This window comes from Tetrao urogallus (genome assembly GCF_951394365.1).
Source record: "Tetrao urogallus genome assembly, chromosome: 1".
Lineage (NCBI taxonomy): Eukaryota > Metazoa > Chordata > Aves > Galliformes > Phasianidae > Tetrao > Tetrao urogallus.
Genome location: NC_136813.1, coordinates 157744040 through 158015670, shown reverse-complemented (window position 1 = coordinate 158015670; position 271631 = coordinate 157744040). Strand labels below are relative to the sequence as shown.

Below are 271631 nucleotides of genomic sequence, written 5' to 3'. Positions count from 1 at the left end.
TGTTGGAAAAGGCAAACGTCCAGGTAGGCAGGGCCATTGCAATAAAATGTTTTATACAGTGAATTTGTCTTGGTTGAATAAAGCATTAATGTAGGAGTAAATCATCAGTTTGGCAAGTTAGCAAGAATCCTGTTGCCTGTCCATTTACAGTTTTGTGCTTCTCCTCTTCAATAGGTTTCTTTCCTTTTTAATGCTGTTAATAAACACTATGGGACAATTTTTCCACAGCATGCAACCACATTGGCAGTAATTTGGTAATAATGGTGTAACCAAGGCAAAAGAATTTGGCCCTTCACATTTACAGGCCACCGTTTCATCCAAGGATATCAAAGAACAAGTCTGACCAAAATCAATGTCCAAGATCTAAAAGCTCCCAAACCTGTGCACAGAACCAGCTTTTGCAGCCAGATGCATTTCTGATCCATGTTTAAGGCACTTTTGTCTTGAATCAAGAGATACAAATCGGTAACAGCACTCCTACATGGAGCAGCAAACCTGTCAGGAACATCTCTTCAAAGCATGCCCTTATCTGCTTAGGACCCCAGCTCTGCCAGATACCTTAGCTGGGCTAGAGCCCTTGCAGTGACACTATAGCCTGGTTTAGCTTGTGGTGACAGAAAAAACGGACTGTGCTCTTCTGATCTCCTCATAGAGGAAGCAAGGGGAGGTCAGTGAAGCTTCTTGTGACTTTGTTCATGAGAAGACATGAAAAACACAGATCTTCAAGTTACTAGTAATAGTATTTATTTTTAAAAAAGAAAGTAGTAGAAACGAACGCAGGCTTGGGAATGGCTTGGTAGAAGTGAATCTGGAATTGAATTAATTGTCTCAATTTACTTTTCAATTTCTCATGGTGGGGAGGGGGAACAAGAATGATTAAATAGAAAATACACAGCTGGGAAATTAAAATACCCCAGGCTTGGCATCGAACATCACCTCCTCCTCCCTCCACACACAGCTCAGCTGTGGGGCAGATTTAGATGCAAGCAAAACATTTCTGAAAGCTCTAAGTCTGCTTATGTTGTCCTAAAATATGACCAGAATGCTAATGGGGCAGAGTCAGACTCTTGTTTCATGGACCTCCCACTGAGTTCATGCTTCACACCGTTGCACAAAAAGGAATGTTTTGCACATTAGGCTAAAATTAACTCTTCCTGTTCTTTCCTCTACATGAAGAAAGGGGGCCACTCTGCATGATGTTGTTGTGGGCCTGGGAGTCAGTTCTCTCAGCCGCTGCCAACACCAGTGGCCAGGCTGTGGGGTGCAGCACTGCACATCAGCAGCTGCTCTGCATCAGCATCGCCAGCTAGGCAGCTCTGCCAGCTGGACTGTGAGCCACAGAGGTTCCTTCTCTCTCTCAGTCTCTCAAATGTACATTGCCATCCATAAGCTGTTGAAAGCTGTATAAGAGCTGGCTTCTCTGGCACATGGTTTTATGGATTTCCATCTGAGGGATCTTTTTGAGAGGCTGACCTCCATACTCAAGTGAAGTTTAATTTAATGGTAGAAATGAATAGATGGTGAACAGTGTAAACATCAGGCATGCTCAAACTGAACACTAAAAAACAAGACACAGTCTCTTTTCTAACTCAGAAGCTACTTATTACTTCTATTTTACAGGTTGAAATTATTCATTGAAAATTTACCAACAGACTACATCTACTGTTTTGCTTTCTGTGGTCAAGGATTTTAGAAAATGTTTACAAGCTGTAAGCTCTTAAACTCAAAATTGAGCTCCTTTCATGTTTTCTAAAGTGTTCAGCAATTGAGAGCGACCAAAAAAGATCAGTCGTTGCCCCTTAATGCTTTAATGCACTTGACAGACTAACTGTATGTTCTCTGATTTGAAAGAAGGGAGAGATTTATGAGTTGTTTTAAAAGCAAGAATGGTATTTGCAAGCTACTGAATATAATACTTTTTTCATTTTAAAATATATACATGTAATTTTCAATAGTAATAATATAATTGTTACTTGAAGTTGTCCAGAGAAAATATAGAACTATTGTATTTACCTTTTAGAACATTTCTTCTAACAAAAGAAATATGTGTACTCAGCTTCTAGGTCAACATTATTCAGAAGAAAGTCCTCTGTGTATTTTTATAACAACTGCCCTTTTCGTTCCCTTGCATTCCCACTTCCCCAAATCTAGATTAGTATGTGCTAAGAAGTGGGCATTTTCTGGTGTTTGAGATTAGATTAATTAGCTTTACAAATCTAGTTAACATGCACAGAATCAGATGTTACAAGCTAACTGCTACTTTACTTTAAAAAAGCAATAAAAAGACCTCAACAAAATAATTCCAAAGGAACTGAGAACCTGCAAACCCTTGGTAGTCTCTGAGCTATAAGAGAGGAGAGGAAAAAGGTTACATATGAGATCTCAATAGACCTATGCTTTGTTTGCTAAAAAGCATACCTAACACATACCTAAACATACCCTAACACACCACCTTTTCAAAGACCTCAGTTCATTAGTCCTCAGAGAAACAGATGGCTGTCACACTGTCAGCAAATGTGGTATAGAAGCAATACAGCGAGCTCTGGCCTCTGCTTTGGAATAGCTGGAGGAATCTCCCATTAAGAAGTTTCTGGATCAGGTATCCCAAGTAGAAATGCACAAGTTTTGAAGCTGCAAGTTGGATTCACTACCTCAACTGACGATCCCACCATGACCCTCTGGCCATCTCCAGGAAGTTCTCTATACAGGCTGCAAGCAAGTGGTTTGGTTCACACTCTCTCCCAGTGCTTAGCACAGGTAACACTAGCACTTAGCTAGGGTCATGGTATCTAGCCTAGGTGAATGGTACCTAATTTTAAAATAGTTTAGTGGGGTTCTGAGCTGAACAGATTTTCCAACATTTATAAAGGTACAAGGGTTTTGTAACTTGTTGAGTTCAAAGACTGACTCTTTAGAAAACAGTCTGGGAATAAATTCTCTGCTTTTCTCTTCTAGGATCAAACCTGTTAGTATCTACAGAATTTTGTGAGGCTACTGTTAGGAAAAGTACTGCAAACATTGCTATTTCAGGTCAGTCAGGAACCAACCTGACATTTAAACTAAGGGATCCATATCCTCACGGAGTGTAAACTAAGTTTTTTTCAAAATGTAAGTAAAATGAATGCAACCTAGCAGGCACAGCCCAGGGCATGTTGCCCTGCAGTTATTCTGCATTTGCAGTCTCCTAAAAGGGAGCACAAGGTGTAAGTCCCCAGGAGTGAGAGCACCGCATTCCATACAAACTTGAATCAACTTGCAAGAAGGGCAACCTGTGTTGTTTATTGCCATTTTGGCTATGAGTATAGTACAGACTGTTCCTTCACATACTCTCATTTCTCCAGATTCTTATTCCACTTGAGCAGCGTCCATGCCCAGGTTTGGTGCAATACTTGTATTGCCCTGATCAAAATTTCTCATAGTATCAGTAGCAGACTTATCAGGAGATCCAGCATCAGTATATCCCTCATAATAACCTCGGAGAAAAGATGGCTCCGTTTATTGCTCTCCCTAAGAAAATCTTTCCACTTAAAGCCAGTATATGCTAGAAAATAGGAACAAAGTCAACTATTTCTTATAGCTTCTAAATAACAAAGAATAAGGTTGCTATATAAGTAGGGATGTGAACTAAGGTAGATTTGGCAAAAGTTGCATCTCCTCTTCTATGTGTCACCAGTTATTTGTGCTTGCATGAACTGAAAACCAGCTTTTAAGAAAAATGAGTATTTAAAAATGAAAAGTTTGGTGGTTTTCTAGCTAAAACGTAACTCATGTTTTATATTTGGAATTGAAAGTTTCGTGAAACGTCTTCTCTGGCCTGGGATGATTCTGAGGTATTTTTGTTGGGCCCCAAACTCTATAAACTATCCACCACTAACAGCTTGCTTCTATGAAAGTCTGTTTCAAACTTCAGCAAAACACAAAGGTTAAGTCCAAAATAATTCATTCTTGTAAAAATAAATAGATAAATAGCTCCCCTATAATCACATAATTAGTGGTACAATGCGTTAACCACTTTTGTAAAAGCAATTTAACCATTTAACCATTCACATTGTCAAAAATATCACTGACCCAGTTACTTAAAAACAATTGCTGCAATGAATGTTGCTTTTTATTATAGTATTAATGTGGGGCAGATTTTGCTATGTGCAGACAGAACCAGACCCTTCGTCTATGCAATCCCCCCAGTTTTTGACTTCTTCCCAAGAAAATGAAGTTGGGGCAGGATGGCAAGGATCCATACCTAACCTAATCATTTATTCACTAGCCAAATTTCCCATATTCAAAATTAAGAAAAATTGTATCTCAGTGAACTCAAACCATGTGGCACCTAAAGCTTTACTAATGCAATCATACTTTGCAGAACAGAAATGCCCACCATTGAGTCATTCACTCCTTTTAACATAAGAGCAGCTGAAGAAATTATGAGGCTAGATTCTCTGTTTGCAAACCAAATAAGATCCAGGGTAACAAAAGGGATTTTTAGGAAATTTTCCACCCTCCATTGGAAAACAGAGATCAAGATGATTAGATCTAATGATGATTAGGTCTAGTTTGATGTGGGAATTCAAACAATGGAAGCAAATACTTTCATTTTAATTTAATTCAAGTTAATCACCATTTCTGCAAATTTTCGACAGCTTGCAAAATATTTTATCTTCATAAAAGATCTAGTTCATGTGTATGAAAAGAGTTTTCCACTTGCCTGTTGTCGAGCTGTTAATTGTAGAATAACATTTCTCAGTATGTAGAACATTCTTAGGGATATATAAAGGAAGAAATATGGACTAAATTCAGTGGGTAACTTTTACAGAAGCTGAGCTTTCACAATCAACAATTGAAACTACTAAGCTTGTGAAAGGTACTTGCAAAAAAATGGAGTAATTTGTTCAGAAGAGTCTACCTGCAAATATAAATCTGAGGTGTGCACCAAATCTACTGGTAACAAGAGATGCTATGTCTGTACTGCTCACTTTTTCGCTGATGTATGTATAAAAGTACTTTAGTAGGAGTCTTTACCACAGTGTTTTTGAGAGTAAGCAGTAAAAGCAGCATGCAATAAGAATAAAGTAGCTGTTTGACCTTAAAAGATAACAGAAATACTATGGGCTTGATTGATTTCATTTTGAGAGTGAGTTCAGCTTTTAAAAGACTGGGAAGTGCCATTACAGTAAGTTGTAATGATTTTACAATAACAGCAGATAGCAGACGGCAACAAACAACTGCACCCAAAATACCTGACTTGCTAGTAAACAGCTCTGCAGCCCATGTCTATCATTCTGTTGCCTGTTGAGTTTAAAACAAGATTTTTTTAAAGTCACTTTGATGGCAGGACTCAGAGAAGAATGGACAGAACTTTCAGAAATAAATGTCTACTCAATTATATACATTTCATTCTGCGTTTTCAGTAAAAACACAGAGCTCTCTCAGACTCAATCACTCACATAGGTACAGGTTCAGGCAAGCAATAAACTAATCAAGACATTTTCTCTACAAGCTGGAGAAAGAAAAAGGGGGAAAAAAAAAAGCAGCTTATATTGTTGTAGTTATTTCTATTTTAAAATACTTAGGAAGAACTTAGATACCTCAGTGACAGGCCAGTTCCTAGATGGACTGTACAAGTAATTGTGCAAAGAATCACAGCCAGGGCAACAGCATCAGGGTTTGTTGTCCACATAAAGCAGACTGGCACATATAGCTCCTGTGATAGACTTGGAAGCAAGCAAACCAATTTTCCAGGAAATAACAAGGAAGAGTTATTAAATAATAGACATGGTATTGAAGCCAGTCATTTGGTCTGCAGTGGTTCAAAAGTTCTGCCATACTGACAGGATTTGGAACTCACCCAAGTCATATCGAAGAATGCCATTTAGCACCAGTGGTGAAAATCATGAAAATTTAGACTAGGGCTGTAAGGGCAAGGGGAAGAATGTGATGTAAGATCAGGATTGCTATGCGTTGGCTTTTTGTGGAAAATAACCTATAGGGTCAGTCTGTCTGTAAAGTGGACAATATGCATACTTTTCCCAAAAAGACATCACAGAATAAAAGAGCTTTAGATCAGCAATAACCATCAAGAAGTCTGAAATTTGGATTCAAGGAATTCAGATCTTAGATGATTATTATTCTACAATTGCTTTTGTTCAAAATGGCCCCCATTCTACAAGTCCACACTATTAAACAAAGCAATCACTTGAAAAGACCATCACCTGATTTCTGTGTGTGAGTTTCCCACAAGGAGCCTCTAGTGCAAGCACAGGAATTTATTTGCAGCCTAGATAAATGCAGTTTAGCACAGATCTAGGAATAAACACTGAAGGCAGTCTTGTTATGCTAAGCAGGTAGTATTTCTGTTTATTTGCTTTCCACTCTTTTTCTTGCCTTGAGTGTGCACCTCCTTTTAGAAAAGTAGAATCCCGAATCTACTCAGTTCATATTTTTTAATTACTATATTAAAAAAAAACCAAACCAACAAACCCTGAAAGTTAAATGACACTACCATGTAGAACAAAGAGGGAGAAAACTTCAGTGTGTCGGGGGAGGCACAGGGAGAAGGGGAGGCAACAAACTCATTGTGTTGTTCCGGACAGGCAGGAAGAAAGATAAGATGCAAGGGATGTGGTTTATTTTAGCTGCAGCTTTATTAACTCAACTCCCCTGGGAACTACTATCAATAACTTGTACAGTGCAGGTCGTCATTCTTTCCATAATTATTCCCACCTGCTGGAGAGCTGCAGTTGGCCTCCTTTCTCCCATCACTCCTCCCCTCCCCACACACACCTCCACAGCTGGTTACCAGCCTGCTACTGACCACCAGACCCCATCAAAAAGGGTAACAGGGCTGGAAGAGAGTTATCTCCTTGCTGCTACAGCAGTTCCAACTCCCTCTCAGTTTCCCTCTCAGCTATACCTTTCTCTAAGTCCTCCTGCACTTCCAGTTTATCAGACATTTAGGTATTCAGGAAAGAAATAGTTGTGCTGTGCATCTGCCACTTGGAGAAGACAGCAATTGGCTTGGTTGAGCTTCTCCACCCTCCTCCCTGTTCCCCAGATTTAATTCACATTTACAATTATGCATAAAGCTCAGTGTGTACAGACTCAGTAAAGTGCCCGAACTAGAAATAAATGTCATTTAGCCAAAATGCTGATTATCGTGACATTTAAGATTGCTGTAACTTTTACTTAGATCAATATTTGAAATTACTATTTTAAAATAGTAAAGGAAGTGTTTCTTTATATTAGTCAGAGAAAGTAAGAAGCAAAGAGCATTCCAATTCCCATAGTTGTTATATATACATAAGATGATCTGTTGACCTCACATTCTTGACTTTGTTCTTTAGCAGCTCTAGGAATGAGTATGGTACCAGCAGGAAGAGAGAACAAAGAGCTTGGAGTAAGAGGAAGGATGTGTTTCACAAGATCCTGAAAGGAGGTTGTGCTGGCAATGTGCAGGTCTGCCTCTTCTCCTGCATAATTAGTTATAGGACTAGAGGGAATGGCCTCAAGTTGTGCCAGGAGAAAGTTCAGGCTGGATATCAGGAAAAAAATTCTTTTCCAAAAGAGAAGTCAGGAGCTGGAACAGGCTACCCAAGGAGGAGGTTGAATCACGTTTATTGGGGAAATATTTGTTCAAGGTAGATGGTTGGACTAGATGGTCTTGGAGGTCTTTTCCAACCTTGGTGATTCTATGACTCTATGATTGTATCACACATATGAGAATCAGACACACCTACTCTCTGCATGCAAGACAGCCCCTTGGGTTACTTAAGCAAAATGTTTATGTGAGTTGCATGTGTGCATGTGTGCATGTCTGATATAGGAGTGTATGTGTGTACTCCTTGAGAACTGCCCTGCAGAGAAGGACTCGGGGGTCCTGATAGACAAGAAGCTAGACATGAGCCAGCAGTGTGCACTTGAAGCCCAGAAGGCCAGCTGTGTTCTGGGCTGCATTAAAAAAGGAGTGGCCAGCAGGGAGAGGGAGGTGATTTTCCCCCTCTACTCGGCTCTTGTGAGACCCCATCTGGAGTACTGCGTCCAGGCCTGGGGCCCCTGGTACAAGAAAGGTGTGGAGCTCTTAGAGAGGGTCCAGAGGAGGGCCACTAAGATGATCAGAGGGCTGGAGCACCTCTCTCGTAAAGAAAGGTTGAGGGAACTGGGCTTCTTTAGCTTGGAGAAGAGAAGACTCTGGGGAGACCTTGTGTCCAGGTCTGGAGCCCGCAGTACAAGAAAGAGACAAAACAGAGAGCTGTTGGATAGGGTCCAGAGGAGAGCCGTCAAAATGTAGGGGAATGGAGCACCTCCCCTACCAAGACAGGCAGAGGGAGCTGGGCTTGTTCAGTCTGAAGAAAAGGCTGCGGGGTGACCTCATTGCAGCCTTTCAGTACCTAAAGGATGCCTACAAACAGAAGGGGAATCAATTCTTTGAAAGGGCAGAGAAAACAGCAGGACAAGGGGAAATGGTTTTAAGTTGAAGGAGGAAAGATTTAGGTTGGATGTCAGGGGGAAGTTCTTTACAGAGAGAGTGGTAAGGTGCTGGAGCAGGCTGCCCAGTGAGGTTGTAGATGCCCCGTCCCTGGAGGTGTTCAAGGCTGGGTTGGATGGGGCCCTGGGCAGCCTGGTCTAGAATTAAATGGGGAGGTTGGTGGCTCTGCACGTGGCAGGGGGGTTGGAGATCCGTAATCCGTGAGGTCCCTTCCAACCCTGGCCATTCTGTGATTCTGTGAGATCTCATGGTGGGCCTTTTAATACTTGAAAGGGAGCGTATAAAAAAGAGGAGGAATGGCTGTTTACGAGGGTGGATAGTAATAGGACAAGGGGAATGATTTAAATTGAGACGGGGGAGGATTAGGTTAGATATTAGGAGGAAGTTTTTTGCACAGAGGATGGTGACAAACTGGAACAGGTTGCCTAAGGAGATTGTGGATGCCCCATCCCTGGAGGCCATTCAAGGCCAGGCTGGATGTGGCTTTGGACAGCATGGTCTGGTGGTTGGTGCACGTAGCAGGGGGGTTGAAACTGGATTATCATTGTGGTCCTTTTCAACCCAGGCCATGCTATGATTCTATGATTCTATGATTCTATGTATTCACTGGCAAGAAAATGAACCTGTGTGTCCAAACCATGTTGGGAGGAACAAAGGATGGGCAGTCGGAAAAGACAAGAAAAATGCAGTCAAATTATACTCCCATTACAAGTTCATCTTTTAAGAAAATAACCAATTGTACACTCAAAAACATGCAAATAAAAGCCATTTATCAGGAAAAATGCACAAAATTTCCTGAAGAATATTCCATTTAATAATCAAAATGATATGACTGTTGCATCTTAAAAAGTAAACCGTTGTTATGCTTCTGATCTGTTATGAATTTTTATTTATTTTGGCAATATATTTACATCTTCTATGAATTATCAGTGAATGTAAGAAAAGCTTTCTAGAATCCTCAGCATAACAGATTTGATTGAAAAATATGTATATATTTTAAAGCCATTAAAACATGGTCGTATACAGTAGTTTTGCTATCACTTCCATGTCCTTTTAGATAAGTATCTCCCTTCTGCAGACAGCCATTAATGCAGATACTAACCATCCCTTCTTCCAAACTGTCTCTCTTTTTTCTTCTCCTATTGCAGAATTAAAATAATTAAAAATGATACTGGTTTTAGACTCAGTATGAGACCAGAAATAAGTCTGTTCACATTGACATCAGAGAAAATGGCTCATGAGATTCTGGCTCCATGAATACACAAATAGAAGGATTTTGCATTTCTTTCTGGTATTTATTTATTTCTTCACACCTAATTAATACATGAAATCAGTTGTGTAAAGGAAAAAATGTATATATCAAAATAGAACACATCTTCATCTGTTTTTTACATTTTCTGAATTAATTCCCTTAAAAATGAAGTATCGAAATACAAATAATATATTTAATTCTTGTAAAAATATGTCATGGGCAAAATGTTGAATGTTGAACTGCTTAGAGAAATTTACTCCTTTCCATTTTTCACAAGAAGTTCCACTGTATGAACTGAAGAGATTTGTCTCTGTTCTTGAATGCAGAAGAATGGAAATATGGTATTCTATCATTTTGCTGTACTTGGTCCAGGTTCATTTGATTTTTTTCCTAATGTTTTGGAAATATACATGACATGAAAACCAATGTCTGGCCCAGTAGGAGATAGTAAAATACTTCACAAACACCAGATGGGATTTTAACAATGCTTGTAAAAACATAAAATGCTTGAAGCGTTTTCTGGAAACCTAAACCCAAACACGTTCCATCTCATTATAAGCCTTTTTTTCACCTAGTGAATTCCTTTAAATTTTCTGTTTGAAGACTGACAGTGTAATAGATCTCTGCTAAACAGAAAAGAAACCTCCAAATCAACCTCTTTGGAAAACTAATATTGATACATATAAAATTCTTGTGTGATGTCACCAGCGTAACTCCTATGTAATCTTCATAGCATGATTGCATGGTCTCAAAAAAAGAAGCCAAACAAGAAAAAAAACACATCATCGTATTTTTTGTTCCATTATTCTAGTAGATAACTGAGGCATAATATACATTATTGCATTTATGTCTTAACAATCAGATAATATTTTAAAAGTAAAAAAGAAGACTACCTATCCATCATCACATCAAAAGAAATGAGTTCCTACTCCTCCAGGATTAGGAATGCAGCAGAATGGAAAAATTCAAGAAATCTACTTTTTCCACAATATATACAGTGATTTAAATTTAAAAAAAGTATTGACAAGAGTTATTTAGATGACTTTCCAGTTTATTTTCTGTTTGATGCATTTTACTTTCAAAGCTTTAATCTCAAAATGTAAGGCAGTTATAGTTGAAATAATATACATCAAAATGGAATGATATATTTAGAAATGATCAAAAAAGAACCATTCAAGTCAAAACAGTAGGTAAGCTCACAGTCATCTCAAATTTCAACATACTGCATTGACAAAGGATGAAGAGAATCATCAAAATCTTGTAGGTTTTCCCTGGAAGGAAAAATAAATTGTATCAAATAATTTAAATTAATTTAAATGCAATATAATATAATTCTTTAGAAGGAAACCATTTCTATATAAAAGCAGCCTTACAGCCTATTCATTCACTTAAATCCAAACAACATTAGAACTAACTGGATATTTTTATGTAAGCATTACTGAAGTATTTTATTTTTCTCACAAACATTTCTTTTTTATAGAGTGGCTTCACTTTCCTGAGCAACAGATGAGCAACTCTCATACAATCTGATATTGTTGTGCCTTCGTGAGACAAGAAGTTCTTTCAAGGCAATATTTGTCACCAGCATTAATAGGCATACGTGTGTGTTTTATTGATCCAGGAGCCCAAGACTCCTTTATTCTGTAAGTGGCAAAGACAAACTTTCTGCTTTCTTTTTGAGAGCAGACTTTTGTGATCAGAGTTTAGCACTCTTCTCATTATGCTCTGGGAGCTAACTCAACACCAGGAGAAAGGAAAGACAATGCCTGAAGATAGCTGGGGGTGTCAGCTTCTTGGGCTGCCAGGATCATGCCCGAGGACCTTTAGGCAGTACCAGAAGAAAGTAATGTTGGGAATTAGCTTTTCTGGAATCTTCTTTAGGAGTTAGGTACCTTATTTCAATGCAGATTCACCAGTCGTCAACTTTTTAGACATTCTGGGGAAGGAAAGAGCAGATAAACATTAATAATACAAAATAGATGAGATTAGTAAGATTTAGTTCGAGAAATGCCTGTTTCCATTTGAAGATACTTAATGGAGTGTGACACTGTAGGTGTTCTCGCAACAGGTTCATAAGATTTTCTCAGTTGCAATTTATGTTTATTATTTCATTTTAAAGAGGTGACAAATTTGTGACTCTCTTAGAATACGCACTTCCTAGCTGTGACTCTTGGATGAATTTATTTTCAAAAGTACAGTAAACCATAAATGAGTTATCTTTAAATAAGGTAACTATTAAGTGTCTTGGAGTTTCCCTATCCCTTTGCACTATGGGCCAGCATCTCACAAGGTGAAGCCTGATATCCGTACGTTTTATGAGCCTAAATTTTGCACCAGCAAGTGCCACAATCGTATCTTCAAACATAGACTTAGTTGAGAAAACAGATGGATATTTGGGTGATTGAAAGCCCAGTGAAGACTAATTGAATCCAGTGTGAACATTTCCACCAATTTAATTGGTATTTATGTTCACAGCAGGACTATATTTTTATTACGAAATTAAAGATTTCTGTAGACAGGTACATAAAACAAGCAGTAAAAGCGTGGAGGCAGAATCATCATGACCTCTGGTTTGGTGTGTGAGAATCCCACACTGAAGGTTGTCCAGTGAAGAATGATTTCAGCAAAACCAGTGCTGAAACAATCGTTTTTTGTTACGCATTTTGTGAAGTTGCTTGTTCTATGACTTTAGTAACAGATATCAGCTAAGACACTGAAATACTGTGCATTATTTATTGATGGCATTTATTCTCTTCTCCTGTGGTATATTATTGTAGTTCCTGAGAGTTTGATGTGAAATGTTGTTTCTGGGTTTTTTGGTTAAGTATTTTTAAAGCCTTAAAGCTACCAAGATAAAGAAAAGGGAAAGCCATAATAGATTCTACTCATGAAAATTTTATTTTGTTAAAGTAATGTATGTGCATCAACTGCACATTTGGCTGCATCCACTTGCAGACAAAATCTGCCTTCATAGAGATTTATGTGCAAAAACTGGAGACAAACTTCAAAAGTCGGAGCACTTTAGTGGAGATCTTTTTACAAGGTCCTACAATTTGAGTTCACCAGTTCCACTCATGGCACTTCCTGGAAGCACCCTAATTTTGAGTGTACAGTCGCAAAAGAATCAGGCACTATATATATTCCTAAGTGAGAAAGATATAACAGTCAGCATCCTCAGGGAATTCACAGAATATAACCTATTTCACTGTTTAGTTGCGTACTAAAACATGTATTTGTACAATTGTGGTCTTTTCAGTATTTTTATTTCTCTGTAATCTCCTATAATTTCTATCTTAACTTCAAAGTTAAGGTATGTGCAGGATTTCTTTTGTGAACATCAGCCTTCCACACTATGCCTGAAGTGTACAAGTCAAAGTAGTTTTTCTCAAGTTTATATTCATCAGCATCACCAGTAAAAGAAGCTCTGCAGCTGGACCTCCATTAGCAATGCTATTGTGCAAGACTGATAATAAACCAAATCATTCTCACTGTATTTTCTGGCTCTAGAGAAAGAGGAAAGCAGCTAAAACATACTGGCAAGAGCAATGCCACCTTTGGAAGAGCTGTGAGCACCACATGTTCCAGTTTTTGTCTGCCTGCTGCCCACACATAACTGCTGAAGGACAGGCTGCAGGCTGCCTGGTGATGCATAGCGTTGGATGTGGGCCTGCACTGTCTTCCATTTGCTTGATTTTATGCTTCAGATTTCCTTAGCCTGTACTTGAGAGACTTTGTCAGTCCTGAAGGAGTAGGCCAAAAGTTCTGTGGTTCTCTGAATTACGAGAGCTTTGTCATCGGACTGTACTCATCCTTAGAGTCAGCACAGTGAGCTGGCAAGACTCAACACACAACGAGAGCATGCAAGAGAATTAAAACTGTACCATTTTTATGGTGCACTTTCGCTATATATACAGAATTGCCTTCAGAGTTCCATGCTGAGGTATGGCCTCTGAATTTCAGTATCTCAATTCCCCTCTTTTGAAGATGGCCATGTATATGTTATTTAGGCTGCCACAAGAATAATAAAAAAAGCGAGTCACACTGAGAGAATATTTTTCCCGTTTCTTTTTGGCTATGGAATGCAACTGTCAGTTATTTGCGCTGGTGGGTCTATGTGTCCAGATGCTGCTTTTCAAGTAACACATCCTACCCAAACTCCACATAATGGCTCCATCCACATCTAGAGCCTTCAACTGCTTTGGGTTCCCACTCCTACCTCCTCTTTCTCATCCAAGAGAGAGTCTATGAGGCTGAATGAGTCCTGAATTATAATCCTTTTAATGGACCCAAATACTAACTGCCCTTTGTGTGTTTGAAAATTTACATCTGGAAACAATAATAAAGCCACTTTGCCTATAAGTAACTTTATCCATTCCACTTACAATTTACAGAGCATTTTCTTTGTATTTCTATTTAAATAATTTGGCAAAGAGATCTCTCAGATCCTGGCTGATTCTCCTTGTCTTGGCTAAAGGGTACAGTGTACCCTTTCAACCTCCAAATGTGATCTTTCAGGCTCTTCTGAACAGAAAGCTTCTCTTTGAAGTACTGAGGCAAGCCAGTGAGGCTGGTTCACTCTCCTGCTTCCAGAAAACATATTATTCACAAATTGGAACACCTACTCAACTGTATAGGACCAAGCTATGGGCTTTGATACAGCATATTTCAGCAAACATTAGCCCTTGTTATTTCAGTAGAAAAACATAAAATGGAATAAATGATTAAAAAAGAATTTATTCTTGTATAAAAGCAGATATATTGAATATAAAAAGAGCTTAGGAAAAATAAAACAGATTTCATAGAATATAGACTGCATTTTAATGAACAGTGCATGCTTCTCCTAGGATTTTTAGGCAGCATATGGAAGACTTTTTTTCTTTTTTTTTTTTGTCTTTTTTTTTTTTTTTTTTTGTCTTTTATAATAGAATCAAATTGGCTAAAACCCAGATGTCAATGAGAGTAGCATGTTCATATTTTTAAATTAAATGGCATTTATACTAATTACATAATTGGTTCTCCAGTTCTTTGGAAATGTGCTAGAAAATCAAAAAAGCATGCATAAATCTAACACCTAAAGCCATGCTCCTTTTTTTTTTTTTAGAAAGCAGTTACTGTTCAGTAATGGCCTCAGTTCTTCAAGCATATCTGTGCTGTGCAGATCTAATAGATATCTAATGCAGCCCCTCAGTCATTCATGTGAATTGAACTAGCTCTGCTACCTGAGGCATTTGGCCAGAAAGAAAAGCAAATTCAGGTATATTGATATACAAATACACAGGCAGGTAAACAGCCATGCACTGTGGCATAATTTATCCCTTCTGACTCAAAATTTCCACTAAATTCAACGAAAATTAGCAAAACAATGTGTGAGCTGAAAGATTAGTCCCTACAGCTGAGGAGTTGAGATAATTATGGAAGGGAATGGGTTCCTGAAACTACACTGTGCTCAGTGTGAGCTGATCCCCCTACCTTTCCTAACCACATCCTAGCTCAATTAACTGAAATATTTTTGTCACAGAAAAACCGAGCCTTGAAACATCATCACTCAAATCCCAGTATGTGACAACCAGGCACAGACTCAGATATGAACAATACAAATTGTTTATTATAGGTTCTCACATCATTTACACACGTTCACAGGTTTTCCTTCTTTAGCTTTCCCATCCACCTTTACACGTCAACAAAGTGTCCCACAAACAGCCCTTAACTGTGCATACAGGTGCTTATCCAATCAGAGCCATGGGCAATTTCTTTTGCTTTTCTCTTCTTCTAGAGACATCCATGGTTCTCTGCCTTGCTTTCTCATTCTGTTCATCTTGCTTCACAGCTGCTGCTCTGAATAGTCTTTGTTATATTCCCACACAAGTATCATGTGTCTCAAAGCCAGGTATAAAGCAGAGGATGCTTTCAGAACAGTTTGAGGATGCTTTCAAAACAAGTTGTTTTCCTAAAGCTCCAAAAGCAATACCTCCTGTTTATTTCACAGAATCACAGAACTATAGGAGTTGGAAGACACCTCTTGAGATCATCTAGTCCAACCCTCTGCAAAGCAGGCCTCCTACAGCACGCTTCACAGGTAGGAGTCCAGGAGGTTTTCCATTTCCACAGAAACCACAACAGATACGAAGAGTACAATAACACAGTTTGATAGAACAAATTCTCAGCCACAGTACACTATTTTTCAACACAGCTAGTACCATTAGCTACATATTTTTGCAGCAATGAACAACAGCCAGCATGCCGCACTCGTCAAAATCTACACCAGAGGAAAGGACCCACAGTTTCACAGCTGCTATAACTGAGCCATTGCTAGGAAAATGTTGCCCATGCAGTCCATCTTTTAGCAGTCTGAACAGATGAAAATCAGAAGGTGCCAAATCCAAACTCAGTGGTGGATGTGGTAGGAGAGTCCAGCCAAGACTGGCAATGTGCTCCACAGTTTTAAAATTGGTGTGGGTCCAAGAGTTATTGTGTTGCAACAGAACAGATGTCTTATTCTCTGATCTGACTCTGACAGTTCAAGCCTTCAACATAGCATTGTGATGTAGCCATCAGAGTTCACGGTTTGTCCAAGTTCCAGAAGGATCATTTCTTTGCTATCCCAAAACACAGTGCACATCACTTTACCCTCTGAGGGCTGTGTCTTGAACTTTTTCCTCAATGGGAAATTCACATGTCACCACTGCACAGACTGCCATTTTGACTCCAGCTCATAGTGGTGACGCTACATCTAGGCACCAGTGATGCAATTCAGGAAGCTGTCACCTTCAGCCTTGTATTTGTTCAACAGGTTCTAACAAACTTGCATATGGTGTTCTGTTCCTATGTTAACATTCATGGGACTCACCTGGCACAAACTCAGAGATATTCAGATGTTGCCACCATCGTTTCCAACATATTTAAGCCAATTTTCAGCTCCTTACACAGTTTCCTGGTTGCAATCTACTGATTCATGAGGATGAGCTGATCAAGACTCTCTTCGTTTCTTGTGTGACAGCTGTGCTGATGCTTGATGACCATCTGGAACATGGCTTGTCTTTCACGTCACTGTCACCACTGCTGAAACACACCCCCACCATCTCATTGTGCTCCCATCCACTGTTTGGTCTCCATAAACATTCAGTAAGCATCAATGACTGTCAACGGTACCATTTTTTCCACACAAAGGAATTCAGTGATACATCTTTTCTTCATATGCATACACTGTTTTGTCAGACTGCCCCTTTTGCTGCCAGCTGTTACACAGCAACAAAATATAGCAGGATATTAGTGGGAAGGTTCAACCTCTACTGCCATGCTAACAACATCTGCCTCTGATGTCATGGACCAACAGAATAAAATAGGAGGCATTACTTTCAGAGCAATCTTCATAATTTAGAGTGGTAAATGGTGTCTATTGACAGTGTCTTCATGGGCTTAATGCAAGTGAGTTGTGCAGACCTATCTAATATGTGCTGTTGATACAAGGGCACTTCTGAAGTAGTCACGTTATCAGAGTGAGTTCTAAAAATGCCCAGTTTACTAACATCTGGTAGGTGTTACAACAGAATAGACTCAATTAGGGGCACATGCCAGTACTATCATTAATCCCTTGGACTGCATTGTAGGTTCAACATTTCAGCAAGTATCACTGATACAAAACAACCTGTAAAACATAAAGTAACTTCAAAGCCAGCTTTGTCCATGACATATTCAATGCCAATTCCTTCTGGTAAAACAGACCGGCAACACATTAAGGATCACATGAGACTTTTCCAGCTTATCTTTGTACCTTTCAATTATGATATTTTTCTATTTCCTTAAAATTTGTCTAGTGAATCGAGTACTTTGACCAGTGAAAACTAACTAGTCATAAGAACTATTGCCATAAAACTGCCAGCATGTTTTGTATCCCCTTCATCATCCTGTTACTTACATTATAGCTGAGTACATCACTGCTAACAGGGGATTGAATTGATCATCCTGTTTCTTAAAGATTCCAAACTGTCCCTTTAGAATTGACCTTCGTGGGTTAGGCTGTAGTCATTAAAACAAAACAAAACACAAAAACAAACAAACAAAAACCCAAGAACTTTGAAATACATTTCATAATAATTCTGATAGCATATTTATGAAAACAGCTTTCCTGAAGATTAATAGAAAAAGCATGGTCCTTCTTTTGAGGGTTAGCTTTAAATGGAATCACAACACAGGCTCAAACAAACTTTTCGTCTGATACATTCAGACATGAATGTATTCATGGCATTCATGGCAGGATGAAATGGAATCTGTTGTAAGTAAGCTGATCTCACTACTTTTTCACATCTAATTCAAACTCGTCAGATAAGAACCGGAATTGGTTTTCATCCATGGCCTGAAGAACCAAGAAAATCACATTGGACTCCTGAGTAAAAAAAAGGGAAAGAAGTATTCACAAAAGCTAAGTCCGGTCTTCAAAGAACAGACTTGCTAGACTACCTTTACTGTTGATAGAAGAAAAACTGTACTAAGGGAAAAAAATCAAGAACACGTAGAACATGGCTTTTTCTCTGAATCATCTTCTAAAGAGGTCTCTCTCTCTTGAGAATACTGTATAGGTTTCCCTGCTTCCGGATGGCAATGTAAACTTTCATATAACCTGTGTACTATTGTTCAGTACTTTGAGGAAGGATGGTGAGCTCACATTCATATATTCTCATGCCTGTGCAGTGAATGGTTGTGGAAAGCAGCTCTGTGGGAATGGTTGGTCACAACACAGGGTGTGAAAAGTATTCCTTTACTTTCATACAGTCTGTGTATCTTTTCCTCATTGTACAGGCATGTTGGAGACTATCAGATAAACCCTCAGTCTAAAATCCAGAGCCTAGGATTCTTTTCCAAACAAGCTGTATGTGATTTTCCCCAGTTTTATTAATCAGTTGGTGCAGGGAACAAGAAAGCATTTTCATTAATGACTGAGGAACTCACCAATCTGCAGCCCTGTACTCTGCACCTGTATTGTATTTCTCTCTCCTTGCTAAGGCCTGCTGTTAAGCAAAGAGGTGAAGTGCCGGAAGCGGATCCGGGACCCTCTCTTCACACAGACAGAATGACATTTTCTACCTTGGAATACAAAAGACCACTCAAGATGAACATTGGGTTAAAAGCTGTATTATACAAACTCTTTTTCATAACCTTAATGTTCCTTTTATATACTACACGTGTTTAGTATTGAAATATGCAACGCTGTATATCAGATAGAGGAAAGGCTGAAGAAAGCAGAAGAGATCTGATTCAATCTTTAGCTCGTGGAAGGACCAATTTCAGCTCAGGTTGCTTACGGGCTTATCCAGTTGAGATCTGAAAAGAAATCAAAAGATCCTGACGTAAGTTATGCCTGAGAGTACGGGAATGGCTAAAAATAAGTTACAGATGGGATATTCATTTTCTGCTGAGTTTTACACAAGATAGGGTTGTTATAATGCATCCTCTCTTCTCCACTTTTCCATCTCTTTTAGCACCTCAGAATTCAAGTGTTTTAAATAAACTACAACTCATTTATTCTCATTTGCATTGTTTGAAAATATATTCTGGAGAAAGGCTCAGAACACCACCGGCAGCCAGCAGAGGGGGCCCACGTTTTTAACTTGGTTTGGTCTCATTGAAATCCCTAAAATAAAGAGCGTACAGCTTCTGCCTGAAAACGGGAGTGTGGGTTAGAGATGGTAGCCAAATTACTTCTAATTTGAGCAGAAATCTCTCTCTTGTGTGTGTGTGCTTTTGGCAAAACAACAAATAAAATTCCGCCTTCCTGTAATCAGTAGTAAGAAATTATTTGCTATGAATATACAATTGTATGGGAATCTATTCAACTTCTTCACAGATCAACTTATAGATATGGTTGGAATCTTTTAATTAACCCTTGGCCTCATATGCCTTTTTGCCTGTCACTACTTTTTCAAAAGTCAAAATAACATCTTCATCTTCTTCACTTCACTTACCACTTTAAGCTCCAGCCTTGCAAACATACAGTGACTTTGTCCACACAAGCAGTCCCAAAGAAGCTTTGTAGCATACAAAAAGTGTATTTATAATATTTACGTGTAATTCTTCCAGAGAGTTGTTTGCCACTTCAGTGTCTTTCTGTAATATGCTTTTCTTAATAGCTCTATCATAAGTCATGTTAATTACTCTCTGAGTGAAAGTATTAATAAAAGGTACTATATTTTCCATGTTAGGTAAATTTTTTGCAGGATTGTCTCTGCCATTCACCTGAAGGTAATTCTAAGCTTCAGATTTTACTCTGGTGATGTGCTGAGATAGAAATGGAATGGTCCTGCATAATAAAGCCACAAAAGCATCTATTATTTGGACAGCCCATAAGAAGCTGCATTTGAGAAATATCTATGCACCCAATAAGACATTCCCTTGTATCTATCAACACACATAAATAGTAAAAACCAAAATAGCTTATTAGCATATTATTTCAAATTTTTGCACCTCAGAATAAATTAGTGTTGAAATTAACTGAATGCTTTCTTTCAGATCTAAAATTCCCAAGAAACAGAAGAAATTCTTACTGTTTGGGAAAAAAAAAAAAATAAAAAAATCTCTTAGAAGTGCATTAGGAAAAACATTGCCAATAAACTGCTGGGCACCAGTAAAATTGGAGAAAATTCTAACTACTAAAACTCTGAATTAAAATACAGCATAGATTATCTCTTTTTGATTACCACAGTTAGTCTAATGTCTCAAACTGTTTTCAAGTTGTTCTGAATTAATAACTCAGTCCTGCAAGCTGAAGACAGAAAAAAATACTAGTGCCTCAAAAATGAACAGTTGCATTTTGATAATATAAATACACAGAGAAACATTGTTCTGAAGATTTGGGGTACAAAGGAACATTACTAAAGAGTAGTAGTATCTGATTTGACTCAAATTAATCTGTGAATGATATGCTCATGACCTAAAAAAAACCTGAATATAACATTGAAGTATACAGGTATATTCATAACATAATATATAATCTGACAATTTATCCCAAACCTCTAACACTGCATGGGAGATGTAGATTTTGCTCTCTGCTACAAAAGAATGGATCAGGCTGCGAGTTGTTGAGAAGATATAAAATCTGAAGCAAAAGTGGGTGTCTGAATTCAGTATGGTCACCCACAAACAACACAGCACCCTTTATGAAGCCTTCCTCTCTTCCCAAGTCATTTCAGTTGTGTTAAATTTCCATGTTCAAAGAAACACTCCCTAAAATAATCAGCCAACAGACCTGGTACTTATGACTTCTTTCCATCATAACATTTGCTAAAATTCAACATTAAACATTATTGTTCTTAATATAAAATGCATTAAGTGCATATTTGTTCTATGGATGAAGATGTGTTCCTTGAAAAGGAAAATGTATCATGGAAATGAAAACGTAGAAATAAAATGCTTTTGACTTGGTGCTTTTGAAACACATTCCAAATGGTCAAACTTAAAGTAATTATTTTTCAGTACAATGCATTTCTTTCTCCTTTTGTCATTTTCTTCCACTTAGTATATTTTAGATTCCATCTGTTTTTACCATAGTTCACAGAAATATTTCAGAGAAAAATTAAACTTGACCAAAGGCTGCTTCCTATTCCACTGCTCCTTCTGACAGATTCCAAGTTGCATTAGACCAAAATTATTAGTACTGATTTTCTTTCAACCTTCAATTTCACCTATCTCAGGGGCCCATGCTTTGAGCCAAATGCAGACAAAAAAATGTACGTAATCAGAATACTAAACCTGAGTTTTTTATATTAGCCCTTATTTCTCAAAGTTTCCACTCTCCTGAGTATAACATCTCAGAGCTCTGCTCTACTGTAACATTAACTTTAATCACAATCAATGCAAGCTTGCTTTTTCTTGGCAACCTTGGTTTAACTATCCACAAATACATAAAATAATTAATATAAGTGCTTTGAACTACCTTCTGGAAGAATCTATAGTTCTTAATCAGCTTCAGAGAGATGCCTAGGAGATTAAATTTGGGTGGTATGAACACTCTCTCCTCATCTACTATCTCCATTAATTACTAAAGAAAAGTAGCCAAATGCTTAGAGGCCTGATTTATTAACAGAAATAAATGCATTGGCTTCCGTGAAACTATACTTATACTGTATTGCTCTGAATCTTGCCCTTTCAGCTACTACTACAAAATGAACTTTACTCAGGATTTACAAGAACTTAACCGAGGTCTGAACCAGGTCCACAGACTACAAATTTGAACTTCTTTCAAATACTTCTTTTTCAAAAAGTCCTGCAACAGCCATGCATTGGGACATTTCAGTGCTAATGACAGTAGTCTGAATAATATCCAGCACTGAAAGCCCTGTTAGCCTTGTAAGAGGCTCTAAGGTTCCCTGCACAATCAGCGGATGTTGATGAAGTTTTCTCAGCTTAAAGCCAGAGTAGGCAAGTGCCACTCAGGAACCCCTTTGGTTTCAAAAGTGACAGAGGAAGTTCAGTGATATAACATCCTGTTCCATGCTTTTGTAGAGGCATTGCACGTCATGGGTCCATGCTGACACTCCATTAAGCAAGGTTTACAGATAGAAAGGTAGTTCAAGTAAGCTGATTGCCTCAAAGGGAAACACAACTCAAAACAGCAATACCCACCCTACAGTCAGCTCATCAGCCCTGCCAAGGAGCAGAAGAGAAGCAACCTAAGGCACGTTAAAAAGATATTAATGTTATATAAAGCTCTGATTCTAACATTCAATCCAGAAGTATATCTCCATCTTTCAAAAACATCTAATGCAAATATATAGCAATTAACAGACTGTTAAGACTATCAGGGACACAGTTCGTAGAAAAAGGCCACAGAAAATTGATGGTTGTGTACTTCATAACGACTGAAGGTTCCAAGCTTTTTTACCTCTTTCCCTTTCAAGTCCTTTGTGAGCCACCTTCCCAGCTCTTCTTTGTAATGATCTGCCTGTGACTCCCATTCCAAATTTCCTTTTAGTTTTGAATGTCCCAGTGTTCTTCTTTCAAACTCAAGACTCCTCTAACTCATCCACTCTAGTCTTCCTATAAATATCTGGGTTGTAATCAATCTTCTTCCCTTTACTCCATGTTTCTCTCCATAAGGCTTCTTAAGTCTTCAGCTCTGCAGCAGCTGCAGGCACACAGCTCCATTTTTCCTTCCTTCTGACTGCATTGCTGCTGTTCAGGGCCAGTCCCCTTCCTCCAGCTGCAGCAGGGGTACTGCACAGGCATCAGCCATAAAGAAGAAACAACATTTCTTGCATATCTACATATCTACTCCATTTTTCCTGCCTCACTGGCAGGCTCTGTTGGAGTCTTTGTGTATCTCTTAGAGGAACAAACATATGCTTTAACCTTTCCTGCTCTTTGTGTCATTCTGTGTTAATGTAGATGGGACTACATCAACACAGAAGAGTCAAGAGGTGGGTAATGTGTCCTGTCAGTTTGTCATAATGGTGTTAAACTTATCAAAGTGAAAATGTGACATAGGAACCACAGAAAGATGGACTCTTCAACACCTGCTCTCATTAACTATGTAACTATGAAGCTTTGTTGCTTACATTTGCACTAGACAATATATCAACGGCTTTCCAAAACTTCTTAAAAAATAAAGTCCTGTAGAGTATTTCCTGTTTCACTGTTCTAAAGACAAGTTCAAGAATGGGAAAAGCACTGTTATCACAGTGATATAGTGTGTCTGAAATACTGGTGTTATTTGTGACCAAAAAATATTTGCAAAGAAATTTCTTTCTGCAAAGAAATCCTCTTTTTCTGTGCTTACAACTCAGGAGCCAAACACTCAGACAAAAATAAAAAATAATGTAACTCTTCCATTTGGAGAGGGATTTACAGGAACACAAGGTATTAAACCACATCTAAAGTGCCTTGTTAATTTGTCACAATTAGGTGCTTCTTAGATTTCTTAGATGCTGATCCTCAAATGAATAAAACTCTTAAAACTACCAATGAAAAGGAAAAAAAGGGAAAAAAAGGAAAAAAAAGGAAAAAAGGGAAAAAAGCAAAACAGGAGAAGGAAAGGAGGACGGAAGGGGGAGGGAAGGGGGAGGGAAGGGAAGGGAAGGGAAGGGAAGGGAAGGGAAGGGAAGGGAAGGGAAGGGAAGGGAAGGGAAGGGAAGGGAAGGGAAGGGAAGGGAAGGGAAGGGAAGGGAAGGGAAGGGAAGGGAAGGGAAGGGAAGGGAAGGGAAGGGAAGGGAAGGGAAGGGAAGGGAAGGGAAGGGAAGGGAAGGGAAGGGAAGGGAAGGGAAGGGAAGGGAAGGGAAGGGAAGGGAAGGGAAGGAAGGGAAGGGAAGGGAAGGGAAGGGAAGGGAAGGGAAGGGAAGGGAAGGGAAGGGAAGGGAAGGGAAGGGAAGGGAAAAGAAGAGAAGAGAAGAGAAGAGAAGAGAAGAGAAGAGAAGAGAAGAGAAGAGAAGAGAAGAGAAGAGAAGAGAAGAGAAGAGAAGAGAAGAGAAGAGAAGAGAAGAGAAGAGAAGAGAAGAGAAGAAAAGAAAAGAAAAGAAAAGAAAAGAAAAGAAAAGAAAAGAAAAGAAAAGAAAAGAAAAGAAAAGAAAAGAAAAGAAAAGAAAAGAAAAGAAAAGAAAAGAAAAGAAAAGAAAAGAAAAAAGAAAAGAAAAGAAAAGAAAAATCCATTATTGTGACCTCCTTCAAACAACTGCAAAACAATGTATTTGCTCTTTATACAGTATCAAGCAAATACACTTCAAAAACCACAGGAACCCCAGGGTGTTTGCCACACAGACACAGTGAAAGAAGGATGAAAAGAATTGGACAGAATTTCTGTATGAGTTGCTAAATTAAGAAATGACTCTATGCATGCACATGGTATATATCAACTCTCATCTTTACCCAAAGAAGAATGCAGATCTCCACAGCACGTACAGGACATAGAAATACATCATACATCTCCACACACCCACATATTCAAGGGTTTTATGTTTTAAAAATGTTGGGGAAAGAACTCTGCAACTCTCTGTGAACTGGAGTTAACTTCCTCACAGATGTGGATGTATTGACTTTCCATTGAAATATGGAACTTTTGTTGCATTAAGTGAGCAATAATCTGCAGAGCTTCCTCCAAATCCCACTGACAAACACCAAACTAGATATGGCACTTTCTGGACTTAATATTGTGCTGTAAATATGTGCAAATTATTTTAGTGTTTGGCTTCAATATTTGCTGTTAAACTGAATGACTGGCTACTGGTTACCCTGCTGCAGTGATAAAGAATCCAGAAACCATACAACTGAGAAAACAGTCACAGTGATTCATCCATCACAATGTATCTTTTCAATATCCTGGGTTTTTTTCCACATTTTTTCAGTCTTTTTTGAGCAAGATTTGACGCCACTTGTTATTTGAGGTTCAAATTTGTCATATGCTTTCCTGCGCATGTAAGAACAAACGCATGTGAAAACATGACAGACTGTCTCTCTCACAGACCTGTTGCAATGACTTATTTACTATCAGAAGGCATGGTTCAGAAAACCGTATAAATTTGGTTAGTGGAAGGACAGAGGCAATTTGACTTGCCTCAGTGCCCTACTGCTCATGCTTCATGGTTCTTAAAAAACTGTATCACGTCTGATGATGGTCCTCTAGGGCTATAGTAAGGCAAACTTTGAATGGACGGTTAGATAAGGTTGAGAAAAAAAGACTGATGGGCCAAACAGAGAGCTGATGTTTTCAAATATTAGTTATACTGATGAGAGATATTCCTCCTTCCTGTATCGTCTTACCATTCTTCATTTACATACAGCGTACGTGTTTTCCTCTTGTGCTTTTATATGACATACAGATATATAAAGATACAGTAGCAGACCAATTACTGCTAGAGTTTAAAAGCATCATTGCAAGTGTTATTTAAAACACATCTTTCCAATTTTGGTGAAATATCCACTTAATGCTTTTGCAGCCTGGCTTTAATTCCCTAAATGATGTCACATCCACCTCAACTCAAAGTAATAGTTTTTCTTTATATAGCTTATTTCCATGTCTTCACTCTAACACATGGATTTTATTTCCTATACAGAGTATTACTGTAATGATCAGCTTTCGTCCTCTCCAAACAAATATTCAGTAAATCAGCCTCCTTTGTATTTACATTTCTTCCTCATTTATTTTCCCAAATCACTACCTATTAAAATGTGCCTGGAAAAACATTTCTTTTTCACTTTCTATGCGTGCTTTGCAATCAATCTTTTTTCAGAGTGAAAATAATGTCAGACATTATAATGTGCTTCAAAATTATACTAAGCCAACTGTCACAGTACAGATTGTAATAATAATTCTGTTTTTCTATTTTTGTCCTTTCTTCCCATCAGCAATTTTTCTACTGAAGAATATTTCAGGTGAATCCAAGAAAGCTTCACTTGTCAAATGTGCCATCTTGCTTTTAGCTTCAGAACTGTTGAGGGAAGACTGTAGCTAGATGGCAGTGTGCCAAACAAAAGAATCAACATAAAAAGATGATTTCTAAAGATTCGTGACAGAGCATGCCCTAAATAGCATGAAAATCTGAACAAAAACAAGTTAATGGCACATAATCCATAATATCACTGCAATTGACATGTTGTGGCCATGTGGTAAATAGAGCAAGGGTAATTAGAGTTTTCTATTTCTTCTAGGTTCTAGGAGCAACTCTGTCCTAACCATCCTCCATTTATTATGTAAAACAGAAATGGTGCCATCTGCCTTGGTCTGAAGGACATTGTAAATACATGTTTTAACTTGAGATTCTCACTGAAACAAGAAAGGTACATGACACAAGTGTGAATGTTTACTGAACAGGTAAATATGAAATTGAACATAGCATACAGCCTTCTGCTGTATGTATAAAAACACCACACAGCAATAGTTACTAACTGAGAACTATAGTTACTTAGTTATTTAGTGAGAACTACTGGGGATAGGTGGATGGTTGGACTGGATGATCTTGTAGGTCTTTTCCACCTTGGTCATTCTGTGATTCTGTGAAATGGCACACACAGTCCCTCGAGGCTGGCCATAACAAAAGGATGAGTCAGGAGTCCTGCAAAGTGAAAAGAATCCTTCTGCACAGATAACCATGCAACTCCAGCACTGCTCTACAGTAGCACAGCCTAAGGGCTAATGGAGCTTCACACTTGCTTAATGAACCGTTTCAGTCTAAGGACTACAACATGCCCAATGACGAATTTGCTCCCCCAGTGGTCAGAAAAAGAAATCCCACTCTGTGCAACAGCTTTGTTCTTTCCATGGCCTAACCACATGGTTGAACTGCCTTCTGCGTATTTACTACGAACAAGAAAGGTAGAAACATGCTATGTTCAACTGTAAACTACCTTGACCTTCCCAATTGTTTTTTTTTGTTGTTGTTGTTGTTGTTTTATTTGTTTGTTTTTGTTTGTTTGTTTGTTTGCTTTGGCTCTGTATTGGAGTTGCCTTAATACCTAAACACTAGCTGCTACCTTTGCTAGTGCAGGATCTGTTACCGTTTCTGCTTTAAACTCCATTTTGGCTGGGACAACCAATCATAGCAGAATGAGGTATAAGTTTCCATTGTTAAATGCTTTAGGCACATTGCTTTTCTTTTTTTTAATCAGTTCATCCAGTTTAAGCTTCCAAAGCAGAAATAGCAGTTAAAGTTTCTTTTCATAGTTCTGCACTTTAAAATAAACTTTCACATGAAATCTAAAGCTTGTCCTGCTGTAATTAATCATCTGCCCAAAAAACATGTTAAATATATCTATCTACTGTATGAATTGTTGTGCTTTTAGTGTGCGTATAATACATAATGTTTTTTGCATTCAAGCAATCCAGGGAAATGCCTTTTCTATTGATGAGCCTTAAAGGTGGAGGATCATCACATTATCACAATCAGAAGACAGCTTCTTTGATTGAGTATCAGGAAGACAGGAAGAGATTCAGGACTTCGTTTTGCTGAAAACCCTTTGGGTTTTGTTTACTACCCTGATCAAATCCAAAGATGGCTGCAGAATAAGTGACTAAGACTGCATGCCAAGATGGGAGAACCTGCAGGCAGTCTTAGGGTCCCAACAGCCTTTTGGAACAACAGCACCTCCCTAAAACATTACCAAACTGGCAGATGTTTTTCCTTTTCTCTTTGTGGAGAATCAGGGATCTGTAAGAAAATAAAATATGAAAAGAAAATAACTGAAAAGACTAATTTAAAAGCACAAAAGTAAGAACTATCCATATCCAATCCTCTCACATCCTTCTTTTAGTCCTCCAGCTACTCTTCTTCCAAAAATTCTTTAAATTAAATAGAAGCACATTTAATGTTTCAAAGAAAGTCACTAGCAGAACAAATGTATTCATGAAAAATAAACAACACTCAAAGAAGGATTTTTAAAGTAAAACTCTCACTACGAATTTATCTGTCCACTTTCAGATATCTTGTGCAATTGGATCAAATCCTCAACAGAAAAGGAACAAACAGCATTTGCCTTGCTTTCTAGAACAAACAAAATATGTGTGTAATGGCCTCAGGTTATATAAATACTATTTCCCTACACTTATGAGAAATATTTACTTCTTTGTTAACTAAAACTATTCTGATACCTTTGGCAGAGAATGTTCGTGACTCTAAAGTCATGAAGTACGGATGCCTAAAAAAGACTATTTTGCCCCAGAATAAAGTAAAATATTCAGAGTTCATCAAACCATTAGCACGTATCCATTCAGCACAACATAAAATCATGGAATGGTTTGGGTTGGAAGGGACCTTCAAGATATCTATTTCTAACCCGCTGTCATGGGCAGAGTTGCCATGCAGTTCAGAAACAGAACTACTGCTACTTTGCAGAGACATTAGGCATGGCAAGTCTGAGATTTGGGGTGGAAAAGGTCACCCTACAGCACACTAATTTTTGCAGAATTTTTCTACTTGGCCATTTTTTCTTGTAAATCTGTGCTTTCAACAACTGCTCTCATTAGTGTAGAATAAGGTGGTGCTTGCTTGGAGAAAGCTTCCCACCAACCCATAGGCCTAAATTGACAAAGCATTCAGCCTAAAGAGCAAGACAGCAGATTCCTTCTTTATTAATTTAAATAGAGCACTTGAGCACCAGTCAACTGCAGTCCTTCTGCAGCTCGGGTTACATCCAGTGATGGTCCAGAGGTGGGAATAGGGATTAGAACCTGGGTGGTATGTAAAAAACAGTATTTTGCCAGCCTTTTCATTAGGCTCTCATTTCAGACTTAATTGTAGAGACCGCGTAGCTGAAAACCTTTAACTAATTCTCTGCGGTGCACAGCAAGCAGCTTGACCAACCATCCAGCCACCAGTTTGAACAAGACTCGGGCTGGAACGTGGTTATTAATCTGGTTGCGAGTCCTAAGCCTGGAGCCTGTGGTGCGATTTGGAGGGGGACAAAAAAGAACAACCACAACACCGATGTGGCACAACAAAAAGGCTCAACATTTTGCCATCCTCCCCACTCCCTCGATTTTGAGGGAAAAGAAGGAGGGAAAGAGGGGGCCAACCGCCATTTCACGACCGCACCCCTCCCGCCGCTTCCCTGAGGGGAGCTGTTGCCCCGAGGGTGCTCCCGCCCTGAGGCGAGCCCTGAGGCGCCGCGGCCGCCCCGCCCCGGGTACCCCCCGCCTCCCGCCTCTCCCCGCCCGCCCGCTCGCTCGCACGGCGACGCGGACAGGGCCGCCGCGCTACGGCGGGCAAGGCTGGGGCGGCGTCAGCGGGCGCGCGGTGCCGGCCGCAGGGCTTTAAAGCAGCGTGTAAGCTGAGATGCTACCACAGACAGCGGCGCGGCGGCGGCGGCCGCAGCAGCTCCACGAGCCCAGCCGGCCGCGGGGCGCGCGAGCCGGGACCCATGGCGACGTCCCGCGCTGCCCGCGCCCTCCTCCTCCTCCTTCTCCTGCTCTGCCTGCCCGCGCTGCGGCGGGGGGCGCGGGGCGGCGGGCAGCGGCCGCGGGGCTGTCCTGCGCCGTGCCGCTGCGAGCAGGAGGGCATGCTGCTGCGCGCCGACTGCTCCGACCTGGGGCTGACGGCCGTGCCCGCCAACCTCAGCGCCTTCACCTCCTACCTGTAAGTGCGGGACGGGAGGGGGCGACTTCCATAAGAGCCGAGCGGCTTTTTGAGCAGCGGGCGGGCTGTAAGGCGTTTATGGGCGTCTCGCTGTTTCCGCGCCCGCTTCGGTGTCTGTAGAGGATCGCCATGCGATGTGCCGTTCGGAAGCTAATTAACAGCGGCTGCAACAGCAGAAACTCGATTAGATCCGCGGGGACGTTATCTCTACCTTCTCTTCCCGGGACAGCGCCGTGAGCTGCGGCTGCTGCCGGCCCGGTTAGCGGCTGAGAGCGGCGGGCAGGTGGCCGGGCCGTCCCGCAGCCGCCGCTCTGCCCCGAGCACTGCGGCACGGAGCCTTGCGCCGGCGCCAGGTGAGCTCCGCGCTGCGCCGCGCCGTGCGGGGCGGCCGGGGCAGAAAACTGCTGTATTTCTTGTAATAACAGTAGTAATTCCGGGGAAACTTTCTTTCTTTGCTTGCTTTTGAGATGGCTCGTCGTTAAGCCTCGCTTGGTTTTGTGTTCGTGCACGGTGTCCTAGTGCCCTTCGTGGTGATTTCACACAGATCTTCGCGGCTGCGTGTCCAGTAGCTTGTTAGTGGGATGCTTCTCCGTATCCAGCACTTCTTGTGTCTGTCTTGTCCACCTGTGTATGACTGCTGACATCCGCGCTACTGTGGCTGCTGTGAAGATGTATTCCCAGGGCTGCGTGCCTGTGTGGTCCTGACGTGGTAATTCTGAGCTAACTTGTCACTGCTGTGCTTCAGAGGGCATAGAACACACATTGCGTCTGGGGAAGTGGATGGAACTCAGCTAGAAATGACAGACGTGACAACATAGGCAAGGTAGAAATGAAATTCAAGCAATAAAACGTGTTTTAGAAGAGAGCTTGGTTGAGAGAAAATAGTGGCTTTGAAAGAGGGTGTGCAGCTGAAAGCCTTTTCTTTCTGCACATCAATACTTTTCTGGAATTTATCTCCATAAGATCAATTTTAGCTTATTTTTATCCTAAACATTTCAAAGTCAAAGCTATTAGTAACGTTAAAAGGCGGAAGCCCATGGTATTTAATGGCTGCTTACAGCAGAGCAGAACTTGGCTGCACACAACTGAAATGCAGTCTTTAAGATGCGCACAGAATTTTTCACTGGTTTCTCAAGCAGCAGGTGAGGATTTGGGGCACACACATGACTCAATACTTTCTTGTGCTTGGGAAAGTCATTACCAGAGAGAAAGTCATTATACGTAATGAACGTATAATGGCATACGTATTTAAACTGTACATGTCCTGTGTCAAGAATAAGATGCTCTAAACTCAGTACTGCTTGTAGGAATGCTAAAATTGGGAAGAAAAAAAAAAAAAAAAGAAAAGAAAAGAAAAAAGAAAAAAACACAAAACGAACCGAACTTCTGAGAGCCTACTGTTTGACTGTTTTATGAAGAGAAAAAGAACATAAATATGCATGATGATGTCAAAACACCACTGCTGTGCATGTCTGCTGTTCAAAAGCTGTGTGTCTCCAGCAATCTGCTTCTAAGCAGACTTATGACCTGCTCCACACTTTTGTTTTCTCAATTCTCTTGTCCTTTAGTGGGAGAATGTCCTTCTCTAGTCAATAATTTTGTTCTGCTCAGTAGCATGCACCCTGAAGTGTAAAAACTCCACTGCGGGGCAGGCAGACTTCTAAGTGACCTAGGCTGTTTGCATGCATGCGGTAGTCAAGTGGGTAAAAGACTGGTGCATACGTTGGTGCATCCACACTTACAAGGCTGTTATACTTGGATTGATTAATTATTGCCTAATTATGCAGAGCTGTAGCTCCTGACTGCCTTCTGTACAGAACTGCCAAGACTCATTTTCTTTAGATGGCTAAGCAATGGTAAATTTTAAAACATTCCTGTTTGTTATAGAGATGTTTCCTTCCATAAGCTCTGTGGCCCAACCAATTGCTTCTTGATTTATTCTTTTGCCTTTGGTTTTGTTTTCTGAACAAAACAGAAATGTCTTTTTGTGTTGTGACAATTTTTGCTTTAGAATAAAGCAGGAAGTTAAAGCTTTATGCTCAAATTAACTCTCTTTCCAGCAAAGAACATCTTCTCCGGCAAATTCCCCCATAGTACAGTGTATACATCTGGCTAAAAACTGCCTGTGGTATTACCTTATGCTAAGACTGTGTTTGTGTTTTGATTGGTTTTTTTTTTTTTTTTTTTTTTCTGAATTTCTATCATTCATGTCTCATTCACTTGCATAGGGAAAAAAAAGAACAAACACGATATCTTGTTGTATGCTGGATATTGCGTGAAAATGTCAAATACCAAAAGCCACATTTGTCTTATGCTGGGACAAACATCTACAGATGATGAAATGTCATAGTGCTTAGATTCTGCTTTTTGTATGAAGTTGCTCTTGCAGTAAAGCCAAATGTAGTCTACAGCTGGACCTGTTGTATGTTTCCACATTCTCATATAAAGTTTCAATCCTTGTTCCCCCATCAAAAATAATTTCACTGATGCTTTTGTATCTGCTGCCATGAACTGTTAGAATTTTAAGAACAGACAAGGAGAATCCAGGAGTTTCTCGCCGTTTCTTCTTCATTTGCTTCTAGGCTAAATAATGTGTATGTAACATACAGTGTATGTAACACAATTCCTGTTGACATTAATGTGAATTCCATGTGCTTGTGAAGGGCAACACTGAGTCTCTGTTTCAAATTAAGAACATGTCACTTTCCTATCAGTACGCAGTGAAAAGAAGAAGCCAGGATCTACAAGTCTGTGGCACAAGGGACCTCATTAATTCTCAAACCAAGCCTGTGAGTTAGTGAAGTATTATTACCATTTATTGTGATGTGGAAAACTGAGGCAAAAAAGGCGATTGCTCAAAGTTAAAGTTTATGACAAAGTCAGTAATTAAAGCCAGAATACCTTATCCCAACTCCATTCTTTAACCACAGCCTATTTCTCCTACATAACTGCTCATTAAAAATAGCGTAAGATTTGCCTACTCCTGTTCAAGAATATTTAATATGACAAGTATATTAAAAAAAACTGTTTCATATCTCTTGTGATGACAATCCAGAATATAGCATTTAAAGATTCTGAGGGTCTTTGTTATATGGTTGGATAGCACAGAAAAGAAAATCAATCATAAAAGCCAGTGCTGTCTGACAGTTCAGCTGCTGTGTTCTTCATGATCAGAAACTTTCCATAAAGCCCTTAACAAGAAACTCTGAAGTGGAATATTTTCATAATGTTACAACCTTGGATTGATACAGATGTATGTACATACATGGGTAACTATCACAGGATATGGTGTATTACCTTTTCCATCGTGGTTTACTTAATACGTTATTTCAGGATAAGTGTTAATCACATTTTAAAAATGCTACTTTTGAGTACATTGTAAGTCAGCATAGTAACATTTAGAAAAATCTGGTTCATGTCACTGTTAATCCTTTATAGGAATTGCTTGTTAAAAAGATATTCTTTTTAAAAACTGTATTAACACTGACAGTATTACAGTAAAGCCTATGAATATCATAAGTTTTATAATATATTCCTTGGATAAACTTTGGCCTTCTGTTTCATTCATTTCCTTAATATTGCATTTAATAATTATTATTCCTGTAAAGCACACTTGAAGTTTTTGAGGGTCTTTGAAAGTGTTTAAGAGAACTCAACATTAAAAAAAAAAGACAATTCTGGGAGAAAAATTATTTATCTTGGAAGGTTAAAAAGTACATTTGCATAAATTGTCTGCACTTCTGAAATGAGACGGTGGTTTCTGTGTTAGGAATATACAAAAACATGAAGCCAGATTCTCTGGGGTAAGTTTGCCCTTTTTTATTATCACATTCTAATATCACAGTGCAAGATCAAGATCTGTATACCTCTTCATCTAACGTACCATGGGAATGACTGCAGTGTTTCGGGGAGATCAGACAGCGAGGTATTGTCGTAAGCAGGAGCAAGCTCTTTAAAGTCTCTTGCAACTTGCAGATCCCTTGACAAGTCCGAGGTGTTAGGTTGCTAGTAAAATGCCTGCCTTTCCTTAGAAATGATTTCTTTACATAGCTACAAACTTTATAAACCATTTTTTCTCCTTTCTAGTTGAAATACGTTAAATGTTCAGCACGTGGTTTCAGGTCATAATCTGAGTCTCGTCCTAGTGAGAGATGAAGGTAAATCCAGATTCTGGGTTTAGAATTTGGTGTTACGTTCCCTTTTTGAAACAAAAACTCCGCTCATGGCAATGGTTTGTATAGAGAAGTAAAATGTATGCATAGGTAAATCAGAGATGCATGAAAACCAGGGAAGTGACAACCTATTTAATGTTCCTGTTCATCAGCTTCCAAGGGACTTGCTTTAAATTTCAAAACATAATGTGTCAACTCTCAGCTAGTTTCTTTGTGAAAAAATTTAGATTGAGATTGACAGTGTCGCTCTTCACACTGGAGAATACGGTGCTCAAATTAACTCCTTACCCTGCTCTGAGTATAAAGGCTGAGCAGCCTTGTGCTGCTCAGAGGGGAAAAAAGGCGCTCGCGCTACATCTCTCCTTTGTAGCATTTACTGTGTGGAAATGCTGCATAAATTGACAGGGAAAAGGAAGCTCTCTTTAGGCTGGTAGAATACAAGGAGCTGGCAGGGTGGAGGCACCTTCAGTTCGGTTTGGTGTCTGAAGTGCACGGGACAATTGGCCGGGCAGAGGGGGCCCGACTCCAGCTGGGAACGCGTGCTCCAGGCTGACCTTCCCAGCCAGCATGCCAGCGGAGATTAGACTTCCCTCAACTGCTCCCTTGTTAACCCAGTCTTTGCTCTGACATGATTTGTCTTCCAAATGTATAAAATTGCTACTAGTTTTGCTGTCTAGATCTTTCTTTTTTTCTGTGTTTGCTGGCCAAAGATAATATTTCATTCACATGCACTGCTTTCCTAATTCTCTGTTGGTCATTTAAGTGGTCTCGATTAATGCAATTTATGGTATTTTCCTTCACTTACTTCCTTGAACTGTCCAGCAGATCTGATTCTTTTCCCAGTAAAAATCATGGTAAATAAGGTGTGGTTCCTTTGGCTCCGAGTAAAACGACTGAGGGCAGAACATGATGTGGTGTTTTTGACATACCAAAACAGCTTTAGACTTCAGCTCAAAGAAAATACCCTAACGTCTTAAAAAAAGAATGAGATGTGATCAAAGCGTGCTTACTCCTCAGAGATTTAGCAATTCAAGTGGCAAATCCTTATGCTACACACTCTGTGCTGTTTGCTGAGGAGGCCTGAGTAATGTCTGTGCTCTTCTGCTGATCAGGTGTGGGAAAGTTAAGGCCTGGAGAATTGTAGAAGAAATAAATGTAGTTGGGGAGGGGCAGGGTCTGAAGTGGTATTGCTCACTGAAGGAGTACAGCCCTCTCTTTCGGAAAGGAGATTTAGATGAAAACTGCACAAAGCGAAGAGAATGAGCACCTTATACTATGTGAGAGTAACTCATGGTACCCCTCCTTTTCATCCAAGAAGCATGGTTTTGCGTTTTATCTTCTAAAAGCTTATGGCGACAGCTTGGAATTTTTGAACTAGAGACCTCAGAATGAGTATTAAAGCAGCAACACTCACTCTGAATTCCATCCTGGAGCCTCTTTTATATTGAGCTGAGAAAGACCTATCAGCGCTGCTTGGAGACAAGCAATTGTTCAAGCGGGGAGAGCACAAGCCCAGTGGTACAAGGTACAACCACCACAATTAGATACAACCACCACCTGTTACTCTGAGCAGGAAAGGAGTGGGATAGCAATGCAAATCCCTAGGAACTAGTACAGGATGTCCCCAGCTTGATAAGGCCTTTGCAGAGACAGTGCATTCTGTATCACCTTAAGATTTCTGATTTTGCTTTGTTTTATTATACTTTTTTAGCTACGACTTTAGGTTTTGGAATCAGTGGCCTCAGCACTAATGTCCACCTCTAGGAAAGAGGAGTGTCCTGTCTAGACAGTGCTGCAAAAGTAATTATTCTAAAGCGTATTGTTATCCAGCAGTGATAATTGTAATAATTAACCACTCTCAAATTAGGACTTTATTGGTAACAAATGGACTCTTAGTTTGGGCCCGATTGTATAATTTGGCTTCAGTCCTGCAAATACTTATTCGGATACTTAACTGTAGTGTCAGGAGTGGTTCTACTGAAATCACATGTGCAAATGATTGTAGGAGCAAGGTCTTGTGTAATTTTAAAGCAATTCTCACCTTCCCCAAATATGAATTCATTTGCGTTATATAGTTTTATTACAGTGTTCTTCTACACTGTCTCACTGCACAGCCTAAAGCATTAGGTATATAATAAAGAACCTAAAAGCCTGTATTTCCTTTTTTTTTTCTTTTTTTTTTTTAAGTTTTATATAAAATGTGTACATAATTTAGTGTGAAAAGCACTATCTTTCAGCAATTATGTAATTGCAAGTAAGCAATTTTATATATAGATAGATTTTTTATAACTATCGCTGAAATATTTTATATGGTAGTATTTCAAGAGAGGCAGGAATCACTTTGGTTGGGAATAGGATACTCTTGCATGTAGAGATGTGTGCGGGTAGGTAGATGTGCCCAAAGCATATCAGCACCTTGCAGTAGAAACAAATGCTTCTTCCATCTCACAAAGTCTCTTGCAGATGCTTGAATTCTTTTTTTATTGATTGTAATCATGCTTACTAATGTCACTTAAGTATTAAGTTTTTGGGTAAGGCAGAAGTATTTGTGGGATATAGACTTAATCTATATAATGATTGTGTATAAATTTAACCCTTTTCATCTTAAGAACTTTGGTTGTGCTTATAGATACATAACTATGCCAATAAAACCTGTTCAATAATTTCTTGAGGCTTTTTATGAAGGGAGTGTAAAGATGGTGTTCAGTACTGCTTGCTTAGTGCTAATACTTTTCTATTTTATTTATGCTTTTTTGCTATTAGTTCATTTACCAAACACTTTGATCCATTTTGCTTGAGGATTGAACAGTTATAGCACCAGTGTTAGGCAGGAATAAAACTTCCTAGCTCTTGTTTCTGCAGCAGTAAGCATCTTATGATGCCAGTTACACCATGTCTTCTGGATCCTGCGATAATATAAATGCTAGTCTTAGTGAATGAGAGAGCAGATGTGAGATGATGTCAGCACTAAGAGAAGTGTAACTGCACTGATTTGGCATTCACTGAGTTTGTAAATGAGTCTCTGTGTACCCTGTGGGGAGAAGTAGGTCATAGCTGGCAAAGGAAACAAGATAAGACAAAGCTCTCTCTCTCACCCATCTCTGAAATTTACCTGTTGTAAACCACCTTGATGACTAACTTGCCTTTAGGTCTCTTAGCCCAATAAGTTTAGCATTTCTTAAATGCCCTGCTTCACTGAAGTTGCCATTTTGGAGGCATGAGGAAAGAGAAGGAACTGCTCCTGCAAAAAGGGAATGTGATCAATAGCTAGGATCCAGATAGTGAGACCTTTGGGTTCTGCTGCTGAATACGGTCATAAGTAATTTATGACTTCAAGCAAGTCACGCAGCAATTCTGTGATCTTACTGTATGGGTTAGACAGCTATCTACATCTGAATTTAACTAATTTGGTAGTGACTGATAAATGCTGGAGATCAATAGATTAAAAACACATAATGAAGTGCTAATTTGAGTATGACATGGTAAAACTAGGTGAAATCCCAGAGGATTTGTATGTGTGTGTGTTTGTGTGTGTACATCTCCCTTTCAGTTTTGCTCATGGTTGCTTACGTAGTCTCAAATGAGTGATATATACGATTCTTATTGCAACAAGTAAAACCTATGCAGGCATCTGAAAGCAATATTTGACCTGCTGACAAAAAAATACAGGATCCATATGTTTGGAAGTATTGCCTGCACTCATGCTGAAGTTATACAAAGACAAGGATTTGGAAAAAGGCCAAAAGAAGTGCAGGTTCAACCTTGTGACCTGACAAAGGTCTCAGGCAGTAAATTGCAGTCCTGGGGTGTACCTGTATAAAGCCTCAGTGCATTGAATTTAACCTACAACAGGCACACACTATTTCAAAGGGATTAACAAAGGCATTAAAAGTGCATTGTGAAGAGAGAGGCAAGAGGTAGTCCAGTAATCTGTCTATATTGGAGCTGTGGAGCAGTGAAACGTGGCTCTCATCAGGCAGCTCAACCAACTTTAAACCCCTGGGACAGGAATGGAAATCACGGTTTTCATTTGTGCCAGGTGTCAGCAATAAAATTTCATAGGGTACAGTTACCTTGGCATAGTTATTACCTGAAAGGAGTGTGAGTAACTGGACCTACTGGAAGTAACACATAAGTATGGTTGTGGTGGGGTGCAAAGTATGGGTTTGCGGTGCTGCTGCTGTTTGTTTTGAGTGTGGGGCACTGTGAAAGTGCAACTGGGAACAAGACGAGGTGTTCACATGGTGTTGCTTAGGTCAGCACTGACAAAGGACGGTGTGAAAGCTCACAATGCCGAGAATAGCATATGAAAAAGCTGTTTCACAGCATATAGTCTACTCATCTGACTTGTTACCTTTACATACATAGAGTAGTGTGAACTGCTGAGTGCCAGAACATTTCTGACTAAGACAGAAGATGTGAAAATAAAGGGCAAGACAAGCATCCTGTCTGCCTGAAGACCAGAGATGGTAAGGAGGGTAGCAGAGTAGATTCTGGAAATCTCAAAGTAGATGCATTTTTATTCTGAACACTTGCTGAATACTGATGAAGGGAAAAAATAATCTGGTATAGAAAAAAAAACCAACATTGTGTAGAAACTGATATATGTAGGAGAATATCATATTAACAGTATTTCTAGGGTCTTCAGGGTGAAATATTAAAAAAAAAATCATCAGAGGGAATGGAGAAAAAAAACCCAGTGCCAGATTTATCTCTGCGTGTTACTCCATCCATGTGTTTAATTTAATGCTTATGCCAAGGAAGACTCAGGTAGGCTTTTCTTTGCTTATACTGATGGAGATGACTTGATTCTCTAGAATTAGGATTGCTAACACAAATTCAGTTTGAAAAATTCATAGATTTTAGAAAAGTATTAATATAATTAAATTAAAACATTCAGTCATAATGTGGTAGCTCTTGAAGGAAAAGTCATTACTGTGCAGGGTATCTGTCTATGAAACCAATAGAAGTCAAAATTATTTTAAGGAAAAAAAAAATAGATGTGCACTGTCTTGCTTGTATCAGGATGTGTATTCTGCCAGGATCTGTATTCTACCTAAGGAGGAAGAATTGCATGCATCAGTACAGGTTGGGGGAGATCTGCTGGAGAGGAGCTCTGCAGGGAGAGACCTGGGCATCCTGGTGGACGACAGGTTGGCCATGAACCAGCAGTGTGCCTTTGTGGCCAAGAGGGCCAATGGCACGGGGTGCATTAAAAAGAGCGTGGCCAGCAGGTCGAGGGAGGTGATTCTTCTCCTCTGCTCTGCCCTGGTAAGGCCTCATCTGGAGTACTGTGGCCTACCTGTGCGACCTGGTTTAGGGCACCTGCTTTGGCAGGGGGGTTGGTCTCGATGATCTCTAGAGGTCCCTTCCAACCCCTACAATTCTGTGATTCTGTGAAAGTTTCTTTGTGTCATAGAGTTGTGATCAGCTATGCAGATTTTCCAGCAGTTTGAGGAAGGTGAGATTTTTCTTTTATTTTTCAGTCTTTTCTGTTGCTGGTGATTGCATTCAGATTTTTGATGCAACGGATTTATGGTTTTTTGTTTTTTTTGTTTTTTTAAGAGGATGCTTACGTAGCACCATGATGCTTTCGTTATATTTATTATGGACAGATATCATCCCACCAAATAGAGTTATCAAATCACATTTGTCCACATATTGGTGCCTCAGCCTTTAATGGCTATCTCCAGTCATCTGTGAAGAATCCTGTAAACTTGAATCCAGATGTGGTCTGTTTTCTACATTTATCATCAATCACAACAATAGCATCTTGCAGGCATGTAGCTCTGTGTTGCTGCCTGTCTGACCATGGGGCACTGCTGTAAGAGCATCAGATTTCATAAAGAATTTGCAATACCCAAACTTGCTGGACAGTATTATATTCACTGTTATATCTCTGTGTGGGAAGCATATAGGAAAATGCTGCACGCTGTCAACATGCTACTAGTTTAATCTGTTCTGATAAGGGCTTATGAAAACTAATTATGAAGCAGTTCAGTTCCCAATGAAGCTAAAATAGCATCTCCTTGTGATTATATGGATTGAGCTCCCGGAATGTCAGTTAGCTCTATTGTAGTACATTCTGTTGGGTCGCAGTGAGTCTAATCTTTATCCAAATATCACTATGTGTTGAGTATGCAAACGGATTTGTTTTTCATATTTGGTGAATGAATAACTGCCTGAGAACACAACAAGAGTAATTAATTGTAAATTATATTCATTAGTGGTTTTGTTTATCACAGCACTGAGGGCTTCCATTGAAAGTGTTCTCAGCTTTCATAAGATAGCATTAAAGCGGTTGTTCTGATCAAGATTAGACCATAAGGAAATAAGTGTATCATCGTGTAACGGTATGCATTCACTAATGGCTGGCTGTCCTAGCCACAGGAGAACAATAACAGGAAGACATAAAAGAAACTATATGTAGCACTATACTTCTGTTCCTTCAGTCACCATTACTAAAATTAAAGATAAATGAAATACATATCAAGCTGTAAAAGTATGAAATAAAATCAGAGGTGCACTATGCCTTCTATTTGTTGTTTGCTGACAGCAACATAGTGTTGTTCATCTGAAGCAATTTGAAAATATAAAACATTTGGTAATCTAATATTTACTGCCACATTTAGACTCCAGTCTGAGTGCTCCTCCATGCCACCAAGTCCATCGCAACAAAATGCCTCAGACCATTACTCTCCAGTGTGACACTGTCTGACAAACATCTGGTATATTTGTAGGCTTTTTGACTGATGGAGCAGCTCCCGGCTTATTAGACAGGCTGAGGTGTTCAGCAGTGTGACAGGCAAACTCCTGCATTGGTCCCCTTGGGTGCAATTAGAGAAGGCCTGTTGCTACTGCAGTGACCTCAGGTGCACTTTGGGAACACGTGGCTCACCACTGTGCAAGCTGGATTGAAAGAAACAGCCCAGGGCTGCTCCAGGTGGGGAGGATGACACAGAACAAAGGGAACTCAGAATTTTTCTTTATATACTATGGCAGAATTATTGATGTAGTTGAAATTGATGGAGGTGGAATTTGTCAGTAGTTATAGTAAAAAAATAGGCTTTGAAGTTGTGTACTATGATGATTCTACAATGTGGTTTCAGAGTGTATCATTCTTTAGTATTTAATGATGTAATATGTATATGTTTTTCATTCCACTTAAAAGAGCTTTGAATAGTTTCTAAAACATCAGGGCAAGTACAAAAAAAATAGTTGAGGCTGAGTTTTTTATTAGACAGGTAGTGAAGCACTGAAATTGGTTTGCCCAGAGAGGTGGTGGATGTCCTGCCTCTGGTGACATTCAAGGTCAGGCTGGACAGGGCTCTGAGCAAGCTGATCTAGCTGTGAGTGTCCCTGTTCACTGCAGAGGAGGGGGACTAGATGACCTTTAAAGGTCCTTTCCAATTCAAAAGATTCTGTGACTCTATGATCTCAATGCATGAGGATCTAAATGTGGAGAAAGGAATCCTATCAATGTTTATAAATTCAAACTTCATCTTTACTTCTACATCAAGATGTATCTGAATAGATAATGCAGCTCATGTAAAAACATGAATGCTGTTTCCTGATAACATTTTCATTTATTTAATATTCATTACAATCTTGTTGACAAGGTTGTTTCTGACCACTGGATTTAGTAAAATTACTTAGTTATATGTTGTAATAGGCAAGGTGATGGTTAGCTTAATTGCTGTCTTCTGCTGCCATGGGATCATACACTAATTTAAAATTGCTGAAAAGCACTCAGAGCACAAATTGCGTTGATATAATACATCGGAGTATTAACATATGACACTAAATTGGTGGATAAAAATTTTAACTAGAGAAACGAAAGAACAAGATTGACCATGAAATGCTGTTCATAAACAATGGCCAAAAAAACCTCCAAAAAACAGGTAAACAGGTGTAGGGAACCTGCTTTGGCAGGGGGGTTGGACTCAATGATCTCTGGAGGTCCCTTCCAACCCCTACAATTCTGTGATTCTGTGATTCTGTGATTCACACTGTGTTTAAAAACATTTGAGATGTAAGCATATACACAAGGCTGAGTTATATTCTGAAATGAATACAAGATTGATTTTAATACCAATTCTGTACCTCATGCTGGTCTTTCAGTATTTCACAAAATACAACATGCAGTTGATTTTGAAAGATGCTGATTAAGAATACTGATTAAGAACAGTTCTATAAGGGATACTGGAGTAAAGCTTATGCTGCTTCTAAGAGCCAGGTCTGGCAGGGAAAGCTAGAGGTTTCTTCTGCATTTTTTTACAACTAATATTTCCTTCCCAATTTAGGTTACTTAGGACAGCAATACAATTCACAGAGAAAATAGAAAACGCTTAAAGGCAGCTTATCCCATAGCTGTCCTAGGAGCAGCTTCACTCTTCAGAACTGTTAAGCAGGAGCATGAAGACCCAACAACAACAAGGTTTGCTAGTTCTAGACAGAAGTCTCTGTTAAAATGATTGGATTTATTACACATAGTATTGTCTGTTTTCTAGACACGAACAAATGCAAGCCAATGGAAATACTTGCATCTTCTGGTTAATTACTTTCAGCTGCAATGGTTCCATATGGTGCAGAAGCTCTGTACAGAAGCTTATAAATTCTATATGAAGTGTAAAATATATAAAGATATATTTAGCTTGGAGAATAGAAGGCTGCGGGGAGACTTCATTGTGGCCTTCCAATACTTGAAGGGAGCATATAAACAGGAGGGGGAACGGCTGTTTACAAGGGTGGATAGTGATAGGACAAGGGAGAATGGTTTTAAACCGAGACAGGGGAGGTTTAGGTTAGATATTAGGAGGAAGTTTTTCATACAGAGGATGATGATCACTGAAACAGCTTGCCCAAGGAGGTTGTGGATGCCCCATCCCTAGAGGCATTCAAGGCCAGGCTGGATGTGGCTCTGGGCAGCCTGGTCTGGTGGTTGGCAACCCTGCACATAGCAGGGGAGTTCAAACTAGATGATCACTGTGGTCCTTTTCAACCCAGGACATTCTATGATTTAGGAATCATTCTTATCAGTATCTGAATATTTCATTTTGTCAAAGGAAAAATACTTCTGTTGTTCTACTAGATAGACTAGTTTTATTAGATTAATTAGATACCAGTGTATCATGTATTCTAGTATGTTAGGCAATGATGTAGTTTTGGACACAGATACAGAACTACCTATTTTGTGTTTGGAAGGAAAGACAGATCATGGTGTAACTGGTGTGATATCAAGTAATCCAAATGTGGGGACTGTTACCTCCATATTATCTACTCAATGCCAGATCCATTCCCAGTAAGCCTCTGTTTGCTGTCTGCATCTGAAAGTGATAGTACTGCTTTTAAGATCTTTATCCCTTCAATCTTTAAACTATTAAAATAGGAAGGAGATGCCTTACAATGGAAAGCTAATAGCTTACTCAAACTTCTCAGCTTACTATTCCAGATCTAGGAAGGGATTGTTTATAAGAAGTTTGTAGCTATTCTGTCTGAATTTCATCTCACTTTATATGATGTTATCAGATAAGACAAAGAACGGATATCAGAAGATTGCCTTTGCAAGTTACATTTGGTAGAACACAAATATATTTCTGTGTTTGTATGCAGATTGAGAAAGAAGTTCTTACAAATATTTGGGACTTAGAATATTTATTTTTACATTAATTTTTATATTTTATATTGTTTAAATGTGGCTGGCAGTCTCTTTGAAGAAGACCTGCTAATGTAGACACGTGCTGGCACCATAGAAGGCACTTTTTCGTGGAGCACCTCTCCATCTAAATTGTTTTTCTTCGTAGGAAACTTGTCTTTCCAGGAAATCCTAAATCTGTTACTCTTCACAGCTTACAAAAAAAGTCTGTTTTGGTTTCTTCTGCTTTTGTATGAGGAGATTCTATGCTGAAAGAAGAAAATGGGCATAGCTATGTCAGGTAACAAAGCATATAAATCAAGTTTGTACCAAATATATTTTGTAATAACATTTTATATATATTTATATATATATAACATGGTAAGGGTTTGCATTAAAAGTCTAACAAGATGAACAAAGCTGTATTTTGAAGCCTCCTCCATAGTGTTTAAGGCAAAGAAAACTGTTATATATCCCTTTGTAAAAAGTATTTCTTAAAATTGACGTTATTTGTTTTGCAGTTCAGAAGACTCTGCAGGTAGCCTTAAGAGCATGTACATTTCATTATTATTAAACCAACAAGCAGAACTTCTTTCTGCCATTCTCTGGCAAGATTAATGGATTTTGGCACGATTTTGGCAAGAGTGAAAGCTCTTGCTGCGTAAGCTAGCAAGCTTGACTAATTCTCAGTTGTGCTAACTTCATAAACCTATTTTAAGGTTTTAACTTTGACTAAAGATTAAAGGTAATGACTTCATGCTGCTGCCTTTGAATATATGATACTCTAATACGATTACAGTTAGTAAGTGTAAATAAAATATAGCATACGTATATCTTATGGTACACATGAAAAAAATGTATGTAATGGATATTTTACAACTTCCAGCAAACTCTCATTTTTGAGAATTTAAAATGAGATTCCACAAAATAATTGATACATTAATATTAAACACAGCCACTAAAATGTCTGAAATATTAAATGATAGATGGAACTAGTAAGCTGTATAATAGAAACAGATCATCTGTGTTCCAAAACAATTTACACTTGAATCAAAAAAGTGAACAGTTTTGATTTGATCTGATTTAAGGCTGGCTTACTTAGCAAAGCCATTTTAACCTGTAGAGCATTCCAGTGCCTATCGGGTTTTTCACCTTGCCAGACAACCCTAGAATCAGTATTCAGAAAAGCCTAAAGAAAGGAGAAAAGAGAGGAAAAAATATTTTCAGCCTGTCTGACAAGACTACATAAAAAGCTCATGATCAAAGGGTCTTAAATACACGTTACTGGTGTGACAAACAACATTTTTGTCCCTTTATTAGATTTATTTTTCTTCTGAAAACTGCAGTGGCCAGTGCATAGTTTGTGAAAGAAAGCTGGCAGGGTTGTATTCTTTGATTCCTAATTAACACCTTCAGTCTCAAAAGAGAACTAACAGAAATACCATAAAATGTTGCAGCTGCATTGTTATTACGCTTGGTTGGTTTGTTAAAAGTCGGCTGGGCATTGGCAGCTGCAATAAAGGAATAGCTCAATGGATGTTTTGTATTGTGCCCACTGAAGTGAAAGAAGGCAACCATTTTATTTTCAAATGGGCAGCTGCATAGTGATGTTTAAATGGAGCTAAATGTGAGATTTACTGTTAATTTATAGTAATTGGTTATAAATAAAGTAGCGGTATAGCTTGGCTTTCATCTGTTAAAGCCGTAGAACACAAGTTATGAAAGGCAAAAAGTGAATCGTAAGATACTTGAGTGGTAGAAAGTGCTGCTTAAAGCAATTACTTAGAAGGAGTAACATCCAGTTTTGCAATGTAATGTAGCAGGGAACTTGAAAGCATCTAACCAAGCCATTCTTCTTAAGTTATGCTATGAGAAGTTAAGGTAGACAATGCTTCGTCCCACTGTAGTGAAAATCAAAATTGTAGTGATGGGGTCAGAACCAAATGCAGCTCTGCCTGCAGTGTATAGATTTGTATTTTGGGTAGTAGAATAAAGGAAGCATTTAACTTTGGTCAGATAAATCTCACTCACATTCAAAAAATGCAATTAGGGAAATATGTAAATCTAGATGTTTCATCAAATGCTAACTGAGGGGTTACCAGTTCTTTCCGTGCACAATGACTGAACTAAAGAACTTCAGTGTCTGTGTAAGAACCATTGTCCCAGCCTCAGAGCCTGTTGGAAACAGAGTCCAGACTGGCCGTGGGAAATACCTACATATTTGACACAGGCCCTGTTTCTGAGAGAAAAGGGGGTGGAATAGAAAGTATGGAGATTTTACTGTTGCATTCTAATCAGCCATGATCTGCCTAATTTGCTTTGATCAGGAAGATAAACTAATTTTCCTATAGGCTGGATAAAAGTAATTAGCAATCCAATGCTTTCATGTTTTTGAAAGGGGTGAAGAAAGGAAAAGCAGAAATTGTAATGGTGGGAGCAAAGTACATCTTTTCGGCTCATTTGAAAGCATTGTTACTTGAAAATAGGATGGTGCCATGAGAGAGAGGCCCTGATTAAGGTGGTTTTGTGGGCCAGGGTGTCATTGTACCCTGTGATCTGTAATGCTGTGCAGTTAATAGTTTCTGAAGATCGGTTTAACTTGAGTTTTGGAATATTTAAATTCTGTTCTCCTTTATGGGAAAGAATTATCCCTCATAAACAGTGCATCTGTTATTCTCTAAGGATGCTGTTTGATTTCCCAAGGCATTTTGGTGTCTTTCTCCATAGTCATCGTAGAATAATTCAGTAGTTAATTAAAGGTTGGATCTACTGCTGACATAGGATTTACAGATGAGGGTTTTTAATCCCACAAAGTGAAAGCGAAAAAGCCATAGCCTACGCCAAATTGCTGGACATCTTGATTCCCGATTCAGGTAGGTAGTAGCTCTGCAGTCCTAGCTGTGGCTGTCAGCCGAGCGCATGCATGTGGTATGGCAGAACTCAGATAGGTTTTCTGGGAGATGTTATTCTATTTCTCCTTGGCTTCAACTATTGTATTTAACTATAAATCAGGATGCCCTGAAAGAGATTAAGTTTCGCTCTAAAACCATTAACATGCAATCAGCATGAAATGCCAGGGCATGGTCCTGCAGTCTTAACCCAGACAAACAGTTGTCACTCATGCAATCTTACTGAATGAAGTCCATGGGTCACAGAATCTTTCACTTTTAATCCCTGTCTTTAAAATGAAGGCTGTTCTGGAAATACCTACTAACCAGCCTAACTAGTATTATACTAAGATGCCTTCAAAGAATATATGCACCTCTCATTTTGGAAGCTTGCTGCCAATCAATAGTCTGAGATTCTGTCTGTAGTATGCCTACTATTGTAAGCAGATCTCTAAATTGTCCATCACACATGACTTAGAAGAAATTGCTGAACTGCTCTCTTCAGTGTTTAGCTATCTCACTTTGACAAATGTGTCTTACAGGGATATAGAATGTATTTTGTGGAGGGCACTGGAGTTTAAAATGCCCTTTCCTTGCAGAGCCAAGACGAACCTTAGGGCCTCGCATTTGCACATATATTTTTGTGCTATGCAATAGTAATGCAGAGAAAAATCATGTAACCTTAGGCTGTACTAAAGGAATGTTAAGGATCTTCCCTCAGGCTTCCCCATTTTTCAGAATCAAGTAGTTCAGCAAGCAGCTACGGCCAGCCTGCTTAATAATTCCATCCACCTACATCTTTATATACTGAAAGTTATATTTAAAAGTCAGATAAGCATAAGGATTCTATTTATCATTTGTGTTTCAGTTATATTACAGTCCACGGCCGTAATCAGGATTGTGAATCCACTATGTCAGGTACAGTTAAAATACAGAGGTAGGCCCTATAAAATCTTTAGTAGGGAAAGAAAAAAAAACCCAAAACAGCTATTTATGATGAGTGGGAAAACCATTTTATGGTGTGGATAGAAAAAATGGGGCATATGTTCTGTCTCAAAGACGCTCCTATTAAAAAAAATAATATCCTTTAAAGACTGAGTTTGGAAAATTAATTTCCCCTGCCACAAGATGCACTGAATAGTGTTTGTGAGGGGAAAAAAAAAAGTATATTTCTGTATGATGTCACTCTTAAACTGAAGTAGATAACAAAGTTTTCGGTTGAGTTTTTATCTTCTACAAAATGTTGGCATTGTAAACATCTGCAGTACTTGTACCCAACCCATGTTATGTCAGCTGCAAAAACGATGTTAGTTTGAACGTGAGAACATGGTCACAAAAATAAAAACTGATGGAAGAATTGCAACAAAATGTAGATACGTTCATTGAGGCACTACTGAGAGTTGCGGTTAGCAAGGGAAAATTTATTGTTTATACTTGAGGAGGCAGTGTCAGCCCATAGGTGATCTGACAATCAGACCTGGATTTTCTTCTCAGTTTCACAACCATGCTTGCCACAGCAAGATCAGTTCCTCTCTTCTTACAACCTCTTCAAATTCTAAATAGTAGCTTTTTCTTTAGGGATTTTTTTGAAAACTACTCCATAATTGAATATTACTGTATAAAAAGAAAAATTAGATGGAAGAAGTGGTAAGCATGTAATTACTTCAAGTCAGATAAGATGTTCCTGCCCAGAAAATTTTCACCACCACCATCCCTGCCAATGTATATCATTCATGGTTATTGCTGGACAGAAGATGAACATCTGGCTCTTCCAAGAGAAGAGATAGCAATTGTGTCTCAGAACTTATATCTCAGAATTATATCACATTTTCTGTACAATGCAAACTAGAATACAGATGCTTACAGCTCTTTATTCACAAATCAGAGAAAGGATGAGGTTGTTTTTTCCCTTTTTCTGAGCTGCATAGAAATTAGCTTCCTAAGTCCATGGAGTATTTAGAATAAAAATTGTGAGGAAATAAAAGGATCTATGACTCCTACAGGCAGAAAACACTGGCCCTCGTTCTGAAAGTCATCCTTCTTCCAACAAAAAGCCAAGGTGTTTTTTTTTTTAAATAACATGGCAATCTGGAAATTCAACTCTTTTAGTGATACAGATAAAGTTTTACAAGGAACACTTCACTCTTCTGTGATACCACTCATTTCTAGTCCCAAAGGATTCAACATGCATTTGGAGTAACATCTACACAGATTTTTTTTAGAAAGAGGTGTGAACTCTGCCTGTGTTCTGACCATCTGGAAACTATCAGCAAAACACTGAATCTAACCTTACCTGGCAGGACAGTGTGAATCCCAATCTCAGAATTCAGTGTAATTGCCAAAGCATAAGTAACTATTGCACTTGGTTTGCCTTAGGGTATCCTGCCTGGTCTTCAGCTGTGTCTTCAAAAGGCAGCTGGTCTTGTAGGTCATAATGTTATGTTTGCCAGGCTTGCATGGATATCTCACATAACTTAGACTATTTCAGATGGCTCTATGTTTAGTCAACTAGATTGATTCTCTGTACTTTAATGCAGCATTTAGCTGCTCACACATACTTAACTCATGCGAGTTAAGGTACTTCAGGTTGTTTGACATATCCCCATGGGGTAAAAAAAGAGCTGATCTGTGCAGGAAGCACATCCCCTGTGATGTGGAAAGTATTTAAAGGACAGACAGGATACTCTAAGGCACTTCACGGAGTGGCCCAGAGATAAAAATCTGACCTAGCTTACATTTAATCAGCCAAGAGATCGTTGGCATAGTTCCTCTAGAAATCTTCAAAATACATAATTGTGATATTATTAACACAGTAAGTTGGGGTATGGAGAGGGGTCAGTTTTGATCAGGGAAAAACCCTGCTGCTTAGGTAGTGTGACACAATTCAGATTAGTTTTGCAGTGAGTTGGGCTGAGCCTGGGTGATTTCTTAGGCCACATCCACGCTGCAGCTCATACTTAAAAGTATGAAGTCTCTTCAGCTGATAGCAAAAAGAGTGGGGGGCACTTGTCCACACAGGTTGGTAGTAAGGTAGATAAAAGAAGATGCAAGAACTGGCCTTCAGGTATAGTTTATGTAAATTTGCACATATAAGTATTTGATTATGATTTTCCCTTATGTCTGAGAATGGTGATCTTTGGGTATCTTTGTGAGGGCTGTCCAGTGAATTTCACTGATCCCTACTTTGAGTATGGTAAAAAGGTCTATTTGTTTAGACAATGAGATCTATCTGGACCAAGACAAATTTGGCAGGGATGTGTTTTCTCTTTTTTTTTTTTTTTTTATTTAATATTAAACAATCTGCCTAACATTGTGTCATTGGAATCTCTTACAATTTTGTTTCTGTTTTTCTTATTTTCCGTGATGCAAAAACATTTTATCTTGATTATTTTAATAGTAGCAATAATTAGATGCTTTGTACCCTTCAAAATGGTATCACTGACTGGTTGCAAAATGAAAAAAAAAAAGCACCAACATTAATAGGTCATACAACAACTTAAATAGAAGTGTGCGCGTTATTAAACTTTGCAAATGCATGAAGTTTTTATTAAATAATAGAAAGTAAAAATGTTGAGCTACAATTATTAGAGTTCTATCTTTGCTTTCACTCTAAACAAAAAAAAATCTTTTGATTAAGGGAAATGTTAAACTGTTTCATTAGATGAAGTAATCAGGTTGTGCTTTAATCTGTTTTGTTGTTGAATTAGAAGAAACATACCTTCCACTCTTAAAATAGTAATGTAATTGTAAAGTTGTCAGTCTGGGGTTACTATTTGAACTGATTACACTTGATAAAAATAACAAGCCATGACAAATAGAGGGGCTAGGTTTCAGTAATTCACTAAAGAATGTCTCTACCAAGGCTTTGTGGCAAAATGTCTTGTTTGCAGGACAAATGAAGAGTTGAAATAACAACCCATGAATACCACTGGTGAAATGGCTATGTACACAAGGTGAATGCTAAAGTTTTCCCTTCTGAATGGACCTTTTAATCCAGGCATTATCTAGGGTCTGAAAAAGTCTTCAGTGGCCTTATGTACAGATTAATGGGAAAAGCTGAGACTCAGAGTTAGGCTATTTGCAGAAACAGTTTTCAAGATTTACTGATGGTTGACAAATGCCATTTAAGCTTTCAAAGCCGTCAATATGCTATTGAAAGGGATTTAGAGGGAAATCTTCCCACTATAGAAGACGAGGACTTTGAAGGATCTTGGTGGAAGCCCTTGGTCTCCCCACCCCTCCAAACCTTTCACTGCCTTCCTTCAACATATAGAGCCTGAAACGCGTGGCTATGGGAAAGGGGGGGAAGGTCCCTTTCAAGGGCGTTTGTATATAACCAAATGTGCCAATCTGCTTTTGTTCCGCCATGAGAACTGAATAGGAGTGTTTCTAGAAAAAGTCTCTTGTGCTCATGGTCAGCTTTTCAATAGGTTTTCTGCTAATAGATTTTTAATATGTGAGCTGCAAATGGTGAAATACAAGTTTGAAAATTTTATTTAATTGAAATATTGCCCAGAAAAGACTCTCTGTCCTATAGCATTAGTTAATGTGCTACCATTTCACCATTTCCTTCTCTAACTCTAACTTTTAAATAAAAGTAATGTTATACATTATACATATGACGACAAATCATTGAAGCTTTGATTTTAATTACTTAAAATAATGCCTTGTCTTTTTTTCCACAGACATTTAAAAACATGCTTCTATGTCCTTTTTTTTTCTTTAGTTATTTAAAAGCTCATTTACAAACCACATGTCTTTATTAAAAAATGTTCATTATGGAACCAGGTTAGTAAAAAAAAAAAAAAAAAGACCTTTGACTACCATGTTTTTTGTTAAAGGGGTTTTAATTTAAGATCAGGATAGCTTGAAGTCTTGGGTTGGTTTTTGTTTTTTTTTTTTTTTTTTTTTTATGTACTGTTCTGGATACTCAGGAGCCATGATGAAAATTCTGAAGAAATTAATAAAACTACAAAAGAAAAAAGAACTTGCCAGAGCCTGTGGTCCTCTTAATAGCAATGGTGTTAATGCATGTAGAGCCATGCAGTGCCATCATCTTCAGCCTGCTGCAAGTGTATGAAAATGCTGCCATCCAAAAGCCAAAACCATGACTGAGAGGGGAATCCCTCACCTAACAAGTCTTCACACCAGCCTGTGGGTTGGGTAGTTTCTTCGTGTATCAGGTCTGTGGGGCACAGACCTGTCTGCACCAGTCTGAATCCCACCAACCCTAAACACCCCTTGGAGAGAAGGCCAGGCTGACTGGGCTCAGGAAAATGCGGGCAATAGGATAGCACCAGTGTTTCAAGATCTGCTTCTGCTTCGCAAATGCTTTGACTTTATTGCTGTCCTATATTTCATTACCACCTGAGTCATTCCCAAGCAAGCATCCTTTTCTCACCTCTTATGGAAGAGTTGCATCAGGTAGGCAGTGATCACTTGTGCAACTTGACCATCACAAGGTAAATTAAACCTTGAGAAGATCTCACAGAGCGTCGTAGAGGCTGAGTTCCAAAATGTTAATTCCTCTTCACCTATAAAGAACTATCACAGTGTAGATCATTGTGAGTAGATTTTCTGTGCTCCTGGTAGAGCTGACTGGAAACCTGAACCTCACGTAAGACAAAAATCGAGAAAAGGTTTGAGAGGAGGAGGAAAGTTAAAATGAGCAGACCCAATCAGTTGCTTTGGAAATAAATTAGGAATTAAAACATAAGTACCCAAGTAAACTGAAGCAGCCATTACAAGGAAAAGAAATAAAGGCTTTATTGGTGAACAATATGGAAGTAAAATAAACTGAGATAAACCACCCCCTTACATTTTCTGAACCCTCTTACCTGGAAAAAACAATAATCTTGATTTTCAGCAGCTAATATTGTGCCTCTCTCTCCTTACCATTCTATCTTTAATTCAACAGATTTTAGAAATGATAAAATAAAAGGGCTAGAAAAAAAATAGGTAGCAATCTTCCCAGTGAACCCAGCAGTACCCCTATCACTACTCCAGGCAGAGATGTGCTGTTGCACGATTTCCATTGGCTATGCAATACTGCCTATTGGGTAGAAGCTGGCACGAGGCACTGCAGGAAGATGTCCTGCTTCTATGAATGTCAGTGAGAACTCTGCTTCCAGCATCAGTGGAGCCAGGTGTTTGCCTCCAGGCTCTGCTGCAGTGCTGACATTGATTTGCTGTGCTGTGAGTTGTAAGTCATGTAAATAATAGGACGACCGATTCTTTCCAGCATTTTTATGGTATTTGGAATTGCTAGAGAAAAGAACTGAGATCTTGGAAGGTTCATTTTGTGTTCAAAAAAAAGCAGGACAGGTGCAGTATAGGGAACACACTTATGTCATATACGCACCTGTGTGCGTATATATGGTTCTGCTGCCAGTTGTTGCTAGTAAATTCTTGCTGGTTTACATTTGTTAAAGATTTGTTTTGCCTACTGATGTCTCATAATATTGCTCTGTGTTATCTCCAGGAAGATCCCAAACTGGTATTTGATACTTGAAACTAAGATGTAGCAGTAGCTGTGGCTGAAGGGTGCCCATTAACTGTTTATCCTGAAGAGATTTTCTGCAGATCATTGTAACAATCACAAGAAGTGGTGGGTCACTGGCCTTGAAATGAGGTTGCCAAACAGTAGATTGCATAAACACTGTGAATAAAAGGAAGGAAACAGGAATCATTTAGTTTGAATCACAGTCTGCTAGCTCCACTCAAACCAAGTGATCTCAGTAGAAATAGTTGTGAAGTATTTTGCCTGCATCAATTTTGCATGTACAGCTCTGATTATTTAAGTAATAGGAAAGGTAAGGAAATTATCTGAAGAGGAGGCACGTTCATAAAAAAAGCAGTGCAGCCCTTTTCCCTGATGGCTGTGCTGGTATGACAACATATGAAAATACATGCCAGCTCTGTCCTGCACAAGTGAGGTCTCTACTGGAGGTTTCCCCTTGGCATAGTGAGTTAGTGTGTGCTCAGCCCCATTTCATGAACTGAATTCCTTACAGCTACCTCAGGTATTTGTTGACATGAAGTACAACTGTTCAGTTACAAGCAAACAATGTGTGTGGACCAGGTATAGATGATGTCTGTATAATATTAAGGATTTGATGTCTATTTATGTTCAGAGTATTTTATACCAACCAGAAAGTATCTGATGATGGGAGAATTTTGAGCATTTCAGAAAGAAAAAGAAAAAAAAAAAGAAAAAAAAAAAGCATAACTTGATGAAGAAATGCAGTATTTTTAAGTGTGTTGTCTTTGTAAGAAAAAAAGCTCTGTGGAAGGTGTTGTAAGAGGCTGTCAGTCATGAGATGGTTCTGTTAGACAGAAAGGGAAAATGTGTGCATAAAAAAATGCACAGCTTTGTATATCGGAAGAATATTGTGAGTATTTCCAACCAAGGCATAAGACCACCCCTAAGCCAAAATGGCCAAGTAAAAAAATGTTCTGTTTCACCTCCCTCATTTGTTTCTCCTCGGCACTTTTTCTTGTGGTGGCGCGAGCAGCAATGCAATGAACCAGATCAGAGAATTGATTTGCATTAAAAGTGTTTTTTATTTCCCTGCTGGATTTGTTTTAATCTAGATCAGATGCAACTTTGATTCAAAAACATCCTTAAAAGGAAAGTGGGATGGGAGATCAGGAGTGATTATTCTGGTAAGAAAGTCGATTGAAAGACCGTGCAGGTAATATGGCACTCATTGGATTGTCCATGCAATAAGGAGAAGCTTCTGTAAATAATTATTTCAGCTAAGCAACAGCACAAATACAATCATGTGAATAATTCAGACTAGTAGTTGTGATACAGCATAGCATCATTTACTCTGATGAAACTCTTAGATAACTCTTCAATAACAAAAATTTCAACTGAAGTATGGTAAAAGTAGCAGTGCAATTAGTTAGGATGAAAGAGATGAACCCTTGGCATGGCTGAATGAAGATTTTGCCATTTTACCAAGCTAAAACCAATTGGGAATACCAAGTTTATATCGAATAGATCTGCTATTGTACCTTACAGAAAATAACATTGTGCTGAGCCCCTACCTTGAGAAATTAATACATCATAGCAGCATCCAGCACTATCAGGGATAATTAGCCTGTCTGAGAGCACTTCCCATGATTAAAGTAGCTTCCAGCTCCAGACCTAGCACACTCACCTGTACCTGGGGCTCTCAGCACTGGGCAGTGTAGCATGTATATTTCCTGTTCCAAATGCAGCACAAATTCATGCACAAATTTCTGGATACTCAGGCTCCACAACAGCCAGAATGCATTTACAGTAGGTGCTGTCAGAGCTCTTTAATGGTTAAATCTTTAGGCCTGTGCTATGGAATAGAGTTGGGGCAAATTAACACCAGCAGAAGTTATTTAGAATGTATCATGTTATGAGTGAGATCAGGCTGATCCTAATTCATTTCTACTCTCAGCAGCTTCACTGATGTTGTACTGGATGTTTTGATGAAAATGAGTTTTAACATTGATCTGTATATTGTGATCTATACTGTGCATTACACTCATCTTGATATGGAGTCCAATTGGCTGTGTGGCCTATGGCTTGCTTCATGGCTTTAGATCTGTATTTTGAGTCGGTCTATATTCAGGTGTCTTTTGAATTCCTTTCTGATGGTGACAGGGTATAGTGGGCCAGTAAGCAAAGTATTCTGTACTTTGTAGACCCTCTCCTCTCATATCAGTAGTCATAAGTTAAAAATAACTTCATTGAATTCTGAGGGATGAAATGACAAAACTAGAATTAAAAGAAAGTTGTGCCTTCTTTTTCTGAAATAAATGAACATGCCACTTTAGGAAAAAAACGACTATTCTTCTCAATTTTGGCACTGTTGTATCAAATAGTTGTAAAAATAAGCAAAATGTAGAGTTGCAGAAAATATTATGAAACTAAGATAGACCCCAGTACTTTTTCCTAGACTTGGTCACTTCTAACACATAACTTTTCTGAAGTTAACTGTGCTGTCCTTCATCAAAAACAAGATAAACAGTACCTGATAAACAAATAGGAAATGATAAAAAACAGAACAAACATTGTAGTAGACTTCTTCATAAATTGCAATAAAACATGTTGTGTATTGTCTTCAGCATTTGAACAAGATAAATAGTGTCTGCAGAACTCATATAATCTATTTGAATTAGTGCAGCAGAAACAAGTAATAACTCACAAAGTAAAATCATGCTAATGCAATCTGTGGGCATGGGAGGAAGAGGAATTCTATTCAAGCCTCTTTTAATTGCTCCTGCTGGCTCCTGTGCTATAAAATATTCCTTTAGATATTTAAGCTGTAAATTATACGAGTTAAGTACAGTATATGATTGACATGTTGGAATGTTCTTGTAACTTATCCTGCTAATTATTACTTACCAGACTGAGTCTTCAATGCCAAGCGAAGAGCCATGAATCAGCTTTGAAAGTACATGGGTAATTTCACCTACGGAGCATTGTGAATTTGATACACAAAAAAAGCACAGCACCAAAATCGTTGTACCTAAAATAAAACGTCAGGTACTTGTCAGATTAATTCAGCTCTGTGTTTGTTTGATCTGATCTTTGATCTTTACTTTCTTTTTGACCTTAATTGTTTGCACTGCCCTGCTCCCTCTGCTGGAGTCTTGGATAAACTGAATGGCAAAATTGTTTCCTGAAAAGATTAATCATGCACGTACTGTTTGCTTTACAAATGTTCTGCAGTCTAGATTTAAGCAAGCTTTTGATGGCTGTTTATATGACAGAATAGCCTACCACATTCAGGAATAATGCATGCTGGTTAAAATGAGATTGGTAAAAGAGCTGCTGATGAACCATTTTACTTTCTGTGATATTAGAGGAATCCAGTGACTGGTGTCAAGAAGTTCAGATTTTGACCACAGAGTTTCATCAGTTCTGTTAGCTTGTGTTGAATCCAGCCACAGCCTATCAACATGGTTTGCCTGGATCTGTTACTCAACATTCACTCAGCAGCAGAGAAGTGCAGACAGAGCACTCCTGACCTTCCTTTTGATGCTTCCATAAGTTCAAGCCATCTATAGGATCCTTCCCATAGGTGTCTATTTAAAATTGCAGAGGTTCCATCATCTTTAAGCAAAATGCACTGCTGGAAGCCATACCACTCGTGTGCAGAAGAAAGGGAAGTACTGAGGGTCAGAGGGAAAACTGGCCCCATATATTAGCACAAAGCTCATGGAGTGGTGCCAACACACACACACTCACCGCAAGCTCTGTTCCGATATGATCTGGAAGATTTTTCTGAATAAAATGTTTGCTCCTTCAAATGTGAACCATGTGGTGGAAATTCACATCTTAATCATAGTTGCGCTATGCAGGCCTTCAAAGAATCACAGGTGCATTTAGCAGCTCGTTTTGAGAAGAAATGTCATACTTTAACTGCTAGGAAGCACTCACATTTATGGCTCCTCCCTGTGCTTCTCTCCATGGGTGTGTTAAGCATGGAAACACATGCATACCAGCTTGCAAGTCGATTTTGGAAGACAGTATAATCCAGAACCATTAGACTGAAAATATGGTCATGGTTTTGTGTAGCCATTTTGTAAAGCTGTTCACAGCTCATGCATCCCCACTTGGAAGAATACTGTGTGAATGCTTTGGGGTACATTGGGAATCTAATGGAAAGGACACTGCAAAAATCATCTTGGTGTTTGGTTCCTCAGTGGCATACAACTGAGTTTGACTGACAGCACATCACTTCACCATTTCTAATGGTCTTATGTCTCATGTCTAATGTCTTAGTTTACCTTCTGTAAAGTGATGATAATTATTCATCTATTTACATATGGAGACCCTTGAATGAAGAAGTGCTATAGGAATATATGTTAAGAAATGGAAACTACTGCTGCAGTGTTCACAAGATTTATCTGCTTTTGGTAACTACAGCAGGTGGAGTTATTTTTAATATACATAGAGAAGCAATTGTGGCAACAGACAGACAGCAAGCTCTTAATAGCTAGCATATTCCTCCATCAAACAGCGGAGCTGGTAAAGTGTTCTGCCAACAGTGAAATCAAGCGTACTGCAGTAAAAAGATATGCGTAGTGAGGGAAAAGAAGCAGTAATTCTCACTCCTTTTCATTATATTGCATCACTACCTATATGATAGTGTCCAATTTAGCTGTAAATGGATTAAGGAAATGGCCTGATTTTAGAAGTTGTTCTCAGCTGGTAGGAACTCAATGTATTCAGTTTATTGTCAGTATTTTTATGTGAGTGCTTTCTCTTTCAAAGATTGCCATAAAAATAATTATTAATACATCTTGTTGGGGCAAGGCAGGACTACAGAAAGCATAACTAGCAATCATAATAGTAAGGCTTGATCATTTTTTTAAAATTAGATTACAACTGTTAAAAATTATTCATTGTCTTTCATCCTGGATTATTGTATTAGCCCTGTGATGGGTAGAGAAGTTTGTACTAATTAGTATAATAGAAGTATAACCAAGTGATAGATGAGTAGGTTGCTGGAAGCCAACAGAAAACTTGTATATGTCCAAAGATGGATTTTTGTTCTCCTTTAAAGGGCATAAGAACAATGTGGAAAACTGATTCCAAGGTGAATAGTCCCTGAAACATCTCTTGTAATAATAGCTAATAACAGGTTAGTAACTTGGCCTCCAGACCCTACTGTCATATGTTAAGAACTAGTTCACTTAACTTGTTTTACTGGCTTTGGAGAGTTTACTGTGAACTACTCACTTTAAGATGATAACTGCATATTTTTTCCAGCTTATGTATGTGTGGACAGCAAAATTTGGACGGGGGGAAAGACCTGTGTGTTTACCCTTCTGAGCTCTGTTTTGCAAATGTTGATAGTTTGTTCACAGCATCACCAATTTCAAGAAAAAAGAAAAAAAATAATTAGACTCAGGTTGCAATTTGTACAACAATACAAACAGTATTTTCTGTTCTTCAAAAAAAATAATCTGCTGCAGAAGCACCTGACAATTAAATGACAGGTAGGATTCCTTTCTCAAGTCACCAGAGACACACCTGGTGATTGATTGGCACAGTATAATTAAGATATCATTATAATGAGCCATGTTGCCAGTGCAGCCAATGAAGCAAATCTTTATCTTCTGAAAAGATGGAATTATCATTTGCTGGTATGTTGCTTTTAGAAACACCAGTTGGAAATAGACTGTTGGAATGCTAATGGAAAAAGAGATGATATGTTCATTTGACTATTCAAAATAACCTACTGCCTTTCTAGCACAGTTCTTAACCTCATGCTGAGCTTAGTTTTCACATATGTTGATTAGATACTATTGCTATACAATAGGAGCATTTTAAAACTCAGCACATATCTTAAATGATGCAGCTCCTTACTGACATGAATGAAGTTTTCAGGTAATTTGATGGTGGAATATAGGAAAGATTGTGTCTATCAACTCATTAAAGATTTTTCAGTACACTAGTAATTTTAAGTTTTTCATCACGGTAGCTTGTCAGACTACTGAGTTGGATAAGAATTGATCGCAGTTTCAACTGTTTTGCTTCTGCTGAGTATATATGCACAAGCACACAAGGCAAATTGGGAAATTGATCTGACACAGAAACAGAATAGTTCCTCTGGGGATGGTTAAGAGACTTAGTACCTTGATTTTAATATTTTCTCAACATTACAGTTCAAATCCCAATGTACAAGCCACGTTTAATGTCCTTAAGTTTTCCAGTAAGAGCATATTACTGATTTTTACAGGCTAGCCTTGAAAGGAGAAATCAGAAAATGTTTGATGTACTTTTCAGAAAGAAATCATTGCATTTGCATTGCACCTTTTATAGTCATAATCTGTAAGCCTCCAATTTACCAGCTTGCTCTTCCTGGTTGTTAGCTGTGCTTGATCTATCTAGTGGTCATAAATCACATCCTAGATAGGTCTTCACAGAATCACAGAATGGCCTGGGTTGGCAGGGACCTTAAGGATCATGAAGCTCCAAACCCCCTGCGCCAGGCAGGGCCACCAACCTCCCCATTTAATACTGGGGTCCAGCACCCCATCCAACCTTGATGAACCTTGAACATCTCCAGCGGGGCATCCACAACCTCTCTGGGCAGCCTGTTCCAGCACCAGACCATACCTTGGCAGTATGATCCAAAGGCTGGCAAGTTTGCTGAGAACCTCCAATTTTTTGTCTTTAGAACAGTATGAAGAATTTCTGCTCAGCAGCAGAAACTTTACAGTGTGATCCTCACATGAGATATGGCTGGTTGCATTGTGTTAACTCTTCATGATTGTCTCGCTTCTCTTAGCATCACTCCAGAAGTAACTTTGGATCATGGGACTTGTAAGTCCCTTAATTCCTTCAGCAAATGAAATTGGATGAAATGCATCCATGGTGATTCTGACCCAAAAGAGTACTCTGAATCTAGGAACCATAAGTGCAGATGAATTACTGCAGTGCAAGTGATGTCAGGTTTATACAGGTGAAATAATGTCATCTAATCAGCCAGTTGGTACAGCTGGGAGGAGCAGAGGTTTTTGATTCTTGTGTTTGAAAGTTTATAAGTATTTCCAGCTGTATCAGCCTGATCAGAAGATATTACCTCTCTCTGCAGTAGTCTTTCTGAGATTCTGAAACCATTAAGGCTTCAACAATAACATACTGACAACACGGACTGCAGTAGTCAGTGTATTAGTTAGCAGTGTGTTAAAAACAAGCTCGGAAAGGCATTATTGAACAAATTGGGAAAAAACAAATTGTTTATGAGAAAAATGTTAAAAATATGCATACTTATACTGACACACAAGGGCTGCTCTGAAAGTAATCACTCCTACTTTATTATGTTGGTCTAGGACATCAGAGGTAAGTGTTAGAGGTATGGCAATACAGGTTGAATCTTCCCATCAATTTTCCATTCCATGTTGTTGCTGTGTGACAGATGGCAGCAGAGGGACAGTCTGACACAATGCTGTCTGACATGGAAGTGTGTATGAAGCAAAGGTGTGTCACTGAATTCCTCTATGCAGAAATAATTGCCCCTATTGATATTCATCAATGCTCGATGAACTTTTCTGGAGACCAGAGAGTAGGCATAAGTGGTGCTTTTTGTAAATATACCTCTGGGATCTAAAGATGCATTTAATAAAATGTATATTGCTGATTTTCTGATTGTGTATCAAAGCATGTGATCAAAGTGGTCTCTCGATCTGGTCCTCTTCAGATAATAGAGTGAGTCTGGTCTGCAGACTGCCTGTGAAAGATGTTATCGAGTACGGATCACGAGTTCAGAGATATGGGGTCTTGGGGATATCAGACAAGTCCTGCTTGCTACTAATACAAATTAATGTACTATAAAAATAGACTTCAGATTTTCCTGGTCAGTCATCCAGAGCATTAATTAATGCTGTTTGTAGAGTGCCCTAAATACTTGCCTATTTGAAGAAAAATCACTCTCACCTTCCATTATCTCTGACTTTTTGGGTCTAAAATGTGTTTTGGTATGTTTACAAAAACCCATTAGGACTAATGTTGAAATTCCATTATGAAACCATGTTAAAATGCCATAGTTGTCTTCATATTCAGTAGTATATGATTCACTGAGCAAGTTTTGCTTCTGCCAAATAAATCTCCGTATTTGCTCCTCTGTCGGAATAAATCCTCTGAGCACTTATCAAAGTGAAAGGCTAATAATCTGCTAAACTGTATGGAAAAATTAGGTGGTAAAGAATTACAGTAAGGAATGAATTAAGTAAGTGCATTTCTGAAATTATACTTTCATTTTGAAGTGGACGCAGAGAAACCTTACTCAATAGTGATTTGATAATTGTTGTGAATTATTAACACATTCCCTTTATTTCTTAATTTCTATGTGAAGTGTTTTTAAATTACACATTTTTAAATTCAGAAAAAGGTCAAACATCAAAATTAAAAATGCTGACTAAAATGTATATACTATAGTATGAAACAGCCTGTGAATAATAGAAAGTGGATGCAGCAGGAATAGGAATAGGAATAGGAATAGGAATAGGAATAGGAATAGGAATAGGAATAGGAATAGGAATAGGAATAGGAATAGGAATAGGAATAGGAATAGGATGCCTACCCACCAAAGTACAGATAACTTATTTGCCTTATGAGCTTCCAACAGCTGGAAGAAATAAGGTTATTCAAATACCATCCAAAGCTGCTAGAACCTTTAAGTGTGCTTTCAAGTATATATGTTTATATTGCTTTATTAAAACGATCACATAACATTGCATAAAATATGCTGTCCTCTGATATTTTTATTTTAACAGCATCTATAATAATTCTGACATAGTTGTATAAGTTTTATCTTCCGTGTAGAATTTTATAATGCAGTCTGTTTACATTTTTAACTCCTAATGCAAGTCAGCTGTAATGACAGTGCTGGGCAAGACAATGGAAAAAATGAAGAAACACCTTCAGAATAAGCAGTTATTGTATGAATTGTAGCCTGAACCATAGCCTGAATGATCTCTGACAGAGCTGATATGGCTGGTTGTTTCCTGTGCCAGGAACTACTGTGGAACCCCACCAGGAAGTGTGCTACAGAGAAGGATCACATTACACCCTTGTTTTATGGTTCATTTCACTTATTTAATGCAATTTGAGAACCTGCAAAAAAAGAGCACTGTAGAAAGGCGATGTTTATTTTTTGAAAATATGTCCCTTATTTAACACAAGTGGGTTGGGTTTTGGGGACACCTGATGTGACACGTGGAAAATCTGTAGGCTCATACAGCAAGTTGTACAGCAAAAGCATTATTTTTCCATGCTCATGAAATGTAAAGAATCATGCAAATAGTTTGCACCTGTGCAGCTTTGCTTGTCTGCTTTAGTAAACCTACGGTATGCTGCAGTGCAACGACAATGAATATCAGAGTAGTTTTCCTTTACTACTCCAAATAAATTTTAATATAGTACAGTGGTTTATTAAAATTATGCAGCCTAAAAGGGTTGTTTAGTATTCCAGCTGATTTATGGAGAGTGATAAAACATTCCAAATTTTTTTTTGGAAATAAGGAACATGCAATAGCTTGTATTGCTTTGACAAAGCCATTTTCATACAAAAGTAGAACGTTTAAAGTGCTAACTAGATAATGATTCATCAGTTCTGGCACAGGAACTAATTTTTTTAATGTGTTACTTAAAAATGTGTGGAATGAACAGCTGGATACCACAGTTGTGACATGCCATATTAAGTCTCTGTCTGTATTCCCCTACAGTGATCTCAGTATGAACAACATTACTAAGCTGCCCTCGAACCCCGTGCACAATCTCCGCTTCCTGGAAGAGCTGTAAGTATCATTGTATCCTTGATGGGCATAGTCAGCGCTAGACACATTCCTGTGTTTGTCTCTCATACTTACTGTGGGAACCAGATAAAACGGTGCAGGAAAGCTGTCAGCCTGACACTTTTGGCACATGCGGAAACACTTAGTTGAAAAAAATAGATTGCTTGTGATTCTGGAAGTGAACGTATAAAAGAGTTACCGAGAGGCTACAACTTCTCTAGGCAGGGACAGAGCCAAACAAATTAAAATTTTCAAACAAGGGCTGTTTAAAAGAACTGGATTGCTTTTTGGAAATAGTTAAGCAGCAGGATATTAAAAGTTTGAATACTGGCTCATGTTTATTAAAATAGCAAGTAAAGCTATAATCAAAACCAAATCTTGCTGCTTCGTTCTGCCTGTGTCAAGGACAATTGAGTCCACATTTCCTAGTATCGGGGCTTCTTGTCCCAATCACTTTTAATTACTGTTTCCTTACTCTGAAGTTTAGCATCCCTGAAGGCTGACTGTAAAATGCAGAATCCTACACAAAGCTTAGTTAGGCTATCTAGTACGTTCACTGAGGGGGAAAAGCACTCTGCAAAAACCAGCTGACCAAACACTACATCAAAAGAGGAATGCTGGTTTGAAGTGATGGTGACTAACCAAAAGTGAAAAGTATTGTGCATTCTTGAGACCTGGATTTAGCAGTGACCCTAGCTACAATGACCCAAGCTTAAAAGAAAATTTAAGTTCCTGAGGAGCGACGGAGACTCTGTAAATGATGTACCAGAGCTCTTGTGGGAAACAGCTGGCACCTGCATCTGCATCTGCATGAATACCTCTAAAAGTTGATTAAAAGAATTGTGTAGGCATCAACCCCTCCTATGAATCGTGCTTTATAAGCTTTTAAAACGAAAGCCCTTTTTTTTATAGCGAGTTTAGCTACTAACACACCATAAAACCCACGTAAGATATGCAAAGTCATGATTGTGCCCTTCTTGCAAAGCCACAGTTTATTTTAAGCTGTGAAATGTGCACAGTCTTCTGCAATTTAAATCACCTTTGGGTGTTTATTGCACTGATGACTTCTGGTGTCCTTGCTAACATTCATTAGAATTTTGACATCTTGTATTTGCAATTGGCATCTATGAAGGAAAAAAAAAGAGAAAAAAAAAAAACAAAACATTTTGGTGATGCTGAGTTTGAACAGTGCTTCTTTTCTTCTCTTTCCTTTTCATCTTATATATTTTTGTCTTATTTTTATTACTGGATTTACAAATTTTTAATTCTGTCTTCCTTTGCTTTCTTCCTTGCTTTGGTCTTTATTGCTCCTGGTGCAGGTTTCAACCAAAGCAGGGACATAACAAGGAGAGATGTCCAACACCAAGGATTACAATATTAAGTGCGCATGAAGGGAATAATTCCACAAAGACTTAGTGGATTTTTTAATGTACATGTTTGCTTGGTCGTTCTCAAGGAGAAAAAAACAAAAGTTTGGGCTTTTCGTGGAATGGAGTTTTCATGCATTAAGCCAAGTTGCCTTCCCTCTCAGAATTAAATGACCCAAATAGTGAGACACATCACAGCTTGAGAGGCTGTTCAGCAATCTACTTCATCTCCCTGGTCAAGAAATTTGGAGGTATTTAGAAGTGTTATTCTTGTGCTGAACCCATATGTTCCACCTGAAATATGAAACCACTGTCCTTGTAACCCTTTCTTCCAAATTATGTGATTTCAGTTTCTCATCATCGATGGCAGCAAGAAAGTATTTCATTGCTACATCTTGCTTTCCATGTGCACAGTCAGCTCCCCATTTGTTTCACACCATCCAGTCATTCTGATGTTGCTTTATAACAGCCTTCCAATTTATATTCACTTTCAAGTAAGTATAGACAAATGAACCCTTTGAAGATCTGAGGTAACTGATTACCTCTTCTTAAGGCAAATTCAAACACATTGTGCTGGGAGCGCCTTTGGTGCTCAGAGCCATGTATGATACAATTCAGTCTAGTAATACTTAGAAGTGTAGACAGTGGAAGGGGAACTGTATATTAAGTTCTGAAGCAGGCAGTAACAGCCACTGTAGTTTCTACCCTCCTTTTATACTCATTTCTGAGCATTGATTGCACGTATTAAAATTATTTTACCCGTCCAAGCATTGCTATACTCTATATATTGCTATTTTTAATATATTGCTATTTTTACTCCTGGCTTACCTGGGAATTCTGCGTTTTGTTTATCTGGCTCGGTTAAGGTGGACGGTTGTAAAATGTAACTTGACTAATAATGCAAACATGGTAAAAATAAGGTTTTACAAGATCCTTGTATCAAAGCATTGACCCCATGAGATTAAAATGCATCTTAGAAATGCCTATCCACTCTTTTAAATACAACAACAGCAGGAGCGTAAAAATGCAAATTCTAGGGCTTTTTAACATTGAAAAATGTATTAGTAATCCCTTTATAGTAGGCCTGGTTCAAAAATCTGATAAAGGTTAACGATAGATCGACTGAGATTTAGATTAAATGCTACATGCTTGATGTGTGGTTTGGCAATACTAGCATCTCATTACCCCCAAAGAACTGGTCAGATCTGCTCTGCTAATTCTGACCTCCTAAGCTGACTGATCCACTCCTCAAGATGAGGTTCAACACCTCTGCAAGCAGCATTCTTGAGGTCCTGATGACTGTGCCTGGTATTTATCTTTAACCAAAGCCTTTGATCATTGAAATGCAGCAACATATTGAAACTATGCCACATTTTTTAGATGCATTTTCCTCCAAAAATTTTGGAAAATATTGTGGTACTTTGAAATGTTCTAGCTCCTGAAAAGTTTAGTTTTGAGCAAGGTCTTTTGCTTTCAAAATGATTTTTTTTCCAGGCCTTTGAGACCCATCATTTTTTCTTAAAATACACATGATGGAACTCCCACCAAGAAGGAAATCTATGCTTCAGCTGCTAGATTATCAGCAGGTTGCTCTGCATGGACTTGTACAACACCATTAAGGAGAGTTCTTCATTATAAATTCAAAATAATTGCAGATATTTATCAGTATTACTGAGCCCAAGACTCAATCCTGTGTGGAGTCTTTCTATATTTGTGTCATTCTATGATATATTTAGCACACTTGTATTAATAGAGTAGTGAATTAGAGCAATGCATTAACAAAAAAAGCTTTTTAGAAAGTATATAGAATTACGTAGGTTAGGACTTTTGAAGACAATATCTGAATGTAAGCATATCATTTTGAGATCACTAACACTTCAAAGCAGTGCCTGAAAGTGTTTTATTTTATAAATTGATATACCTGTGAAGAGTGAGGAAGAAAGCCAATAATTATTTAAAATGATATGATTCAGATCTAGCTACAAACATTTCCAGCTAGTTATTTCCACACATATATGGATACATATATGTATGTATACAGATAAATATATGCACACTCACCCATGCGCACACGTACATGAGGCTTTTATTTCAATTTTAAACACAGGAACACTCCATAGAAGAGCAAATCTCCAAGTGATTCTTATAGTACTTTGCTGTTTTTCAGCAACTCAGAACAGACATTTTAGCAAAACTAACAAAAAAAAAAAAAAAAAAAAAAAAAACCCACCAAAAACAGGACTGTTTTATTGCATTTATTTGACCTACAGTTTCACAAAATCAAGTGACAGAGACACCTTCAAAGCTCCATACAGCTACAGGAAAGTTTATTGAAACCAATGTCCACATTTTTTCACATTGCCCACAGTATTATTACATCAGTTATTTAGGCAGAAGTGATTTAATCATGCATTTTAATACTATACTGCAGGCAGGATTACAGATACAGTACAAAAAAGATGTATTACGTGAAAGTCACCATCAGGTGTGTGGAAATCCCTTTGCATTGCAGAAGTGCTAAAAGACCACTGAAAATGAAGATCTAAATAACCAGGCATGACCTATTATCTGTTCTTATTTACTATTTTCTTTTTACTTCCCTTTCTGTTTGCTCTGTTTTCCTACAAAGAGGTTTTTAAAACTGTTGGTGAGAATCAGGTGTTACTGTCCCTGCCAGCTCTGAATGGTGGGACTGAGCTCTTCAGTCATTTATGTCTTTGAAAACTGGGAGCATTGGCTCCTGGGGTTGTGTACCATCCTTCTTTTTGTGCTGGTACAGACACTTTGTGGCCAGCTCTGAAAAATGGTTCTACACTTCTTACTGTTGTATAAGCTAGCAGTAAACATTACAGTGCTGTAGATATAGTCCAAAACATCTCTTAATTTACTTGAACACACTTTGGACAGGATGCTGAAAGTCTTTCCCAGAGATGAATCAGCGTAGTCTTAGAAACCTCCAGAGAAAGAAAAGTAAAAATACCTACAACAGGTGTGCACAGCGAAAGTAAAACTAGGTATTATCTAGTGTCTCAAACTGTCTACACACGTCCTTCTAATGTCAGCTAAACAGCAGTTTTATGTGTTTTGCACAGCAGGTTTTACAGCTGCTGTTCCTGATGGAAATCAGCTTGTGCTATCTCCATCAGCGAGCATTTCAAGGACTTTCCCTGTTAAATGACTTCCCATCCCGTGTGTAATTCCAGTGCTGTGCCGGCTGACACATGACCTGGATATCCAGTCTCTTCACATGAATTGTGAAGCCAGTGTCTTCACTTCATACGTGCACACATGCAGAGGCAATCTGTTTGGGATATGCCCTGTGCTCAGTACACAGTGTTTATCAGTGGCACATGGCTGTGGCACATCATAAATCCCATCACTGTGGGACAGACTTTGCTGATAACTCAGAGCTGTGGCTCCATGGCTTTGCAGGGAGGCACGGAAGTCCTGACAGGGGGAAGTGCACCGGTCATTGACTGTGCAACAGTAAAAACAGTGAGAAGATATTGATCAAGTTAATCAATTGGAAGCAATTGTAATCATTTTCACCCCTAGCTTTCACACAGTTGCTTTGATTTACTAGAAAAAACATCAGATCCAAATGCAGAAGATTCCTAATGTACAAGATGACAGCCCTGGTGGATCTGAAGCTGTCACTGCCTTTGTCTCTCTGTCCCTTTGATTCCACCAAGCTAAAGGACAACAAAGAACTTCCCTGTGTGGCTGGGTCATCGTGGCACCCTCCAGACTGCCCCTCTTGCTCTGTTATCAATGATGACAAAATGAGGAACAAAAAGAAGAGAAACTATAGGGCAAATGCCTTACTAAATTAGAGCAGCTTGCATTGCTTGTAGAATGGATTGTGCTGACAGACAGTTATTCTTGAAATGTTAACACAAATTTCAGGGAGCAGCCTTGACACTGCTGTGCATCTGTGGTGTGAAGGGGCAGTAGGGAAGAAGGTGAGGGGATCAAGATAAAGAGAAATGAAAATAGGAAGACTTGTGCAAGTAAGAACAATGAAGGTTCTATGCTGATATCCAAGAAACTATCAGTGTATCAGTGATGCTGCATTGCTCTTACTGAACGCCAGATAAAGAGAATTTTCAGCTTGTAACTTGCACGTACTGCTTGGAACCTGTAATTTATTACCAGCAGTATTCAGTAGGAACTGGTTTATGCTATCAAATAGTCACAGGAAGAGCTTTTCGTGTTTTGCGATCAATACAGATAGTAAAATTATACTTAATTAACTTAGATGAAGCTATACTTTATTAAATATGTTATATTTCTACAGATCCTGAGGCAGGGTTTTAATTTAAGTCTTACACATTCTGCATGTACTGCAGTAGCATGTATGCAGAAATTACTTTTTGTCAGTGGAAGTTCAGCCTGTTTGTTCGCTGCTTCATTTCAGTGCAGTGCACAGTTCTGATACGCACTTCCATTTTTCACTTGCTTTAGGACTATAGGCACTGAATTCAGCCCGCATTACATTTATGTCTCTTTAAGCACAGTTCTTAAGTTTGGGTTTGTTTGTTTGTTTGTTAGTTTGAATTTCCAAACAGGAGTAAGTAATTTATCCTCTAGTTCTTTAGCATTGCTTCATTGTACTTCTCGGAGAAAAGCTGTAACATCAACAGTTGGAACTGCACGATTTGTGTCCTTTGCCAATGGCACAGGAAGGACAAAACAGTGAGGGCAGTTTGTTACTGATTGTTTGATTGTGGTGCTTCATTTCACAGTATGTATCAACCAATTCCTGTTATCAGTGATGATAATTTATCCCAGTATCAGTATCAGAAGTGTAAGCAGCGCTTTGAAAGCCAAAACTAGGAAATGTAATGTATACAACTTACCATTTGTTGTTTCATCTTGCTGAAACACTGAAACACAGAGGAGGGAAATTTAACAAATTTAAGATTAGTCTGAGACCCGTGATTTGGTGACAGGATTCTTCAAACGTGGAAGTGAAATTCTTTCTCTTACTGCAAGTAACTTTGGAATCTGATCCTGTAAATCGACATAGGATTTCCTGGCTAATATTGGCATGCAGCCTAGGAGTTCACTGTGCTGTAAGTCAGAGGGCAGGTACTTGTCCATGTGGTAAAAGGACATCACTGGAGCCCTCTAGTAGGGCACTGGCCTCTGCCATACTGAGAGCAAGGCAGCTTGTTCCCAGCACTGGCCATGGGCAGCTGCATGAATGGAGCAGTCAGTTGTCCTTAGAAAACATAGGGTCACCATACTGAATTGTGCAAGGTGCAGATAGAATCCTCCCCTTTTATAAGTGGAAAGAGAAATAGTAAATTTTAGACCACATCCTTAACTGACAACAATCTAAGATCTCTTTTATGAAAGCCAGCTCAAGATCAAATACACACTGATTTCATTCCAACTGCTTGAGGTCAGTTGGAGTTATTCCAGTTTACACCCTCTGAGAATTTGGCACACGCATTTTAAAAGGCAATTAGGCCCTGAAGCAGGAGCAGACTGTGTTATATTTGAATTTCCAAGTAGCAATAAATGTAATATACAGCACAGTTATGATTTGCACACTCCCCTCCTGCTTTCTTAAGGAGAGCATCTTTATATTTTCTTCTTTGATCTCTCTGATCATCACATTTTTTTAATATATCATTTGACCTACTTTTTATATTACTGTGATTACAGTTTTAATTAACATGACAGATTGAAATATAAAAAGATAATTAAAATACACAATAACATTTAAATTCTTAGTCTAACAAAGTAGTTCCACAAAAACATTTTGAAAAATATATGCTGATATCATCCATTAATTAATTAATAATTAACACAGTAATTACCCACCAATGAATTCATAAATTTCTGTAGCATTGACCCAAGAATAATCATTAAAAAATATCAACCTCATATCTAAAATTTTAATTGACTTTGCGTAAGTTCTTGATTAATATCCATATTGTCAGAACTAGTTTAATCTAATAAGCAAGAACATATTGTTTTATCTACGTATAGGTGCGTATATAAACTGAGGAAAGCTCTTATCATAGAAATACATATTGACTGTACATTTATATAAACTAAAGGTGTATACACTGAATGTGTTTTGTACATGTCTGTCTTTGGTCAGTTTGATAGGAAACAAAATTGAAGCAAGCAATTTAAGGTGAGCAATTCTTCCTTGAACAGGAGCTATATTTTTTAAATTCAGAGCAAGCTTTTTTAGAAAAAAAAAAAATGGAAATATATATTTATATACACACATAATATATCTTCTACATTGTTTCTCCAAAAAATACGCCTAGAAGTGAATTGCTGTCAGATGTGATACTGAGACATGATGCAGTTATGAATCCAATTTCTGCTTATGTCAGTGCAACCTTTTTCACAGACATCAGTGGGACTGAAATTTCATCACTTATCCTTATCAATGACTGAGAAAAATTATTTTTCAGGCAATTAGGGGAGAGGAGGATCAGGTTTTTAGAAAGAAATTTTAAATTGCAAAAGCAAATTTATCTGTATATATCTGTAGGTATAAAAGAGCCAGACCACAATTTCATAAATGTTAATGTGATGTGGCATCAAATTTGGCAAGGTTGGTACCATGGAGCAGCAGAACTGGCCCAACTGTGGGGATTTTTCACCCTCTCAGGTTTTCTACACTTCTAATTTTTATTTGCAAAAACAAAGATTTCTGTCACCGGTTTCTAGGTTTGTCTGTATAATTCATTTTCAATTTTCTGTCTGGAGATCTTGTTAACTGCAGAATGTAATGTAGCAAATAAGGAAATTAAACCTGTTTTCAAGGAAGGCAGGCAAGCATAAAATTCATTGAGTTGTAACACTATTGATTGTGAACTACCTATCTTTAAATGTACATTTATATATATGTATATGTAGATATGACCAAATTCATATTGGCATTCTCTAAGTATAATAACGCAGTCCTTGTTCTCATTTCTCAAATACAATCAGCAAAATAATGATCAGAAGTAAAATGCAGAGTCAAAGGAAGATAAATGCGCGATGGCAGGAAATTATTCCTGTAGATATACCTCAATATATTTTCATAGTTGACAGATGATGATTTTGAGTTGCACTCAGATATTGAATATTGCAATACATGTAAGCAAATAGCTTGTGGAATGATTAAATACAATGCAACACAAGTGATTAGGGGATTTTTAATATCTGTGATATATACCTCAGTCTGTACAAAAGGACATACATTCTCCTTTAATATACTGTTCAACATGTCCTTTATATATTGTCCAATATATTTACCATACGTTTGAGTGTAATGGAGTTCTACGTAGCAGTGCTTATTCAGTGTAAGAATTAGAACAGATCTCTGATTTCTTAATAGAAGAGATTTACTCTTGTACTGCTTATTCCTGGTATATGTTGAGCCATACCAAGATCCATAACAACATTTACTCTTCTGCATTTCTGCACCTTGCAAGACTTGAACAGTAATTTGTTCAGGAAAAATCTGTCGTGTTAATCCTCTTAGAATACAGCATGAGTGTTAATTAATATAAATCTATGCTGCTTCCCAATGAGACTACTATCTTCCTTTCATCTCTTTCCTACAGTCTTGATAGTACGAGATTTTGAAATGCACTTTACAGGTGCTTGTTCAGCATTTGTTGAACTAGATCTTACCTTGGACAAAGACAAAAAGCAGCCCTTGCCCCTGTTGTACTGTCACTACTTGCTGCAGACTGTGAGAAGTATCTTGGTTAGGTTTGCAACAATTTCTAATGGCTACTGAAAAGATGCTTTCTTTATTATGTGCCACAGTTCAATTACTACAGAGATTTTTTGGTGTTTTGAATTCACCTCCCTTTCCAGTAGGTAATGAGGAGAGGCTTGGTGCCAGGCAAGGTATCTTTCAATGCTGAAAACATACAAGCACAAAGTAATTTTGAGTCAGTGAAAAAAAATCTTGTTCTAGAAATGTAATGGAAATACTTAACTGTGTTCAGTCACAACATCATACTTATCTGCTTCTTTCTGAGGAATGAATCTGTTCTTTTTAGACATGAGCAATAGTAGAAGGAAAACAAAAATTTTCTGATCTTTTTTAGAACTTTCTATGGATGTTTTATCAGTTGTGCTGTCTTAGGATTGTTCTCCTTAGCTGGGGATGACCATTTCTCAGAACTGTGTCACTGCAAGAGATGTCAGAATATACAAAAGAGATACACAGATGAACAAAACTCACAGGAGACACCATATATGCCTTTTCTTAGATCTGAGCAAGGCCAGGAACCTGACCTGAAGCACTGTAGCAATTCCAACACCAAGTAGAGTTTGCCAGCTGGGCTGAACTGTGTTGAAACATACTTCATAAATTGCTGCCATTTGAAAAGATAGAAGCAGTGTGCTTTTCTGTCAGCTCATTTATTTTGCATCTTTTAGAAAGAGATATGCAGTAGTATAGAAATTCAGCCTTTGCCACTGCCGAAAGTAGCCCAGTATCTTGTCTTCAAGAGTCTCAAATAGAGGCACCAAGGGAAGAATACAGTGACACATCCCCATACGTTTTCCAGCTGCCATTAATTTCTGTCTTAATTAGTAAAAGAAATGAAACAGCGTAAGTTAAATCCAGTTATAAAATAGTATAGCTATTTTAGGTACATGCCATCTAAAATCAGCAATACTGACTTTTTTTATTATCTTTTCGTTAGAGATATGATAACTTTGAGCCTGAATTAGTTTAATGTGATATTTCTAAAATAATAACTCTCAGAAATGCTGGAAAAGAATTTACTTTTAAAAACTGAAATTTAGAGTTCTTCTAATAGTAGAAGCCATTTGGTTATGTGTTACGAAAAAGCTAGTTTATTCCTCCTCTCAGAAATCATTAACTAAATGCTAAACTGCAGAAACAGATAGGATGTCCATCCTCATCTATTCAGGGAAAGCGATATTTACCTATCCAGACTGAAATCACTACCCAGAGTCCATCCAAAGTTCAGTAAAAGTACTGGGCAGCTTCCCTGAAATAGCTTAGGGTAATGGAAAACAAAATCCCTGATATGGAGATGAGTAAACCCTGACAGATGCTTGATAGATACCTGTAGAATCAACAAGGGGATTTGTTTTCCCCTATGCCAAGACTGAGAATAGAAACACAGCAATAGCAAGAAAAAAATCCAGAAGGAAGGCATTAAAATGGTTGGGAACAAATAAGCCAAATTCAATGAGCTTTGCAGTATGTCTTAAATAACTGGTGTGCTAACTTCCATCCAAGAATATTGAAAGAATTAAACAATGAGCCCAATGAATCATTACTGCTGATTTTTTCCAAATCCCACAATGCTGGGGAATTCCAAAGGGCTGGGAAGATGCTGCTATTGTGCCAGTGTTCAGAAGTGGTCTTATGAGCATCCTGGGAATGGATAGGTGGTTTGCCTGACTTGGATCCAATGGAAAATCATGAAAAGGATTGTCATGAGAAAGAATTTACTTTGGTAACTGGAGGTCAGACATCATCATTATATAGAAAATGAATGTTGCCAGAAGTCTACCTTTTTTGATGTTGTCAGTTTGCTTGGTAAGAGAGCCGCACAGACATACATCTATTTTGGCATATGTGATACATTTAATTTAGTCCTCCACTGAAATGTGGTGTGCTATACGTGATAAACATGATCCTCTGCTACATAAGCAGAGGAGTGTCATATAAAAGGACAGTAATCACTGTCTACAAAATCAGTCAGAGTTCTTTCCAAACTGAAAAATAATCAAAGCAGTGCTAAAAGAACGACCCGGGGCTTGAAAAACTCATAAGGCACAAACACAGAAGCTCTGCTTACAAAATAGAAGATTAACATGTGGTTTTCTCTATCTAAAGTGGACTTCTAATAAATGAAAAGACATTTAATTGACAAGATATTTTATAATTGAGAAAGTTGTGATTTAACGGGAAAAGAAACAGAATCCAAAATGAGATTTGGAATCTGAAAAAAGGAAAGAAAAAAAAAGAAAAAAAAAAGAAAAAGGTGGGAGGAATTACATCTCACTTTAACCGTGCAGATAGCTATCATTCTATCATTCAAATAGCTCAGGAACAGCATCCTTTGCTTGCAGCTGTTTGTCAACTTCAGACATTCCTCTGAATGGTGAAGCTGGGGCCATGCAGATGAGTAATGCTCTAATGGTGGTTGTGGGTGGCTGGATAATTCAAATGGGCATTATAATAAAAATGGCAGCAATTTAGGATATTTTCTCTGAGAGACAGATTTTTGTTCACAACAACTGACAACAGAAGGAAACAGGGAAAAAAAGATACATGGAAAAGTAAATATAACTTTCTGCAGTACAGTCTCATTAAAACTGTGCTGAATGCCCATGAGCCGTGTATATGAATACCTCTGTGCATAGGTATTTCTTTCTGACTATTACAGGTTCCATAAAACCATTTTAAAAATTATGACTGTCCATTTTCCAAAAAAAAAATGGCCAAGCTTTAAGGCTTACCACAGAAAGACTTCTTGTTAATCTAGAAATAGTCAGTATTACACATCGAAACAAAAAAAGCTGGTTAGTGTCCCAATTACATTACCACAGTGCTGCATTTAAAGCAGGGAGGAGTATGCTTACCATACCAGAGTGCTTAAAGAGCTCTAATTTTCTTAGCTAACCTTTTAAACAAAGAATATTTCAGATCTAAGAAGCAGTATGAACATGTAGTGTGTCTGGTAGTTTGCTTTGCAACAGCTGTGAAATTTATTGCAACACAGCCACTCTTTAAGACAGGATGGTGCCCTGACAGTGCCAGCTTGAGACTTTAGAGATATGAGTTCAGTTATCTGTGTTTTACTGAACTCTCCATGATACTCAGTGAGACACCTTTAGTAAGTGGGAACCTAGCACAGAATGGCCAGGGTTAGAAGGGACCTCAAGGATCATGAATCTCCAACCCCACTGCCACATGCAGGGCCACCAACGTCCCCATTTAATACTAGTCCAGGCTGCCCAGGGCCCCATCCAACCTTGAACACCTCCAGGGACGGGGCATCCACAACCTCTGTGGGCAGCCTGTGCCAGCACCTCACCATTCTCTCTGTAAAGAACTTCCCCCTGACATCCAACCTAAATTTTTCTTCCCTTCCTTCCCACCTGTGCCTAGTCTTTTTTTCAGTAAAATTTTGTAGCCTCTTCTGGTTCATGTCTAAGACTAGAGCTCAGTCATATCAGTAAAATAACGGTACAAAAGGCTGAGGGGGTTAAACATTTTGTAGTCTTTCCAAAACTCTATATAGTAAACTGAAGTCAGCATTAGAGAGATCTCTAACTTTTGCTGGCCTATAATCCACAAACAGCATTTGCTTTCAGAGAACCAGTGCCTACTCTAGTACATACCTGATTTATCCAGTATTTACAAGTGTGTGCCAGGTTCTGCTCACTGATCTGTCTGCTGGTGTGCAGGTGCACATACCCAGGTCTCAGATACCTGAACCTCAGACCCTGGTGCACCTCATGTGAGCAGTGAGCTCAGTGGCTCTATCTTAGTGAGCCCTGCTGAAGAGAACTTTTCCTCTCTCTGAACAAGGTCACACCAGTCAGCAATTGTGTGCACAGGGAAGATGCTTTCCCCAAATTTATAATGCATAAAAAGTCATTGGTGTTGGCATCTAGAGTCATGTTTTCTTCCACTGTGACCAATATTTTTCTGTGTGGAAGAGAAGTCTAAAGAGCAAGTGTGCCCTAGACTCTGTAATTATCTTGCGGTAAATAAGCTTCAAAGGGAGATTAAGTTTAAGAACAGTCAGTGCTGGGTCTTTGGGATTGCAGTTCCAAGCACCTGGCACTTTCTACGAAAAGGATTAGCAACTCTGGTGCCTACTTCAGTGCTATAGGTTCCCCTCTGGCAGCTCAAGGCATTTGATGGAATTCATCCTCTGGTCTTTCCTAAGGGGTCCAAAAGCCAAATCAAATGTCATCTCTGTCATCACATCAGCTGGCCTGTGCTAACTGCAGTTTTGATGTACAATATCTTAACTGATGAGAAATTTCAAGTAATTCTGCTTGGCTTCACTTGATATGCAAATAGGGTGATCAAATCAGATCAACCCACAGTTGTGGGCATCCAAGAGCAGTAAGCAAGGCTCTACTGACACATAGTAACTTGACTCTCACCCCAACCACTCAGTTTTCCAGTGCTGGAAGAGGTATCATGGCACATTCCTGTTGAAGTGCAATGTCAAGAGGGTAAATGCAAGATGCTCTTCAGTTCCACTACTGAGGAACATACCAATGGCACTTCACATCAAAAATATGAGGGCTGCTCCCAAAGGCAGTGCCTCCTATTTTATTATATTGGCCCACAACATCAGAGGTGCACATTGGTAGTATGGCAGTACTGGTTGAATCTTCCCATCAATATTCCATTACATTTTGTTGCCGTGCAACAGATGGCAGCAGAGCAGCAGTCTGACACAATGGCATCTGATACGAAGTACATATGAAGCAAAGGGGTGTCAGTGAATTCCTCCATGCAAAAAGAATGGTACCCACTGGCATTCATCTGCACTTGCTAAACATTTATGGAGATGAAGCAGCTGTTGTGAGCAGAGTGAGATGGTGGGTGCTGCATTTCAGCAGTGGCAACAGTGATAGTGGGGCACCTCTGCTGGTGCAAATTGTTACAAGCACAGCATGCAGGCTCTTATTCATAAGTAAAAATGCACAGCTAATGCTCGTAACTCTGTGGAAAAATAATGTTTCGTAGCTGAGAATTTGCTATATCAAGTAGTGCCATTGTGCTCTCTGTAGTACTTTCAGTGGAAATAAATAGGAAGCGTTACTTTCAGTGTAACCTATGAAGACTTTCTTCCATAGGAACAAATCCTACATAATACTTTCTTCTATTTTTTAATTTCTTTTTATCAAAGTACCATACATTACAGAGATATTTGTTGTACTTTCCTCAGTCTGTAAAGTATTTTGAGGCATTCTGAGAAGAAGGGTACAACAGAATTAGGAGAAAAAACCTACAAATTATAGCAAATACACTGTCATGCCACCAGCAGAGAAGTTTGGGGTATTGTTATTGTAAAATGAACTTTATTCTTTACTATGTGGATATATTCTGATATTATGTGGAAATGAGTTAATGCAGCTGAGTTAAATGTGCACAGACATCATATATACACAATTCCAAAAGTGTATGCCTGTAAGTCTCCTGATGCTGATTATTGTTAGTGTATCTGTATTTTAGTTACTGAGGTTGTTCTAGTGCTTAAAAGGAGAACTACAAAGAATTAATTGTCCATTTTAAGCCATAATCTTGATTTATAATGAACTTGCATTTTGTCTCTGCAGTCCAGCTGTCAGTAAATCAACTATACAGTTAAGAGCTCCTCTTGATATTTTGCTTTTAAAAGTATATTAATGACAAAACAAGGCTCTTTTACTACTACCTCTGGCATCAGTCTTTCAAACATAGCTGTGTTACACTTTTTAGCAACCAAATTAATTCCACATGAAGGGAAAAAGTATTCACTCCTTTTTTCTTTCCCTTTTTCAAACTTTGCAGACGTCTTGCAGGAAATGGCTTGACATACATTCCTAAGGGAGCATTTGCTGGCCTTTTCAGTCTTAAAGTGCTGTAAGTAAACTGTGTGTTGTTTGATATATTTCTGATTTCCTAAATGCTCCAGGGAACTAATTAACCAGTGAAGTTTTGATCAAGTAAATTACATATTTTGATCAGCTCATTTTGAACAATTCAGTTGAAGTGAGATACATATGAACATCATTAAATCTTTGTTTTTTCATATAGAAAATATCCTAAACACAAAGATTGGAAAGCATTAATCGCATTCTAAAAACAACTTGCTCATCAAGTAGATGTTTCTGTACAATATCAAAGGTAAAAATTGGTTCAGTTCATAGTTTCTTTAGTTGTCTCAAAAGTTCTGTGTTCAGGCCTAAAAAATTTGGACTGTTCATGATCACACAGAAGTCGGGGTATATTGCCTTTTCCTTTTCTTGAGAGATGGGAGAGAAATCATTACTGTAGAACATGCCACAATTTACAATCTAGTTCTTATTTTGTATCTTGTTCTTTGCAATCTAATTAAGAACATGACTAAAATGAAGTAATGAGACGACATATACAGTTACTAAAACTATTAGCAGCCCAAAAGTCACTGTCTATCTGTAAAAGGGGATCTTTTCCTTCAGTTCACAGGAATTCTTTTATGTGCAAGAACGCCAACCTCTTAGGCAGTGTCAAGCCAAGCCAGATGCTGCTATAAAAGCATACTGAGCTTTAGTGCAAAGATATTAGGTGGGAAAGAAGTACAAAGAGCTACCCATTACATCTACTCTTAAGTTGGGCAGCTGAAGCTCTTGTTGGCCCAAAGAGCTTCAGGCCTGCCAAAAAGTACTTCATTTACAATGTCCCACTGAGTATACCTCGTTTTGAAGACATGTACTATTCCAGTGTTACCCAGATAGAATCCTTTTATAAATGGAGAAGTTGGTCTAAATAAGGATGTTAGGCAGTTTGAATGAAAATGTATTCTAAGGTAAGAAAAGTTTCTCCTGGAATTTAAAAGATTTTTCTGTCTTTGCAAGCTAAATCATGCAACAGCCTCAGAAAATAAATTTATCAGGTCATTGCTAACAAACTTCCTTCTGAGAAAACTGATTTAATTGGGAAATTTTCAGCAGTTGTTACTGAGACAAATTTCTACAAACTAAATCATAAACTGCTCGTGCAGTTAAAAATGGTGTTGGCCATAGTAGCTTTTTCTTAAATGAGAATTTCAAGAGTCAGTCTGTCAGAACTTTATCAGAATAAGAAACAGAAGTACTGAAGAAGGAAAAAGAAATCATACATACAGGTGACAATTTCATAATCACTAGAGGCAATTCGGAGCTCAAGCTCTATCAACAGCAAGTAAGGTTTCATCTGTTAGCTTCCTCACCTACTTTGAAATTCCTACTAAAGCTGGTGTGTTGACAGAGCTAACGTACTGCATGTAATCGTTTGCTCTGAAGAGAGAGAATGAGCATTTTGAAAGGAGTGAGGGGAACGGAGCATTTGTGTAGATTGTTTCTGTGCTTGTATTTTTGAAGTAAAACCAGTAGAAAGGAGGTAAGCTTAGAAGAAAATTTGCAGTAGAAAAAAAATACCTTTACCGTGTTGATTCTGTTGTTTTTTTGTTTTGATTTGGTTTGGTTTTTTGTGCTACTCAAAATGTAGAATGCTGCAGAATAACCAACTACGCCAGGTTCCTACTGAAGCACTCCAGAACTTGCGCAGCCTGCAGTCTCTGTAAGTATATTTGGTAAATCAACATGTGAGCTTGTATTAACAATAACATATAGGATTACCTATTAATTACAACATATAGGATTACCTATTAATTACCTGTTATATCGCTCAGTAATGTCTTGAACCTATTTCTTCTTTTAAATCTCTTTGAAATGCTTTTCAAAAGAATTGTACTCTAAGTTAAAAATCAAAATGACTGATTTCATTCCAGTAATTTAGTGACATTAGCAGTTTCCTTGCAGTGTTATAAACTGGTTCACCACCTGAGAAGACTTGCTCTGCAATAGGTTCTGTCTGTCAAGAAGAATATGGTCCCTGGAGCATCAGTCTTTCCCATGATTTCTTGTTAAGGCTCTTTACAAGGGAAAAGAAAGAATCCCAAATAACACCCTTGATTTTTTTATCATTTAATTTTTTCTTTTTAAGCAATATGGAAAATACTATTAGCTCATGAAACAAAGTGTACTGGAGGACCCTTAATTATACTCTATGCTACAGGCAGATCTCCGTATTTATAGTTCTTGACTGGGTCATGCTGACTCAGTCCACAAGCTCCAGTTTTAACAGAACTCCTGCCAGATTTCCTGGACTAGGAGTGAGGATTGGCTGTTCCATGGTATGAATGAAATTATTTTGATGTGCTTCTGCCTCATGATTTAACAGTGGTTGTACCACATCGTGCTAAAAGCTGATCTAGCCCTATTAGACCTTCCGTAGCAGATACTGAAGGAAAACTAAAAGGTCAGGTGAAAAATAAAATAATACTCCCTTGGTAAACTGTCCCAACTGCCAAAGCTTGGTGCTCAAGGACTTGCTGAGCGGCTTCTTTGAACTTGATAGCTCTTAGAGGATTTTCTTCTGTGAGCTTGTACAATTGCTGTTTGAGCTAATGTAACACCCATTATTTTCCATAGCAGCATATCTGCTGATCAGCTAACTCTGTGATGAGGTACCTTTTTTTATTTGCTTGGAATTTACTATCACATTTATAGTATAGATGCTAATAGGTGCAGACGCTAGAAGTTATAAACAGCTGTTCCTTGTTGAGGTATCCTAGATTTTATGTACCTCTGTCCCATCTCCAATGGTTACAACTGTTGAATTCTTTCTCATGTGGAAACTATTCCCTTCATCTGGTCATCCTTGTTATTCTTTACTGAACTTTTTTCCAGCTCTTCTATATTTTGAGATGAGTCAAGGAGGAATCAGACCTGCATAGAATACAGCCTGGATTTGCAGAGGGAAATTATGGAGGTTTTTTTGTTATGTGCTTTCCTGCTAACCTCCAAACTTCACTTTGTTTAATTGTTTTAACTGTTACTGAACACTGAGCATTACTTTTTACACTTAGTGCAACTTCAAGACATGATTTTCTTAGCCTGTTAAGAGTTATTCAGGATTTTGTCTTGACAGGTGGGAATTTCCTTCACCTCATAGGCCTAACTTTACATCTTCCTGTACTGAAATCCATCTGTCATGTTGTTATTCAGTTAATTAATTATCATTAGTTCCTTCTGCTGCACCTGGAGTTCACATTTTGCAATTACAAGGCCACTGTTGCTGTCTCCACATAGGATGCAGAATAAATTAAATCTGTTTCTGAATTATCCAAAAAATGTCATTGTCACTTGATACAAGAAAAAAAGATGGCTAAATTTTCTAATTTAAATTAATTTAAATTATAATTTAAATTCTAAATTTAAAGTATGCGCTAACTTTGAATGAGCAGCATGAAATCTCTAGATGATTGAAAATAGGCATGTTCTTTGGACATAAACAAACATTAGCTGAAATCTACTGATTGGGAAGCATACTGTGCTAAACATGTTCTCTTATTTTTTTGTGTGTAAAGAAGTTCTACCAGAAAGTTCACATCTTTTCCACACATTCAGTTCAGATGAATTCCAAATAACGAACCAATTTCTAGCAAACTTTTGTCGTCGGTGTATAACTTAGCCATACACAGGCACACATTATACTACTTTAGCTCCCAAGTTCTTATGTCTGTCTCAAACAATACTTACCTCCTTAATATACAAAGCATTCGTTAAGGTTTGTAAAGGTGAAAGAGCCTTAAGAATTAATTATCTTATAAATTGTTATTTGGTCTGTACCTTTTTTTCTTTATTGACCAGACAGACTGAAATATCTTAGCCATATACTTTTGAGGTTGCAGTTCTTTCCTTTGATCTTTTTAAAAAGTCATGAGAAAATGCTGGTCTGCTGACTATATTAGATTTCTTTCTGCTAAACAAACAAAAAAAAAATCTTGCTGAGATCACATCATTCTATACACATTCTGGACCAAAACACGATAAGCCAAGCAAACAAAGGTTCCTTTGTTGCTCTGAAAGAGACTGTTGAATTTCCAGTACAGTTTCCAAACAAAATGACAGTCTCGCTCATTCTTTTCTGCAGATATTCTTTTCCATAGGTGAAGAAGCTGAAGAAGTGAACCAAACGTAGCTGCAGTGTGTAGTCTGCATTAAGAGCTGATATTTCGTGACAAAATTGAGACAGACTAAGAATAGGGGTGATCAGCATAAACTTTTAGTCAGCTGCGTAGCAGTCCTAAGATGGAATGATACAGGTTTGTTCAGAAAAGCTACTATCAGCTGAAAGATGATCGCTGGCAAAAGAGACCTCTTTGAGGGAAAGAAAACTATTATTCTTTTGTTTGCTTTAACTGGGTTGTGCTTGTCAGATAAAGGTGTGCATAGATTCAATTTCTTGTTTCTTACAGTCTAGGGATTTTCTGCTCACAAGGTGGTTCTTGCATTGGTTTCTGATTTACAATAGGAAGTATTTCTTGAAACCTTTGAAATAGCAGCAGTCTTTTCAGGAGTGTAATTAAGAGGTTAAAAGCCTGCACAAAGGCAAGTTCTATAAGATAACAACTTCTTGTGTTTATTATGTTTAACGAAACAGGTGGCATGGTTTTTGAAAGCCTCATTAACTCTTCTCTTTAGGTTAGCAAAGCTGCAAAAACCTGAAAACTGATGACAGGGCTTAGAGCTGCCTTTTGTATTTTCACTCAAGAAGGGCAGTCACGTAGAGAGGCAATCCGTACTAACCACCTTGATACCTTAATGAATGTGAAGAGGATTACATTAAAATCATTTTTATATAAAAATGTTTGTGATTTTGTGTGTACGCACATTAGCTGTATACAAGGGCTGTTCTGAAAGTAATGCCTCCCATTTTATTTTGCTGGCCCACAGCTGTGTTTATCTCCATGTTCAGCATTTTATGTGGGCTATAATTTCCTTTTGAAATTTGTCATGAATACAGATTATCTGGTTTACTAACCCTAACAATTCAAATGATGTTTGCTTCTGTAAAGCCAAGAAGAGGAAAGTAAGTTCTCAAATTCCATGACTGAAAACAGCCAACACACAATGACTGGTGTCACAACTTAGATCTTGGCAGCGGGGTTTGAAGTGTCACTTGAATGCTGTCTCCCTTATTATTCACTTTTCTGTAGAACTGACTGTAAGCAGATGGTCTCTGGATTTTATGTTTCCCAAAGCTCCAATATCTCCACTCTGCTTTTAAATCAAGAAGGCTTTTAATGATCTTGAATATATCTGTTTGATCCAAAAGCCTTTTATGTAGATTTACTGGTTTATTTTTGAAATATACCTATTAATCATCAGCTTGCTTTCTGACCAACTGTTTTCACTGAATTTAAGTACTTGTTTAAATAGATGTTTTTATTTCTAGTGAGATCACTTATGTACCAGAATTGTCATTTCAGTATTTTTTGAACAAGAAGGATTGATAAAGCAGGCAGTGATGCACAAATTATTTTTTAAGATCTCTTCCTCGAGAATGTTAAAACAAATTTTATGCTATTAGCAACTGATAAGTTGGAGATCTTCATTTGTACATTTTAGTAAATAAAGGAGGGAAGTCTAATTGGAACTGCTGATGGAGAAGTGAAGCTTCTGCTGCTTTTTTATTGGGACTATTGTAATGCAGCACCTTGCAGTGAATGCCACAGATTCAGATTAATTCTGTTTATTTTCTTGTTTAAAAATCATTGTTTGTTAGTAAGAAGCTTTGCCTATTTCATTTTCAAAGAGAAATGATAATCAAGAATAGATTATGTCACTATCCATGCTAAACCAGTCAGCAAGGATATTTAAAAACAAGCATTATTTACAGTAAGACATGCCACTTGCTTGAATTCCTGTAAAATTTAGAAGTTTTAGTAGTAGAAAACTTTAGTTAATTTAGTTTTCTACTTTAGTAGTAGAAAACTGAGCAGAATACAAGACAGTACCTCTTCCAAAGCGCTGGAAACAATTGTAGAGGAAAAAATAAACCATTTTTTCTCCACTGAAAACCTGAAAAGTTGGAATTTAGTGTAGCACATGGATTTGTCTTCACAAATACAGGATAAAAAAAAATAGTACAAATAAGTTTAACTTTCTGACAGAATTTATATATCACTTCAGTTTTATTTTTAAAATATGTTGCTATGTGCAGAGCACTTTATGATGATGCATTTTTACATGAAAGTTGAGCTAGAAATAATCTTGGCTGTTCTTAATAGTTTGCTTGGCTGGAACAGGTCAGAAAATGGATTTTTCATCTCCTTCTCCCTGCTTCTCTAAACATTTGGCTTTTTAAAAGAAATTCTTATTCTGAAAAAGGAGTTGAAAATTTTGATAATACAGAGTTCTGAGATGCCTCCAGTTCAGTCTTAAAACTAAAAAGCCTTTTTTCAAAAGTGTTAACATTATAAACAGGGTTTTTTTGTGTGTTGATAATCCTGATTTTTAGTTAAAAGACCAAGCAACTTCGATGAAATCACGTTCTCCCAGGAGAACTGTTTTCATGAAAAGACAGGAGCTTCAGTTGTGGTTTTTCACGTCACACCCCATGATAATGAAGCCCACAGAAGGCTTTATCCTTCTTAGGAAACCCAGTACCTCAACAGTTACCCTCAAGCTCCCTATGGAGGAATTTCGCACCGTTTGGATCAAGGTTGTGCATACTCATGCGTACAACTGTACACATACACAAAAATGTCTCAAAACTCATGGCTACAGTCTCCTTTTACTTCATGTTTTATCTACGTGAGCTTCTAGAACCCTAGGGCACACTAGATAACGAAAGAGGGACTAAATCACAGAGTGCCAGGGCAGTGTCAGAGCGCCCTTCTCAGTCACACATTTTTCCAGCCTTATAAACAGCTAGGAGGAGGACAGACATGCAAGAATCCCCAGTCTGTTTGTGCTACCACTAAATATTTGAGTCCAGTCCCCACAAAACCAGCTGTAGGGTCAGACTGCTTTCAAAGTGGGGTACAATTATCTAAACTGGGTCAGCAGTTCCAGGCCGCTGAGTGATGTTTTCTTGCATCCAGCAGAAGATACTCAGTGTCTGACTCCTTTCTGTCTGCTGAGCAATCTCATAAAGCGTTGCTTTTTTTTGTTTGTTTGTTTTTTTTAAATCATACCTGTGAAGAGATACATTTCTCAACCTCAGAACTGCTAATGAGAAATCTTTCTTTATGGCTGAATCCCACCAGGACATGCACTGCCTGTGGGAGGAGGACGAGAGGGCCAAGTGCTAAAGTGATCAGCCATGTCAGGTTCAAATCAGATACACAAGAATGTCCATGTGAGCATCATGTGGTGACGCAGTATTACCACAGTCAGTCTAGCAGGGCAAACAGGGCATAGGAGTGCTCCAAAGCACTGGTCATGACCACCTGCCCTGCTGCCTTGTGAGAAGGGTCCTTGGCTTCTGACTGCTGCCAGATGGGGTTTGTCTGAGTGGTTACCTGGGGCCACTTGGCAGCTTGTACAGACCTGGGCCATCCTGTCAGCATCCTGCATGCAGCCACCTGCTTTGGGAGGCCAGTGGAGGTTACTGGCAACATTCCCAGACACACAAGATGTCTAGTCTTGGACCTCTGTTCTGCAGCCAGGTTCCTAGCATGACCCAACAATTCCTGCTGGTCCCACTTTTTCCCGCTTTTGGGGCTTTGAGGCTAGTTTAAGTATGAAAAAAAAAAAAAAAAAAGAAAAAAGCTTTGGAACTGGATATTTGTTATGTGTTATGTGTGATATGTGTTATACAACATGCTAGTGTCCTGGCACACCATCCAGGATACACCTGAACAACGTATTTGGATATAAAGAGAAATGCTAAGGATCAAAACTCTCAGAGGTGTTGAGACCTTCTCATGTTTTATGTGCAGATGGTGTTTGATTAAGTAGCAGGGCAGAAACAAATGTTCCTAAACTATGACTTGTGATTTTTTTTGTCCTCTTTCAATCTTGCTGTTGCTGCATAGGGTTTCTTGTATCAGTATTGTACAAGCTCATACAAGGGCTGAAATCTGTGGGAACTGCTGTGCTGGCATATTGTAATTAAGCTTTCACAATAATAGCATTTTCCCTGAGGATTGAAAGGGGTATCCTTTTTAAAGGGACATGTTGGGGAAACCACGCTTACAGTAGCCAACTTTATTTTCATTACATTCACTTTTGAAAGCCAGTATTGATGGCACTCTTGCCATTCCTTACATGTGGCTTTAACCTAACTCCTATGAGCAAACCCTTGAGAGGGTCCATGTCACTACAATCTGACACTCTCCTTCCTGTGATACCCACCCCCAGATGTGCCCTCTCCCCAGTCCTTGTTCATAATTGCTCCATGCTTTCAGCAATGCCTGTGTGCTATAGAAGCTGGTGAGGAAGAAAGTGGTAGGAGAGGGAGGAGCATGCCCTTCTGCTATATGTGTGCCTGTCATCAATCCTCATATGCTCTCAGTTCCTTGCCTATCCTGCCTACCGCGTGAAGGACCTTCACATTTGGTTTTGTTGGCATTGTATTCTTGACTTCTTTATCTGTAGTTGTAACTTTCCTCTTGTCCAGTCCCTTCATTACGTTCAGTCCCATATCCCTTGCAAAAAGAGGCAATCCATGTGTTAGATGTTTATCTCAGAGGGAAAAATGACCTGGGAGAAGTTTCCTTCCTGTTCCTATACCCAGCATTTGACTTAACCTTGAATGAAGAAGGAAGATTCACCAACAAGACTTCAAGGATCTTCCTGAGCACTAGGTATTTCACTAGGCTGTACCTGCACTTACTCTTGGGATAAGACTCAGAGAAAGGAAAAATATATGTATTCATGTGGAGACATACCAGTGGCATAAAGCTAGGTGTCCATATTGAATTGATCCAAAAATATGAATCAAAACTTTTCGAAAAAACCTACCTTTCACCCTTTTCAGGCTAACAGTGAATTAGTCATGCTTTCAGTCCTATATGAATAATATCTTTTCATCATACATAACGCATATGGTCCTAGCATTCACAGCATGCCACAGGAAACACCAGTGGGATACAGTCCACGTAGCTCAAGCATTTTCTTTGAAAGGTTTGGACATTTTAAGTGAGCTCATGGTGAATTTCATACTGTCTGCTTTATTTACATGTCGCCTATCAGAAAAGATCAAGCTTTTCTGTTTTCCTAAATTGGCTCTCTCTGGAATATAATAGCAGCTTTCAAACTCACCATGTTATCTATATATTTTCAATTATAAACAGGGTCGTGTTTGTGAGTTAATGGGTTTAGTTTTGAAAGTGCCAAAACTTTGATCAATGCATGTGAAACAATAGGCTGAAAGCAATGATTTTGATCAATGCTTTATACATCAGTGTGCATTACCTACAGTTTGACAGGAAACATAATCACTACCGAAATGTTTTATTATCTGCAAGAGGGAAAAATGGTACTTGGAAATTCTAAAAAGATTAGATAACAAAAGAGCACTTGAGGCAGTGCTTATGAGCACTGGTAGAGTGTATAGTCCAGCAATAGGACATGCAATGCAAATCATTGTAGTTTCAAATTTTCTTACAAAGTTTATTTAAGGAATAAGCTACTTAGAATCTCATTTATTTTACAGCAGTCCTATGTTGTCTATTTTGCTTACATAGTATGGTGGGTTTATACTTGGAAACTTCAGTAATATAATTGGTTCCTTGATCTGCTCCTGAATGTTGGTAAGGTAGAAACCCTGACCTCTCTGAGGACAGCAGAAGTACTGCCTCTGCAGCCACAGGATCACACAGACAGCTGACTTCTGGCTTTGCCACACGAGCAGCAGTTCTGTGAGTAACTCCTCTGGAGCCTGTCCTCCTCTGGGAGGCTGGAGCTGCACAGTCAGCCTTGGCACTGAGCAAGAAGCTGACTGTCACACAGTGACACATTTAGGCTGAATAAAGCCTCCATTCTTTAATCAGTGTAACTGTCAAACTAGTGCAACTTTAAGTTCTTAGTTTACATACCAGCATCACACAGGGAAGAAATTTACATCTAACCAAACACAAAGAAACCTCATCATTCAAATTATACCTTATTTGAAAACACAGGCATGGCACAGTTGTTGCCTGGGGAATGGGGGAGGTACAGCATGACTGTTCCTAAACACTTCCAGCCTCACCCATTTGTTGACCGACCCTGGAATTATTTTGAAAGTTCTGTCTCTGCTGCCTGCCATGTCAGTTATTATATCGAAAATTTAATTGTACAGGGGCTTTGACACTGAACTTTATAAATTTGTTCCAACTGACCTTGTCTCAGTTATTTGCCAGCCTGGCACGAAGGCTTCGCATTCATTATTTGTTCTCATGCAGAAGGTAGAAGGAGCACAGGGCAGGAGATAGAATGGACCTGACGTTTTACATGACTGTGAATGAGGAAGCAGCTTTAAATAAAGAGATTATCATGCCCATCACAGAGAGTATTGCATTTCTCTCAAACAGAACAAATTTAAGTTGTACAGAATTACTTATTTGTACCTTGCTGTGTGTGTGTTTTTGTTCTTCTTCTTTTTTTTTTTAATAGTGTTTTCAAAACTTCTATTTAAATTTGTTTTTATTTCATCATCTCTGTACTCTTCTGAACAGACATCTTCAAGAAAAGTTTTAGAGATTCGCTTCTATGACGTAGTATTTCTAGTGCCTAATCTGCAAAAAGTTAAATAGATTTAATCCCTTCTTGCAGAAGTGTGAAAGCAAGATATCACCTGCAGCTCAGGGAAGGTGCAACATGTAGCTGAGCTCCCTCTGTTGGCTCTGCAGAGGCTGAAGTACATCAAGTAACTTCAAAGGGAATCAACTGCATTAGCAACACCAATCTCTGTTTAAAACCGTTTTGCTCTTCTATTAAGAAATGTTACGTTCGTTGCTCATTAGAATAATTGAACTACTCAACTTTTAAGAAGGAGTGAAACATGAGCAGAAACCCAGAAATAATGTTTATTTTTAGCTTTTAAAAGTGACGGATAGCATCTGAAAATCCAAAACAGCTTTCAGCACTACAACTCAGTGATTTATAGATTCCGGAAGAGAGTGTCATCTTGAGTTTCTTATATTTTTTTTATTCCATACTTTCAAATAATTGGTAAACAACTTTGTGACTGGTCCGTAGAGAGGCTCTGTTCAAAAGTGATTGGTCTATGCTCTCAGTGAACCAATGACCCCAATGGAGAGCTGTGAGCAGTGAGCCAGCTGCTTAGGAGACTTGTGAACACCATGTGAAGTCCCAGAGATAATGTTGGAAACAAGATGGAAATCCAGAATCTCTGGGAAATGAAAAACTGATGTGACAAATGCTGCCTATCCTCATTGTGTTCTTGATGATAGTTCCTTGTGAAAGTCCACTGTTCTTTTCTCTGAATCAATTTTCTTTATTTCTTTTTCTCCTAGACGCCTGGATGCCAACCACATCAACTATGTGCCCCCCAACTGCTTCAATGGCTTGGTCTCCCTTAGGCACCTGTGGCTAGATGATAATTCCTTGACAGAAATACCCATCCAAGCTTTTAGAAGCTTACCAGCACTTCAGGCAATGACACTGGCACTGAATAAAATTCATTACATACCGGACTATGCTTTTGGAAACCTCTCCAGTTTGGTAGTTTTGTAAGTTTTATCAATTGCTTTTTAGCCAGAATCTCTGCTTCTTTGAAGGGCTTTGACTTGCTTGTGATTAATTACTTGAAATACAATGTTTAATTTACATGTTACTTGAGACAACCTAAATAGCTGCATACCTGGGTTAGCTAAGCCTCTATTTTTTTTTTCTTTCAGTGTTAATATTAAACTTACACTGTCTTGGACTATAAAGCTGTAGTTCCCTTCTACTTTTGCACTAGGCTAATGATGACACTCTTTATGTGTGCAGTCCTTTCTGCTATGGAAAATGTTATTTTTTAAATATAAAGTAACTTTTTGTTTGTATAAGTATTATAAATGTTTTTTTAATTATCTTAGAGAAACAGAACTTCCACATCATCTTAGAGTTAAAGTCACATTTGCTAAAGTGCTTGATTAATCTAACTTAAAAGTTTTGTCTCCAGTAAAAAAATGTAAGGGAATTTTTAAAAAATCACCATATCTGGTAAGCAAAATTAACAGGAGTAGGTGAATTGTATTGTATGCTTTCTAAGGCAGTACTGAATGGAGAAAGATTAGAAAAAGGAAATGAACTGAAAGCTTTGCGGGTGACTTGGGAAGAATGCTTCCCGGTAGAAATTATGTAGAGTTCTACTTCAGAGATAGTATATGTAGCTTTATATTGTGATATTTTTGCGTACCAATACAGTTCGATGAATCAGATGCAAAACCGTCTCCAAAATCTGGAAGGAATACTCTGGAAATCAGTTTTTTATCTTCTGGGAATGCACCAAGTGGAAAAAATGCTAGACAGGCTGGAGAAACTAAGGAAGAAACTGAGGAATAGAAGTTATTTCAGGATACTTTGGAAAATGTCAGTATTAAGGAGAAAATAATATAGTCAAGAATTACAACCTGTCTGAAACTATAGTCTGTAAGATAGTTAGCGTATTTTAGCATATTCTAACCCCACTGCAACCATTGAACCTGGCACATTTCAGGGTTCTTTATTGAGTATTGTATTCATCAACTCTGCCTAGTGCTTAATACATTCATTTAAACGTATAGAGCACCAATTACAGGTGTGCAATAGCTGCCTTGTAGTACACAATCCTTGCCCTATGTTTACATTGAGTATCAGTCCCATTCCATTGAAAGTGGATAGAGGAGTGGATAGACTTGTTATTTAACCAAACTCCTAGACATCTCAGTAATGCTGGGAAGGTAGAGAATGTCCTGAATGTCATTCTCTAGATCCCTACCAGAAATGCGGAGATAGGAGGACATATAAGGAAGGCCAGGAGAAAATGACCTCTTTATTCCCTGATTGCTTCTGCTCACTTAGGTTCCCATATTTTAGATCTGAACTGCTTACTTCTGGTCTCCTGGGTTTCATATTGATTGACAATTACATTATTCCTCATTATCTGCAACATCTGATGCTAAGCTGGGACTCTTTAGCCTGGAGAAGAGAAGGCTGTGAGGTGACCTGATAGCAGCCTTTCAGTATTTAAAGGGGAGCTACGGGAAAGAAGGGGACAGACTTTTTAGCAGGGCCTGCAGTGAGAGAAAAGGGGAAATGGTTTCAAGCTCAAATAGGGTAGATTTACATTAGACATAAGGAAAAAGTCTTTTATAGTGAGAGTGGTGAGGCACTGGAACAGGTTACCCAGAGATATGGTTGATGCCTCATCACTGGAGACTTTCAAGGAGAGGCTAGATCAGGCTCTATGATCTACTTGTTCCTATTTATTGAAGGGGAGTTGAACTAGATGGCTTTTAAAGGTCCCTTCCAATTCTAAGGTTTCTGTGATTCTATGATTCTCTGATTTTTGCCTCATCAAAATATTCGTGTGCAGTTATGTTTTCTTCTGTTTGCTTCTCTATTCATTCTGGCAAATTTCCAGCTGTGTGTGAATATGCATGTTCGTCTGGCACAGGTTTGAAGCTCCACCACTAGCAATCCAAACTGAAGTGGAATTTGTAGACATTCTTCATGCTAACTCAAACATTACAGCTCAGTGTAGTCATTTAAAAAAAAATTATTAATTTTTTTCCTAGGAAGGGGGAAACCTACAAAACATTTGTATTTTGCTATCAGGAACCTTGCTTTTTATGGACAGAGATACTGAATGTCTCTAGGTTCTGTGATCTTTAAAATTATTTTCAGAGCAGAACAAAGCATTAACGGGTGTGTAACCAGCAGCTCCTCAATCACAATCCATCTTTTCTTTTGAAGTGTTACTCCCATAGTTTTCCTCCACTATGAGAGTGAAATGTGAAGAATAAAGTAGAAGTTTGCTGCAAAAAATGCATCCTCTTCAAAAGTCAGTTTGAATAGCACTAAATTGCACATACTCCCATTAATGAGCTTAACACAGATTGATTTTTTCCGTGTCAGTATAAAAATCTTAGAAGTAGGCAGCATTCTGGTCCTTCACGTGGGAGGGCTGGACTGGAATGAAACATGCAGTTACTCTCGGGGCTGAACATTTGAGAAGTGTTGACCTACAGGTGTTTACAGTTTCAAGGAAGAGCAAATTAAAGCTCTAAAAATTGATTAGTTCATTCATCTCAGTGAAGCTATGACTCCTTGTCCTATGGCTTTGTGTCTTCTTTCTGCAAGGCTAATGGCTGTTTCTGCCTTATTATCTTTCTGTTCACCTGCTATTCTGTGCCATCCCCGCTAACAGCCTGAGTATAGGTTTTCCAAGTGAACACCACCCACAGTTCTAAAGGCAACATGTTAATTAATAATATGTGAGAATATGTATACAATTTCACAATATTTAATGTGCAAAACCCACTCTAAAATTCCAGGTTATGCCCTTTCTAAGCCATGTAGATGGTTGTAAAACAAATCCGTTCTATGGAACCAAATTGAATGCTGCATGGGTGGAGTGATGTCAGGAGAAAGCAGAGGGGGAAGTGAAAGTGCCTACTCTACACACTCTTGCAAAAGCATGACTTGCGTTTAATTGGTACATGCCTGAAAATAAGTTTATTTTGATTTAAGCATCAAAATGTTTTGCTTGAGTCCACTGTGGGCAATGTGCTTTCCTGACTGTGTGCTTAATGTTCCCCTGCAGACATCTCCATAACAATAGAATCTACTCCCTGGGAAAGAAATGCTTTGATGGGCTCCACAGCCTAGAGACTCTGTGAGTTGACCTCTTATTTGTTTCCTTTTTTTTTTTTTTTTTCTTTTTTTTTTCCCCCCAGGGGAAAATATTCATTAATATTCTGAAAGAATAAAAATAGCCTAAGAGCTAAATGTGTTTTTTGGCTTGTCTAATCACTACAGGATCTAAGTGATCGTTTACAATACCTCTATATGGCAGATAGTATTTTTGACAATAAAAATCAGCTTGCCTTTTTAATAAGCATCGTCAGTTGATAAATTGTTTAAAGGACATTTGAGAACTGTATTGGGCATTGAAAAAGAAGTGGCTATCCATGAGCAGTTGTGTTTGTCTAGTTTAGTACTATTTATTTGTCTTGTTTAATCAATAAACTTAAAGGCCAGATTGGGAAACTGTCAGAGTGAAAAGATATACCACCAAGAAACTGTCTCGCCATAGAAGAGGGTTATGAAATCATATAATTTTATTCTTTTTATCCCTAGAAAAAGAGAAAATGCCAAATACATGAATCATGTATGTTTTACAAGGAAAGATATCTCAGTTGTGTCCAAGATCATGTCTTTAAAGAGCTTTGCTGAAGAATAACATTGATAAGGGTTCAAATCACCTCAAGCTTTTGTCAAAGTTCTGTTCATATCTATCTGCTAGAGTAGGTAATAGAACTCCAAAATGCTGCAGGAACAGTAAAAGCTTGCGTATCTTCTTCTCTACCACCTGCCACAATCAGCTAAATCCTTCTCAGAGATTTTAGAGATTTCACCTAACCAGGGCAGAGGATAAAGATCTGAGGAGCAAATAGACAAAATATCAAATCCGAATAATGCTAGTCTAAAGGTAATTATTTTCTTTCTTGTCCACAGAAGTATGTACTGCTCACTTTCATGTTTCAGTAACACCAGAAAGCAAGAAATTTTGACCTTTTTTCTTTCTCTGTTCATTCCCGAGTTTCAGCTGCACTGATCCCTTCAAACTGAAATGCAGTTTTACAATTTTGACTTTTAGTCTGCTGTGAGTTGAAAGGAAGTCCCTTAATGTAGCACCGGAAAGGGGGACAGGAAAGAGAGAGGGAAAATGTAATAGTTTGTTGTGTTTTTTTAAGTGAGATTCACATGGCACTTGGTCAAAAATGGGGGGAAAAAAAGAACAATGGAATAAGTAATTGCAAACCCAGTCCCAGCCACCTGGTATGAAAGAGATGAAAACTCAGAGGACAGTCATGAATCTGGGAATGGATATAGGTGCAGTCTCTTCACTGCAGTATGGGAGTGTAGCACTTGCCTCAAGCTTACTACTTGCGTACTATATAGACCAGTTTCAAGGTAGCTTCAGGACAATCTAAAGAGATCTCAGCATAAACTATGGAGGTCAGTTTTAAGATCATTTGCTTGCATTGATGCATAAGTCTGGAAATCACTTATCACTGCAGGGCAAAGCAGAACTGTGCTTGCCTGTAATCTCTTTCTGTCAATAAGTGGGAGAGAGAGATTTACAAGCAGGAAGGAAAGCCTCCTTGAGTTCAGACAGCAGTTTCCTGCCTGAATTACTTCAGCCTGATACTGTTTCAATTTCCATCTATTGTAAACTGTGATTTCTGTTTCGCCCATTCCATAAGGCTGTTTCTCAAATTTTTCAGACTATATTCTTCAGAAAGCACTGCTCAGGGAGCAGGCGCACCTCAATTTTAGTTTCAGGTGTCTCCTGAATACTAAAGGATGCACACGTCTTGCTCAAGGCAGAAGTATGTGTATAGTTCATTCACTTTACCATAATGAAGTCTAATTGCCACTGCAGCACGAGCAGTTCTTAAAGCAAAGGTCACTACCCTAGCTAAACTACTGCTTTTACAATTTGTATGGTTAGAAACAGTCTCCATGTGAGTACTGCCAAAGCTTAAATTGAACAATACGGTTAATGATAAAGTTGTATGTTTTCCCTCTTGATACAAAAAATAAGAATGAGAATGTGACCTAAACAGATTTTTTACAGAACATCCGTGAACTTTAAAGATTTCCTGGGTTTTGGCTATCCGTTTCTCATTCAATGCATGAAAAATGGTATTTCATTACAAGTGCCAACAATTCAGTTATTCCTGACGTAACACAAAACCTAAATAACACAATCTGTTTTCACACAGAGATTTAAATTACAACAGTCTGGACGAGTTCCCCACTGCTATCAGGACACTAACAAACCTAAAAGAACTGTAAGTACAGCATTTATATTAGGATGGAGAATGTTTTGTCTAGTGTATGACTGATTATTTTCTTAATGCTGGTGATTTTGTCAGTAATCCCTAAAATCTGATATCCTAGGAAAAGCTAATAAATGTGCCAACATGCATAAAAGATAATTTTCAACATGCAGTTTAGAGCATTCAAGTTCTGACAACTTTTATACTGCATTGTGCAGTAAATTTTCTTCAAGAACTTCATCCTTGGAACACAGCTAATTTATTTTGAGTCCCAAACACAACAATTGTTCTTTCCAAGCAATCCAAAATATCATAATATGTTAGACTAAGGAAAAAACATGGTCCTCTTACTGTCTTATCAAGTTTAAATGTTTTCTTCCATCCCTCCTCCCCCATTAAATTAAAGCATTCTCTTTTCAACTTAAATAGTCCTTTGTAATGTTGTAAACAAAACACTTGTGGATGCACAGACATAGTTTCTCTTAAATGACATCAATAATGAAATGAAGCCAGCCAAGTTTATTGTAAGAAACAGCTGAGTTATAAAAGAATGAATGAAATATTCACACATTTTAAAATGATGTGTACAACAGTATGTATGTCCAGAGTTCTTTCAGTTTGAAGTAATTGCCACTCATCAGCATAGATTTTACAAAAACTAGCTAATCATATAGCAGCTGGACACAGTTGACACAGTTGACACAGTTGTAGTATTACTGCATCACTCATAATAACGCCACTTTCTGAGGCTGGGATTTTTTTGGAAGCAGGGAACCCCCAAGCAGTGTTGACTCCAGCTCAGTGCCTTCTGTGCTGCCCAAGAGTGTGGCTCTGCGAGGCTGTGAGTTTTTCAGTCCAGCTACTCTCAGCTGCTGTTCTGTTTCCTGAAGCCTAAAATAATTGGTATGAAATCCAGTGGCCTTGAAGAACTGCCCTTCTTCTGACCACTGGAGTCAGTAGCCAAATATGGATAACCTAGGTTTGCAGTAAATGCACCTTGTCCAGTCCAGCAAATTGCCTGATGTGCTTGAGATTTCTCGACCCCATTGGATCTCACATCTAGGTATCAAACTGCTTGTGTCAGCTGAGCTCCTCTGCGCAGGAAATCTTTGGAGTGTTAAATTGTAACCTGAATTCCCAAATCCAGCACAGAACCTGACCGTACATCAGTGTTTTGCTTGGCCCTGGAAGCTGATCTTAAAAACATGAGGTGTCTCTCATTGGGTTCCTTCTGTTCTCAGCAAGAGGAACCCAGGGCCACAAAGATTCAGTTTATTGCAGGGCTACATTACTAAGGTGTTTCTGGGTCAGGCTTCTTCTCTTTCTCAGAATTTGTGCTTGGACTAAAAACACTAACCATGGCTTTTTTTTTTCTTGTCTTGGAAAGAGCAAGCCATCAAGGCAGAGCTATACAAGTCCCAGATGCTCTGCCCTTGGTGTTGTCAACTGTAGGGTCAGTTCTCTCTCCAGAATGGGTACAGACGTTAGGTTTTGAAGATGCCTGTGAAACATTTTTCCCAGTGTGGCCTTGCTATAGTGTCCTTACCCAGGAATGCAGATAGATTTAAGCTGTTTTGCTCAGTATGTGAACTGACAAGCAGTTACTCACCTTTGGTTCAGATGAGGTACATTGCTGAGGCACAGTGCACAGGATATGAGCTATAGCCATGATCACTCACTCCCAGTCAGACCTCAGAAGTACCATAGACTGTTTTACAGAAATGCACTGCAATTTCCTTTTGGCTGATGATGGGGCTGCTCCCACACTCTGACCGTGTCAATGGTGATGAGGGGCCAGACGCTGTCCTGGGAAGCAGTCATGCCATTTCTTTTGCCTTTCTCTGTACAAGGAATCCCATTCAGTGCATCCACAAAACCAGTCTGTTCACTGGTTCTAGATGAAATGGAATCCTCATATTGCTTGGAATCTGTGTCTGCATGGATGCAGTTTTTATGGCGTGCAGAAGAACAAGGGATTTAGAGCCTTGTTCTGTCTCATCAGCAGTAGCACGGTGACTAAACAAGTGAAACCAGTAATGTGGAACCTGTTGAAGTAATGACCAAGTGTGCCTGCATGAGTGAACAATTTGAGGCTTTCTAAATATATAAATTTAATCTGGGAAGCCCTTTTCATACCCGACTGAACTAATGGGAGTTTCCCACACAAATCATCATTGTTCTTTAGAAACCTTAGTTGTTTCTTTTGTTTTTCACAATGGAGAAGTACTCATATGAATAAAATCCAGTAATTAATGATGAGACCAAGTTTTGGCCCCCTATCCAGCAGACGCATTGGACAGTTTGTTCATTTCTACATCTAAAATATTTCAACAATGGGGTTGTGGGAGACTCAACAATATAATGTATAAAATCATTTACTTTATAAATTTGTGTAATTCATTATTATCACAGTAAATGGAATAGATGCAAATTAACAAATAGGAGAGGATACATATATACATGTACATATGTACTATTCAATGTCTATATGTACATTACATATACATAACCTACATGACATACAGCTATGAAACGGTTTCCTGCTGTTGCTGTTTATTTCACCTGCATGGCATTTCTTGTGTAGAAGAGTGCTGAATTACAGACATTTCTTCACTTGTTCTTTTGCTCTTGCTTTTACCAGTTGTCTTACCCCAGAAAGCAAAAACATATATTTACACACAGACATTTTCCTTACTACAATCAAAGAAATTGTTGTGTATTGTGAATACAAATTGTGCCTTCTCATTCCTTTTCTTTACTGTGTAAACCATTTTTTTGTTTTGTAGAGGATTTCATAGCAACAACATCAAGTCGATACCCGAGCGTGCGTTTGTAGGTAATCCATCACTTATTACAATGTAAGTGGTAACAGTTTATTCAATGACACTTTGTGTAAGAGAATATGGTATTAAGTACCATGTTTGTTGCTATTTGTCTGATATATCTTCTTGTGAATGCACTGTGTAGCACATAATAATGCAAGTGAAAAGCTTGTATCTTTCTAGCCTTATGAAAAGTGTGGCAATTTGCATGCCTTATTTAAAGGGAGTGAGTACCAATACTTCATCATTGACCTTTCAGTTGAACCACTCTTTATAAGTCTCTTAGTATTGCTGGCAATGTAGAAGATATAGAAAAATTACTCGTGATGGATTCCAGTCTCAATTCTCATTATTTACATGAGAATACATATAATTGGCAAACCTCAGTGTACGAAATTGTAAAATAAATGTAAGAAAAATAGCCACAAGTTTTGAGCAGCATTTTTTTAATGAGCAAAAGCAATATTCATTTACAAGTGCAGTGGTACTCCACTGCTGTGGATGGACAACATTCTCCAAATATGAGAAATTCTGTTTTCTTCATCCATCAACTTTGTCGTATGTCATAATAAAGTTCTTCATCTTTGAATTTTAATCTTTCTGGGAGAAAGAGGAAATGGCAGGCTTCTGGTTCTAAATCCAGGGAAAATGGATACTTCAGTATTAAAAGCATACTTAATGGACATAGCTAGCAGGTGAGAAAAGGTCCACAGGTGCACAAAATGTCTGTGAGCATACAGAAATTACTCATTTGTATATATTGTAATCATGCAATGTGTTTTGAATCTTTTAAAATATTCCATGTAATATTTTGTGTATGTGTTATTTGTATAACATTGTGTATAAGTTGCCTTTTTTGCTCTCTTTTTGCAGACATTTTTATGATAACCCCATCCAGCTTGTTGGAAAATCTGCTTTTCAAAACTTACCAGAACTCAGAACTCTGTATGTGTTTCATTTCTTTAAATTGTCTTCAGTTGCAACGTTAGAGGTGTCCCTCAAATTCCTCATTGCAATTGTATTGAAACGGTGTTTTAAATTCTAGGACTTTAAATGGTGCCTCACAGATAACAGAGTTTCCTGATCTGACTGGGACTACAAGTCTGGAGAGTTTGTAAGTAGTAGAGGAGTATTTTTCTTTGGTTTGTATTTTTGATATTTATTCTAAAAAATGTCCCCAAAATAAGCATTTGTGTTGCAATCTTTGATTTATTTATTTATGTATTTATTTATTTACAAATTCTCTCAATAGGACACTCACAGGAGCACAGATCACCTCTCTCCCCAGATCAGCTTGTGACCAGCTACCTAACCTCCAAGTGCTGTACGTTTCTGCATGATTAATAACTTTACATTAATAAAAAAGATCAATGAGCAAATGAAATCATTATGATTTCAAAATTACCCCATCGCTGCTATTTTTGTGTATCACATTACTGCATGGAAATCAGAGCAGGGAGCAAGTCCCAAATGTTACTGAAAAATACCATCCTCCAACAGTTCGTATTCCACATACCTGTCAGTATTTCCCATGCACTGCTGAAAAAGATCGTTAATTTTCATCTTTTTAGGAAATGCTAAAATGGTTTGTGATTTTGTTTAAAAAAATCAGAGCTACTTTCATTGACTTTATTTTCATTTATTCTGTCTCTCCTGTAGCACTTTTGCTTTCTTGTGAGGCAGATAACTCAGGGAAGTGAATGGAAAATTTATCTGTGTAAGGAGTATAGCTTTGAGTGCTTTTCATGCATCTCTTTTAGATTTTTCTCCAGACAGACTTAAGTAGTTGGCTGAAATTTTGATAGACTATTACTTGGCATTGTTGGGGCATAGTTCTTATACTAAATATCCAATATTATTTTAGCTTGGAAACGTCCTTGGGGTTTGCTTAATCACTAACGAAAGTAATCACTCTGTCTGCTTCTTTGAGAATCAGCCAACACTTTCCTCTATGTATTACATCACTTGGAATGTATTTTGTATTGCTTCTCTAGCCAACATTGAAATAGGACTAATTATAGCACATGATTTGAATACCAGTGTGGATATCATTAACATTTCCAGAAAAATTAAGTTTTAGTTGATGGACTCAGTAGAATCCTACACTGTCATTACTTGCACTATTTTCACAAGTCAAACGTAGAATCTACAAAATGCCCCTATCAGAATGGTAGTGACAAAGATAATTTTTTCCAAGGAAGCAAGTGGGTAGATATGATTTAGTTTTAAAGGATTGGAAGCAGGGATGAAAGTAGATTACTCTTTTACTTGATATTAATAATTATGGGAAAATGACATTTTTTGTAATTATGTATTTAATTTTTATTCCATATTCTTTCCACCAGCAAAATTCAGATTTAGTTTTCCCCAAACAAGATGTATATATACGTATGTATATGGTGAGACTGTTGAGAGTGGGTAGGAGAGGGGTGTTTGGTTCTTTTCCTTCTTTTTTTTTTCCCCTCCAATTTCTGCAAATTGCCTGGGCTTGTTTTTGATTAGTTAGATTATTCTATAAGTCAGTCCAGATGTTTCAGTTATTCTGTAATTTGTTGAGTTTTGGCTCAAGTCTTTTCAAGAGCTTTTTTCCCTCATGTAGTGATTGATTTCAAAGTTAATTCCCATATCTTTAACCACAGTGCTCAGTTATAAGATGTAACAGTTCTAAGGATCAGAAGCAATACTGCTTAATCAGAAGTGTAGAACTGAAAGCTAATTACAGCTCGTTGTGATTGTTGCCAGAAAAATATTGGATATTCTCAGACAAAATGTACATATACATTTAACATATTTGTAAATACGTATTTATTAGTGCATTTTAAATGATTTAAATATTTATCAGAAGTTTAACGTGATGAATATGAAGTCTGTGATGCAAAGCCAATGCTCCCTATAAGCAGACTGCCAATGCTGTTACTGTAAAACACTTAGAAGTCTGCACTTCAGCAGGAGATTGTCAGACAATGCAAGGAATTTGCGACAGCCGTATCTGGAGTTAATATATCTTTCCTTCTCCCCTCAGTTAGAAATTAAAAGCTGACAGATGAGAGATAATAACTGAATCTGCACATTTCTATTCTCCTGTAAATAAGTTATTTTTAACTGAGCATAAAAAGAGACAGGAAAGCAAACCTTTTAGCATTACATTGAATGTTAATCTTTTCTTTTCTTGTATATTACAGAGATCTGTCTTATAATCTGCTGGAAGAGTTACCCTGTTTTACTGCATGTAAAAAGCTACAAAAAATGTAAGCTTCAAACTATCCTAAAATGCCCAAAAAGAGGCATCTAGATAGAATTTGCTTGAGCATCATTAATTCAGTTACAACTGACCAATTTGACGTACTCAAATACGTATCCTTACAATGTACTGAAGTGGATCATAAATGGTCTACAGTACTGCTTAGTGTCTTCTGGATACCTTTGAAACTGAGATAATTTTTATTACTGTTTCAGTGACTTGCATCATAATGAAATTGATGAAATCAAAGCAGACACATTCCGGCAGCTGGCTTCTCTTCGTTCTCTGTGAGTACAGCACTAATGGTGGCTCACGTTGGTGCTCAAACACATGGGGGTATATTTTCTATTAATTCACTGTCTATTCACTGTCTGTCCACTGTCTGCCACAAGTCACTCTAATTTCTATTTCTCCTCACTTTGATCTTTCATCCATTAAGTTGTGATTTGGAAAGCAGAATAAACATTTTTAAGTTTAGTTATCTGAACAATGAATTCAGATATGTAAACTTACAGATATAGAAGCTGTTACTTCTAAACATTTATGGTAGAGGTGGAGAAAGATGCTGTCCCAGAGCTGGTATCTATCGGCAGAATCAGCTCTGAGGAGCATGAGGTCTTTATAGGGGTAAGTGTTCTCTATGAAGAAGAACAATAAGAAATACATAGGTCATTCCAAAAGTAATTCTTCCCATGAAAACGACAACAGATACAAGGAGCATAATAACATTATTTGACAGAACAAATTCTCGGCTACAAAGCACAGTTTTTTGTCGTGATCACAATTAGCCAATTTGCACGGATGACCTGGTTAAGATACTCTTCATGGTGTGACAGCTGTGCATGGCTATCTGGAACATGGGTTTGTCTTTCACATCACTGTTGCCACTGTTGGAATGCATCACCCACTGCCTCACTGTGCTCTCATCCACTCTTTGGTCTCTATAAACATTCAGCAAGTGTCAATGTGTGTCATTTTTTCTGCATGGAGGAATTTGGTGATGCCCCTTTGCTTCATATGCACTTCCATGTCACACAGCATTTTATCAGACGTCTCCTCTGCTGCCATCTGTCACACAGCAGCAAAATGTAATGGAATATTGGCGGGAAGTTTCACCCTCTACTGCCATACCACCAACATCTGCTTCTGATGTCATGGGCCAACATAATAAAATAGGAGGCATTACTTTCAGAGCAATCATCATAAATTTCAAACTTATGTATGTTTCTAGTGTTCATACAGACACAGCAGAATAACTTTGTAGAGAAATTACTTAAGAGTATTTGCAGGATCAAGTCTGTATATATATAGTATATTATGTAGCTACTTATTTCAGTTTTTCCTTGTTTGTGACTAAGTTTATTGACAATGTTTATTGACAAAGTTTATTGACAATGGATTTGCAGTTACTAATCATATCACAAGGGCCTCTTAGAAGTAGTCTGTATATCCCATTCCTCTGTCTGCTACCTTGGGAAACTAAAGCAGACTGAAAACAACTGAGTTAGACTGCGAAGGGCATTAAAAAGTTTTAGAGAATGTTGTCACTTTAGTAACTAACTCCATTAACTGACTAACATAATTTTAAAAATTCCAGTAAGATTTTGCAGCATGAGATTTGCAGAAGTTTATTGAAAGTATTTGCATGTAATTAATACCTTTTTTATATTTAGGCACCCTAATCAAGTGTATGAAAACTTCCATATTCACTCAGTGGGTATGTAATTTTCCACTCACTTTTCTTGTAGGGATTTAGCTTGGAACAAAATTAAAATTATTCACCCCAATGCCTTCTCCTCTTTACCATCTCTGATCAAACTGTAAGTATTTGTATATCTTTTACATTTAAATTTTAACATTTTTCTTGCAAGAGCATACAAAGCACTGGTAACTTGTTAATTGCCCCACTCAGCAGAAATAGAAACTCTCTCTGTTCTAATCTTCTGGTCTGTCAGATCTGTATCTAAATGTCTGCTTTCTTGTACTTCACCAATTCCCATAGGTATTATGGCAAAGCTGCATATACCAGAGTGTAATCAGGATGATTAGAGCTCCATGAAACATATCAGTGTATCTTCCATTCTTCTTTCAATTTGTTAGTCAGTTACTGTCTTTTAACAGTGGGGCAGATGCCTTATTAGTTGTGTATCAAAACTAAGGAAATTGATACAAAATCAAATTGCAAACATTGTTTATCATTGCATGGAATAGTTTTTCTTCTTAAGTAACTTTAGTCAGATTATTTAATGAATAAAACACCAAAAATCCAATTTTGCAGGTCTTAATTACAAGCACTTCTTTCTTTACTTTTTCCTTCTTCCCACTGTAATTGTAATACCTTTATAAGGTGAATCCCTGGGGTGCATCCCTGGGGACAACATGAAAGAAAATTCCTCTGCAGTTATCTTGCTCTGCAGTTGTTCACAAATGCACGCTGACGGGTATCTGATCACAGATAATCCGGGAGTTTGATTTGGGAGTTACAGGAAACAAAAATTTGAAAAGAGGCATTAATTTCTTTTGATGGACTAAGCCACCCCTCTGAATGGTGGACTGAAAAATGTCTATGAGGAGAATATTGCCTATGGCATACTTTTTGGAGGGATCCTCCTTAGTGCTTTCTTATAGAACGAAGAGTACAGGACCATTGTTCTGCCAGCAATAAATTCTTCCCTTGATCAGTAGAAAACCCTTTGAACACACACATAAACCACCGTACCAAGTGTTACCTGAAATGCCTCTCTGTAACCCTCATCTGAATGAAGTCATGGTAGACTTCACAGTTCAGTTGGACCAAAATTTCATCTTTGGTAATTAACTGTCTTTTGAGCAGTAGGACATACGCATGCGCAAGTACATGCACATTAAACATGAAAAGGTAGAAAACCAGTACATCAACAAGTCTCTTATTTTATGACTAGCCCTTTTGATTTAGATGTTCAAGGGACAAGAACTTTACAGTCTACCCGTAAAACCATACCAGTGGTATCAGACTCTCCTTTTTTCTTTTTTGAGCATTGACCATCTGAAGTATTGCAGTGTAGATTATCATGAAGAGGACTGAAACAGCTTACTGAATAAATGGTAGGGAGAGGGAGTAATAGAAAACAGAATGCATCTGAACATCTGCCTTTGCTTACTCATTTCCCCTTGATCACTGTTAGCTTTCTGCTGAAAATATAGGTGTATATTTCTGAGTGCTGTTGCAGTTTTGCTCTGTTGATTGAGACTTGTGTATAACACAGTCATTTTTTATCCATTTGGAAAACTATAGCCTACTTCTCCAATATGACACTTCTATTACAGAATTAAAATAAAAGAGAACCTGTAAGCTGATTTTTATTTGCTGTTATGCAGGGATGTGTCATCCAACCTTTTGTCCTCTTTTCCTGTGACGGGGCTACATGGTCTAACTCATTTAAAATTAACAGGAAATCATGCACTACAAAGTTTGATATCATCTGACAATTTTCCTGAACTCAAGTGAGTATATCATTAAAACTAATAAGCTACATTTGTGTTCATGTGCAGTGGAAGGTGTGTCAGTGTGTAACGCATGTTGTTTCATATTGTCAGTCTTTGATCTGTGCTATTAAAACCAAAGCAAATATGATAAAAATGATAGACTTATTTTATTATGTTCACTTTTAACTGAAGAAACTGTGAAGTGTTTTGAAATATTAACCCCAGTACTTGGTTAATATGAGCCACATCTGCTTCCTGGTGATATATTTCAAAAGCTGTTAAACAATATGATATGATATGTCTTTCTACTGGTCTGTGCTTACAGAATTTCCCTTACGTTTAGAGAGAACTCAGTAAATATCAAAAATATACTACTGAAGTTTTAAGATATTTGGCCATTTTTGCTCCAAGTAAAAATGAATGTGGGTTGTTTTTTTGTTTTTTTGTTTTTTGTTTTTTTTCTGTAATATTTGGTTTAAGATTCAGATAACACAGAGCCATGGAATTAGGAAATTGCAGGGATTAGAAGGGATCTCAAGTGATCATTGAGCCCAACCGCCCCCCAAAACTTTGCCATTGTGTGCCATATAAAATTTTGATGCTAATAATTTTTTGCTGGATGCTCTGTGATACAAGAAGGAACTGTTATCTAGAGATTATTTGCAGCTCTGCCAGTCACTGCATGACCATGGAGAAGTCACAGTGAATCATTTTGCCTCTGATTTCAGGATACTGGGGAGTGTTCCTTAACTTTCCCTTGATTTTCATGTTTTAATTGGAGGATGCAAACTGAAAAATATTTTTTTTCCTCACTTTAATGTAAAATTTTTGATACCATAAAATTCAAAACAGTTAAACAGTATGAACATAATTAGAGAATTACAGAGTGGTGGAGATGGGAGGGGACCTCTGGAGGTCATGTAGCCCAACCTCCTTCTCAAGCAGAGCCACCTGGAGCCAGTTGCCCAGGCCTATGTCCATATGAATTGAAAAGTCTGCAAGGAAGACTCTATACTTACGTCCTCCGTAGATTTGCATTTTACACTGGAAGAGTTCCATAAGTCATTATATGCAGACAACTCAGGGAAATGTGCTACTGATGGAAAGGACTGGAGTTTTTGTAGTTACAAATAAAGGTGTGATGAATAGAAGTAGGGAGATGATTAAATGTTTGAATAAAGCACTGGATAGAACCATACTGGAGTACTTTTATGATGCTATGTTAATATAAACAGAGAGAAGAGCTGCAGAAATGATTCAAGCGCCATGAAACAGTGCCTTAAAAGACTTAATAAACCCAGTATTTGTAGTTTGTCACAGAGGAGATTGGTAGTGACTCAATCACTAGTGTGTAAAACTACTTTGTAACATAAATGTTCAAAGTGCTAGAGGCCTTATGTAAGTCTTCAGATGAGTCTCAGAGGTCAAGAAGCAAGTATCATAAAAAGTTGTGAATGTCTGAGCCTGAGCGTCAGCCTGTTTTTCTTCTCTCACTGACTTTGCCAGCATGTTGAGGCAGGTAATAATTCTAAAATGCCCAAAGCCTCTTAAAAAGAACCTAAACACAAGAAAATTGATCACTCCAAAATAGAAAACATACAGTAATACATATACCATGTGTGTACCTGTAGTGGTCCTAGAACAATTTATTGTTTAACTGAATTGTGTACAGCTAAGATTTTTGAATTCTTTTATCAATATTACACTTTATGTGGGTTGTTTTTTTTTCACAAGATAAAGTATATATATTGCTGAAATGCAACTACAGTGTATTTAGTTGGAATGAGTAATTAAAAATGATGTGCCAAGCAATGGCTTAATTCTTTAAAAAGATATAAAAAATATGACCGATATATCTAGAGCTGATTAACATCTGTAAGAGCAAATTATATCCATTCAGGAGAGAATGGGATAAAATCCTATCCTGGATCCTGTAGGACTTGTACCATAAATTAAAATGAGGCCAGGACTTCATGCAGGATCACTGCAGACAGTGCATGAAACACCAACTTGAACAGAGATCTGAAACGAAATGAAATTTCACCCTTTTTAATTGTTGGAACTAGACATTGGTTTCAACATTAAAGACAAATTCCTGTATAAAAACTTCCTGCTCATCTAAATGTGTCATTGCTGCTCAATACACAAACACATCAAAGAGCTGAGCATCCTCTGCCCCACCTTCAGCAATGGCACAAGAATGCTCAAAGAGCCGAGCCCAGCTTGCTATAACAAGCTATGAGGAAGTAAAGTCAGGCTGCCAACCACTCCTTCCCCCTTTATCTGATGCTTTGATTCAGTGCTGTAAAGAACTCAGTGACTAGCTCCATTCGTCATAACTGTGCATTTCCATTCACCATCAACCAACCTTTGTGAGGTGGAAAACAACCTTGTGTTCCCTGATGTTTGATCTAAAATCAGGAAAAGAGATATTCCTTGCAGCAGGAAAAAAATGTCAGGGGTACAAATACCATCAGTAAGGTAAGAAATATATAAAAATAAATTCAGACAGTGTTCCTATGGGACTATAATTTGACAAACTCCAAATCTAATCACCACTATCACATAAGCACCAGGTATAAAAAGGACTGTTTTTGGCACTGTATGGCTGAGAGTTGCCTTTTTTTTTTTTTTTTTTTTTTTACATTAAAAGTTGTTTTTAAAGGAAAGGAATTCCTCTGTCACCAAGAACTGGTGCTAATTGCTTTCCATTGCAAAGTATATTTTATCTATTGTGTTCTGGGTCCCAGTCAGTCTGTTCAAATATGCCTTGCACAGACATTCAGAAGTATTTGCAGGTTTTAAACCTGTATGTATGACCTAGTAACTAAAAAATAAAAAATAAAAAATAAAAATAAAAAAAATTCAGTTGTTTGGGTTTATCAAAAGGTTATTGAAAGTCCTAAAGAGAGGATAAGAAATTGGAGTCTTAGTCTTTAACCAAAAACAATTTTTCTGGCCACTTTGTGGAAGCTGTGGAACAACACCATGTGAGAGGTCCACATTTCAACTTTGTGAGAGGCCAGTGGGTAAAAGCCCAAAAGAACCTGAAATCTGTTCTTGTTAGCTATGCATTAAACACAACACAGCCAACTGGTCAGAAGAGCAAACATCCAGAAGAGAGCAAACATCCAGAAGCAGGTAACAGGGCTGGAAGGCATCTCCTGTGAGGAGAGGCTGAGGGCACTGTGCTGCTCAGCCTGGAGGAGAGGAGGCCAAGAGGCAACCTCACTGCTCTGTGCAGCTCCTGATGAGGGGAAGAGGGAGGTGCTGGGCTCTGCTCCTGGGAACCGATGGCAGAATGGGAACAGCACAGGGCTGCAAGGGGAGAGTCAGGCTGGAAGCATTTCTGTGCCATGAGGGTGGTCAGACAATGGGAGAGACTTCCTAGCGGGGTGCTAGATGCCTGTCAGTGCTAAAGAGGTGTTTGGACTCTGCCCTCTGTAATGTGCTTTAAGTTCTGGTCAGCCCTGAACTGCTCAGGCAGTTGGACTAGGTGAAAGTTTCTTCCAACTGAATTATTCCATTCCAAAACACACTTGCTTTCATTTCTTGAACCTAAAATACCCACTAGCTATTTCCTCAGCAATATTAAACACTTCAGAAGGTTTAACATCACAAGTTGCAGTGATCATCTTACAGAAATTTCAGTGTTTCCTTTTTGAAAGTGTTTTGTGTTGGTTTTTGTTTTTGTCAGCCCAGGTGACTAACTGTTGGTCAGTTTTGTAATGTATGGATATAGTAATAGTTTATTTAAGAAGAGCTTCTGGGAAAAGTTTACAGAAATGTTTCATCAGGATAATATTCATATTTTAAAAGATCACATGTAGAGAAATGAGTTAGAAATTGAATATTTAAGTCAGTCAGATGGCATGAAGTTGCATGATAGAACTTAGTTTTCTTGAACTTTTACTGGAGTATTGAAAAAGTAGCTTGTGCAATTTTGTACTGGTTACAAGAGTACAGATTATTGTTGCTAATTCCCAACAGAAATATAAGTGTATAGAGTCTAAGTTCTCCAAATGCACTAATTTAAAATTCACTTTAGAGCTTAGGGTTCGGTTTGCTCTTCTCTAAACTTGCTAGCATGCAAGCTTAAGTGTTGGCGTTGGGTGCAGTTCACAAACTGATTGTCTTGTAGACTTTCCAGGGCATTAAGTGTTGCTCGGAACATTCGTTATATTAATTTACATGACTAATTTGTTGAAAGTAACGTGGTAGTAGTCACATCTTTACCTCTGAAGGTTTATTGGTCTGTTGAAATTAAGGTGAATTGTTAGGTTTCAGTATGTTACTACTGGGGATCTGCAAACTAAACGTCTCTGTTTCCAGTGCATAAAGTATGTCTCAGCAATAGAAGAAGTAGCCTTTAGAAGTTGTATACATGTAGTTCTTCCCCAGAATTTGCACATCCACAGAGAAATGGAGTTGAAAACATACTGGAAATCAGTAATTTTCTGGCAATAGACGCCTCAAAATCTTTGAAAATCACTCATCTGTACTCAGTTTTGTGTTAGGAATTCCAATTTTACTAAGGGTGTTAGAAATGACCATCCAGCGTCCTTCAATGCTCATTGCTGTGACAATTAGTAAACTGAAAACCTTTTCTTCAGTGACATATATTTTCATATATGTTGCATTTGTGATTTATTCACCTTTCAGTTTAGAACACTACTTTCTTGGTCTATATACAAAAAGCAATCTCCTTGTTGCCATTTTACTGTGAAAAGTGTTTGATGTGGAAAGAGATAGATGAAATTTGAATCCAAAAATAGATCTTATTTCCCAAAACTGGAGAAATTCCTTTTGGGAAATTAGATTTTTGTTTTGCCTGTTAGGCAGGTTAGGCACAGTTGTGATCTTTTGGTTTTTTAAAGGAAACCAGAAAGAAAGTAACGTGGAGAAACCGCTGAGTTACACTGAAAAACTATTAAAAGACAAAATAGAAATGAAACTCTCAGAGTAACATTCACTCAAGAGCAATTTATGTCTTCTACTTCCATATCTCCCATGAAAATGTGTAAGAAAATTTCACTGGGCCTTCACTACAAGTACCCTAGAAATCATCTGCATTTCTGGCAGAGGATTCTATCTGTGAATCTTCAGTTTATATCATCATGATTGACTTTTACCCATAAATATTTCTACTTTCAATTCTGGCTGTTTAACCAAGTTCATTTGCACTAACATGAGAGAGCAGTACAATGAATAGCTCATGCTCCATCCCGGTATCATGGTATATTTCAATGTTCTTCTCCAGGGTCATGGAAATGCCATATGCTTATCAGTGCTGTGCCTTTGGAGCTTGCGAGAGCCACTACAAAATCTCCAGCCAATGGAACAAAGATGAGAATAGCAGCACTGATGATTTTTCCAGGAAGGATATTGGGTTGTTACAAATTCAAGGTAATCGTTACCTTTCATTTTTAAATCTTCCTAAAGGTTGTGATTTTTCAAGTGAGCAGCCTGTGATGTTAATCTTATCCAATACTCGTTCACAGTCACAGAGGCAGCCTCTTCCTCTCTTGCCTGGCAATGTATTATTCAAGCATTCCTATGCTTAGGGAAGTCATTTTGTCAGGTTTGCCTTACAAAAATCTCACTCACTCATTTTTCTGTCCAAGTATGGGGAAGTGAAATCTTCCCTTTATCTGAGAGACAGGGAAGTGGTGCTTGTATGTAACTCTATAAAATAATCGAGCAGCAAGGACTTAGTATCTTGCCAGCCTTGGAAGTAGCAGCACTGCCATCTCTGTCCTGCTGCACCCATGCTTCAGGATATCACAGAGCTTGTGTGGTTACTTAGGTGTAGCTGCTGGGATTTTTTCCTGGCATTTCCTGGGTACCAAGAGTGCATCTGTTCTGCAGAGCAGAAATTTACTTGTTTTCTTCCCCTTCAGCAGAAGCTCTGTTATTTGACCTGCCATGTAAATGCATACATGCATGTTATACCAACCTTCTGCTTTCATTGCTGTCTCCAGTCCTGAAGACTAGTAGTTTTCAAAGTTCAGGGCTAGTTCCAGCAAGAGCAAAGAATACATGGTAGATCAATGACACACAAAGAAACACAAGAGCCTGGGTTAAATCTTAATAGAGGGGCACAATAGTGGAATTTGTATTTTTAACTCCTTCCTACACAGTTGTCACATTGCAAATGAAGTAATGGAGAAAGCACCTTTCTGAAAGTGATTGTTTTCAGAGAAGTGATGATGCCAACTTTTTAAATAATCCTGAGTACAGTGACTTAGAACCAAGAAAGCATACATCTGCTTCTTCTTACAGTTTGGCAGGCAGAGAGATGAGAATAGGCCTTAAATAGCCAGGACTTTTTTGCAGCTTGTACAAAAAGAAATTTTCCTGAAAAATGCAGTATCAAATCTGAGTATTTTCTCCCCCATAGATGAGCGAGACTTTGAAGATTTTCTTCTCGACTTTGAAGAAGATTTGAAAGCTCATCATTCAGTGCAGTGTTCACCTTCTCCAGGTATAGAACTCCAATAGATGGGAATCTAAGAGCAATGTTGCTAGATATTTTAGATGCAGTAACAAACTCTGAATCTGAAACTAGGATGGAGACAATATATTTGCAATAATATCTGTACAATAATATGAAATTCTGCACAGTCCTCCAGAAAACTCTGCAAACACTGAATTCATCTATGAACGTACCAGAAATTTCACACAGTCCTCTGGCAGATCCTCACTCTTTTCCCTTTTCAGAGGAATTGTTCTTCTTATCAGGGGGACACGAAAGCAAAGGTTCTCTTCTGCCAATAAATAGATAAGAGTAGAACAGAATCTTTGCTTGCTCTTTCCTGTGCAAAACTGAAGTACTTCTTCATTGAGTTATTCTATACTTGAACTTTTTGAATAACACACAGTTTAATGCCTAGGACATACAAAGCACTACAGTACTGAAATATATACAGTCCATCACAAGGAACACCCAGCACAGTCATTTCCTTCAGAGAGTAAGTAGTACATCCCTGGCTTTGCAGTATGATGGAAAGGTTTTAAGGTTTAAAAAATAAAAAGTGATTAAATTGCAAGGCTACAAGTCACCTGTTACACTTAAATTTTACCTGAAGATGGGGAAAGTATTTAGAATATAACTTTTAGTTTTAGCATCCTGTTCAACAAAGATTCTCCCTAGTTGTTCTTCCATTGTGAAGCATGAAAAAAATCAGCTAGTACTTCAAGACTCACTCCAAGCCAAGATCCCCATGTTTCTCTACTGCCTCCTTTGTTATTGAGCTCTCAAAAACATCACTGTCTTCATGATAAGTTGTCACCAGACACCTGTAAACTGACACAATGGATGCTTCTGCCTACTCAGTGGAAACAGTAGTTGTATGGAGTACAACTCAGCAGCAGGGGTTGTGTCTTCATGGAGAAGGTGGATGACTTGCTTTGAGGAAGCATAGCTGACTAGTACCAAGACAAGTAATGTTTCTCATGCGTTCAGCTTCAATCACGCACTGGGCAACCTGATCTGGTGGGTGGCGAAAGGGATTCAAACTAGGTGATCTTTAATGCTTCTTCCAACCTAAGCTATTCTATGATTTATCTTCACATCTCGAGAATGTGTCATTCTGGAACTGCTATGTCAAACAATCTACCGAATAATACTTTTCACTTTCTGCAGTGTTATTTCCTTACTTGCAGTATACCTTGACAGTCATCTTATGCAGAAAAGTATATCTGAATTGTAAGTCAAAGATTTAGGGATTCCACTCTGGGGATATTTCTCAAATGGAGTGGTCTCAGGAAATCTCTTTGCAGCCAAAATAAAACATGTCATATCTTCCATCATGAAAATTCTTCAACAACCCTGATCTCCTCTAAAAGGTCGGATTTATCATCGGAATCTGAATGGAATCCTCTCAGATCTCACTGGATCTCAATCCAAACTAGTAGATTACAGTGCATTTGTCTTTTGAAGATGGGATATTTAGTATCCATTACTTCACTGAGAATGCTGGGGATGATGACAGACTTAAAGATGTTACCCACATTTTTCTGTCTCAACAACTTGCCTTTAAGGATCCATTCCAGATTCTTGGCAGAAAGGATTAAAAATTCATCCTGAATTTATTCAAAATTTAGTTGTTCAAAAAGAGACTTCCTATTCTTTCCAGTGCTTCATGTATTAAAGTTTTCTTCCTCTTGTGTTGGATGTTGAAAAGTAGATCTGGCCTTTAGCTTTTCAAAGGTCAAAGCCATTTGAGTCACCTCGTAGAATCAGTGAGGATGAGAAAATGAAGAGCAAAGCACTCCTCTGAAAAGACACTGCAAAGGGGTCTTGAACTGTGTAATGACATGCTGTTTAGCAGCCAGAGTGTATCTGTTCATATCCATTACATCAAACTTCACCAGGACTCATTAGCAACTTATTCTGGTTCAGCAAGAGATGTTTTTCAGCTTCACATGACAGCATTCACTGAAACTACTAACTGGACATTCTATTCAATAAGTAAGAAATCTAGTCAGCAATTTCACATGAAAGTTTGACCTCCAGCTGCTAGTTTAGAACAGTAAAATACGCATCCAGTAACTAATGCAAGAGACAAGCCTTCAGGATTTTTCTGGTAAGCTTCCTGTTTTCCCATGTGGTGTTCTGCACATATATGAGCCCATAGTTGGTGCAAGAGGAAGGTACAGCTGTCCTTTTTCTTGAAGAATTTTTCATGGCAATCACACTGCACTTGTACTAGTAGATTAAAAACAAACATAAAAAAAGAAAAAAAACTAGAATGTTCAGGTGGAGGGACAGACGCATGCGATACGCAGATAAGTAGTGCGCTATTGAGATCTCTTATTGCTCAGAAGAAAGATAAAATATCCAGATCTCCTTTTGGAGTGAAATTCACTGCTTGGCTACGCTAAGAAAAAAGTGAAAAATTGAATTTTACTTTACATGAGTTTTCCTTTCTCCTTTTTTTCTCTTGTCTTTTCAGGTCCCTTCAAACCGTGTGATCATCTCTTTGGTAGCTGGCTTATCAGAATTGGAGTATGGACCATCGTCGGTTTGACCTTCGTTTGCAATGCACTGGTGACAGCTACAGTTTTCAGATCTCTGTTGTATATGTCCTCCATAAAGCTTTTGATTGGTCTAATAGGTATTGTAAACGCCTTGATGGGTCTTTCCAGTGGAGTACTGGCTAGTGTGGATGCATCGACTTTTGGTAGCTTTGCTCAGTATGGAGCACAGTGGGAAAGTGGAATTGGTTGCCAAATGACTGGTCTTCTCTCCATTTTTGCTTCAGAAGCTTCCATTTTCCTCCTTACCCTAGCTGCGCTTGAGCGCGCATTCTCTATAAAGCATGCTACAAAGTTTGAAACAAAATCCTCTATTGCTAGTGTAAAAATTGCCATTTTCTTTTGCTTTATGTTGGCACTTGTCATTGCAGTGATACCTCTCCTCACTGGGAGTGAGTATGGGGTTTCTCCACTTTGTTTGCCATTACCATTTGGAGAACCCACTGCTACGGGCTACATGGTAGCGCTAGTGTTGCTGAACTCACTTTGCTTCCTGGTAATGACTATTGCTTATACAAAGCTCTATTGCAGTTTAGAAAAAGGAGAACTGGACAATATTTGGGATTGCTCTATGGTCAAACATATAGCCTTGCTGCTTTTTACTAATTGCATTCTTTATTGCCCTGTGGCCTTCTTGTCTTTTTCCTCCTTACTAAATCTTACCTTTATCAGCCCAGAAGTGATAAAGTCCATACTGCTGGTGATTGTCCCACTGCCTGCGTGTCTAAACCCACTCCTTTATATATTGTTCAATCCACACTTCAAGGAGGACTTGGGAAGTTTGCGAAAGCAAACTCTGCTATGGAGGAGGCCAAAACATGCTAGTCTGATCTCTGTGAATTCAGAAGACATAGAAAAACAATCTTGTGACTCAACGCAAGCACTGGTAACCTTCACAAGTGCTAGCATATCATATGACATGCCTACCAGCAATTCACTCATGCCATCGTCTTATCAAATGACAGAAAGCTGCAATATTTCATCCGTAGCATTTGTTCCATGTCGCTAGTTTCAGTGGCAGTGCAGAAAATATGTATGTTTACAAATTTTTTTTTAACCCAAAAGTAAGTATGGGTGTGTGTTTTCAAGCTAGAGATTGCCTCTGAATTACTGTTACATGCATCACAAAACAGATGATGACAAAACTTGCAGTAGGCTGAAAATCCAGTAGTTTAGCCTTCTCAGCCAGTTTCAGAGCTGCTGGAATGAAGAGAAAATCTGAAAGCTGCAGCAGTTTCTGCAGTTGTATTGGCAGTTCCCTTTCAAAGTAGCACTACTCAGAAAAGGCAGTTGGTCAAGAGCAAAAATACTGCGCTGAATTGGTAAGCTTTTTCTTCAACACATCTTCAACACAAACATGGCACACTTTGTTTCATGGGTTGGGTTTTTTGTTATTTTTTCCTGTTTAATATAATTTGGTCTTAATAATAGATATTCAGTGCCGAGTCTGTTTTTATAAGCATCTGCATATGGCCCTCATTCAGCAAGATGTCTAAGTGGAAGACTAGTCCTGTTGGAAAACCTAAAGGTTTTTGCAGAATATACTTCAATTAAGCTCCATGTTCAATAGAGAAAGTTCATTTAATAGTTTAACTGCTGCTGGTTTTGGTTTTTCAAAAGTTGTCTGACATGACATGACAAAGTATTTTAATTGCCAGAAAAATCTACAGAATTATTATATAGTATAAAAGCAGTTAATCAAAATCCTGCTAAGCACTTAAAATGGAATCATAAACAACAAGCCATTGCTACATTAATATTTTTTTCCTACGGTTCTGCACAATCTGGTCGTGAATTACCAGCATGCCAGTAGAACTACTAATGATAAAACTGACAGTTTAGAGACTCATAGAATTTGAGGGAGAAATACTACATGAAAGGTCATGAATACAGGCAGACTGGTGTGTTGAGTACAAGTAAATGACACGAAAGGCACTCACACGAAAGCACTGATGTAAGGTCATTTGTCTAGGAATAAAAATGATAGTCCTGCTCCAGGCATTTCTAGAAAGCCTCTCAAGGTCATTAGTTGAAGATGTGGAAGTCACTGTGTCTTTTTGGCTAATGATAGATATGGGAATACAAGGAGTGAAGGTTTTATGGTCTGTGTTCTTAGCACTGGTGCGAGCACTACGGGAGTATTTCAGACATTTTTTGTATTCACATGCTGTAAAGAACATTGGGGAAATAAAACATTTCAATGTCACAAATATACTTTAAAAAAAAAAAAAAAAAAAAAAGCTTATCAAATAAGCAGCTTGACCACAGTTTGTGAGCAGCTACTTCTGGAAAACAGAAGTTTGAGGGAAAGGACTAAGTGAGGAGGAGAAGAATCTGGTAAGATCCCATGGAGGTTGATGCTAGGTGTGTATACACAGCATAAAAATAAAGGTGCGAATTGCTGACATTAACGGTCGCTGCCAAGTAGAACAATTTGCCATGGCTTGGAGTGAAAACTCACCAAGTAAGTTCAAATTGGATACACTGCCAAAAAAGGTTTTGGAGCAGCTATTGGAATTCAGGGATGCCTGATGGCATTAGTTTAGGAGCTGGTTAGATTAGATTAACATAGAGTACCTCTCTTGATTGTAATCTATTAATACTTTGCTGAATCATGATGTGTACGTTTACACATCATGCAATTAGGTGAGAAGACTGCAGACCTTTTCCAACCGTACAGAGCTCCCTTCCTTTGCCCAGAAGACAAGCAGTCTTTGACCTTGGCCAAGCCATCAGAGGACCTTCCAATCATCTTTTCTTAGAGCTGGCATATTTTCACTCAAGTGAGTTGATCATTTATGACACGGAAATGCACAGATTTGTTAAAAATAGCTCCCTGAGGAATAACCTTTAATAGCCCAGTAATCACTTTGCAGTTAATGGCCATTCAACTTCTAGGTGAATGAGACTAATTTTTGAACATTACCACAGTTAGGCTAGCCCTGTAATTAAGATAATCAGTTACAGATGGTCACTGTTGTTCATCTGTTACTATATATGCAACTTTCTGGGACTACAGGATGGATTTTCACAGTGAAGACTCTATTGCCAACAATGGATATGCTTTGGCTTTCTTGTCTACTCACACTGGCATATTTGTAGTTTTGCAGTTACAGATGGCATTAGTTGACTTTGGCTGACATGTTCATCCTTCAGGGAAAAAAAAATGAACCAATGCTGAAATTATGTATGATAAAGTCAGCTGAGTACTTATCTGAATCCTTTATCTCTTGTGGGTTTTGAAGCAGTGCAGCATACAGCTGGGGAATGATGCCTGAAACCACTTTGAATTAAACAGAGGATCAGTCAACCATTGCACAATGCCTATTACCGTGTTTACTTAGCTTTAATTTAACTGGGGTCTGTCTGTGCTGCACTGCTTAATGTCAGTGAAATTCCTTTCAGCTCGCTATATTTAAGAAGTTTGTAAAGTGATTTGAGAATCAAAGTAATGTTATAATTCTAAGGACTGGTTAAAGAAAGCTTCTTTTATCAAAACATTTTTAACTCGCAGAAAGTCCTAAAGGCTCCGTGTCTTATTTTTATAAGCATGTTTGAAATATTTTGATCAAATATTTTAAACTTGAAATTGTTAAAATTCATTTAATAGATTTTAAAGTAAAATTTGTAAATATAGAACTGTATTTATTATTACAGTGAAATGCAACTCCACTATAGGACGTGAGATTAAGCCCTGTACAGTTTCGTATTGATATTTGCTATATTTTCTGCTCAGATATATTGCTAAATTCATTATCTGTAAATAATATAATGTAAATGTGTAGTGATTGTAAATAGATGATGTGCTTTCTTTTCTACCTGTGTTCCAAACATATGTCAGTTGTAATAAAATGTGACTACACAGTAAAGAGCATTTAATCAGGGCTTAACACCTCACAACTGTGTGCATCTTCAATTAATCCTTCCCAAGTTATTCTAATATTTACTCAAACATCTCCAGATGTCCAGAATTCTTGGCCAAACATAACTTGCAGGCTGTGTGCTCTCGTTATGTGCCCTGGGGAGCAAAAAAGACTGGAAAACAGTGTTGCGTTTCAGCATGGACTGAATCTTCTACAAAAAAACAGGTTCTGCTCCCTGCTGTCTGTATCTCAGTGACAACCACACACTGCTGCCATCTCAGCTCAGACCGTGTGTCACAGGCATGCACCAAGTCACACAATGAAGGGTTGCCTGGCAGATTTCTGACCTCTGTGGGCCACATGGGACATGAGGGGCTGCTGCACTTACTGCTGGCGTATGCAGGACAACAAATTCTCCAATATACATCTTCATTTTCTCTCCAATGCTGTATGTGGCAGGCAGAGCTGGTAATTAATCTGGCAAAGCTCACAGCAGAGGGGCAGTAGCAGCATCACATACAGGAAGCACAGGGTGAAGATGTTCAGGGTAAGTGGATGGTGGGGCACAAAATGTGGGATTTAGCAAGAGTCACACGGCTCAGCTGCACCAGGGGTGGCAGCTCTGCTGGAGGAAAGGCAGAGAGCAGCTGAAGGCTCAAGTCATCCTTTAGGTAACAAGAAAAGGTGGTGGCAGATACGTTCTTGTTGGAAGGGACTGCAGTGCAGAACAGTGCTGTGTGCTTATTTTTTCAGAGATTGTGAGTGGGTCCTTTCTGGGAAGAACCTGAAAGAGATAATTCACCAATGAAGTACAAAGTACTTTTCACAGTACTGTGAAAGCAAACAACCATTCAGACAGGAATTCAGGGCAGGAATACAGGGAAGTAACAAACTACAAAGACAAAAAATAAAATATTTCAGTTGCAGGTAGATTTTAGCAGGAAATGCACAGGTTCTCAGAATGAATAAGAAAGTCAGAGTGTATGGGGTCATCCAGACAGAAAGGCCAGTTAAAAATAAGTATTTCTGATGGGGGAGTTTGGGGACGCTTGTGTTAAGATGGGGCAGAACCAGCAGTGAGTAGTGATGAGAGGGCATTAATTACCCACAGAAGGAAAAATCAGACACATGGCAGAGTACAGGAGAGTGCACAATTCAGGGAGGAAAGGGAGCTTTAAGATACAAGAGGCAAATAGGAGCAGAATTTATGGGATGTTAACAATAGTAGAGTTTTGTGATGGATGAAGAGCTCAGAATTAATATAAAAGATGTGATGGCTGAGGAGACAGTGAAGAGTTTTTCACAAGGCAATATCAGAGCTGGGGACCATGTAGGAGAAGAAAGGTGTGCTATTTGAGGAAGGAAATACTGCGTGATCACACTCTTTCCTCTGAGAGACAGAAACCATGGAGGAAGAATGGGATGGTTTGATGAAACCTTTGGTGGAGAGTGGAAAAAGAGATCAGTGTTGTATGTTCTGGAACATGGAAGATGGACATGATTGACTTGTTTGTCAAACAGCGAGCAGTAGGGCCTGAGGTCAGCTTCGGTTTTCTGGTGATCTGTAAGCCCACCTGAGCACGGGTGACTTCTGCCTCCAAACACTTGTGCCTCAGAAGTGTTACCAACAATAACAGCTGAATGAGAGCTTACCACAGTCTCAGGTGACGAGTTATTTAGCTAGCAAGTAGAGCATACCATCTGTTCCCTATGGCACACTGGATCCAATGCCAAGTGTTACTTGGGAACTCAGAAAGTCTTCAGGGAAGATACAAATTTGGCCAAAGAAGAACTAGTCAAACACAGGAGTAAAAGCCGTAAAGAAGATGGGATCATGTGCTGTGACAGTGTGTTCCCTCCTCCCCTTCTTTCTCCCAGCTCCCTTGCTGTCTTCCATACAAGGCTTTTGCAGAGAAAGGCAATGAGCATCAGTACTGGTAACACTCTCATTAAGACAGATTAATGACCACAAATCTGTCTCAAACTGAAAGAGCTGATACTTGGTTCAACAGCCAAAGCCCATTGAGAACGCTCCTAAAAACTACCTATGATTGAGTCAATTGTTTTACACCATGAACAGCAAGCAGCCCAAGAGCCCCTTCAGCTCTCCTGCATGGCAGTGAGCTGTGTGACAGGATCTACCTTCGAGCAGGAACATCTCTCATAGTCATGCCTGCACAGAGATCCCTTACATCTTGACATCAAGACACCATGCCAATAAAGATCCTCAGTGACTGACTGTTTAAGCTTTGTTAGTTTTGCTAAGATTGTTGTGCACATGGATGGATTGTGCACACACGGTCCCTTAGACACGAACTGTTGACCAACTTCGGGATTAGGAGCGGATCCAACCACACCTGGTCTCCTTATCTCTGCAGCTCAAGGAGTTTGGAAAGCAAGGAGGTTCACTCTGAACTTTGTGACTCAAGAGGAGGGGCTCCTCCATGTGTGTGTTTAACACTCCCCTCTATGTAGTAAATAGACAAGTGCATCCAGCCATCTCAGATCTTGCTAAGTTGCTGTTAAATCGCTATATTATATTGTATCAATGAATATATTCCTGTCTTACAAGTGAAGTACATAGTGTAGATGTTCCCATTTGCAGTACCTACAAAAAAAGCAGAAATGGGTAAAGGCCATGCTTAATTTTTAGTGGAAGAGAAGCCCGGAGAACAGCTTTTGGTAATCTCGTAGTTCTTAGTCTCCAATTCAGGCCCACTCTTTGTGCAGTCCTTTCTGCTTCTGTTCCAGGCTCTCATTCTGGCCCACTGACCTGCATATAGAAGCCAGCAAGTCAAACTGTCTCCTATCCATATCCTCTGTAATAGGAATTCCAGCATTGGGCACCAGTTATTTCCTCTGGCTGTTGAATGAGACTCTGCCATAACAATAATCTCATTATCAGGCATTTCTCTCTCATCAGTTTAGGTCACTGTATGAAAGTTAAAGACTTGCTGAAAACCTCATTAGTCAACTACATAAGGAAAATCTTAAATTGTTTTGTAGCAAAATTAACGTGCATCCTCCAGGAAAGCACTGGAAGTCACAAAAGCAGAGATAAAGGAGTAAGAACATGAATACAGGAAGACTAACAATGACAGATCTGAGCTAGGATCACAGCAACAATGTTGTTTGGAAATCTTTTCAGACCTGTAGGGCATAATAATTGCACAAAGGCTCAGGTGCTGCAGGAGAGCATAGCCCTCGGCCTCCAGAAGAGCTGCGCCCTTCTACCAGCAAAGTATTGGAACAGCATTCCCACCAACCCCAATAATCAACCCGTGTTCTCTTCCAGTAGTGTGCCAACAATAATTCTGCAAGGGATGAACAATGTTATTGTTAAAAGTAATGGGATCTTATTGTGTATTATCGAAACTAAGCTCAGGAAATTGATTCAACGCATACTTGTCTTTGCTAGAACAGAATCCTAGCTCTAAGAGGCTTGAATTTTTAGGGAAGAACACAGATTTACCCATGCTAATAAATAAGTAAAGAAGAAGGAGTTCCATCTCTCCATACCTAACACAAACATGCTGGAAAGGAAAGCCAGTATCAACATTAAGAACATCTTGTTAACATAACGAGAATCACAGACTTCTGCTCCAGTGAGTCTAGAGACATAGGAAACATGAGTATATTCCTTCCATAAAACTATTTGTTGTGGCATTGATAAAATTATCTAAGGATCCAATCTCAGCCATAGTTAAAAACAAACATTAGGAATATTCCTCTTGAGAGCTGGCCCATAGCCAGGAATTCTAAAAAAACTCAGTCACAGACAAAGAGTCCACTCAGAATCCCCATTTAATCTTTCCGCAGGTGGCAACATTTTCCACTTGTCAAGCAAAAAAAAGAAATGCCTTCATTAGCAAGGGGAAAAAAACTGTCCATCTGTGGGACTAAAGACTTTCACTAAGTATTATGCATGCACATATCAGGGGTCTTCAACTGGCTTTGAAAGTCTCAGGACTGCAAAACTAATACTTGAAGGAAGTTTCAAACATCTCCTTTTTCATCTGGAGTCATTCTTGATATGTAATCATTGTTTTGACAGGTGTCCACTGTTATTAATTTTGTTCCATGCATAATGAGGACTCAATCTCTCTATCTGTAGATTTCACTGCAGTTATCATCAACATTTCCAATTAACGAATTTTTTCCTTGAGGAAGAAGCTCTCCCAGTCTTCTCCTGTAGAAAGAAACACAGTCTATTGTGAAATCCTCGCAGGCCTCTTTTTCTTGTTAGCTATGAATGTGAAATCCAGAATGTTTCATGCAGTCAAGGAATTAATTCTGGGATCTGAAACTAATCTGAAGTCTGCAGTAGTAACAAGTACCTCAGCTCTTCCTTTCCTGAACACAGCCAGCAAACGAGAAGCCAAAATCATTGCTCCAGGGAGTGCACCAGAGAGATTGATAAGCGGGTATCTGAAGTGTGGCATACCAACCAAGTGGAAGAGCCAGCCATCAGCATCTTAATTCCTCAAGTGAGAAGATAATTATTTGATTTGATTAAATGAATCATAGAGTCATAGAATCATTAAGCTTGGTAAAGACCTCTAAGATCATCTAGTCCAACTGTCAGCCCAGCATCACCATTCCCACTAACCACGTCCCTCAGTGCCTTCTCTTCACTGACAAAGGTGGAGGACCTACACAGAAGGCACAAACTCCCTGCCCTCGACCGGCCTCCTTCCCCTCTCCTCACAGCTCTCCCAGGTCCTTGCTGTCCTCGTGGGCTGTGAGCAGAGAGCCCAGCACCTTCTCTGGCCCTGCAGCTGTGACCACAGCTGGCTCCATTCCAAGGACGTGTCCTGCTTAACAGCACCAGCCCTGAGGCACTGAGAGGGAGCTCTTTGTGTCTGAGGGACAGCGACATTCTCACTGGGGTGATATAAGGCAATAACATGCACGAGGTGGAAGCACACCTAGGAACACCTGCAGCAGAGCTGGAGCGTACTCCGTATCAAAAAGACAAAGAGGCAGTATGCTCTGCTAGAGAAAAACACCATTTCACTGTAATAATTGGCCAGGAGGTGAAGTCAGAACAGTCTGGAAACACTGTAATGTCACCGAGGGTCAGAAAGTTCGTGGGATTACCTTAGGAAAGTGGCGACTGCAAGTCAGGGAAGTGTTATTTCGGAGCACACTTCAGAAAACATGCTCTGGCTTTGCAGCCCCACGCTGCAGTTGGGGGCTGTTGCCTGAGCAATGCATGGTGCTGAAACATCCGATCCTGACAGTGCCACCCCTGGGCTGGGTGCAACCTTTCTGCTCCTGAATGAGAAGCTGTGCCACTGGAAGTCACCAGCCCTCCTTGTTCTGGGCTGAAAGTATCACAGGCACTCTGGGGGGACCTCACTGAGGCCTTCCAGTACTTGAAAATAACTCATGAACAGGAGGGAGACTGACTTTTTACATGGTCTGGCAGTGATAGGACAATGGGGAATGGTCTTAAGCTAGAAGAGGGGAGATTTAGGTTAAATGTTAGGAGGGAAATCTTTACTCAGAGTGCAATGAGGCACTGGCACAGAGAAGCCATGGGTGTCCCATCCCCAGAGTTGCTCAAGGCCAGGTTGGATGGGTCCCTGGGCAGCCTGAGCTGGTCAGTGGCAGCCCACGGACGGGAGTGGGAGTTGGCCCCCTTCCAACCTAAACCATTCTGTGATTCTGTAAGTAATATTGGCCTAACTCTAAGAAGGCAAAGACAGAGGTGCTATATAAAGGTTGGAAGGTGGCATTCAACGTTGGAAGAAAAAGAAGAAAAGATAACTCTTGCAGAAGATGAAGCAAAAGCAGTTAAAAATCTCATAGTCATAAAGGGCTTCATTCCCAAAAGCAGCAAAGGAAAGTGAAATGGCAGGGGCAGCTGCATGTGTGCACTCACACCAGGCACAAAGGAGGACTGACAATACTCCACTGGTTTTGCTGGGGAGAGAAACATCTCTGGGCTTAAACACAGAGAGGTACGTTCATCCTGCGGGTATTGGCAGGGCATCAGAAAGAATATAAATACTCAATACAGAAAGACTTGAAATGAGAAATTTCTTAAAAATACTTCAGCTTTACACAAGCATCAGCAGAAAACAAACAAAACAATAAATCACTGTGGTTTGTTGGGTTCATCGGGTGTTACGAGCTGTTCAAAACTCAAATATTTTCCTTCTGTTCTCTTGAAAAGGACTCAGTGTATGTGCTTGTATGGAACTGACACACTTCACAGTGTATTTATTCATTAGAAATGTTTAGATGTTGTACTGAGGGACATGGTTTAGTGGGGAAATATTGGTGATAGGTGGACAATTGGACTGAATGATCTTTGAGGCCTTTTCCAACCTTGGTGATTCTGTGATTCTATACAGGCTTCAACAAATTACCAGCATTCACAATTTAGTTCTATCTCTGAGTATTCCTTTTCCACCAACAAGAGCCAACAGGTGCTTTTTTTTGTAGAACATTTTCTCTCCATTCCCCATACTCCTGACATTGAGCTCTACACAGCGCTGCTGATATAGGGTAGGGCTTTCCAAGCCTTTAAGCCCTTGTTCCCTTCTTGGAGGGATTTACAGCTCTAAGAAATCCATTTTGTAAGCCGTAAGTGAACTGTTCACAGTATTGATCGTTCTCTACGTACATTATTAGCTGTGCCAGGAGAGCACTCAGGAGCTTTGGACATGGAACACATCCCTCTGCTCTAAGCACTGTATAAAGACAGAGGGAAAAATATTGCTGGGAGCTCAGTGCTAAGCTCTCAGCATAAGTCAGCATAAACAGATGGGAAAAATGGGCGAGAAAGCCCACAGGCTCTTCCAGTGTGGAATGCAGAGGCTTTGTGAGAACCTTCTGCACTTCAGTGCTTTTCAGCAAGCTTCTATTTCTGCACCAAATACTCCTTTCTGCACAGTGGAACTTCTCACGTTTGTAGGCAGCGAACATCACAGCCTTAGAAGTTGTTGCTTTATGGCAGAGAGAAGAGTTTCACATCAAGCCTGGGACCTCATAAATGAATATCCTAGGTCTGATCTTTTTTTATAAAGGTAAATAAGTGATAAACAATAGTGCCATTGTCCAGAAAATACAATTCTTACACCAAGGGCCTTTCATAATGAGAGCAGCACCATAAAAGTTCTTTGATCTACAAAGGATCAAATATCTTTGTTCTCTATTAACATAACTTTCTTTCCCAGTGGAACATGGAGAATTCCTGATAATGGCACTCCATTAGGATAATTAGAAAAAGATTGTTCAGCTCTATTTCCCCTCTTAGAGCTCCCTGGCAAATTTCTCTTTCGTGTCATTCAGATTTTCTACCCCAAATATTTCTGTCATAAGGAAAAAATTTAGAACTTTCACATTTATGACTCAGAAGTTTTGGCTGCCAATGTGATATTAACCAGCCATTAAAGGATTCTGAAGAGGGAGCCATGCTGAAAATTAAGCCATCAGCTTTTAAAAACCTAATAATTTCTTTTAATGTGAACAAGCTTGTAGATAACTATGTCATGGATCTTTTAACAAGGTAGCGGGAATGTGCCTGGCCTTATTCACAGGGGAGTCACGAGAGAGCGTTCCAGGAAAGGTTGGCCCCAAGGGACAGGAGGGTGTAGCATGACCAGAAGCAGAACTGTATGGCAGATGACAGACAGGGAAAGACACTTGTTAAGAGAGTATTCCCAGACATCCCAGCAGAAATCCCAACATCTTGCTCTGTCTTGCAGTGCAGTGGCAATGTCTCTCCCATCAGGGATACAGACCTGAGGCCACAGACAGACATGGCCAGCTGAAGAAGCCTTGTTTGGCCCCACAACCTGTGCCACTGTGCTTACACACACTGTTGTGAAACATCTACCGTTCACCTTCCCAGTCACTTCTGGTTCAGTGAGTCACCCCTCATCCAGAAACTGCATAAGGGAAGTTTGAGGAGACTGCCTATGTAGATTTGGGGAATTCTGGCAGAGGGGGTGCTCCCAGACTCTCCTGCTTTGGTGGTGAAGGAGACAGGCACAGGCTGGCAATGGGATCCTCATAGGCTTTGGTGGTGGTTTTCCATTTAAAACACAGCATCCTTGATCAGCAAGATGGATGCCAGTCATGGTAAAACACTCGAACCTGCAGAAAGGAAGTAATCAATGAAGAGATTGACTGATAACGCTGATCAAAGGGCACTAACATCATAGGAGAAAAGCATCTCATCAGTCACTCTGGGCAATATGATGGCAGGAAAGCCAAGCACACAGAAAACAGAGCCCCATCACACAAGTCTGAGAAAAGGGGTGAATGTAGGGAATTGGAAATCATAGGTGACTCTGAGGTCTGTGCAGAAAAGTGGTCATGAAACTGAGAAAATGAAGTCCCCTGGGAATACTTTTTTCCAAATCTTTTCATTCATCATTCTATTAAAAATAGATTAAAAATCATGTGCCTGTTTGCTTCAGCTATCTGAAAGAGTAAGCTGGAAACCCTGAGTGCTTGGAAGGCTGGAGATCTGGGCAGCAGCGTTCTGAACCTGCTGGAGTGTTACAGCTCTTGATTTCAAAATCTTAGAGCAGGTGGGACATTTAGAAGGAAAGCCAAGATAACAGCCAGTACTGCAGCCTGCTTCTGTGTGCTCCTGCCTGCCTCTGAGCCCACTTTGCGCAGCCCAAATCCTGAAGCCTTGCAGGTGGGGCATTACAGCAGGGACACAAGAAGAGACTTACACTGTCCAAAAGCGTCCTGGAAATGTCTCTCAGTCTGTTTGCATTTGACTGTTCGTACAAGCTGGGGTCTTAATAACCATCGTCATCACTGTTTCCATAAAGCCATATAGAAATACAGTCGCTTTGCTAAGTGAGCATCCTTCTTTCACCCTGCATAATTACTTACTGTTCTTACTCACTGCAGCCCTGAGGTCAACATTTTGTGCCAGCTTGGGGGACCCGAGGGAAAAGTAATGAGTGGAGCACTGTGGAGTCCCATGTGGGAGATGGAGCCAGAAGTCCAGCTTGCTGTCCCCAGGTAGAGGAGTTGGGGCCGTGTCTGAAGCACCTGGGGCACTCAGGGCCACCAGCACCCCAGTTCCATGCAGCAAGAAACCAGCAGGCTCTGGCTCCAGCAGGCTGTGCTCTCCAGAGCACATGGCCTGGTGTGTGTCTCTAGGCACAGAGGCCTGTGCTGTGAATTCAGTGGAACAGGGCTATCCTCTGCCCTCAGTCCATTATCCAGGCCCATGTGCTCATGCTCCCTCCAGTCTTTCTTTTCTAAATTGAGTGGTCTTGACCATAAAACATATGAAAAGCGTTGTCTGGTCCACATCAATTCACCAAATAGCAGGACAAATACTGCTTGGGCTAAAACCATGCTGGGGAGTCTGTTAACAGTGTGTTGGTTAGTCTGTGCTTGAGCCCATATCCTGCTCAATCTCACTGGTCCAACCAATGTTTATGGAATTTCAGGCACAAATATGTTGCTCCAGACTGATCGAGTCCAGGTTCAGGGTTAGCCTATCGGTGTCCATGGCAGGTCTGGAAGCACTGTATTCCAGACAGCTAGGTGGATTTCTGCCTTTTCTTTGGAAGTTTTCCAGGCACTCCAGTATCTAATTTCCCTGAGATCTGGCCAACGCAAAATTAAATTTGGGATGAGATCCAGTTGCCCATCAGCAGGCACTTTGCGATTGGGATGGAGCTTCCTGATTCAAAGAAGTTTCTTCAGGCAATTCTCCATGCAGCCACTCACCCCAGATGTGGCCTAGGACTCCCACCGCAGCAGAACCCAAGGCTGAGCCACGCAGGAGCCTCCCTGCCCTCCACCCAGCAGCATGTTGGGCAAGAGGAGGCCACAGTGAAACAGATGTTTTCATTGCTCTGTTTCAACAAAAGCTTTTCATGGCTTAAAGCCTCTGGACTGCTTAGAAGAATTGGACAGAAAAAAAAAAAAAAGAAAAAAAAAGCTGAAAGATAAACAAATATAATAATCAAGCCTAACCTTTGATCTATGTTGATCTGATAAAGCTCTGGCACAGGGCCTACAGAAACGACTCAACGTAGCACTCGAGGAGGATTGTGCTGAATTAAGCGGTACAAACACAGGCTTTGTGTTCATTGGCACTTTATAGCCACTGCCCCACTCACATGCTGATCTCAGGCAAAAACATCGACTTTTTACCTTCCAGAGGAATTACACTGGTCGTATTATCATCTCCTCTCGTGCAATTATATATCCATTTATTTATGGTGCAATATCTTTGTGTCTCCCCAATATTCTGCAATCCCTCAGATTATTAATGGGGCTTTACAACCAGGAAGCACAAAAAGCAGGACTTTCTACTCTCCAAGACAAAACTGCTCTGCTGTTGGTGTACAAGTGCCACATGCCAATCCGCCTGGACATTCCCCCAGGGAATATGTCATCGCTCTTTCCTGTTCTTCCAACAAGAAATTAGATAAAGTTTGGTTTTTCTTGACTTTCCTGAGATTTGAACTGTGCAGGTCCTGGTGGTGACTTTCCAAACAGTGAAGTTACTCCTAAAATCCAACCAACCTTTTCTGGAAGAAAACGGAGTGCTGGCATCTCATTCAGAAGAGAAAAAAAATCACAAAACCATAAGGTTCAGAAAGGGACCTCTGGAAATCATCCAGTCCAACCTACTGCTAAAGCAGCTCCTCACAGTAGGTCATACAGACCCATTCTGTATATCTCCAGAGAAGGAGACTCCACAACCTCTCTGAGCAACCTGTTCCAGTGCTCTGTCACCCTCACTGTAAAGAAGTTCTTCCTCATATCTGTGTGAAACTTCCCATTTTCCAGCTTCTGTCCATCACCCTTTGTTCTGTCAGTGGAAGAGTGGAGGGAGAAGGAAGCCTCAAGAAGGAAAGGTGAAAGTTGGTGGGAAAGGCAGATGTGATGGCAGTGAGTGGGGGCTGTGCAGGAGCAAGAGGGCTGTTCTCACACCACATCAACATTATCATAACAAAAACTCCTTCATGCAAACTTGTAAGAGCAGTTATTTTGCCATTCCACTCATGCTGCATGAGCTCTTCTCAATACAAGAGTTGTTCTCATCATTATTCTCAAGACCTGTATATAGAAGCTCCCCAGCCACCCTTTCTCAGCCACTCCGCATTCTTGAACAGGTTGGAAAACAGACTAAAAGGAGCATAAATGGGAGTCAAATCAGCACTTATCATAGAAATAAAAAGCAAAGGTAGAATTCAACCATCATCTCAGAGAGAAAAGTTTCCTCATGAATCACTTCACAGGAGGTCGCCTACAACCATCAGGTCCTGTGTGTGATAAGAGTGAGAAATAGATGGAAAATCATTTCCTTTTCAAAAAACACAGTTTTCCCCAGCTCAGACTCTGTGAACCAAATCATTTTACAACAGCACCACTGCATCTTCTATGGTGTTTTCTGCCAGATCAGATCCTGCTGCCCACACTGAAAGGCTTACTTCTGTTTAGTCTTCATAAGCATTTCACTGAGTGATGTTTACTACCACACAGTCACTTCTGCCAGTACCCCAGGTGCAGCACTGTGAAGTTTATGATGGGTTTTTATGCTCCTATTGGCTAACAGTCACACAGATATATCATTGCCAACAATTTAACAAGGTTAACTTTCAATCACAGGCCATGCTCTGTCTTATTATCTGCTACTCAGGTAGGGCAACAAGTTGTAGTAGGCAATAAAAAAAGAAAGAAAAACAGCAGTTAACAGCTACATCCTCTCTTAGGTCAAATTTAGATCTTGTTTTACTTGGAAACATTAAGCCACCTTGCCAATACAGATATAATAACACTCCTGTTCTGTTCTTCAGATCAACAGAAACCCCTGACATGAAATACTGACATACTCTGGAAACAAGCCCTCTTCGGCTCTCTTCTCATCCCTAAACCCACAGGGAAGATGGTCCCCCACTCTCAGGTGAAAAAGCAGGGTGTGTATGGGCATCTGCTGATTTCAGATAAGATGTACGGTCCCATCTACTTCTATGCAATCTGACTGCCTCTGCAACCTGCTACAAATTTGTAATGGATTTGAATGTTGCTGAAAAAAAAGTTGCTGCTGCTGCATCTTCATTTGAACTCTATCGAAGCTACCTTGGAGCACCTCCACATCTACAATCCACTCCCACTGTAGGATAGAGATATAACTGGAACATCTTGTGTGACACATGAAGTAGGTACAGATATTGAGCAACCTTTTTTTCACTAGATATAGAACCCACAGAATTATTGCCTTCCAATCAAACACTGCCAAGACTTAGATGCTTACATTCAACTTATTTAGAAACCATCTTTTCAAACTATCAGGTGCAAGTATGTGACGCAGCATCTAGCAAAGTTCTTTGAATTATTTTCTTTTATGACTGCCAACACCAAGGATATATGTGACTCCTATTAGCTAGGTGCTGAAAAGTAAGGTGCATTTTGAGATACAGTTGACAAGGCAACTCCATGAACTCCAATCCATTGATTTTCAGTTGATTCAGCTGTCTTGGTTAAAAGGTCTGTATTTCTAAATTAAAGTAAACGTCACACATTCTTCTTATCCCACCAAAATCCATCAGTAAAATCTTCCATGATTTTCTGTAGATATACAAATGATCCCAGAACAATTCCCCCAAAGTTATCTAGCAGAGATGTGACCAGACTTAGTCAACATAAAACCTGAGAATGGAAACGAGTTTGCAATTGGTTTGAATAGCCACTCATCATTGGAGAAACTTATATTTGAAATCCAAAGAAACATTATTTGTGGGAAGAAATGACCACATGCATGTTTGTCACAACTTTTGTGATCCAACTGTGCTTCCATGGTCCCATGAAAAGAATCTCAGAATTCTACAAAGCTCATAGAATCATAGAACAGCCTGGGTTGAAAAGGACCACAATGATCATCTAGTATGCTGTGTGCAGGGTCGCCAGCCACCAGACCAGGCTGCCCAGAGCCACATCCAGCCTGGACTTGAATGTCTTCAGGGATGGGGCATCCACAACCTCCTTGGGAAACCTGTTACAGTGCATCACCACCCTCCGTCCCTGGAAGTGTTCAAGAAATAGGTAGATATTGTACTGAGGGACATGGTTTAGTGGGAAATATTGGTGGTGTGCAGATATTTGGACTGGATGATCTTGGAGGTCTTTTCTAACCTTGTTGATTCTATGATTCTATTCTAGGATTAGTTTGGGTTTCAGATTTGTTCCAATAATACAGAAATATTATTGCTTTGTAAGTCTGAGTGACTGACCACAGGACAGAAGCTCAATCGATGGGTCACAGAGGAGGGGCTGTCGGTCTGACTGCTTCTCAGGGGCAGACGCAGGTACCCACACTGGAGCCTTGTAGGCAAAAACTCATCTCAATGATCTAGTGATGGGCAAGCCAACTACTAGGGTGGGATTTTCCTTCTTCTATCAGAAAATTCATTCAGTTCTGCCCTAGTAAATATTTTGCTCAATTAATGTAATCTGTCTTGATAATTTCCAAAACTTTGAGATGGTCTTTACAGACCAAAGGAAAAACAAAAACAGTCAATATATAAAATTGCTAGAAAAGAGCAGAACAGAGGACCAGAACAGGTGCTCCTCATGAACACAGAAAAGCCTGCTTCTGAATGGAAGAAGCTTTCATTTTGTGATGCTTTTCTTCCTTCACTGTCTCGAGAAGATTGATGTGATTGCAGCCCACTTACAACTCCTGTCTCTTCACTAGAAGCCAAAGTCTTGAGTGAAAAACTGCAGTTTGTGCATCTCAGAAGAAAGAAATTATGTAAAGAGTTGCACCTTCCTGAGTTTGAACACTAGAAACACAGGAACTACTGCAGCAATAATGAAGAGTTCACGTGTCTTAGGGCTGCGCCAGCCGTCAGTTGCTTCCTCAAATTGGAAAATGAAGAAACAACAGCCAGGATTACCTGGCTGCTATTCCTTTTTGGGTTTGTTTCCCAGTATTTACAAGGGCTGCTCTGAAAGCAATGCCTGTTTTATTATGTTGGCCCAATACATCAGAGGCAGATGTTGGCAGTGTAGCAGTAGAGGTTGAACCTTCCCACCAAGGGGAATGCAACCCATTCCATGTTGTTGCTGTGTGACAGATGGCAGCAGAAGCAGACGGGCACTCTGACAGAATGGCATCAGACATGGAAGTTGCACATGAAGCTAAGAGGTGGCACTGAATTCCTCCATGAGGAAAAATTGGCACCCACTGACAGTCATTGACACTTTGTGTTTATGGAGTTCAGACAGTGGGTGTGAGCACAGTAAGGCACTCTGTAGTGCATTTCAGCAGCAATGACAGCAGGCCATCTCCACTGGTGCTGATTTTTATGAGCACAGGATGCAGGCTCTTGTTCATTGTTGGTGAAAATGCATAGCTAATAGTGGTGGCTATGTTAAAAAATAGTGTTTTGTAGCTGAGAACGTGCTCTATTAAGCAATATTATTACACTTTTTGGACCTGTTGTAGTTTGCATGGACATAAACAAAAGGCATTACTTTTGGAGCAACCTCTGTAGTTATGCTTCAGATTCTTAGGACTGAAAATCAACCATCAATCCCTCAGAGCATTTTAATCCCAGGCCACAGGTGATAATTACAATTTTCAAAGCTGGGTAAGATTTTCTGTGATGTTTACAGTCAAAAGCCTGTGGAGAAAAAAAAGGAACTAATGGTTCCTAATTAAGATAGAAATACATTCACTGTTCTCCATCATCTCAACCTTGAGTGTTGTGGAATTGGATCCAGGCATACAGCTGGACGCAGTATACGTACAGATCTGTATCACAGAATGATGACTGCAAGCAGCGTTCTGCTTTCAAGAAAGTCGGAGGAGATGGATGCTTCCACCCTCTTTTCACTTCAGTGCCTCTGAAGGTGATGCAGATTTTCTGCTTGCCAGAATACCATCAGTTTGAGAAGTTAGCTTGCTTTGATAAACACTTAATGAGCACTGAGGGCAGAATAGAACAGGTGCACAAGGAATATGCCTGAAGGACTTTGAAAGCAAGCCAATGTAAAACTCACACGTATCTGAGGCATGGTCTCGGCCACCACCAAAGATAAACAATCATCCTTAGCCTTCTGGATCTAAAGAATCATGGAGCCGTTTTTTTTTGTTTGCTTGTTTCTGTCAATCATATAAACAAAAGAAGTAAAACATATTTTTCATTAAAGGCCAGGCTATCTTCAGAAAGAACAAAGCCAGGCAAAAAGACTCCATCACAATCTGCGTTCTATGTAAAATAAAGGGTGTGCAGTAGAACACCTCAACAAAAGCACTAAAGAAATCTGTAAAGCCCCTAGGTAGTTTGTAAACCGCTGCATGCACTAAGGTAAGAAATATTTACATCCTTAGCCAAAGGCAGGTCACTTCTTACAGCTACGTCCCAGCAAGGGATGGTAAGAAAAGTGCTGGCCTGGCTCCACGATTTTTTGCCATTTGAACGAGGGAAATGAGGGGGCAGGAGGAGTGATTAGACTAAGGGGGTGGGAGTACACGTTCACTAGAAATGTCACAGTCCCAGAATGGTTGAGTTCGGAAGCAAAGCGTGGAGGTCACGTTGCCTAACCCCCTGCTGAGGCAGGGCTGCCACAGCAGTGTACCCAGAGCCAAATCAAACATAAATTGTAGCAAAAGGCGACAGGTAATATTGGTAAAGGTAACCAGGAATATTTTAATTAAAACAATATGGATTAAGATCAGCAGCAGAGAGAACATCAGTTTGTCTTTCCCTTCATCTCCACGTGAGAACTCCTTTAGGTAGAGTACTGTACAATCACAGAAGCCCAGGGTTGGAAGGGACTTCGAGAGACCATCGAGTCCAACTCTCCTGCTAAAGCAGGCATCCTACAATAGGTCACACAGGTAGATGTCCAGATGGGTCTTGATTATCTCCAGAGAAGGAGACTCCAGAACCTCTCCAGGCAACCTACGATTATTCCCTGATGAAAATTTTAAGCAAAACTAGGCCTTTTGTTATAAAGTCACTGTAAAGCAAGACACAAAAGATAAAAGAAGGTAACAGTCCTACATAAAAGAGAAGCTGAAGTGACAGAATGTGCGAGATAGAATTAAAGCGCTATAACCCTTGACAGCGTTAGTCAGCAGAACAGGAGAAATGGCATCGTGCTACAAACTTGCTGCATACATTCAGATGTTGAAGAAAAATGTGAACATCAGTTGAGTTACACACCCTGCCCATGTTTACCAGACAAGAAGGCTTTTATTAAATACTGCATGTTTACAGTCTACTGCTTCATTCTGAGCTGTACCACTGAAGTGTAGTCTGAAGAAATCAGTACTACTGTACCACAAAGAATGGGTTAGAATCTGCTTTCTTCATATACCATACTTTTGCAGCCTCCAGGAAAACCTGGCCATTTTACTTCAGTATTTAAAGTTTTACTTATTTAGTAATTCATTCTTAAATCTTTCTATACACCTTTGTATTTATGGTGTGTAATCACCCTCCATTCCCTTACACAATAAATAGCATTTCCCACTTTTCTCTCCTTTAAGAGAGCTGCTTCATGTGTAACTTCAGATACAGGTTTTGAAAACTACTAAATTTTTTTTCTTTTTAATGTCAGAAGCCTCTTTTCCCTTATTTACAAACATTTTAGACCACTTACTCTGTTTTCACAGCATCTGCTTAAGTCACCTTGGCAAAAGGTGCAATCTTTTTTTTTTTTTTTAAAATGTAATTTTGCACAGATGAAAGAACAGGCAGAAAGCCAACCCAATGTGAACAGCCCCATGACAAACTCAGTAGGTTGGTACTATCCCTCTGCAATGCAAGCAGGGACTGTGGAAAGAGGGCCTCATTTCATTAAAGCTGAAAATGAAACATATAAAGCGTACTTTCCATTACTGACGTGACATTACTGAAAGGCAAATGGGACAAATTCATCTGTGTACCTGAAGCAAAGGTAAAAAAAAAAACCTAAAAATATGTAGTTATCCTACAGCCACAATAGGTAACTCAACCACATGTGTTTATATTTTGGGTAAAATATAAGCAACAGAATATTTTTTCTAACATCAACTGAAACTGGAAATGTCTGCAAAAATAACTAATGGAACGTGGGTGTACCAGTACAGAACAGACCAACACCAACTTTCTTTAAACTGTTAAACTTTATTATAAATTAAAATTTCTTTACAAAAATTGCACATAATTGACCACTCTTAGGTTCTGATGCACTGGCATTTGCAATAGTTTCTTTAATCTTCAAGTTTAATAGTCTCTGCCATGAGTCCAATGCAGAAAAGGGCAGTAAGCAGCCCTCTTAGAGCCTTCAAGTGCAACAAGCATACTTGTGGCCACGGCAGTTACACTTTCCTTAAGAGCGGCTGCTTTTGTTTTAAATCCTGTAATGAAAAAGTCTCAAAAAAGGTTTAAAAAAGGAAAAACCCAAAGTGGACTACTTGCTTTTTACTGTAAACACAGCCCAGTAAATTAATCCCAAACACAGATCTCTCAGGCATCAGTGAGAGTGTCAAGTGAATCAGGAACAGCAAAACAAAGAAAACAGAAAACAAAAGAAAAACATGAAAAAATAATGTCTGTCATTTGGATTAACTATACTTACGTACATGATGCTATGACAATCTGGCAGGGCCCAGAAGCGAGGCCAGACAGGAGTTCATTTTTCCAGAGAGGAGGGTCATGTTAATTGTTTCCAGCTTCATGGAAAGCAGACCGGAGGCTTGATATGCTCAGCAATACTCATCTGCCTTATGCAGATCTTAGGCATAGATCAGCCTGAAGAATCATTCAACTGATTTTGGCATTTAACAGAACTTATGGCTGACTGTACCCAGCGTTCAGAGATTCTTGCATTCTGTTCTGCAAGTGTTTAAACTTAAAAGCTCATCTAGGCTGACTCCAACCTCTTGGCACTTGGATACTAGTTTTCTCAGGTTATCAGTTTTACCTCCTCCTGATGCTTCAAACAAGAGTTGCTGCAAGAGATGGGGAAGCAGATATAAGATTTAGCCAAAGCTTGAGCATCACCACATCTAAGGATATGGGATATGCAGAAAATTTATAGGAAACCTCAAACTGAATCATAAGGAGAAAACATTACATCTTTCCATAGTGTTGCACATAGAGGTAACTTATGAAGAGCTCTCTGATATAAATGATGGACCTGTAAAATAAAAACAAATATTAAGTCAGCAGAATGCTGTGCACTTAAAGTCATTGATTTAAAGCTCAAAAAATCAAATGTAATACTTTTTTTTTTTTTAATCAGTTTTTCAAGCATTATGTTGCTACCAAATGAAAAGGCAAGTTCACGTCTGACCTTAATTCTGACCCTTGAATATACACAATTAATTACATAAAGACAACTATTTTTCTTCTCAAGACTCTTGCCTTGTTCACTGCACAGGATGGAGCACATTCAGAGAATAAAGCAGCTTGCTTTGTCCCTTTCACCTTTTAATTCCATAGGTTTTCTCCTAAGACATCTACCACCTATCTATGCTTTAACATGGCTTTAGCTTATATGCCTGCAACACTAGCAAAACAAAATGGCTATTTCTGTTTGTTCCTTGCTTTGTTGGTCTGTTGTTTTTTTTTTTTGTTGTTTGTTTGTTTTTTAAACCATTTTACATCTGGAACTAAGAGAACCAAAAAGGTTTAATGCAGACATCTACAGAAGCCTCCTTCAACTACTGCTATTGCAAGTACCAACCCTAATCAGAGTGTAATTGGTGAAGGGGTTTGTTAGCATTTAAAACTTTCATAACCGTTTATATATTCTCTCAGCAATCTTATAAATGAGCTGCTGAAGGGAATGACAGGTTCTCCAGAGATAGGAAATCCAGAATCTGAATCATAACCCACTCTCCAAACAATATTTTACTTGTTTGCAATAAATTACAGTCATCTGCAACTGTCACTGATCTGTGTAGTTGTCAAAGTGCTCACTACACCCCTAACTGGGCATTTCTCCCCTCTCTTCCACCTTCCTGTCCCTAAAAAATACCAACTGCACTTTGTGTGCCTAAGTGATTTTACTTCACATTGCATGGTTAGTGAGGTGGTTGCAGTAGAAAGCTATATGACTTCTTCTGGGTGTAATCCAACTACAATATTTTACATATGCTTTACTTCTAATTGGTTCATCTTTTTTGAGAGCCCTCTTCTGAATTAATTTGAAACATTTTTCCAATTGTATAACTAAATAAAGCAGTGACCTTCTAAGTCAGTCTCACTGTAATGTACGTAGTGCCTGAAAATGTAGTCCTCCTTATACAATGACTGAAGCAGGGATCTGTGACTAATTGCAGATGACACAAAATCATCAATACAGAGATAGAATTAAGGTTGAGTACGCAACCATGCCTTTCATGTCTCCTGACTGAATTACTTGATCTTATCAACTAAATAACTGCCTACTTGGGGGTATTTTTTTTCATGACTCTAAGAGACAGTAAAAAGGGAAAAAGACTTCATAACTGACTATAACAGTAGCCATGCTACTTATTATATATCAGTTAAAGCTTTGTTTTAAACGAAAAACTACTGACAGAAGAGAAGGGTGCTGAGAAGGAGGCTCTACAAAAATGACACGTAATGTGAAACCACAGAGAAGTAGCTCAGAAATGCCACAACCAAGTGGTGAGTCACTAGCCCAGGGCCTCCTGGATCCCCTTTAATACAAAGCATCTTTTCACGAGCAGAACATTTTGGGTGAGAGCAATAACACCAGGAAGATCCATTCTGTTTGAGCTGAAAAGTAACTCTGTTGCTGTGCCGAAATACACTTATTTGTGTACGGAGGGATAAAAACACTCTCCACACAAATACTATGTACTATTCATTATTTCAGGAGGAAAAAAGCAGACAGCTTTCAGGGAGATCACTGCTTAACCTCTCTACATACATATGTTTGGCAGAACCACCATTCCAACTCCTGTAAACAGTAGTTGTTAACAACTTCCAGCACAAGAAACCTTTTATCCCTCTACTGTATTTGAAATGCTAGTCATCTCCTCCGGGTTAAACAAAAAGTAGAACACAGGTTCCCCAACAGAAGAAAGATACAAATAGTATCAGAAATATAAAATATCCTTTCTAATTCAATTGCTGAAGGTATCTCTCACACTTGAAGCAAATGCTTCTGTATTTATACACAGAATATTTCAACTATCAAGAAACCTTGAGTTTAAGAGCACCGTTGATGTACATAAAGCAGAGGAACAAACAAACCTACAGAACTTCATAATTATTCATTTTAGTAAAGCGCACTGACTTACTTCTCTTTGTCCCATTAGAAAGCACTCGGCAGCAATGGCTCTGAGAAAAAGAAACAAAAATATTTATTCTTGAATTCTTTCAAGTGCCATCATCGGCAAAATACTGATGTGGAATGGATCTACAAATTCCTTGTGAAGACACTGACTAACTTCCAATGATATTAATCTACAGTGAAAAGACAGAAATAGCCATTTTTTAAAAACAATCTTACATGAGCAAGACATTTCAGTGGTTCCCCATTATGAACAAACACTGAAGAAAAAGATCAGTTCAGCATCACTGGATAATGGAGATTACTGCTATTGTGATATATAAAGGGGAGGGTAGAGAGGAGGAGACAGAAGTCAATAGTTGAATTAAAAAAGGCAACTTGTAAATACATCATCTTTATCTGCATAATATCCATTCCCATAAGCTTCTCCAAGAGGGAAATTCCATTCACTTGTAACTGTAAAGACATGACAGTACCTTGTCTGTTGCAACAAAGTAACTGCTTAAATAAAATAATGAGAGACTTCCAGCACAAGCCCAATTCGAAGGATGTTTCAGATTTACCTTTGTGATGTAAACCTTATAAACAAAAGTAATATCTATGAAAACAGATGTATGACTGTAGCATTACATTTTCCAGATGGCCAGGCATGTTGGGATATTATATGTAAACATCTTGGCTTGCAGTTTCAGAATTTGAACATTGCTCTCCTCCCAGTACCGCAGAAGTAGTCTGTAAAAGGCATTCATGAGAAAGGAACACTGCTCTAATCACTGGAAGCAGAACAGCAACGCAAAGATAAAAACACATTATACAAAATATATTATACCTAATCTCAACCAAGAGCTGCAGGTAGGAAAAAGAGGCAAGGCATCACACACAGTACTGACTGAGAATGTTTTCAGAAAAAGATGCACGTCAGGAGAGTAACTACATAGTATAAAATCAGAGAGAAAATATGATCTTGGCACAGTACAAGATTTGTTTTTAGCAACTGTTCATTTGAAGGAAGACAAATGACTTCTGCTGTGACTACAAGCTACTGTGCAGCCAGTTCTGCTCACCCATTTCATGCAGTATCAACTTGGTCTAAGGAAGCTGTAAGCTCCACCTCAACAGAATTGCAACTTGGTTTAAAATGCAGCCATTCACCTTCCTACACCAAAAGGTAGGTGTCATATTCTCTCCCTGTGCCAACAACATGCTTCTTTAACATCTAGCTTTGAAATCTCAGCAGCCCCTACTGATGACAAACAGTAAGCATTCAGGCACTGATCAAACTTATTCAGCAGAATGTTTGTGAATTCACAGCAGCCGAATGCACTGATACAAGCTTCCTAATCCTGGAAAGAATGAAGAATATGGAAGAATGTTTTGAAATATTGTTCAGAAACAGTCAGCATGATGTTCACTTTAATTGCTTTTGTTTCCCGTAAGATCTTTCCAAACTGATTTGGAAATCACTTTCTAAAGTGATTTGTCTTCACTATAATGCACCAAGCCTTCAGATAACACTGTTATATACTGGTATATCCATTTTATTTTGCTCCACATTGAAACCATACTTATAATAAACAAAAGATTTTAATATACCACTAATACTCTCCATACACTTGAAATGTTGACATTCTGACTCATGTGCAAAATGGATAAATTTATTAACAGTTCCTATGTAATTATATACTCTGTAAATAGACTGGAAGTCTGTAAAATACTAGAAAGAGATTGAGAAGATGTCAGAAAGCACAATATACCTCAAAAAAATGCAGTACAAGGAAGAGGTTTCATTCTTCTAGTAGAAATCAAATCGCATGCATCTTGTACAAAGTAGTAGTAAGTGTTTACCTTGATTACACGTATTTCTACATACCTCAGTGCAAGTCCAGGATTAGCAGGCATGGTAGAACAAAACCTTTCCAAAGCTTTGGAATGTTGAGATTTCGGAATACAGCTCAAGTAGAAGAAAACCACCTGTAAAATTTGAATTATAAACATTAATCTGCTTTATAGGTGTCTAATTTTGCCAAGATTGACGGAGAAGTAAACTACAAACTTTGTGACCAAAATAATTTAAAACCCAAAAATCTTATCCCCTCAGTGGTACAGAAATCAATTCATACAGAAGCTAATGCCACTAATATTTCAGTCCTTCCAGCTCATATTTAGTAACCAAAAAGAAACACACTGAGTGTTAGCAAAATGGGAGATAGGATTTACAGATCCAGAATAAAATTCACTGACGTGCTTATCTTGATCTTTCCCTTACTATTCTATTTCTTTTGTTTCTCAACCACTGTAATAAAAACTGACAGCTTAAATACTGTTTCCATCCTTCAGTGTTAGAGCTCTGCAGACCCCTTTTGCTCAACCACCTTGTCTCTCCTTCACAGTTTCTCTTTTCACAAATAAAGAATAGTCTGCCATTAAGAGCTGTATCTACACAATATCAAAACATATCACTTATTTACGCTTCTCTTATCCTCTACTCAAGAAGTCACTGCTAGATACTTTCCTGCTTGGAACACTATACTCTCCAATTATTTTTTTTTTTTTTATTAATTCCTAGCTGCCAGTGCACATATAGTACCAGTGCTGTATTTTGACAATTAGAAATACTTGTAAAAAAGATATCAGTCCTTTTGTTTGATTTAAAAACACCCATGCAAGTGTTTTTACCTTGTTATGAAACTCGTAATTGGTCCAATAATCAGCAGCACTAAAAGGAATTGGGTATCGTGTGGGGACCGTAACCAGACATCTGTTCACTAAGTCAGTAAAAACCTTGAATTCTTGAACTTTGTTGCTGGATCCAACAACCTTGTTATTCATAAAAACAAGATAACTGGAAGAAAAGGAAAAAAAAGATAGTTCTGATGGCCTTCACTGAATAGTTGGGAGATTAAACTACTTTCCTCCCTTAACAACTTACTCCAGCCAGATGTTCTGAACAATTTCCTGCTGCATCACTGCACCAAGAGCTGCTTCATAAGCATCCAGTGCTTCACTAACACTCGCATGAAGAGACTGGCACAAACTGTTTATATTAGAAGTTAAAAAAAAAAGAAAAGTTATATGTTATTTACACAATGCACACACTTTTAAGGGTTAGAAACAAAGCTTTCAAATTCCGAGATAAACTGAAAACTGCTTTTTGGTTGAAATGCACAATGACTGATTTTATCAGGCAGCACATTAAAGTGGGGGAAATCTCAACTGCTTACAAGGAATAACACACAACCTATACAGTTTCAAATGCAACTCTCAAATTGTTTTCTATTCTTGTATCTCTTATTAATTCTTTTACATAATAAGTGCTCTGACAAAACCTGAAGGGGCACACCCTCAGTAAACGATTAATGTTCTGCAACTGAAAACTCCATTTACTCAGACCCACCAGCTGTTTTTCAGAAATACTTCAGAAAGCCTCACCAATAGATCTGCCAAAGATATGGGATTTGCTGGTTTACAATGTCATCTGTAAGATGCTCTTTATAGAGAGGTGCTGTAAATTCAATCGGCATTGGAAAATTCAAGAGATATCTAAAAGAGAGAAAGTGGTAATAAATGGTAACATCCCTTTACTCAGAAGATTCCTACAGAGACATATCATTTAGTGTAGAATCTTAATTCACAACATGTATTAAAGAGATGCATCTACTGTTCTTAGAGATTAATTCTGCCCAGAAAGATGTAAGAAAGCATCCCATAAAATTATAGAAATACTTTATATAGAAAGCATTCTATTCCATTATGTGATGATGTGAGAAATGTTTCTTTCTCTGGCACAACTGCCCCATAAAATACATCAAAACCTAGGATACAATTACCTACCTACCATCAGCTACACTGCACTACCAATATTAAATTCAATATAAACAAACACAACCAGGAATAAAAACATAACACCCAACTTGGAGATAAAAAAGATAAAAACATTTCATGGCCTTATCTACATTTAAGCTTCAGCAAATAAGATCTTCCTTTGAAAGCCTTCAAAGGCAGCTAACTTTTATGGACTTCCTCAAGTTTTCAGTATGCAAGCTTCCTACAGTTAAGTAGGTGCCCGAATTTTAGATGGAGTTTCAGCAGACTGGTTACCAGCCTGCACCTTTTCAGCAACAACAGTTTGTTCATGAAAAGCATGGAGCTCTGAATGGAAGCCTTTTGTAAATGCCCTAAATAACAGGTTTGACACACGAAGTGTTTTGCTTCCAGCTTTGAAAAAGCAACTTAGGGATGCAACATATTTGACTGATACCCATTTTCCCCATAACTTGCTGCCTGTTTTGTCTTTTTTTCATCTTATGGCTTTGCAACTTAGTTATGAAAGCACAAACAACTTACACAAACCTTAGAAAATATCACAGCATAATTCTCTGAAATTTTACTGAAGGTTTGCCAAGCTGAAAGCCAAAGAATTACAGACTGTCCTGTTTTTCAAGAAAATGTCAGTATTACCAAAACTTGCACAGAAAGTATCATAAACATACCTTAAGAGATCCATGGAATCATGCTGTTGGTAGGTATTCTCAAAGAAAGCTGCCACAAAATCTTGCAACAGTGGGAGAACACTGCCTGACCTTCCCTGTTTTTTGGTGGGTTTTTTAAATTAAAAAAATTAAATCAGACATAAACCTGAAGCTGACAAGAAAAATTTAAGCATAATATTTATTAAGTGCTGTCTATCTCTGTAATACTCCTTTGCTTCAATCTCTCAAAAATAATGTTTAATTAAGTCAGTCAGCAAGTAGAAGGAAAAAAAAAGGAAAACTTCTTACAGCACTCTGCTGTTACTATTATTCTTTCATAAGGATACTAACACTGGATTAGAACAAACAGTTTGAGGTGTAAGTTTATCCATGCATACAATTCCTTTGGTTACATTAAATCTTGTCACTAATCTTTACAGTTCTATATTAAATTCATACAAAGAAAAACAAGACATTACAAAAATATCATGAAGATTAATCAGTTTGAATAAGTGTTTGAAATGACATACAACCCCCAAAACTTTTATAAAGCCAGCAAGCCAGAGACACTTTTGGGGCTGGGTATTATTACCTGTGATATAAGAAATTTACACAACTGATAAAAAATTTCTGCATTCTGAGGACTCTTCTCAAATGCTCCAATCCACACTCCATAGGCACTTTCACTCTGCTCCATCTGCAAATACAAGGTGGCCAAACTCTCCAAGAGCAGACAGTTGTCAGGGCAGAGCTCCAATAAAGATCTACAAAGTTCTGCTGCAGACTCCCACCTAAAGTAAAAGATAAAGGTTATGTTTAAAAAAGTAGAGTTGAGCACTCCTAACTGGAAGTGTCTGGAAACATCTTACCTCTCAAGGAGCTTCAATAAAGCTATCATGTTCCTATAGAGAGGAAAGCATACAGCTATTCTTTTGTCAGCCTCAAGGCTTTCATCAGTACACGTTTTGACTGCACCTTCAAAACAAAAACATTAGAATTAAGACCTTAGACCTCAAGTAATGTCAAGTGTTACTTAAAGCATTAACATCACAGAAATTATCCCTTAGTCATAAAATTACAAAAGCATGGGAAGTTCTCAGCAATGCTCTTCTGAGTTACTAAAAACAGGAAGATGACTATTGTTGGAGAAGTTCAGGTTTTTTTCATTAACATATCACAATGAAGATAAGAATGAAAAAAAGTCTTTTCATCCCTCATTCATTTAAAAACAACAGAAACTCAAATAGTACAGGAAACATACTGTCAGCTTGAGAAGTTCACTGGTAGGATATCAGCTACTTAGAATTACATAGCAGTAATTCCAGTGTAGCTGCTGAAATCAGTTCCATTGAGGCAAGAACAGGGGGAAATTCTTTTTACGTTAAGAAAAACAAAGTTACTGAATTCCAATACTAAACAACACATTATCATGGCTAGACTACTTCCACTCCTACAGGTCTACCTACAAAGATTATGCTTGAATATTTACTTGCACACCCTATTATCATCTGCAGCATACTTATACTCCACAACAGTTCAATATTAGTGAAGCTAACACACTAAGTACTGACATTCAAACAACACCAGTATAAAGTCTTCCCCAGGCAGTGCCTAAGTCAATTTCATTTCTTCCGGTATCTTCATTAGACATCTTTTAAAAAATTACTCTGTTTATTTAAACTCCAAATGAAGACAAACAGAGGCTTTGCAATGCATCTTCTAAGGAAGCATAATAATCTTCTAGTAAAATAGCTTTCCAATTGATATGCTCCACTAGGGATGGGGGGGGATAGAGAGGTAATGAGCACAGAAGCCTGGCTTTTTTAAGTCTACAAAAAGAAGCAGTGGCATACTGTCACAAGCTACTGTTCCCTATCTTGCTACAATATCATAGCTCAGAGAAGAAAAGCTACAGCTTTCAACCACAGATGAAAAAGTGCAGGTATTAAGTACCCAAACCATGGAGTTTCCTTATTCTTCTGTTCAAATCAAGATGAAATATGCACTGGATTTAATCCCAGTGGTTTAACATAGCAGCAATATCACACCACCAATGAAATTCCAGAAGTTGCATAATATTTTTTCAACTGCAAAGAAAGTGAGTAATGTATTGAGTAGTTTACCCCCTTAATCTTACCTTCAAACATAGCTAACAGTGTATCAGGATCAGTCCTCACATCTTGAACTGTTTGCCACGGTATTAGAAATGGCTCTTTGTTCATTATCCTTGAGGGACCGACGTTAGCTGGATCATAGAACTTGACTGGGAGAATGTTGAATTCAATTAAATGTATGTAAGACAGCCAAGCCAAGCAACGGTCACTCGAAGTAAGGCGTTCTGATATTATCTTTTCATTTGCTGATTTTAAAGCACTCTGTAAAGGTTAGAAGAAATACATTCTATGTTTTAACCATATAATCTTTTAGGTATGAGGAAAGGAAACAGGAAAAGTTCTAATGTTCCAAATCTTTCCTATGGAGAACAGGAAATAATTCATGCCCAATCAAGATTAAACTTGGCTTAGTGAGCGTGTGACTATATTCAAGAAATACACAACTATATAATTTCTACTAATTGTTTTAGAAAAACTGCTGAGAATTTTGCAAAGAATGATTTTGAAATGTTGCATCTCCCAATGCATTTTCAAGCAGTTCTCTGCTTCTCACTAATATTTCCAATACACTTTTTAAAACAATCACATTCAAAACTAAAACAGCCCAGTTATACTGCGAGATCTCAAAATCATTAGAGCAAGCAATGAGACAAAATCTAAACACAGCTACTCCTGAAGCAGAACAGAATGTCATGGCTAAAGAAAGGTACGCCAACCTTTTTTCTGCAAAAATGTAGTACAAAGAATGCACTTTCAAAGGAAATAAAAATACTTGAAAATTTAGGCAAAATTCACAGTATTTCTTGAGTAAGAGGTGAAAATTTCATTTCATTTATCCACTCTTCAAAATATTTTAGAAAATTTTGTTTTGAGTTTCTAAAGAGAATTATTACCACTCAATTTCAAGTAGTACTTTTACCTAGAATTTTTTTCTTATTAAATAAGGTTAAGTAATTCCTCCTCACTACAGTCTTTTTCAGTGACACATTACAGGTACACATCCACAAAGAAGTGCTTTGGTGTAATACTTTGAGTAAAAGTAAGAGAAACCAATCCACATTCTCTCCTCGTGTACTCTAGACTTCCATTTCAGCACAGCACAAACCAAACTATCAGTACTACTGCCTTCAGAATAGCTGTTGGTGTAAGTCAACAAAGCATTATAATTTTTTATTTAAAACTGAGCTAGACTAAAACATTAACAGCCTTAAAAGAACCAAGAAAATTGTTTTAAGATACAGCAAGCAATAAATGCCCCCTGCTGGCAGGAATGAAAACCTCGTGGTTGAAATTACCACAGCTCCAACTTTCAGGACTCTTCTCACCTTCTTTCCCAGTTTGTGGACTACAGGTCAGCAACAGCAACCTGAATTCTCTTTAAGTAATAATAAAAGCCTGAGATAAAACTTTGCAGTTTACAGGATCTCCAATGCCTGAGATAACACTCCCCAGTTTTTGAAGCAGGTGCAAAAATGCAAAACAACATGCCACTATGATCTTCCAAAAAAAAAAAAAAAAAAAAGAAATGATTTGACCATTTCTGGAGCAAAAAAAACACATCTGAATACCTGAGCAAGACAGAATTCACAGGTCCCTAAAGAAGCACTCTACTGCTAACCAGAAACTAAAGCAATTCTAAAGCAACTAGAAGTATTATGAAGCATAGTGAACACCCTACGTTTATTAACAACCCAATGCAACAGAAAACATGCAACAAAGAAACTAAATGTATATGCAAATTTGTAATTATATTGTGTTTTAAAAGACAAGTCCCTAGGAGACTTCCTCTAGCAATTATAAGATGCAACAGCATGAAGGTACAAAGACAAATCTTAGGGTGGTAACTTGGAAGTTACCTGCAGCAGAAGAAGAGCATTCTGGTATCTTCCTGTAAACAAGCTTAAGTGAACTCTGTACAGCAGAGTCTCCAGAAGCTGGAACGATAAGAGATTGGGATTTTCCTCTCCCTCAGTCACTTCCATTAGGAACTGCAGCATCCTCCCACATACATAGTCTTTTCCATCAAAGGAACTCTCCAAATTCAAGAACTAGAGAAAAATAATTTACATTAAGAAAAATACTTGCGGAACTTCAAGGTTAAAGTTTAAAACATGAATAACATAATTTGAATAATGTATTTTATCACCTTATGAACAATTTTTCCCTCTCCCCACATACCAAAACCTCAGAAAACACTTAAAATGTTTAATGATCAACTTCTAATGTCCTTGTGAACATTAATTTTTGCAAACTTATATAAAAAAAAAGCAAAATTAAACATCTTGATTTTAAATGACTGATTTTCCTGAGGAAAAAAGTGCCTATTTCTACATACATTCTGCAAGTAGAACTTTGAATTACTTCACTGTGAATGGAACTTCCACAAGCTGTACTATTGGCTTATTTAGACAAATTGCATTTTCCTATTTAACAAACAATTTTTACAGTAGGAAATGCATATATTTGACTTTTTTTTACTTACTGTCCACCATATCTGATAGGATGGGGCATACTCCACTGCTGTTTCACACATTTCCTGTATTTCCTCTTTTGTTCCTCTTTTTGAGAAGAGTCTGAGGTAATGACACCAAATCTCAGGATTTTCTTTGTTGTTCTCAAGAGCTCGAGCCAAAACATTTAGAGTAGAATCCAAACACTCTGATGATGAGCTGTGAAAATTGAAATGACAGTATTTAAAAAACAGACCTACTATAGGCTACGAAAAACTTTATCTTCCATTATGTTTCCTCCCTTCTTTTTTCAGTCTTTTTCTTACTATGCTTATAACTTAGAAAGCATGCTCTCTTCAGACTGAAAGTATTTTCTTTGTACGTTGACTATTGCATTTCTATCCTACATGTTTCAGTTGACCTACTCTCATTATCACCACTGCTGAAATGCATCACCCACAACATCACTATGATCACATCTTCTGTTTGGTCTCCATGAACATGTACAGCAAGCATCAATGAATGTCAAAGGGTACCGTTTTTTCCACATAGAGGAATTCAGTGACATACCTTTGCTCCATATCAGCACCATCTGCCGCTGATATGAGGGGCCAACATAATAAAATAGGAAGCATTGTTTTAACAGTAGCCCTTGTATTCTTTTAATCTGCTTTTAAGAGATGAATTAGTTTTATCTTTGTTAAATAAAGTTCCTTAACATCAACTGTAATCAAGCTTCTTTTCTGCATGGGTAAGGTATAAAACTAAAATGTAAAAGCAGACTTACCCTTCATTTTGGTTCAAGTATTTATATGCAAGTTTAATCCAAAGCTGTACATTGCAGGGGTTTTCTTGGACGCTTGCCTCCAAGTTGGAAATGTCATCAGTCTCACTTGTAAAATATCGGATATCATCTGGAGTCACAACAGTATCAAGAGCTGGAATTCTTTTCTTATGTTCTGTAGGGTGGGCTGGAAATGAAAAAAGAATCTTTTCAAAACAGAAGTGACTTGTCACTATGCATTTCATATGAGGAGTGACATCTCTATATACTAAGTGTAGCCATAGTCAAGAACAAAATATGATTACTTCAGCATCTTAAAAATTTAAAACTGTGTAACATGTAGAAAATCTGTTATGTTTAACATGTGAAGGCAAGAAATAAACAGCAATAAAGACTGCTTCTTTGGCCAAAAGACACCAACTAAGTGTCCTTAAGAAACGGACATCTAATGTCAAAAAAAGGATTATCTCAAAAAACATTTATACAGGAATACAGAGGATGCCAAGAAATCCCAAAGCTCCCACTTCAATGATAAGTCATATTTCATGTTACTGATGCTCAAGCAAGCTTCCAAGTCTCAAATTATGTTTAAAGAGCAGCTTTGCTTTTTACCTCCTGATCTCATCACTTATGATCAACACTGTACAAGTTTAAGCTAACAGATGAAGTGTGCTACTTTCTATAGTTCTGGGGGAAAAAAAGACAACATCTTCTGGTGAAGCTGCAACATTCCAGGGATCTCTATGTTCCAGTTCATGAAAAGATAGGCAGAAATCCCATCTAAGCTTCTAATCACACTTTATACCAGTTTGTTGATGTTTTTTTTTTTTTTGTTGCTGTTTTGTTGTTGGGTTTTGTTCACTTTTTTTTGTGTTTTTTTTGCTTTTTCTTAAGCCCCACCCATTAAGGTCAACTTTGGGAAAAGTTACATGAAGAAGGAATGTAAGAATGTCTGCATACAGGAAATAGGAAGAAGCCAAAAGAGCTGAAGACAACACTGTTTTTTTTAAGAATCATTTTAAATATCGGGTGTTGGGAAGAGATTGCTATGGTTTTCTCCCCAGTATTCTTTTTTAATGGATGCCATGCTTCTGAATTACCATATTTAATAGGTCCAACAGACTGTTCCTCCTCACTACTGCTGCTATCTAGCAGAGGTTTTCTCCAGTACTTTGGTCTCCATTTCCTTTTATCTTTCCATGTTGTAAACGGAGGTGCTGTAAACAAACAAAGCAATGGAAGTTATCATTTAACTTTTTCTAGACAAGATTGAAATATCTTTGCCAATGAATATTTCAGATAAAAACATTCCACAAATGCAATATAAATGGACAAGTTTTCATAGAGATTATTTATATCTGCGGTTCTCGAGTGCTTAAGTCATATTTTTGATTGGGAAAAAAATAAAAACTAATAGAACTAATAAAACTAAAAAACTAATACAACTATTATATTATGGCCTTAAAACAAGTTCTGTTCTTTAATCTATCAGAAGTATAATTAAACTAAAAAAAATTGACACACAAAAGGGAGTATTCTTGGTTGAAAAAGTCAAAATACTAATGTAATTTAAAAAAAAAAAAAAAAAAAAATTAATTTATCAAGAAAGTTACTTACTATGACCTTTACTCTCATTGACATTGCTGGCCAGAAGAACAGCCATTTGATCTACTGACATACGGTCTCTGTTTATACCAAAAAGTTTTTCAACATATTTTTCTGGAACGAGAACATTCATGTCTTAGGTAGGTAAACAAGCAGACAGGTAACTTACCAGCAATTTAACACAATCTATGCTTAATTAATGAAATACAACTGCTTCAAGAGGTATGCTAATTTAACACATGTGAAGAAGAGAGGGCAAGACCTCATCCCAAGTTCTGCTCCATCCACAGAACCACAGCAATCTTTTGAGTGAAACATTCCACAAACCACAACTGTAGAAAGCCACTACTGAAGACTGAACTGGGCAACTAGAGAAGTATTTTACACATTGCGTTACATAAAAAAGACTTGCTCCCAGAACTTCTAATGGAAACTACTGCCTTTAGAAATAAATCTTTAAATACATAAGCAAGCAAAAATTTCTTAAAAACCTGTGGCAGTGCTGATTTCTTCATCAGTGCTTTTTTCTGAACAGCCTATCAGTTCTAAATTGTAAGACAGAATATCCTGAAACAGCTGCTTTCGGCTAAGAGTGCAATCTTTCATGTGCTGCCTAAAATAAACAAAAAAGCAATTAAAATGTTTATCACAGCAACAACTTAATAAAGTCCATAATTAGAAAGTTGTTACTAGTACACACAAGGGTGAGGCATAAAGAAAATTATCTCCATGATTAATAACACAGTCTGTTCTGAAATTTCCCTTAGATGTTTCTCTGGGCCTTCTCTGAACTTAAGTCCACATCAGTAACTTAATCCTGGTCTTCATTACTTCAACACAGCCTTGCTCATTAGAATAAGATTTTACACACTTGCTTTGCACTAACAGAGGAACACAGTGTTTAAAACTTTCCAGTTCAAATAGGTTAGTTGTAACAATCAAGATATCCCTTTGCATTTAAAGGATCTGAAGTATGATTTGATTATAATAGTTATGGGTTGATTCAAAAAAGCTTTCCCTTTTTGCTGTTAAAAAAAAAAAAAAAAGCTAAGTACATTCCTATAATATTTTTCCAGTTTTCAAAGTGGATTTACTCATGGCCAATACATATCCAGTTGTTGTTCTGCTAATTTCTTACACCACACAGCGTAATGCTGTTTAACAAAGTATTTTTAATATGATTTAACACCAAGCTTCAAAGGAGCACAGTAACTTAGCCAGTATTTTACCAGAAAACCGGAATTTTTCTACCACAATGCTATTTTCTTATATATTCACATAATATTTGCTATGTACCCTATGTCCATTTCCTGCATAATATACTTCTACCATGATTAACACTATCCATCACCACCTGAAGATTTACGATGGCCTAATGTTATGCCAAAGCTCTAGGTAAGAAGAGCCTTATCTGAATTACAAGGTAATTAAAAGGTAAAATATTCTCTAATAGTCTCACTTTTTAATAATAAGAAATTCTATCTAAAAAGCCATTTCTGCTCATGGTTCAGATGCAAGATTCCAAATTATTTTTACTGCTAACTGCAAATGTATTTGCAATAAGATATTTAAAACTAACTTTCTTTTCTAAAACTTGCCCTTAAAACCCTACATGGAGACCTTCTGAAGAAAACCCTGCCTATTTTGGTCTTAAATCATACATCTATGAATCAAATGGAAGAGTACTCACCACTGACAGTCATCATCATTGCATGTGCCTGTTAAATCAAAGCGGCAGAAACACTGCTTTGGCTCGATCATATTGCTATGAGTTACTGAACTGAGGTACAATTTTTCCTTGGTTCGAAAATACGGACTAAACCTAAAATGAAATAATGAATGATTGTGACAAAGCATACAAACTGAGACACCAATTAAACAGTTTGAAAAAATAACCAGTTTTTTTTAGTACTAAATCTCATTATTTCCAAAACCCCACTTCCAACTAAAATCAGTAGTGACCTGTAGTATATATAGTAGTATAATAGCATAGTGTAAGACATAGGTGGAAAACAGATGGAGGGAGATGGAATGGAATAGTATTTCCACACAGATTCTGCTCTAATATTCTCTTTTCCCCCCATGGAGAATTCCAATCGCTAAGCTGCCTAGTTAAAGAAAATTGCTTTAAGAGAGTCACGTTCCTCATCACAATTCACCTTTCTGTACATGTGTGGGTTATCACTGAAAAGCAGTGTAGACTTCTTTAAAAAGGTGTACATACACAAGTTAAACAGCTGTTAAGTGTCTCCGTACCTGTAGGATTTAAATACTAGAAGAGGACTACGATATGGTCCAAACGGAAATGGTTTTGCTTCAGTCTGTTTATTCTGTGATGTAACAAAATCCATATCCACTGAAATTTCCTAGAAAACAGATGAAAAGATATATAGCAAATGCAATACAACCTAATAAAAGCCACATTCATATTTCAAGTGTTTACCTGACCACATAAGAGATCTTCCTTAGGTGCTACAAAGGCAGTACTTTTCACTAACAGTTCTTTTAAACTGTCAGCTTTAGCATGAAGTTTTTTCAGTTCATCAACATTCAACCCAAGGAAAAGCTCAGGCTCCTCTGCTGCCTTTTTTGAAAGTTTGTTTATAGGTTCTTGTTTTGGAGTGTCCATGTGTTTAAGATTTGGCTTAGTATAAGAACTAGATTCCCTGAAAGATCTCCTTCGTTCCCGGTTTGAATTAGACAGCACCTCATCATCAAAGTAGTTTTCTTCACTGTCCAAAGACAATTTATCCTGGGTAAGATCATGAAGTGATGGCTGAGGTAATGCAAATTCAGCTTCCTCATCTGCCTGAGGTGCAATATCGGATTGTTCCTTGGTTTGAAGTGCACGAGCTTCTTTCAATTTCTGAATCTTCAAAGCATACTCATACTCCAGTTGCTGCAGTCGTCTTTTTTCTAACGCAATCAGTTCTGCTGAATGCTTTTTTGGACTTGATGCAGGGGAGCTCTCCAATTTCAACATTTTGCTTGGCTGAAAAGAAAAAAAAATCCCTTTATTTCATTTTCACATTTACTGATGTATTGACAGGAGGCAAATTAAACACGGGCAAGTTATTTAACTCAAGAGTTTATAAAAATATTCTCATATTCTTGCCAAGAAAACGTCAAAAAAACAGCAGGAAAACCACCAAAAAGTCTCCTGCAAATCAACTGGCATCTATGCAGGTTTTTCCAATACAGATTACACTACATCTTGTGTAAGGCTTGAAAAGAAGTTCTGAGCATATTTAGAAGGTGAACTACAACACAAGTATCCACAGGAAAAAGAAAAATTTGCAGAAGTACAAAGGCAAGCACAGAGGCCTGGTTCTTCCATAATTTGTAAAGTAACAAAAAACCCACTTCAGTGCCTTTAGTAGATAGCATAATGAGATGGTTAATGTCTACAGACAGCAATTTCCTTTCTTCACAGACAGAAAGATAACAGAATCTGTATCTTAATGACATTGCTCTGGCAAATATATGTTGGCTATGAACAATTTTTTTGTTTGTTTGTTTTCCCCACTACTGATTTCTCAAAAACAGAAGAAAAATTAGGAAGATTCCTCCAGTGCTTCTAAAATGTTCTCCTGTTTTTCCTGAAATTCCATCTGAAAAAGGTTTCGTAATCAAAATTGCTACTGTTTTTTAAGAACAACATAGTTTAAGAGCATTGTTTAACAGCACAGACTTACTCCAAGATGTTCTTGTTCCAGTTTTCGTTTCCCAATTTCCTTACTTGCTACTGCTTTTGCTCGAGCAAGTTCCTCCCCATATTTTAATGCCAGAGCTTTTTTGACTGTTACTCGCTGTTGAACTTTATGAATCTGGAGAAAAAAAAAAAAAAAAAAAGTTTCCAGATATGATCAGACAATAAAATACAGTTAGAAAACACATGGGAATTAATTAATCATGCCTCCAAAGCAAGCCTACTGTGTTCAAACAACAAAGCTTCCTACTCTAAGTTTTCTAGCTACAATTAACAGAAATTCAGAATTTACTTGTTCCTGAAGCTTCTTGAGAAACATCTTATTAGCATTCAAGATCTTCTCTGTTGCCTGTAGTTGTTCAGCCAGTTTGTTAATTTTATTTTCAGCAATTCGAACATTCTCTCTTTTCTTGGCTTCTTGTTGCAACAAATGTTTCAAGACAGATTCATCCTTCATCAACAGAAGTCTAGAAAAAGACACATAACATTATTTTCCAGAGACATCTCTTGGAGATATCACTGTTCTATTTAGAAACCAAGTTGTGTTTAGAGTGATGCTTACCAACACTTCTAGCAAAGACCTAAGTGTCTCCAAATAGTCTTAACATCCACGAGACATTAAGTGCTGATATTACATAAAATAATTCAGTCTCCAAGTTTTCACCAGATTTGTACTGCTGAACAGAGAAAGGTAAGAAGTGGCCTATCTTCAATACTCTTTTTGACATCCAAAAACCACATTTTGTTGCCTTGTGTTACTCAGCAACCCAATTCTTTCCTAGGCCATGTAACACCTCAAGACATTGCAAGATGTAGCTTTAAAGAACAGTAGAGTAATCAAAGATGAAGAATTCGATGGATGGAAGTAAATAAAGGAAGAAGAGATGGAATTAAGTAAAGGAAGGGGGATGAACATGTTTCAATATACGTCTGAACACAAGTCAGTTTCCTCACCAGTCCACACATCATAAAGCGACGATGAAAGCAAAATGTAGGATGCAAAGTACCTATGATCTTTGCCATGGCAAAGGAAGGGTGAGAAGCATGGAAGAGGCATACTAAAAGAAAAGGTGTACAGGAAAAGCTTTAAACAGCATGCCTAACCTGCAGAAAATACTAATTCATTTATATCAAGAATATCTAATTGAAACACACTATCCTCCAAGTGTACTGACCAGAAAAAAACCATACTCCCTTCCCCTATTTTAGAGTTATTAAGAAGAACAGATAAAATTCTAGTCACTGAATGTAAAAACAGCTGAACAGTGTTACTGTGAGTAATAACTTGTAAATAGGTTTGAACACCAAACTTGCCCTTCAACATAGCTCCTTTTGTATAGCAACAGAATTCAAGGTTCAACAACTCAAGACAACAAAAAAAAAAAAAAAAAAAAATGCTTGCTGTATTTCAGTGACTACACATTAATAAACACATACTTAGAGCTTTCATCATTCTAAGCAAACAAGGCAGGGCATGTGACAGTGAAAGAGACTCACTTGTTTCTCTTCAGCTTTGCTTCTGCTTCAGTAACTTGTTTTGTTGCTACTGCTATTCTCCCAATTCCATCAACTTCACCATCAGAATTTGCAGGGGATGAACTGTTCTTCAGTGGATCAGATTTAATTAAACGTTGCTTTTCACGACTAAAACATATGTCAAAAGCAAAGATTTTCAGTAGCTTCAACATTAATTCCTAACTTCTAAAACCTTCTAAATAAAAAGCAGCAGTGCAAGACTTTCAACTTAAAGAAAAAGACTTCCACAACTCCAAACATCTACTGCAAGTCAGTTTGAATCTAATGACCTCCTTCAGACTCCTACAGCTATCCTACCAAAAACTCACGGTGGAAAGACTGTAGATAATAGTAACGTCTTCAAACCTCTATTTTTTTTCTAATCACAAAAGCACACTACCAAAGACCTACAAAGAATGTACATTTTACTTTAAAAACAATCAAACTCGCTTGTACCTAGCAATCTCTTCTTTTAGGAGTCTGTATTCTATCTTCTTATCTTCTGGTAGAGCCTCTGGAGTTCTCATTGGATCATTTTCTTTTTCCGATTTTGGAGGAGCTTTGATTCTTGAAGCCTTTTATAAAGAAAAGTTGAAGTCAATACTTCTCATGCAAGTTTCAAATACAGCTATTAACTGTTTTTCAGCACAAACTTAAAGCTGTTCAAGATTAACAAGACTTTTAACCAACTACTTATTTTACCATTAACTAAACATGCTTTCAATTTGAACTGAAATAATGAATAGCTTATGCAAATTACAATTTGATGGTTCAGATAGGAGTAATCTATCTACTCTTGCCCTTTTCCGATGTAATCCAACTGTTTCTTGATTCAACTCTAGAAGTTTAAATTCTGTAAACAAAGCAAAATAATTACAAAATAAACCTATTAAGTATTGATAGTTTACCTCAACATTTCTCCTTGCTTCTTTTATCATGGATTCTAGTCCTCCAAATACGCTGTTGGTTGAGTTAGATGGCTCTCCATCAGACTCACTATCATCTGAATCATTTAACGTAACCACAACAGACTTGTGTTTTGGAAGCTGTATAGAAGAAAAAAATTATATTAAAAAAAACTACAAAGAGATAACTGAACTCGTTTACTAGGAAAAGGAAGTTAAAATCCTTCATTATGGCACAAGATGGTACACTAATTTCATGTTGCATGAGGAAAACTTAGCTTGTGCATCTCCCCTAGCATCCATCCTTGATAATGTAACATGAAAGGTACATCAATATTTTCTTCCTACTCCCAAGTACCTACAGCATATTTGTAGCTTCACAGTCGTAATACATGAATCACAAATATTTCACTCCTATAATTTCATAAATTATTTCCATTTTAAGGAGAATTATCTGCCACTTACAGGCAGTTTTTGTGAACAAACTGAAGGATAGCAGGGAAGTCCACCTTAGAAATGCTGTAAAGGAGACTATTAAGGACCAGGACTGTCACACATTTGCAATGCCTCTTGTCCCAGCCCACAGTTAGAGTCAGCTGACCTCACAGTGAGCTGCTCATGCAGTTAAACTGGCAGAACACAAATGCACACTGAGAACACAGGCTCCAAGATTAATCACTTTTTGACAGCATTAATAATTGAATCAGCACAAAGAATGATGTAGAAACAAGGAGATTAGTCTCAGATGTTCTGAAGCTGCAGTCGGAAAATAAGCAACTTCAGTTCACATTTCCCAGACTCACTTTCCCATCTCCCAGCATAAGTCAAGTGAATGAAATACAGATTTAAGTTTAACTTTTACATCAATACACGTTTGAAGTTTTACACGCCTTTTAAAGTGCAAACCAAAGAAATCCTTCACTTCTACGGGGAAAACAAAGTACTTTCTGATATCCTCATATTAAGGATCATATCCACTGCTTCTGAATGTGCTACAGCTGCAGTACCTGCACCACCACAGCAGAGTGGTGCAATTCCAATTTTTACTGGTTCGTGAAAACATAATAAATCCCAAGTTCTTCCCCCCTCAATTATTCTCTGACTACATTTCCAGGTCAATCTTACTTGATCAAATTGGGCTTTCCACCCTTCTTCACATGCCCAAAAAAATCACTTCCTTATCACTGGCTTTTTGACATTCACAGACCAAAGCTGCTAAAGTTCTGCCACAGCAGGGCAGCATAAATTGTCCCTAAATCTCCCCTTTGTTTTTCTACTAGGGAAAAGTTGACAGAGGGGAGGATCAAATCCAGCCTTTTTCCAGGTAGGTGTTACAGCAATGCCTTTCATCACCATAACTTATATGAGACATTTATTACATTACTCAAACTGCCTGACAACTTCCCAGTGACACAATCTCCCTCATTCCTGCACCTTCAGTTAAGCACCTCTCATCTGCGATAATGCAGAGCAATAGAATACATGGCTATTCAAGGCTTTTTTTATTTCATCACAGGTTTAGTATTTAAACATGGATAAGCACACAAATGCAAGCTTAACGACCGTAGAAAGGAATAACAAGATTAAAGATAATGTGTTCCTCCAAATGTAGTAAAAATAAAATAAATACAAAGACACCAAACACCGATATTAAACATACTGCTCACTACAGGTTCTGCATGTGAAAGAGTGCAAGATATGTTTTTCAAGGAATTGCTAACTAGCCACTTCTGTTCACTGTCAAAAATAGAACAGCATATTACATGGACTTTAATTTGGCACAAAACAGGCAAACACTTTTTATAACATGCTTCCAACAATCCAAGATGTTTGCAGACATCACAAATCAAATGCTAACTAAAGTTAGACATGCTGTTCAAGTTACAGAATGTGACTGGAGCTAATGTAACGAAATCTGCTGCTGTTATAAGAGAAAAACACCCTCCTCTCCTTAAGCTTGCACTGACAGACATGCCATTTGTCACCTGTTCTGTGCTGATGCTCACATAGTTCACTGAAAAAGAAGAAAAAAAACACTACCCAACCCCATCACCACCTCTGCAGAAGAAAATGTTCTTTACACCCCTTATGAAGTTTAGTTTTTTCACTAACGCAGAAAGTTAAATAAGGAACAGGAATGATGCTCCAGATCATAGCTTACAAGAGAGATACTATCTGACAAGGAGTAAGAGAAAGACCACCTTTTGAGGGGAAAGAGCAACTGAGGGGTTACTCTGGCCAGCTACCACAGTTTCAGTCCATGCTAATCTGAAAAAAGGATTAACTGAACTACATACAGAGTCTTTGAAATCCAAGCTTCATAAACCTGAAATTTATGCAGCTTTAATAGAGATCAGCTACATTTACACTAGCAACAAGCACAGATCTGTACCTCAAGCACCTTAAAGTGAACTGATCCTACTCTGATTCCATGTAATAAACACTGCAGCTAGACTTCACCAGTACATTCTCCAAACTTATTAGTTTGGTTTAGCAGAAATGACGTTCTTTTCTACAGTGAAAAAAGAAACACATTTTCCAGTTCAGCTAAGCACAGGTGTGTTTTGATGCTCCCTCATGCTGTTAGATTCTTAATTCAGCATCAAATTATTTCCAGAAGAGAACATGGGTTAAAGTTACTAATGATTCAAACGTTTAACTGAAGCTCCACCATTCCATCCTGCATCCCTAGTTTAAAAAAAAAATTCTCATCTATTTGCTCTTCCCCCAAATTGAATTCAACTCCAACTTGCAGTCCCGTTAAGAGAAAGCACCAATATTTCCTTACTGTGATCACTGCTCGTGGAGGCCTTGGTACTCTAACAAACTTTGTATTTTGTACTCGTGGCTGAGATACAGTATTAATACTGACAGCAGACAGATTGCTTCTTGGCACAGATTGCAAATTATCTGGAACAGGAGGGGAAGGAGGACCACTGTTACTTGAAGTTTCCTAGCAAAACAAAATAAAAATAGTCATTACACATGGGTACTTTACAAGACAAATGTAAGCATAAATGATCTTGTTTAGATCATAATTTCAAGTTTCAAGACATGAAACAGACTATACAACTATATCAGATAAAGCTTGTAACACTGCAATAATGCCAAAATGCCATGACACTTAAAACAATCCCAATCTCCAAGACCATAAACCTTGTTTCTCAAAAAAAAAAAAAGATCACACACATCAGACGTAATCTTTTAGAAGTTACAGTCCTCCCAACTCCTCTCACTGTAAGTCTGAAATGAAGTTAAGCAAATGAAATGAGCAGTTTTGCAGAAAATCCCTATCTCTCCCAGCATATTCAAGTTTTTTGCATTTAAGAGTTTCATAACCCCATCATAAATAAATAGTAAGCTGCAAGTTACAATTCAAAGAGTATCCCTGGAGTTGGTTTTACTTTGATTTCCTTTCAGGTGGTAGAAATTGATTTTTAAGAAATCAGAAAAGCAGCATTCAATCCCCCGAAGTTCACATTTAAGTTTTGGTCAAGATTGCCACCTAGAGGTTTACATTTAAAACCCAGTGAAGTACCTCAGATCTGAAAGCCCGTTTGTTAGCTAGCGACTTGAGTAATTCTTCTCTTAAGAGCATCTCCTCTTCTTCTTCCTCATCTGCAAATGGAGGTTTTGGTGGCTGTTCAGGCTCTTCAGGTGGAAGAGGTGGAAGGGGTGGGGGTGGCTCAAGAGAAACACAAGAAATACCCTCCATATAAAGTTGGCTCAAAGATGGTAGAGGCTGAAAGAAAAATAAAGGCTTGAGACTTCTGAAGCTTATTATTTTATTCACAAGAGGTTATGCTATCTAAATTATTTCATGGTTTAAAATTAAACTGCAGTGGATTTAAACTAATATCAAAGGCTGTAGCTAAGTGCCTGTAATAACCCCATAAAAAGATGGAAACAACAAAATTACATTTGGAAGATGAAAGGAGTGCAGACATACAACTATACATGAAAATTCAGAACCAGGGGTAGTCTAGTCACAGAAATATAGCTGATCTGACAGGTTAGGCCAATGGATTGCATCAAACTGTTTAAAAAAAAGTCCCAAAAAGGTTTTACAAGTTCATCTTGCCAACAGAATTTCACACTTCTTCACTCAAAACAATTCAGAGGGCACCAGAACAGAGGAAAATAAGCGTCTCCTTTCCTGTTGCTTTCCCAGTAAGAATAAAAAACACTCACTGAGGAAAAGAGGTGGGGAACTACTTTCACTTCCATGGGTACTCTGTGATACAAAGACTGTGCCTTTTGACTGTTTCTATCAAAGTGTGAAAGGACTGTGACAAACTACAGGGCTTTCTTTTCCCCCCTAGGTAACAAACTTATTTGCTAAGAAACCACGTAGCACCACTAACAGTCAAGAAAAAAATTTTATTCAATACATTAAACTTCAACTGAACAGAAACATCAGAAAAGAATCATTCAAAAAAGAATATTGGATAATCAAATCAACTAATCAAATAATTCAGGACCACACGTATCTTTGATAAAACCCTAGCATTAGAAATAAGAGAAAACACGAATAATTTCAGAAATACTTCTTTCAAGATTACTTACTGGAATTGGAGGTGGCAGTGGCAAGGAAATTGGTGGTATTGTTGGAGGTGGATAATATCCTACTGGACACTCAAAGTAAGGAGGCTGTGCTGGAGAGGAAGCTGTAATAAAAAGAAACAACTGACTGTAAGAAATACTAAACTCATGCTTTTACTAAAACAGACTTAATGCAGCAGCAGCCCATTATTTCCTTTTAATTAATCAGCACTTTGTTTATCAGCCTGAAATGCAGACAATGCATGTAAGTCACAGATGCACAAAAAAAGTTACATACAAAATGCAAGCACTCCCAGACAGTACCGCTGAGGTAATAAGGGATAAATCATCCCAAGTCATATTTTATTTAGTATGTCAGAATCCGCATTCTTAAACTACAAATCTCAGTAGAGTGACTGTGATTCTGCGACTCCTGGCTACTGCACACCAAAACTACAGTACGAATAAGGGCTGAGGCAGACCAAATGTACAGCTCACACTGAATTCAGAAACACCACTAGTGTGAGATGCTTGATACACTGCTTGATTATGTAGCAGAGCACTGTTTTAGCAAATTAATGTATAACGTAGATTAAGAAGAACAGGAAAAAAAGGGAAAATAAAGAAGATGAAAAGCAGAAGAATAAAAGTTACTAATGCAGTATTTTGATTAATGGAGCTCTTGCAACACTACACCTTCTTTAGCATTTTCACATGGAACAAAAGAGCCTGAATGCTTAAAAGCATCTCAGAGTCATTAAATATTTTAGGTTTGAAGAAATCCCTGAAGTCATTTGCCTTAACACAGGGGGTCAAAACAGTGCTAAAGTTTGCTAAGTGATGCATCCAGTCAAGTTACAAGTATCTTTAAAGGGCTGAATTCTCACATTTTGAGGCAACCTGTTTTAGTATCCAATTGTTTCTGTGAAGATTTGCCCTTATAGGTAAAATTTCTTCTGTAACAATTTAAGCATTTTCCCTTATCCTTCTGTTGCCCAGTCCACAGAAGAGTAGGCTCTATCTTCTTTATAACTGCCACGAGGTAGCTGAAGACAGCAATAAAGACCTGCCTCAGCCTTCTTAACACAGTCTCAGCTCTTGTGTTCTCTTTTCATAAATCATACACCTCAGTTCCCAAAAAACTTAGAGGTCCTCTGCTAGACTCATTCCAATACATTATCTTTCATGTAGTTGAAAACTAAAGACAAATCAGTCTCCTAAATTGAGAGGGGAATAAGCACTTCCCTCAGTCCTCGACCACTCCATTCAGCCATTATAGCCTCAGTGCTCAAACCCAGGCTGCAGCTGACCTGTATCTCACAAAGGTGTACTGCTAACTCATGTTTCGTTTAACACTAATACTGACCCCAGGCCCTTGTCTGGGTAAGCTGCAGCTTTGCAGAAAACACCCATGGGCCTCAGATTTCTATACAACTGCTTTGGAATGTAAAAAAAAAAAAAAATTTATAAAAAAAAAAAAAAAAGATTTCACAGTACTGCCATGAGAACAGTATAACCCTGGGCACCTTCAAATCATCACTACAGCAGAGATAGAAAGGAAATAACAGTCAGTATTAGCATGTTAGTTAGTGCACTTTTTTTTTTTTTTTTAATGTAAGCTAGTAGATCATATTCCAAAATAACTGCTCATTTCCTACCTTCTAATCAATCATCTTATAAATAACAGGAAGTCTTACCTGGAGAGTTAGTTTCACTATCTGTATCCATGGCAACTTCATCGTAATTATCATACTGATATATGCCTCCTGCACTATCCGTAGGCTGTTTATCCAAAGACCATCTCAAGTCTGTATCTGAAGACTGAAAGCAACAATGAGAGTATTTTATTTAGCTGTTCTTACACTATTATTTCAGAGCAAACTTATTTATAGATGATTTTATAGACAGGCCCTGTAACAGTTTTCTAATTACTTTATAAATACAATTTACTCAGCTTATTAAAAAAAGCTTTTGAATTGAATACTAAGTTTCAATCAAATCTACTGCAGGTAGTGACTTCAAACAGTTTTTAAAAGAGTTCTTAGAAGTTTGGAGGGGGAAAGGAGGAAAGCCTACCGAGCTTATATACTCAAGCAATTTTTAAATATTTACCAAGTCATTTATCTGGTAAATTGCCAAGGTTACATGTTTCTTAAAACACTGGAAAGGAAATAAACTCTTGATCATTCCTGTTAAATATGCCATGGCAACTAGCAAGACCATTTAAACTACTTTTTATTAGAAAGAACTCAAAATTGTACATAGATAATCTTCAACAAGGCTGAATTTGTGTGTTTAGTTGAAACACTTTCCAGTTGTTGTAAGACTGCTGTTTCAGGACACAAATCCTTCATTTGTCCCACATGAGACACATATCACACTACATAATGCCAAGAGACTTAAATTTAACTTGAAGTAATTCAGAGTAGGAATTAATATTCAGAAATGAAAAGACACAGAACAGGTAAACATTACTTCATAAGACTCCTCATTTTGCATCCTTAAGAGGCATACAGTACATCTGTTGGTAGCTTTTAGAATGTTTAAACACTTCAAGTCTCAATTTCCCCATCATCTCATGGGAGTCTTGAATAAAATTACTTCAAACAGGGAGTCACAATTCCCCTAGCTCTAATGCAAAATGAAATTACAGCACCAGTAGCACAAGCCACTTGATACAGATGCAGCTGCTGTAAGCAGTTTCTATGATGAAAGAACCAACACTGAAGAAATACTGCCTTTTTGTTTTCTCTGCAATGTACCTACGATTTAAAGGCAGAATGTGATGATCCAAGTGCATTTCACTAGTTGCAAGAAAGGAGGAAAAAGATCCTAGAAGTGCAGCAAGACCACACTGCAGTAATTCTAGCCCTTCAGAAAGCTGACACAACTCTGTCATCCTGTAGTGAGGTTTGAAGTAATTTTTTTTTGGTGTTTGGGCATATTTAGTACCTTGAGAGATTAAAAAAATACTACCAAGAAATTAAAGCTTGGATGACATTTTGAAAGCAGTAAGTCACTGAGGTTGTAGACAAAGAAATTAAAAGTGTGGAGACAGAAGTGCAATCTAAGCAAAGAAAGTAAAAAAAAAAAAAAAAAGTTCAGCTAAACATCTCTAGGAGGAAAATATTTTATCATTAACTTGCCGCACGTCTACAATTCATACAAAACTCATCTTACTAAAACCAAAGGCAGTATCTATCTAGGAAGGCATTAAAGCTTTGTAACCATTGGAATAGGTGGGTGGCTCCGAAAGTAATGCCTCCTATTTTATTCTGTTGAACCACAATGTCAGAGGTGCACGCTGGTGGTATGGCAGTACAGGTTGAATCCTCCCACCAATATCCTGCCACATTTTGTTGCCATGCAACAGAGGGGCAGTCTGTCACAATGGCATCTGACATGGAACTGCATACACAAAGATGTATCACTGAATTCTTCCATGCAGAAAAACAGCACCCACTGACATTCATCACCACTTGCTCAACGTTTATGAGCTCAACGTTTGTGAGCACAATGAGGCAGTGGGTGGTGCATTTCAGCAGTGGCAACAGTAGGGCATCTGCTGGTGCAGATTTCAATGAACGCAGCAGAAAGGCTCTGGTTCATCACTTATGGTGGTGACTATATTGAGAAAGCGTTTTGTAACTGAGAATTTGCTCTAACAGGGCTATTGTGCTCTTTGCATCTGCTGTAGTTTCCATAGAAAGAAACAAGAGGCAGCGCTATCAGAGTGACCTACGTACTTGAGTTTTAAGGGGATAAGGAAGGGTTAGTGAGAGTGAAATCAGGAAGAGCATGAAGACAGGAATCAGTCATGAATCCCAAACAAACCACGACACGTGACGCTACAAATTCATTACCCTGCTTCTTGATCTCCTTTTTCCTCCAACTAGCTTCATAAACCGATTGTACTGCTCCTCTTGATTTGAGAGGTCCCTAATTTTTCTGATTTCTTCTTCTCTCTTTCTTCTCTCCTCCTCCTCTTCTTGTTTCCTCTGGTCTTCCTCTTTCTGACGCCTATCTTGTTCCTTTTGTTGCTGTATCTTCTTTGATGTCTTTGTCTGTTGTTTCCTCAAAGTTTGCTTGCCTTTAAATAAAAAGATATGCGATTAACTCTACTTTAACTAAATAGTTTCCCAATTCCTAGAATCTTCAGGATCTCTTAGTAGATGAAGACTGTTCCAGAAGGATTAATGGCTCATAATTCACTGTTTCACAAAACATACTACGTCTTTTTTCAGAGCATCCATTGTAGTTTCCAATTTCAGTAACATTAACTTATTACCTGTAGAACTTGTCTTTTTTGTTGAATGTGCTTTTGCACTGGCTTTGACCTTCTGTGTTACAGTTTTCGTTTTTGTTAATTTTTCCTTGCTTTCCTTCATCACCTGTTGCTCTTTTTGTTGCCATTTTTTACTAGCAGACTGAAGCGCAAGAAGCCTAAGCTGCAATTCAGACATCTCCTCCTCCTCATCAAGCAGTTTCTTGAGAGGAGAAAAAAAAAAAAAAAAAAAAAAAAAAAAAAAAAAAAAGATGAGACAAAGTCAAGAAGTATCATTTAGTAAGTGAATATTTTTGGAAAGTCTTTTAAAGTCTGTCCCTACATTTCTTATAAGATTAAAATAATGCTCTAATGGTGAAGTGCTGTTCCTGTAGAATCAACCGCTTCTATCACTGAAATGTTTCTGAACCAGTTTGGAAAAAAATCGTAAGAAATACCATAAAGCAACGATAACTTACTTATTGGGGACTACTTTCTTACCTTTTCAGAGATTACATCTGAACTGCTAGGCTTCCGCGTTGATGTTTGTTCTTTGTCTTCTGCACCTTTCAAAAGAGAATGGTTTTGAGCAAGTTGCTTCTCATGAAACAACAGAATATTAGAATACAGAAATGAATCTATACAAAAATATCAATGGTACGCTACCAGAACTACAATTTTAAGTTATATGTACACATTAAAAACCATTAATGGCATATCTGATGAAATCTGCATCATCAAGAAGGGATAAACCTAAGGCAAGATTTGACTCTTCAAATAGTCCTCTGGCTCTACTTCCCCAAGCAGAGCAGAACAGATCAAGAAACAAGACAAGAACAAGGCTTCTCGCCATCCACTTTAGCCAGCATCTTGCATCAGTTACTGCTCTGAGCATCTCAGATTCCACTGGCAGATATTTTGAGTAACGGATCAGTTGTTTGCAGAGTGAAATAAAGGCTCAATGCTGCAGTAAGAATGTACTTGGTTCATTTCACACCAAATATACAGTTATCCTATGAAAGTGAAAAGCAAATAGTAATGCTTTTCCCATAAATACATTGGCAAATCAATTTTAGACTGCCCGAAAGCCATGAATCTTTATTATGCTTTACATAGTTACATACAGCATACAAAGTGCTATATCATTTAATGAATCTAACCAATCCTGATTGACACAATAGTATTATTATATATCAATCAATAGTATATTTAACATTGTATTGTATAATTATAATGGAAAATATATACAATTATGAACAAATAGAAGCTTTGCAACCCTCTCCTGTATCAGCCTTTCTTCAGAGAGATTCCTCACCAAGAAAGTTACATCAGTGGAAAGACTGCAGTCAGCACAGCTTGCTTTCTTCTCAGTATTTTATGAAAAGTCACAAAGAGGTTGCTTAAAATATACTAAGAGCTTATACCTAAATAAAAACAGTGCACAGCAAGTGTTTGGATATGCATGTTGTTGTTGTTGTTTTTTTAATAACACACACGAGGGAGAAAAATAATTATTTAATGCCCATCTGCATTCTAAAAAGATAAATCAAAGAAGTTACTACATTAAGCAAAGTTCTCCGCCACTCAGTCCACAGGATGGAAGCGAGGAGATGCAGATAAGGACATTGTATGTAAACTAGAAGACAAAGACACAGGCAAAACAGACTAATGAGAAGCAAGAGGAGAGGAAGGAATAACACTGTAAAGCCTCTGTGAGTGCAGTGGACTTGAACTACAGATTCAATTCTAGAATACATAAGCTTTACTCAGCTTTAAGACAAATTCTTCAACTCTGGAAGGTCAGGACACCCAAGAAACCAGTTTGAAAAAAAAAAAAAAAAAAGGTTGCTGATGTCTTAGTATATGCATAATTAAGTAGCATGCATTTACTTGATACTCATTAATTTGCAATAATTAAAATCCAGATCTTTCCTACTCTGGAAACATGTATTACATCGCCATAAAGGCCTCCATCTTGTGCATTCTGCCTGATTTCAGATCATCTTCGTCATACATTTAACTGAGCGGTTTGCAAAAATCCAGATGTTCTTAGTACACCTATTACAACATGTATTTCCCCTACCATACGACCAGGTATTTTCATTCTCACTGCTTTCGAACTTTGAAAGCAGATTTTCTTGCAGACTCTCTTGCTTTTGAAATAGCCTTTTATTCCTGCCTTGCAACTTTCTCCTGCAAGCTACTGTTTTCCCTCTTCGTATGGCCAAAATTGACTGCCTATGCCCCCCCACATCTCCCATTAAAAATTATATTCCTTCTTAAGGAATATCTGAATTTTTGTTTATTTAATGGGAAAAAACAAGGGGAAAAATATCTAGGAAGGTTTATCTAGTAATTATCAGTTTTCTCTAGCTCTTTACTGAATTTTTAAAAATACCTCCCTTCTAAATTCTGATACTGAAGTCGCACATGAATTCCCAGTACAAAAAAGACAGGGATCTCTTGGAAAGAGTCCAGTGGAGGGCCACAAAGATGGTGAAGGGCCTGGAGCATCTCTCCTATGAGGAAAGGCTGAGTGAACTGGGTCTGTTCAGCCTTGAGAAAAGAAGACTGAGAGGGGACCTGATCCAGGTCTGTAAGTATCTAAGGTGTGGGGGGCAGAGTAGCGAGGCCAGACTGTTTTCAGTGGTGAGTGGAGACAGGACAAGGGGAAACAGCCGGAAACTGCAGCATAGGAAGTTCTGCACAAATGTGCGCAAGAACTTCTTTACAGTGAGGTGACGGAGCACTGGAACAGGCTGCCCAGGGAGGTGGTGGAGTCTCCTTCTCTGGAGATGTTCAAGACCTGCCTGGATGCCGACCTGTGCGACCCGGTGTAGGGAACCTGCTTTGGCAGGGGGATTGGACTCGATCTCTGGAGGTCCCTTCCAACCCCTACAGTTCTGTGATTCTGCAATATGAATCGATCATTCTGACTTTGAGTGTTCTAGTCCCACCCTTCTTCATGGTCCTACAAAACCCTCACGTGCATCCTTAGTCCATTCATTTAGCAATTTGTCTCTTCCCACTCAAATTGATAGTTTATGCACACTGACAAATTAGCTACCATAAGATGACAAGTGACGTCTTTCAGCACATCCTCCAACACATTAAACATCATGTAGCAGAACCAGCTGGAGGCTCAAATTAAGAAATTTAAGCTAACTACCTCATTTTGCTCATCTTAAAAGTAATTTCAAGGACCTTTACAAGAAGGTCTTTATCTGTCAAAAAAAATAAACAAAACACACCACAACCATGCTTCCAAGCAGTTTTGGTGAATTACATAGAAGAGGAAGCCAATACAAGATTTACTGCATCACTTAAAACTAAAATCCTAGTTTCAATTACGTTATTTAGTACAATACTTTTGAACACTTAACGAATATGATAAATTAAGGCATGCAAAAAGAACTATAACAAAACAAGTGAGCTACAACAACTTTACAGGTATTTACCTTGAGTGGATTCTGTGACTTCAGATTTCTGCGACGACTGCTTTGCTCCTTCTTTGACTTTTTTCAACCTGCTCCTCTCAGCTGGAGTGGGCAGTTTTTGTCTGAGAGGTTTCAGTTCAAATGCCTGAAAGGCCATAACCGGATTTTTCTCCTCAGGAGAAACTTCTTTTATAGCATCTGTTTTAATACTGTCATTTTCTACAGTTATTTGGTCCTCAGTGTCCGCTGTTTTACTATCATCTTGTTGTTCATTTTCTTCCCTGTTGCTCAAAGCCAATCTTTCATCCTTATTAATGTACTCAAGCTCCAACTGTATCTGCTTATACTTCAGGAGCAGATCCTCAAAACTTTCTTCCACAGAGTTTTCACTTTTAGAAGAATAGTTCTGTTTTCTAGATGGAGACCTTCCAAAAGTTTTGGCTGAATTACCAGTTAAGAAAAGTAAGAAAAAAGCATGTATAACATTCACATAGCAAAGGTAAGACTGATGACAAACAGAACTTAAATTGATTTAGTTTTCTCTTCAGGATAGATTGAAAAATACCATCTATAATAGCAGCACATAAAAGATGTGTCACTGTCAGATACGGACAGCAAAAATAAACACTTTTCTCATATCGTCAACTTAAAAGAATATCCTAAAATTCCTGAGATGCCTTCTTTATCTTGGGACAACTGCTGTAATGATGAGAAGGTTCCATATTACAAAGAGCAAGCTGAACTCCTAGAGGTCCTAACTCTAGTCCTGGCTGTCCAGGTGATCACCTGAAAAAGACAGGTTGAATTCATTCTCATTGATTTTATCCTTTCATAAATGCCAACATCTAGCCACAGCACAATTACAGACTGCAGAAACAGTAGCTCAACAAGCGAGGTAAGGCATCACATAGCCAACAGCTGTGGGGAAGACAAAATGTTGGCTAAAGACTTGCAATCAAAACACTTAGGAGAGGATTTGGAAGTATTAATTAGTCAGAAAAAGTTGTCAAGAAAATTTGTATCCGCTGGGAATAGGTAGTCAAGCTGTTCAAGGCAGGCAGTGGAAACATTCTTAGTGAGAGTCTTACCATGCAAATGTGTTCTGCACACAGCTACCCTTCACAGAATATCCCAAGTTGGACAAAAACCCATAAGGATCATTGAGTTTAACTCCTACTTCTCCTACCTTGAAAATCTTAAAGTTGAAAGATAACCAATCTAGTAAAATCATTGCCCCCAGGAAAAAAAAAAACATAGGATACTGAGTCAAGTTTGACTCATTGAACTTACAATATCAGCACTGATTCAAAGTAAGTTATGAGAAATGCTTTTTCCAACATGGTGTCAATATTTTGAGTAAAAAATTAAAAGCTAAGATAGGGAAGACCTATCTAAAAAATCCTGATTAGAGAAGAAAGCAACTTAGTTTTCAGCGCACAGAACACATCAACAACTTGGATATTTCACTATTTTAAGACTAAAGATTCTTGCTGTTTATCCTGCATAAACAAATCTGTATAACAAAACATTTCCTGCTCTAACAATGCTCTCCTAAGTGTCAGCACATAAGATAAAACTACATTAAATCCGCAAGGCAATCAAAAACTGGAGGAGTTTTACAAATATACTGGAAACACATCCAAAATGTATGAGCTTTGTGAAAAATAGCCACGAATTACCTAAGAATTCTGTCAATTCCATCAAACTCACAGGTTTCTGCTGCTAACAAAATGTTTATAATTTCATGAGTGACAGGAAAATCTGAAGCTGATTAACTTACTTAATAAACCTATTAAAATAAACCTAAAAATGATTTGATAATTTCAATACTGAAACAGTTTCTGGAGACATCTGGAGTTGGGTCACAGAAGACAAAGTTCTGAAAAGTTTTTTTAAGCTTGGATTAGTGAAGTTGCTACAGCTCCCAAAAAGGTACTCATAAAAAATATGGTGTTTGTTGTGGTTTTGGCTTTTAGCTGTTACAGTTAATTTTCTTCACAGTCACTGGTATGGTGTTTATTTTGGATTTAGGATGAAATTAGTGGTGATAACACATTGATGTTTTTGTTGCTGCTGAGCAGTGCTTACACGGAAACAAGGACCTTCCATTTTTTCAAGCTGTCCCACCAACGAGAAGCTGGGAGAGGACAGAATCTAGGTCAGCTGAACCACACAGCCAAAACGATGCTCTGTGCTACCTGGCACAGTGCTCAGCAATAAAACTGGGGGCAAACAGCCTGGATTAGGGGAGAGCTACTGCTGCTCCAGGGCTAGCTAGGCATCAGCCAGTGACAAGCAATCGCATTTTGCACCACCTCTTTTTGTATTTTTTCCTTCCTCTCCCATTTCTCTCTCAGTTTATTAAACTATCTCAACCCTCAAGTTTTTACCTTTTTACCTCTCTCAGTTATCCCATTGGGTCACATGATACTTAGTGGCCAACAGAGTTAAACCACAACAGTGTTCCATGGATGTAGGTTTGCTGGCTTTTTTCATATACAGCTCTAGATACAGAGTGCAAGAGTAGGTGAGTACCATTAGAGGCAGACAGGAGTGCATTAGAACAACAGTTCTATTAACACTGGAGAGCCTACAAACTACAACCAAAAAGAGATCAACTGATTAGAAAAAAAACCTGAAAAGGGAAGAGGTCATAATTCAACAGTAACCCTAAGTCACACTGTGGCTCCATGTTTCAGACCCAGAACTCCACAAATCTCTACATAAGAATTTCTACGGAAGGCTCATTCAACAGCTCCACACTGAAGTTGCTAGGAAATAAAAACATAAATCTATTAAAAGCTAATATCCAAAGAAAAATAATTATTTAACTGTGACTTACTCCAACTCATTTACACTTCCACTCCTACAGAGCGCACACAAAGTAGCAGTTACATGGATGAAGAAAAAAAAGCCATTATTTGTTAGCAGACCTTCACATTTCTCACCTGTCCTGTGAAATTCCAAGTATCACCCATTGCAGTGAACCTCCTTGTACCAGTTCATGTGAGTGTTTCATCTGAAGTCACTTGCTAATTGCACCCCTCCTCCATTCACATCAGCAATATGAAGTATCTCAATATGTAGGGATACTGTAATATCAACTCATTTGGATAGCAAAGACATGAAAAAATATAATTCATATTTTAGAGAGAAAATCATGGGCCTTCCTTAATTAATCCATTAGAACCAAATGTGACTTAAGGGGCAACAGCATTAGAAAATCACCTACAATATTTAAACAGAAGAGTGCATCTTACATATAAGCAATAAAAGACTTCATTCATTTCCTTGCTCATTTGGTTTGAAAACCAAATTATCAGTTTCTGTATGATCTCTTAAAGTGTCCAAGACAACTGTATCTGTATCAAGCATTGTAAGATCAGCTGAGAATGACTAACATATTTGCCCTGCAAATTACACAGAAAGTAACTGTTTTCTGGTACTTTGAGCAACACTTCAAACTAAGAGCTATAGCCTCTATTTTCAGCACTGGCACTGTTGCACTGTGCAACCTTGGGGCAAATCACATCTTCATTCCCTGCCTCCAAGATAAGAAACAATCCTTGAATGAAGAGTTATGAAGGTTTCAGGAACACTCTTAACATCACCAGACAAGATTAAGAACAGCTCTTTATCAGTCATTTACATATTCTCTCTGCATACCAAAAAAGAACGGTTGACACAGATACATAATCTTGGCTCCAAAGTAGCACAGGGAACCAATGAGCAGCTTTCAAAGCCTTAAGTCCTAGGACAAGTAGGAGAAAAAAAAAAATCCTTGTTCTTGGGGACAAGCAGCACAACCAAAAAACAAGTCACATCTTTCAACTATGGCTACAGATTCAACAAAGCAGCATAAGATTCTGGAAAGCAACTTTTAAGCACTAATTCTTTTGCTCAAGTTTTGCTGGGTGGTTTCTTTGTTTGTTTTTAGTATCTGTGTTCTCAGGCAGTTGCATCAAGTCTCAATGCCATGCTACCCCAAAGTTACAGTTGGCATCTAAATTGTTTTTTTCTATAGTGGTTCTGGAAAATGAGAAGAGATTTTTCCACTGCTTTTCCTATTTCTACTCTTAACGGGAGAAAACTTTAAAACCCATGGAAACCAACTCAGCAAACTCATCCAGGAGCAACTGGTAGAAAATATCTTGAAGAAACACTGGGTGTGGCTTTAAACAGAAACAGGGCATTCCATGTTACCTGAACTCCCACGTAACACACTTTCTGTGTACAGAGCCCCAAGTCACATTTAATGTGAGTTTGACTTTAGCTACAAATAACCTCTGAAGGGCTGCAAGTGAAAATGAAAGAAGGGCAGATCCTTCATTGCCCAACAAGGGAAATTAACAAGCTCAGCGCTTTAGTTTTATAACTAGGACACTTCAATCATATATTGTCTCACTGACACCACATCCTAAGGCTCAATTCGGGCTAGCACAGCAGCACCTCGAATACAACAGAGCAGGGCTTTGTTTCAGGCTATGCTTTTTTCTATCCCTGATCGGGCCGGGCAGGCTGCAGCGCCGTCCCAGCGGGAACCCGGCTGCCCGGAGCCCCGGCGGCGGGAGGCAGAGCCAAAGGAGCCGCAGCCAAAGGAGCCGCGTCCCTCCCCGCGCCCCGGGCCACGTAGCGCAGCGCTGACACAGTGGGCCCACCCGGCAGCTCGGGCCGCCGCCCCCCGGCAGAAGGAAGGATACATTTCCGAGGCGAGGGCTCTCTCCAGCCCTGGCTGCCGCTGAAGCCAGCGCAGCTTCCCCCTCCGGGCGGCCTTCCCGGCGGGTTGCCGCCCCTCTCGCCGCCGCCCCGACTCCTACCCCAGCGCCATCCGCCTCGGTAGGGCCGGCCTCGGAAGCGGAATCGGTCCAGGGCGTTGTGACTGCGCTCCCAGAAGGAGAGCCGGGGACCAGTCTCCGAGTGCGGGCCCGACGGCATCCGCGGCGCGGGCAGAGGCGGCGGGTGGGAGCGGAATGAGTCCTTGGGCCGGTAACCGCCGTGGCCGTGCAGGTGGCCCATCTCGGGCGGGGGCTGGTGCCGCGACCGCGGGAAGCGCCGAGAGGACGAGAGAGAGATGCCGCCGCGGAGGCCAGGAGGCGGCCTGCGCCTCGAGTAGGGCCTGTTGCCCACCAGGCCGCCGCCGGGCTCGGAGCCGCCGCCGCCGCACGGCCCGGAGCCGTTGTTGTCATCGTCGCTGATCTCGCCGTCTTCCAGCTCTCCCTCTTCCTTAGGGGAAAGCCCGCTAGAATCCAGCGCTGCCTCCGCGGGTGCGGCCTCCGCGGCCGCCATGGAGCCCGAACCAACGGTGAAGCGAGGCACAGCGAGAGCCGCGCGGCCGGTTTCGCTTCCTGCGCACAGCAGCTCCACGCCTCGCCCCCTCCCCAGCCGCCCACCCTGCGCGGCCCCGACCCGTGCGGACTTCTCGCGAGACCACGCCCTGTCCCCGCTGCCCCGTTACGCAACTACAAAAAGAACGCGAGGGTTGGAAACGACTCCCTAAGCGCGGGGCGCCCTGGGTAATGTAGTTCCCAGCTCGAGACGGGGCCGAGAGGGGCGGGGAAAACCTGTGGCTCAGCCAATAGCAGGCCGGTGGGAGTGCAGGCGCCAATAGAAACTCGAACCGCCATGTCGGTGGAGGAGGCCGCCATCTTGTTGAGGGGAAGCGCGCTGCCAGGAAAAGGAGGGCGGGGGAATAGTTGTGAGCGGCTGCGTGGGCCGTGTGGTGGTTGCGTATACGTTTCTGAATCTTGGAGAAGACTGACGCCTTTCAGCGTTTTCTTTTTCTCGAGAGTGAATAGTAATTTTTTTTTTCAGTTAATAATGTGCTACAAGTGCCATAAAAATAAAATTATCAAATCTCCTTATTTTTTTTCTTTCTTTCTTTATGATATGACATGATGAATGGATGATACCTATGTGCTGCAAAGCCCAAAGCGATGTGCTCAAGGCCCTCTGAGCACCCATCCTCTTCTTTTGACCCGAGGGGACAAATGCATGACTATGAGCAGGTGCTCTTTCAGTGATGTGGCTTATTACAAATTCAGAGTAATGGAATCTGTATATCACGTCCTAAATCTCTCCAACGCCTCCTATCTGAAGCAGTGCTGAGTCTATTAAAATAGATTCAAAGAAGAATGATGAAATTATTATTTTTTTCTTTCTGGCAATCATCCGTCATAATGCAGTGATATGTGTTTCGTGTCAATTTTATTCAGGTGGATATAACCCCTAGAAATCATGCTTAATTGGCGAGTCGCCCTGTTTTAGATAACCTGTGCTCAACAGGTCTCCAAAGGACTGGTAGATGAGCACAAGACCTACTAAGAGCTTTCTGAAGCAGCTGCTGGAAGCCAAGCAGGGCTTATAAAACATTGTTAGCTTCATCTGTCTGTGCCTGAAATCCCATCTGCTGCGGTTACAAATGTTTCAATATCACCACCTCTAGTGTTGCAAAGGGCAGAAATTTCCCTCCCAAGAACTGTTTGTTTATTTGGGCATCCCAGAGCTTTGCATGTATATGGTTTCCATTTTCTTTGTATACAGACAACTAACTCTGTTTCTAAGAGTTTTCACACAGCAGTAGATACCAGTTACAGCATTTTGCAGAGGGAAAGGGAAGTGCTTACAAAACTGTAAGGAATTGGCAGAGAAGTAGGAGCTCAATGGGAAGTTAACCCCATGTGGTGTTCCCACTCCATTCAATGCTGCTGTTTGTTTGCCCAGAACTCATCTAACAAGTGAGCTGAATTTATTCAGTGCCAGTATGTGATCTGCATTGTAAATTTCTACCTGAGGTATTTGACTATCTGAAAAAGGAGATTCCTGAAAATCTTCTAGTGTTTTTTAATGTCATTTGGTATTATATGATCACACTGTATTATGTAGTATGATATTTTATTTCAGTTACATGATACTGTAACTGGAGGATCCTTTTTCCTCCATTATAGGATTATCAGGCAAGCAATTTTATTTCTGAATTTCCAGGAAGAAGATGATTCTTCCACTGTATTCATCACTAGTAATAAACTGATTGATAATGTTCTCTACTATAAAAGGAATAAAATGGCATAAGGAAAAAGAACGTGTTGATCTGATATGTCTACATATCTACATATTTATACAAATGCACACAAACATTTGAAAACTGCCTTTCTAAAATAAAACATTAAGAATCTTCCACATTCCAGAGGTAATAGATGGAGAAATCCTGTGAGGTTTTATTCTAGTTTGTAAATGTAAGATGAAATCCAAAATAAATAAATGTTCTCTTTGATGTATCTGACTTCATACACTCGAAGGATATCTATTATAGCTGCTGGAGCACCATTTTTGTTTTAAATACTGAATATATTTTCAATAAAGTCAAATGGAACAATTCAAAATATCAGAAAGCATGTGTCTTAATATAGAACATGGAATTTGACTTTTCCTTTGTCATAACTCCTGCGTATTTTCTGCAGCTCTAGACATGGGCAAAAAAGCATTGGGGAAACAGTATGTTTATGAAAATGAATTTCTAACATCTGTGTATACAAGCAGCTACGGCTGATTGAATTAAAATATATCATCCAGATCTCTTCCCGAGACTCAGCTTGTACAGCTGGTAATAAGTTTTGTATTTAAACATAAGCAGCAAAGATCACATAAATAATAAATTAAATAGCTTTAATGCAGATAAGACTCATTTGCGTATTTTACAAATTTGAACAATGACTATTAGTGCAGCAATACTAATCCTACTACTGTTATTGCTCGTAAAGTTTTAAATATTCCTGACATAAAATATTACCATATGATTGTTTTCTTGTGGTAGGTATTTCAAATTACCTGCCCAAAGCAAAACAAACAAACAAACAAATAAATAAATTACTAGAATTAGTGATCTCCAATGATGTTGTAGCTTCAAGTTAGATATGCCTCATTTGTGGTCCACAAAATGTTAAAAATACATATTTTTCAAAGTTTCAGGTAAAAAAAAAAAAATGGCAACATTCATCATATTAAATGAAATTCTCACAAGCAGAGTGGAATCTCGTCTTTTGAAAGCACAATCTGAGATTTAAGGATTGGGCAACATTTCCAAAAATAAAGGATGTTACATCTCTTCTAGTACCTGTATGGGAACTGCTGAGTCACAACCTGAACCTCTGATTGACCACCTGAGGCGAGCCATGAGCTAGCCAGAGGAGCACAGCTGAAGGCAATTCACCTGTGCTGCTGGAAGGGGTGGAGCCTGGCTGCCCCCCTCCTAGACCTATTGAAGAGCTGGCTACCAGTGGGGAAGGATCTTTTCTGGAGATCACCTCTCTTGGTGTTTTGTGGTGAGCCCAGCCCAAGGGTAAGCTCTTCCACCTATTCTCTTTTTGTTACCGTTGTCTACTTTACCTTTTACCTAACTCTCTTGATTTTATTGTGATTATAACATCTTGATATCTATTGATTATACAAGTACCACAATGCTAGTACAGTAGAGGAAGCAGAAGAGTAGTTTGCTTTTTGTCTTCCAAGCTGGCCATTGCTTGAACACAGGCTGGACATGAATCTGCTTGTGCAAGGTGGCATGTGATTTCCTTTTGTGTTGCTTGTTTTTGTAAGCTGTTTATCTCATGACTTTTCTTGCTTTTGATCTTCCTATAAACCCTTCTCCCACTGGTGGTGGGGAGGTGAGTGAGCAGCTGTGTGGGGTGCATAGCTGTTGGTCAGGGTCAGCCCATTGCAGCAGGACACATAACTATATGCAGATTATTCACGTTACTAATAAGTGCATATTCATATTCAATTTCACATTGCTATGTAGTTGTGTTCCTAGCATACTTCTGTATTGTGTGTGTGTTTTCAGTTTGTTTATTTATTTTTGCATAAAAATGAGATAATTTACAGAAGACTATAAAAGCTTTTTAAATCAGAGAGTAGACTATAATCTTTACCTGTTTTGCTGAGTTGATATTAAAAATGAATCAGCCACATCAGTACTCGCTTGGAGACAAGATATCAATTTTGGGGGACTGTTAAATTATTCACTGCCTGGCAGTTGCTAATGAAGACTTCTTTAAAATGTGGAAATGTCAAGGTTGTCACATGAGGTAATAACTGTCTGGTGGAGGAGTTGCAAGTTCAGTCTTTCACTAAGCGTACACAAGATTTTTTTTCTTTTGAGAAAGGCTTTATTATTAGGAATAGAGAATAGCTACTGCAGATAACTTTAAATGGAACACATGTACTCAAGTAGCAGTTAACTTCTTCCAGTGATATGTTTTAAAAAGAATTCCAATTGCCTCCAGAGAGCGTAATGCCCGTTCCTTTATCATGAGGTCAACAACTGAGGAACTCATTGGCATTTGAGACTCTAAATAAGCCTCTCTGAAAGGACTCAAAGAAATGAATGACATGCTGAGAAGTAAGCAAGCAGGTGAGAAACTTAATTGTAGAACTCATGCCACCTTTAAGGCAAAGACAACTTCAGTTGAGTTTGTATTGTACTTGAACTTAGTATGTCTGAGTTAACACCAAAGACCTTAGCGCGTAAAGAATTTTTTGCCCTGCACAGGGATGAATAGCATTCCTTAATTCTTCAGATTATATGCATATGTAATCATGGTTGATCTAAATACAGAGCTAGAAATATCCTATAGTGTTTTTGTTCATTTGCCGTGTTAACATACGCATGTATTTTTTTTATTTTTCAAGCATCTTGGAGTTGGATTCCTCTTCAGATAAAGGATTAAGAGAAATGTTATTTATGGCACATGGATGCTACAGTCGATGTCATATTAGCTCTAGATGACATATCTTATGTCTGTGGTCTTTTTTTTTTTTTTTGAATGCTTCCAAAATATTTTAAGGAGATAATCTGAAACTAGCCATGCAAATCAGCATGTTTTTAAATAACAAAATCAAGTGTAGCTTTTCTATCAAGTGTGAATACTGCCATGGACTGCATGCAAAATTTTGGATCGAGAAAGAAGTGAAAAAAACTAAACCGCACACAAAGTCTCATGAGATTTTTCTTTTTATGAGGCAGGCAAAACTGTGCTGCATCATTTTCATTATATAAACATCCAGTATCTTTGTTAAAAGCACGATGGAAATAATGAGAAGCAATGCACTGAGGTGTTCTGCATTTTTTTTTATCAGTTCTTAGCATTTCTCAATATGAACATTTTTAAAGTCGTATTTCCTACAGTATATATTCAGAGCAAAGGATGACAAAACTGGTCTCAGACACAAATCATAAGTTAGCTGTTACAACGGTAACAGGAGCCCAATCTATAAGTTTTTTATTTGGATGGAGGGAATGGTGAGTTATAAGACTGTTGTTTGTTTGTACTGGTCATGGCAGTGGAGTGGATAAAAATAAGTAACTCTCCCTTCTGACTGGGAAAGAAAGTTTTCTTCTTTACTTGCCCTTCAGAACTGTATTTCTGGGTGACTGAGAATGCATATCTTTAACTTGGGAATAAAAGACTTGCCTTTTCACTTTATATAACTTCCACATATTATATAAGTAGTAATTTTCAAGTGCAAAAACTGCAGAATGTATCACCCCACTTTTCCTGTATTATAACAAGATGCTTTTCAACTAAGTCACTCTATCCCTGGTGTCGCAGAATAAACACAGCCTATTTTGCAGATTTAGGTCAGGCAGAAGTGGGTTATTTCTACAGCTACGGGAGGCAGCACAGAGTGACAGAGGTTCAGTTCTCTATCAGTACAAACTTAAAAGTATAAACATTTACAGCAGATATAATCAGCTTTGCAAAGGGACTGATATGGCAGAGTAGCATCTGTGCAGGAGGAGACTTTGTCACAGCAGCTGTGCCATTGTGTTCCTCATGATTCGGAGTCTGCAGCCCTGTGGTCTCAACATATCCCTGTTCATCTTGCTTGTCCTGTGACACTGCTGTGCCCTTGTCAAACTTTTAGGTGCAGGGAGCCTGCTGCCACCTTTCCCTCTTTGAGATTTTATTCTCTTACTATTCTGAGAGACCTTTAGTGTGCTACAGACAAGACAGGTATCATGGCTCTTCTAATGAAGACTATGCTGTCTAACCGTCTGTCCTTGCCTGTAGAATTAGGTGTCCAGCAGCATCAACTTTTGGATTTCACCTCTCTTTCCACCTCTGTTTACTACATGAATCCCATTTGCAAGGCTGGGATTAGTATGGTTACAGCAATAACTCTGCATTTCTTAATACTGCAAATACAGTACAACCAACAATGATAATAAGAATAAAATGCTGTTTTTTTTTTTGTTTTTTTTTTTTTTTAAACCTAGAAACCCTAACTTTTTAAATGTTTACAGAGCAGTTCCACAACCTCCAATTATTGGATTGCTCTGCTTTGGCTGCTTCTTTTTTAATGTGTATGCTCAAATTCTAGATGGTTTCAAAATTGCCTGGCATATAGGTAAAACAGTGCATGTTTCACCCCAATGAGCCAGCATAATGCCAAGTTTTAGCCTGTTTTGACCGCACAATATCAGACATTTCATTCCTTATGTGGTAAAAAGGATCCACAGTGTAATTGACAATTTGCTTTAAATAATAGCTGGTAAATTAATATTCTTTTAATGGTTTTTGCCACCTCATGCATGGGAAGCATCACAGCCCAACAATTTTCATGTTCTGAGATAGCTCACATTTTCTGATAATATTCAGAAGGAAGAGAAAAAAATGTTGAATAGCTGAGGTTATTATATAACATGATCCAAATGAGTCTTGTCAGAGCCATGGGTATGCAAATATACCTTGAATAGCATAGGCTTTTAAGGGAGTAGGTATATAAGATGAGTTGAAATCAGTTCAATAAGTGGTCAAATAATATTGTTCTAAAAATTCACAGTTTGGGTATGATTACCATGCCCCATATAGTATGTTGCATTTGCTTTCAAGTAGCAGCTGTTCTCAGGAGCATGCAGTCCCAGGTGGAGGGCAGAGTTGGATCTTCACACTTACATGTATTGGATTGACTTGGATCAGTTCCGCTTACTGTCATCAGATAATCTTGGACAAGCAATTGCTGCCCTGTGGGGATTGCAAACTGATCTTTTATTTATTATAACAAATTACATGCTATAGGACACATGGTGACAACTTCATTAGAGTGATGAGGAGCACTGAAACACACCCAACATTTTGCAACATCTACGTCATTCTTGTAATGATAAGCCAACTCAAGGGTATCTTTATAGTTCACGTGGTGATGCAGTGACTTCCAACTTTCAGAGGACAGTGTCTCTGGGTTCCTTTCTGTTGATTTTCAGTTGTCTGTGTGTCACCTCAGTGTAGACTCAAGTTTGGGCTCACAAGAGAGACACAGTTCACAGCCAGGTTCTAGAAGGGCTTTTTTTACTGTCAAGATCACAAACAATTCATTAGAACTTTCTAATAATTCATCATAACATCATCAATCATCTGTTGCTTGGGTAGATGCAGTGGCTTAGGTGCCTTGACACCATGGTAGAGATCTGGCCATTTAAGGACAGCTACTTCACAAATTTGGGGCAGTTTATTTAAATCAAAATTCTTCCTTTCAACAGGTCCTGAATGTAAATGCTGTTAGATTTCTGAGGCTTTACAGACCACCTGAACAGTGTGCTTATGAACTGAGTCCCTCAGTCACTGTGTAGTGTGAAGGGTCAATGAATCAAAGAATCAAACCAATAGTTCCTTGGTGACAGTAGCAGTATCTGCGTATCTACATTGACTCTACATGGCCTCTACCCATCAGAAGAACGTGTTTATGATTACAGGACTGTATCTGTACTTGCAGCACTTGGTTATCTCTATAAAATCCACTTAGAAATTCACAACGGGATGTGCATTGTTTTAGGTGTGCAGCAACTTTGGTTTGGACTGTTTGCAAACCAACTTTATGTACTGCTGCATGAGCCACCACATGGGTCACACCAGCAAGAGAGGAGAAGGGAACGTCAGGTGCAATACAGCCACTGCCCTGAGACTGACGCAAGGAACTGAGGTGTGACCGGTATCTCTGCCCAAGCCAGCCATCATTTTCATCTTCTGGGTCCAGTTCCTGTAAAATAAGGCAGTTTTGAAAGAAAAGCAGATGGAGATGAGGCCTCTCACCCACAAAAAGGATTATGACTGCATTATGTAGGGAAACATCTCTGAGATCATAGATTCATACAGTGGCTTAAGCTGGAAGGAACCTTAAAGATCACCCAGTTCCAAACCCCCACCATGAGTAAAGTTGCCACTCAGCAGATGAGGCTGTCCAGAGCCCCATCCAACCTCGTCTCACACATCTCCAGGGATGTGGGCATCCATAGCTTCTCTGGGCAACCTGTGCCAGTGCCTCACCACACCCTGAGTGAAGAATCCCCTCCTGACATCTAACCTATATCTCCCTCTTTCAGTTTAAAGCCAGCACCCTCACCCCCTCCCCCCTTGTCAGACCACATAAAAAGTCAGTCCCCCTCCTTCAAGTACTGGAAGGCTGCAATGAAGTCTTCCCAGAGCCTTCTCTTCTGCAAGCTAAACAAGCCCTAGTATCTTGTTCTGGCACAGTACAACATTCATGTGCATCTCCATTGCAGGAGGCACATCACAATGCTGTGGGGTTAAGGGTAGAACAGCAAATGAGAAATGCTGGCTGAAAACTGGAGTAATATTTGTTCTCACTTAACCATAATCTGTAAATATGCTGGGTTTTCCATTTTAAAAGGAAGGATATGACAAGGTGAGAAATAGCAAGAATAAAGAGATAATGAAGGATCAGAATATCTGGGTGGTTTTTTTTTTCCCAATAATAATAAAAAGCAGCAGCAGCAGCATCTGTTTTATTTGTTTTTTGTTTGTTTTGTTTTTCTTTTTTCTTTAAATGTCTTTTCCTAACAGCTGAAAAATGCATCCCATTAGACTTGGTCCACCAGCCTGCCTGAATACTTACACTCAGTAATTCATACTATTAAACATATCAACATTTGTACTATTAAACACATTAAAGATGCCAAATTTGCAAAAATAAATTAGTTACAAAAGTTATAATACAAAATAGATTGTGTATGATGTTTTTCAGTTTGTAGCTGTAAAAAGCGTTGGGATCACATTTCTGGAAAACCGAATCCATATGTAGAGAAGCATGACGTGACCCTTAGTGCCAGGACAATGTTTTCAGCTTTACTTACAGAACTTCAATGTTATTCTTCAGCTTATTCTGAATGATGAAAATGCTGGAAAATTAAAGAATCAAATGCTTTGTCTAGCTCTAAACACCTGTTGTTTGTGCTGTCTCCAGGAAAGCTCAGGAACCTTCACTTGGCAGAATGCATCTTTAAAACTGCAAGAAAACACAAGACAGGGGCGATCTTCACAAAGGCTTAAAATAAAGGCTAATATTTGACTTTGTATTGCTAAACAGGGGGGCGTGGGTCCAGACCCTGGCCTCAAGGGGTGACCCTTGTACTTAGGATTAACCCAGTCTCTGGGGGATCTCCTAGAAACAGCTGTTTGGAGCAGTCCAAGTGCAGCTGGAGAACAAACCTGCAATTAAATAATGTGTGGATTATGGAGAGGTCAAGTGCCTGAGCTGCTTCAAGGCCCTGTTTATTTATTTAGCAGTATAAAATTGTCACCAAGGTCTTCTCGCATAGTTAACGGGCAAAGAAAAATGTCTTTATCAGTTGTTTCAGTTCAGTGTTAGCTGACTGCAGAGGGAGCGCACAAAAAAGAAATCTTTTTGCTTTAATTAAGGAAGAGAGTGGCTTCTATAGGCTAAACTTTAATTTTGTACATCATGAGTGTCTAAGATGTGAATCATCGACCATCATAACCAGTGGTTTTTAGTTGTATAGAAAACTTTTCGTTACTAGTTGCACTCAGGATCTTGGATGCAAGCACTTATTTAAAAGTTCATCTGTGTGATAGTACTGACTCTGTAATGCAAATTCTTAAATCGCAAGGAATCTAAAGCCTTTGACAAACATCTTTTGTGTTTGAATTTTTTAGGGAAAAAAAAAAGGGATTTATTTTTTAACACAAGTACTTTGTTCACAAAGACTGGGTCAGCTCCGGTTTACAACTAAATCAGTAGCTGACATAAGAGAAATTCAATATATAAATCAAATTCCAGATAGGTTAATGGACTCACACGTGGGGAGCTCAAGAAAGTAACATTAAAGCAGGGTGACTGAAATCTCAAGACAGAAGAATGCAAAATATATGTAAAGAAAACATGATCTACTAAAATAACCAAGGATTCACTTTTTATTGACTTTAGATTTATTCTGAGAAGGTCTTGTTTGAATTCAATTCATTTTCCTTCCGGCATACATATTGTCCAGTGCCTATGTCATCAAGAAAAAATGACAAGTGGGGAAAAACTTGGAAGCCATGAGCTAATCACTTGTTGTTATGGCAATGTCCCAAACTTCCAAAAGCTGAAGTATCTCAGATCCACATGGAAAAGCGTGGAAATTGTTACGACAATGCTAGAGAGTATATGCAAACTCCTTTCACAAACTAAGAATGTACTTATTGTGGGCAGTTAGCGCAGCAAGTCATAACCACAACCTTTTCTGAGATAAAAACAATGGCACCTTAAGTGTTTGGCACAGTGACAGGGCACTGCAACTTCAATACCAATTTATAACACTGGGTGGATCTCTGAATTCAGAAGAACAAGAAAAGAAACCATTTACTTGACACTGTCTTGGTGGGAGAGCTGTGAGTTGGGCTCCACCTCACCAGTTAGCCACTTGATTTCTCCACTTCTTACCTGCTTTGTGGCAAGGTGTGTTGCTGTGGCATCGCTGCTGTTTGTGGCTGAAAGAATGTGGCTAAATTATCATAGCAAAGAAGCAGAATACACAGTTGAACATTCCTTCTGATAAGACTTCAGTTGTAGAAAGTGTTGGGAATCTGCAATTCTTTCTCATAGAACTTCAGTTCTTGCTTTTTAAACACTTGTTCTACAGCAGTTCTATTGAATCTGGACTGAGCAGAAGTCTTGAAAGGTAAGGGATGTTTCTGCTTAACTTTTGAGTGCACATCGTTACAGCCACATCTCTTATGTAAAACTTCTGTTCTTTACTCTGTACTCTTTTTTTTTATTTTTTATTTTTTTTACAGAAAATCAGAACATCCCTTAAATATTTATCCAATTTCTGTAGTGAAAACGTTTTCAGATCTAGGATTGTTTTAAGTCAGATATCCAGGTATTTGTCCCGAGTGGACTAAAATTCTGCACTGACAAAATTGAAACTACTGTATTCTCGTATGTAAAATATTTCCTGTTCATTATTAAAATGTAGATTGTATTTCTTGCAGTCCAGCCTGTTGCCTCAGAGAACTTAGGATTTCATCTATCTGCAAAATAGAGCTAAATCTGTGTGGCACATAATGTTCATCTGGTTTAACAGAAAACTCTGAACAACTGTCCAGGTATAATGCAACATATAATTATTCAGATGTATGTTAGACATACATAACTTACAAGCTACTGTAAATCTAAGAAATAGTTTTGAATTTCTATTCTAATCTTTCTTATAGCATCATATCCTTATATATCCTTATAGCAGTGCTGCACTGTAGGGAAGAGAAGTAGTCCACCTTAAAAACATATTGAACACCGCTGTTGTACGTAGTACTTTTAATAGGCTACTACTGACATGTAGGGTCTCCTGTGTCCTGAGACTAATTTAACAAAGTGTTTCAACAATATCTGAAGTGTGTGGAAGTCTTCACAGTGCTGTGCATTTGAATCTAGGTGCACTACTCAGGTGGATAATCCTTGAGAATTTTCCTGGCAGTTTCTTTGCTAGTTATAGAGGTTAAGCATTGAAGCACAATCATAGATTTTACTGAAGAATCCAGACACTCTGATTAGGGTTCATAGCATTTTTTCACAAATGCGAATAGAATATTTAATATAACATTTCATTATGTATGGAAAAAACTAATGGATATCTGGTTTTATGTGGTTCTTGATTGACTTTGTCACATGGCCTGGATGAACACACCAGTATTATTCCCTTCCCTTTAACTTTGCTGAAACATAATGTTAGTGAAGCTCTTTTAACCTCTTATGATTTAACTGCTACAGAAATGCAAAATATGTAATTCAAACAGAGGGAACAAGCTCAGTACTTACTCTGTATCTTCATAACTGATGCTCCTGATTCTCAGATGCAGTACAACATTCATAATGTTATATCAGTATTATCTTCACAACATAAATCATTCAGCTTAAAATTCACATTGCTTGTGATACTAGATTTTCTGCTAATCCACGCTTTAATAACCTGAAACAGTGAAATAAAGCTGCTTTGAAGTTGATTTATGAGACATTTTGCATGCTTCACTAGGTTTTTTGTAATGGATTATACATTTAACAGAAGAATATTTAACTGCAGGAAAGAGTTTAGAAAGCTATTTTTCTGTATTTCCCTAGTCAGAACTGAATTTTGTACATAAACAGTAACATCTGCTGGGTTAATCAACTGAAAGAAATATAAATGGGACTACATTCAATTATGTTTGAAGTGATCACTACCTTTTTCTTTTTCAGTCAGAACTACCAGTAACACATAAGTATTCATCACGTAGTTCAACTGAAACGAACTTACTCATCACTGAAAACATGAATTGTACCACTTTCATCCATGCATCTAAAATCAGTCCAAATTGCAATGGCTTAGGCAGCTGAAGCAAATTAGCAGGGACAGCACCTTAGTCATCTGTGCTTCTCTGCTGTGTGTACATCAGCCCAGTAAAAGCTGGATTTTGGCCAATTGCTGGCCTGTCTAGTGAGTATCTCAGAATAATTCATCCTCTGGTTTGAAGGAGATATGTAAACAAAGCAAGGGTAACCCAAAACCCAGGGCTTTTCTGCTTTACCACTCTGGAAGATAGTTGCCACTAATAAGAAATACCCACTTTCTGTATTAATTTCTTAGGAGCAATTAAAAAAAAAATGGAAATTTAATAACGAACATGAAGCAAAAAAGTACAGAGAAAAAATCATTTAATCAGGGTTTGAGAGCCAATCTCTTCTTTAGTCAAACAGCAATTTTCACTGCTTGCTTTTAAAATAGTGGTTAGTAAGAAAATACATCAGCCTGAAGGTGTTAACAGCATCTGCCTTGAGATTTTGGGTCAGATCTGGATGTTGTGTAACACGTCTTCACTGCCTTAAACAGCATTGAAGCCACAAATGGTTCATCCTAGAGTTTATGTAATTTCTCTGGTTTGTTACAAAAGCATCCTGATATCTTTTGCATAGAAAAGGCAGAATCACTTGTTTGCAGCAACTGAAATAATGTTGGAGAAGAGGAGCAGAAGATATGAAGTTGTTCCCTGACTGGAAAACTGGCAATTGAAGCATTATCACCTATTGACTTTGCTGGCAGTTACCCCTACTAAAGCTCGTGGTGCAGTTGAGTGTAGTTTTATCTCAGAAGAAAGAACCAGCATGATAAGCAACTGCTTGAAATATCTTAGTCACACAGGTGCTGTGTTTTGGTATTAGCCTCCAGTATGAAACATACATAAGTCCACCAAACAGTTGGACTTGACAGCCTGTTGGTGTGGTTTCTTTATCTGGAAGAAGTGTTTAGGAATTTTACCATTTTCTTTTTTTTTTTTTTTTTTTTCATTTGGGGAAGTGCTGTTGTACTAAAATGAAAACATTCTGTTCAGCTAATTTTCTGTTGCTGCTTTACTCAGAACAGAATGTAGAAGAAAACTCATATAATACAGATGTCCCTTAGAAGATAAAGCAGTCTGGTGGTTCAAGTAGTCAATTAAATACAATAAACCCAGTTTCAATTATTTCATGGTCAGATTAGCATTTTCTACTAAATTTATATCCCTAAGAAAAAAAGAATAACATGACAAAAACAGCCCTCACAGACAGGAACAATGTTTAAGCAAAGAAGAGAAATGAAGAGTACCACCACAAAGAGAGAAAAAAGAGGCAGAAAAGCAAAGAAGAGCAGAACACTTATTTCATGAAACTTTGGAAACATTATGCTGTAATACACCAAATCTACTGAATTTTAATACATTCATAAGAATGAATGCAAAAGAGTTAATTTTAATTAACATGCTATATACAGTAACATGCTATTAACTTCCCTTTATCATGTTGCCTTAGCTCATCTCACATTCCTGTCTCCTGTTAAATCACCATGATTATTTTTAATTCTAGATTCTGTGCTGGTTGTATTTTGTATCCTATAGTTCTCTGTACAAATACCCAGGCTGCTTATAGTGACACTATACTGTTTTTAGATTTAAATTTCTCAGATTTTTCTTACTTCAGGTATGTATTTGTATATGAAAGTGTAGAGAGAAACTTTCAAGCAGTAGTTACTTGCCATTTTTAAATTAACAAGCTTTTCAGCTACAAAAGCGAGAAGTGTATATTTAAATATAAGGAAAAAATAAATATGAAATGTACATATTGCATATAACACTGTTGTTATTGATTCAAGATGGCATTTAAAGTATGTAAATTCTAAACTCACAATACTGTCAATAACTAGATGAACATTAAATTAAAAAAAAGAAACAACCTTAGTAGTGTGATGATTTTTTTTAATTTCAAGACCTAGAAAAAACAAAGGGCAACATTTAGAAAGCAGGAGTTTAAATACAGTATTTGGACAAAGAGTTGTAGATTCATTACTTTCCAAAACGTGCCTGCTTCCTCCAGTTTCCAAATATAGAATTTCAAGTTTCTTTCTTTTTCACTTTCTAATCTGTCTGTAAAATTTAATGTTTACTAAGCAATTGCAGGAAAATATGTTGGTTTCAAATAGCACACAAAGTCACATGTAACAGAAGTGAGCTGGAGTAGGAGTCAAAGTCAACATTATTCTTGTTATGGTTCCTACAGAATTCATAATTGGAGTCACTTTGTTCATGCCAGGCATTTAGAGCTGTTTTGCTTTTCTTCCTCTTGTAAATTCCAACAGCAGCAGCATCTGTGGCTTTAAGCCAAGATGCGAGGTTTGTGGATAAGCCAGAACAGCATTCTGGCATGTCTCTCTAAACTGGCTCCAGTGCTTCTTAACTCAGGTATGGGAGCAATGCAGGAAGCTGAAGGATCTTCCGCAAACATGCCTCCTCTTTGCATTAGTGTGTGGGTTGTGATTCATCATGGTCACACGGTTGTACAAGCTCGCCAGTATAAGCCTGGGCTGTATGATTCCTGTAAGAGCCTCTGTCCCTCCACCAGAAATTCCAGTATCCAGTCTCTGTTACAAGCTGGAAAACAAAAGCTAAGCAATTAACTAAACAGACCAATATTGCAGCTAAGGGCTATTTGAATAAACACATTCAAAAAACATATTGGAGTTGACTACCGCTACACAGGCAGCTGCTTGTTCAGCCCCCAGACTAAGTAGAGTTGGTAAAAAAAATCAGTTATGTGGGTTATGGCAGGAGAATCTAACCAGTGTATCAGAGTTATCCTTCAAAAGGTGTGCTGTTCTCATATAGCATCCCACAACTACTCAGCCCAGGATTTCAGATACATTTCTCAAATGGAGGTTAAAAGACAATTTTGGAGGTAAGAATCATAGAATGGCTTAGGTTGGAAGGGACATTAAAGATCATTCAGTTGCAACTCTGTGCCGTAGGCAGGGCTGCCACCCAACAGATCAGGCTACACAGGGTCCCATCCAACTTGGCCTTGAATGCCTCTAAAGATCGGACATCCACAGCTTCCCTGGGCAAACTCTTCCAGTACATCATTACTCTTTTGAGTAAAGAATTTATTCCTAACATCCAACCTATATCTCCCCTCTTTTAATTTAAAGCCATTCCCCCTTGTCCTATCACTATCAGATCATGTCAGTCCCCCTCCCACTTAAAAGCTCCCTTCAAGTACTAGATGATGAAGGACCAAATACACCAGTTAGTTCTGCTACATTAGTGTTAACATTTTCAGAATCTCTAGCTCAGAGAAAATGTGTATGTTCCTAGTTCTTACTGCCAATAAACGCAGCAGAGAATAAGGTAAAGTCTAAGGCATCCAAGGCACCTGGTCCAGGTTTTTGGCTCTTACTGTCTAGAAACAAAACACTGTCAACACCCAAGTGTTTAAAAGTCTCTAGAATTGACCTATCTTCAGCTAAAGCCAACCATCTGTAGGCCTAGTATGGTCACTAGTTTAGACAACATCTGCAGAAGCCCTGACTGATAACTGATTATTTCATCTGTAACAACACATAAATATGTCTAAGCTTCTGTTGCAAAAAGACTCCATAAGCTGTGTGCTCGTCCTGTTAGAAACTCACAGCAGGAGCTGAATAAAAAGCAACAACACACACCTTGAGATAAATCAGGTGCCGATGAGCCAGAAAGACTCTTCAATCTAGTAGGGAAATCATCAGTTCTTATCTGAAGATTAATCATTAGAATTTTCAACGCTAAAAACATCTGTTCTACCAATGCCTGTAACTTACCATGCTGCCTATTCTTTGTAAAAGATCCTTTAATTTACTTTTTCCTATTACTCAGCTTCTCACTGAACACATTCTATCATGCTGGTGTTTCAGTGCTATGAAAACAAGGGCTTGAGATTCCTTTACTGAGGTTGATACAATGGCCCATCTGTAACACTGTAAAATTTAGGGCTCGTTTTTTTTTTTTTTTTTTCTTCCATTTACTTTCAGCACCTTTCTACTTACAGAACAAATGCTGAATATGTTACCTCAAAAATCTCTTCTGAAATGCTTTAAATTTTATTTACTTCAAATAAATCTTATTTTTCACTTGCCACGCAGCAAAGGGGCTGGGGGAGGGCTGTTCTTAAGTGGTGGATCTTCCCATCTTTCTGTGGCACATTGACAAAGCTTTGGTATGCAAGAGGGAGATGCAGAGTTTTCTAATAACTCGTGTTGGCTTTATTTATGGCCACATGTTTTGCATGTAATTCTGACATCCCATCAGAAAAGCCACCAGGCAGGTTTGGCTTGTTTTCATCCCAAGCTGGCTTTAGGAAATACTTCAAGTCTTTACATTAATGAACGTCGCAATGTTCCAGCAAGTTTCAAACCTCATAAAAAAAACCCCTCATCCCTGTCGTTATCAACCTGTCTTATTTCTCAATGGATTTCCACGTAACAAGCATTGCTTCCTTTGACACGCTGTATGCGTGACACACTGCTGTATGCGGGCACAGAGCAGAGCCAACAGGCACGGGGCAAGCACCAAACAGCCGCACAGCACGCTGGCAGGGTAGGTGCGCTCGTTCCCTCACGAAACAGCGGGAAAGCATACGGGAAACTCTCCATGCACAGAGCCATTGGAACAGCCAACAACTAGCGACCAGCGAACAACAGCCCGGGCAGGGCAGGGCAGGGCAGGGCCGCGAAGCGACGCCTCGCCCTCCATCTCCACACGCGGAGGCGGGGATGGGCGGCGCATGCGCAGTGCGGCGCTGGCGGCGGGGCGGGATGGTGGCGCCGCTGGCGGGCCCGAGCCGCAGGTCGGTGGCGGAGCCGGGCGGCGGGGGGGAGGCGGGGCCGGACGCTTCCCGACGCCTTTCTCCTGCCTTCTGTCATCGCTGCCGTCGCTTCCGTCCCCGAGCTGACGCGGTTCGGGGCCGTTTCGGCGCTGGCAGCGCGCGGGGTAGCGGGCGGGGGGCGGTCGCGGGCAACTCGCCGGGAGCCCCCTGCGGAGCCCCCCGAGATGTCCGTAGGTGTCGGGAGAGCGGCACAGCGGGTGGGCAGAGCAGGGCGGCAGGGCAGCAGGGCTGGCCGCGGCACTGACGTGCCCTGTGCCTTGTGCCTCCCCTTAGGCGGCCGCCCTCTGGCTCCCCATGACAAGCAGCCAGGAGGATTTCTTCAGGGACTACCTCAAGATGTTGGCGAACATCGTCATCCTGAGCCTGCTCATCTCGGTCTCTCTGGCGTTCTGGATCGTGTCCATGACTGCGAGCACATACTACGGTGAGTGCAAAGGCCGCGGCCAGTCGGCTGGGCCCGTGGCCAGCCGCCCCGCCTTTCCCCCCCAGGGATGGGGTCTGGGTCTGGATGAGGCATCTGTAGGGCTTTCCCAGCCCCGAGTAGAGCTGGGAGCCCGAGGCCCAGAGAGAACTGTGCTGTCCTGTAGTGAGGGTAAGGATGACTGGTAGCGAGGGGCGCTCCGGCCTGCAAAAGTTTTGGAAATGCTCTTGGAGGCTTTGAATAGGGCATGTGGGGAAGTGTGTGGGGGGAGAGGTGGGAATCGGTGCTGCAGGAGAGGGATGGGCGCGGGGAGTTGCTGAGGTGAGTACATAGGGTCAGCTCTGTTCTGTTCAGATAACCCAGGTGGGCTGTGGGTTGTGTGTGGTTGCAGGGACACAAGTGCTCCCTGTGGGCTGTCACTTTTGTTAAAACCTTTTTTTAACCACAAAATACAGATGCGGCAGTGCTGCCTGCAGCATCTGTTCAAACCTTGAAGAGTTGAACAGCTTTCCTGGGCAGGTGAACAGCTGTCTCTAATGCATCAGCTGCTTTGCCGCAGGAGGAGCTCCGGTGTCACTGCAGTGCCAGTCAGTGCCTAGGGATTTGTAGGAGGATGTCCAGGTGCTTGCTGTTACCTTGGATTCAAAAGAGATAAAATACCTCACTAGTATATGCACTTGTAGTGGCTATTTAATGTCTCTGCTCAGTGCTTTCCAGTGCTTCAGTTTTTAGAATGGCAGTGTGCTCAGATATACAGTCTGATTTTTGGGTGGTTCTTTGTGGAGCTAGCAGTTGGACTTGATGATCCTTACGGCTCCATTCTGTCTCACAATGTTCTAACTGAACTACTAACTAAAATGATTCTAACTGAACAGAATAAAGGAGCAGTCGCAGTTCCGTACAGGATTCTCTTATCAGGGTGACATGAAGTCAGGTGTTACATGAGTGCAGGTTGTGTTTACAGCTCAGCATGGAGCTGTGTCAGGGAGAGTCAGGTGGGGTCAGGGAAAGGCTCTGTGCCAGAAGGTGGCATGGAACGGGTTGTCCAGGGCAGTGGACACGGCCCTGAGCTATTGGACCTTAAGGATTGTTGGCCCTCAGAAGTTGGGTTTTGGTTTGGATGGTTCTGTGTAGAGCCAGGAGATGGACTCTGTGATCCCTGTGGGTCCCATACAACTTGGAATGTTCTGTGGCACCTCCACATCACCTTGTGGGGAGAGATAATTGACACAAAGCAGGTGTACAGAAACAGGCTTGACAAACAGGTTTGGTTAATTATTTTAGAACTAGCAGAGTTGGTGTCTTAGTTTCAGCTGGGATGTGATTGTTTTTTTCAGAGTGTCTGGTATGATGTTACGTTTTGGTTCTAGGAGAAAAACTGTTTATAACACACCTATGTATAAAGTTGCCACTAAGTAGTGATGTACAGAGCCAAGGCCCAAGATGCTGTGAAGGAGCAGAATTAGGACAGCTAATTTAAACTGGCTAAAGAGATATTCCATAGCATGTTATCAAGCAGAAGTTTTGAAGTGGTGGGAATTCATCTTTCACTGCACAGAGGGCTGGCAGGGCATCTGTCAGTGGTTAGTGAACAATTGCTTGTACAACACTTGTTTATTTATTTATACACACATGTAGTTATAAATGTTATTTTCTTCCTTTCCTCTGTCCTAGTTTTATCTCAACCCACAAGTTCTACTTTTTTTTTTTTCCCCTGATTCTCTCCTCCATTCCCGTGGGAAGGAGAAGGGTGAGCAGATAGCTGTGGTTTTTAGCCAACTGCTGGATTAAGCCACAACAGTCAAATTTAAGCAGACTCATAACAATGTCATTTTTGCACTTCTGCTCAATAGGTATAGCTCTCTCAGCTTTTCCACTAATTAAGTTATTCCTGCTCTTGCTATGTAACAGGAAGGTGTAGGGTGGAGAACTGTGATGTCACATGAATCAGGGGCTAGTGGAAGTCAGGAAGCTGGAGACAAATCTTCTTTTTTGCAGAGGATTATGGAACAGGACCATGGGACATCTGTTTTCCATTTGACTGAAACCCTGGAAAGACCAAGATGTGAAGGGGAATTAAGCATATAGTAGGAGTGGACTTAATCAGATAGGAAAGAGAATTGTGATGTGGTGCTTTTCTTTGAGTTTTTGACCCAGCAGTTGACCCAGGGCTCACCTCCACACCATGTGGGGCATTGAGCTTTTTCAGTGCATGAAAAAGAGGTTGTTTTATCATGAAAACCCTTGTGCTGCATTGACAAGTGTTTCACTGGAGATGTGTTTGCCCTGCTTTCCTCTGAGGAGCCTGAATAGCTGCAGAGCTGTTGGTACCGCTGACGCAAGCACTCGTGTTACAAACCATTGTGTTCAGCTTTCCACTGTGGCAAGCAGCTGTGCCTGTGTGAAATTTCTATTCCATTAGCTAGGTCGCATGTAATGCTAGATTTGTGATGTCATATATTTGTATAGCAGATGTAATATAGTTTCTCATCTTTTGGTGTTGTTTTAGAGCAAAAGCCATGTTAATGATTAGCTTTACTGTTTTTTAATGGGCTTTTTTTAAACAAAACTCATGAAATCTTGCAGAGATAATCAGTTTAAGATATATTTTTGAGAGCCTTACATGAAGTTTAAAAGGAATCAGAGATACGATGTTCTAGACAGCAGTTGCACCACTTTTACCTGGTAGAATTTCTTGTCATGTTTTCTGGAAGTAGCATTCTTTCAGAGGAAGTTCAGGATATAGTCAGTAGCTTTCTTGTCTCTGGGTGCAAAGATAGAAGACTTCTTAACAGTCTTAGCAACCATTTCTTCCTATACTTTCAAATTTTTATATTCTAAAATATGTACTTGAAACGTCTTTTGCAGTGAAATGTATATCTTATAATTAAAAATGAGGTGATTCAACATGTATGCACATATATTAACTACTGCTAAGGCAGTAGATACATTGAGTCAGTTCCATGATTAAAACAACCCTCTAACTGGACAGTAATAACTCCTTTTTAACTTATTAATAGCTTTTATTTTAGTGAGTGTTCTGGAATTTGAGAAGGAAACAGATATGTTTAGGATGCTGAAGATAAATCATCTACGTAGAAGATAAGCTGCTATGGACACTGGTACTTTATGGAGTGGTGTGCAATATGGTGGCTCAGTGGGATACTGTTTTTCTGTTCTACAAAGAAATTCACATTGTAATGAAAGACTCTTTGGGGAATGATGAGGGGGAAGAACTTTTGTCAGTATCCATTACAAGGCATGAAACTGTTGGATACAGCCTGTTTTCCAACAAGTGTCTGCAGGGCTATGGACCAAGGTGCACAGTCAGTTTTTATACCGCTGCCAGGTTGGGAAGAGGTTGTGTGTGTGTGCATGGGCAGTAAAGAGGGACTCCTCTAAGTGAAGAATTCCAAGTCACCTGTGGTTCTCAGCTGAGCCAAGTTTTCTGTAGATCAGGGGAACAGAGACAGAACTGGGAGAACTGAACTAGGTAACTTCAAACTTGCTCAAGGATAAACATTTAAAGGGAAACAAGATTAACACCAGACTTAAATCTTCTGGCTACCTTTTCTTAAATACAAATCTGTAACACCTTTCATAAAAATGGTGTTTTAATAGAGGGGCCCAAGGCTTGCTGAAATAAGCTTAATTTTTGGTTTCTTTACAGTTTTAGGTGTTCCTTAGTTTACTTCGAAAGTTCCTACGACTGTTAGCCCTTTTGGTTTATATAGTCATAAGAACACCTATTGTGTTATAATGGATAATGGATGTTTTTGCAGATGCTGAGGGACATAAATTCTCCCTGTTGAGGAGGTAGACTGCTGTGGTGAAGAACCCAACAGCAGCCTGAAGATGGTTAAAGAAGATCAGTTAGCAGTGGAAGCAGTGAAACAAATATTTGTATTTTACACCATAGTAATCTGTAATTGATGTACTGCATGACTGAAGAGGTCAGTAGCCTGGTTCAGTACAAGCAGCTAATGCAGGAGAGGGGAACTGCATTGTGCAGGTTACCTAATATATCCTCATCTGTTTGTTGTTTTGTTGTTTTTATTCTGAAGTGAAACACATTGTTTAAAAAAAAAAATGATGATTTGCTAGCAAAAAAGAAAATCTCACTATTATAACTGTAAATTCATGGTTTCTCACCAGTGTAAGAACTGCTTATACTTGCATTCATCCCATCTCACAGTGTCTATAGCAGAACAAAAAAGAATGAGTGTGAGCAGCATAGGTAATAGCATCCATTTAGGAAGACTTATCAGGTAAAGATATTTCATCATAGAAATGGGACATCTATGTAGGTCATGAATGGCAAGAGAAATGTGAATAGGAAATCACAGAATCTTTTCACGTTCATTAGGTCAAAAACTACAGCAGGTGTCCAATGGAACTTGAGGCAGCAGTATCTGGGTAGATGAGCTACACAACAACTGGCTTAAAAATGGAATTGGGCAAATATGATGGGGAATGATTTTAGAAATTATAACGTAAAAGTTCCAATAAAAGGGGGAATATGAGTCTATATATCTTTCTTATACTCTTCTGTTGAGCACATGCAGCTGGCTGCTGCCAGGTGGGGTTCTGAGTCAGGCAGATGCTTGGCTTGGTGCAGTGTGCTGGTTTATATATTCTGAACCTTGATCAAAAAGCACCGTCATTGTCATGAACAATTCAGGTTTATTCAAGTTCTGAGCAAGTCAGTCATCACAGGATCTGTGAGAGAAACTCTTGCCCTGATTTGTTTTCTTAAAGTTGCTTTACATTCTTTTCACATGAAAGGAATGGTAATGCTTTATTAACTGTGGTTTTACTTTGTGTTTTATTCATATTTGAAACTGAATTCTATGTACCTTACTGTGGGTGTGTACTTTGTCTAAAATCTGAATATGTCTGTTTTATTCAATTAGGTTTCAGTTGTTCTTAACATTTTGCATATTAATGTTGGGGGCTTATAAATTCTTTTTTTAGAAAGAGAAATCTCATTGTGTTTATTTCTAACAAATTTGCCATTTCTTGATCATGAATTTCAGTTACTTTTATGTATTTTCTCTTTTCTGAATAAAAAAAAAAAATTAAGGCGTTTTGATCTTCCATTCATAAAAATACTTGGTTTTGAGTGGTAAGGAAGTTTAATCTCTGTTAAGGTCAGACTTTATATATATTCTTGGAGAGAAATATTTGTCAGATACAAAGGCACTAAAAAACTTACAAGGATGATATGTAACCATTTTGTTTTATTCACCAGGTAATATCCGACCAATTTCTCCATGGCGCTGGCTTTTTTCAGTCACAGTTCCAGTAGTGATTGTTACACAAGGTTTTAAGAAGAGGAGTCTTGATCACAGTGGTGCATTGGCAGGTACATTTCTTCTGAGGTTATTAAGCTAAACACTCAATAAACTGAATTAAAGTCCTTTTTATACTATGTAATATTCTTTTAAAGCCATTCTACCTGGTTCAGTATGGATGTAAGTATGCATACCTTGAATTCATACTGATTTTTATAATGCTTCAGTCAAGTTAACTTTTGCAGCTGTTTGCAGTTCACTCCATTAACGTTGTTAGATTTACATAATTCACAAAATTGTTTTGAACTCAGGTACAATTTGCAGTTAAATCTGCATGGTCTCATTTGTTTCACATGTCTAGAGATAAAGAAGTTGAAGAGGCAGGGATAATGAAAGTGCCAGCAACCCGCCTGCCTGGTAGGAAACCAGTGAAGATAACATGGTTTTCCTTTCTCTAATATCATAATTTTTGCCTCCCACAAATAAGAAGAAAATTAAGTCTATTACTCACTTTAAGCCAATGACTGTTTCAACAATGTTTTTCTTGGCTGTAAGGAAAGAAAGCTCCTGGTGTTCATTGAAATCTAATGTAAGACCTCTGGTTGAGGTGGCTGGCCCTTCCTTGTCATGTGGCATTGTCTGAGCTGATGGTCAGTGGAAAGAAACAACCTAAAGTCTATTCCTCCTATGCCACCCATCTGCAAATACTGTTCTGTTTGTGAGTTCAGGGGGAGGATTTTCTTGGTTTAAAATTATGACTTCTTCCAATTGTGAAGAGCTGTGGGCACTGAGAAATAGATCTCCTCTTTACAGAAGGAGGTAGGAAAAAAAAAAAAAAAAAAAAAAAGCAGCACATCCAGCAGCTCAAATACTAAAGAAAATAATGGAAAGGAAAAGATCAAACAATTCAGAAACAAAAGAAAATGAATGGCAGGAGTGGCCTTGTGTGGGGAGGGAGTTTGATCCTTAAACTGAAGATACATTTCCAGATAGAGAAGCTATACACTTCTCATATGAAGAGTCAAATTCTTTAGGCAGGTAACCTTTATCTTTTCCTTACTGATTTGTGGCAGGAGAAGATCATATGCTCTAGCAGTAGCAATAAAATCAACAATTTTAGTAGTTAAATTTACAAGAAAATAGTAAGGGTAACTGATATTGTTCAGTCAAGATGTCTCTAGAGTTTGCATTACAGATGTTAGATGCTTCATTAACTTTCTTATTGCATGTTTATCTTAGGTTTATCATGATGTTCATTTATCATGAAGATTGTATTCAAGAATATAAAAGTACTTAATTGCTTTGCAGTTAAGTTGTTACGTGAAGGAATTTTACATTCTTTTTCTTCTTTATAGGATTGGTGGTTGGATTTATCCTTACAGTTGCAAATTATAGTTTCTTCACTTCTTTGCTTGTATTTTTTGTTACTTCTTCAAAACTTACTAAATGGAAAAAAGATATAAAGAAACGTATAGATTCAGAATACAAAGAAGGTAAGCCCTAACACTGTGTTTTCTTCAGATCCCTTGTGAAGAGTAAATACTGTGTACCCTTTCTTTCAAAGCATCAGATGTGATGTAACACCCAGAATAGGCAACACTTGTCATTCCCATCTCCTTATCCCCATGAATGCAAGCAATTTACTTTTTGAAAATGTGCATTTTTTAAATTTAATTTTACATGTGTGCATTTTGCTTTTGTCTCCAGCTGCTGTATGTCAAGGTGTTTTATCTGAAAATACTAAAATTTCATTCTGTCACTTTAGGTGGGCAGAGGAATTGGTTGCAGGTATTCTGCAATGGCGGTATTCCTACTGAGCTGGCTATCTTGTATATGATAGAAAGTGGACCTGGTGAAATTCCAATAGACTTTTCGAAGTATTACACGGCATCGTGGATGTGCTTATCCCTTCTGGGAGCTTTGGCGTGCTCTGCTGGCGATACGTGGGCATCAGAGATTGGTAGTGTTATGAGTAAAAGCAAGCCAAGGTTGATAACGACCTGGAAACAAGTTCCAGTAGGTGAGATATTGTCTGTTCTATGTTTTCGTATCTTATGTTTTGTTTTGAATTATGCACCCAACATGAAAGGTTCCAAAAGAGCCTCAAAAAAAGCCCAAACGTTGGAAACAGATTTGAAAATGCTAGGGGGAATGTGTTCTTTGAAATGTAATTTACTCAGTTGTTTTTCTGCTTTATACCAACTGTGAGATGCATCGAAACAGAATCCGGTGAGCCAACATCATTCACAGAGATTGCTGTCACTTCTTGACTCGGGTACTTGAGTCTTAGGAGTGTTTATACAGACAATAACACAAAGACTATAAATTATTAACTGTGTTTTTCAGTCATTAAAATTTTAATCAATAGAAGAAATATTTTCATTACAGATGCTGTGGAAAGCTCTTAATCAAATTGTTCATTTCCTTTAATGTTTTACAAAGACTGTGCAAAGTGAGCCTTCTGTCTGTGAAACCATTTTTACACAGTAGATAACATTGCTGCCTTAAATCACTGTTTTTTGAGTCTTGCAGGCGTGCTGATACGTGTTTTAAGCATTTTATGGGCATTTTTTTACTCATTGTAAGTGTTCTTCAGATTTTATTTCTTTTCAGGAGGCTATCAAATGTCTTTTCTATGGATTTTGCTCTTTTAAACATACTGGTGAAATACTTCTTCATGTACTTTTGAAAGAGGCGTTGTTTTAATAGCCTGCAGAACTCAAGCTCTGTATTCTTTGAGCAATTCTTTCTTCCTCCAGTTTTACAGCAGTCAGATACCGGGTTGTATTGAGCAGTTTACTATCTGGTTTTGCTTCATTTATTGCTAGGAAATATTTGTAGATAACAAGCCTTAGAGACGGGGAAAGTAATGTTAATACACCAGTATATACACCAGTTAAGCATCTGAGCAGCTTCATGAGAATTATAAATAAAAGCTGTGATGACAGAGTCTTTTTGATAGATATGACTATAGGCATAGTAAATTTAAGTCTGTAAGGAAAAAAAAAAAAAAAAGAATTGTAAATCAGGTTGACTTTTCTTTGATTTAGGTACTAATGGAGGAGTTACACTGGTGGGCCTGCTCTCAAGTTTTCTTGGTGGCATGGCAGTAGGTATAGCCTACTACATAACACAGCTCGTTTTCGTGAGTGATCTGGATGTGTCGGCTCCACAGTGGCCAATTATTGTGTTTGGAGCAGCAGCTGGCTTACTGGGATCAATTCTTGATTCATATTTGGGTGCTACAATGCAGTACAGTGGTAAGAACTGTCTTTTTTTTTTCTTTTCCTGTTATGACCTAAAGATGGACTTAAATGGACTTGATATCAGGAAGAGCTGAGATGTACAGAGATACACAGAGTGCACATCACAAAGAACAAAGAGTCAGAGCAATGGGCATGATAATGACAACAAGAGCTATGGCAGTTGGTCCTCACTTGTGTACTTCATCCTCTTCCTTTTGCACATTTTGGTTTGATTGTCTCACATTATTGTCTTGGTGACTGAAAGACACCAGAGATTTCCAACACACTTCCTTGGCAAGAATAATTTCTTCCTCCTGTTTTTTTTGTATCTAATCATGGTAACCTTTTAGAAGAGAAAGCATCACCTTAATTTTGTCCATTCACTCCGACTAATTGGGAACTGCAGAATCTCCATTTCTTACTCTGGTGACCTAGTGATAGTGCCAGCTTTGAGTACTAAAAAAGAAGAGCTCTGAGAAGATGTGCCCCTTATTTTAGATTCTGTTTTTTGACTGTCTAGTAGGGTACTGTTTCCTGGAAGTTAAGTGTTTCATGAGCTAGCCGTGCTTTTATTTAAAACAAACAAATTGGTATCCATTGAAGAAGGTTGTCAGCTGGTTGATCCTAAATAATTCCACTATTTAGTTACTCACTGCTCCTTAGGGTCATTGTGAATGAACAATACAGGCAACCTTCAGACTAAGCCTTGTACTTAAAATCCATATCTGATGCTATTCTGTCCAAAAGCTGATTTACAGAAAGAATTTTAGTTTTCTGATTTGATTGTCAGTACACTTGTTAGAAGTCACAGTTTGAATTTGCAGATGAACTGCATGAGAGATAAAAGCCCATTGAAGCTACTGTCACAGCGAGCACTGCACTCTTGTTGATGCTGTGGATTTGGCTTTCCAGCAGTTTGTGTGCTCTATTCTTTGTAGATCCAGGGAAGTCCAAACCAAGATGGAGCGTTTAACCATGTGAGGAATTCTTACATATAATGCTTCATTATAAAAGATGAAGCACTGAAGCACACGGACCATGTTTCATTCTTCTAGTGAGGCAGATGGATTAAGATAATGTGGTAAACTTAGCTAATGCATGTCTGCATTTGTCATTTGTTTCTTACTCACTTTAGGTATTTTTACATGCTCAGCAACTTCTTTAGTGAGCTACAGAAGGGACAGTGTGCAAGTTCCACACATTCATTTCCAAATTTATAAGCACTTCTGGCCTGTGTTTAGTATGTATACATGTGAATGCTATACATGCATGAATGGTATACATGCTGTGACATAGATGAGTAAGTGCTGCTCATGGTGTGCACGCTGTTGGGTTACATCTCCCTCTTTGCTTAACCTGCTTTCCCAAACTGTGTTCCATGTGTTCTCATGAGAAGTGCTCCAATCTCTCTTCAGCATCTTGAAAAAATGAATATGGCAGTCATAACAGCTGTGATACTGTGGGTTTTTTTGGAAAACATGATGCCAGTGCCACCTATACCCTCTCTTGAGGTTTTACCTACAGGTAGTTTTGGTTTATATAATAGTCTGTTTTGAAGAAGTCGTCCTTTTCTACTGCACACATCAAGACTTTTCTTAACAGCTTTGCAGAATTGCATCCAGATTTTCCTGTATCTCCTAACTGAGATTATACCAATTATGTAAATAACCAAACTACAAAAAAAAACTTGCTGAATGAACATTTTTATGCTTTGAATCTACAATCTACAATGTATGTACATCTGTGGTATATGTTTATTAAAGACCATTTTTTTTTCTGTCAAGGAAGCTTGAGACATTCTAAAACGTAGCAAGTGTTGCCAAGTTGGTTTATGGGGTGTGCATATGGGGAGGGATGTGTTTTGTGTTTTCTGTTTGATTGTGTTGTTGTTGTTACAATTTGTCTGAGGTGCTGAAAATGTTTCAGTGAAGTAGGAGTTCCAAATGATGTTTCTGTATTGTGGGCATTAACAGATACTCCAACATACTGAGAAAAATAATTTTAGTTCAAAATATGCTCATGTGTTTCGGAGCGTTCATTCATGTCAGTCTTAGGTCTGTATGTATGCACACACCTGATCAATACTGCACTGACCTGTGAGTGGCCATTAAAATCTAGCATGCTAGAATGCTAGATTTTTACCAATGTATAAAATTGGACAAAGCATTGGAAAGTACAGAGTGACAGAAAATGAGACAGTGCTAGAACACTGTGGCACAGCAGGAAATTACTTAAGTTATAAGGATTAAATGTATGGTGGTATAAAACTAAATAGAAATGTTAAATTCAGGCTCTATCCAGAGCTTGTTTTCTCTCAGCTCAGTTAAGTGTTACTTCCATAGTTTTCTTTAAAAAACAAATAAATCTTTCTAAAAGTCAGTTGTTTCTGTTCTGTGCAGAACAGCATCCTTTGCCTTCGTGGCTCTCCCAATAGCTTCTTCCTCTTCTGATTTAAGCTCATGTTTCCTACCTTTGTTTGTCACATAGCTACAAAAAGAGGTAAGTAGACTCGGTAGAAGCATAGCTGCTCAAAACTTTGAACTTAAAGTATTGCATTTAGGTTCCATTCTTTGAATCTACCAGATGTAGTTAACCATAATTTTGGTTAGTGTTTTACTGTCTTTTCTTACAAAGTCAGACACTGTAATGGTAAAGGGAATGTAGAAAATTGCATACACTTGGTTACTGTTTCTTTTCATCTGCTTTGCCTTTTTAAAATGAAGTCTTTATCTCTCCTCAGGTTTTGACAAGAATATCAGCATGGTTGTCAGCTACCAAACAAGAGACTGCCAGCACATATCTGGAAAACCTATATTAGACAACAATGCAGTAAATCTTTTTTCCTCTCTACTCGTTGCTCTGGTTTTTCCAGCTGTGGCATTGTGTTTCTGGCCAAGACGTTGAAATGGCTTAAGGCTTTTGGCATGTAGTAAGTTTTATTCAGTCTTTCTTAAAGTGCTCTTTGAGCACTCTTAAAGAAAGGGATCTGAACATTTGAGAAAGCCAATGGATTTCCATCTCAACTTATGTAAGCTTCGTATGGCAGCAGTCATCCATCAGGACAAGAAGTTTTGTTAATTTTGCTGTTGCTCTTCTTTGAGTGGGTGCAGATCATTGCCAAGTGAGGTAAAGCACTTTGTTTGTCCTCCTGAAACCTAAGGATTGGCTTCAGTGGTCTCAAAGGAGGAGCAAGAGGCTGGAAATGGAAATGTGATCTACGTTTACCAGGGCATTGGAGCACTGAAGCTATTGTCCAAGCCAGGCCCAAATCCTCTGCAACTTTGTGTAGGCAGCGATAATACAGGTAGAAAGGATGAATTCTGGTTTAGTATTCCCTATAATCTGGAGTATGTAAAGTCTTATGGAAATGTTTTAGGGAGGAAAAAAAAAAAAAAGGTAAGCCTTGTTGCCTATTCTATATCCTGATAAAACTTTTCCTTCCCTGAAAATGCAGTTGTTAAAAATGATATCATTATGTGACGTTTGGAGCAAAAGACTGTGGTTAGAATTTAAAAAAAAAAAAAAAAAGGTGTTTGCAGTAAGAATAATAAATTTGCCCATGTTTATTTGAAATTGTTGTTTCCTAACTAATTAAATATATGAAGATTATTATCACAATTGTAATGCAATAGTTATTAAATTATCTGGAATTATCTGGAATTCACATTCATTGTTTTATAAATATACAGATTGTCTCTGTAAGCACAGAATTGCTAATTAGAGTTCTGAGCAAACTGTATTCTTTGGTTCCTGCAGAGCAGTGTAAGTTTTTCTTACTTCTGTTTGAGGTGGCTATTCACAGATGAGAGTCTCAACCGAAGAAGGTACAGAGGTTATCCTCAAAGTGAGTAGAGAAAGTTTCATTGACAAATCATTTTGAAGTGGGAGTTTTATTGCTTTGTCTGCTATGTCTGCTGGTTCCACCTCTCATCGTTATACAGAAGATGTGGAAGTTACTGAGCCAGCATAGGTTGTATTTAAACTTCATGCATACCTTCATAGTAACTGGAGATGTTCAGAAGGTAGAGCCCTTTCTGTTAACTTGAAAGCTTCTTATTTTTGTTGTTAGAGGTAGGTGAAGATTTGTATTAAATAGCTGATTTTTAGTTTATCTTTTCTTTTACAAATGTTGTGTGTGTCTCCTGTCCAAATTCCTGTCCAAATTCATTTGGATGGTACTCTGTCACTATTTTTGAGAACGTTCAAAGATTTTAATACCTTCCATATTGGATTTGAAATTTACTCTACAAGTCTGGAATTCAGCACTGGAACTAGTGAACTGTATTATCCAGCTTTTTGAAGGTATAAAAGCTTTCTGAAAAGAACAAGTTGTGTGGTTGCTGTATGTCAGCCTTTCTGCAGAAAAGCACACAATCATGAAAGGAATGTATGCAGTTGATCTGCAGCAAGGTATACATGAGTTGTTTCTGTTTTTTTTTTTTTTTTTTTTAGTGGATTTATGCTGCTTCTACATAAAGGCTCTGTTAGTCAGCTTTTAGGATTTTATTGATATTTCTGTAATGTTTAGAGTTAAGAAATGCACATTTTTGTGAAGTAATTTTTCTTTCAATTGAATGCCTTATTTTTTTAATATTATTTCAGTTCCTGAAATAAAGTCTGCTTTCAAATACTGAGGTAGACTTAGCCTGCTTAGTCTCATTTTAAAAATAGCATGTCACAGTGAGAAGACATCTGTGGTTTTAACTCCAGCATGAAAAGCTTTGATCTGTTATCACGTGAATTAGTGTGATCCTATCAGAGTCCTGCAGGAAGGACTTTCAAAGCCCACTGTTTGGAATTTTACCTTTGTCTTATCTTCATGATGGTGACACTGAGTTGTTTATGAAATTCCCACTCCTAAATCTTCAATATTTAAAAAGATCAGAGTGCTCTTGAACTCCAGAAAAGACAGCGTTGATTCTAGGTATGCTGTATCAACTGAGGTGCAGCTTATGCTAATTTAGTTACTTCTTTTTAATAGAAGGTACAGGGAGGAAGAAACAGTGTGTGGCTGTACTTGTGAACAGCCTGTTAAGTGGCGTGTCACTAAGAGCCATTACTGAGATGAGAATGGAGCAGACAGGGATGTGCTGCCTTTCCACGTGATACTTTGGGAAATAGAAACTGTAGAAGTAAAAGGGAAAATGAGGAGAGAAGCTACGTTGAAAACAGAGAAATCAAAAACACCTGAATATGTTTTGCTTCAGAACTTTTGGTACCTTTGCTGTGTGAGATAACTCTGTCACTAAATTTTATTGAAGTGACAGATTTTCCACAGCACCAAGAGGATGCATTGAATTTTTATTTTTTTTAATTGAGAAGTTTTGATTGTGAAACATTGTTCCTCATTTTGGGCTTGTTTTCAGATGTGTTAGAAGTTCAAGTAAAAGTATGAGAATGGCATAATTTATTTTTAATAAATAACATATTGCAATCACTCTGTGTATGAGAAGTCTTTAGCCTGGTCTTGCTTAGGCTTGGTGTCCTGATCTTGAGTGTTGAAGGGTATTGGTATCAAAGTATTCAGAATTACTTTGTATTGCTCTTAGATTGTCTTGGGTCTGTCCATGTTGCTGTTGACTGGTCTGTCATTACAGCTGTAAAGCACAGTTTGCTGGGACAATGAAATAAAGTGGTATAAAAAGTGAAGGGGATATATCACCTCTCTTGAGATTTAAAGACTAGCTAACATTCAGATAACTCACTTTTTTGACAACAAGGGGCTGAAAAATCTTGAAAGACTGTTGACATTTTACAGACGTTGGTTTACGGATTGGATAAATCCAGCAATAGATTGATATTCACATTTAAATCTGTTAGGATTTCATTTTTCACATTTGTAAGTGGGATATGTTTTCCTGTGTTTTCCCCCAGTCCCTTCTCTGATTTTGATTATCCAGATCCTGAAATTGCACTAGATCATTATTTTTTTCAAGCAGGAGTTATTTTCAGGAAGTTGGAGTGTTGACTTAGAGCTTTGTAGACATATTGCACTCTGCTTCTGGCAGTTCATCCAGTGCTGCCAGGTGTTTGTTGCTTCACACCACGACCAACCTGAGTGTCTACATCTTCCAACATTACTGCAACTGGGTAATCCCTTTCAATTTAAATACTTGCTTTGTTTAGGGGAGATGTGGGATGGAGGGTCTGTGGAGCTCTCAGAATTAAGGGCCTGCGTGTGAATAAGAGCAGGGATGTGAATTCACTCAGACTGTGTGGAGCACTACAGCACACCCAAGTCTGGAGCTGACAGTAAATATTGCAAGTCCCAAATGAAGATGAAATCTGGAAATGTAGAAACAAAATTGTCAGGCAAATGATGCCTTGTACTTACATCCTCTGCTCTATCAAACTCTGAGCCAAAATGAAACAAATTCCAGCAGGACAGAATTTCTTCAGTAACATTTCTTTGGCTTCCATCCCCAAGGAGGCAGCTGATCAATATGAATATCTTGCTACTTGGTGAAGAACTAAATGACAGATTTCTTTGATGTACCGTAAGAGCAGTAACTGTGGTCCTCAGCTTTCCTCTGTGTGCAGGTTCTGAACCAGAAACATCCTGTGTGACTGACTGGTAGTGTGAACAGTAGTGTGGTAAATATTATAACTTGAGGAATATCATTAGAATGAATCTACATTCCTTTAGTAGGCCATCTAGAGGGTTGTTGGCTTTATACTGCTTTGGGTATTGTTGCCCTAGAGTGGGGGTATGTGCTGGTTCCTGACAGAATGGCTGTAGAAGAAAAGACTGTGTGTAGCCGAAACATGGAAGAACCAGCTTGACCTGTATTGAGGGCAGGGGTTTCATAAAGTGGATCACCACCAGCCTGGAAACAACTGCTTTTCCTGGGGGACAACTTGGTTGGACTTAGTGCTTCACAGACAGCTCTGTAATTTATTTGCCTCTATTCCCCCCCCCCCCCCTTTTTTTTTTTTTTTTTTTTTTTTTTTTTTGTGGCAAGCAAGAATAAGGCAGAACTAAACTCCTCTATGTGATCACCTTCAGAATTGAATTTGGAGGTTCAAAACCATACAGCAAATCTATACAGCAGTATGAATGTACTCTGCCTTTAGACAGAATGCCAGTAGAGAGCAAGAGAGTAAAAATTCAAGTCTTCTTGTGCTTGTTGGTTGTTCTCCTCTCGTAGCTCAATAACTGCTTCTATCAAGGCTTTCCAACTGCAGTCCTAGCTGCAAAACTATGAAAGTAGAAGGACCTCGTTAAAAACTTCTGTCAGCATGAGGGAGTAACGTGCATGGATGTCATGCAAAAATGAAGGCCTCTGCAGGCACTTCTTGTTACAGAGGTGAGCTCTGCAGTGTAACCTTGTGCTGTGAACTGGAGAATGTTATTCTTAATGATCTCTTTCACTTAATCCAGTTATAGGCTTTATACAAGCCTTTGGGTTTCCAATGTGTTTATCTGGGTAAATACACTAATTAACTTCAACCCCCACAACCTAGCACAGCTGTGTATTTATAAAAGCGTTACAATTCCCATGTAACAGCTGATGAACTCCTGCTACAATGATTGCTGAAAAGTTCGTCCCAGTACTTGGAAAGCAGTGACTCTGGCTTCCTGGTTTCCATGTGAGCACTGTTCATGAACCTGATACTTCATTATTCCATTTGTTGATATCCTAAATCCTGGAATCACTGATGAAAGCTGCAGCAATCCAGTGCTTATCCTAAAGCAGTAGTCATTTCAGCCTGCTGTTGGCTGTCGTTAGCAGCCAAACACCTCCAGTTATGCTACTCCCAGTACAAAAAATATATGCATGATCTTTTTGTATCATGTCTCCTCCCAGTGTGTTTTAAAATGGAGAAGTGAAAACAGGTAATTCATAGTGCACTGGGATAAGAAGCATGGGTGTAATTCGCTATTAGAATTCTAGAAGTCGTTTGGATGGTGCTCTAAGAAAAAGAGAATGGAGTGTCAGCATGGAGCGTTGCATTCACAGTGTCTGTAGCTCTGAGCTAAGTTAGCTATGCCAGGAAGAAAAAAAAAAACCCTAAAAATGCCTAATCCATTATCACCAGACAAAGTGAAAGCATATTTTAATGTGGGTAAACTTCACAGTTTAAACTGACACTGGCTTGTCTATAGATTTGTGAGTAATATACCTCAATGATTCAGTTTGGTTTCATTTGGAGCGGATTGATGTTACTTCATTTGGTTCAGCTCACCTGAAGTAAGAATGTAACATAAACTTGGAACTTAGATGCCTTTCCTTTTTCTTGTGATGAATCCAGTCTCTTACTACATGTTTTGATTCTTTTCCACAACAAAGAACTGCTGGACATCTTCACATATTGCTCTGTGTGAGGAGATGTCTTTGTTCTTCATATGTGACAAAGTCAGGAGAAGAGAGGAAAAGATAAACCCACATTAGTTTTTGAAAATGCAGGCTGACTTTCTTTGCTCAGTTCTTTCTTGCAGATGTTGTTGTGTTAGACTGCAAGCTCCATCTTGATTACAATGAGCTCCAGTTCACTGACTGCACCCTTTGATCATCCTTAGGCAGAATGCTCTTGTGCCTGCAGCTCTAAGTGCAATCTCAGGAGCTCAGACATGTACAGCACTTGACTTGGCTGAGCCTGCAATAGCATTTTTAGAAAGAGAATGTGAATACCAGGAGGCACCCATTGGTGTTGATATTCAGCATCTAACAATGCCCTGAAGAGTGAAGGTGTTGACTGTCATTTATACATAACATAGCAGTAAAATCCTACCAGATTCAATAGGCACATACAGGACTGCTTTTTGACACCTCTAATTTTCAAAACCTAAAATTGATAAGAGCAATTCTCTCTGACAGCAGCCATTTGCTAAAGCTGAAATCCTACTGCTTTAAGAGTTCTGTTCTAATTTGTTTATAGGAAGGATAATGTATATATAATATACATGTAATATACAATAATATAATGTTTATAGGAGGGATAATGTGCATTGTAGGTGCACATTTTTCTTCACACCATCACTAGGATAGCGTTTTGTTTAAAGGTTACTCCTATTTTTGACTGAAAAGGAAACACTGGAACTGTATGCTAAAAAGTGTCTTCTAGAGATTAAATGGGTTTGGTTGTTGAAAGTTACTATTAAATCTGTGGTATTTAAATTCACTTCAAAGATGGCTCTACGCACCAGCAGTTCTTCATTATTTAAGCAAGAAGCAGTGAGAAAGATGACTGGTGGCAACGAACATGTATCAGCCTATGGCCACATTTTCATGGAATGCACCAGTCCCAAAACAACACCTGCGTGCATGTTTTGGGGCTGCTATCACCAGCTTTTTGCACTGTAACAATTAAAGTATTTTTTAAACTGTTAGATGTCTGCAACACGAGAAACATTTCCTATTTATTTTTTGCTATTATCTGAAGAATTCGGTTTCCTTTGTTCCTGTCTCCTTTATCTCATTTTCTGTTTTCAGCTTTAGCTCCTCTTGCAGTCTGCAGCTGTTCTTCAGTCCTCATGAATGTGGCTTAGAGGAACAACAGAACAGTGATTCTCTTCATAGCAGGAGATGCTGAGTTGGTGTTTGCACTTCTGTGCATGGCATGGGACTGTTCTGTTTTGAACCATTATTTTTTCCTTGGTAGTGCAAATAGCTGTATAAAAACACAGCCTGATGTCCTCTGGGGTTTATGATGTGTCCTTTTGCATCCATGTTGATAAAAAAAGTGAAACGTAAAACAATAAAAGCTGATTACAGGGGTTGAAAGTTGTAGAAAGCTGAGCTCCCCTTTTAGCACTGAGGTTTTTTGAGGAGTGTCAGGATACCTTCTCCTGGGAGAGAGTTTAATGCACAGAGACATCTTTACAGATGAACGCAATGCTAAAGTGTGAGCTCAGCATCTTCCCCCCACAACCCAGGTGTAGTCCTGCCTGAGCCCATACCAGAGCACAGCAGAGGACCTTCTGCACCAGAATTGTATAGCTTCTCTATCCAAGAGCATCTAGATAGAATAGATTGTCTACCATTGTTTTAAATAGAAAGGCTGAAAAATAGATTAGCTTTGTATTTGTATTAGCCCTACTGAAGAGCTAGCAATCAGGGTGTACTTCTGTTGTTTGAAGAGCCTTGCTAACCAGCAGTCCACAGAGCCCTTTGCTTCAGCTGCTGGAGGTGTGCCCTGCTCCTATGGTCAGGTCCATAAAGTGCATGTGCAGCTGTAGGGCTGAGTTAATCAGTTTTAACTTTGCTGAATTGTGCTTAGGCCTCAAATGTAATTTAAAATGATTGTATTATTACTGCCATCACTTCAGACCCTCCCTGGCCTAGAACTTATTTTCCAGGTCAAAAAAAGCACCTTGATAGTCTTCAAGGGAGGGTTTAAGGAAATGAATGTGGATAGGCTATTTATAACTGCTGCACCCAGAAACTGGGTGTAGTAAAACTCCTTTAAATTGCATAGTACTAAGGTGATCCACGTTGAAGACAACTGAAGATCCTCCAGGTAAAATGGGCTGTCAGTGATGGACTGTAATTACTCAGATGGAAGACTGAAGCCATGACAGCGTTGTCTAAAATGTAATCTCTATAACTCATATGAGAATTAGTCAGAGAGGATGCCATGATTGGATTAGGCAGGAGGTCAGGGTATTTGATGGCAGCAGTAGCTTGCTGGTCTGTGAATTCTGCGTATCGATCACTTTTGTGGGACTAGAAATGTATCTGGACAAGCAGTGACTCAAAATAGTGGGTCTTGCGTGTGGTAGAAGACAGAGACACTGGTGTATAAGCATAGCTATTGACCCAGGCAGAGATCATGTGACAGGCAACTGTCATGAATATGCATTTATGCAGATGTAAAAAAGCATTTCATCAACTAATTAACAATGAAGATAGCCAAAATTTCTGCTGTACATCTCACTGAGATACTGGAAAGTGTCCATCATGCTTTGCTGCTTTGGTATGACATCTGTTACCTCTGCAGCATCACCTCCTGGGCAGCCTGAGCTGGTGGGTGGCAGCCTTGTCCATGGCCAGGGGTTGGAATTTTCCAACACAAGCTTCTCTATGACTTTTATTATTTATTTTTGCTTTGGATTTGCTTTTAGTTGCACAGTTTCTTCATCTGCTTACACTAATGCATGTAAAACTTATTTTTACACAAAAACACCTAACCAGCCTAAAGCGTTCTGACTCTGAACGCTTGACCCTGAAAGTGTTCTGAGCCTGAATAACCTGCAGGCTTTTGATGGTTAGCAGAAGTGATTTTCTGATAAAAGCACAAGATTAGAAGATGCCGTAGGATTTCTGAAGTGTTTTGCTTCAGTGGAGATGCACTATAATATAAATATATAGAATCAACAGTGCAGTATCAACACTGGAGATGGAGCCAGAGACAGGCCAGGAGACGGGGCCGGGACATTTATCCGCAGACCATCAGGCACAGCTGGAGACAGGCAAGGCAGCCTAGTCTCAAGTCCATCCAAAAGACACACTGGGAGACGGACAGCAGGAAGCAGAGCATGACACAGGCACTGTAGGTAACAAACACTGCTACCACCAAGACAAGGTGGTCCATTCTGCCTTTGTTCAAAGACAGTTGCTGCGCACAGAACAGTGCGTGTGTGGAGAGTGACTGATACCACAGTGTATTTGTGGCATCAGAGAGACCTTGTCGTTTTGTTGAAGTATATAAGCAATTTCTTTTATGTTTCTCCATGGAAAGTCAGTTCAGATGGACAAGTAACTTCAGCATTCACCTTTTAAATAAGCTGTTCATACTGATAGATGATTTCTTTCATGTTTTCCTATATGATGCTAATAAACAGAGGAGAAAAACAGAGTCTAAGAAATGGCTCCACTCTGTGGAAGGATAGATGGAAAACCAATCACTATCTACAACTTCAGACCTTTTTTGAGAACACCTTTGCTAAAATAAGCTAATTTTCTAACTCCTTCCATGCCTTTTAATATTACCAGCAGCTGTCTTGTATGAAAATGAAGTAGGGAGCTACCGAAATGGAGACTGAAGCTTCCAGGCACCAGCTTGTTTCCAGCAATTCCCGTGACTCAGCCATGTGAAAGAATTGCGTTTCTGGATCTTGTATTGTTCCTTTGTCTAATGCATGTAGAGACATGACATTTCCTAGGAACATAATGTATCATCAAATTGGAGCAGAAGCCTCGGGATCCCTCCTGGAAACTGTCCAGTGCTGGATGCCTCAAAGGAAGAATCAATATGAAGTAAGAGAACTGGCCCAGGCAATTAGGAGCTGACCTGCACAGGCGGTAGTTTCTTTACTCAAATTAGTTAAGAGGCTGCATATTCTCAAACTTCAGAGGTCTTGTCTTTAATAACTGATGAGGAGTCCAGGAGCCAAGAGATGAGAACTCACAGCGCTTACAGCTCTGCTATACAGCATTCTAAAATTCCTATAATGCTTTCACCACCTGAAAGGCAAAGATGATGACTGAGCCTAGATGTATGTTCATCTCCTATGAAGACTCACAGCATTCCCCTTGCAGTTGTCCTCATGTGGTAAGGACAATGGGTTGCCCTAGTAAGTTGTGGATGCCCCATCCCTGGGAGTGTTCAAGGCCAAGTTGGCTGGGGCCCTGGGCAGCAGCCCTGAGCTAGTGGGGGGCAGCCCTGCCCATGGCAGGGAGTTGGAACAGAGTGGGCTTTAAGGTCTCTTCTGACTCAAGCACCATTCTGATTCTGTGACAAAGTAGACAAGAAAGTCTGACTATTTAATGAGACAAGAAGGTGACACAAGACTCTGTGCACTGAGGAGCTGAAAGTAAGCAGTGTGGTCTGTCAGCCTGTCCTTCCCTACTTCCCTGGTAAATTCATCTTGGGCAGCTGTACTAAACATGTCTGGATTATCTGGATGGGTCAAATCCCTACCAGAAAGCTGCACTCTGGACTTCTCTCTGCTATAGTCATCTGAAAAAGAAAGCAAAAATGGTGGGAGCAGAACTATTGCTCCAGATGACTTGGATAAGCCTGAGAAGGTGAGGACAGAGAAGATTATCCATCATTAAAGAGCAGTCGGGCCAAGATTAAAGAAAAGGGAAGGACAATTGTCAGTGTGGACGGAAGCCACTTCCATTCAGTTGGAGCAGCACATCAGAGATGCTAGGAAACATCTGAAATATGGGGCTAGATGAGGTGGCCTAAAGATAGTTATAGATCTATATTTAAAATAACATTCCCAGTTTCAGGGTACAGAGCCTTTTTTTTTTTTTTTTTTTTTTTTTCCCCAATTCAATCATCAGCTTTTGGCATATCTAAATCAGGAAATGTCTTAATCGAGTTACACTGTTCCCATTGCAGTTACAATGTAGAGCTAAAGTGGTGTATTGTATTGGCACAATTACACTGATATATTTCCTAGCTCAAAAGCTGGCATAGAAAAAGATGCAGAGATGTCAAGTAGGGACAGCACGGGGATCTTCTGGATGAATTTAGTGAGTAAAATTGAGTGAAATTCTTCCTGAGGCAATCCAAGCAATTTTCTATCTTTCTGCAAGTTTAATCTGGTGGTAATTACATACCAAACATCACCAATAAATACATATATGGTATAGCTCTTTTCTTGAGCCACTCGTTGATTTAGGGGAAAAAAAAAAAAAGAGAGAAAGAGAAAGAGAAAGAGAAAGAGAAAGAGAAAGAGAAAGAGAAAGAGAAAGAGAAAGAGAAAGAGAAAGAGAAAGCCCTAAGTGTTTGGCTCTGGTGTTCCAGATCATTGCCACCTACTGAACAAGCAAATAGTGCTCACCGTATGTAAGAATTGGAATTTATCAGAAAATGCTTTCAGCTTTTTACTCCTTAGAGTAAAAATATTCACCAAGAAGAGAAAGAAACATTTTTTCATGTAAAAAGTTCATGATGTTTTTTGTCAAGAAGCTCAATCTGAAAGTATTTCCACTGGAAAAAATATTGGCTTCAGTGGAAAAGTACTACTGGGCTATCTTGTGGAGAAAAGGCTGAGCTTGATTGTTCTCTCAAAAGTTACCAAGTAATCCAAGTGTTCTCTAATGTGCACTTTACAGTGAAAGACCTTAGGAATAGAATCCACTCGGGCCTGGCGCTAGTTGCACCTCCACTGCCTCTTTTGCCCCTTCTGTCCATGGCCTTAAGGCAATCTTAGCATGTTGGTGGTCATCAGATAATATCAAATTAAGACAATGTCTCCCATTTTGACCCAAGATTTACATCACAACTCTCCATGGGATTTTTGGTTGACTGAACCAGCAAGTGTTGTGCATTAGTTTTTTGACTGTATTCTTAAACTTGTGTCTATTAAATACCTAAAGAGTTATGTCTACAGAGAAGAGTAAGGTTCAAAAAAAAAAAAAACAAAAACAAAAAAAAAACAAAAAGGGATTTATATGGAAAATAAAAGTACATGATTAAACAGTACAAGGAGGAATCTTTCAACAGCTCGATGACTGTAAGAATGAAAATTATGTTTATTTTAATGTTTTTGTGGGCATCTCCTTCCTTCTGTGGCAGGACTACAGTGATGCAGCGCCATACTTGGGTAAGAACTGTGCAAACTGGGACAGTTAGGGCATGACTGAGTGCAGATGACTGTGTGTCTTCCATATGTACTCTAAATGAGAAGAAGAAGTGTGCAGCTGGGTTTGACAGCCCAGTAATACAGATATAGCTTCCAACAAAACTACAGTCTGCATGGAGTCTTGCTAATAAAATATAAAGTTTATTATTAACAAAATGCTCTCACTGTTTTTTTTTTTTTTTCTGTAGTATTTATTGTGATTCAGACGGCTGTTATTTTAAGGGAACAGTGAATATTACGTGGCAAAAAGTTTTCTTTTGCATGTGTATTGAGAAGCAACTGCCACCTCAAACTTGTGTATAAATTCACCTGCAAACTACAATTACTAACAGTAAATACCATCAGCATTATCTGATCAGCATTACCCTCAGGCTAAGGAGGGTATAAGTGAATAAGTGATTATTCAGTGAGAAATAGGAGTCTTGTTTGGAGGTTCGTCATCTCAGACCCTGTCCATGAAATGCCCAAGAACATACAAAGGTTATTACAAAGTCACCAAATGATCAGCTGCCCAGAAATGGAAACACAGAAGATTTGCATCATGAATCCTTGCAAAGCTGTATGGGACCAACTGACTTGAGGCCAAAGACCTCAGCTCGGCTTGAGAGTTGTTTTGTAATAGCGGTATAAGGGCTATTACTACAGGGGTAAAATTAAATATGAAACTCAAACCACAGCAGAGAAAATCGGTGCTGGAATTTCTGACAGGCTCCTGCCTTTGGCTGCATCTTCACTGTGAGTGATATGTCCAGCACTAAGAAGCGCTGTAGTGGCTCCAGATCTGTTCTCTGTGGTTTTACTTCAGGTCTGAGCAGACTGTGAAATCTCTCTCCAATGGAGATTCTGTCCCAGGATACAATGTCAAATTACATATACATGCACCCATATCTGCACACCACATGCATACACAGCTGTGCTTGCTGTGCAGGGCTGTTTATCCCAGGTGACAGGCGTGCACTGTGGCAGCACAATGCTGCAGTGCTTTTGCTCATAAACAGGTGGAAGATGCGTGCCAGAAATGCAGCGCTGCTGCTGGCTCTGAGCAGCAATTGGTACAATATGGGCATCACACTCGTGTCGTCCTGGTCTCTGGTTTCCCACAAAACTGAGGCAATGCAAACCCTGCTTCGGGCCTGGGGAGAGGAGGCAGACCTGGAGACATGTTTGTGGGCAGAAATTGAGAATCATTGCTGTCGCTTCGGCTCTCCATTTCTAACCATGAGAGGGTTTGAATTTTAGAAGAGACTGCTGAATCAGTCAAAGCAGAAGGATGTGTGTCTTTTTTTTAATGGGATGTGTTCTCCTGACAGTAATTGTGTAATTGCCCTTTATGAACTACGCTCTTTTCTTCCTGCTGTGCCCATGTGACTCTCTCCAAACTGGGTTAGGGACTGTAATTGAAACACGAAGAGCTGGCCTTAAAATGAAAATTTCTAAAGAAATAAGTAATGAGGGGAAGGAAAAGGCTGACTGATTCAGCTTCATCTGATTGGTGGGTAGAAATGAAAGCACTTTCTTTAAGGGTTTATATGATAGTAATCCCGATGCCCAGCCACTTGCTTTTCACATAATATTTCAAATTGCAGGACCGAACAGGAGTCTTAGTTGAGCACATGAGTAAGAACAGGGTAAACCTGTTCACTTTCTCATTACCGGTATCTGTACTGAAAAGCATTTTGAGGACCACTCTGCAAAGGAAAGGATATGTAAAATTAAATGTATTTGAGAGTACAGCAATAAGTTTTGTATTGGTGGTAGTGATTGAACGATGCAATTAAAATGTTTTTTTTTTCTTTCTTGTTTTGAAGTCTGCTTTAGGATAAACTGCTTCAATTTAAACCATATGATGTATTCCCAGGATTTCTCCAATTATTTACACAAAGAATATGTTTAGAAAGCAGTTTTTTTTTCTCCAAATTGTAGAAGTCTTAGTTGAATGCACAAAATATTACTGAGATGTTATGCTCATTCCGGCCATTAATAATTCTGTCTTTATTTCAGAAATAAATATGCTGAGTACAATACTGAAAAATTAGTTTTATATGTTTCACAGCTGGCTGAGACTGTTAGCCTCCTGTGAGCTGTGGTGACAGCCCAGAATACTACCTGTATCTGGCCAGTTGTGCCAGCAAGCTCTCAGCGAGCTCATGCAAAGTAGACAGGGAATAAGGAATCATTTGCTTCATCTGGTCATTCTTCCTGGTTTAAAATGTTCATTTTGAATCTGTATTTGTCAGCTCTGGATTCCCTCTCTGGCTTCTTTCCTTGTGTTTGTCCCTGCTATACCACTGATCTCCTTCCTGTTCTCTGCCTTATTTTCACGCCAAATTTCAGCATCATTTTTACCAATGATATATACAGAAATAATTTTTACTCTGACATTTGTATCAAGGAATTACCACCATCCTTTTACTGCAGGCATACGCAGAGATGCCAGTCAGGCTTTGACACTCATACTCTCTTTGTTGCCTAAGAGTTATCACTCTTACACCCCTTAGATCCTCACGCTTTCCAGTAGACATCTTGTCATGCACTGACAGCCCAGTTCTTAACACTGCACATCACACTGACAGCACATTACTTTACTCTTGATTAGGAGCAATTTTATATGTGCTTTCCAGACAGTTTAGGAACCCCAAGGAACCTCAAAGGAAACATCCATTTTCAAAGCCAACAGTCCCACTGACAGCTGCTTTGAGTCACTCAGTCTGTTCTTGATGCACTGCATCTGTGCTGATCACTTTATGAAGTAATTATTTTTCTGATCATTAACACATGGTGCTAAGTCAAGCAGCTTAAAAATTAGCACAACTATGTAATTATCTTCTAACAGCTGAATCTGTAACCTCATCACAGCTTTGTTTGACCAGACCTACTTTTCCATTAGACATTGTTGACTGGCACAGATAATATACCAGTGCCTCACTTAATTGTCAGCTATTCTTTCACATCATTACTTCTCTCCTTACGGTCACCTGCTCCTGCCACAGCTGAAGATACGAATGCCATGCTGAGGAGTCATCAGTGAAGGTCTGTGTGTACAAAGGCAGTGCAAGACCGTACACATTAGACACTTGTCAGTACCCAGGAGTTGGTCTCTGAATGGGCTGGTCACTGTGATGCTGCTGATGAAGGTGTGTAATTGATATAGGGAGCTTCCAGCAGGCTGGTTTTCTCAGAGGAGCTCATTTATTTCCTCCCTGTGCAATTAGCACTGCCTGGCTGCAGCTCAGTAGTGCTGGAACAAGTGGGCTTTACGCTGTCCCCAGGGAGTTCTATTAGCATCCACCCTTCCTTGCCATGTTCCTGTTCCCTGGGTAGGTCCTTTGGAGGATTTACAGGCCGATCATCCATCCAGAAAGCATAAAACCTCTAGTTTATTGCTGCTGTTCTCTGGGCCTCACCATGGACCTGCTCCCACATCCCTCTCACTGGGAGCACAAGGGAACCTGCAGTGCCCTGACTTCCCCCGTCTCTGCCACACATTGTGGCAACCTGTGACTCTGCTGGAAAGTTCCATCCTTTATACACCCTGAATGGTAAAATGCAGGCCTGCCAGCTGCTGCACTGCGTTTGCAAACATGGGCATGATTTTTTCAACAAGGCATGATCTTTCCAGCAAGGTTTGCTAAGGACTGACTGTGTTCTAGGTAGCTTATAATTACATGGGTCACATTTTCATGTGTTTTCTTTTTTTTTTTTTTAATTTATAGTTTATTTTGACATAATCTCTTTGTTTCTGCCTTCCTTTGGAATTTCCCTGGTCTAGCAGTGTTTAGAATAAGCACTTCTGCTTTTTTTTTTCCTCATTCTTAATGCTGTCATAGCCCATATCTTGCAAACGGACTTTTGGAGAGGGAGCTATTTGCTTTTGTTCCTATGACATTTTAAAACCTACTGACTTTATAAGCAGTGGGTTTCTTTCTACTTTGTCTGAGCAGACCTACTTTTCCATTAGACACTGTTGACTGGCACAGTTAATAATGTTCCAGTGCCTCATTTAATTGTTAGCCATTCTTTTACATCATTGCTTGTCTCCTTGTGGTCACCTGCTCCTGCCACAGCTGAAGATATGAATGCTCTGTTCATGTTCTGCCTATCATTATGGTAAATGGCTAACAATTGCTTTCTACTTCTGCCTTTCATGTCTTTGTTTTAATTCATATTTGTTTAATTTCTGCTCCAGCTCATCCATGTGGGGCATTTAGTGTAAGTTACCTCTGTATCCTTCTTTTTTAAATCATGGAGTTTGTTTTTTCTAGCGTTATATGCTCTTCGTAGAGAAGTCACAGTTATGACTTCCACTTTTCACAGATCCATAAGATCATTAAGGTTGGAAAAGACCACTAAGATCGTATACTCCAACTATCAGCCCACCACCATTCCCACTAACCACGTCCCTCAGTGCCACATCTACATATTTCTTGACCATTTCCAGGATCTGTGACTCCACTGCTTCCCTGGTGTCTCGCTCCAGTTTATAGGAGGGAGAGGATGTTCTTTTATTATCTATGTACCCGGCGTGAGATTAAGAAGCAACGGTTCAAATGTTGATCCGACCAGTTTATTACAAATCTTAATCAGGGAAATGGGGAAGGGGAGGACGGACACTATTATGAATTAGGGTAATGGGGGAAGGGAAGGAGGGCGAAGAAGGATTCTCACACCTGGGCAGCCTGTTCCAATGCCAGGCAGAATACAGACATGTTTCTATGAAGAAATTCAAACTTATTTTCTAGTTTGTTTGGTGGCCTTTTATTGATTTCCAGCAATATCCCTTTATTGAGTTTTTCTGGTTGAAATGGTACACTGAAAGCTCTCTGTAGCTGAGTCGTTAATAATAATGACACTTTATAGCATCTTCAAAACAAGTTACAGTGTCCCATGAGCAATTTTTCACTATCATTATGACTGTTAAATAGATTATATCATATTATTTTTATATTTCAGCCATTCAAAACGTCCACACAATTTTCAAAAACACTATTCATATCACATTTTGTTAGTAATTTTTTTCCCCTTGCTCCATTCCCAGGCTGCTAATATAAACATATCGGAAAGTAGATGGACTTGTAATGTATTTATCCTCTCATTGCCCTCTTCTGATTCCCACTTGGTTGCCGGCCAGGAGGACCAACCCTCAAATGAAACCTCCAGACCACCTGCTGGACTGAGGACAAATTCCACACAGCCAGGTGCTCACATTTGCAGCAGCTGAGGATCCAACCATTTGCATGGAATATTTTCTGCTCTCTTGGGGTGCAGCTTCCCCGTAGTACTGCCTGGGGACATCTCCTCAGAAGAAAGGGTCAGGCACCAGCTCCATACTGCCCCTGTACCCAAGAGGGCTAAAGAGTGGGAATGTGACTTAACACTGAAAGAGATTAATCAATGATACCATTGGTCGGGTCCTCAATTCTTTCAGAGTCTGTCTAGTTTCTGTGGGATTCCAATCTGTTTGTTCTAACGTCTCATAAAGGGAAATGTCCATATCTTACAGTCTCGATTAATCTTAGAAACAGAATCATTTGAACTGGAAGGGATCCTTAAAGGTCTTCTATCCAAATTTTTATATTATTTCCTGCTTTTCTGTCCTCCCCCCCAGACTCCCCCAAAAGATCCTATCTACACGTTCTTTGCTTCAATTTCTGAACAATTAAAACTCACATTGAAGGCCTATGGGAAATGAAATGGTGTGTGTGAATAGTTACAGCCAGATAACCTTAGGAATACCTGGGCTAAAGTTAAGCTTTTCTGACAAACATTTCTGCGGATGACAACATTTCTCTCATGTACATATGTTACAACTTACATGCTCAATTTCTTATAATAAACATGGTACATCCACAGATCATTTTGAATAACGTTGTCAAAGAACACAGTAATTACTATTATTATAGCTTAATTATTACTAATACAGCAAGAGCTGGAGTTACTTTTAAAACATACTCTGAGCAGCAAAACATACTCAAGATAATGGCGAGATTTTCCCAAACTGAAGAAATGTGAAGAAAAATCTTAGGTATGATTAGGAAAGGATAATCTTAAAAAAGAGGAGGGGGAGAAACTGAGGAAAAGTTTACCTCCTTCTCATTCTTAGCCTAGAATATTACTCACTCTTCTTTTCTTCTTCTCCTGAAGAAGTAATGTATGTAAAAAAGTATGGCAGAATTACTCAAAAAATGAAAAAAAAAAACCAAACAAAACCAAACATTGACCTGACTGCTTTATTTTTGATTCCTGATTTTCTTTTTTATTTGCTTTTTTTTTTTTTTTTTTTCTCCCCAGACCTCCAGTACCTCTTTTTCTCTGAACCTGCTCTGAGCATCCTGATGTCCTCAGCTTCGCTCTTTCTTTCACCCTTATGTTCCTTTACTACAGGATTTGAGGAGAGCCCATTCCAGGAACAGCAGGAGAAAAAGAAACGTTAGACAGAGCACTTACAGCCTGAAAAGCACCTTTATTCCTGCAAGTGAAGATGCCTAGAGGAGTTGATTAATGTATGAACAGTGGAACAGCGTGCTGCTTGCTGTTCTCAGCATGTGCTCGTCAGTGAAGTGTTCTGTCCGAACCACATGGGGATGGAATTTGGCCTCATGTATGCCAGTGTACGTGTGAAAAAGACAATGTGAAAGGCGAGTGCTTCAGAACTGCTTATCCTGGAAGGAATTACATTTACAGACAATTACTCTTCAATACTGAGCTTTTAAAAAATAATCATCTTTTTCTCTATAAGAATAAAGAAACAACAGCAAAACAGTTGTCCTCTGTTGGAATTGGTTTTTAGCTAGAAATCAGTTTCCATGTTTCACTTGTTTCTACAAATTGGAAACAAATTTCATACTGTGCAAAGTCTCCAAGCACATTACTGAACCTGTCAAGTACATCACCATACATCAGCACTGAGTGAGTTGGTAAGATATGGGTAAAGAAAGTCCCGCTGGGTCAAGATTCTTCCTGATTTATTTGTTCTTTTCTGTTTAGATTCACATGCTTCACATTTCTCCTTTATCTTTACTCTTCATCTTAGGTGCCTGAATAGTCTTTCTTTTTGCAGCAGAATGCACCATTTTAATACGTGGACATTTCTTCCAATATGCTTACTGAATTATCATGATGTAAGTAACCCAAAGTATTGCTCTCACCCTAGATGAATACATCTACTATACTCTTGATGGATAGGTTGATATTACTCATAATTGCCATATGGTGGAACAGTGTTTCCTGTCTCTTCTATGCTGGATGTTCATATCAGTTGTAATGGAAACAAACACACAAATTTCATTCTGAACTACCTCTCATCTTGCTACCATTTTATTAACTTCATGATAAGCTGGGCTTTTTTAACCTGCTCTTATGTCTTGATTTTATGGACAATTACACCGTTTCAAGGAGACATTTGATCCTATAAAACTACATATTAATTGGATAAGATTTCATGCTGTCTTTATTTTCCAAGTAAATCCAATAAAATAAGAGCATTTTAGTGCAACATTGACAAATTGTGCTCATAAATGTTCCTCAAAGGAAAAAAATGCTAAGATAAGATTCACATCATCACATCATCTGCACAATAACTTCCACCTTTGTAGTTTATGCGGAACTGATAATTACCCAGAAATCATAGAATCACAGAATACAATCACAGAATCACCGAGGTTGAAAAAGACATCCAAGATCATCTCGTCCAACTGTGCTCCTACCACCAGTATTTCCTCACTAAACCATGTTTCTTAGTATAACACCTAAATGCTTCCTGAACACCTCCAGGGACGATGACTCAACTACCTTACTAGGCAATCCATTCCAGCAAAGAAGAAATTTCAGAGAAGAAATTTTTCCTAATATCCAACCTGAACATCCCCTAGCACAACTTGAGGTCACTCCCTCTCATCCTGTCACTAGTTACATGGGAAAAGAGGCTGACCCCTACCTCATTACAATCTCCTTTCATGTAGTTATAGAGGGCAATAAGGTCTCCCCCAAGCCTCTTCTTCAGACTGAAAAATTCCAGTTCCCTCAGCCACTCCCATAAGATTTGTGCTTCAGACTCTTCATTAGCTTTATTGCCCTCCAGTACACTCAATGTCTTTCTTACAGTGAGGGGCTCAAAGCTGAACATGGTACTTGAGGTTTGGTCTCATCAGTGCTGAGCACAGCAGAACCATCACCTCCCTGCTCCTGATGGCCACACTATTTCTTAAACAAGCCAGGATGCCATTGGCCTACTTGGCCATGTAGGCATACTGCTGGCTCTGCTTAGCTGAGCATCAGCCAACACCTCCAGATTCATTTCCTCCACACAGTCTTCCAGCTACTCTGCCCCTAAGCCTGTAGCATTGCCAGGGATTGCTGTGGCCAAAATGCAGTACTCAGCATTTGGTCTCGTTGAATTTCATCCCACTGGCCTCAGCCCAGCTATCCAGACTGTCCAGATCCCCCTGAAGACCCCTTCCTACTCCCAGGCAGATCAACGCTTTCCCCCAACTTGGCGTCATCTGCAAACTTACTGAGGGTGCACTCAATCCCCTCACCCAGCTCATCAAAACGACATTAAACAAGACAGGCCCCAGTATCAACACCTGGGAAACACCACTCGTGCCCGGACACCAGCTGGATTTAACTCCATTCACCATCACTCTGTGGGCCCGGCCATACAGCCAGTTCTTTACCCAGCAAAGAGTGTACCTGTCTAAGCCATGGGCTGCCAGCTGTCTTCTGCAAGGAGAATACTGTGGGAGACTGTGTCAAAGGCTTTGCTGAATTACAGGTAGACTACATTAACAGCCTTTTCTTCATCTACCAGACGGGTCACTTGATTAAAGAAGGAGATCAGATCAATTTCGTGAGGTCTGTGGCATGAAAAGTGTTCATGCTGTTGCAGGTATGACCAACTAGACCATAATCTCTGATGCACAGCTACTAAATGCACTTTATTTTACACTGGAATTGAGACATGTAACATTTTATAATTAAGTACATGATTTGCATTCTCAAAGATGACCTGAAGCAAAGGCTTGTGTAAAGTAGTGTAAACTACAAAAAATAGTGGCAATACACACAGTGGTGCAATCAGTTTTGGTACTGTAATATCTGGGATAGGTTCTACAGAGGAATCAGGATAGACTGGATCAAAGGACCATGTCCAATTGTTTGATGTTCAGCAAGGTTCAGTACCGGACACTGCACTTGGGCCGTAACAACTCCACGCCCTGGTATGGGATTGGGGAAGAGCAGCTGGAAAGCTGCTCAGCAGAGAAGGACCTGGTGGTGCTGGTCAACAGCCATCCGAACGTGAGCTAGAAGTGTGCCCAAGAGGCCAAGACAACCAACAGCATCCTGGCCTGCATCAGAAATAGTGCAGGCAGTAGGGTTGGGAAGTGATTGTCCGCTTGTAAATAGCACTGGTGACAGCTCTTCCACTGAAGCTGCGGGGGAAAAACACATGCTGCCAAGTCAGCTGCATTCCTCTTCAAACAGATTGAAGAGAATTAACCTGACTCCATGCAGGTGTCCACAAGTTAGATGAAAAGATCTCCAACCCAAGGGGCTATCAGCTACATCCTCACTGTGCAGGGCATCTGTAGTCCTGGAGCTCACACTACAAAAGCACTACTTTGTGTCTGACTGCTTCACTACAAAACCACTATCACAGTGCTATTGCCTCAGGGCCAGTGAGCTACAAACTCCATTTTCAAACACATCTATTGACTGCCAGCCCTGTCTGCAGCAGCAGATATCCTGAATCTCAAGGGCAGTGATGAAGGAATACAGGGCTGTAAGTTATTTACAAAATAGATTGCCTTGTAAAAATAGTTTCTTTAAGAGTTTTGAAAAATGGTATGAAATGATCAATATGAAAGAAAAATTAAAGCAGAAGTTTTGTAGAAGTATTTTTAGGAAGCTAGGTAAAAAGGGGAAGCACACCATATTAAGTGGAAAAAAAGGCGTTCTCAAATATTCTGAAATAAAGTAAGGAGTTTCAAATTTAATTACCACTATAAAAATAAATTGATAACCATCACAGATATTTAGATTTGTGGATTTTAGTATCACACACGTCAGATTAGAGTCAAATGTGACACTTTTTATAGCTCATACAGAATTTTCTGTTCTCAGCCATATCGGCCTTTTAATTTCATTTAGTACTGGTGGCTGAAATTTTGGATATTATAGTTTTTGCTATACAAGCGCATCTGTAACCACAGGTTCCAGACAAGAGAGAGGAAAACAGTAATGATGGAACCAAGTAGTAACTTGAAAGTGCTTATCATCAGTGGGAAGATGCCTCTTCTGGCTGTGCAGCATGGCGCAGGTCTATTGGAGAAATGCACTCTGACAGAACTCCAGATGGTGTCTTATGCTTCGCTGTGCTCTGTTAGAAAAGCAGTGCTCACAGTTGTGGTCGGGAACGTCAGCTCATGGACTTTGTGCAGTGACTCTCCCTGATGACTCTTGTGGAGCTGTGCCAGCAGCTCATGCTCTCAAGCATCGACTTCCACTGTCTGTGCAACCTTCATCCAAGCAGATCTCACTTCTTCATCCGTTTGGCCTAGAAGACTTACTGACGTGCTGGGCAGTTGTACAGCTCAGACATGGAAGGCAGGATTGACAGAAGTCAGTGTCACTTTCCAGCAAGACAGTATTTTTATCCTAACTTGCTGAAATAACTCATTTGCTGATAAAACTAGGAATGTGTTTAAAGAAAAGATACTCTTAGAGATTTTGACTGCATTGATTTTTCACCTTGTCCTGTTTCCTTCGCTTACATCAGGGGAAAACAAATCCATTTTCTATGTGAATGTAATGCTGCTCATTAATGAGGCTTCTTGCTCCAGGAAATTTGATCTTTGTTCTCCTGGAAGAGCTCTCCGTTCTTTCCTCTATTCGTTCTCACACAACAGAGCATTAGTCTTATCTGACAAAGGAAATTGCACTGTGATGTCTTTTCATAAGCATTACTTTTCTTACCACTAAATGATCACTAGAGAGGAGTTACACTGCAGCAGTTTGGATTGCTATGTGCAGAATGCTTTTAATTTAGGAAGGATATTCAATTTTACAAGACAGTTACCCGGTTCTTGGATGTATGAGATGCTGCTGGAGAAATACAGGTTCGTGAGCTGCCCAGAGGAGAGTGGGTACCCCAACCCTGGAGATGCTCAGAGCCAGGATGGATTAGGCCTGGGCAGCCTGACCCAGCGGGAGGTGTTCCTGCCCACCACAGAGGGGTTGGAACTGGATGATCTTTAAGGTCCCTTCCAACCCAAAACATTCTCTGATTCCAGGAAGGAGCCCAGCAATCAAGGAGTTCTACAGAAGAACTGGGAGCTGTTGGAGAGGGGTCAGAGGAGGGCCACAAAGATGATCAGAGGGCTGCAGAACCTCTCCTGTGAAGACAGGCTGAAGAAGCTGATCAACCTGGAGAAGGCTGCAGGGAGACCTCACTGCAGCATTTAAAAAGCAGTATTTAAAAAGGGATTATAAGCAGGAAGGGAATCAACTTTTTACTTGGGTAGATAGTGATAGGACGAGGGAATGGTTTTAAGTTGAAGGAGGGAAGATTTAGGTTGGATGTCAGGGGGAAGATATTTACTATGAGAGCGGTGAGATGCTGGCACAGGCTGCCCAGAGAAGCTGTGGATGCCCCGTCCCTGGAGGTGTTCAAAGCCAGGTTGGATTGGGCCATGGGCAGCCTGGTCTAGTTCTAGATCCAAAGATTGGTGGCCCTGCCTGTGGCAGAGGGCTTGGAGATTCATGATCCTTGAGGATCCTTCCAACCAGGCCATTCTGCACGCGTTTTTCTTCTGCCTTTTTCACTGCCTGTTCCCACATCTCTGTTTCAAAGCGTTTTATTACTGACTGTTCATGGGCAGACAAATATTTAAGTACCAATAGCTTGTACGGATGGAGCCGCTGGCAGTGGGCAGATCAAAAGGCATGCTTACGTTTATCACCTGTTGACAGAGGTTTTATCTTCTCACTCACAGCACCATGGTTTTATCACAGGTGGAAAGCCTCGAGGAGACATTTAAGCACAAATCACGTGTGCGCACGAACCTTGCGTGGCTTTGTTGGCCTTGTTTCCTTTCCAACACTGTATTTCTGGATAAGGTAATCTATTGGTAAACCCCGAGTGCCTCATCGCTCCGATTTACACGGCACCCAGGGGACAGCTCAGCCCCTTCACCTCACCACACGACACCGCCGCAGCCGGAGCCGGGCGGCACAGGCCACCCCGCCCGCCATGCCCCGCCCTCGCGACGGATTGCCCCCGCCCACGAGCAAAGGGGGGGGGCGTGGCCTCTCGCTGCCGCCGCTCCCGCCCCTCCCATTGGCGGCAACGCGGCGCGTGACCGGGCGGTGCGTGACGTAGGAGGAAGAAGACGCCATTAGGGGCAGCGGGGCCGCTTGCTGCGGGAAGCTGTTTGTGGTTGTGTCTGTCTGTCTGTCTGTCTGTCGTCCCCGCGGCGCTTCCTCCCGCTTGTTCCTTGCGCTCCTCCTCCCTGCGGGCGGCGGCGCCCCGCGGCCGCAGAGTGGGGCGGTGAATGTGAGACGGCCCCGGCGGGCGGCGGGACGCGGATGGCGGCGGGGACCGGCGCGGCGGCCGGTGGTCGCAGCTTCTCCTTCAAGGTGGTGCTTCTCGGGGAGGGCTGCGTGGGGAAAACCTCCCTGGTGCTGCGCTACTGCGAGAACAAGTTCAACGACAAGCACATCACCACGCTGCAGGTGCGGGCCGGGCGGGAGGCAGCGCGGGGCTGGGGGGGAGGGGGGCAGGGCGGCGCGGCTGTCCCTCCCCTGAGGGGCGATGCTGGGGGCTGCTGTTAAGCTTCTTCTCTTCGGCCGTAGCGGAAGGCGGTGCTTCGGGGTCTCGCTTTCCGTCTGGTGGCTCTTGCCTAAGCGTGTTCGTGCATATGTTCCTTCGAGTCTTGGGATGCGGAAGCGCGGCTTTAAAGTAGCGTGGCTGTTGTTGTGATCGTCGGCGGTAGGCTGGTGACTGAGTGCTACGTGTGCGCTGCGTTTCTGGTAATGACAGCCTTCCTCTGCTTGGCAGACGCGGTGCCTGAGTTACCTCAGTGCCAGCAGACAAGCGGGTCTCATCATAAGTGAGATTAAGGCTTATGATTTAATAACTGACAAGATTCACGAGGCCCTCGTGTAATCTCCCTGAATTTTAGCTCGAGTTATTGCCGAACTTACAAACATCTGAGCAGCAAAATCACACTGGTGAAAGGGTGATGGGTGCCCACTGGAAAGCAGTGTTTGTCGCTGCCTGCCAGTGCTGAGCGGTCTGCATCCCACACAGCAAAACGCACATGTGTTCTACGTGGCCTTGGAAAATGTGTTTTGAGTTTCATGTTGTGGATTGTACAATCGGCGCGTGTCTCTTGAGCCCTCTCTGCATGCTTAGCCTCTTCATTTGCAGCTGCATGGCATCTTTTCTACCCATCATGGGCATGTATGTGATTTTAGCACTGCAGTGTATGCTGTGCTCACTACGTATTCTTGTAAATAAAGAAACAAACCTTGCCACCAAGTGGGTTCTGAACTGCTTTTGAAGTCCTGTGAAATACAGGATAAATGGTGGTGCCTCGGGGTAGCTGTATGCTATTCATGCACATCTTGGGGGGGATTCCAGCAGGCTGGATATCTTGGAGTCTGTAATCCTGAAACTTTATAAAGAAAGGACGTGTTAGAGGCGCATTGGAAACAGTATGCTTAATATTTCATTGACAGGTACTGTTGCTCCGTATTTATTTTAGATAAGTGAAAATATTTTGCAGTTCATTTGCCTGTGCTCATACATGGGCTGTTAGATGTAGCTATTAGTAGGTCTACTGAGTGTGATGCATGGCAAGCTAATGGTAGATCTGATTGCTACGGAGGCACACTACAGAAGCAATCAGCAGTTGGTAGATGTCAGAGCTGCAGTTGTAACTTCTGTTGCTGTACCACCAGAAGTGCAGTTAGTGTTGAGCAAACGTGTTTAGAAGTGTGCTGCAGTGATTGTGTATAGCTGAATTCTGATATCCTGTGCAAAAAGAATAGCTTGTCACGTGATATAGCTCTGGTTTTGTTGTCTCTTAAAATCTGCAGCGGAAAGCCTAAAATTAGAAACCAAAAGTGAGCTGGGTCACAGGCATCATAAAATGGAAATATAAGTGGCCCCAAAACACTGACAGTAAAATGTCTGTCTAGATGCTACAGCCCAGAGCTTTTGCTTGAGGCTGCCTGTGGGGAATGGAAGTTCCTTATAAAGGAAGGGGAGCACATGCTCACATGTGATATTGAAGTTCTGTCCCTCTGCTGTGATTAGGTTTCTAGTTGCTCTCTGTATATTTTAACTAGTTGCAGTGTATCTGAACTCACCCTGCTTACTTTTGTTCTGAACCTCCTTAGTTCTGTGTGTCTTATTGATTGTTAAATGCAGTGTCAGTTGTTGAATCTTATTGTATGTGCTGTGCGCTTGTGAATCATCATTCTTGTTTTTCTACATCTTGCAGTTGTAGAAGAATGGCAGTGGAAGGAGTTGCCAAACCTAATGAAAACATTCATTTAAAAAAAAAAAAAAAAAAGAGAGGCTAACAAAACAGTGACATTTTTGTAAGAATTTTAAGGGCTTAATTTGATAAAGTGACTTTGCTTTGTGGCGTCGGTTCAAAGTATTGAAGCAAATAGGTTTCTGTTCCAACTAAGCCAAAATTAGATAAATATTGGATTCCTATTTGGCAAAGGAGCCACAGTGATGAGCCATATAGAAACAAATTACTGGTCAGTGGGAAGAGGGCCTCGCAATCCACTGTAATCTGATTTAGCAGGGAGTGCTGAGGTAGAGGTGCTGTTGTACTTCATGCCAACCTTTTTGCAGCAAAAACATGGTGAGACTACAACTTTCTGAAGTATTCTAGGTTGGGTTGCCCCCAGTTGGCTGCAGTGGGGCCACAGTGATTTGAGAGAGCACAGGAAGACCTTCAGCTGGTCAGTGTGAGTCTTCTAGCACTGTGCAAGTCTGTACTTTCCAGTATCCTATTGTGAAGGTTGGTGATGTACTAGCAGTGGGGAAAGTCACCTATTTGTAGGTAACAGAATGCTTTATTGAAAGGGAGCTGTCTCTCTCCCTTCCTGCTCTTTTTCCATCTGCTGGTTAGAAGGGAATAGTAAACTGGGACTTGCTTATATCAAGATTAGGAGGCTGCAGGGCATGTTACTGGAGTTCTGTTAGCTTGGAGTCATTTACATCAGATACCAGTGATATGCAGATTGAAATTAAGGCAGCTTTTGATCTGCTGAAGGAAAATGTAGGAAAGGTAGCCTTGTTTTTGTTGCGGCTTTTCTTTCTTGACAATGATGACAAGCCATAACCTTCTGTTAGAACCGACTGGAATTGGTTCCCATTGATCAAAATATGGAGGTCAGTATTTTCTTCTTAAAAGGATTCTAAGCTGTAAGATGAAACCAAGTGAAATATGCTGGTAATATTCTGGTAATAAAACCTTTATCTTTTTTTAAAATGTGGATGGGTACTGTCTGTTAATTACTCAGGATAAATACAGCTTTTGTGTACTAAGCCACTGACACAATGGTGCTAGTGGTATGTACTGATCCTCAGTGCTTTGGACTCATGTAACCAGGGAAAGTTGTCTTGCATGTGTAAGACAGCTTAGAAAAAGCAGTACAAGGAAGTCCAGGGCTGCAGGTAGTGTTTGTATGCCTGGTATAAAGCAGTTAAGGGGCAGATGATGTAAACCTGCTATATTCTAGAGACTTTCAAGTGTATCTTTTCCAGCTGAGTCTTCCTTGTGTTCTTGTCAGGTCCCTTTGTCAGCTCCCAGCATGGCATCACGCACATGTGGAACTGAGCTCTTAAAAGAGAATTAAAAGAACAAAGTTTTTCTAGGAGCGCATAAAGAGACTGATATTTTAGTGCTCATAATTGCATTATTCTTTCCTTCTAAGCATATGAGCATTCTTCACACTAGTCATAAGGCACTTGAGTCAAAACACCAAGGTTAGTTTACTTCAAAGAGCTGCTTGAGATTACTTATCTTGGAATAAACTGTAGTCCCATACACTTGTTTTTTGGAAGTCAGAGCTAAAATGAATTGCCATAATAATGAAAAGAATGTGGAAAGGAGTCGCTGATTATAAATTAAGTCATGACTGACACTTAACTCCCTATTACTCAATCGGGTAAATTCTCAGGAGATGAGAACACATGTTGATCCTCTTCAATGGGCAGTCATTGCTTCCAAAGGCTTCCACACTCTTGGTAGCTGATGCTTTCCTCCCTCACCTCAGAGCTGGGTTGGACAGGAGAACTCACAGTCAGTAGTGAAGATTCTCTTTACTCATTGGACTCCCCAAATTTCTAAAAACTTAAGTCCTGCTGCTCCTTTGATCTTTAGCTTTTTGATCTCTAGTTTCAGAATGGATGGAGAGCAATAACCTTGCTCCTCCATGAGACCAATGGAAATGTGTGTGGGTATAACTACAGAATGTCAAATATTAGCTGTTTTGTCTTTGGAGTGTATGTCTCTGTAGCTTTTAAAATACACGTTACTGATGCTAATTATGCCAGACTTACCTATAGCTTTTAATTTAAGAATAGGACCTGCAAACAGTATTCTTCAAGTAAATACATTAGAGGAATGAGGCATTTAAAGTGTAATATAGTATTGACTGTTTCTCACAGCATTCGGCTCATTATTAGCTATGACTATCAGCCTTGTTAACAAGCAAGTTTATATATAAACTTCATTCTGATCAGGGTATCTGATATAGACTATCATCACTTTGCTTAGGAATCTAGGATTTGATTGGACTATAACCTAAAACAGTACAAATTCATCAAGTTTTTGATGTGGAGTGCAAATACAGTAGTCAATCCTAAATGCCCTTGCTGCTGACTCATGTCACTTCTTGCAGGAAACACTAAAAGACTTGTCTGGGAGTATTGGCCTTCTAATGTTTGGATCTATAGAAAAGGAAATGCTCTATTTTCAGTGCTAAAAGATAATGTTTAATCCAAAACTATGGTGACCTGTGGGATGTGTTACTATAAAACAAAACAGGAAAAAGAAACCACAATGCCTTATCTGTGAGATGAAAACCTATTTTAATATTTGATATGTCAGGCAACTAAACAGCACAGCTATCTTTACTGGGTCAGTGTCCAAAGCCATGATGACTTAACCTCATGAATATTGGTTTTTTTTTTTTTGTGGTTTTTAATGCAAATCCTTTTTCAGTGAAGATTTTTTTCTTTCCAGAGGTCCATAAATGTGGTTCTAGAGTGGTTTTTTTTTTTTTTTGCCAATCTTGCATCAACTGGGCAGAGTTGAGCTTTATTACAGTGACCAAAGCAAACAGTGCTCTGAACAGCTTTTCCTCTGAGATGTACAGTAGAATATCAAATGTTTTAGTGCAGTGGATCAATAAAATGTTGGCAGGTAAGCTTGATTCAGTATGGCTAGCTCATAACTTTTCTTAATATGATCCAGGTGTTGGTCTATTAAAATGTCTGAGCTTACAACTTTTAAACTGATGCTGTGGAACAAATTATGAGACTAGACACTGATTTTATGATCCTTAGGAACAGATGAGTGAAAGCTGCAAAAGAACTTCTGCACAACTTGCCCTGATGTTTAAGACTTGCAGCTCTGCTGTCAAGCTCTTTGTTACAAGTAGACCAGTGTTTTAAATACTTCAAACTTGCTCTCTGGAACTCTTCCTGAAGTTGATTTCCACCACCATACTGTAGACTGAAGGGGTTTTAAACCCTAGGTGTGTTCAACACAATGGTCAAGATTAGTTCCTTTCTGCCTGCGCTTGGAAAGTCTCAGGGTGTTTTTCTTTCCTGTGTTCTGTCTTTCTGGATCTGCTCCATTTTTTTCCCAGACTTTGTGGGAACTTTGCAGGGAGGGTATGGCTTCTTTTAAAACACAGAGGGAAATTACTGACTCATCTTCAGTCATACGCATGCCAGAATTGATGCTAGATTAGTTTAACACTGGAAGGACTCAAGGAAGATACTTTTAACAGCAGTTTATGCTGGTGTAAATTAAGCAGCAAACTGGTTCATGCAGCTGACCTGGCCGATGACGTTTTCCCTTTCTACATACACATGATTTTTAGTCAGCTCAGTGCCTGATTAGAGCTCTTACACAGAGTGATTGTGCTGAGAAGCTACAGGCCAGCCTAAAATGATCTAAGATGAATGTTTATTCACTCAGTACTTGATATCCAAACGTATGCTGAGGTGAAACTGAATGGGAACCGGGTAAACTTGGGAAACAAACTGAAGTTCATCTTGGCAATTGAATTGTCTGTTGTTAACCTGTTGCTGTTGATCTTCAGGATGGAGCTACAGGTTCTTAATGCATTGACTGCTTCAAAGCCTGTTCTATCTATTGAACTAATATCAATTTTTAATACTTCTTTTTGGCTGGTGAATTATCTAATGGGTAGCAGAAGGATAACATTTGAAAATTGCATCATGCAGGCTCTGAGAGCAGGCATCTTCCTGAGTTACAGAAATCAGGCTAAGCTTGCAGTATGCACTAGTCATGTCAAATGTTTTCAGAAGACAGTGTAGTAGAATATGTAGAGCAACATGTATGCTGCTTCTGAAACTTTTCACCCTACCACTTGCTTTCTTTTTGTGTGTGTACTGCTTCACCTCCTTCCTCTGGTTCTGTTATTACTTGAGAAACATTAACACGAGGCTTTCAGGAATGGTATCTGAATGAGTATTGAGGGAAGGAATAAAATGAAGAGAGCTGTGAGCTCATTTCAGCAGGGGAAAAAAATGCAGATGAAGGAACTTCTTGCAAAATACTAATGTTTTGAGAATTCTAGCTCTAAACTTGAATTATTTTTACTGTTTCACTAGTATTAAACTGTTGTGCTAATGCCTGCAGCCTTAAAATCCCAGTAGCTTTGCTTACTCTTGTGAAGTGTTTCAAGTTCATCTTAGGCTTATCCTTATTCAGAACTCAACCTTCTTATCTCTCCTAAATCATTCAAAGCAACAGCAAAAGATGTAGGAAACAACTTGCTTAAGGCAAATTTATTTAGAACAGACTTCTGGCAAACTGCAGTGAAATGACTAACCAGCTTAGTATTGACCCAGCCTTCTGGCTCAGGGAGTATTTAGATTCAGAAATCTGTTTTCTGTTGATTCAGATATTTTCATTAGTAAATAAACCTGAAGTCAGACAGACATGTTTGTGTGAAAACTTAACTCTGTTTTTCTTTCCAGGCATCCTTTCTTACGAAGAAGCTGAATATTGGTGGGAAAAGAGTAAACCTTGCAATATGGGTATGTTTGCTTTCCTAACTGTCCTCCCCACTATGCACTCCCTCCCTAGATAAGTTATTTTTCAGGAAAATAATCTGTTTGATTGAACTCAAATGTTAGGCACTTCATAATAAAGTAGGAGTTAGAAGTCATTGGGATCTCTCAAAGTTACAGTGTTACATACTAAAGTGTTTTTTTTTTTTTTTAAATGCAGGATACAGCTGGACAAGAAAGATTTCACGCACTGGGGCCGATCTACTACAGAGACTCTAATGGTGCTATTCTAGTGTATGATATAACAGACGAGGACTCTTTTCAGAAGGTACCAAACAGATTTTTACCTCTGTGCAAAGTCTGTCCTGATTGGAAGGGAATCTATGATATGAGTGTGCTTATGGGGAATCTTCTGTTTTGGGATAGCACCTATGCTTAATTTGCCTGAATAATAGGATTAATACCTGATCGTGTCATTTGCAGATGATAATATTATGTCTGTAGAATCAGGTCATGTAATTTAAGTGTGCACCTTCATTTATTTATTTTTTTTTGAAGCCCACTCTTAATAAAGATCTAGTGGAGTTATTCAAAGAACACCAGAGAATTAATGTGTGACAGACTATGAATATGAAATAAGAGTACTTTTGTGATAATATACTGTTCTCTACTGCATAAATCAAATTGCTCAAATATATTAAGTGATGTTAAGCTTCAGATTATGAACACTCAAAATCACAATACACAGCAGCAAGAACATTGCATTCTTGATGATAATAGATATTTGAACTTCCTAGTCTTCATTTAATCTGAAATTTGATCATTAACTACTTTGAAGTATTAGTTGATCAGGTTGAAACAGGTGAGTTTTTGTCCAATCCTGTGTCATGCTGTTGCTCCATAGGATGCCCCAGCTGAAAACTGATATACTTTCCTGAGGAGTCTGGTCCTGATGAGTTTGTGGCAAGAACAGTAGGACTTCCCTCTAGAGGAGTAGGAAATGTTTTGTCAGTCTCTGTTGCTCTGAACTTAGACTTAAGCAGTTAAAGAAGGATGTGGGCCATTTCCACAATGCCTAAACTGGCAGGGTGTCATGAGAAATCAAACTTATCTCTGTTCTTTATGCAGGTAAAAAACTGGGTTAAGGAATTAAGAAAAATGCTGGGCAATGAAATCTGTTTATGTATAGTAGGTAAGTACTCTTTAACATGTGATTCTAGTGACTGAATTGGAAATGTTTCTTTTGATATTATCTTCTAAACACTACTGTAACAGCTTGTGCATATGAAGGGGTAAATCTTAAGTGAATTTGGCAATTAAAAACTCATTTGGAGCTAGAAGTTTCAAGGGATTGCAATAGGAGGAAATGAGAGTTAATTTGGGAAAAGCTTAGTGATGCACTATGGCTGAAGCGCATGGTTAAGACAAGTTGCAAAATTCATAGTCGAATGAAGAAAGATTTATCAAATGTGTCAGATCCTTCTGGCAAGTACCTTGACTCCTTGTTTTTTCTTTATGACCTATTTGCAGTGGCATAGGCTCAGTACTTGTCTGCTTTCAAAATTAAGTGCTTAGGTGTGGGGATGAGGCTAAAACTTGGATATTTCAATGAATTTTTACAAATGCATGTAAATACTAAAATTTAATCATTAGATCTGATTTAAACACTTTCAGGAGGATAGGTATGTGGATATTCTATGAAAACAATGTTCTGCAGCACAGATTTTTGCCTAGTAAAAGCCATTGCTTTTCTTTTTTAACTAATCAAGGTACTCAGCTATCTTAATCAGGCTGCAGAAGCTCATGGTTTCTAAATGTTTGACTGAAAGGGGTCTTCTAAATGATGTTGTTGTGGTCTGAATAGACTTGAGTAAGAATCTGTTTTTATTGAAGCAACTTGTAGGAGGGAAAAAAAAGATGAGGTACAGTGATTGTGACTTTTGTTAACTTAGGAGTATGAACACATGAAATATTAACTTGTTCTCAACAGGTAACAAAATAGACTTGGAAAAAGAGAGACATGTTTCAGTGCAAGAAGCAGAAACGTAAGTCACACTAATTATTAATAGAAGCAGTCATTGCAGAATTATGTTGGAGTAATAAATTTGTGATGCTTCTAACAACTGGCAAGCATAACTAGCTGTGGCTGGCTGACTTCTATAGAGTGTTCTGTTACTATCTTAATTTTGGAGTGTCCTTAATGATCAAAGTGTAACTTTAGTTTTACATCGTTTCTGACAGAAGTCAACATTTCTATCTCATGTCGTGTCTAGAAATGAACTTAAGCTAATTTTTTTTTTAGTGGCTCAATTTTAACCACAGTTCCCCTTGTTAAATCAGCATGCGTGAATTAAGAGTTAAGAATAGAAAGCTCTCCTCTTTCCACTTCATGTAAAGTGGCTTAGAAAGACTGAGTTCTTCAATGCAACTTACTCTTCTGCATCTGCATTCTTACAGGTATGCTGAATCTGTCGGAGCAAAACATTATCATACATCAGCTAAGCAGAATAAAGGAATTGAAGAACTGTTTCTTGACCTCTGTAAAAGTAGGTACTATCTAATTTGTTCACGAGGAGCTTAGACACAGTTTTCAAATCCTATAAAAAAAAAAAAAAAAAAAACAACCTTGATTTAAATAATTGAGAAGAACTGTTCCTCTGAGTGTACTTTAGTCCACTTCTGTATTGGATCAGCTGTGTGAACTTGATGTGTGGATGGAAACTCATGCTGTACTTCAAGAACATCTTTCTTGCTCTGTTGGAATCCTGAGCATTCTGTTTCATTCAACATGCTTTAAGTAACTTCAGATCAAGCTTAGTGTGATTGCTCTCACTGCTGTCTACTTCATACTCTGTTTCAAACATATCTCAAATATATTGTCAGATGATGTCAATTACAGTTCATAAACTTGAAACTGTACAGATGAAGCAGATGATAAAGAATACTGAATCCAGGATAAAACACCACACAGGGAAGCTATCCTATTTGTAGCATTCTTATAGCAGGACTTCACCTCCATGGTTGTGTGTGTGGTTTTAGTTGACCAAATGTTTCTAATATGGTTGGGTAAATCTAGCTTTTGAAGGTCAATAACTCCAGAACATCAGAGCATTTAAGTCAATAGGAATTTCTGTATGTTTTATGCTCTAGGAAAAAGACTTAAGATTTTCTCTCGACTACACCTTGAGATTCCAGAGTGTTTACGTGTGCATAGTTGAGCGAATCGGTCTTGCTGAACTTTGTGCACGTAACTCAGATAGATTAAGATCTTAAGGTCTTATGTCATAATAGAATGGAATGCTAATACATTTCATCTAATAAACTATATTTGCAGGAATGATAGAAACTGCTCAAGTGGATGAAAGAGCAAGAGGCAATGGATCAAGTCAGTCAGGAACAGCGAGGCGAGGTGTACAGATCATTGATGATGAACCACAAGTACAGAGCAGCGGAGGGTGCTGTTCTTCTGGATAGTGACAAAACTGTGCATCACTGCCCTCTCAATATGAAGACTGCCATATTCCAAGTCACGCGTTCTTTACCAATGGAGTAATAGAGTTAACAGTATTTAAAAATAATCACATTTAACACTGCAGAGACCTTAAGTGCTAAACTAGTGGCGTCTGTGACCAGAGAATTGGCATTTTCTACAGTGGTTAACAAAGCAATTACCAATGGCCTTTTTACATATTTTTCTTTGATGAGGAATAATATGCATGTAGAAAAGACCTACTTAAAGGCTTCATTTATATTCTTTTAAATCAGATCATTATTTAATAACTTATATACGTTGTTGTTGGAATGGTATACATTTTTGCAGCTCTTTGTATTTTGTGCTAGATTGAATTATATCACTTCTAAAATGCACATTGATTTTTTTTTTTTTTTAAAAATTAGCAGATATATGAAGTAATATTTTTGCAGGGCCTCCACAAACCTGTAACTGTCAACTACTTTGATATATTCTGTTCATCCTGTATGCCAAGCTGGTAAAATACATTGTAAATTACCTATTAAATATTTTATCTGCTTTTACAAGTGCAGGTGCAGAAACATGTACATCAGTCTTGTCAGTGATTGTGAAGTGAATAAGTCAGTGAAAAGATGCAAGCTTTTCATGTGTACTGTTGAACTGTTGATTCTATTTCCCCTTCCTGAAAATTGAAAACAGCTTTTTTTTATTTTTTGTTGTGAACTCATAGCTATGGTATTTTTTGGTATTTTTTTTTTTTTTAAGCTTTTTTTTTCCTGGCAAGCAGCAGTATTTAGAGTACCCCATTAGTAGGAAGGGAATGCTTCCTTAGCCTGCTATTAAACGTTGAGGCATTTGACTTCCAGCTGAAACAGTTGGAGTGTGCATTTATTTTGCCTCTCAGAATATCACTAGAAAACTGGAGCAAATTTAGCCCTTGTCTATCTGGTAGCCACCTAAACCAGTTGCATGGGGAAACTCTTAATCTGCATTAATACATTTATGCACCAAGACAGCATTATTAAAAAAAAAAAATAAAAAAAAATTGAGCATAAGTTTCTCTTGTGTTTCAAGGCTTGTGTGGGAAAAATGAATTGGCATTAATTAGAACTGCTTCTGACTTGGAATCATTATGTGGAAGGTAAGAAACTTGCCAGACACAATTGTAAATTTGGGAATACTAGACAAAACTGAACTTACTCTTGACTTGCTCTTTTACTTGTAATGCTTTTTGAAGCCCACTTAAAGTTCTGGGAGGAGGGATTTCAGAAATAGTGTATAAATTACTATCACAGAAAGATCACAAATGGCGGTAGTTAAAACTTCAAAGTGTTTTGTGCTCTGGATTTTTTACTTAAGTTGTCTTGCTTGGAAAAACAGTAAAGGTGATGTCTATGACAAAATAGAGTATTTCTTGGCCTTCCTTTTTCTGAAGGGTAGTATTAGTATTGCATATAAATGCACTGAATGGTGTGAGTATGTTACAGTGCACAACAGGAGTAGTACTTACCAATCAGTCTGACATGTAAGAAATGCCTTCATCTGGTATCTGTTTTCTCTGAAATAATAGATGGCTTTGCTACAGACTGGTCCTGATGCTTTTATTTTCTTTCTGCTTAAACTGGTTTATAAACTCTCTCTGAAGTTAACATTGGTGTGCTCTGCCCATCGTGCATACAACTAGTTTAAAAAAAAAAAAAAAAAAGGGTGTTTTCCTCGCTAGTGAAGACAATGCTACATGGCTGCACTGAGCCTTGCTCTGATTCTAAAATTCATGACTGTGTCAATATAGCAACACTTAAGTAAACACTCCAATATTACATCCAACTTAAGTGAGGCTTGCCAAAAATTAAAAACAGGTCAGTTTTTTAAAAATTGCCTCCAAATACATTCACTAGACAAGTCAGTCATGTAGGTGATACAATATTAGGAGAAGTGAAGTTGAGCCCCTGTGTTCAATGTTCAAGATAGGAATCAGTATTAGGCTTGGTAAGTTCTCCAGAGCTATCTGCTTCCTTAGCTGTTCCAGAGCGTGTCTTCCCATCAGAGCAGAACATTCTCTGCTTTGTGGATAGCTGCAGCAACATGAACTTGGGTAAACACTGCATGAATTTGACCACAGTGAAGCAGTCTGCAGACATGCATTACTGAGCTGCATGCAAAAAAAAAAAAAAAAAAAAAAAAGTATTCTGTAGTAGGGATGTTGTGTGACTTCTGTTAAATACGAAACTAACAAAGTCATGTTGATGCCAACTGTTAATTCACTTGCAAAACTAAAACAATTAACTACTGAAAACTTGGGAGAGGGTAAGAAAGCTGGGTTTTTGTACTTAAAATAAACAAAATATTTGGCTGCTATTAACAAAATGTTACTTTAAAAGGAATTCTCAGAAGTTAGTGCTCGTAAGGCCAATGAAACTACAACGTGACAAAGCCTGACTGGGAGCTTTGCTGTTTAAGCTGCAGCTTGGCTGGACTTGAGTTGGAGATCAAGTCTGTTTAGCAAGATACCGTGTCTGATAATGTGAGCATGAACCTGAGTATAGTTCTTAAAAATCCTACTTCTGACACATGTATTACAACACATTTAACAACCTAATGTCTCAGGCAAATGTTATAAAATGTTACAAAGACTGTAGTACAGATTGTTATGGCAGTTGTTTATAGGCACTCCTATACTAAGATTGATACTTCCTTGAAGGGAAGGAAAGGATGGCCTTCAGTCAGTCACTTTTCTTAGCAATAACAGTTTAATTGCATGAATAGTAAAACAACAGTCACCTGAAAGCCTGTTTCCTTAATATTACCTATTGACCTAGGATGTTATCTGGAATACTTGTTTCTTAAAGTTTGAAAACACTTGATTGGACTGTGCATCTAAAAGGCTGGGATGGTAGAATTTGAGAGTAAATGTTCAAGTTGAGCATGAATTTATGGAAGCTAGCTTCCTAGATGAGTGAACAAATGATTGATTGAGACTGATTTACATGAGTCTTGAGCTGTTCGTTCTTGCCGGGCAAAGTACAACTGTTATGGAAAAAATCACTTTTACAGACAATATCTGGACTTTACTTGGTTTAAATATGTGAGAAAGCACGAATAGCACTTGATTTTTCTGTACTTGAGCCGAGTGTTACTTGAGTAATGTAGTACTAATACTTGTGTGTTGAGTTTTTAAAAATCTTGCCTTTGAAGTTTATCTAGATTGACTAGTTTGTATGTCTGTATATATATACATATATGAGAAGGGTTCAAGAGAGCAAGTTGACAAAGTACATCTAGTAATGAATAGGTAATACTAGACTCCTAGCGTGTAAGTCTGGTTGCAAAGAGTGTTTGCAACCTTGAACACACCTACTCAGTGTAAATTTTGATAAGGATAGCATGTGGGACTACTTTCATTGTAGTATGTGAGTACAAACGCTTTACTAAAGCAGCTTTAATTAGCTGCTCACAGTTTTGCTGTTACTATGAATACTTGAGATACTTATGAAATTTTATTACTTGCTGAAACATCTAAGAAACCTAAGTCCAAAAACTTAAATGCAGTTGTAATTATCTCTGTTAAGAGTTGTTTTTGGATGCAGTGTTATTGGATTACAGTTATAAACTATAAGCTATAGGTCAGAAGTTGTGACCAGGTAGGCAAGGAAACGCTATTCAATTATTTCTGATGTTGAGAACTTGGAACTGAATGTAACTAGCTCTGAAGACTTGGGAGTGGTTACTGGCTTTCAGTGGACCTGCATAGAATTTCAAGGTCTAATGATGAATTGCATTGAGTAGTCTCTTGAGACAGGTAAGTAACTGAGTATTACCTTGACCTAACACACGGTTCTCTGATAATACTTACATGTTATGGACAGGCATATTTTTGATGTGGTAGTAAGCAGAAATCCCTGAGCCTTTCTATCCTGATACTTTTATTTGTTCTAAGTACTTAATTTAAGCTCTTGAAACCTACAAAATTCCATTTCTGCACTAGATTCAAAGCAAAATGAAAGAAAGAGAAGTCTTGCAAAGTGTTAAGTAGTCATGGAAAGTGGCTGGAGCCTCAGAAAATGTTGGTATCAGTTTACAGAAGGTAAGAGGAGTGGAAGGCCTGCTTGAAAATAAATGAAAATCTCCAGAAGCTGAAAGCAGATAAGTGGGATGAATGGTGAAGTAGGGGAACAAGGAAAGTGGAGCGGGCAGCCTCCATTTTCTTTTCTTTCTTTTTTTTTTTTTTTGTGTGTGTGTGGAGGGAAAAGGAGAAGTATGAAAAACTGAAGGTGCCTGTGTTAAGTTAATCAGTTCTTGGTGGGGCTGCTAGAGTGCCTTTCCAGCAATGCTAATCACTTAATCCAGAGCTCTTCTGAGGTGACTGACTTTGTAGGTGGATTTTTTCCTTCTGTGAAATACCAGTTTTTGCCTTGTTAAAGAGCTGAGTTCAACTAACTTTGAATGGGTTTTCAGGCATAGTGCTAGCCTATTTAAATCTTGACCAAAATATACTCCTTTTAAAGGAGATATTCAGGTATGGTTTTGTAATCCTCACATCAAAAGATGGGATTTCTTTCCTGACTTGTCAGAATGCGTCATTCAATGAAGACAATTACTGTTGTATCAAGGACTAACAGTAAAGACTAAGATCTTTGGCACCAGTTGTTGCACAAGCTTAACAGAGACAATACCCAAACCAGTTTTCTATTAACTTACTGTGTTGCTTTTGTTTGGGGAGATTTTTGCTTTGTTTAGGATCAACCTGTTCCATCTCAGTGTTGTAGCCATGTACTGAATTTAGGCTTTTTCTTTGAGATATATTCTTTAATTCCTGTGTTCTCAGTGCTCACATCAGCCAATGAGACAATTCTGAGAACCCTGGAGAATCTGGAATGTTTCTTCTACTGAGCTGGCTTTAAGAGACAGAATGGAACTGTCACCATTACTACAAAGACAGGTGGAAAATATTTTTGGCTTAGAAAAAAAGACACTGTAATCTGTTTAAAAATCTCAATTTTTTAGACTATTTCAACAAATTTATTTCAAGCTGAGGTATTTTGGATTAGTTTTTGTGAGACTTCCTAGCTTACTAAAGTTGGCCAAAGCTGTCCATTGATTGGCATGTTCCACAGCCCTGAAATGTCTGACTGCAGGGAGTAGCTGTGCACTCTCCTATGTTGGACAGCTTGGAAGTTTGATTATTTAATCAATAAGAGGATGCTGAAAGGTAAATGAGGAAAAATAGCTTCTACTTTCCTCTGCTGTGTGCCTCCAGGTGTGCAGCATGGCCTGATGCAGCTATAGAGTGGTCAGTAAGGGGATTATGTCTCTTCCTGCTGTTGGCTAGTTTTCCTCATTAAGAAACAAATACCACAGGAAACCTTCCTTGCCTGAGATTCCCCTGTATAGGAAAAGAGACACATCATACCCTTTGCTTGCTTGCTTTACTAGCTCTTCCATAGCAGTAATACCCAATTCTTCCCAGTCTAGGAATGTGGGTATTTTGTTTCTTGAGAACAGTTTCTTAAGAGGAACTTTTTTCATTTATTGACATTTGTTTTTGATTCTAATCTTGCTGAAAGTATCACAACAAAGAATGATGAATATTACTATTGCAATGATCTTTCCCAGTCTGCTGTAGCCATTGTTTGTATCCTGCCTCCCAACCAGTAAGGGGCAGATACTGAACTCACAGTCCCTGTTATAGCTGGTACCTGAATTCAGACTCTAGGGTACTGACTTACTACACAAATGCCTGATTAGGCAGTTTCTTAATGGAAAAAGAAGAGGAAAGCACTTAAAACAAAAATACTTGAGTGCCATCAGTACTATTGCATTGTACAGGCATTTTACTGATTGTTTGACTGGATTTTTCTCATCCGATAAGCTCATTGAGTTTACCTGGCTTGATCAAATAGAATTACTTATTCTGAACCCGAGGAAAACTGTAGTAAGGCAGGAGCCAACACTGAAAAGGACACAGCAGTTTTAACATCAAGTAACATGACATTGTCAAGTATTGTACAAATACTTTATTTGGAATTTGTAGTTACAAGACTTCTTTGAAAAGATACTAAGAAATACTGTACCAGTTGTGATTCTTAATTTTCCCAATGTGCTGTTGCAGCTGAAGTTCCCAAATAGTAGTCAGAATTCATTTAAAGGGAGATAGTTATGTGATAAATTAATACCAAGAGTCAAATAAGAACATAAGAACTTTTTAGGCATTGATAAAACACTCATGCCAAATAGGGAAAGTCAAAATGCATATTAGCTGGAATGGTTCAATAGAAGACAAATGTGTACTGAAAACTGTTATAAGAAAACAGCTGGGAAATATGAAAAACCACAAAGCTAAAACCTTCTTAATGTCATATCTGAAAATTATTCTTACGTATAATAAATTATATAATTTGAAACTTGAACAATCTGAAATAAAGGACCCCTTGAAATTACTGGGTGTGGGTGAGGAGTGGCCTGATTTTAAAAAGACTTGGTAAAGATTGAGGTTACGTTTTTCTTCATATTACAAGTTTTGGAACCTATCTGAGCATGATCTGCTGAAAGATGACTTGAAGGTGCAAAATCAGGTTCAGAAAGGTTACTTTAAATTATGCCATCATACACCCTGGAGAACATAGAATGAGTGGGGACCCATGAAAATGCAGCTTTGGTTCTGCAGACCTGTCTCTGGCAGCCTGCAAGAACTGAGAAGGGAGAAGCAGCTGCTGTTGAACCACACTTGCCAGTTCTATGAACGTGGAACCAAGACTCAAGACTGGGAATTTACCAGCAGTGTTGTGTTCATATAATACTGATGTCCCCTCTCTCTAATGGATGTTTGGTCTCACTTCCCTAGTGAAAGTTACTGTTCAGCTGATGCGAAGGATTTGAACTGGACGGATATTGTGAATGAAAATAGCAAGCAAAAGGAAAGGAGGGTTTGCACAGTTGCTGCCTTAGTGGTTCTTAACTTCTTTATTTGCACTTTTCATAAGTCAATACTTACATCCTACTATCTTTATGTCAGAGTGTATTTTCTACCTGAGATGCTTATTGATCAAAGAAGTAAAATCTTAAGAGCTTCTAGGAGTAAATGTAGTTCTCCCATTGATTTATTCTGTCCATGCACTGTCAGCGCCTTACTAAAGGGGCTATATTAAATAGTGACAAGTGGATGGGCTGCTTCTCATAATGCCCTGTAGTGGGAGTCCTGTGGTAAACACTTCAAAAAGCAAGGAGCCAGTGCACCTCTCATGGCCAGCCTGCTCTCATGAGGGATGCATGCCATTGTTTTGTGACATTGCTTAGAGTAACTACAAAACAATCCTTCATCGTAAAATGTGCCCACAGACCTTAGAAATGTTGAAATTAAAAATGACATTAGATGATACTTTGCCTGATGCATTGCAATAACCCTGACCGTCCCTTTAGTATGTGAGTGTTGCAGTGCTTGGCACTGTGAGACATTCATGCATTTTTGGCACTCAGGAATTTCAGCTTGTGCTGAAAACAGTGATCTCCAGAGTGGGTTACAATGGCAAATTAGAAAACGAAGTGTTGTGTTAATAACAGGCCCATCCCTAGCACCACATTCTGAACAGTTAAGATGAAATGCTCTCACTCTAAAACCATTGTTTGGTTAGTTTACTTCTGTTCCTGGGAGATGTTGCTCTTTGATTGTGTTGTAATACATGCCTAGAAGTGGGTTACTACTACTTGTTTTTGTCTTCTGGATTCCTAGCTTTGGCAATACTTGTTTGTGCCAACCAGCAAACAACAGATCAGTTTCTGTTTAGTCATCACTCTCGGATAGTTTCCAGCTAGTCTCTGGAGACTGATGCAATCACAAATCTCTCCTTGTATGGCAAATACAGAGCATTTCATGTTGGTATCTGTTCTGCTTGTTTTATATTTAAAAGGTAAATTTTCTTGTCCCACAGAGCAAATGATATCACTGTAAGCTTGCCATCGGTTATAACAACTGCAATGTTTTCTTATTCTAAGTCCTGTATGTTTTGGGTTGTATCATATTCTGGAATTCTGTTCTTATTTGATAAGCCTAGATGAAAAAAAAAATCAGGTTCTCACACAAATTCACAGCTATGGTTATGTACAGGCAAAACATGACATGCTACAATTGCTTGAATAAAGCTGCTCATCTGGTGTACTGCCTTCATGTTTTACATCTCCATGCCTTCACAACCAAATGCAAATAAACGTTAGCAGGGAAAGGGATTTCCCTCCTTTTAATTTCAGCGTGTCTTCCTAATTCCTTTGTTCTTGTCTGACCTGGCAGCAAAAGGAAGTCAAGCATATGACATCACTGTACCTGCTTACTCTACTTGTACAGGTTAGGCACCGTATGTTTTCTTAGAGGAACAGGTGGGAAAGATGGTTATCTCTTTGTTTCAACATTGAGAGAAAGGCAGTAAAATGAGTTTGGAAGATTCTAGCTTGTCCCAAAGGCTACATTTTATTGTTGCTATATAAATTAGACCCAGGCATGAGCACTTCTGGCCTCAAGAGGAAATGGTACGGTACAACTTTCATCCATGTGCCTGGGTTACACCTGTCAAAGCAGGGCTTGAAACATCCATTTTTTTATAAGCAGAAAGAGGTCACAGGGAAGGATTTTTTTTTTTTTTTTTTTTTTGGCACTATTTTTTTTCTCCTCCCTATTGTAAGGTTTTTGTTTGTACAAATTAGGCTTGTTTGATGGAAGGACTTGACAGAATGTGTACTTGTCCTATGCAAGCCAGGTTTTTGCGTGGCTGAGTGTGTGGGCAGCTGACACTTCTGAATATGGGAACGGAGCCTGGAGCTCTGCTGAAATAGCTGTGTGAACAACAATAGCAACTGCTGCAGCTCTTGGCATGGCTATAATAGCTACAATTGCAGCTGTGACAGCTAGAACCCACAGGAAAGCCAGGAACACTTTCCAGCTGCGTGCTCACTGACTACCTTTATGTGGCTTCTTATTAGAGCAGATGGCTAGTTAAAATCCACAGAAGCATGGACAACCAAGGTGATGATGCCCTCTTCATGTGATTCCCAACTGTGTGGTGCATGAAGGGCTGGGCTCTAGCACACATCAGCAGAATGCCTCATGTTCTTAATGGGCTTGCAGAGAGGAATCTCCTAACACTGTATCAGCTCGTGTGTCTTGGTATCACGTATGGCTCAGGTTTGCAAATCGAAATAGCACAGCGACTGGCTGGAAAGCAGCTTTGCAGATAAGAGCTGAGTGTCCTGGTAGATGACGTTAACTATAAACTACAAAGATGGCCAGTGGCCTCCTGAATTGCATTAGGAGGACTGCCGCCAGCAGGTCAGGATAGGTGATCCTATCAGCACTAGTGAGAGACTTCTGAAGTGCTGGGCTGCCCAGTACAAGGGAGACGTGCACATACTGGAACAAGCTCTATTGAGGGATGCCAAAGGCAATTAAGGGACTTGAGCTAGAGCTCTTCAGTTGTAATAAGAAGCTGAGAGCTGGGACTGCTCAAGCAGGTCTCAAGAAGGTTACAGGGGATCTTGCCAATGTTTAAAAGTACCTCATGAGAGGAAGCAAAAAGTATGGAGCCAGACTCTTCTCAGGACAAAAAGAAACAGGCACAAATTGAAATACGAGAAGCATTTAAGTACAAGAAAAATCTTTGTCACTGCAAGGTAAGACAAACACTAGAACAGATTGATCAGGAAAGCTGGGTTGTCTCTATTACTAGAGTTAACTCAGAACTCAACTGGACAAGGTGCTGAGCAGTCTGCTGTGAGCAGGAGGGCTGAGATGGTCCCTGCTGACCTCCACCTCTAAGTCATCCTATGACACTGCAACCCAGTAGCAAAGAGTCATTTTGCTCTCCATCTTGACTAGGGACATGTTCCATGTTATGCAATGGTAGTTTGCAAAAGAACAAGTTAGAAGAGCCCAAGGGAAATGCCTGGTAAATTAGGAAACTAGCTGGACAGTGGTAATGCATCTCAGAGTAAATTAGTCTGCGGGACCAAAGCTTTCTGATTTCTTGATGGCAGTTGTTGACTGGGACTCTACGAATGCACTGCAGTAGAAGTTCCAGGAAGAGTCCTGCAGGAACTGCTGATTGTTCATCAAAGAATCTTCCAGTAAAAACTCTTTCTATTGTGTGGTGGAAAGAATAGATCTATAGGGAGCCTGCTTTGCAGGGCGGTTGGAATTGATGATCTCTAGAGGTCCCTTCCAACCCCTACAATTCTGTGATTCTGTGACCTCCATCAAAGGAAAAAGTCTCAATGCAAACTCTGGGAAGTGTCTCAAGTTTAACTTTGGGTCACTTTTAAGAGAAGACTTCTCTAGGAAACAAGAATAACTCTGGTTGTGGAGGACTACCACTTAGTGAAGATTAATTTTAAACTTAGGGGTGCAATTCAGTGGGTACCAAGCTGAGTTCAAGAGCAATGGAAATTTCCCAAAGATTGGTTCTTAGGCCAACGAATGTATTAAATTGTAATGCTTTAGACAGAAAGTTGAAGATTTGTCCTGTGACCAGCATGATTGTTCTTCACCCAGACACTTTACACACACACCCTGATAGGGTATATTCCTGTGATGTTTTCCAACAAAATTATATTAACTCTGGAAGTACAGTTATTAGCTGATGTCCAGCAGTAATGCAAATGGGTTTTAATTCTTTACTTGACAGCTCCTTCAGGTTGTGCTGTGCTGCTCCCTGTTGCGGCTTCAGAACAGAAGTAAAAACTTTTAATTTCAGACTTGTTTCATGGCCATTGAAGGCTACCTTTTCCCTCCATTCTGGTGCTTCTTGGAGAATTCCCGAGAATCAAGGGTTTAAAATGTCTTTAAATAAGGACAAATATTTCATGGTTCTAGGATTCTCCTACTGGCATACATTTCCCTATAAAACTTTATTTTCAGAATTGCTTAAATGTTGCTTTTGCAGTTTACATGTATATTGGCAAAACGTTGGCCCCATCTGTGCATACAGTCTCTATTTGAAGAATGCAAAAGTTTCTTTTCATTCTAATCTCTTGTTTCCTTTTGAAATGCATACTGAGTAGGGCTGGGCACAACACTAGATTCAAAGATCAGGAGTGCTCTAAAGGTAAGGTTTTTGGTCATTGTCTTCTCATGTGTTTTGCTCCAGAAACTGTAACCAGAACACTGTGATGGGATAGGCATTCAGGCTCCATTGAGCTTCAGAGATGATCAACTATTTACTGGACAACGATTTTTGAAGACTGTTTCTTTCTTATAACTTTTGTCCTCTTCCAATCTAGTCCAAGCCCTAGCTGTTGCCTTTCGTAGGGAATAATGGCACATAGCTTTGTCTTTTTATCAAGTTCTAAATGGGCTGGGTTGCTAACCACCAGATCAGTGTGCCCAAGGCCCCATCTAACCTGGCCTTGGACGCCTCCAAGGATGGAGCATTCATACTCTGGGCAGCCTGTTCCAGCACCTCCGAATAAAAAAATTCTTCCTAACGACTAAGCTAAATCTATTTTCTACATTAAAGCCAATATCCCTTGTTATTTCACAATCAGACCATGTAAAAAGTCAGTCCCCCTCCTTCTTATAAACTTCCTATAACTACTGGAAGGCTACAATGGGATCTCCCCAAAGACTCCTCCAAGCTAAACAAGCCCAACTGCCTCAATCTTTCTTCACAGGAGAGGTGCTCCAGCCCTTTGATCACCTTTGTGGTCCTCTGGACCTGCATCAACAGCTCTGCATCCTTACTGTACTGGGGACCTAGACACCATACTCCAGATAGAGTTTCACAAGGGCAGGGTAGAGATGGACAATCGCTTCCCTCTCCCTGCTGGCCACCCCTCTTTTGCTGCAGCCCACGGTGCTGTTGGCCTCCCAGGCTGCAGGAGCACACTGCTGATTCATGTCCAGCTTTTTGTCCACCAGAACACCAAGTCTTTCTCTACAGGGCTGCTCTCCCTGAGTTCCCCCTGCCTTTACAGGTATCTGGGATTGCCTCGTGCCAGGTGTAACACCTTGCTCTTGGCCTCGTTAAACCTCATTAGGTTTAACATATGCCCACTTTTCAAGCATGTCCATGTCACTCTGGATGCCATCCTTTCCTTCTATTGTAGAAAGATAGGTTGCCCTAAAAGTAATGCCTCTTATTTATTTCCATGGAAACTACCACAAAGAGTTCAGTAGCACTATTTGACAGAGCAAGTTCTCAGCAAACAAAACAGCAACAAAATACTGTTTTTCAGCATGGCCATCACCTCCAGCTATGCTTTTTCGCCAGCAACGAACAAAAGCCTGCGTGCCACGCTTTTCAAAACGTGCACCAGCAGAGGTGCTGATCAGTGGTGACTGCTGCTGTCACCACTGCTGAAATGGGTCACCCATCACCTCTCCGTGCTCACATCCACTTTTTGCTCTCAAAAAACATTCAGCAAGCGTCAATGAACGTCAGCGGCTGCAACGTCTTCCCTATGAAGAAATTCAGCGAATTCCTTTGCCTCACACGTACTTGCGCGTCAGATGCCGTCCTGTCACATGACAACGAAACATAACGGGACATCGGCAGGACGGTGCAGAGTTTACCACTGTACTCCCAGCGGTACCTTTTTGAATCCTATGAGAGAGTCTCGCTCCCGGAGCCCGCAACCCACACACGCAGGAAGGCAGCTGGGTGACCTCCCTCCCCCCGCCGCGCAGGCGCACTCCCGGGGCGTCTCCTCCCGATTGCGCATGCGCCGCCCGCCCAGGGGCCGACGGGCGTTGTTGTGGGTTAGCGTGGAAGCACGTGAAGAGCGCAACGTCATCATAAACACTCCGGCAACATGGCGGCGCCTCCGAGCGGCAAGGTAACGAGCGCTGCCGTGGGACCGCCGCCGCCTCCTCTTGCGGGGGCCGAACTGGGTTCGCTGCGTTCTGGGGGAGGGGCTGCTGCTGGGTCTCTGCGTGGCTCTGAGGGCCGTTCCTCCGTGAGGCGTAACGGGTTTCCGTCACAGCCCCCGGGCCTGGCGGTGCTGGGAGGCCGGGGCGGTCGCCGTGTGGCACTCGGGCTCTCCTAGCCGACGCGCGTCCGCCCGCAGCGCTGCCAGCCCGCCCGATTCGCTCGCGTCGCTGTTCCGACATGCAGAGCGCTTTGAGGATGAAGCAGAGCTCGACAAGGTGGAACCTGAGGGCTGGGCTGAGCTCGCGTGTCCGCTCTGCCCTCGGGTCCTCAGGGGAAGGTTTTGCCGGGGAAATGCGTCTCGCCCCCTGCGGAGAGGTTGGGAGGGACTGGTTTGGTCGGGCAGCTTTATCATATTCTCTGTTACAGCTCAGAAATCCCTTAATTGCTGTTAGGCATCCGAGCCGTAGCATAGCTGATCTGGGATGACCTCCTGGCTGTTTCCAGATATGCTAATTTAGTTTTCAGTTAAGTGAAAGAATAGGTACTGCTGTATTTCTTCTCCACTCAATCCTGAAAGTGAAGTAGATTGTTTTCATTCAAGGCCTTAATGCAGGGATCCTCATCTTATTAAAAAGCATCTTCCCCAAAAGCCTAAAAAATAAATCTTGAGATCTTTCTGCTCATTAAAATCCAGGTTAAATGGTAGTTTATTGGGTGCTGATGAGCATTTTGCATTATTTTTCACAAACTTTTATCACAAACTTTCTCCAGCAGTTTTTTTTTTTTCTTTTTTCTGACGGCAGCTTTATTATCATAGTTATCAGTAATACTGCTGGGGGGTTTATTTGTGAATTTAACCTGTACTTGGTGTTCATTTAACTAAAAGTCGGTTTGTCCAAACTTGTACAGATCTCTGCGTTGTGGCAGTTACTCCATGTTCACAGCTACGTGTTAACACCACTTCTGTTTTGGCGTTCTTTCTGTTCTTCATGTTGTTTAATTATGGCATCTCAGTAAAGTAAGAGCTCTTGAAACAGAGGACAAAGTGACACTTGTGTTTTCTAACACTTTACAAAGTAGTTGATGTGTGCAGATGCATTCTTCTGCAGCTCTCGCCACCTGTGTGTTGCACTTCTGCTTGCTTGGATGCTGTACTCATTTGATCACGAAGTGATTTGTTTTAGCAAGCTGGAGCAAAATACAAAAAGAAGTGTTTTTTTTTTTTTTGTCTGGATTACTTTTTCATTGGTTTATGAAAGGCACTGGGTCACAAGATGCTTCTTTGGGTAGCAGCAGGATTCTCGATGGCTTCACAAACTCAGGAAACTTTGCTGCAGGTGGAATAAACGCAGTGTGACTTGGTATTCTCATGTAGGGCTTTCTGCATTTTGGTGTGTTTCCAAATGATGAGGGTCTTAAATTAATTCTGCTTTTCCTTCTATCTGGGCAGTGTTTTAATGATGTAGTTCAGGTGATAGATGTTTGGGAGAGTAGTGGGTATTAGCTTGTGCAGTGCTTTAGATTCACTTGGCAGATCTCCATGCTCACTAACATGAAAGTAATGCTTTTTATTGTGTAAATAATTTTTTGAAAAGCATTACACAAGAAAATCCTACAGCGTGTATATTGTGATATGCTAAAGAGCTGAGATAGATTGCCTTGGCTCAGATTTCATGAATCATAAAATGGCGTGGGTTGAAAAGGACCACAGTGATCATCTAGTTCCAACCCCCTGCTGTGTGCAGGGTCACCAACCAGCAGACCAGGCTGCCCAGAGCCACATCCAGCCTGGCCTTGAATGCCTCCAGGAATGGGGCATCCACAACCTCCTTGGGCAGCCTGTTCCAGTGTGTTACCACTGTCTGTGCGAAAAAATTCCTCCTGAAACAAATGAAATCTTCCCTCAGCAAATCATATCAGAAGGAGGCTTTTATTTTCACCCTCTGTGTGCTTTCCCCTTCTGCCATAGCTTTCTCTTTTTTAATTTTATATCCCAGACATTATTAATAGCAATGGATTCTAACTTGATTATTTCATATTATCTCCTGATTTTTAATTTTTTTTTTTTTTTTTTACAGTTTTCATTTTTCTTTTTCATACATGAATGTGATATGAACTATAGTTACCTCATGCAACTGTATGTATTGCTTTCCTTAGATTCCTTTTTATTCCTTTTTACTGTGAAGGTTTTTTTCACTGTTTTTCTCAGTACAATTAAGCAGTTCCAGAAAACCTAATGCTGTTGACTTATGGAGCCCAAAGTTGTTCTTTGTTAATGACAGTGGATGTTTTTTTTGCCTTTTCTTAGAGATTATATTTTTTTTTTACTGCGAGTAAAATATCAATAAGTTCTTCTGTTTTCAGAGCTTTTGGTTTTATTCATGAAAGCAGGTGTATTATCTCTTTTTGTTGCTTATTTATTTTCCTTATTTAAGAGAACTGTTTCTGGACTGACTCTCACCCTTGCAATTGAAAATGGTTTCAGAAATAAGGTAGAAAGTTGTTTGTGGGGAGAAGTATAAATTTATCCTGTCAGTGTATAGGCTGTTATTACAGCTGTTCTAAAGACAGTAATGATTTTTGGTTTATGTTCTTGGAGTTGAGTCTATCTTCAGCATATGGATTGTTAGATCTTTCTCAAATTACCAGCTGTCGCATGGGCTGTCAGAGAAGTTATTTGTCATTTGCTGGTGTCCTTGCTCTTCAAGTTAAAGCTTGGTCTAAGCTCAGATATTTGGCCTGCATAGTTTTAGAAGTGTTGAAGTAGCACTGTAGGTATTACTGAACAGTAATGTGATGCTGTAATGTGTGTATAGAGGTGACGTCATTGAGATTTTTTCGTAGTGAGGATTGACAAAGAGATCTACAGCACTGTCTTGCAAAACTTACTGCTGTAAAGCAGGGTACTTTTTTATGATGCATGGTTCCCATTGTTGCAAGCTTTCTCACATGAATATTTTGTTTTCATTTCCTTGCTTGGAAACTGACTGCAAGAGTTTTATACTTCTAAGACTAGCAGGGTGAGAAATTTTACTGTCTTAAGAAGCAGGTTGAGCCATAGACTCAACAAACAAGACATACAAGGAAACAGTTTTATCCACTTACTAATCTCAGATATCTTTTTAGATATCTTCTTTGCAGCAAAAGATCACGTTGGTCAATTGACATGAGCTTGATGCTTTGCAGAGTACTGAAATATGGTGTCTGGTGACTGGAAGTGGACTGATGTAGCAGTGCCCAGCCATGGGCCTGGTGACGGCTGAGTAATGTTAATGAGCCCTGGAGAAGGCTCAGCTGTTCTAAGGAGGGAGGTGGAAACTAAAGCAGCATGATGCAAATTTGTAAATTGAGATCTATTTTTTTCTAACTTAAAGACCAGCTCTGAACTATGGTATTATATTTTTGTTGATATCAGTTAGCTCAGAACAGCTGCTGACTAAATTGAATTTATTTTATTGGCCTGTATTGTTTTCCTTACTGTGTTGCATCTTTTATTGTTTACCTTCTGTAAAAAGGTACCTTCTGTAATAGCATCTGTAAAATAAGATGCTAATCAGCTGCTGTATCTGTTGTTAATGCTTGCAGACAGACCCATTTTTCCTTAATTTGTAGTCTGTGGAGTGTTCGGACTTTTACTCAGTTGCTTTCTTATGAGCAGCCTGTTTGCTGCTTCAGCTGTTGAATCCACAATGAGATCTTTTACCTGATGTTATGAGGCAAAAATATAGAAAAGTTGCTAGAATCTGGATTTGTGCAGTGCCACAGTACTCAGCGATCCAAACTGGCTGGTTCACTCTGTAAGTGCTGCATGCTGTGTCTGTCATAAGCTGGATGGCATCTTGGAAGAGTGATTGAAGCCCTGGTTTTTAATTTCTGGCAGAAAAGGAGAATGTGAGTAAGGATATGTGGGAAGAGAGTGTGAAGCATCTGAAAGACAGGGTTAGCAGGATTGTTGCACAGCTTCTCCACTTTCTCAAATGTCCTGTGTTGAACAAATTGCTGGTGTATGACAGAGAGGTAAGAGAAGGAATGTAAGGTGCGAGCAGTGAGTGCACGATAGCATAGGGTCACAGAGTGGTTTTGCGTTGGAAGGCACCTTAGAAGACTGTCCAGTTCCAAGCCCTCCTACTGCCACCCACTGGGTCAGGCTGCCAAGTGCCCTATTCAACCTGACCTCAAACACTCCAGGGATGATGGGGCATCCACAGCTTCTCTGGGCAGCCTGTGCCAGTGCCTCACCACCTTCCAAGTAAAGAATTTTTCTTATATCTAACCTAAACCTACCCTCTTCTAGGTTAAAGCCAGTAACCCTTGTCTTATCATTGCACTCCTTGCTAAAGTGTCCCCCTCCATCTTTTCTGTAAACCACCTTTAGGTGATGGAAGGCCGCAATGAGGTCTCCCTTAAGACTTCTCCAGGCTGAACAAGTCTGACTTCCGTAGTCTGTCTCAATAGATGAGATGCTCCAGCCCTCTCATCATCTCTCATGGCCTCCTTCAGACTCTCTAAACTGTGTGTTGTTGTGTTGTGCTTTTTTTTTTTTTTTTTTTTTTCTTGGGTCCCCAAGCCTGGACACAACTCTCCAGACAGGGCTTTATGAGGGCGGAGTTGAGCGAAACAATTCCTTCCCTCGCCCTGCTGTTTGCCCCTCTTGTGATGCAGCCGAGGGTATGATTGGCTTCTGATCTGCAAATGCACACTGCTGGCTCTTATCAGTTAGCAGTGTCCAGCACAGGCAGGATGGGTATTAACGAGTAAGACAGGCAGGACCACCTGCTCTGTTCAGCTCTCCTGTTGCCTGCACCTCACTGTCTTTGGGTGCAGTGCTGCCTCTCACTAGCTGGTTGCACAAAACCATAAATGGCCATCAAATGACAAGAGTTTAATCCAAAACCATAGCTTGTGGTCTAGGATATATTGTGATTTATGTGCTATGGTGAAGGCCTTCTTATGTACGTCTCTGACAGTAAAATGCAACAAGCATTACCCATTGACTCCTCCTCATACACGGCATAATGAGCTTGTGATATGAATTTTCCATGCTGCCTCCTTCAGTATAAGAAGGATACCACCTGTTTACTGGGATAACAGCAGGACTTCAGGCAGTTATTCTGCTGGATGTGGAACATAACTACTTCAACAGCCTTTCATAACCTGAACTAGCATCACCCTCAAACAGTGCAGAGCAGGCTGCTCCTCAGAGGGTGGCTTTTTGTCAACTGAGCCCGTGTTGAACCTCTTCCTTCTGTTTTCTGTGGTCAGTGGAAGACAGCCATTGCGCAGTTTTCCTGAGTTTTGTGCAGTGCTCCTTGTTTTTACAGCCCCTCTGTCGCTTCAGTCGGTAGAATAGCCACTGTCTCCGCGTGGCACGGAGTTGGTAATGACTGACTGGAATGAATGGTGAATGCCATATCTTTCCTCAAATTAGATACCTTGTTGCATCTTGTACGCTACTGTATTGACTCAAGCTTGTTTCTTCAGTGTTTTGTTGGTTCTCAAAAAAAAAAACCCAACTCCATAAGCTCTGTTGCATTGAGTATTTGATAACAGAAGTAGTAAACACAAGATTAGACTTGTCAGATGTTATTCTTATCCAATAACAACTCAGCCTCACGTTTTTTGTGTTTTTTTTTTTTTTTTTGGGGGGGGGGGGAAGGGGGTTAAGATAGGAATAAAATCAACTATGCTGTTACAAGGGCTCTGTTTTACAGACATCATCCTCTAAACTTCTGAGAATGTTCCAAGTTCCTCGATTTCATCATGTGTTACAGCAGAGGTGAATCTGTTACGTAGAGCAATGCAGAGTCTTCCAGTTATGTGATTACTGTCACATGGATGAAAAAGAATATAAATGTTAATAATTAGACTGGTAATAGGGCTGTTTTGCTGTAGTATAGTAGATTGAGGAGGTGTAGTTTATTATACGTAGTGAAATTGCTGGCAGAAATGCACATCTACCAGTATCACTCCAAAGCAGGGTTTTATCTGGAACAGCTGTCCCAGTGATGGATCACTTTGGATCATACTTCTAATTGTGGTGATAGATCAGGTCCAAGTACTGGAAGGCACAATTTAAATAACGTCTAAAGTTACGGTGTTTAACCAGAGACTGAATTTCAGAGCAGGTATTTGTTAGAAATAGGAGGAGGATCTTAATTTTTTTTTTGTTTTTGGTAGAAAATCAAGGTCTGTAATAGAGAAAAGAAAAAAAAAAAAACCTCCCAGTATTTAGGTGGGAGCTTAATAGTGTTGCCTTGAGGCCTTCAAGAAGGAGTTTAGACTGAGTGACCTCATCAGCTCCTACAAGCAATATTGCTTGCACACCTGAACTTCTGGCTTACTGTCCTGACTGCAGGCATGATGAATTTGTATCTCTGATGAATTAGTATGTTCAGAAAAAGATCTGATATTTTAGTAATAAAGAAATGCAGGCTCTCTCTATTGAGTAATTAAGAAATAAAATTATTTTGACTTTAAAAATACATGTATTTCTTAAGACAGCGTTTGCTGCTTAGTTTGAAAAACTAACAATCATAGAAAATGATTGCAAAATCTTATCTTGGTGGATTAGGGACTTCTTGCACTAGAAGACTTGTTTAAAATAGACTTGTTTACATTGTTCGTAGAGCTCTGGTATGCAGTGTGGCTTAGAAGAACCTGATGGATTTTGGTAGAGAAGAACTGTTTTTAATTTTTTTTTTTTTTTAAAGCATGATCAGAATTATATGAGCATTGTTGCCTTTGGATGTATTTTTGTGAACACTTAAACGCTGAAGTTAGGTGGGCAGTGCGTTGTCCTGTGAACCTCTCTTATCTGACTTGCATATTCCAGTACTGAAATGGAACCTTTGCTACTCATGCTGAATGTAGGGCCATTTTTTTGGTTTAAATTTAGGTTATCAATTCAACATGATTAAATGGCAAATGAGGGGGAAAGGTGAGCCGTGTAAGAAAGTCTTCTAATATATTAAATCCATATGGTACTTTCATATTAACTTCTGTCTGCTAGTTAAAAAACAGCAACAACACACCAGACTGTTGAATGCATTTTGGTGACTTTCTGACAGAGTAATAGTAGCTACTGTATTGGTTAGAGAATAAATGTAAGCAGTTCTAATTTCTATTGTTCCTTGATTTATGTAAGAATCTTAGAAAGGGAGGGAAAAAAAGGAAGATAATGTAAGAAGCTTCAGGTATTCGCTTCAATCTGTGTAGGTGAATCAAAATGATAATGGATAATGATTTGTCTCTTGTCCCATTATATTCTTTGTTTTAGGTTCTATATGAGCAGGATGGAGTGTTCATTCATCCGTCTTGTGGAAAAAATGATGATCAGGACAGCTTCATATCAGGAGTACTACGTGTCATAGAGAAGGTATTTGTGCAGTGCAGTTGTAGAAGCCTCTTATGTTTGTTGGCTAAGCTGATGTGTTTGAGAAATTGTAAATGATTTCTTAAGTATTGGATTTCATTAATGAATGAGCATTGCGTTGTTTTTGACATCTGCATCGTTTGTATATAGTGTAAGTTGCCCCGAATCATACTGTGACTAAATAGGGGGATGTGTAATTTATTATACAGATTTGTTGTTTGTATTGTAGGAAAATGAAGTTATAGTAGACTGGAGACCACAGGATGATACTTTGGATACTTCCAATATCCTCTGTGCAGGAAAGGTATGTTTGTTAGTTGTAAATGTCCTTCATTCTATTTTTCTAGAGATTTGATTTTGTATGAACTTGTGGGTAGGTGACCTCATAACTGGAGGCAAAATCTATTATGCATGACTGTCGTTGATATTAATAGCTATATGTAGGATATTTCCTGTGTGGACTACACCAGGTTCAGGTGTGGGGGTATGTGTTTTATGTGTATACATGAAATAAAGGGAGAACTGAGTGACAAAGACCAAATGAGTGTAAGCAAATCACAGTCACCAGCCTCTCCACATCTGTTTTGTTGGATGATGATGATTCATTCTTCATAAGAGAGCGACACTGTTATAATGCAAAATATTTGAAGTCTGTTAAAGTTCTAAGGTTCAGTGGTTAAGCTGTGTTGAGAAGATGTGATGGAAGATGAAAGTTTTATGTTTAAATGAACTTTTGTGTTGGTGGAGTCTGTGAAGGAGGCTTAGGTATTTAAGCACTGTGTTGAATTTAAGTAAAACCTTATTTCTTTTTAGTTCTTGTCATAAATAAAAATTCATTGCGTTGAATTGTTAGAACTTTATACCAAAAATTCTTTTCATCCATGAAAATGAAGATGCTTTCTCTTGTGCTTTTGAATCTTGAATCTTGTCTTGTGCTTTTTTTTTAATGGCTACTTTCTTTGTTTAGGATTCCAGCTCTGTTGTAGAGTGGACTCCAGCTCCCAAAGAAAAATCCTCCCGAGGATCAGACCGTCCAAACAATTATGAAGCAGAATGGGACATGGTCACCACCGTCTCTTTTAAAAAGAAACCCCATTCAAATGGAGGTACTTCAAAAATAAGTGAACTTTCTTTTTCTTTCTTCTGACTTGTAATTGAAGAATTGTCTTCATTATCCAGTGTAATGGATTTCATTAGGAATTGAAAAGCTGGGCTCATTTGAGGCAAGAGGTGAATTTCTGGGTGTGGAAAATCAATTCAGCCTGTAATACCTGCCTTCTGCCTCCAATCTAATTTCTTCTCTGAATTAGTAGAGAAGCGTATGGAAAATAAATGATAAATCCAACATCGTGTGATCAGGCAGTTTAAATGATGTGACAGTTTTGTTTTCGTTGAACTCTTAGAATCATAGAATCGTGGAATTGATGATCTTTAAGGTCTTTTCCAACCTGAGCAAGTCCAATGGCAACCCAACCATACTACCCTAACTAACAACCCTCCGCTAAATCTTGTCCCTGAGCACCACATCCAAATTGTTTTTATACACATCCAGGGATGGCAACTCAACCACTTCCCTGGGGAGCCTATTCCAGTGCTTAACAACCCTTTCAGTAAAGAAGTGTTTCCTGATATCCAACCTAAACTTACCCTGGCACACCTTGAGGCCATTTCCCATCGTCCTGTCACCAGTGAGAAGACACCAACCCTGCTCTCGCTGTAAGCACCTTTCAGATATCAGGAGAGAGCAATAAGGTCTCCTCTCAACTTCCTTTCCTCCAGACTAAACAGCCCCAGTTCCTTCTGTCACTCCTATGGGATTTAAACAAAATGTGTTATTAGAGAGGAAAAAAAGAAAAAAGTTTACTACTCAAATGTTTTTCAGCATAGGAACAGCAGAGGGAGATGGAATGGATAGTTGTGTTTATACTTAAGTCTTTTCTGTGCAGAAGCGTAGAAAACCTGTTTTGTCTAATGAACATACTTTGGGAAAATAATTTCATGGCTGCATTATTGTTATTATATCATCTCAGTAGATACGTGATTTTTAAAAAATTGTAGCCAGCTTTTTCCTTTGATTCATCACTGTATTTTTCTTTATAATTCTTGTTTATATTTATCAGCCTTAAACTTGCAGACCTTGTGGCTGTTTTTCCATTTTTCTGTTAGTTTTAAATAGTGCTGGCTGTCATATATATCATTTATAAGTACAGGTTTTGGACTTTAAACTGTGAACATTTTCGGGTAAAGTGCAATCCTAGCTTGTACAATTCTGTGTTTGAAAAGAGCTTCCAAGATGATACAGGGCTAAATGTCTGTCAGGCATAGAATGTTTTATTATGCTGTTGGTTTGTATTGATTTTTTTTTTTTGTTCTTAATTTTTAAGAGGCAGAGTCCATCTTGATCCAAAGTGTCAGTGAGTCACGTTGACTTATATTTTTTTGTTACTTCTTTATTTCTGGTGGCTGTAATGGATGGTGGTAGGAGGGGGTGTGTGCCAGTGTCCCTGCAGGCATGCTGGCTCATTCCAGTTTCCTGGTGAAGTAACATTGAATCCTTTTGTTTTGAACGTATTACTGTCTTGCACAGATTTGCGCAGTAACGGAGGAAATAGCTTTGCAGTTCCAGCTCCCTTATATTGGTTGCAGCCTGACAAGGCGTGTGCGTGGTGTGCAACAGTATATACAGTATTATACAATGTTAGGATGTATATTACATTTAGTTTGAGCAGTACTACCATGTGAAGGTGCTGGTGGAATTTATCATGTTGCTGCAATTTTGTACAGCAGTTATACGTCACTGACTGGATCATTTTCGTGCTCTGACAGATCTTAAAGGAAGCAGTCTGGTGGAACTGCTTTCTTCAAAAGTCGGTATGAAATGAGAAGATACAATGAGAAATGGCTGTAGTAATTATAGTATGTATTTTTTTATCAGAAATAACGCTGGGTTTTTGTTTACTGTGGATTTTTTGGCTTGTTTAGAGGAACAGGGAGAGATTATAGATTTGTAGTTGCTAATACTTTAAACCAAACTAAAATCACATGGTGATTTTGTTTTTAAGATGCTACAAATCACACAAATAGAGAAAGCACGTGGTCGTTCCTGTTCAGTTTGACAGATCTGAAATCAATCAAACAAAACAAAGAAGGCATGGGATGGTCTTATTTGGTGTTTTGTCTAAAGGATGATGTGAAGCTTCCAGCTCTACACTTTCATCATGGAGACAGCAAACTTTTTATTAAATGCCTTGAAAATCACGTTGTGCTGAGAGAGTAAGTATCAGACAGTCTTATTCTGATTTAAAATTTGGATTATTGATTTACTTCTTTGATTCTTCAGTGAGTTTCAGATTAATGCTTTCTGATGTATTTTGCTATCCCTTTTTTGTTAGTAGCATCAATTTCCAAGCTGTCTAAAGGTGTAATTTTATGTACTGAATATACAGGCTGAAGTTTTAAACTGTGGATTGCTTTATGAGCCATTTCAGAACCTGTTGAGATGTTATGGTTTTGTCATACCTCAGTAGCTCCCTCTAGTGGATTCGGAAGCTTCTCATGGACACTCAGATGATGTAATGTTAAATCTTTCATGAGCAGCTACTTGGGATAACTTGTGTTTAAAATTTGAGATCTTCTCCTATAAGGAAAATATTTGAGTGTTGCCATTGACATATGATTCAGTGAGAGTATGAGATACTGTACTATCAATTAAATCACTTGATATATAAATATTTTGCCACAGAACTCAATCTGATCTGCAAAATGATCTGCAAAAGGCTTTGGCAATATGAGGCTGTGGTGGCCAAGTTTGTGATTAAATTGTCAACTGCTTGGAGTAGGTGATATGGTCAGTGTAACCAGCCAGTGAAACGGTACAGTTGGTAGCATTGTCTGCAAGCCTTTAAAGAAAAATATCTGTGAAGACCAAAGCAGGAGGGTAGTAGGGAGACAAGGTGAAGAGACAGTTAAGAATATTCTCTATACAATGGAGGCTAGGAAACCCCGGGTGACAGCTTCAGTTAGTTTCAATTCTGTAGAGTCATGTGCAAGAAATAATTATAATTCACATCGCTACATAAGATTGGTTTATTGGTGAGTAATTGAATGGAAGTGGAACAGGTAAGGATTTTGGTTCCTGTTTCAAACACTGTCTCTTTCAGATAGTCAGTGGTGAATAGTTGGCCACTTAACCATTCTCCCTTTATTTGACCCAGTAGATTCTTAGTTCTTGTCCTTTGTAGCCTCTTATTCAGATATCGTGGATATTCCTTCAATAACAGTACAAAACATTTCCTCTCAGACTGGGGAGGAAACTGTCTCTGGAGAAGCTGCCATATCCTCAGATCTATTCTTAAAAGGCCTGCGCAGTCTGATCCAACAGCTGTATGCATGGGAGAGTTCAGGAGTGCTTAACAGGTAGAGTTCCCTGGTGATATCAGGGCATTTGGAATGTGCAGAGCTTCATGGTATTTCTGCCTGAGACTGTACTGTGTGTTGCAGGCTGGAACAGCAGATACTTTGGGAACTATGTATGTAGTTTGAGAACTATGATGAAGCTGTGAAAATTAAATTTGCATGAAGTGAAGCATTGAGCTGAACAGGAACTTCCAGTTTTAGTAAGAATACTTAGATTCCTCTCTTCCTTTTAGGTCTATTTTTGGCACCAAAGTCGTCTTTGTGGTCTATTCATGTATGATTTTTTTTCTTTCTTTTGTAAGAAAATAATACACTAAGTAATTTGTGGAGGTGACAAACCATGCTTTACACACTGTGTCATTTTGTGGTAGATACTTATGCTTAATTAAGTATCTACGCACACAGAGCGCACAGCCTCTCATAGGGAAAGATGTTTTCCAGATTGCGTAAAGGAGTATGCAGCAATGCAATTATTCCAACCTTTCTATCTATGTAGATATCAGGTACTGATGTTAAGACAGAACTAACTTTTTTCCTAAAATACCTTTCTGTCTTAAGTATTTTCTTCCTCTGTTTATGCTGCCTCAAAGGCTATTGCCTTTCATTGCCACTGTGCCTTTTAAATCTTGTGACGTTGCTGAAATTGGTACGTGCAAGGGAGCTAAGCTTGAACAAAATACTTGTAATCTGTTGCTTTAAGGAATTTTTCTTAGTATTGTTGCACCAGGCTGATATTGAGAAAATACCACACTGCTGACACTTTCTAACTTTCAGTATTGTGATCAAATGTTTAATGAAGTTTCTTGTTCACAAGTGTGTTTTGAGCACTGGCCAAGTTGCTGCCCATACTGAACAAGCTGTCCAGAGCAAGTGTTTGATTACAATGAAAGTGTCATACAAAGATTTTTGTTCTTTTGGGTGAGAAAAACAGAGTACGTGACTCAGCCTTTGCCTTTTTTTAGTAAAAGCTGGTTGAGCTTCATTAACTTTCGCTGCCTCGGATCTTTGGCTGTGGTGTCTGGTTGTTTCAAAATGAGATCTCTTGTTGGATTTCATATCCGACAGTGTTCTGTCATGTTGGAATTGAAGACAGATAAGGCTTATTAAAAAGTTCTTATCTTTGATTTTAATAACATGGTAGATGAGGCAGGTATTAATAAAAATAAAGTAATTTTTCTTTCGAAAACTAGAAACAGTGAATTTAAAGTTTGGGAAAAGGTGATACAGTAAGGTGTTCTATAAATGCAAGTCTGTGCAATGGGTAGGATTACATGCAAAGAGCTTAGCGTCCTCCAGCCTGGCTACTAAGTCCAAAGCTTGAACATCAGATTGGCTTCTGAACTGTTGTCATTGCTTTAGTATAATGAGCTGTAAGTGGTGTTGATTCAGGAGTTGTTTAGTTGATCATGTTCCCGTGCCAGAGGAGGGAAGAGGATGTAGGAAGAATAAGAGCAAAAGAAAGATGAAATGCTGGCACACTTCCAGCTGCCTATGCTATCGTTTTCATCTGGCTGTGCAAGCCTGGAGTACATGAGTATACAAATGCAGTGAGTTATGTCAGATCAGGTTTGTGTTCATTTAGAACTTGGAGTCTACACAAAAGTGTGTGACGGTAATCAGATGTTTTGTTTCGCAATACGGTTGTTGGAGTACTGTGTTGGTAAACTCTTACTGAGATGAATTTTAGAATTAGTCTGACAGTAGCTGTTGTAATAGTGTTGGTTAGAAATTTGTTGATTTTCTTTCATACAATGAAAGGCAGTTTGTAGTCTTTTAAGTAATGTTTTACAGTGTATAAAAACATAAGGTTTGTTAATTGGTAGAAGGAATTGTTTAACTGTGTATGGTGACATGGGTTCTTTTCACACACAATTATGTTAAAGGTGTTTCAGGTGTGTGTGTTGAGTTTGATTATTTAAAAGGATTTCCTTTCCTGTCATCTTTTTTTGTCTGCTCAAATATAGAAAATATTTACTCTGAAAGTTGTCACCCTCATGTAATTTCTCATTACAGCATAGTAATCTTTTGAAAAGGTGTGTAACATTACTCAGGATGAATGACATAATCTTATTTAAAAGATTTTAATGTTTTCTAAAGTGTTGGCACATGGAGTCTTGCCAAAAGGGATCTTGCATCAGACTTGTTTTCCTTGCATAAAACCTGAAATGTGACTTTTAAGACCTGTAAGTGTTCTAGAACATTTTCAAGAAAAACTTGTGGTACTTGCAGAAACCCCATGCTTTAATTTTATTGTAGATCTCCACAAGATAAACTCATTCTTCTTGTGAACTCTCAGAATAAGTCTCCGTCTCAATCTTTTGAAAACCTCCTAGATGAACCATCATATGGCTTACTGCAGGTATATATTGTTTATTTTTTTTTATATTTGGAAGGAGTTTATTAAAAGAAAAAATGCCAGCCTTTCTTTATCACAAAAATCCCCTTAGTCATTGCTGTTCTAGGACCATTAATTGTATCCTAAAATGAATGCTTACATGGAAGCACGCTTATGAGTGAGCTGTTTAGTATGCTACTTGTTTCTTAACCTCCCTGTTCAAAACCTAAACCTACTCGAGTTACTTTTGCCTGCAACTGTGTACAACTGAGGACAGATAGTTTTAGAAGTGGAAAAGAAATGCTGAGGCTTTCCTTGACCAAGTATTCTTGTTTTCTGGTGGTTCCAAAGAGAGGCTGGAAATACAGCAGCAAAGAGCACAAGTATTGCTTAAAACAGTTTTTTTTCTTAAAACTGTTTATCGCTTGATGGAGTTTATGGCCTTGTGAGGGTCAGCAGCAAAATTTCTGGTGATTGAATGAGGCCAGAGTTCTGACCTACTGACTCATTTTATTTATGGGATCTTCAGAAGTGCATTAGTTTCTGGACTTAGTTGTCATATAAGTTAGTTGTCATAAAGTTTTCTGTGAGATTGCTAGCAAGGTACTTGAATTTTCAAGGTACAACATGATGTAAAGGTAGACAGGCTTAGGCAGAAAAATGATTTTGTGGCATTAATCACAGGAAAGTAAACACCAAGTCTGATCTGATCATGTACATAGGTCAGATTTACTCAGCATACTGCTATCTGATCTTTCATTTCAATCAGTAGTATTATTTAATACTTAGGACCTCAACTTTTTGAATCATGCAATGAACGTACTGTATGAAATTACTGACGCATGAAGCTTTAATAGCTTTGAGTCTTACTGTGTTCTACTTGCTGTTTTTATGTCCTTTAAGCACAAGAATTCTAAGTGATCTGAGGCTTTTCGTAATTTGCTTGTTTTCCTTGTTATACCACAGAAATGGAAGAAAGATCCATACACGGTAACAATGGGAAGGTTTTCCAAAGTCACAAACTATATTTTTGACAGCTTCCGATTAAGTGACCCTTCAACTCAAAGGCGACCACCCTCAGAAATGGCAGACTTCCTCAACGATGCTATTCCAGGGTTAAAGATAAATCAGCAGGAGGAACCAGGATTTGAAGTCATTACACGAGTGAGTGTATAAATGAATATGACACGGATGTATTTTTTTTTTTTTTTTAATGCATATCTTTGCAGGAATTCTAGGACTTGAAGCTTGGTGAGTGGTGCTGTTTATACTTGGCAGTTGTGACACGATCTGCCTTGCCATTTGTTGGCAAGAGTAAAATCATCAGCAGCTACATCTGGAGTATGTCATTTTTATGCCTGCAAATACAAATTTTGCTTTTAAAGCAAAATGTTTTGATTATTGAAGCAGGAGGTTTTTTTTATCATATGGAATAGGTACCCTTTAAACTGAACTCTCATTTCATGTTTAATGTTTCCTCTCTGGCTGGATATTAAGTAAAATTGGGGTATTCAGACTAATAACTTCCGTGGCTAATCGCTGTAACGCTTCAGTTTGTTTTAAGAGATTTAAGAAGATAGCTTAAGAAGATTTAAAAATAATAAATTAAATTGGATAATTAGTGTCCATAGTCTGTAAATGTATGGATTTATGTATCACTTGAACCAAAACTAGGATAAGTTGTAGTTGGATCAGGAATCACTTTAGGCTTCTGTTGTCATTTTTCACAGATGAGTAGAAAATATATTTGATTACTATTTAAGGAGCTCATATGTTTTTAATGTTAAACTATTTTGAATACTGTTTTTCTTTGAGGTCAAAATAGTCTTGATAGCTTAACAGCTATAACTATGCAATTCTGAAAATTTATTGCCTAGCACTTAATTTATTAGTTGAAAAATAATAATGATTTTTTTTAAAGGGGTAGCTTACTTTAATTGATCTGCAGTCATGTTGTTCAGTCTGGTTTCAGAATAACATCCTTGAACCTGAGTTCGTTCTTCAGTTCTCTCTTTAGATGCTCCAGTGCATTTCAAGAATGTGCTTTTGAAGTGAAACTCCCTGTTGTCTTTGTTGGCTGCGCTGCACTTATCTATTGCATTTCTAGTTGTTTAGAGGATTCAGTCCATGGGACTGAACGTAGTTTGCAGGTGTTGGTAGAGATTGAAGGCTATGTCAAATGCATCCTTTTCCAGAATTTGAAATACTAGCTTGGGTAGTCAGATCCTCAGCACACTGCATCTTGCTCTTTCTGCCTGCGGTGCTCCGTACTGCTTCCTAATGGACATGTAACTCTGAGGATCTAAGGCTAATGCAAATATGAACGTGCAAAAATATAGTTGAACTAAGTATGAGGATCTAACAAGCTCAGCAGTATTCGTGTGATTGTTCAAAAATGTTGAAGCTTTTAATTGGGTTTTGTATAACACCTTTGTGTTTGTTTCAGATCGATCTAGGAGAACAGCCTGAAGTTAGTAGAAGAGAGCCTGTGTCAGTTGAAGAATGGGCTAAAAACATGGATTCTGAAGGAAGAATTTTAAATGTAGACTACATAAAGCAATCAATATTCAAAGGGGTAATCTGTTTTTCTAAAGTCCTTTTTCTCTCCTTCCCAAACTATAGCAATGCTGCTTTTGTTGCACTTGTAATGCTTCATACAGGACTTTGGGCGTGAGCTAGTCGGTATTTTTGGAGTGGCTTTACAAAAGATGGTGTAATGCTCATTGAATACCTCATGAATACTCTCATAACCATACAGTGTACTGCACAAATAGAGAGATCTTGCAGTGGCTGACTAAAAGGGAATGGTTTTAAAAGACAGACGCCCCAGTCATTGAGAGGAGAAATCAAAGTGACTTTCAGGAAAACACCAGTGCTTCACTATGGCTCAGCCTGGAGCGGAAGAGGCAGAGGGAAGGCCTCATGGCGGCCTGCAGCTCCTCATGAGGAGGAGAGGGGTAGGGCTGAGCACTGCTCTCTGGTGACAGCAACAGAGCCTGAGGGAATGGCGTGGAGCTGTATCACAGGAGGGTCAGGTTGGGGATTAGGAAATTTTTCACCCTGAGGATGTTCAGGCCCTGGAACAGACTGCCCAGGGCAACGGTCACAGCACTAAGTTGCTGGAGCTCGAGTGTTTGGGTGACGCTTTCAGATGAGGGTTTGATTTTTTTTGGGTGCCCCCTTGTGTGGAGTCAAGAGTTATACTCTGATCCTTGTGGGTGCATTCCAGCTCAGGATATTCTTCTATGAGTGTTAGACTATCGGGTTTATTCTTTTCTTCTTAAGGATGTTTTCTTGTCCATCAAAAGCTTCCTTCCTTTGAGCAGTTTACCTGGATTTGTCCCTCAGTACTAAACACTGACCAGTATTTATTATTGAATTGCAATTCAGTAATTGCAAAATTGAATCCACTGAATGTGAATTCAGTCTCATTCATGCAAGTTTTATAAGTTTTTATTATTTGCTGTAGCTGTTCTACCTGATGTTACTTTAGTGTTGGATTGTTTTCCTTTTCTTTTTGTGGAAATCCTGCGGCCTTAATGCTTTCTTTCTAAACTTGTTGATGCAAGAATAAGATAAGAATGATAAGAACGCAGTCTTCTGGGGATTTAAGCATGAGTAGAGAATGATAACATTGATATGACAGTTATTAAAAATACATATTGAAGAGGATAGAGCAAAACTGAAAGATTTTTAAGTTTGTGTGACTGTTCTTTAACGTACTTGTGCCTGAGGTGTCTAGGTAAGGACCCTTGTGCAGTTGTGACAATTCCTACAAACCTTTCTTTCCAGCCACCAATGTTTCAGTGTCACTTGTGTTTTTCAGTGCCAGAGGAGTGAGTGCTCCATGTTATTCATGACTCTCGATAACAAGTACATTAAATGCTGATCCATTAAATGGAGATCCTCTTTAAAGACAATGCTTCTCTTGCATTGTTACATGCTGGAAGAGTTCCAGTTGCTGCTTGGCTGGAGCACCAAATTTCAGTGGTTGATGCTATTTACTACATCATCTTCCTTGCCTTAATTTAATAGAAAATGGAAAAAACGCAGTGAGGCAGGAGTATGGCCTTGGATTGGTAAACTGTGGGTCTTCCAAGTCCTAGGACTTGGAAAAAAATGTCTTTTGACATGTGAGATAGGACTCAGCTAGTACATTTTTGTTATATGGAAATGATTACTTAGATGTCTGACAAATAGTGCCCTTGAGTGAACAGTGGTATTTTTGTTTGCTTGAAAGGTTCATCTGCATGTTGGCAGTGTCTTGTTAGATGAAACTATTTGTTTAGAAAAGATGGAACATGGAAGGTTATACTTAATATGAGTGTGTAGAGACAACTTCAGCAGTTAAACAGCATCATGTTCAAATGTATAGATTTAAAGGTAGTTTGGTTTTTTTGTTTCTTAGTATCTGTGGTGCCCTCAAGGTTTTTTTTATTTCAAGCAGTGATGCAAAAATATAGGAAGAAATACCTTTTAAAAAGCTTTTTATATTCTTAGGAAGTATCTAATAGTCTACAGTTGAGAACATATGTTAAATTGGTTTCCATTCCAGTTTTTTTATGAATCTAAGTTGTATATTGCTGCTTAATCATGCTCTCTTCCTCCTTTACCTTTGAATGTGTCAATTAGCAAATAAAGTATGGCTGCAGTATAACAAGAATGAGCTTATTCATAAGTTTTGTTTCTCTTAAGCTGTTACCTTCAGAAGCATTGTACAGCTGTAGGAGTGTTTCTTCACAAAATTGAGTTAGTGTTTTTGTTTATGTTTCCAATTTTTCCTTAGGGACTCTGCCATACTCTAAGAAAAGAAGCATGGAAATTTCTTTTGGGATATTTTCCTTGGAATAGCACTAAAGAAGAGAGAGCAAACTTGCAAAAAAGGAGAACGTGAGTCCAGTTTCAAGTTGTAAAACACATGAAATTGTTTGGTATTTTTTTTAAGGTGTAACTTGAAAGGTAGCTGTTAAAGATTGTTCAGTGCAGTGAAGTGTTTGACAGACCTTCTTAAAAAGATTATTCCACTGAAGTGAAAACATTATATCAACAGGTTGCTGTTACCCAATTTATTCCAAAGAACAAATAGAAAGAATATTTAAATTAGATAAAGAAAGGAAGAAAGAAATGTAATGATAAAGCATGTTCTGGTTTCAAAATGATTTTTCTTCTTCAGGGATGAATATTTCAGGATGAAACTGCAGTGGAAGTCTGTCAGTGAGGAACAGGAAAAACGAAATTCAAGATTAAGAGACTACAGGAGTCTCATAGGTAAATTTGGTTTCAGAAACATACAACTGTGTGAACTCAAACCTTTGCAACTCAACGTGAAATTGAAGAAATGTAAGCTTTTGAGTAACCTATATGGGAAGACGCACTGAAAAACTAATATGTAGCTATTCTCAGATGTCTAAATTTTCTTATAAGCTTAAAGCCTTTTCTTAACCAGAGAAATTGGGAGCTTTTACACCGTAGTGCTACAGAACAGCTGGATTTTTTTTAATTCCCTTACTAAATAACAAAATGCTTTTTCCTTTTTATTTGAAAATGCCTTAAAATAATGGTGATACAATAAGAATTTTATAAGGATTAAGAAAGGTCTTGAGATTTATAGAATGAGTGTGTACTTGTGTACAGCTTATTAACTGGACTGGATGATCTTTTAGGTCTTTTCCAACCTTGTTGATTCTGTGATTCTGTGAAACTGAAAATAATATTCAGGGTTAAAAAATGGCTGAAGTTCTAAGTATCTAAACTGTAAATTAAAATATTAAACTTTTGTAAACTAGATCCAAAACTATGAAAAAGTCTTTTTTTTCCCCCTTAAAGCCACTTAAAATTTTTCACATCAGGATGTGCTTTTTGAATTCTACTTTATTAAAGAGCGCACTACAGGCTTAGTTTATTTGAGGCATCACAACTGTGGGAGGAAAGCAGTGGTTTCTGCTCAATATGAGCTACAAGAATTTGTTACAAAGAACTTCTAATGTGCTGTAGTGAACTATAACTGTCTTTTTGCTGATGGTATGGTGACCTTTATGTGCTTGTGATGCTGTGGCTTATGCTGCATCTCATAAGTATTCATGAATGGCACTGCATAGCTAGCTTACATAAAATTGTTCTTAATCCATGTAAGTGAAGAAAATTTCCACTGAATTATAATCAGGATTTTTTCCATTTGAAACAAAAGCTTTCAAACCTTTTTTTATAAACAATACTTTTATTGGAGGAATTTTCTTCCTTTTCAAGTATTCTTTCAGCGATACAACTGTTATCTTTAACACTCCAAAGCTTTGCAACATCATTTGAGGGAATAAACTGCAGTTTAAAAAAACCGAATTGATTAGAATGCTGGCTTCGTACAACATGTTCTGAAAATGTTTTTAAATCTGGACTGTTTTTAGAGAAAGATGTGAACAGAACAGATAGAACAAATAAGTTCTATGAAGGTGAAGATAATCCAGGATTGATTTTACTTCATGATATTTTGATGACCTATTGCATGTATGACTTCGACTTAGGTAAGTTGTGCTCTGAACTTAATAGCTGGTTTAGTTTCTGATGTAAAGCTTTGCTTATGTTAAGATCTGTTGCTACAATCGATCTCATATTGCTTACAATGCTTGCTTGAAATTCAGGGTTCATATTTTAATAACATAGGTAACTTTGCTTTCTCATTCTCTCTGACCCAATCTCATACGTGTCTGAATTCATCAGATGAGGTGGGATTAGGAATTAAGTGGCAGTTTGCCTTCACTTTATCCATACTGTTGTTTTCTTACAGTTGAGGCAGGTTTGCTTTTCAGAGTTTTAACAGGATTTAATAAAAAGTGATAAACCAGCTGCCACCTCTGTAATTAAAACTCAACATGCTTAACCAGCTGTTTGTAAACATGACTGTATTTCTGAATACTTCAAAAGCTGGTTCTCAGGGGGTATACTTTGCAGTTTTTCAGAAGCTGTACTTTAGTGTTTGCATCTGGCATAGATGGATAAAGAAACATGGCTGTTCTGAAATCACAGTACAGGTGATACTCATGTTGGGATTGAATAGGTCTTTCTAGCTGTTTTTCACTTCTTCATCCCTAGCATGACATCTGGCTCTTCTGTGCTTATGTGTGGCTGATTCTTCTAAGGAAAGGCATTGTGATTCTAAAAGTCTGCTTTGTGATGGATTCTGAAGGAAAAAATCAGAATAAATCTTTAATTACTAAAATGTTTGCTGCAGAGCTGTAGTTCTTGTCAGCTTTATCCCTTCTGTCAAGTCTGTAAAGAGACTTAATCTTTGGCTTTTGAAAGAGAAGGAAAATTAAAACCAAAAGTCTTCCTGAACCTTGTAGTTGTTGTGTGTCTTTTCACATTTCTACCTGCATAAACTTGCAGTAACATACATTTTATGAAAGAAAAGTGTGTTCACCACCTGGTCTGTTTAAAAACAGTTTGGATGGCTTAGATTTGTACAGGGAAGAAGTCTTTTGTTTTATGAACAAGAAAGAATAGTGGAAATGCAGTTACATGTGTCCAAGGATTCTAAGCCACTGAAGTATTGATATAATTCTCATTTTAATATTTCAGCACAGCTACAGCGAGTCTGGTTAGTGCCACAAATCTCCATATGAATGAAGGGGACAGATCTGCTGTTCATATAACGTGTTTTATGAATGTATTTCTCAAGACAAATGATAATGAAACTGGTATTGATCCATAAGACTTTTAAACTGTCTTGTACAGCAGCATTTTCTCTAGACTTATTTTTGCCTATAGTATTAAATGTACAGTGAATAGATTTTTCTAATCTTCTTGAATTATTTACCTGTTTTCTGTTTTGTTCTATTTCACTTCTCACACCTGCTCCCTATTTTCATTCTCACTGATTCCAGTTCTTGTCAGTTACTCAATTATAATTACATTATTAAGAAATGTAACTGGCTATGCTTGAGTCTAAGGGAGAAATGTGTTAGACCAGCTGCTGCTGATAGACATGCACATAATTTATGTTCTCCCTTAGAGATGATAGCAGTGGGACATCAGATGACTTGAACAGTAAGGTAAGGTAGTTGGGAGAGTGAGACAAGGGAGAGAAACAAGCTCTGAGAGTCCTTCTCTATTCTCTTCTTAATTGTGCTGTTAATTCCAACTGTAGTGAATATGCAAACTTGTAATATGCAAACTTGAATATGCAAACATCAGTTTAGCTCAGTCATTCAACACACTTGAAAAATGGCTGCTTTACCGTTGAGTTTAACTAAATTCCGATTTGTCTTTTTTTTATCTGTCAAGGTTATGTCCAGGGAATGAGTGACTTGCTTTCACCTGTCTTGTATGTTATGGAGAATGAAGTAGATGCCTTTTGGTGCTTTGTGTCATATATGGATCAAATGGTAAAAATAAGTTGTTTTTTCTTTAAAAAACAAAAGCTATGGGTAGCATTTGGAGTTAAATTTGTGAACTTTTTTTTGAATACTTTTAAAGCAAGGATCCTCTATTATATTTGAAGTTGATGTGTTTTGTCTCTGAAAGAAATTATAGTGGGTTGATGATAATCTTACTGTGTAATGTGGACAGATTTGACTACTTGGAAATTCCAAAGTAACTCAGAGCCGGAATGCTCACTTTCATGTTAATCAGTAGTCCTCTTAAAGATTTTGTCCAGGAGTCTGGAGCTTAGACTTTCCACAAACAGAAACTTCTGTGCTTTATGCATGTGGTAAAACAACGTGTGAGTAGGACAACAAAAACAAGAGAAGTTGTCTTTTCT

At 38.9% G+C, this 271631-nt stretch overlaps 5 protein-coding genes across 6 annotated transcripts in view; 4 read left to right on the top strand and 1 right to left on the bottom strand.

The window, feature by feature from the left end:
• Positions 1-29564: 29564 nt before the first annotated feature.
• On the top strand, positions 29565-114251 carry LGR5 (leucine rich repeat containing G protein-coupled receptor 5; the record flags this gene model as incomplete). Its single annotated transcript, XM_079538246.1, has 18 exons — positions 29565-29779; positions 62695-62766; positions 77668-77739; positions 79345-79416; positions 89153-89368; positions 92431-92502; positions 94619-94687; positions 97462-97533; positions 98371-98442; positions 98543-98611; positions 98750-98821; positions 100680-100745; positions 100954-101025; positions 102487-102558; positions 104096-104221; positions 109464-109609; positions 110604-110687; positions 113161-114251. The coding sequence occupies 18 exons, from the start codon at positions 29565-29567 to the stop codon at positions 114249-114251; spliced, it is 2730 nt and encodes a 909-aa protein (XP_079394372.1).
• Positions 114252-134914: 20663 nt separating this feature from the next.
• On the bottom strand, positions 134915-172429 carry ZFC3H1 (zinc finger C3H1-type containing; the record flags this gene model as incomplete). Its single annotated transcript, XM_079549536.1, has 35 exons — positions 134915-135052; positions 135178-135240; positions 137357-137396; positions 137980-138081; positions 139220-139320; positions 140026-140191; positions 140279-140383; positions 140779-140889; positions 141840-141934; positions 142411-142609; positions 142688-142793; positions 143956-144193; positions 145789-145980; positions 146415-146601; positions 147170-147353; positions 148267-148383; positions 148784-148885; positions 149263-149384; positions 150462-150593; positions 151028-151137; positions 151215-151763; positions 152467-152598; positions 152773-152947; positions 153978-154124; positions 154452-154570; positions 154904-155041; positions 157689-157853; positions 158439-158642; positions 159467-159567; positions 161140-161263; positions 163306-163532; positions 163731-163929; positions 164208-164272; positions 167165-167584; positions 171844-172429. The coding sequence occupies 35 exons, from the start codon at positions 172427-172429 to the stop codon at positions 134915-134917; spliced, it is 5961 nt and encodes a 1986-aa protein (XP_079405662.1).
• A 336-nt stretch (positions 172430-172765) lies between these two features.
• Positions 172766-201501, top strand: TMEM19 (transmembrane protein 19; the record flags this gene model as incomplete). Its single annotated transcript, XM_079533200.1, is given in 10 exon segments — positions 172766-172865; positions 189411-189637; positions 189639-189667; positions 189669-189807; positions 189911-190061; positions 195310-195423; positions 196708-196845; positions 197118-197372; positions 198403-198612; positions 201338-201501. Coding segments are annotated over 10 exon segments (1527 nt in total).
• A 24220-nt stretch (positions 201502-225721) lies between these two features.
• Positions 225722-235907, top strand: RAB21 (RAB21, member RAS oncogene family; the record flags this gene model as incomplete). Its single annotated transcript, XM_079537212.1, has 7 exons — positions 225722-225868; positions 232401-232460; positions 232654-232761; positions 233562-233625; positions 234424-234478; positions 234891-234979; positions 235768-235907. The coding sequence occupies 7 exons, from the start codon at positions 225722-225724 to the stop codon at positions 235905-235907; spliced, it is 663 nt and encodes a 220-aa protein (XP_079393338.1).
• Positions 235908-248694: 12787 nt separating this feature from the next.
• TBC1D15 (TBC1 domain family member 15) overlaps positions 248695-271631 on the top strand; it is a gene marked incomplete at both ends in the record, with an annotated part of 26866 nt that continues 3929 nt past the window's right edge. Inside the window, 12 exons of one of the 2 annotated variants that reach the window (XM_079539301.1) lie at positions 248695-248718; positions 256030-256128; positions 256355-256429; positions 257093-257231; positions 259188-259398; positions 262798-262900; positions 263843-264040; positions 265323-265451; positions 267663-267766; positions 268050-268144; positions 269278-269394; positions 271154-271254. In XM_079539301.1, coding sequence (XP_079395427.1) covers positions 248695-248718; positions 256030-256128; positions 256355-256429; positions 257093-257231; positions 259188-259398; positions 262798-262900; positions 263843-264040; positions 265323-265451; positions 267663-267766; positions 268050-268144; positions 269278-269394; positions 271154-271254 — 1395 coding nt within the window. Of the gene's footprint in view, positions 248719-256029; positions 256129-256354; positions 256430-257092; positions 257232-259187; positions 259399-262797; positions 262901-263842; positions 264041-265322; positions 265452-267662; positions 267767-268049; positions 268145-269277; positions 269395-271153; positions 271255-271631 lie in introns of those variants that run through there. The other variant, XM_079539302.1, reaches the window with a different exon arrangement.